The sequence below is a fragment of the Dermochelys coriacea genome, chromosome 5, assembly GCF_009764565.3.
Source record: "Dermochelys coriacea isolate rDerCor1 chromosome 5, rDerCor1.pri.v4, whole genome shotgun sequence".
Taxonomy (NCBI): Eukaryota; Metazoa; Chordata; order Testudines; family Dermochelyidae; genus Dermochelys; species Dermochelys coriacea.
The window spans coordinates 51,516,233-51,785,982 of NC_050072.1; the positions used below are offsets into that span (position 1 = coordinate 51,516,233).

A 269,750-nucleotide genomic window follows, 5' to 3' on the forward strand; every position below is an offset into this window, starting at 1 on the left:
CAGGGGTTCTCAAACTGGGGTTTAGGACCCCTCAGGGTTCACAAGGTTATTACGGGGGGGTTGTGAGCTGTCAGCCTCCACCCCAAACCCCGCTTTGCATCCAGCATTTATAATGGTATTAAATATATTAAAAAAAGGTTTTAATTTATAAGGGGGGGGGGTCGCACTCAGAGGCTTGCTATGTGAAAGGGGGCACCAGTACAAAAGTTTGAGTACCACTGGTTTATAGGGAGCTTTGGCACCAAACTCAAGTTTTGTAAATTGCTGTGATTTTCCTAGACACCCAGAAGTTAGGCACTGTGACGCTTGGCATCAGACTGCCTATGTATCTGTGAACAGAGCCTTAAAATAATACGGTAAAGGCAAATATCTCGTTAAGGGAAAGCCTTTAAAACTGAGCAGCAGGGACTAAAGATTATCCCAGAGACAAGGAAAGAAACATTGATTTGGACTGTGAAACCTTTAAATCAGGGGTGGGAAACCTTTTTTCTATTAGGGGCCACTGCCCCACAGAAAAAAAAATCAGTCACAGACCACACGGGGGAATGGAGGCTCAGGGGTTCCCCTAGGCTCTGGGGTGGGACCAGAAATGATGGGTTCAGGGTGCAGGAGGGAGCTCTGGCTTGGGAGGAGATGAGGGCTCTGGGTACTGGTATGGAGCTGAGGGATTTGGGGTGCAGGAAGGGGCTCCAGGCTGGGGGGGCAAGGGGTTTGGAATGTGGGATCAGGATTGGGGCAGGGTCTGGGAGGAAGTTAGGGTGCAGGAGGGGGTTCAGACCAGGGGATTGGGGTGGGGGTGCGGGGTCTGAGAAGGAGTTAGGGTACAGGAGGGGGTTCAGAACTAGGGCAGGGGGTTGGGGTGTGGATGCAGGATCTGGGACGGAGTTAGGATGCGGGAGGGGGTTCTGACCTGGGGCAGGGGGTTCAGGCTCCAGCCAGGCAGCGCTTACCTCAGGCAGCTCCTGGTCAGTGGCGCAACAGGGCTAAGGCAGACTCCCTGCCTGCCGGGGCTCTGTGCTGCCCCCAGAGCGGCTGCTATGTCCAGCCCGGAGGTAGAGAGGCCAGGGGGCTCTGCGCAGTGTGTGCTGCCCGTGCTCACAGGCACCACCCCGCAGCTCCCATTCGTCATGCCGTGGGTGGAGGCAGTGCTTGGAGCTTCCCTGATCACCCCTGCTCCTAGGGGCTGCAGGAACATGCTGGTTGCTGCCAGGAGTTGTGCAGAGCCAACTGGACTTCTGGCAACCTGGTGAACTGGGGGGACGGGGAGCAAGGGGTCAACTTCCCATAATGCAATGTTCTCCATCCCAAAATATCTTTTCTAGTCCCTAATTTTCATGCCTATTTTCAGTTTCCCATGATGCCATGCTAGACTCTGCCAATTCTAACAGAAGCATGGAACCTGCACAGTTCTGAATGATTGTCATGAGCTTTACAAGCATAGGACACATGATCCTCCAGTATTTGCAGAGCCAAAAGAAGAACTGCAGGGAAACATGATGATTTCTTGGCGGAGTGATTGCCATGGGACATAGCGCAAACCAATTCATGGTTGTTGGTGTTGGTCACGGAGCAGCTGCAGGTAGTGAAGCACGGCTTCTGGACCTAAGAAATGAGCACTAATTGGTGGGATTGCATCATAATGTGGGTTTGGGATGACAAGTAGTGGCTACACAACTTTCAAATGCATCCATATTGCTGGATCTGTGTGCCTAGCTTGCCCAGCAATCCAATGCATGGACACCAGACTGCAAGCTGCACTGAAAGTTGAGAAGCAAGTAGTAATCACACTATGAAAACTTGCAATGCTGGATTGCTACTGGGCAATTTTGGAGTTGAAAAATCCCATAGTCGTGCAAGTATGTAGGGCCATTAATTGTCTCCTGCTATGCAGGACTGTGATTCAGCAGTGTGGAGGACATAGTGGATGGTTTTGCAGCTATGGGCTTCTTGAACTGAAGCCGAGCAATAGACAGTGTATACATCCCTATTTTGGCCCCAGAGTATCTTGCCACAGAGTACATCAACATAAAGGTCTACTTTTACATGGTTAAGCAACCACTGGTGGATAATCGTGGATGCTTCACTGACATCAACATTGGCAAGTCAGAGAAGGTGCATGATGTTCACATCTTTAAGAACGCAGGACTGTTCAGAAAACTACAAGCAGGGACCTTCTTTCCCAACCCGCAGATTACCATTGGTGACGTTGAAATGCCAGTAGCAATCCTAGGGGACCCAGCCTATCCCTTACATCCCTGGCTCATGAAGCCACTCAACAGCATCAAGGAGAGATTCAATTACAGGCTCAGCAGGTGCAGAATGATAGCTGAATGAGCTGTTGGTAGATTGAAAGGGTGCGGCGTCATTTATTTGCCAGAATGGATCTCAGTGCAAAAAATAAAAGGAGTACTTATGGCACCTTAGAGACTAACAAATTTGTTAGTCTCTAAGGTGCCACAAGTACTCCTTTTCTTTTTGCAAATACAGACTAACACGGCTGCTACTCTGAAACCAGTGCAAAAAATATCCCACTGGTTATAGCTGCCTGCTGTGTCCTGCATAACATGTGTGAAGCAAAGGGGAATAAGTTCCCACCTGGGTGGAGGGCAGAGGTTGAGCAGCTGTCTGCTGAGTTTGAAGAGCCAGACATAAGGGCTATCAGAAGAGCTCAACGTAGAACTATGCAGCTCAAGGAGGCTTTGAAAGAGCATTTGAACAAGCAATGTGTTGTGGGACACTGGCCCTGCAATTTGGGGTCCTGTTAGGAATTGTGTGGTGCTTGCCGCACATTTGTCACTGCCAGTGCAGCTAGTAATGTTAAGGTGTTTGTTGTACACTTATAACTACATTGTTTGCCACTGGGATGGAAATGTACAAGACCATTACTTTCACTGCCAGCAGGCATTGTACGCTATATGTTGTAAACTGGTAAAGATGAATCACTTTCAAAATAAAAGTTTTATTCAGTTACAAAAATAGCACTGAACACGCTGCAGAACATAATAGTTAATATTGTAATGCTGGCAAACCTGTGCCAGCTCATTCCGAAGCCCCACGTAGATTCAGTTGTTGTGTTAGTATAGATCAAAGTGATTGTTAAATGTATCAGAGGTACTTGGTGTTTAAACTTAATATAAACTAATGGGATGTTACATGCATTGTTTTCACTTATTTGTATCCTGTTACAATGTGTAAAGATCTACATTGTGTCTACACCTGTAACTAAATAACCCATCATATGAGAAGGAAGCCTTGTGGAATGCAAATGAAGAATTCTAACAGAAAAGAGCTAATTTCAAAGAAAGTGGTCATTGTGTTTGATGATTGGCGGTCAAAGACTCGACAGCATTTCTCACTCTGTCAAAGGAAAAGCCTACATGGGTAGTCACATGGTCAGCTTGGTTTCTGTGAAAAGAAGCTATAAGTATGGATTCAAGGAAAGATCCGGGATCTCTGGACTGTTTGGACTCTTACAAGGAAGTGTACCAGATGCAAAGCGGAGATCCCCACAGACAATCTGGGTACCCTGAAAAGACTTTCGGGAAACTGGGAGTTTATTACATCACTGCCGCTTTTGAAATTACAAACCGTGACTCACCTGTACATATAATTTACCTACTTTAACCACTCAATAACTCTCACTTCCTTTTCTTAGCTAACAAACCTTTTATTAACTATATAATTGGCTACCAGTGTTGTCTTTGGTGTAAGATCTAGAGTACTAGTTGATCTGGGGTAAGTGACTGGTCTCTTGGGACTGGGAGCAACCCTAAATGTAATGTGATGTGATTTCTGGTTTAAGTGACCTTTTATCACAAAGTCCAGTTTGTCTTGGTGAAAAGATAGATTGGAGAGGCTAACAGGACTGTCTGACTCCATGGTAAGACTGTTACAGTGATCCAGAAGTTCACATCTGGTGAAATTTAATTATAGAACATACCATCAGTTTGAAGTGTTTGCCCCATTTTCTGACAGTCTGCCCTAATATAGGCACTCTCAGTTGTGAGCCACTCCACACACCATGATAAATACATTTTAACTTATATTTTTAGAACCTAAACAAAAAACAAACAAGGGAAAGGAAAATTGATGGCCAGTGTAGCTATGCATACGTCAACCATGGCTTTCACAGGTCAGTGTTTATGATGCTGTGGTTGTCCATGCTTTCCCACTGTGTGGAGTGGAAGGGGTAGGTGCACTAGCCCTGCAGCCATGTGGAATGCTGAGGAAGGGGTAAGGAGATGCTATGCTGAAGTTCTCCACCATTGTAATGACCGTTGAGCCCAAGATTGTTGAATCTAGAGGTCCACAAGAGTCTGCAGCACCTGCATTTGTTGATGGAAAAGCTCCATTGTTTCCTGGTGAATCGCTCTCCCCTTTTCCTGTTGGAGCTCCTGGGCCTCTCATCTCCACTCTTCCCTTTTCCAGGCTGTCTCCAATATTCACCCTCCAGACCATCTGTTCAAGATCTGATGCAGCAAAGAACATGTCATCCCACATCCTCCTTTTTCTCCTCCTTATGTGGGTGAGTTGTTCTGCTGGCATGGAAGGTGTACCCCTCCCGGCTGCAGCTACAGATAACACAGAGATATCATTGTCAACATAGTATGTACAGAAAGCAAAACTTAAGATTCATAAATCCCTCCTTGTCTTGTTCCCCTAAAGTGTGAAACAAGATATGCTTATTGGCCCTTCCGCTTTGGAGTGCTTGATCAAAACACAGCTGACAGCCATGGTGACTGTGACCCACCAGCTGGGAGGGAAATAGAGAGGGAATTGCTGGGATGCATGAAACTGAGTATAGGGCACTGGGACTGAAGAATGGCAACATTTTCCAGTGATAGTGGTTGTTTAAGCTGATATCTCATGCCTGGGGGTGAAAAAGGCAGAGAAAGCACAGCTGCTGCTGACATCCTGAAGTTGCCCAGGCCCATATGTCACTTGCCTGTTTAAGGCAATGGTGTCACACTGTTTGGAGTAGCTCACAACCATGAGTGCCTACCACAGAGCAGATTGTCAAAAACAGGTCAGAAACCCCAAACTGGTGGTATGTTCTACAATTACATTTCACCAGTAACAAAACCAGTTATGTTCTATAATTAGATTTAGCCAGAACTCCTGGATCACTATACTAGTCTTACTATGGAGTCACAGACAGTCTCTTGGGGTCTCCAGTCTATCTTGCCACCCAGGAAGCTGGGCTTAATGATAAATGGTCACTTAAAAAAAAAAAAAAAACCCACCAGAGGACTGGGTGTAACCTGAATACTAAGAGACCAGTCACTCCAGGTCAATTTGCTTCCTAGTTCTCATACCAAAGACAACACTGGTAGCCAATTATGTAGTAAACTAACTGAAGCTTTATTAGCTAAGAAAAAGGAATGAGAGTTATTGAGAGGTTAGAGCAGATAAAATATACGTACAGGTGAATCATTCTATAATTTCAAAAGATAGCAGAGATGTAGTAATCTGCCAGCTTCCCAAAAGTCTTTTAGGGCTGTGCAGAGTAACTCTAGGGATCTTTGTCTTCTGTTTGGTTATTCTGCACTTTTAGAATCCAAACAGTCCAGAAATGAATAATTTTTCAGTGTCCATACTTATAGCTTCTCACAGAAATCAAACTGACTACAACAGTTGTCACACAGGTCCCTTCATTGTGGGGAAAAAGGAGGGAGGGAGGAATGCATTTAAAGTCTAATCATTGATCTTGCACAATGGCTCATTTGCATTTAACGAACAGGATTTAACATCTTGTTAGAGACCACCATTTGCATTACACAAAGCTTTTTCCCTGTTTGATAAGTTTCATAGTCAGACTATGCAAATGCTTGCTATCACTTTATAACAGGGTGTTGAGTGAGAACAATACATGCAGCATCCTACAATAATTTTATAAAACCCTAAACACATTCTTATGAACTTAAGATCAAATAAGCAAGACTGGTTCCTAGCTATGCATCTGTAAACATTCAGTGAGGCCTGGGGCCTTGACTTGAGTTGGCATCTGGTCTGCCAGCATCACAGGTGCCTGCCGAAGTTATTGCTGAATGGCGTGAGAAAGTGTCCTACTGCAGAGGAAGAATAAGTCTGTCATCTGTAGAAACCTTTATGCAAGGACTGCAGATCATCAAGATCTCTCAGGAGGATTCAAAGGACATCCCTGGGTACATAAATTGTTCTATACGCATCCTCCATCCCCCCATAACTGTAGAGGGGAATGAAAAGCCGATAACTCTACCTCTGTTAGACCACTACCTTTTCTAGTACAAATAGATTAATGAAAAAAAGTGGGTAGTATCCTAATAAGTTCAGGGAGTCATAACTGTAATGGGAAATAAATTTAAACACTTACTCAAGGTTCCTTCCCCTGCATCTGGCTCACCAGTGCTCAGTTGCAGGGACTGGCTTTACTGCAGTGGAGGTCCTGGCTTGTAGCACAGCCTAGTCACCTGTCCCCCATACTCCTCCTCGCTGTTTGTGGCAGAGGCCTGTGACTCGGGCTTCTCAGAGGTTTCCACAGTGGCGTATAGGCTGGTAGTAGGGTCTCTGCCAAGCATGGCATGCAGCTCTTTGTAAAAGCAACAGGTCTGCCGCTTGGCACCAAATCAATGGTTGGCCTCCCTGGCCTTCTATAATGCTTGGTTCCTTTACTTTCATGCAGCACTGCTGCTCCTCCCTGTCAAAACCCTTTTCTTGCACGCCTGAGCAATCTGCTGTAGATGTTGACATTTCTTTGGCTGGTTCAGAGCTGTGCTTGCACAGCCTCTTCTCCCCGTAGGCCAGGAGATCCAGTATCTCCCCTCTAGTTCAGGCAGGAACACAACTGGAGTTGTGGGTAGCTAGGCCATTGCACACAATGGAGAGCTGCTGGGTATGCTCGCTCAACTGAACAATCAAGAAAAGGCAATTCAAAAATTTACAGGGGTTTGGGGGGAGTGGGGGGGCAAGCGGGCTTCTGGTCCACATGTCCCTGGGCAGTGGAATTTACAATTGTGACCAGAGTAGTCAGTGTCAGGCAGTGTTGGACAATGGCTGGAGGACTGTTAATGTCAACACAGGTAATGCAGTGTCTACTCATGCTGCAATGACCTACATACATCAACCATGGCTCAATGCCACTCGAGATGGTTACTATGTCAGCATAATAGGGCACTTACAACAGTTGGAGACAACTTTAAATGTAGACATGCACAACCAGGTCAATGCAAATTATGTGAAACTAACTTTGTAGTGTAGATCAGGCCCAAGACTAGGATGTTTATCCAAAGTAGTGTCTCAAAAGGGATCAGGAATTCAATCGCAACTAAAGGATATCAGTGCTTTCCTTGTGACATGACTAGGAGAGCCTTCTCCCTAAGTTTACTTACACACACACACACACACACACACACACACACACACACACGTCACTTTATCACTGACCTCTAGTACCTATCCTACTGGCAAATACCTGATGGCAAAAGAGAAGGTTAAGTGCAGATGTTCGTGTAAAACTATTGTCTATTGATATCTCTGGTCCAGTATTGGAAAAGAGCTTTCTTCAACTGGCAATTGGGTCCTGATTTTCCAAAAAGAGGCCGTTTCCTACTTGTAGTAACAAGCTGAATTTGTTTCACATTGCAATAAAGTAAATGTATAATGCGGACAGCATTTTTCTGTTTTTTCTTTTATTATTGAAGATGTGTTTAAATAAGGTTCTTTTCAGTTTCATCCTGAAGAGAAAAAATATCTTGATATTGTTTATTCCTACAGAAATGATGGTTATAAAAAATGCAGCATTATAAATTTGTTGCAGGAGTAAAGAGGATAATGAGCTTCAGGGGACAGTCCCTTAAATATAAATTCTGTAGCTCTGGTAATTCAATATGGTTTTTGTATATTAGTCAAATATATAAATTAATTACAATGGAAGTCTTAAATTTGTTAGTCTCCAAGGTGCCACAAGTACTCCTTTTCTTTTTACATGTGGGCGCGCGCATGTGTGCAAGACTTTCACAGATAGAAGTCCTTTTAAAAGAAGATTGAAAGTATCTACCTCTCCCCATACTGATCATATGCCCAAATGTAACATTGTTACAGAACTACTGGAGTACAGTCCAGTGCTTAAAAAAATATTTTTGCATGATTAATTTTTCAGATGGAATTATACAAAATCAGATTATAAATTTATAGCATGGACTTCCCCCTCTTCCTCCGCTGCCACCAAAAACAAACTTTAGAGGGGCCTGGGAACATGATCTGGCCCTAATGTTTTTCAAATTTTAATGAAAAGTTAGTCAAACACATGCAGATAAGTATAGAGTCCAGGGTTTTAAAAACCTTTCAATCTTTCACCCTTCCCCCACCAAAAAAACCAAACCAAACCATTTTTTTAAAGCAGAGAAGGTTTAAAATCAGGTTTTAATTTTTTGATCTTCTCTCAGTCTAGAATATTTACATAAAGAAAACATTGGAACATTTTTCTTACTAGAAATATCAGGTTCTAAATTAAGCTGTGAATGGAAAAATTAAAGTTTTCAAAATAAAAATATTTAATGCAATTAAAAGAATGTTGCAAAATTGCTATAAAACATGCTAGTCAAGGAATAAAATCTACTCACCCACCATTACAATAATGTAAGTAAAATGTTGCAAGGGTGAACAGACAGCAAAACATAGCATTAGTGCTAATATGGGAACCTTAGCCATTCAACTCTCATTACCTTTAAAAGTTTCTTCTTTTGGATCATTATAAACTTGTTTATTGCTAAAAGCTTTGTTAAGACTTCAAAATTTTGAAGAAGAAATTAGTTAAGGACATTGAAGTCAATGGTAAATGGGACAAAATACAACATGGTTTTACAAAAGATAGATCGTGCCAAACCAACCTGATCTCCTTTTTTTTGAAAAAGTAACAGATTTTTTAGATAAATTAGATCCACTGCGTTTCCTTTACCTAGATTTCAGTAAGGCGTTTGATACCGTGCCACATGGGGAATTATTAGTTAAATTGGAGAAGATGGGGATCAATATGAACATCAAAAGGTGGATAAGGAATTGGTTAAAGGGGAGACTGCAACGGGTCCTACTGAAAGGCGAACCGTCAGGCTGGAGGGAGGTTACCAGTGGAGTTCCTCAGGGATCGGTTTTGGGATCAATCTTATTTAATCTTTTTATTACTGACCTTGGCACAAAAAGTGGGAGTGTGCTAATAAAGTTTGCAGATGATACAATGCTGGGAGGTATTGCCAATTCGGAGAAGGATCGGGATATTATACAGGAGGATCTGGATGACCTTGTAAACTGGAGTAATAGTAAGAGGATGAAATTTAATAGTGAGAAGTGTAAGGGTATGCATTTAGGGATTAACAACAAGAATTTTAGTTATACGTTGGGGACGCATCAATTAGAAGTAACGGAAGAGGAGAAGGACCTTGGAGTATTGGTTGATCATAGGATGACTATGAGCTGCCAATGTGATATGGCTGTGAAAAAAGCTAATGCGGTTTTGGGATGCATCAGGAGAGGCATTTCCAGTAGGGATAAGGAGGTTTTAGTACCATTATACAAGGCACTGGTGAGACCTCACCTAGAATACCATGTGCAGTTCTGGTCTCCCATGTTTAAAAAGGATGAATTCAAAACTGGAGCAGGTACAGAGAAGGGCTACTAGGATGATCCGAGGAATGGAAAACTTGTCTTATGAAAGGAGACTTAAGGAGCTGGGCGTGTTTAGCCTAACTAAAAGAAGGTTGAGGGGAGATATGATTGCTCTCTATAAATATATCAGAGGGATTAATACAGGAGAGGGAGAGGAATTATTTAAGCTCAGCACCAATGTGGACACAAGAACAAATGGGTATAAACTGGCCACCAGGAAGTTTAGACTTGAAATTAGACGAAGGTTTCTAACCATCAGAGGAGTGAAGTTTTGGAATAGTCTTCCAAGGGAAGCAATGGGAGCAAAAGCTCTATCTGGCTTTAAGATTCTACTCGATAAGTTTATGGAGGAGATGGCATGATGGGATAATGTGATTTTGATAAGTAATTGATCTTTAAATATTCAGGTTAAATAGGACTAATCCCGAGATGGGATATTAGATGGATGGGATCTGAGTTACCCAGGAAAGAATTCTCTGTAGTATCTGGCTGGTGAATCTTGCCCGTATGCTCAGGGTTTAGCTGATTGCCATATTTGGGGCCGGGAAGGAATTTTCCTCCAGGGCAGATTGGAGAGGCCCTGGAGGTTTTTCACCTTCCTCTGTAGCATGGGACATGGGTCACCTGAGGGAGGATTCTCTGCTCCTTGAAGTCTTTAAACCACGATTTGAGGACTTCAATAGCTCAGACATAGGTGAGGTTTTTCGTAGGAGTGGGTGGGTGAGATTTTGCGGCCTGCGTTGTGCAGGAGGTCGGATAGATGATCAGAATGGTCCCTTCTGACCTTAGTATCTATGAATCTATAAGACAGCTAAAGTAAGATCAAATACACAAGTGATATAAAAGTATTTATTTACATAATTTACATAAAGAACAGACTGCTTTCTTTGAACCTGAAAGCTTACACATGAACAATATTACATACGTTTGTCAAAGAACTATTGAAGGAAAAAGAAAAGAGATTCACTTCAAAAGATATTGATAACAAAGTGCACATAGTTTGCTGTGAAAAAACAACAACAAGAACAAGGTCTGTTGTCCCTTCCATCTAATAGGGATAAATAAGGCATCACAAATTTTGTTGTCTCTTTATAATTTATGAAATACAAATTTTTGCCTTGTCGTTTGAATTGTATCTGAAATACTATGAATGAGTCTTTACTACTTTAGTAGGTACTTAGAGTACATTATTTTATATAGAGTCCTCCTCCACAAATCAATTTTGAGAACATATTAGCGGGGGTGATCTAACTGGTTTACCTGATTCTAAAATACAACATGCCTCATGTAACAATAACTAAAAATATTTGCATACAAAAACCAGACCCTACAAGATGTACAGTAGCCTTAGCTACATGTATACAATGTTAATTACTGCAGTCTTTACAGTAGGAGAAAACACACAAAAATGGGTATTTCAAGTTAAAATGAAATAGTCAAACCATGAGACACTGGCCTGAAATTGGACATGTGATTGGATCCATTTGTACAGTCATTTTTTAAATGCAAGTTGTCATTTACTTGAAAATGAAGGGAAAACCATTCTATTGTAGGATAGTTTCCCCCTTCCACTGTAGCATTAAAATTTGTAACCACTTCTCACATTTAGCTGCTATAAAATAAGTGATCTGGTCTTCTAGTTTAATGATTCCTAATAGCTGGTCTATTTTTTGATTATTGTTCCAGTCTTGAAGGCTCCTTTAGAAGCTACAAGTCAAAAAATAACTTCTGAAAGGATAAAAATTCAAGTCTCAGCAAGTGATTCAAGAGAAATCTAATAATCATTATAATTAGAAAATAAATTATGGATTTGCTAGTAAATCACCATCCAACCCTACAGAGTAGATATTTCTTTGCAGAGGGTGGAAAAATAATCTTAAAAAATAGTTTGAATACCAAATTTAGCAAAATATTTTAAAATTACTTTCTCATTAAGAATCATTTTCATTTTGGCAAGACCCATTCACAAAATACAAATTAAAGGTAGAAGCACAACCCATAAGATAAAGAAACATATACTATGCATTTTTGACTGACCTGTGTGGCAAGTGAAGCAAGAGTAAAAAAATAATTCTGGTTTGAAGGGGGTCTTCAGAACTGTTAAGGAACATAATTAGGGATATACTCATCTTGAGGTATGAGACATTATGTAAATCCCATGTTCTGAAAGTCTATTCTGTATCCTTGAACTCCAGTGGTGAACATTTAATCAAGGAGAAAAATTCAGACTTTAAGTCTAATTTAAAATATCTACCTACTCATTGCAAGAAGTCAAGAATTTAAGAATGAAAATATATTTATCTTTTAGAAGAATGCCTGATTTTAAGATTGAGACCATGTGACTCAACTTGTCAAGGCAATTTTTCCTTATTACATAAGTGGAAAATTAGTCTTCCTGTGACAAACCTAATACCATCCTAAAACTAAGTTACAATGTGCTAGTGAACAAAACGTAGACAGGAAACATGAGGAAAACCATTCTAACTTAACGGTTTCAAAGTAGCAAATCCTCAAAGCATCCTCACTTACTAGTTCTGGGTTCGATTCTGCTCGCAGTTACTTTTGATTTATACTTGGGAAATTTCACTGAAGTCAATGGAGTTACATGAGTATGTAAAAGACAGTGCAAGAGCAGAATCCAGCCTATTATGTTAAATATTTAATTTAGAAAGAAATAAGCATTTACAATGGGAGATACGTTAATCTTTTCCTCAGACAGATGAAAAAAGGATTAACATGGGATAGCATCTTTTAATAAATTAAAATTAAATAAATATAGTCTTTCATGTTTATCTCTGTACATTTAAAAGGGATTAAAATTTTTTTTTTTCCATCAGGGCTTTTAAGCTTATGTACCTGTGAATTTGTCATTACAAAAATATGTAATTTGGAGAAGACTATAAAATAGCTGTCAATAGAAAACATTTTAATGTATTTACTACACTAAGCTTTTAGAATTGCTTCTCTATCGACGGAGATAAATATGAAGGTTAATTCTCCTTCCTGGAGCGGAACTTCACAAAAAGAAGTATAGCAAATAACTTTTATAACCAGCCCAACAAGCTTCAGCATTATGATTTAAAGGGATATTGTCATGTGGATAGTCATTCATTCGTTGCACTTCTAGAAGGTAGTCATGCACCCAGCATCTGCATCTAGAAAAGTTACAGTGTAAGCCAACAGCTGCTGTTTAGTCTCATCATGCCAATCTAGTTCTTAAATATTTGAAAAATACTCAGATCACCCAGAATGAGAAAAACTGATTTTGTCTTCCAACAGTGCTTGTTATTCTCCATTAGGGAGGCTGGTAATAAATTAGGACCAAGGAAAATTCACAGCAATTCATTTATAAACAGTTCTGCTGTTACACGGAAGTCTTGGATCCCAGAGGTTTATTCTGAATCATTCACCTCCATAAAGATATCACTGAAAAAATATTCCAAGATTCTGGTTGGCTCCTCTTCTTTCTGCTGTTTAGTACAGGAAGCTTGCTTCTCAGAAGACTCAGAAGAAATCTACCAAAAAATAAAAGACTGCATTTACAGGTTTGACATCTACTGAGATTTGTTGTTTCTCCTGCATCTATGCCTCATCTTGTGTACAAACTAGAGTCTTGTGGTAAGTTTCAGCACTCACTTAAAATGTAAAAGCAACAGGCCTCCCTCTACCAACATAATAAGGATTATTTCCCCAAGCAAAATTGTTTCAGAGAATAATTTGGGATACACCAAGTTAACTGTAGTACAACCATCCTTCAAATCTTCCATTCATTTACTTGGGCAGGTAGATTAATTTTAACTGATCAAGCTATTACCGGTAACAATTATTCTTTAAAGATATAAAAAACTTAATGGAATCCTACTCTTGAATGGATGCCCTGAGCATAGAACTACAAAAATCACACAGGATGGGTTCACATGCTATTTCTGCTAAGAAAATAATGGAAATTTGATCTTAAGTAAGTAAACTTGTACAGAGAAGACCATGTGGCTGCTTTGCAAATTTCATAGACATACACAAGTCAGAGGCAGACATACCTCTCACAAAACGTGAGATGACATAACTCGCAAAACAGAGTTGTCAGGCTGCTGCAGCAAGATGCAATCAGATATAGTTCTCTTTGAAACAAGCACAACATAGTGTCAAGTAATAAAAGCAGTGTGGACTTTGAGGGATTTAGCATTTCTAAATAAAAGCCTAAGGACCTTTTCACATGTAGTTTTGTCAGGAAGGACTTTAAGTTAATGGGAAATGTTGGCAGGACAAGTGATTACGGCAAACCTCCAAAACCACCTTTGGGAACAATTTATTAGGGATTTAATGGGGGTTTCAAACAATTATCCTTATTTTGTGTTTTAGACATTCCAAGTGTTTGTAAAGCACTTAAATCTTTGTTATTTTGGTGCAATTCTGCGTGCAGACACTTATTTTAGGATACATGTCCTGTTTCAGTTTTGCTTAATGTGGAAAATAATGTGACCTCAAAAGATCAGAGCAGAGAATCTGGGGAGATTTAATATTAAGAAACACAATCTCCTCCTTAGGGAGAGGAAACAAACAGTACAAATGAGATGGGATGTAATCAAGCAGCTGCATTTTTAACTGTTCAGTTATGACTCCCCCCTACACTTTGCAGGAAGTATAACACTACACAGCTGGCTCCTTTCGGTAAAGTGGCAAACGGTGAATTTTCAGACACATGTGCTCAGATCCCTGGGTCTCCTCTCCACTTGATGTGCTCAAAGCAGTGACCTCAGGTTCCTGATTTAAGATAGAAGTGAAGGCAGAAACCGGAAGAAATAAAATATATAAAATGAAACATTAATTCCAAATTTTAAGATGCCTTTGCTGTTGTTATTGGAGCATTGTTCTAAGAGACTCTCCAACATTTAAAAAAAGTTGACGTAACTGTGGTTTGTTTTTCCTATTATTCAACATAGTCCTTTTGTTCAGCTTCATGGCATACAAATAAGCAAAGAATCCACAAATCTATAAAAGAATGTCACAGTGATCACTTTGCACACATACAAATGGTTGTCTCCTAATAGTGCTTTACATTTCATACAGACATGATGTTCAGAGGTAACTGTGTGTGTACCTGAACTGCAGCAGTGCCTATATTCTCACATTCAGCAGATGTCAACAGGCTTGTAGAGGGAAGGGAACAGGACTCTTGCATGTCTGTATTGTTCTCAGCAGATGGAGTGGGTCTTTTCAGACTTTGCTTTGAGGCAGCTATGAGAGGTTTTTGGAGTCTCTGTCCATTCCCTTTAGCACCCTCTCCAGGTTCAGAGTTACTTGATTTACAAATTAAAGATAAAAATCCCAGAGGTCTTCGGCCAGCCCTGTTCAAAACAACAAAAATTAACAATAAAGTTTCACGGTTTATATAATATTGTCATCTTGCTTAATGAAAATGGAGTAGAAATACTGTTTTTATTTAATGAGAGTTTGACTTACAATCTAGTAGCAAACACTTCTAAATTATACAAAGATGATTAAAACATTCTAAAATAAATAATTTGGAATAGGTTAAATCAACCCCAGGATTTGTTGTGTTTGGTGGTGTTTTTATATTTTGTTTTTTATTCTCTGAATTGGAAAAAATAACATTTCTGCCAGATTATTTAAGCAGCACAGTGCTGAGAAAGCTCCCTGTAGAGCTGTAAAAGCCTTCAACAGCCTCCATGCTACCACAGTGTGGGAGCTGGAGCCCACCATTCACTATTCAAGAGTGGCCAATATAAGCTCCCAGATCTTTAGGCAGAAGATACTCCTAGCAACAGGAACAGCTGCAGAAGAGACACCGAGTGTATTAATTGATATTACTTAACTGAAAAGTTCAAAGAATACAGTATATTACAGCACAGGACAGGGCAATTAAAAGAAATGGTTTATTAAAGCTACCAATCTGGTTTTCCCAAGTCCAGATGTTAGTGAACAGAGCCTACATCACAAAAGGCAGCTGTGTAAATAGAGACGCCAAATACTTAATAGGCATGAGCTATCCGTTCACTGAGGCAAATTGTCAGAAAAGCATGGGACTGCATGGATCACCGTTAACTACGCCGTTACCATTCTATGGTTAGAGTATTTCAAATTCCAAAGATGATCCTTCTAGTTTTTTGCTGAAGAAAAGGAAGGACAATGTTCTAGTATATGGGTTTTTAACCTGGGATTACGTCTATCCTGCTCTTACCACAATGCTAAGTAGAAGGATCACCATGTGCAAGTCCTGATAAGAAGGGGGTCTTCAGTAGGAAAAGGCTGAGAACCGGTGTTCTAGAAATACCTTAGCATCGGGCTTCTTGAAAGGGCAGCTGTGCTTCCAACATGTCCCAAATGTCCAGATTCACAAATATCCATAGAACTTTCTTGCTCATTTGCTGCTTCTTTTCCCTCATGGTCCATTCCAGACACTAGCTCATCTGAACACTTGCATGCCGATTCCTCAACTGGTATAGTTCCTAGATTCTGAAAGGATTCAGATTGCCCACTTTCTGCAGTTTTAGATACAAATATAGAGGTAGGTAGTTTTTTCTTCTTTGAAGTTTTCAGTTTTTCAGAAATTCTCCCTTTAAAGGGAAAAAAATAATATTAAGCATAGTTGGGAAATGTACATTTCTTATTGACTGAACTTGTATACTTAATATTTTTATAATATTAGTATTCTACATCATGGTCCAAACCACTGTGGTGGTGGTGGTGGTATTAAAAGACATAGTGTTTTGGGGCATTACAATTGACACTAGTGTTATTTTTGTTTTTGTTTGTTTTTTAAATAAATGTGAGCAAGCCAAGTTTCTCAAAAGATAATACTATTAATTTTTTTAAAAATAGGTTATATTTTGGGCCTGAAAATATTACCAGATCACACAGACATTAGAATTGGAAAAGATCAATTAGGTCATGCAATCCACCTTCTGCTAAGGCAGAATGCTCCCTATTATACTTTCAAGGGCTTGGCCCCATCATCCTGAATTTTTCCAAGATATGGGCTTCCATAATTTCTTTGGGAGACTACTGCACAATATAAAAGTAATACTCTGAAATCCCCTAGACAAGTGCAAAGTGCTAAACAGATCTCACTGTCAGGAAATTTCTGATATTCAATCTACTATTTTTTCCCCTCAATTTCATTCCACTTCTTTTACAGTTACATCCCTTCTTTTTACATTAGCTCAAATATTATGCCTCTGATGTTTCCATCCTTCCAATATTTGTAGGCTAATCCTTCTTTCAGTTAAGCAGAAACCACACATATCTGGTTTCTTTAGTCTTTCCTCATACGTCAGGCCCTCCAGTCCCCTGTTCTTTTTTTTTTTGGTTGATCTTCTTGGAACTCCTTCCAACATGTTCACATATTTTTAGTAAAAGAAATTTAGAAATTTAACAATTTAGACCAAAAATAATATCACTGTTGTAAATTGTATAGAGGGAGACTATCATTCCTGACATGATCCCTGTTGTGCATGCAAACTGTAGACCTGATTCAAAGCCCACAGAAGTCATTGTAAGTCTTTCCATTGACTTTAATGAGCTTCAGATCAAGCCCTGTATATCCAGATTCTTTATTCAATTACAGAGATATTAAAAATAAAGCATCTCCACTATATTATGAGGTCCCACAAACATTTCACATTCGCTCTGCTGGGACTTCATAGCAGCTAAGACAAGACCTCTGCTGATCTGGTTAGAATTATAAATGCACAAAAAGGTAGTTTGGCATAATACAAATCATCGGTTAACTGTTCCATTCCAAACAGGTGGAAATTCTTTCTGCTCTGTATTTGAGATCTTTCCTGTGGCCTTTATGGACAAGTTCTAAAATAGTACCTGGAACAGGGAGTCACTTCTATATATCTAAGGCATCTTTTGCTTGTTAATTTTTTGGTGTTGCTTTTTTTTTTTTTTTAAACCCACCAACCATAAAACAAACAAACAAACAAACAAACAAACAATCTTACTTTTAGAAATGTACAAATAAGAGGCCGCTCTTAAAATTCATGAAAATCATCTTATTTAAGGCTCCAACTATAGTAATGTTTTTGAAGCCAGTGGAATTTTAACATGAACATACAAAATTTTGCCAGACACCTAATCCCAATGCAGGTAATTGGCAATTAAAGTGAATAGAAGACAATTTTCCCCTTATGAATACATTGCCACTGGTAGGATTAGTTAGCAAAATGGCAATTAATGTTAGCTACCATTTACAAGTGACTCCACATTAAATCTCAAAAATTCACCTACCAGCCATTTTCCTTGGAGCATGTGTTGATTTAACTGAAGACTCCTGTATTAAACAACATTTAAAAGTCAATTTCTCTTTTTCAAAGAAGCACAATAAAAGTTAATATAGAAATAAGATTATACATTTACAGATCTTAAATCAGCTGGGGACAAACAATAGGAAGAAAAAGGTCTTCAACTCTTAGGAATGTGATGGGACCTCATGTCACTTGTGACCCCTAGTACTGATTGAAAAGCAGGCTTTCAGGGTACTACCAGATAGCCATGACAGGGGCCTCAAGTTCAGAGAGCATAAAAGGAAGGAAGCTGGGGGGAATTTTCAAGGACTCCAGTGGGAACCTTGAGATCATAGTGTAGAGTTCCCCACACCTCAAAACATATTGTATTCAATAGGAAAAATACATGCAAGTCACTCCAAATAAATTAGTCACCCCACAGTATGGGAAATTTGTCCAGTTTCCCTTTGCAGGTAGCATTTTGTGGCTAGTGCCCCAGTAAAGAGGGACAGGGATATTTCTAGCCACATAGCTTTTTCCTGTTATGAATTTCCTCCAAGAATCATGATGCACCCTTCCCTGAAACAAGACAGCGGCGTGACCAGCATATGCCTGAAGCTTCCCCTGCTGCAAGTGCACTAATCCAAAAAAAAAAAAAAAAAGGTAGGTGAACGCACAGAAACAATTAGAAAGAATACAAAGCATATCAAATAAAAAGTACAATGGAAAACGGGGCCCATAAGTATACCCAACAAAGTGAATACAGAAACTAGAGCCTAAAGAATATTTAGCATTCCTACTGTTTGAAATAAAAAGCAACTTACAGCTTCCGTTTTGCTGCTTAAAAGCTTCTTGGCAAAATTTCAAATTAGGTAATTAACCTAGTTAATACAGTATTATTTTGAAGTCAGTTAGACACTTCAAATGCATACCTCTCATAGTATGTATAAAAAGGTATTTCCTGAATTAGTATCTGACCTTGTAAGTATTTGTAAGATTATCATCTGCTGAGGTAGATGGAGTTCGCTTGGCAGGAGGAGTGTCACTTTCTTCAAGATCAATAGCACACCTTTTCCAAGATGTCTGATCCAAATTAGTAAATGACTCTATTGATGCTCTCTGCAGTCCTTCTGTTCCTGTACAGTTGTCTAAAGAGGTAGCAGCTTTATCAACTGGAGCCGTCAGTGATCCAATGCTGTAATTATAAATACATGTCAAAGTTACCATTGTGAAAAGCTACTATCTTAAAAAAAATTAAAAATCAAATTTGCAGTGTATACAGCAAAGTTATAAGGTGATTATGACATAAATCTTTGCTTATATTCTTATTTACAACATGTACCGCTTCAAACACTTAGGTTTTTATCATGTAGATAAGTCTTGCAAGTTTGTGTTTTGTTTTTTTAAAAACCACGAGGAACTAGGAATTCTCATGACACCTTCTGTCAGTCTTTTTAAAGGTCTTGTTCTTTTCTTTTAACATTTTGTTTCATTTTCTGCTTGAACTGTGCATTTAATTTAACTCTGTCTAATAGCATATTTTCCTTAATATGCCTGCAAGTGTTCCATGTACGAACACATCTATGAGTTAGTAGGTGACTTGTATGTGTGATATCACATACTAAAAGATGTTCTTTTTTACAACTCACTGGAGCAAAAACAATTATGTTTTTAATAAAAACATGGATTTTGAGATCTGCATTTTGCTGTACTATCCCTGATCACCAAGGGCGTTCTTCCTGTCAATTATAGCTATATCTTCTATCTACTATAATCATGTGAGCAATTGTCAAATATAATTAAACTCCATTTCCGTGAGAACATAAATCAATCCACTGCATTTTACTGTAATGGTTACAGTATTCTAGATGCTTAGGGTATTTATACTTGCAGTCTCGTCTCTATTATATTTCCACCGCAAACCCTAGGGGGAAGATGATAGTCCTGTGGAACAACCAGGACAAAACTGGCCTGCCACAGAAGGTGATTAAGGGAGCAGGGTGAACCTACAAGGATAAAGGTGGACTTGAGAGACATATTCCATTACTGGCTCTCAGTATCATTGCCTATCATCATCAGGTGCCAAACAGGCAGTAATTCTCTGATGCAGGAGCTCCAGAGCTGTATGGCTGAGGCTCCTTCTTGAAGGGGAGGATCTTCAACAGAGAAAGAAGCAGGCTTAACAGCTGAGCTTACAGTGCCAATTCAGTGCCTAAGAGCTCTGTTTCACACATGCTGTGACATGGGAATAGAATTATACATTAAGAAAGCATGTCAAAGTTTTAAAAGCGTATTACTATGTTATTCTTAGGAAGATTTCCCTTCCTTTTAACTTACAGTATATTGTTGTAACTTACTATGTGTACATTTTGTTGCAATATTTCATGGAAATTGAGACCTATTTCAACAACTGTGATGTGAAAATATGCACTGTCAACTGTGATGTGAAAATATGCACTGTCATACTCAAACCCTTTGTTGTTTTCCTCTACTGCTGTAAGCTTAGTTTGACATCAGTTAAATAATTTTGTGTCTGTCTTTATTCAAGGAAAGTATTACTAAAATCAACAGAATGAAAAAATTAGAACAAAGAATTCTTATGTTCTGTCATTTTCACCGAAGTGTTCCAAAAAAAGTGAGACCTTAAAAATCTGGAAAAAGTGATTTAGCTATAGAATCCAAAGTACTTTAGAAAAATATAAAGGTGCTCAGATTTATAATTTCCGTTACTTTTCACCAGAAATATTCAAGTCAATATAGAACTAGGCTTTGCAAGTGTCCCACTAACTATGGTGCTGCTGGCACATGACCAAAATATTTAACAAATCAAAACTTAGCAGATTTACATAAGTGATTTATTGCTCACAGAATCACGATCACCTTTCATTAGTTTTAGTGGGGCTGATAAATGAACCATGTAGTGGTTTCTCCTGCATTTCTTCTTTTAGTGAATTCCAATGCATTTAACTTCAGAAGCTCCAATAAGTTAGCCTGAGAGGCTCAGAAATAAATGCAAATTTATCTTGTAGTATATTGATCATTTACCTCTGCTCTCCCAACACATTATCTAAGCCTGTATTCACTGGAGTGAGAAGTATGGGGGCTGGCAGCAGTGGTTCCAAAGCTTGTTCTCGTGACATAGATGCGTCATGGTACTCTCTCGAGTCAGCTGGAATTTCCACCAATGTTAAAATAAATGTCTGTTCCGCCACCTCCTCTGGATATTCGTTACCATTTCCATTCACTACCAAAAGGTGTTGGAAACAAGAAAGAGAAAGAATTAATTAAACCCTACTATTTAAAAAGTGTACTATTTAAACTCTAGCAGTTTTGTGTTGTATCATGTCCTTCTCCACAACTACAGTTAGGTTTTCACATTTTGTTTCTCAAGCCAGAAAAAGGCTGGGAGTACTGTGGAAACATGCTTGGCCTCTTCAGGGAGAAAAGGGAGGAACCTAGCATCTCTCCACAGTGATCCTTAAAGCTGATTGAGAGCTGTGTTTTGTGTCCAAGGTGAGCCTCAGCCAGTACTCTTCACTCAAAGATGAGCACAATAATAAGCAGACGCTCTATAAGCTTGTGCAACGCTAATTAAATCAGTCAAGTCATCCATTATCCACAAAGATAAGAACCTAATACCACCAACAGTAGCTAACAATTACCCCTTTAGTGAAAGCAGCAGAGGCCTGTTATTTTGGCAGTAGTCCCAGGTTCTAGTCCCACAGACAGCCTGTGATGGTACACTGCTACGGTAGGATTGGCAATCAATCCTAACATTCTACAAGTCCCTAAGATTTTTCCAAGAATCAAACATTAACAGATAGATAGCAGCCAATTGCCACCAGTTAGGATGAATTTAACAAGAAGGCAATTAAAGACAAGGAACCAGTTTCCAAATCTAGCAGACATCAGCATTGTCCAATTAGCTCTTCACATTGAACTACAGAGTAACAAGCTATTAAATTAAATATATTACATACAGCATGCTATCACTAAATGTAGAGTACCCCGAACAAAGTTTGTGAAGAAGAATGGCTTAGAAGGAAAAAAAAGACTAAAAATTGAAGTTAAATCTAAATGATACAAAAAAGCTACAGCTCTAATATAATGCAGAAACCCCTTGATTTTTGTTGATTTAAAAGTACTACTCCACTCTTAATTCACTTTGCTTCTTTATCTCAGTTCATTTGTTTTGAAAGATGATTCACTATTGCAAGATCTCTGCAATAACAAGGCACAATGGGATAAGGAGCCTGGAGTCACATATGCCTTCATTTTGAAAGTGTAAATTACAACCTTAGCAGTGAGACTAATTCTTTTAAAGTAAGTGTCTAAGATTTCTAATTCAGAGTTTTTTTACTTATTCAAAACTGTACTGGTGCTGAATTTTGTTTTTATTAATCGTAGTTTGTTCTATCCACTTAATATCTTCTGCTGCATTCAAATGTGTAAGCTTACAGAGGCAACATCTAAAAATGCTTCAAAACTTAAGTCTCTTCAGTGACTTGCAGCATGAATATACAATAGCGAAAAAATCAATTATCTGCATATCACTAACACAAGCTACTTTAATATCAAATTATAGAAGGTCAGTTACATCAATGTTATCATAGAAAGTTGTTAATTTCTTGATCCATCTTTGCACAAGTACTCCTTCTACCTTACTTACACTAAAATGAAAAAAAAATTATGAAAAGCAGTTCTGAGACACAGTGATGTAATATTACACCTAGCTGGGCTAGCAAGTATTGCTTTGCTATTTTAGGTCATTAATGTAGTGTACCTGAAGTTTCTTTTGTGCTGGTTATGTATTGCTGTTGAAACTCCTGTGTAACTGCTTCAGTCTAGAAAAAGTATTTCAAAATGAATATTAACAAGCCTGGCAAACAACTCTAGAAAACAGAAAAAGTTTTATGAAGAATTATTTACTTTTGTTTTGTAAACATTTATCATCAAGTGTTAAGAGCAACAAAGGAGAGTAATTTAACCACACCTTACCCAGGTTTTGTTGATTTTTTTTTCCCCCTCCTCAAACTACGCTAAGTATTTAGGGTGGAAGATGATGGGGACTGGAAACACTTGGGTAATTTAACTATAAGCATTATTGTGTGTTCTGCTTATATGTACTTTATCTTCATTCCCTCTAGAAATGATTTGTTTAAAAAAATAATTTACTTCTCCTACAGCACAACCCTGCAAAGCTGACTCATATAATGGATTGCTCAGCAGTGCAAAGAGCATCAATTCCCCTACCTATTACGGAAACACTCTGGAGCTTGGAGAAAAACATTGAGCTTAGTCACTCTTCCTTCCCCTTCTGTTTCATGGCAGATTATGTGGCTAAAAAAATAGTATTTTATAGCACTCTTGTTGGGGGAAGAGTGTTGTGAGGGCATATTTAGTCCTGCACTCGGTTCGACTTGGATAGAGTCAGTTGAGCTCTGAACCAACTGGCAAAGGGCAAAGCAAAAAAGAGCTGTGATAATTTAGTCCCTGCTAGCATCGAAAAGGAAGTAAAGAACTTGGCAATTTATTGGAACTCTAAAATGCCCTTCATTAGATTGAAGTACTGTATATTCAATAACCAAGTCCAAAGTTTTAAGAAACTAAAGAATAACTAGGAGGGTTTGGGTTTTTTCATTCAGTTAGTTTAATTGTTAGCCAATTAATAGCATGAAAGTTCAATCTAAAATCTTGTATGCAGTGTTGTTATAGCCATGTTGGTCCCAGGATATTAGAGAGACAAGATGGGGGAGGGAATATCTTTTATTGGACCAACTTCTGTTGGTGAGACAGACAAGCTGACCTGAAGAAAAGCTCTGTGTAAGCTTGAAAGTTTGTCTCCCTCTCCAACAGAAGTTGGTCCTAATAAAAGATATTACCTCACCCAACTTGTCAATCTAAAATCTTGCCAGAAAAAGGCCAATAATAATTTTGAATAAAGTGAGAGAAGGTAGGTATAGAAATGCAAGTCTGATCATAATAGCATTTTGGCAAAACTAAAAGTACAATTTAAGGCTAAAGAATCAAATGTGCACAACTTAAGCATGCACACCTCAAAGGGGGAGCACAATTTGGGATATTTGTGTGGACACATCTATGGGTGCATGCAAATCCCAACGTTGCATATCTATGCTATGTCTGTGCACACTATGGTAGTTCAGGGCTAAATTATCCGATCAGGAAAAAGTGATTTAGGATTCATGGATTTTTTTAGGCTAGAAGGAACCATTAGTTCATCTAAATCAGGGGTCTCAAACTCAAATGACCACGAGGGCCACATGAGGACTAGTATGTTGCCCGAGGGCTGCACCACTGACCACCTCCCCCGGCTGCCCTGGCCCCACCCCCACTCTACTCCTTCCGTGAGGCCCTGCCCTTGCCCCCCTCTTCCCACTCCTTTCCTGCCCCCCATTCCAACTCCGCCCCCTCTGCAGCTCCCATTGGCCAGGAACAGGGAACCGTGGCCAATGGGAGCTTCAGAGGAGGTACTGGAGGAGCAGCCAGGGCAACACACAGACCCCTGTGCCCCCTGTTCCCCAGATCCTGGCCGCTTCCTGGAGTGACATGGGGGCAGGGCAGGCAGGCAGCCTGCCCTGCCCCTTGTGCGCACCAAGCCGGAGCTGCTCTAGGTAAACCCTGGGGGGGGGCACGGCAGGTGAGAGCTGGGGGGCCGCGTGTTTGAGACCCCTGATTTAAACTGACCTGAATACCACAGGCCATTAAATTTCACTTAGTTACCCAGAATGGATGAAAAAAAAAAGTTATTGCCTTCTTTATAGTTTCTCCAAATAACTTCTCTTTTTACAGCCTCTTACAAAAACAGGCATTTCTAATGCATCAAATGTTTTTAAAAAAAAAAAAAAAAAAAAATACAAGTTCTTTTTACCTGTGTCAACTGAACTTCGTGCAAGTTGTGCATAACAGTACCAGGCTTATTTTCAGAAAGGACACCAGTAGAACTTTGATTAGGATCCTTCTCTAGCCCAGGTAGGAAAATCTCTGCTTTTGGAGCTATTATAGGAGATTTTAACTCCACTGAAGCTTCCCAACTCTCTCGTGTCTTGTTTTCTGTTCTGAAAAATGTATACAGTTAATTTGAAACCAATTAAACAGTATAACATATACTGTGACATGAGGTTAATCAGGCAGTCCACAAGGCTGTTATGGCTACTGTGTGCTGAAGTATTTCCTTTATGCAAAAAGTAAAACAAAATCATACAAAAAACACTTTATACCAGGGGTGAGCAAACTTTTTGGCCCAAGGGCCACATCGAGGTTGTGAAATTTTATGGAGGGCTGGGGAGGGTAGGCTGTGCCTCCCCAAACAGCCTGGACCTCGCCCCCATCTGCCCCCTACCACTTCTCCTCCCCCCCCCGACTGCCCCCCTCAGAACCCCTGACCCATCCAACCCCCCCTGCTCCTTGTCCCTTGATTGCCCCACCCCCTGGGGCCCCACCCCCTATCCAATCCCGTTCCCAATCCCCTGACTGCCCCGACCCCTATCCACACCCCTCCCCCCTGACTGCCCTCCAAGACCCCCCTGCATCCAACCCCCGTTCCCTGTCCCCTGACTGCCCTGACCCCTATCCACACTCCTGCCCCTAACCGCCCCCCCTGGGACCCCACCTCCTATCCAACCCCCCTGCCCTCCGCCCCGTCTCCTGACTGCCCCCCAGGATCCCCTGCCCCTTATCCAACCCCTCCCCACCCTCTTAGCATGCCGCTCAGAGCGGCAGGAGCTCGCAACCATGCCACCACCCTGCCTGGCAGAAGCGGCGGGCCAGAGCACCGGCGGCACAGCACGCTGAGGCTGCAGGGGAGGGGGGGACAGCAGGGAAGGGCCGAGAACTAGCCTCCCTGACCGAGAGCTCAGGGGCTGGGCAGAATGGTCCCGCAGGCTGGATGTGGCCCGCGGGCCATAGTTTGCCCACCTCTGCTTTATACCATAAATACATTCCTCTATTAAGGAAAAATATTAAAAATCCCCCACAGAAATCTCCTAAGGGTAAAGTACTTTTGGGGAATGCCTTATTTGACAAACCTCTCCTAGCTCAGTCTCAAAAGGCATCCAAAGTGAGACATTAGCTGCAAGCACAGTCAAACAGCCCACAAGTGGACCATGACCTCCATAAATTTCATCCAAAATATCCATCAGAAAAATGATCTAGTTGCTTTCTCAGTTCCTGGGACTCAATAGTGGCTACTCTGCCAAACATACAAATAAAAAAGTTTTGATTCCATTAGCCTTACATAAAGGATATTCAGTAAATAAAGGCCTTAAAAAAAAATAATTATCTCTGCCACACTGTGGAACTAAGTTGTGCATCCAAAACAACGGCAGACACCATTGTCAGTTTCCCACAATTTAAATGCGTGCATCTCTCTATCTCTCAGTTTTATGCATCCATTTGAAACGCACATTTTTGAAAATTCAGTCCAAAACATTTAAGACACACCAATTAGCATATGAATAAAGGATTTTTTCATATCTGTTCACTTTACTTACTCTGCAAGGTCTGTGCTTCCAGATCCAAAATTCTGCAGACCTGCAGAACTGTTCTCAGCTGGTCTGATCTGCCATTCTAGTTCCACTTCCTGCTCTTCTCTGGTCTCTCTTAGAGCTTTCCCCTCTAAGATTTTAAAAATTAAATTAAATGACGTTCACTATTATGTGTAATATTTTGCCACCAACAGCAAGACAACTTACTGTTTGACTGCCTTACACTACCATACATGCATTAATCTTATGGGCAGTGATGAGCTGCCAAAATCTTAACGGGTTCCCTCCTCACCCCACGAGGGGGTTGTTGCCCACCCCCGCCCCCCCGGGACTCCTGCCTAATCCAATCCCCCCGCGTTCCTTGATGCCCGCCATGGACCCCTGCCCCAACCACCCCCCTCCCCGTCCCGATTGTCCCCAAAACAAGGCAGGAGGGTCTCAGGGGCCACCGTAGGGGTGGGGTGGTCACCCATTAAGAGCCAGAGGCACCTGCTGGTGGGGCGAGGTGGGGAGTCCCGGAGGTGCTTACCTGGGGCAGCTCCCAGGAAGCATTGGGCAGGTCCCTCTGGCTCCTAGGGGCGGGGGAGCGTAGCTAGTGGGGGAGCAGCTGCTCCCCCCCACTGATCACATCAAAAGTGGCGCCTTAGTGCTGACTCCCTGGGTGCTCCGGGGCTGGAGCACCCATGGGGAAAATTGGTGGGGGCTGGAGCACCACTGGCAGCTCCCCAACCTGCACCCGGCCCCAGCTCACCTCCGCTCCGCCTCCACCTCCACCTCCTCCCCTGAATGCACCGCCCCACTCTGCTTCTCCACTCCCCCCCCCCCGGCTTCCCGCGAATCAGCTGTTCGGCGGGAAGCTGGGGAGGGCCGAGAAACAGGCCGCAGCTTCACTCAAGCTGAGGGTAGTGGAGATGAGCTGGGGCGGGGAGCGGTTTCCCTGGGCGCCCCCCACCCCGGGTTACCTGCTGCGGTGCAGGGGGCCCTCCTCACGCCCCCCTCCCCCCCGCCTCAGCTCACCTCTGCCTCCCTGGGCCTGAGCAGGAAGCCGCCGCCTGCTTCTCAGCCTGCCCCGGCTTCCCGCGCGAACAGCTGATTTGCAAGAAGCTGGGGTGGGGGGGGTGGAGAAGCAGAGCGGGACGGCGCGTTCAGGGGAGGCGGTGGAGGCGGAGCAGTGGTGAGCTCGGGCAGGGAGCTGCTGGTGGGTGCTCTGCACCCACCAAATTTTCCCCTGGGGTGCTCCAGGGCTGGAGCTCCAGTGGCCTAAGGCACCACTTTTGTCCACTTAAATTTAGAAGCCTTTTTAGAACCGGTTGTCCCCTGCGGAACAACCAGTTCTAAAAGGGCTTCTAAGTTTAACAACCGGTTCTGCGAACCGGTGCGAACTGGCTCCAGCTCACCACTGCTTATGGGACTATTTAAAAAAAATACTGCAAAGACAAATATGGTTACACTTGAAGAGATACAAGAACAGGAGACAGGTATGGTATTTAATAGTTGGACACTGCTGTTGAAATGTTGATGCATGCTTGTAGACATGAACAGGAAGCTGAGTTTTCAAATTTGTTTTAGTTTTATGGCCAAGATTTTCAGAAAAAAAAAAAAAAAAAGACACCTAAAAAGGTAGGCTCTTAAGTAGAGCTGGGCAAAATATTTCAGACAAATAGTTTAAAAATGCGGTTTCAATTGATCTGAAACAATTTGCAAATTTGCCATAAAATGTGCCAAATAGTTTTATCCAGAAATAAAAATTTGGCCTAGAGTCACAAAATGACTGAAGGAGGAGAAAGCCACCTTCTAACTTTTAGCCCCATGGTTCTGGCACTCACCTGGATGGAGAGACACCTGGGTTCAAGTTCCTGATTCAGAGCATGGATCCAAACCTATGTCTCCCATATCAGTGCTCTAATCATCAGGCTACAGAGTTATTCTTACCCACTCTGTCTGACCCAATGGCTATTAAGTTTTTACAACATGGAACAGCTTTAAAAGGAAGAGATGGAGACAATCCACCCCAGAATATCCTACAGCTTTGTGGTTAAGGGACCTCTCTTGGGATGGGAGAGACTCAGGTTCAAATCCCAGCTCTGAAGCTGGATTTAAATTCAGGTCCTCTCTCTCCCAGGTGAATGCCCTAACCACTGGGTTAAAAGTTACAAGGCTGCTGCCTCCTCACCTTTTAAAAATACCTGTAAATACGTTGTTTCATTAGAACCCAAACTAATTTTTGATTCACTGAAAAGTTTTGGATTTGATTTGCTCCACAATTTTTTTTAATCCAATTTTGCAGAGCTGCCAGCCTATCCAGAAAGGTTATTCACCCAGATCTACTCCTAATTCCATATTTAGGAGTCTAACCTTAGGCTCCTATTTTCTGAAGTTTGGAAATAAAGGAGAAGCTCACCACTTTGAACTTGCTTGAATTGCTCCACATCTGCATTTGGCCTAAGAGATTTCTGATGAACATTCCTGTTTGTTCCCAGTACTCTGCTAAGATTTGGTTTAGGCTTAGGAAGTCTGCATCTTGCAAACCTTGATGTACTATTCGCTTTGGGCACAGGGTGATCAGGGTGATCACTACAAAGAAATAGAAAAATACCATAAACGTAATTTAACCTTTCCTTTCTTTAAAGAGTTTGAATTCAGTGTCAAGAAGAAATTAATACCAGTAATGAGGGCCGTAAGGGGGAGGGGAAGGCAGAGGAGAGGCAGCTGGGCCAATGAACAAGAGTAGTGATGGAGTTACCAGGAAAAATGGGCAGGCTGGCAGGAAGAAGAGAAGCAGAAAGACCAGTTGAACTGGGAGAACTTTGAGTGACTGGAGCCTGAGTACAGCTTTAATCATAGTGACCAACGAGGACCAGAACAGGTAAGTTTACAACAGCTAGGTAACTATTTTTTCTCTGCAACTGAAATCTTTTTTAAAAATTGTAATATTTTGATTAAATTTAACATTAAAGTAGAAGTAGGTCATCTAAATTTGAATGTTTGGGGGTTGATTTTTTGGGGAGGCTCAATTGGGTTAAAACAAGCAGGTGAAGTTATACATTAGCACTGTTAGAATTTTCTTCAATGTAAAGATCTTAAACGTTTGCAGGGAACGTACGTTTGATCATTCTTGCAAGCAGCTAAAGAAATTCAACAACTTTCTAAACAAGTTGACATGATAACCAATTGCATCTTGAAACCAAGTTCTTCTGAGTTACTTCATTAACTTGAAGTTCATCTTTTAACAATATTCCACAACAGAAAGCAGAGCAGAGCCACATGCTCTAGCTGTGGAAGAAGCTCAAGCAGTTCCTTTGTTGCTAGTAGTTATAGATGTACAGTGACCACGTGAAAGCCTTTAAGCTGCATGACAAGTGACAGGAAGCAATGAAATTCAAACCACTGGCTTTTGTCTGACCAGTGAGGCAAGGTCTTCAGAAAAAAAGGCCAGATAAAATAGTGGCCAGCCATGTGAGGTAAGTTTTAAAATTCATTTTTTCAAGCATATTCTTATTTTAAAATGGGTATTCAGGAAGTGGAAGTTGTACATTTCCATGACTCCTATTTTAACCTAAACAAAGTCCCTATTTAAAAAGGAAGAAAAAAAGGACGGGCATCAATATGGAGTGGAACTACATAACCTATGAGTCATGATAGCTAAAACAAGACTACTTGTCAGCCTAAGAGTATGGTGGCAGAAGCCTTAAAGGGGAGCCCTGTCAGAGAACAGATCACTGGATGGGGCTGGGGGGGGTGTTAAAGAAAAACAGTGAAATTAACCTGGTGGGTGCAGCATCTTCCTTAAAAAAAGTTTCTACACTTGCTTCTTTTCCAGAACTGTGATCCAGTAGAATGACTTTGTTTCCATCCTCTGAGGGAACCAGTTCATTATTAGTAGGTGAAGAAAGTGACTGATTACTTGGGGCCACATTTTGCTCTGTATTAGGCTGGTTTATGAGGCTATCAGCCATGTGCAATTCATCTTGATCAGGAAACACCTGTGTCCTTCCTTGTTTAAAAATAAAGACAATTAAAAAGATGCAAGTTTTATGTCTCCACATGAAGCTATTTATAGGTAGATGAACTATAGGCCTCATTCTGAATAACGGAATTCTACAGAGATACAAATTCAAATCCCGGGTAAAAGCACATCTTGATGTCTAGATTTTTTGTTGGTTAGAATGCAGGGATTACCTCTACATATGTTAAAAGTCAACCTAATGCCATGTTAATAAACAATGATTTAACAAGTATCAGAAGAGTAACCGTGTTAGTCTGGGTCTGTAAAAGTGGCACCTTATAGGCTAACAGATGTATTGGAGCATAAGCTTTTGTGGGTGAATACCCACTTCGTCGAATGCATCCGACAAAGTGGGTATTCAATCCGACGAAGTGGGTATTCACCCACAAAAGCTTATGCTCCAATACGTCTGTTAGTCTATAAGGTGTCACAGGACTCTAATGATTTAACGGTATAGCTAAACAGAATGGAAAACAATTTTTCTGGTTAAAGAAGTAAGACGAAACAGATGGACTACTACGGACCACATAAGCCTGGCTCTTCTCCATTGGCCTGACTCATGAGACACTAGTCTCTGTAAGACCTACACAAAAAGAATCACAATAGAAAAATCTAGGGGTCTAATGCTTTTTCTGGATCTCCTCTAGCATATCTTGTCTTTCCATGTTTATTTTCTAGAGTATAAGCTCTCCAGGATATAGAGTGATTTGATATTTACGTCTCAGCTGCACCAATCACACTACTGAACATAACCACATTTTGGGGATTCAGGGATAATGAAAATAATCTTAGTACTATTTTAAATAACTTTTTAAAAAAAACAAGCCTGTCATTAGAATGCTTTTAATAGATCAAGTTTCATCTCCCAAGAGACACTGGATGAGGATACCAAATCTTCAACCTTTGAACCACCAGTTGTTTATGTTAATTTTTAAAACAAAATTGTACAAAAACATTTTGGTGAACCACCTGAGTGTACAAAGAAAGAACTAATACATTTTATCCATTGAAAGATCAGTTAAGAACAGTAAGAATTCAGCAACTCCTTTCCTAAAGCTTCAGGAGCCAATTGAACCTCTATGAAGAGCTGAAGGCTGAAGTGAAAATCAATTTACTTCCTCTCCCCCCCTTGCTACCTGTGCCAGTTACATAGTGCTGCAACAGTTTTTTTCCAATATGGATGGCCGTGGTTGTGCCATCTATATTGGCTTCTTTAAAAAAAAAAAAAATGTTTTTATTCTGTTCCCCAACTCCCTCTCTGCAGTATTGCTAATGCTGCTAACTCAAAGCAAGAGACCAAACCTGAGGACAAGTTCTGGATCTATCTCAGAAAAGGTAAGAAAATAAAATGACCTAGACTTAAATTTTTAATCATAACATGATTCATCTGGGTGTGCGGTGGCATGAGTACTTTATTAGCCTGAGTTTGAAGTAACTGTAGTACATAGCAGTGAACATATCCACATACACACCTGCAAAATCCTTCTTAGTGGTACAAACAGAGAAAAGCAGAGAAAAAAGGTGCCGAATGCCCATTACGTACAAAGAGAAAAGGAGTACTTGTGGCACTAACAAATTTATTTGAGCATAAGCTTTCGTGAGCTACAGCTCACTTCATCGGTTTCATTCAGTGGAAAATACAGTGGGGAGATTTATATACATAGAGAACATGAAACAATGGGTGTTACCATACACACTGTAACCAGAGTGATCACTTAAGGTGAGCTATTATCAGCAGGAGAGCGGGGGGTAGGAGGGAACCTTTTGTAGCGATAAACAAGGTGGGCCATTTCCAGCAGTTGACAAGAACGTCTGAAGAACAGTGGGGGTGGGGGGGATAAACATGGGGAAATAGTTTTACTTTGTGTAATGACCCATCCACTCCCAGTCTCTATTCAAGCCTAAGTTAATTGTATCCAGTTTGCTGAATTGGAATTAATTTGCAGTCTCTCGTTGGAGTCTGTTTAAGTTTTTTTTGTTGAATAGCCACTCTTAGGTCTGTAATCGAGTGACCAGAGAGATTGAAGTGTTCTCCAACTGGTTTTTGAATGTTATAATTCTTGACGTCTGATTTGTGTCCATTTATTCTTTTACGTAGAGACTGTCCAGTTTGACCAATGTACATGGCAGAGGGACATTGCTGGCACAAATGTTTATCCCCCCACCCCACCCCCCACTGTTCCTCAGACGTTCTTGTCAATGGCTGGAAATAGCCCACCTTGATCATCACTACACAAGGTTCTCCCCCCGCTGGTAATAGCTCACCTTAAGTGATCACTCTGGTTACAGTGTGTATGGTAACATCCATTGTTTCATGTTCTCTATGTATATAAATCTCTCCACCGTATTTTCCACTGAATGCATCCGATGAAGTGAGCTGTAGCTCATGAAAGCTTATGCTCAAATAAATTTGTTAGTCTTTAAGGTGCCACAAGTACTCCCATTCTTTTTGCGAATACAGACTAACATGGCTGCTACTCTGAAACCTGTCATTACGTACAAGAGTCATACTGCCGGTATGAAATGGGTTGATCAGGGCATGTATTCCGTGTGGTGAGGTACATATCAGTGTTTTGCTGAAAAAGAGCTCTATGCACCTCTGGCAAACGTAGTGCAGTTGGCAGTATTTTGGCTAGGGGCTGGACCACTTTACCTCGCTAGACAGTGAATCATGGCCCCAATCTATCCTCCTCTCTTTCAAACTGAACACAAAGGAAGAATCCAGACCTGCTGCTATAGTGATAGGATATGAAGGAAGGGTCATTATGACCTCAACCCAAACCCCAACCCACAAGTGAACCCATGACACATACGGAAGGATTTGGCAGATAAATAGATCATACCTTGAGTGCTTATTTTTAACTGAAACATTGGATCTCCCATTGCAAGTAATGTCATGGCAGCTTCAGTGCTTCCATCACTAATCCCTGCAAAATTGTTCACATACATGTAAAATCACAAGCAGTCATTTCGTTAAAAGTTTAACTAAAACATGATAAAAAAAGCAGATGTTACTGTCTCTGCTAAATTGAAAAAACACTTTTTTTTTTCCAATTTGTTTCCTCTTGGGGATTCCAGATATTAGTAGCAATAATTAACGCACATAGTGATGGTCATCCATTAAACTAAAGATGTACTACAAACATTGAACAAGCAGCAGTATTCCCATTTTATAGAGGGGGAAACATATGGACAGAGAAAGCAATTTGCTCAAGTCACACAGACGTTTGGGTCTAGACCGGGGTGGGCAAAGTTTTGAGGGCCACATCGGTGTTGTGAAACTGTATGGAGAGCCAGGTAGGGAAGGCTCTGTCTCCCCTAACAGCCTGGCTCCTGCCCCTTATCCACCCCTCCCACTTACCGTCTCCTGACTGCCCCCCTCAGAACTCCCAACCCATCCAACCCCCCCTGCTCCTTATCTGCTCACCACCCCCGCCAGGACCCTTGCCCCAACAATCCCCCAGACTCCACCCCCATCCAACCCCCCCTGCTCCCTGTCCCAACTCCTATCCACACCCCAACCCCCAGACAGGTCCCCCAGGACTCCCATGCCTATCCAACCCCCCCGTTCCCAGTCCCCTAACCCTCCCCCAAACCTCCACCCCATCCAACCTCCCCCTGGCTCACTGTCCCCTGACTGCCCTGACCCTATCCACACCCCCGCCCCCGACAGCCCCCGCCCAGGACTCCCATGCCTATCAAACCACCCCCTGCTCCCTGACTGCCCCCGGGACCCCCTGCCTCTTATCCAACCCCCCGCTCCCCACCCCCTTACCATGCTGCTCAGGGTGCTGGCGGCGTGGGAAGTTGAGGCTGTGGGGGAGGGGGGACAGCAGGGGAGGGGCCGGGGGGCTCAGGGTCTGGGCAGGACGGTCCCACAGGCCACATCCATAGTTTGCGCACCTCTGGTCTAGACCCAGGTCGATCTAGACCCAGGTCTTGTGACTCATTCCTGTGTCCTATACACTGGATGACATTATCTCCTCCTTTCATCTTCCACTACTTGGTAACATAGGATACAACATTTCTGTGTTTCAAAGCCATCACACTGAAATAAGCCCATAAACTCCAATAGGTTTTTGCCTCTTCACTGAAAAATGTTATTTACCTTTAAACAAAGCCATCTCTTAGCAAAGTTTAAAAATGCAATTCTAAAAACCAATGGATCAAATGAGCCCCATGTATGGGGAAAAAATATTTTCCTGCCCTAGCAGCAGACCAGGAAGCAATTTCTGACTCAGTCATGATGTTTCCCTGTTTCCCCCATAGCATGTGCTGGCTGGCAAGTCTGCAAGAGGGATGGGATGGTGGTTGGTACCAGAGCCAGGGATTTATCCATTCCTGCACCTTCCAGGCATGTTTCAAGCCCCTGCAAAGGCTGCTTTTCCCATAGCACAACTACCCACAGTATGGGTAACCAGTGCATGGGAGTAGGAGGCACAGGACAGCCACAATCTGGACCTAAGCCAATAGACTTGTAACTCTCGGTCTGTCTGATGGACCGCACTGAAGTAGTAGTCAGCTAGCACAGCTCCTCCAAAACTACATATAGGACCTCATCAACTCAGCGTTGGCTGGCTTGATGTCAAGACAGAGGGCCACTCATAAATAAGCGTCTCTTGTATTTACCTGCGTCGGTCTCTGGATTTTCATGTGTAGTCACTTCCTTGAAGAAAAGATATAAATGATCTGTCAAATACAGCCAAAATCCCAAATAAAATTAAGGGATTTCAACTTAAGCCCAATGGCCAATTCTCTACTGTAAAGTTCAGCATGAGCAATCCGCTTTGATTGAATGGGGTTGTACAGCATCAACACTGGACTGACAAAGCCATCTGAAGAAAACTTGCACACTTCGTGCTCATGCCATGCCCATCTATTACACTATACTGTGCCATACTATTATTATTTTACATTTTCTCTGATGTTTAACACTATAAAAATTAAACATACTATATAACCATAAGCATAGTATTAAAAAAAGGAATGCTTACGATTTGTGAGGCATTCAGATTTTCATCTCTCTCCATCACAGGCTGGACAACCACATTTAAATCATGAGACAGATATTCAGCAGTAGTAATGCAGGGCACATCTGGGACATTCACAGATATTTCAAGCTGCAAAAATCAAAGTTATTCCTATTTATTCAAAAAAGAAAGTGGTCTAAAACTTGCAGGAACACAAGAAAATGGCTGTATATGCACATCACGTAATACTATTTTTTTCTAAACCAAATATTAAAATTAGTAGTTCGAGGCCTAAGACAGAATGGATGCAAACATTTCAATTTCATCTTTGAGCATCAGAATCAGAGCAACCTGTGTTCTTCTGTTTGGTCTCTCAAGAAACATATCTGACCATAACAATCTTGTCTCATGACATTATACATATTAATGTATGTATTGCACTCAAAAAAACTGTTAAAAGAACGTTAAGGTTGTGAAGTGAAGCTCCCAAAATTAGAAAATGTTAGAATTAAAGTTGCCTGTGCAGTCTGAACTCGGGCCCCTTGAGTAAGTTCACCATAATCATCTTTAATTAATTACATGAGCACATATTATTTCTAGGCTTTAAAAAAAAATCAGAAAACAAATTCTATCATGTGGAACCATTGACACTCACATGGGTCATGAGCTGAGTTGGAACCTTTAGAGCCATATCAAAGCTCTCTGCCACTTGAGCTAAGAGTAACTGGTAGCAATAGTAAGCTGTCATCCTCTATGGACTAACCACTAGAGGGGGATGACACAGAGAGACACTTTGCCACTGGGTTGCACGTTTACTTACCGACAGTCAAAGAATGTTGAGGCTCAGGAATCGTTTTGGTTCCATTCTAGGTTCTGGAGGGAAGTGTGTTCCTGTGGTCATGGACCTTTCTGCCCCACTCCCTTGTTGACCCCTTCTAGTTTGTCCCCTCCATTCTGTCCCTATCTCAGTCCTGTTTCTCCCCCTCTCCTGGCTCCTCATCCTAGTCTCTCTGCTCAGTTTCCAGTCTTGCTCCCTTGCTCCTTGTCCTGATCCTAGGTTCCTTGCCCAACCACTCCCAGACTTAACCCCAGCTTTTTCTCCCAGTCAGTCACCTTTCCACCACAGCTGCCAATCGTTTTGGACATTGTTATGGTCAGATATGTTTCCTGAGAGAGCAAGCAGAAGAACACAGGTTGCTCTGATTCGGACACTCAAATATGAAATTGAAATGTTTGCATCCATTCTGTCTTAGGCCTCTAGCTTGCAATGTACTCTGCAAAGGTGGGTTCCTGTGCTCACAGAGAGCCCCACTGAATGAAACGGGACTCACCCAGAGCCTCCCACACAACACTCATTGCAGAACTGGGCTTTAGGTTAAGTTCCCTGAGCAGCCTGTGCATCTCATCCAGAACCAAGAACACATGCCACAAATATTAACACTGCTCCACCACCAGTCCATTCGTCAACCAAACAAAACAGAAAACCTGCACACCCACAACATGTTTCTAAAATAAAACTGATACTGTTACTACAATGCAGGTGAAAGCAACTGAGAGAAAAGCTGGTGGCAAAAGGAAAGACTACAATCCAATACACCAGACCTCTACAAAACAAGTCAACATGTCATACCTCTTCCATGGTTTCCTCAATCTGGACAGGAACAGGTTTTGGAGATCGAAGACCTACAGGAACAAACACTGGAGCCTTGTTTACTTCCTCTGGTGAAAAACATTCATCTTCATCATCCAGCTCAAATTCATCTGCATCATCTTCATCCTCCTCCTGAGAAGCCCGGAGGGTCACCAAGGTTACTTTTGAACTCCCATGTTCTTTCCGAGATCTCTTGCTGTGGACAGTTTTCAAGCCTTTGCCTTTGGTGATATTTGATTTAGTCTTTTGACGTGGTTTTCCCTTTTCACAGCGATCAATTTCACATTCAGAGGCAGAAGAAGTTCTTACCTCAGATACACGTTTTGGCAGGCCTCCCTGTTCGGATGACCTTCTAGACTGCCTTCTAAATGGATATAAAAAAGAAATTCACTTTTTAGTAAAGTAGCAATATTAAACATAAAAAGGAATTAATATTACAGTCACAGTGAACTCACATGGTAATTGGGATTATGACCACTGTTGTGACATGATAATTACAATCATACACTGGGAAAAATAAAAATCAGTACTTCCCTTGGTCAGCATTCCCCATTCCTTTGTGAATGTTCAAAGTACTGATATTGTATGGTGGATATAATTAGCTTCCTTATGTTTTAACTTCAGGCAGAAATTATGGAAAACTGTGCTGTGCAGTGAAATTTAAAGGACCTGGTCATTTATGGCAATAGCGAGGAGGGGATTGTTTCCTTTTTATTGTGGAGAATAAAGTGTGTGCCCGTGCATGTGTATTTTATAGTCTGTGAACCCTTCAGCAGGCAGCGTAGTCAAGAAAGAGCCTAGTCTCCACGCTGACTTTGCAGGAGAAAGACTCAACTACATTGGGTGGCAGAAGTGGTCAAGCGTTTTAAGATGAGTATTTCAGCCATGAAAAAACATCTGGGGAGCAAGTATGAGTGCGCATGCCCACCCCCCACATCAGAAGAGTGGTCAGATAGAAAAAGTGAGACACTTAACTATGGGATCTTAGTTGGACTTGTATCATTAAACCCTTAGTTACTTCACCTTATCAGTTTGTCTGAGGTCTTCTCCTGAGCATAAAGAGGCTGAGAATCTTCCTCTTGTTCTATTTGACTTTCACTCTCCGACAATCTCTCTGGAGACTGGAATTTACAGGACTGCCTGCTCCTTTTAGGAGGCACTACCTCAATACTGTCTGCAGACTCTTTTTTCCATGAATCCTCTGAGGAGGATGCAACTTCCACTAAGTTACGAGATGTGTGCTAAATAAACATGAAGACAATGACCGCCAAAGTAAGTTTATATTTGACAGTAGAGAATGCTATACTAATTGTATTAAGAGTTTTCTGTCATCTCTAAATAGATCCTTTCCACAAAAAAAAAAAAAAAAAAAAAAAAAAAAAAAAAAAAGTCAAATTCTTGAACACAATCCAAAACTGTAACCTCTGCTTCTTTCTTAGACAACCTTTTTCTAAGCTAACCTGACTGCCCGGCTGAACCATAAGAGCACTTGAAATAACTATTAACTACTGCTCCCAGTTGTGTTTTGGGTTTTTTTTGTACAGCAGTATAACCATTCATACTCGAGTTCATGTTGCTGCTAATTGCCACACCAATGGTGGCCCATGCCTAACTATAGCAATCATCAGGAAGATTGACACACAGGACCCAGACACCTTCTAGATCCACCTAAGAAGAGGAAACTGTTTGTATTTTCTGACAAAGCAAGGACAGTGGGATTAGGAGAATGAAGAATGGTTTCTTCTCTGCCCTTGCAGGAACTGAAGAGCGAATGCTGCAGCAATTTAGAGGAAGTGGATTAAACAGAACAGTAGAATCACAGAAACGGAGGGCTGGAAATCAGGTCTAGCCCCCTATAAAGGGGCAGAGACAAGTAAACAGACCATCCCTGACAGGTATTTGTCCAAACTGTTCTTAAAATCCTCCACTGATGGGGATTCCCTTGGAAGCCTAGTTACTATCTGGAATACCCTGATAGTTAGAAAGTTTCTCCTAATATCTAACGGAAATCTCCCTTGCTGCAGATTAAGTCCATGACTTTTGGTCTTATGTTCAGTGGCATGGAGAACAAATGATCACAGTCCTCTTTATTACAGCACTTAACATATCTGAAGACTTACCAGGTTCCCCCCTCAGTCTTTTTTTCTGAAGACTAAACATGCCTAGTTTTTTTTTCTTTGTTTTTTAAAAACCTTTCCTCATTCACAAAAAGAAAAGGAGTACTTGTGGCACCTTAGAGACTAACAAATTTATTAGAGCATAAGCTTTCGTGAGCTACAGCTCACTTCATCGGATGCATCTAATACTCTAATAAATTTGTTAGTCTCTAAGGTGCCACAAGTACTCCTTTTCTTTTTGCGAATACAGACTAACACGGCTGCTACTCTGAAACATTTCCTCATTCAGACATACTAGAAAGCTTGCCCAGAGCAGAGATATCCCTACAGTACGTGATAGGAGCGCTCCTAGCATTTTGTTGTTGCTGTTTCCTTCAGGAGCTCTACTGACATAGAACCGTTGATGATTTGTTCTTCTGAGATGATGGCAGAAACCCATTAGCCATCAAAATTCACTGAGAAACCTTCACCTTAAAACCCAGAAAATTATTAGGGGGTGAAAGAATAATCTTCACTTTATCCAGTAAGTCACAATCTCAACCAGTCATCGGTTGCTTCAGTTGAGTAAGAACATCTCACTTTTTAAAACATGTATCAGTAATTGTACTTCATCAGCTATGGGCCTTTGGCTGGAACAATTTGCAGGCCCAAATATTTAGTGAACCTGTCAGAAGGCAGGGCTTCTCCTCAGCTTGTAAAGGACTCACTGCCATGCCCAGTCTCTTAACACAGTTTTATTGTCCAAACGTACAGAAACAGTCCTGCACTCAGCTCACCCTTTACAACTCAGGCTCTCACCGTCTCCCATCCCAGGGGACTAGCAATTCTGCTGTTCCTGCTTCCTACCTCTCTCAGCCAGTTTGACACCCCCTCTCCCCAATCTCTTACTGACCTTTTATAAACCCAGATGTCGCCCTGCCCCAACTGCCACCAGACCTATTTCAATTACAAGGGCAAGCCATGCTGTGACAGAACCATATACTGAAGAGGAAATAAAGTCTGAGTTGTACATTGCAGACAACAGAAATAAATAGAGTAAAGCATCCTATGTCAGCTCAGTGCTATCCCGGAAATCAAAATAAAAAATAAAAGCCTTAACAGGTTGCCTGAATCATGTAGTTCCATATCCACTAATATTTAATATATAAGCCACAAAAGACCTTGTGTGCATACATATGGATTTTAAGCAGCTGTGGTTATGCCTTTATTTGTATTGTTCGGTGTGTAAAGGACACTTATTTACATTTGCAGGTAATGAAATTACAGAATAGTTAAGCGAATGAAGTTACTGAACGCAAATCAAAATGTAATGCAGTAAAATATAAAAGCTGAAACATTTTCTTTTAAAATACTTCTAAAGTATGTAGGCTTTGTGCTCATTATTTTTACATCAATTCACTGCTGGCAATGAGATGCAAAGAACAATTTAACCCCTCACATCCAGAAAGTAGATTCCACAAAATCCATAGGTCATAAGAAGAAGAAAGCAGAAGAAAAGAATTCAGTCACTGACATAATAGGCTGACTTAGATCTGATGTTCAGTACTTACCAGTAATGAGGTTAGGTTTTCTGATTTTATATCACAGGATATCAGACCTCCTTCTGTATTTCTACCTTCAGTCTTTTCCTCAGTTGTGTTTTCTCCCTCTTCAAGGGCTTCTTTCTTTCTTGTTGCTCTAACTAGGTTTGGCTTTGGCCTCCGTAAATGGCCCCTCACTAGCTGTGCAGGTTTTATAGCACTTTGTTGACTTTCTCCAGAACTGAACCTAGAAAAATATTATGATTGTACATATTAGCAGTCAGAGACCATTAAAACAGCTTTTGCAAATCTACTGTACTGGCCTAACTATATGTAACATCTGCCCAATGTGAACCAGGAAAAAAAAAAAAAAAAAAAGCGACTCCTATCCAGGTTCATCGCATACAGTATTTTAAGAAGTCCACTCAGGGGAAAAAGATATGAAAAAGGAAATTGCCTGCACACCATTTTCAGCGGTGGATATTTCAGTTTTCTTTGTAGCAGTACTGGCTCTTGAGTGCAAGTGGAATATTTTGGGGGGTGGGATGCAGAAGAGGACAAGCCACTGTGGGCTCAAGGTGCCCAAAGCTAACCCGAGAGCAAGTCAAGATTCTTTCCCCCCCAGAACAAGTAGATGATGATGATGGGACATCTTTTCATCCACTATTTGTTTCTCTTGGGATAGAAGAGGGGAAGTCTTCTCCGATACTAGGGTGTTGGTAATCAAGAGTCTGAACTTCTTCCATAAAATTGATTTGATGGTCTGAAGATTGGAAAGTTTCTGCAATTGGACGAAAGAAAGAATCCAAGATCTGGCCAAATGAATATGGAGGTACATGTTACTGACTTAGAGAAAAATCTCATCTTGACATGATTCACTGTCTAATGACTTAAAGCAACACTGGCCAGTGGAGTAATATTTTATTGCAAACAGAAGCAGGATAACATTGCAGGAATTCAGAATGTACTCAAATCTGGTCATGAAAAATCTGATGAACTGGATAAAATGAAGAGTTGGCATTCATCCCTAACTCTGATTTTGTTGTCTTCACTACGGCCAAGAGGCTGCCAAGAAGTAGTCCTTCAGTCTGGCTATATTAAGAACTATAGAGATTACAAATGACTCTTCAAACACAAGGAATAAATCCATAAACTAGTCAAGGAGGTTGGCAAAATTAAGATAATAGCAATGGTAGCAGATGTCAGGGCTTTGCAAGCCAACTTCCCACAAGAGAAGAAATAAGTGCATCTGGATATAGCATGAATACACTTTATGCATACACACTCCTTGATCAGAGGTGGGAATAAATGGCATGCAGACAGTCCCAACTTTCAAAGGCCTAAACTTAAACATCCTTGCCTGGATCCCACAGAATAACTATGCCTCAAAAAGTGGACTACTTGGTGACAGTGAGGCAAAAAAATAAACTCCCTTTCTGCTTGCCACAGCTCCACCAAAGGGACACATACGGGGGGGGGGGGGGGGACGACAACAACAACAAAAACACAGCAAAAATAAGAGACACTTCCCCCCCCCCCCCCCAAGATTAAAAATGTGCTCGCACAACAAGAAAACTTTAAGACTATGTAATGGTGCCACCTGGTGACCCCTGCCATAACAAAAAGTTATATATTACTGATATAGCTTTACAATACTTCCATTCACATTTAAAAAAATTGTATTAACACAAAAAAAAGTGTTTTAAAGACCATTCATTTATGAAATGTGAACGTTACCTTTCAGAATAATTCGGAAGCCTGCTCTCAACATCTGTAGACATACAACTCTTTCTTTGATCTTGCTGATTGTTGCAGCTCAAAGATTTCTCAAGGGAGCAAAGTTTTTCTGATTGAATTCTTCTTTTTGGTGGTGAGGTGACCCCACAGGAATCTGAACCATCTTTTTGGGCCAAATCCCCAAAGGATGTTAGTGCCTCCACTTCAGCCTTTAATTTATTTTAGAACAGCAAAAATTATTAATATTAAATATGATATTTTAAAGAACAAAAAAGCATTCTGAGTTATCCATAAATTAATCTGAATCAGAACTTCTTTCTAAAGGCTTTAAGCATCTTACAGTTACTGCTATTCCTTCAATAAAGACAAGGCAGCGTTTAGGACAGGGGTTCTCAAACTGGGGGTCGTGACCCCTCAGGAGGTTATGAGGTTATTACATGGGGGTTGCGAGCTGTCAGCCTCTACCCCCAAACCCCACTTTGCCTCTAGCATTTATAATTGTGTTAATTTTTTTTTTAAATGTGTTTTTGATGTATAAGGGGGGAGTCGCACTCAGAGGCTTGCTGCATGAAAGGGGTCACCAATACAAAAGTTTGAGAACCACTGGTCTAGGAAGATAAAAAAAACTTCCATTACTCTCCTTTTGGATCAGTTATTACAGGTCTCTGAATAAAAAAACATGGCAATAAGGAATAGCCTGTAGTGCATTTAAAATGCCTGTGCATATTAAACATGGAGTGCCATGAAAATATCTGAAATTTCAAAATGTCTTTAGTTTTTAGGTAAAGAAACAGGATAAATCTTACCATTTGCTTAACAAACATCTAGGCATTTGTACTGTGTTCCTGATTGGTTTATATTAAATTGTAAGAATCATGCATAAGGATTCAAAAATATGATTTAATTCATGCCTAGTATGTGGGTTTATTAGCCTACTTAAGCACTTTCTTCACAAAAGCTGCAGGTAAAAGACAGGTATCAATAAGCATAAACAAAAAGATCTCAATAAAATTCTCACTTTTGGAGAGAGGTTTACATCAGAAACCCTGTGTGGTAAAAGGCTTTCCTCCGCTTTTCCTGTTTCCTCTTCAACTAAAGCAGTAACTTTTTCTGCCACTGGCTCTTCTTTCTTGCCATATGCCCTTCCCAGGTTTGGTCTAGCCCTCTGGAACCGACTCCTCATTAGCTGTGCTGGTTTGATAGCACATGGCTTATCTTCTTGGGAACTGGATTTTTCAGTGCCAATGATTTAAAAACAGAAAATGTCACATGGTTGCAGTTAATGGAACCTGTTACTGCACTCATTGTTAACAGATTTTCTAAAATCAATACTTCTACAAAAGAGTTACAAATGTTTTCATGCTGTGCCTTTTGGTTTAAGACAAGGAAAATGTGCTCCTTTAGTATTTACAGTTTCTAGTTTTCAGCATTTGGGGAGTAACTTTGAACATGTAACATAGCCAAAGCCCAGCGTCAAGATTTTTCTTACTATTATTTTTCTGCTGCATGTCATAACATCACTGCTAGCTATTTTCATAATACTAGGAAGAAGCCCAAGCCAGAAAGAAGCAGCGTGAAGGGGCTCAACAAATTCTGGCTTTCTAGATACCTAATTTCCAGAATTTAAATATTTAAATTCTGGTTATGCTTGTGTAACAATACTTCTACCTGAATATATCAGTTATATGCAAACCCTTTTTTGATTTTAAGGGTTATGGGTGAGAAGGCATCGTAACTTGATCTTAAATTGTGATGCTAAGAATACTTCATGTTAATTCATAATGTCTACTAACAGCATTAAGTTGCAATTGTAAATATAAACAATAAAAGTGTGCCTTATGCTTCTTAATTTAAAAATAAGATGTAAAAAAAAAATCCATTTATTGCTCCTGTAATGAAAGAGATTGCAATATTGCCAATACAAATTTAGAGTTTGAAATTATGCAATGAATTAAAAAGCACCACAACAAACGAAGCATTCCAAAATTTATTTTGTTAGTCCAACCCCTTTGCTTGTAATTGGGCAGGATCTAAGAACCCCAAATACCTCAGGTTAATTAGTGCCATGTTATTTCATTTTTAACATATAGGTGCATCAATAAGAAGGGAAAGTGACGGCCTTTCATTATAGCTACTCTAGTTCCAGTGGTACTCAGATTAGGTTTTTAATCTTTCTGAATTTCTTATAAATAAAAGACAAGAGGTAACAAAGGAGTAAAAATGAAGGGCAGGAGTAAGGTATTTGAAAGATGGTGGATCTCTAGAATCCCACCATTACTACTGTACTTCTCTCTCCCAGTCAAGATGCATGTGTCAAACCAACAGATTTCCCTTGCCTCTGGGTGCTGGAAAAAATGTGACTTCCTCTAGAATCCCCAAAAGGAAGAGCCACATGCATTGTTCCCTGGCTCCAAGGACAGAATGTGTTGCCTTGCAAGTGCTGGCCCTATGAATGAGGCAAAGGCTAAGAAGTTGTTTTAAAGAATTAGTGTTTAAAAAAGTTTGTAGAATTTCTTGTGGTTGGAAAAAAAAAAAATCTATTTAAAGAAAGTATTTTTGGAGGTATTATTTGTCTATAAGAGGCATAAAATTGTTGGAGATCTAGCTATTTTAGTTATTTATGTAATCAGGAACTTGAGTTTTTCCTGTTGCTTGCAACACTAACAGCATCAGGGAAACCAGTAACGAAATACATATTTAGTACTTGCATTCACATAGACTAACAACATAAGAATATATTGGGACAAAGGAAACAAATAAGGACTTTGCCATTAACAATACTGGAAATCTTATCTGGAAAAAAAAAAAAAACATGCAAGTATTAATGTATTAGACATTTATATGCATTTGGAGAAAGCTACCCCCAGGAAGACAAAACTTGGTAGAAAAGACCTTTGAATTCAAATATATTCAAGACAGCCCCACAGAGAAACAGTATCAAGCACCTGGACTCAACTAAAGAAAGCCACAGAGTGAAAATGCTAGATGCTAGCACTGAAATAAAGGACCACAAAGAATTGGAAAACAAAGGGAAGAAAGGTACTGATACATGCACAGGGATCTCATTTGTACAATACATAAATGTTTGCATGAAAAGCGTTCAAACTTGTTTCCTAAAACTCAGCTCACCGGCTTTGTTCATCTGACACATTTTGGTAAATATCAGGCACTGGAGATTCTCCTTCTGGTGTCTGTTTCTCACAACCCAACAACTTATCTCCTGAAGCTTCAGAAGATACAGCTTCATTTTCACCCTTTGACTTGTGCTGAAAATATAACTATCATCAATAGTGGTCATGTACTGCAAACAAGTACTAAAATGCCCCATGTTTTAAAACAGGATTGTATTTTATAAAATCGCAGAAAATAAGGCCCTCTGAGAATCTGAAAATGAAAACTGAGCATGTAATTCTATTAATGGGCAGGCAGAAAAACAATCATAGGACAGAATTTTAAAATCTGAGTGCACACAGGTAGGCATCTAAATCCATATTTAGGCACCTTAGGGATTTAGGAACTTAACTATAGACACCCAAGTTTGAAAGTCTTGGGCATACTGTTTTGCACTTCGTGCCTTTCAGAGGATTTAATTGCAAGTTACACAACCTAAGAATCAGTAAACAAAATGCAGCTAAATATCCTCTACTTTACAGATGCTTAAAACAGGGGTGGGAAGGTGCTAAGTGACTTGCCTAAGGTTACCCATGCTTATGGGAAAGTCAGCAGGCATAGTTTTACTTCTATGGCAGTAGTGCTGTGCCAGAAAGAGCTTAAAAAAAATAGAATGTAGCTTTGTATGCAAGAACTCATAGTTTCCTGCCGTTCCTTCCTTGCCCCTTACTTAATCAGGAAGGATGATGCAAAACCTTTATTTTTAAGTAGTTGATATGAGCCCAGCCAGGAGTTACTTGATTGTGCCTAATTTTTCCCTCTATTGCAATCCAACCAAAACCATACCCTTCGTTTTCCATAATAAAGCTTTTATTTATTAAAAATAAATAGATTTAAAAAAAAAAAAAAAAAGAGTTCACTGTTGAAATGTCTGTAATAACTCAACCTGATAAGGTTTTACCATATTATACAGTCTAAGCTTCAATCTGTTTGCTACCTAACAGCTGCATTATACTCCTTTTTGAGAAGTTAAATATTAAAGAAAATGCCTTGAAGTTGTTTATTTCTACTACAACTTACTACAGTGGAGGGAATGCCAGCAGATTCATCTTTTTGCAGAGCTGATTGCTCAGTTTCAGTCTTTTTTTCAGTTTCATCCTTTTCTATTGCTCGTGTTTCTTTCCTTCCAACTGCCCGTCCTATGTTTGGCTTGGGCCTCTGAAATCGGCTCCTCACTACCTGGGCCGGCTGGAGAGAGGCTGGTTTACTTTCTCCTTGAGAGATGTGGTTGCTGTGGAGCCTGAGGAAAAAAAAGCAACATGATATTGGAAATCCTCTGTAATGCAGACATAATACTAGTATTCATAGGTCAGTTACATCTGTATCAATAAAGTCTTTCTGTTCTGTTTTTCTCTAACAGTGCAGATGTTAAATTTTAAATAAATACCATAGCACCATGGTTTTCAGCCAGGGGTCCGGTGCCCCCCGGGAGAGCTGTGAACAGATTTCAGGGGGACTGCCAAGCAGGGCCAGCATTAGACTTGCTGGGGCCCAAGGCAGAAGGCCGAAGCCCCACTGCATGGGGCTGAACCCCATGGCCCTGAGCACCACCACCCAGGGCTGAAGCTGAAACCTGAGCAATGTAGCTTTGCAGGGGCCACAGTGGCACGGGGCACCAGGCAATTACCTAGCTTGCTATCCCCCAACGCCAGCCCCAGCTTTTATATGCTGGAAACCAGTTATTGTGGCACTGGTGGGCCATAGAGTTTTTAATAGCATATTGGGGGGCCTCAGAAAGAAAAAGGTTGTGAACCTCTGCCACAGCAGGTAGTATTTTGAATAAAAAAAACCCTGCAGTTTCTCCTCACCTCAGCAGAAATTTTGCAGCAGAGCATTAGAGAAGCCTCATTACCTCAGTGCATCCATTATAGAATTAAGTTGTCTTAGGCATTAGCTTTGTTTGCAGTGATTTTCAACAGATACAAAAGCAAATTAGTGAGTTTCTGTTATAGCTTAAGGACACCTCAGAAATGGATGGTGTTCATAAGTATGAAATATTCATAACTCTGAACAAAACATTGTGGTTGTTCTTTCAAAAGTTTTCAATTGAACATTAACTTAATACAGCTTGAAACTTTACAATGCAGGAAGAAAAATGCTGCTTTTAACCATTTTAATTTAATGGAACAGGAGTGGCTAATGGGAGTTTTGCAAGGGAGTTCTCCAGGGGGAGTGTGAGCAGGGGCTAGAACTCAATGTTCTTTAAAAAAATGTAAAAAAGTCAAAAACATCCCCTTGATATAAACAAAAGGACAACAAAAGGAACCAGCTGCAGGAGTAAAAAGAGAATGCAGGCAGAAGTCCAGCAACAAAGTGGCAGCTACCCAGTTTATTGAACCCAATACAGTATGTATGATTACCTGCCCTATGGGCAAGTGGCGTATGTGTGCATTTGGTGAAAGGCGCTCCTGGCCCTCAGAGACCATGAAAGGGTTTGGAGAGCAGAGTGGCTGAATTGGAGGAGCTGAGGGAGACAGAGGTACATAGATGAGACTTTCCGGTAGAACGGTCCCACCCCCTGTCTGACAGCCTCTGTTCTGTTGAGGAGGATGAAAGTCCCAGGGAAGGAGAGCATCTAACTGGAGCAGAGGGAAACAATCCCATAGTTGGGACCCTCCTTCCAGATGATGTTGTGGTATCCTCTCGCACTGAGGATACCTCTCGAGGGGAGGGAACTCCAGTTATTAGAAAGAGACAGGTATTAGTAACGGGTGATTTGATCATTAGAAATATAGATAGCTGGGTTGTGACCGGGAGAACCGCATGGTGAGTTGCCTGCCTAGTGCGAAGGTTGCGGATCTCTCGAGACATCTAGATAGATGTATGTGTAGTGTTGGGGAGGAGACAGTGGTCATGGTACACGTAGGTACCAATGACATAGAGAAGGATAGGAGAGCGGTCCTGGAGGCCAAATTTAGGCTGCTAGGTAAGAGACTGAAGTCCAGGACCTCCATGGTAGCATTCTCTGAGATGCTCCCAGTTCCAGGTGCCGGGCCAGTTAGACAGGCAGAACTGCAGAGTCTCAATGCGTGGATGAGACAATAGTGTAGGGGGTTAGATTTATTAGGAACTGGAGAAACTTTTGGGAAAGTGGGAGCCTGTACAGGAAAGATGGGCTCTACCTAAACCAAAATGGAACCAGATTGCTGGCACTTAACATTAAAAAGGTCATAGAGCTGTTTTTAAACTAAAGGCCTGGGGGAAAGCCAACAGGTGCGGAGGAGCACGTGGTTCGGACATCCCTTGGGGAGGATCTATTAATAGAAAAATCTCTATGTCCTAATGAGGACGAGAGGATGGAAAATGACGACGTACAGGCAGGGTCTGATCAGAAACAGCCAAATAAAGAATCCCATTCAATCACATCATGTAATGGCAGACAGCGAAAAGGAGACAAGTTTTGAAAGTGCGTATATACCAATGCTAGAAGTCTAAACAATAAAACGGGTGAACTAGAGTGCATCATATTAAATGAGGATATTGATATAATAGGCATCACAGAAACTTGGTGGAATGAGGTTAATCAATGGGATACAGTAATACCAGGGTACAAAATATATCGGAAGGACAAAACAGGTTGTGCTGGTGGGGAAGTGGCATTATATGTGAAAGAAAGAGTAGAATCAAATGAAGTAAAAATCATAAATGAATCAAATTGTACCATAGAACCTCTATGGATAGGAATTCCATGCTCCAGTAAGAAGAATATAGCGGTAGAGACATATTACCAACCACCTAATCAGGACGGTGATAATGACTGTGAAATGCTCAGGGAGATTAGAGAGGCTATTAAACATTCAATTATAATAACAGGGGATTTCAATTATCGCCATATTGACTGAGTACATGTCACCTCTGGACAGGATGCAGAGACAAAGTTTCTTGACACCTTAAATGACTGCTTCTTGGAGCAACTGGTCCTGGAACACACCAGTGGAGAGGCAATTCTTGATTTAGTCCTAAGTGGAGCACAGGATCTGGTCCAAGAGGTGAATATAGCTGGACTGCTTGGTAATAGTAACCATAATATAATGAAATTTAACATCCCTGTGGCAGGAAAAACACCACAGCGGCCCAACACTGTAGCATTTAATTTCAGAAAGGGGAACTACACAAAAACCAGGAGGTTAGTTAAAACAGAAATTAAAGGGTACAGTGCCAAAAATGAAATCTCTGCAAGCAGCGTGAAAACTTTTTAAAGACACCATAATAGAGGCTCAATTTAAATTTATACCACAAATTAAAAAACATAATAAGAGAACCAAAAAAGAGCCACCATGGCTAACCAACAAGGTAAAAAGCAGTGAGACAAAAAGGCATACTTTAAAAAGTGTAAGTTAAATCCTAGTGAGGAAATTAGAAAGGAGCATAAACACTGGCAATTGAAGTGTAAAAATACAATTAGAAAAGCCAAAAAAGAATTTGAGGAACAGTTAGCCAAAGACTCAAAAAGTAATAGTAAAAAAAAAAAAAAAAAAAATTATTATTATTTTTTTTTTTTTTTAAAGTACATCAGAAGCAGTAAGCCTGCTAAACAACCAGTGGGGCCACTGGACAATCGAGGTGCTAAAAGGAACACTCAAAGACGATAAGGCCATTGTGGAGAATCTAAATGAATTCTTTGCATTGGGCTTCACAGCTGAGGATGTGAGGGAGATTCCCAAACCTGAGCCAGTCTTTTTTAGGTGACAGATCTGAGGAACTGTCCCAAATTGGGGTATCATTAAAGGGAGGTTTTGGAACAAACTGATAAAGTCATCAGGACCAGATGGTATTCACCCAAGAGTTCTGAAGGAACTCAAATGTGAAATTGCAGAACTAACAACTGTAATCTGTAACCTATCATTTAAATTAACTTCTGTACCAGATGACTGGAGGATAGCTAATGGGATGCCAATTTTTAGAAAGGGCTACAGAGGTGATCCTGGCAATTACAGGCCGGTAAGCCTGACTTCAGTACCAGGCAAACTGGTTGAAACTATAATACAGAAGAATATTGTCAGACATATAGATGATCATCATTTGTTGAGGAAGAATCAACATAGTTTTAGCAAAGGGAAATCATGCCTCACCAATCTACTAGAATTCTTTGAGGGGTCAACAAGTATGTGGACCAAGGGGATTCAGTGATATAGTGTACTTAGATTTTCAGAAAGCCTTTGATGAGGTCCCTCACCAAAGGCTCTTAAGCAAAGTAAGCTGCCACAGGATAAGAGGGAAGGTGTTCTCATGGATTGGTAACCGGTTAAAAGATAGGAAACGAAGGGTAGGAATAAATGGTCAATTTTCAGAATGGAGAGAGGTAAATAGTGGTGTCCTCCAGGGGTCTGTTCTGGGACCAGTCCTATTCAACATATTCATAAATGATCTGGAAAAAGGGATAAACAATGAGGTGGCAAAATTTGCAGAGGATACAAAATTACTAAAGATAGCTAAGACCCAGGCAGACCACGGAGAGCTACAAAAGGATCTCTCAAAACTGGGTGACTGGGCAACAAAAGGGCAGATGAAATTTAATGTTGATAAATGCAAAGTAATGCACATTGGAAACCATAATCCCAACTATACCTATAAAATGATGGGGTCTAAATTAGCTGTTATCACTCAAGAAAGAGATCTTGTAGTCATTGTGGATAGTTCTCCGAAAACATCCACTCACTGTGCAGTCAAACAAGCGAACAGAATGCTGGAATAATTAAGAAAGGGATAGATAATAGGACAGAAAATATCATGTTGCCTCTATATAAATCCATCGTATGCCCACATCTTGAATACTGTGTGCAGATGTGGTCACCCCATCTCAAAAAAAGATATACTGGAATTGGAAAAGGTTCAGAAAAGGGCAACAAAAATTATTAAGGGTATGGAATGGCTTCCCTTTGAGGAGAGATTAATAAGACTGGGACTTTTCAGCTTGGAAAAGAGATGGCTAAGGGGAGATATGATTGAGGTCTATAAAATCATGACTGGTGTAGAGAAAGTAGATTAGAAATAGTAAACAACATTTTCTTGTAACACAAGAACTAGGGGGTCACCAAATGAAATTAATAGGCAACAAGTTTAAAAAAAAAATAAAAGGAAGTATTTCTTCAAACAATGCACAGTGAACCTGTTGAACTCCTTGCCAGAGGATATTGTGAAGGCCAAGACCATAACAGGGTTTAAAAAAGAACTAGATAAATTCATGGAGAAGAGGTCCATCAATGACTATTAGCCAGGATGGGCAGGAATGGCATCCCTAGCCTCTGTTTGCCAGAAGCCGTGAATGAGTGACAGGGGATAGATCATTTGAGGATTACCTGTTCTGTCGATTCCCTCTGGGGCATGTGGCACTGGCCACTGTCGGAAGACAGGATACTGGGCTAGATGGAACTTTGGTATGACTAAGTAGGACCGTTCTTATGAAACAAGCGAAGAAACCATTTCCTTACTTTGTCAAAAAAAAAAAAAAAATTAAACTCCCCCCCCCTTTTTTTTTTTAGTAGTTTACATTTAGCACAGTACTGTACTTTGCTTTGCTTTTGTCTCTGCTGCCTGATCGCATATTTCCAGTTCGAAATGAGGTATGTGGTTGACAAGTCAGTTCATAACTTTGGTGTTCTTAACTCTGAGGTTCTACTGTACATCCAATTTTCGTGAAAATGCTGAGGTAAGTCATTCCACTGAAGATATCACATTTACCACCCTGAAGTTAATATATACTCATTTTGAGTTTAAGGTAGAAATAATTCAATTAGTAAACAGATCAGCATTTACTATGCAAAAATAAAAAAGTTCGATATAGAGATGTAATTCCAGCTAATTTTCTTAGCCAGTTGAAAACCTGGAGACTAATTTTGTTTTTTAACTCCTCACTATTATTTTCAGGAAACAAAACAAAGGAACAGAGCCTTTACCTGGCAGCAACAGCTGAAGTCTTCTCCTGGGTATCTGCAGGTGGAGGAGACACATTTTGTTCACCACTCTCAGATCCTGAAAGCTTCTTAGGGGACTGAGGGCTTATTGGGGTTGCAAATATTTCCTGAGAGTCTGCAGGGTCTTCTTTTTCTAATGACTGCAAGGATGGCATGACTTCACATTTTGCTGCTTTCTAAAAGAAGTGTTAATAGTGTAAACATCTGAACTAAAACACTCAAATGTTTTATGCTGCACAATTGAAAAAAATATACTTATAATTTAAGCAGAAGTGACAGAGTTCATTAAGATTACTATTAAACATGGTCTAAATTTTTCCATGGCTGTCCAGTGTCCACAAATGAAGAACCCCAATTTTCGCCCAATACTGAGACATACAGAAATTTAAATGTCTATCAGCAAGAACTGGCATGGGGCCCAACACAACAGCTTAATTAGTGTCCTGTACTTCAGGGGAATGACCCATGTCTGCTTTAAAACTAAACTGGAGATTACTGTGGATTATTTCTTTGATATTTTATAATAGCACTTTTGTTTCTGAGCTGAGTGGACTTCTGAGCAGAGGGAATGGTGAGAATGAGGACAGACACCTGCTAATGATGGAAAATAACCGACTATTTGAACTATTACTCTGCCATGGAAGGCTTGTTCTTTACAGTACATTTTCATACAGCACTAAATGGAATTTTTTATTTTTTTAAGCTTTTACAGGTTTCCTGGTTCAACAAGGATAAACTTCTATGTAAAAATTCTGCCAATGTTTTTCTTCAGTTGCACCTACAATAATGCACATAAATGCAGCTTTTCAAAGACATCCCCAAAGTCTCAGCTCTAATTAAAAAAAAATCTAAAAACTTACATCTAGGTCAGGAAGTATGCTGCATTTACTGTCACACTGTATCAAACTGTTGTCTTTTTCACTGTTGTCCTCTGACACATCTTTATCCACTCCTGGCACTTCACCTCCTCCAGCTTCCTTTCCTAAATTTGATTTTGGCCTCTGAAATTGATTCCTCAATAGATGTGTTGTCTGAACAGCCACTTTTTCTTTTTGTTGAGAACTGGCGTCTCTGTTAGACCAAAGAAAATATGTAAAGAAGCAATACAGGTGACAACCATATAGCCTAGGTCCCACACATGGTACAGCACTCAATGGTGCAACTGAAACTAACACATGACCCTCTATAAAACAGCTATTCCTCAATATAGTAGCTAAGCATGCAATCCGCAGCTTCCAATTACTTAGGTTGCTGCCAAAGGTTAACAGGGATATGAGAAGGAAGCAAGCACATCACAAAACTGTAAAATAATGGGTGGGCAAGCAAAGAGATGTCTTGGTAAAAGCAGCAACTTTTGGACAAATGCAGCCCAGAGTCTTATTTTATGAGGAATGTGCCATTCACTACAAGTTTAACCGTCTCACAACATCTAAAACCTCATATAAGATCCAAACCCAATTTTCAAAATATGGCACCTCAATCTTAAAAGCAAGATCAAATTCCATATTTTAAAAGTTCAAATAAGTATTTAAGAATTCGTAGGTAAGCACTGTTTTGAAGTCTACACCTGCAGGTTCTGGGCATCCTATAAAAATCTTTAAGTTTGAAAATTGGACTCACAATCCAAGATCCTTTTTTATAGCATTTACACTTTAAAAAGAGCTATTCAAGGAATTCTTGTAGGCTTTAAAAAGAAATAAAATGTAAAAAAGGGGAACTAATTACCCATCTTGTCTGAAATCCTATTGTTTTTTTAACTTTAAAAAAAATCCAACATTAAAGTGGCCTGTTAGATATGCTCAGTTAAAAATCAGTTTAATTTTTACTTTGATGATGCTAAACATAAATGCGGAATTTGAAGATTAATGTGTTCGCTCTGTGGAGACATCCAATGCTTCTGCATTTTCCCTTTCCTTCACTTAAACTTACCCTGTACCAAAATCTGAAACCTCTTCCAAATCATCCACACATAACGACTCCTTTTCTTGTTCACAGGTCTCAGATCCCAAGGGTTTCTCTTGGGACTGCTGTTTTACATGCATTGAGACCACCGTCTCAGGTCCTGCAGAGGCTTCTTTTTCTGATATCTCAGAACACAGCAGGATGTCTTCATTACCTGTTGCATCCTAAAAGGAACAACAATTTCACTCTTTAAAAAGATTTGAAAAAACTGTTTTCTGTAGGACGGAAAGTACTGAAAAATAATGTATGTTTTTCAAAAGCAGTTTAACATTTAATATACCCTCAAACAAGCCTCCCCTTACTCAGAGGCACATCAAGTATTATCACTAGGTATTTGTAAAATAAAGAAAACTATTTAAGCTTCCAAATCCTTAAAATTTGTTTAGATTTAAAATATTACAAATTATCTTTCATGTCTCTGAAAGATAGGCGTTTGGATTCTGTATTTCCCATTTTATAGCTGTTATCACAGACAAAGTAAGGAATGCAACTCGCAGCACTTTAGATTCTTGGGATGTAATCTACTGATCCAGTAGAAACACAGAATCTCCAAGTGCTTGAATTCAGATCCTAACAAGTTTCAGCCCACCTTTAAAAGGCAAGATGGCTACAAGCTACACAGGAATTCTGTGGATTGCACTTTGACCCTCACTGCTCTAAGACATCTCCTGGGCCCCAGATAATAATACAATGTGCCCATGCAGCTGCAAAGAAGTCTTACAGCTCAGATGAAAGAAACTTACACCTGTGGTGAGGAGCGCACCACTTTTGTTTTCACAATGTATCAAACTTTTCACTGCTTCTCCAACTTCCGTTTTTTCATCTTGTACATCTTTTTTTATTGTTGATACTTCTTGCCTTCCAGCTGCCCTTCCTACATTTGGTTTTGGCCTCTGCATTCGACCCCTCATTAATGGTGCTGGTTTAAGTACACTCTGTTTGCCACCTTCTTGTAAGCAGGATATTTCTTTGGACCTGGAAAGGCACACATTCAAAATAACAATGTCCCAGATTTCTGAAAGCTAAAGGGAGTCTTCAAATCTAATAGCAAATTGGTCTTCAGTTTGTTAACAACCACAGGCACACAGCCACTTTATTTTATTGCAAATTTAATGAAAGTTAGACTAAAATGACATTTGAACCTACTAAAATTTAAGTATGAAACGTTCAATTGCAAACATTTTTACAGAACGCATGGATAAACTCCATCCTCTGCCCTGCCATTATGAGAGTTACATATTTTTAGCCAGCAATAAGCCTTCTTATATCCTTACTCCAAGCACATGATTACATTAGTATAAGAAGACTGATGGATAGTTTTACAGAGAGCATAAAGTTTGAAAAAGCAACTAAAGTATATAATTATCATCACTATATACCCTACACAGATTTTCACTTCTCCGACCAAAACTTTGAATATTTCTTGCTGCTACAATTTATTTATTCACCTTCCCATCTCTTCAAATCTCCATATCCCTTATTGATTCTTAAAAATTTGTCTCATTTTTTCACTATTTTACACCCTTTTTACAACATACACCACCATACAAGAGACACATTACACACATCATGATTCTGGCTGAGAAAGAAAAATACAAGAAACTATAAAAACAACAGAATAACCTGCCCACACTACAGGAAATTTCTTCCCAGATCTAGACAGTTTGCAGTCAGCTTGTGCTTGAAACATGAGGAGTTATCCCAGATAATGTGTTACACTAAGTGTGAATTTTCTCATCCTTGTAAATGTCAAATCCTGTTATGTTCTGTCATATAAAAATATAAGAAATTCATTATTGTAGCTTGCTTTACACTTAGCAATTCAATTTATTTTCTTTGAAGGGACTAGGTTTTCCTTTAACTGTTTGGCATTTATCTTACCTGCACCTTGTAAATAGTCCAAGAAAATTCATATGAATAGCAGTGACACTATCTGCTCCACTTATTAAAATGCAAGTTGGAAGAGACTGCCAAAAATATAACTTTAGAGCAAAAGCTTTTATATTCACCATTCTATGCAACACTATCAGAAAGGAGAAGGCAGGGAAAGAGCTGAAATAGAAGGATACGTCTCCCTGCTCTGTACATACTTACTGAGGTTCAGTCTCTGAGACCTTCCCATCTATTTCTGTAGTTTCCCCTCTGGTACCGTCAGGTGTGTTACCTTGGTCAGTACTCTGCTAAAGAGTAGAAAATTAAAATGAAGATGTTTAAATTTTTTCATAGCTATATAAAAGTTAACAAACAGTCTTGTTACAACCGATAATAGCGGAGCCTAAAAGATACCAGGTTTGTAGGTTAAGGTGTGGATATGTCCTACACAGCAGAGGACCTTAGAGATGTCTTTATATCAGTCACAGAAGACATCTTGAGACCACTGCATTGTGAAATCTAATGGGAACTATGTCCAACAGGCCAACACCTACCCTTTTAGATGGTATGCTCTTTGGGGCAGGGACCATCACTTACTGTAATCACTTACACAATCAAAATTGCAATCTGATTGTGGCCTCTAGGCTCTACCACAATATAAGTGATAAATGTAGAACAAAAATCGATTACACTGATTGTTGACTGAGACTTCTGGTTACATTCAGCAACAAAAGGACAAAAACAACAACATGATTAGGTATAGAGGCTTATTTTTCAAGCTACTTGACAAAATACAAAGGTTTATCATCATTTCCAATTAATTTTGTTCTGCTAAATACCTTTTCAATTGCTCCCTCAGGCTCTTGAGGAGTTTTCTCCTTTCCTTCACCTTGGACAGGTGCTTCTCTCTTCCCAGATGCTCCTACCACATTAGGTTTAAATCGCTGCCAACGGCCTCTCATTGCTACTTTTTCAGTAACAGCTTTTTCAGTGTCTCTACACAAGAAAAAAAAAATATGGCATTCAGAATCAGCATTTGCAACATTCAAGCCTATTAATATCATCTAGGACATAAGAAAGATGATTTTCAATGGCCTGCACAATTTTCTTTATTAAAAAACGGACCTTAAATACAGTGTTGCCTTTGGGGTATTATTGTTTTTTTTACATCTGTTTGTACATTTATTTGATGTGCAGAAGCTGCTTTGATCTGAAACACTACAGAAAATCCTATGATCCACTTGTTGAAATATTTATAGTCAGTCTTTTGGCAGCTTCCACTAGCATTAAGTCTTCCAAATTCTGTAACAGACTTATGTGGCGTACTCCCTATAGTTCCTGCTCCAATCTTCAGAAGCTAGGCATCAAGCTGTGAATGTGAGGAAGAATCAAAGTCCTAAGTATATACCTTTATGAAAGTCTATTTTATCCCTGTGTAGTTTCAACTACTCCTCCCTGGACATCTTATCACTTAATTTTCCCTGCCTCTAGTAAGGTCCAAATCATCATTAATAAAACTTCTGAATTAAAAAAAATGGTTTTGATATTGTGTGAAGTTTGGCTCCCTTCAGCCTTCCAGGAGAGGAGTGCAACACTTTCATGGTATTGCCATTCCATATTGTCCGGGGAAATCTAGAAGCCAAGTTAAGGATTCACACTTGCCTTCTCAGTTTACACTTCCACCATAGTTCAACAGACCAGCCTATGGAAGGACTACAACAGATTACTGTATGCAATAAAATAGAAGACACTGCAATAAACAGTTAAGAGTTGAAGCAAAGATGATATGATAAACTGATCTCTGCATACTCACTGGGATTCAGTCTCTAAGGCTTTTATCTCTCTTCCTATGGTTTCATCTCTAGTGATTTCAGCTGTGTTACTTTCACCAGCTTCCATGGTATACTGAATTAAAATAAAAAAATATTGAATTTTTTATATATAGAGGACAGAGAGCTGAGAGAGAGAGAGCATTTGAGTCAAATTTGATTTGCAAAGTCAGTGGTCAGATGGGGAATAATGCAGCTACATTCCCACTGTATACCCCAAAAAGTATCCTGCTTCGGTAACAGAAACCAAAGAACTAACTAAACACGTCAGATCCTGGCCAGCATGGACTTTCAAGTGATCTCAGAGATCTTAACCATGATCAAGAAGCTTTGATCATTGCCCCATCCCTGAAAATCCTTCAACTAAATGCTGAAGGACTCATCTGCTGAATGTTCTATTCTCCAGTCCCTAGCCTCCAAAACATAAACGGACATAATCTGCCTTCAGGAGACGCATCAACTCACTTTCTGCCAGCTTCCTTAACACCACAGGTTATGACCTTGTGAGTTACCCTTTGCATAGCAAATGTGGCACACTACCTATGTTAGAGCGGATCTTGCTGGCATGGAACCACTCCAATCCAATTCTGACCTCTGACGTTGTAAGAGTATCATTTCAGATTGGCAATAGGGTACATGCTCCCTAACCAAACCTGCCCTACCCCAAATATTATTCCTAAGCTCCCACAGCCTGATAGGTTTTAAAAGCCACCACACTACCTGGAGATACAGAGAGAGTCAGATCAAAATGGAGTAGACCTTTTGGACTGGGTTTCATTCTATGGTCTTCACCTCATCCATGATCCAAACAGAGTACTTTTCGTTCTCCCAGATGGAAGCAAGACTACACCTCTGACCTCACCTGGACCACCACCACAGGCCATCATCTACTTCAGGTTACATGCAGCATAATGAAAAACTTCTCACATAGTCAGCCTAGTTTGATTTTTACCAAAATTGGAGTAACCATACCTATTGTGAGCATCAATATTAACCCTGGCTGAAACTATCAGAAAGCAAGCAGGCCCAGCTTCATACAATTCACAAAGCTTGTATCCCACACAACATCTCTACTGAAGCAGCTTACATGCAGTTCACACACACACAAAATTTAAAAAGCAGCCACCAAGTCAATTCCAAAAGGTTGTTATAAGTAAGGCCCTACTTGAATTGCAGGATGATCTTCAAACAACTGCAGCTGAGCTGCATGGAAAATCATAGAAGAAAAATAATAATGGACCTTTATTAATAGTGGTAATTTGGAAAAAGCAAGAGTAGACCCATTTGTTTAAAAAAATTGATGGAACAATATAAACAAACACTCAAGTATTATGTTATGCCTTCTATATATATTTTTTTTTTGATAACCAGACATTTTGCTGCAACCATATTACATTCATTTAAAAAAAAAAACTGGTGCAATATAAAATTCAGAAGACAAAGTCTTAACACAACTGCTATAGAAATCAAATAGTCACTTTAGCCTTTAACGGTCATTGAATGTTAGTGCAGTACTAACTGCATACTTAAAACGTATGCAAAATTGTGAACTGTGCAAAGTAAGCTAATTAAAATAAAAATTGTGGTGGAGGCCTAATATTGCGGGATCCGCATTTTCAGCAATATTGCGAATGAAGTAGGGCCTAAGTTAAGACCTATATTCCCTGCCTAGATCAGTAGTGTTCAGAACTCCTCAAGCAATGTGAAGACAGTGGCAATCCAGACATCACCACACATCTTTTAGACAACTTGAACACTTCTAGAAGAGCAAGATGGAAGCAATCTACCACGGAATTAAACATACCAAGAGACAACAGCAAAGCCTGGGCACCAATCAGAAAACCTGACGCTGCTCAGAAGCCTCCAACACAGTGCCATTGTTCAGTCTCTCCAAATAGTATCATTACCCCCCCCCACCGCCCCCGATAAATTCCACAAAAGTGGATGAAGGACAAAAAATTTTTGAAGGAGAGATAAAGAACAAATGGTGCAATACAAAGAGTGTATACCCGATACTGGAAAGACTTGCAGCCTTTCACCACAGATGAAATAGAATTGGCAATCAAAACACTGAAAACAGGTAAAGCCTGTGGGCTTGATAACATCTCCCCCAAATTCTTGAAGAACAAGGGAAAACTAGCACATATCTTAGCATATATGATCTTGATGTCAATGGATATCTCAATTGTGGTGAAATGCTTGAAACCGTGCAGGCAATCTACAAAATGGTGTCATCTGTAATGAAAATGCCAGAAGGGAAAACTAGCAGACAATGGCTACCCATGTTTCTAACTAGGGTCATCCACAAGAATTAAAATACCCAAGATCTAGAAGAGAGCAAAAGTAATAGCCCTGCCAAAACCTGAGAAAGCCCACTGAGTTGCAAAAATTACTACTATCCCATCACTTTGCTAAGTTGCATGTACAAATTAGTTGAAAAAGCCTTCCCAATCACTGCATTTTATCTTCGCACTAATCTGTCTGGCAGCAAAGAACCAGGATTTCAATCAATCACACAGAAGTCCCGAATGCTAACATGAAAGATAAGGCTCACTATTGTAAAAGATGGAGACTTAAACCTATTACCAAAAAGACAGCATCCAATTGCTTCCCTCTATACCACACAAAGGCCAACAAACAGCTCGATATCTTCCTGAATGGACACACACTGGCTTTGGGTCATTGTCCAGCCTATCTGGGTGTCACACTGGACCACCCCTTGATTTCCAAGGAATGCCTTACTAAGATGTTGCTGAAAATAAAAAACAGCCAACAACCATATCAGCAAATTAGCTGGTTCTAATGTACAGACACAAATGCTGGGCTTGCCTTGTGCTATTTTGTAGCAGAGTATTACTCTCCAGTGAGGCTAAGCTCTTTTCATACAGGACTAACAGACACTCAGCTACATGAAACCATGCATATAATAGGTACCATTAACTAACTAACCTGGCCTGGCTGCCTGTTTTGCCCAATATCAACCCTCCTGACATCAGGTGACAAGTCACCTTGCAGAATCTGCTCCTTACGGTGCAAGACATGTCACATCTACCCCTATTTAAAGATGTGTTTAATCTACCGAGCCATCATCTCAGTTCAAGTCACCGCTTTGGGACAATTCCCCTAAAGAACCTCAATTTCACCTTCAGGTGCCAAGAACAAGCTTCAAACATAGCCAATGCCTATCTTGTGAGAGATCCACTAAGTCATCCCCTGGTTTTGACATTCCATGCCCTCTTTGGATAAAGACTGCTTCAAGTAATGTGAAGTAATCAGATATGCTGCTAATAACCAAAACCAACACGCTTGACTTGATCATCTATGTATAAGCAATTGCTATATAAAAAGTGGTCAGATGTGTCACAGAACAGGTCACCAAGGTTTAGGAGATCAACTTTTACATGTGGGTATAACACAGGATTGTTAGCATTTTCAATTAACATTGCTGCTCCCCACCATTTTTTCAGCCCCTTCTGTAGGCTCTGGAGGAAAAATCTTGACCTCAGAAGCAGCAGTCCAAGAAAAATCTGTCTTTCCAGATGCCCTTGCTAAATTGGGTTTAGGTATCTGCAGGCGTCCTCTCACTGATGGCTTTCCAGCAGCAGCTTTTTCAGTTTCCCTTAAGATACAAAAACAATAGCTTATAATATTCACAGCAAAGAAATCCAGGTCTTTATATGATCAAATATATCCTCCAAAAACAAGCTACCTACATATTCCATACAATAAAACAGTAACTGACAGAAATCATTACTGTGTTCTATGCCATTTGTGGGTATGCTTTATTTCTTGAAAATACAGAATCTTTTGTAAGTGTGTAAGGACACTTCATAAATTTACTGGTTTTCAGCACTGCATGGGGCCACACCTTCAAAGAGAATATTAGAAATGTAACAGTTGCAGGGTGGATAAAAAAAGATTTTTTTGAAAAATACAAAATTCTTTATGGTTATATGAATTATAGTAAGTTTTCTTTTTAAAAATAAACCCGTTTAAAATGAAATCTGAATTTAACACAAAATATGTTAAGGCCTAAATTGATAATCTCTTAAAATATGTAAGTAAAAAAAATATGCTGAATCCATGAACCTCTATCAAAAACTTGGAATTAAAGGCTGTTTTCCTATATAAAGAAGGAATCAGGTGGAAAACATCTAACTTTTGAGGTCAAGCTTTATAAATATAGCATAATAGCTCAGCTTAATTCAGGAGACTCATTTTCAAGAGAGACTTAGACAAGACTAGATCCAGTTATTTTCACTTAGGCATATTTGAAAATTTAAACTGAAATAATCAGTTTAACCAACTACAGTTAATTCCTCTGTTCCGTTAATAAATAATTTAGTTGTAAATTTGAAACAGGTTTTGGATACATAAACTTCTCTTATCAAAACATTTAAGGTTGCTTTGTTTAATAAAAAAGTTTTGTATATTGTTGTGTGTTTGATTAAATTCTAGTTACAATCCTAATGCAGCTTGACACAAAACATGAACAAAAAGTTAATTATCTAGTAAATAAGCAATATATCATTCATCATTTTCTAACATACCAAAAATGTATCGTAAGAATCTGAAAATATTAAAGCTATATAATTGCATAAAGAAATGCATGTAGTTATTGTTTACACCCCAAGGTAGCAAAAAGATGCACCAAATTTAGTGTACGAGATCTATTTAGTTGTAAATCAACATGGTTTTAACACTCATATCAACCAATAAGAATGCACCTTTCTTTAGAAAAATAACTGAAGTACAAATGGCAAAGTTGGTTAAAAATTATTGAAATCAAGGGCTTTCCACTTGGCGATTTAAATCGCTGACAAATTGTAACATCTTCTCCTGGTATAGGGTATATGTCCTTCCCAAAGGTCTCACACTGAAGTAAACTGGAAAAAAAAGACTCATTGGATTTCAATTGCAGCTTGATCAGGGCTCAAATAGCTCTCTCTCTAGTTCCTCTCAAGACTGGAGACAAGTTACTCCTTTTGCCAGTGCCTGAATTGGGAAAATACAGTGTTTAAATGCCCTTCTCCACCCTAATTATCCTCTTGATCTCTTGTTCCAAGGCTCTAAGTCAGCCCCTCTTCCTCCAACAGCTCTCTTCAGACTAGTCTGATGCCGATCTCTTGCTCCTTCCTGAGCTACGATGCTATTTTCCTTCAGGTCATACAGGTGTACACATCCATCCTGTGGAAGCTGACTACATCTAAAAGTGGGTAAATAAATCTGATAGGCCTTACTAAAGGGTCTAAAAATACTCATTTTGCAGTTTGATACAAATAGTACAACATGAAATATTAACTATATTTTAAAATCCAAGTATCACTCAACAATTTTTTAATAGTATATATGATAAAGTGAGGTGTGGCCTAAGGGTCAAAAGATACCTCACAATAACCTCCAAAGAAAGACATTTCAAGAAACACAGAAAGCAGGCACAGGGAGAAGAGGTAAACAGGGAGCATCCGGTACACTTTCTTCCCCTCCTTTGAAAAGCTCTTAACATCTGCTTACCGTGCCTTCTCTGTACATTTAATTCTTCATTCCTTTGCTTTCTCTATATTTTCCTCCATGTTCTCTTTCCTGCATTCATTCTCCATTCTCCTCCCTCCCCAAGAAAGAAACCCACCTCTCTCCGTTCCACTCAGGAATCGGAATCTTATCTGCCACCCTGGCCTATGGATTTTTCTTGGTTAGGGCTGTTGAAGGCAGATAATGGAGAAACACAACCACAGATCCTCTGGCACATGCTACCTAAGACTCTTGGAGCAAAAGCTCATCAGATTACATGTATGCAGGGGCAGGGCAAATAAGGCTAAAACAGCCACTAACGTGGGACTGAGCTTCCTTTAAAAAAGGCAGTAGTCCTAGGTTGGAGATAGCAGAAGGAAGTTAATATGTTGTAGTATGGCATAATGATCAGAAGGTCTGAATAGTACACTACTACATACTAGATTAATTCAATCCCCACCCCTTACTCGTTCAGAGCTATTATCTTGACCATGAACCCCCAAGATCTTGGTATATTAAATTGCACAGGCTGTAACTCGCATTAAAACCAACATAACCTGCTTGTCCCTAATGCAACATTTTGAAGTTTTCTATAAGCATCATTCTTTGACCACAGAAACTTAGTTCTATTTGAAGTATTTTTAAAATAAAGAGGAACAAAAGACCACCTGTTGTGCCGTGTGAACAGATTTTATAACACACATACCTACCCCACCTTGAAATTAGAGAAATACAGATTTAGCTCTCAGAGGACTACTACTGCTAGGCAGAACAACTACTCACATAGTTTCAGATTTAGAATCATGGCTTTTTCCTGCTGTACTCTCCTTTTCAGCTGGTTTATATAAATCACATACTTCATTGTTCTATGTGGAAACAAAGTAATATTTAAAACTCCTTATTCCTGCAATAGTGAAGAAACTCTTGCTACAAGACAGTTAAATATTGGTGTCAAACGAAAGTGAAAATAAGGCTCCTCTTTCATCTTTCAGTTAAATCAAGTGAGTGAGATTCTAGTACCAATGTTAACTATTGTTGGCTGTAGGCCTTAAATAATCTTTCCACCAGAGATCACTAGCCATTATTGCAAAAAGCAAGAATGATAAAGGGAATTATTCTTGATCAACAGATATAGCAAATTATAAAATCTACCTATTATATATGAACAAAAGCATTTCTGCTACATAAAACTATTTTTTCTTCTTTTAATCTACAGTTGTTTCATCACATAAATATCCTCAAAGGGGTGTATTTCCTGTACTGATTGGTTTGGCATTTTCAGATTGCCAAGGAGATTTGTATGCATCAAATTAAATTCATTTAACCGCAGCACACGTAATCTACAATGTAAAAACATTAGTGATAGTAACATAAGCATTCTGATTATGACGACTTGAGACTCCAGGCTTTTCTTAAGGCTGTTCTTCCTGTTACAATAGCAATATAAGGTTTCAAAGTAGCAGCCGTGTTAGTCTGTATTCGCAAAAAGAAAAGGAGTACTTGTGGCACCTTAGAGACTAACAAATTTATTAGAGCATAAGCTTTCGTGAGCTACAGCTCGCAATATATTGTCATAGCTAATTGGCCTGAAAACACATCTGCTTAGTTCCGATTTGTAGGCAGGACTGAGGCACATTACAGGATCCAGGCTACTCTGTCCACTTCAATTCTTCTGAGGCAGCTGAGTGTTGTATTTCAACAACATATAACACTTCCCACTCAAGGGATTCAAGGTGCTTCACAAACATTAGAATTAGCCAACCTCCCAGTAAAAATGGGGTTTGTTTGCTTATTTTTTAAATATAAAACTAATGAAATTGACGAAACTGGTGAAATTGACGGTCAAGAGTTTAAGCGACTTGCCCAAAGTAGCAGAGGAAGTATCTCCGACCCCTCCCACGCTTCAGCCACAAGACCATCCTTTGTCTTAGAAAGATTAAAAAAATTAAAAGAATCCTTCAGACAAGCATTACTAGTTATGCTAGCAAGCACATGGTACCAAGTCCCTGCAGAAGTGGGCTCCAAGACAATGGAAGACATTGAATTTTACTAGTAGAATTTTCTCCTTCATAGTCTTTGTTTTGGAAAGCTAATGAACAGTCTAAACAGCACCTTTAAAGTTTTGCACTATGAGATGAACCCAATCCAAATATTATATTCCTTGAATCAGTTTGGCCTTCTAAAATAAAAGTCATTTATCCCACTGACTGGCAACTTATTTAACTTCTGCTGATAATTTCAGGTTTAATGACTGTGTGCTGAGCTGTATACGAGTATGTTATGAGATATTTATAAAAAAATCTTTATTTTATGTGAATGCTACTAGTAATGTGAGAAGGATTACTGGAGACCAAAAAAAAAAAAAAATCCATAAAAACAAAGATACCTTTGCTTCACTGGTTTCTTCACCATTTCCTTTTTTATTTCTGGTACCTGAAGCTTGAGATTCTGAAGGCTGCCAATCCTGTGACCCAAAGACGATATCCGAGATTTCTGGTTCAGAAGATTCAGTTTCTATTAATCCAGCACTAGTATCTTGAAAGCTGTAAATAAGGCATTCAGAGAACATGTAACATCAGTACTTTTCACACACAAGTTAATCAGGGCGGCAGGATCAAATTGCACTATGGAGTTATTAAATATACAGTGCTACCACTGCACTTGCCCAACCGGACAATCTGCAGAAATTTTAAGAGTTCTACTGAACCTGCCAAATCTTATGACTGCCAACTTCATTCCCTTCGTCTAAATAAAAGTTCTTGCAACCAAATACAGACAGACACTCTGAAAAGTTTTGGCTTATCTTAATAAAATGCCTTTTAAGCACTGCAGATGAAGAATTATTTTAAAAGCAAAAAAGCTTTTGAATGTTCTGAATTGGCTACAGGAACCCTTTCATTTTATGGAGAAAATCTAATATGGAAGGGAGAATATCAAGAAGAGCTTCATTAACACAATGAAATTGTACTTCAACCCAGAGAATATTAGAAGTGTTCTAGTTCTTCCATAAATATCTCGTCATTTACACAAATATTATTGATGTTCTGTAACAGTGATAAGAAAATCTCCTTAGTAAACGTGGATTTAAGTAACAAAGTGTTACTGTAAAAAAGCTTCTCAAAGTTCATGACCAAAACAATTGCATCTTGGCAGAAAACCTGGTTATGTTTCAACTTGGCATGAAATTAAGTATAGTTTTGTTTCCCCACAAGTGTTACAGAAAATACATTTTATAGTAAAAAGTGTACAGAACCCCCCACCCCCACCCCATCCCTGCCAGAAAGTACACTAATAATGTTACTGAGCTCTACTGTAGTGGTACCATCATATTTTCCTTAAAGCTTTAGGGAAAGGTTTGGAATAAGTCACTGGCCTTGATGTTCATCCCAAAAATGAGAAATTTTGGATTTAAAGAATCAAAAAATGGGGGTTTAGCATTAATTTTTATTAAGTTAAGAGGAGGCTTTCAGGGTAAGGATCATGTTGCAGGTATAAAATTAAAGCAAGCGAGTCCACTACCCTTGAGAGCAAAGCTTGACAACACATGGAAACCAAAGACCCTGCCCATCTTAACTAATGAATGTGATGGTAAGAATGAAAAAACACAAAAACTAATTTTAAAAATCAAACCATTTCCTGCTGTGTTTGAGTCCATATGTAGCAAAAGTTACCTGACTAAATTGAGATCACTTTCTTCCGTTTTATCATTCAGTTGTAAACAGGAATGTGATTCTTGCTCCATCAGGACAGGAGTCTCATCCACATTTTCTTGATTAAGAACATCCAGTTCCTCCCCACATTCAGTATGATTATCACTGTTCGTACCAGACACTGCATTTTTTTCTGTTAACAAATTGTTAGATGTTTAATACTTATTTCCAGAAAATGCCTGGTAACGTTAGTTACACATTCCAAAACATCCACAAGAGAAAACACCAACACTCATAACAAAAATTGGGCTTCGATTTTACAAATTATTTTGGGGACCAATTTGTGACACCTGAGAAGGACCTGAATTTCAGAAAAATCTGGCATTTAAAGTGTTTCTGACCGGGCACCTCAAAATTAAAGCAACCAAAATCACTTCACCTTGAAAGTTCAGACTTATGGGTATAGATAGCTGAAGTTTGAAACTTTGGGCTAAATTCAGATTCATTGCTACAGTCAGGAAAAAGAACGTCACTTTTTTCTAAGTGGAGCAAAAATTGGAGTCTACAAAAGAAAACAATATTGTGTTTGGAGACTGTGTTTTTAAATAATGGTTGTCATTGAACAGATGTCAATTATCCATTACCGTTACTGAAAACGATGCAACTTTTTATGAAAGCCATTACAAGTTGTAGGCTTATGGAATTTTAAAGAGTATACTGTAATTTATAGCAAACTAAAAAGGAATTGAGATTAAAATGTTAAACGTTTTCTTTACAGCCATTAATCAATATTCAAAGAGGTTTAAAAATCTAAAATTATTTCAATTAATGGTTTGCACCCCATTCAGTTTGGAGCTTCTACACAGTTTCACGATCTATTTTTCACATAACAATGCTGCAAAGTTTTAAACACTTCAGAGGAAAATTACTATAGCTCAACAAAAACTAGGTTGATTTTTTTAAATTAAAATATTTCTCAAGATGTTAAATTTTAATGGGGGCTGTTTGGAGATTTGTGTTTAAAAAAAATTTTTGATTTGGGGTCAAAACTACCTGACAGTGCCCTTTAAAATGAAACATGCCATACAACTTTCACCACAAGGTTTATGAATTCATTATATATTTTTCCCTAACTACATTTTCAAGGACAATCCATACTGCATATTAACATAGCAGAGATCTACCCTGTGCGACCACAGTGGTTTAAACCAAACATAATAGATTGGATTGTTGTAATGCGCTATCAGGAGTTGTATCTAAAGACCACCATGAAACGTCAGGTAGTCCTGAAAGTGGTAGTGCTCTTGCTTAGAGGTGCTTCATAAATTGTGTCTGTGCCCCAAAGTCTGCAATGAAAGATCCAATTTGTTTCCACGTGTCATTCAACCTGTTTTCACTTCAAAACCTTAAATGGTTTAGTCCTGGGTACCAAAGAGATGAACTCTATCCATATGCAGTAAATGGCACTTAATATCAACCAAGGTACTGAAGCTAACAGCACCCCTGTTTAAAAAGAGAGGGGACTGGCTGCCAGGCATTTTTTGAGAGATGCCCTCAACTAAAGCTCATTTCTCCCACAATGGTTTGCTGACCTTCAGAGCACACTGCAAAACCTGTGTTTTCTCCCAGGCTTCTGAGAAGGAGGTGGATTAAAGAGGATACAGGTAAACTAAGAGAGGATGGTAACTGAGACCCAAATTGAATGAAAACAATTACCATCCTCTCCAAAACAACAATAGTACCTACATGTTATAATTTTTTATACCATACAAAGGCCCAAAGAGAATACACCAGGTACTTCCATAGGCTAACATTTGAGATTTATAATCCAACGGGGTTGCTAATGTGCAACAAACTAACAATGCCAACAGCAGAAGGAGGGATTATGGTTGAGCATTTTAATCTTACTTTTATTGCTGGATTTCCCCCCCTTAGCTGGTTTTGAGGGGGCAGCTCCCTCTTCAGCCAGATTCTCCACTTCCAGTTCAGAATCATCTTTTTTCTTCTTTTTCCTCTTCTTTTTGGTTGTCACTGGCTCCAATATAATCTGTTCTTCTGTCTGTTCAGAGACATTCAGTAATGCTTCGTTCTCCTTCTCAGCTGTCCCAGCATCCACTTCTGTTTCTGCATCAGAAATTCTGACACCATGAGGATCATCCTGGTCATTATCTGCTTCTTCACTGACAACTTTAGCTATCAAAGACAGTACAGTTCCAGGTAAATATACTGGTAGTATAAACTAAGAATCTCCAAGCTCTTTCCACTATCAATGTCTGGAGCGTTCATCTATCCATGGCAATATGCTGTCAGATACAGCAACAGGGCCCTAAAGAAATGTTCTGGCAACCAACCAACCAGATGCAATCAAGTCTCAGCATAGGTTAACTGATGCTGCAACACACATTTGGGCGACAATCCTTTTATCCGAGACTGTTAAAAATGTCATTCTATACTCAATGCACATCACTTTGCTCTTGTGGTTTTTAGGTTGGGTAGTTACACTGACTGTACTACAATATGAAAAATTAGGCACCTGTCTTCCCTGGGAAAAAAAACAAAAACAAAAAAACCTACTATTGTGGGTAGAGCCTAATTTGTGGCTGCATATGGTATACTACGCTATTGTAGTTTAATTAGATAAATTCTTTGCTTTTACTATATACTACACTACTCAGAAGTATTAGGAACCTAAACTTTCTAGGCAGATTGTTTTCTGGTTTTGGTAAATTCCTTCTAAAAATGACTCAATTACTTTTTTCTTTTTTAAAACATTCTGAAATACCAATAGTCAATCACCGCAAAGATCTTGATTTTTATATATATAGTATTAAACACCATGAGTAACTGTTTTTACTTTGCATTTTAATATTTACACTATTTTTCCCCCAGCGCTCCTCCCCACCCATATAAGTGACAAATCCAAAAATGCAGCACAAGAATAAAGAAACATGCCTTAAGTACAAAATAAGTTTTTAGTTGTGGGCTAAAAAATAAACCTAACACTTTACTTGTGGTGTGAAATCTACCAGGTAGGAACAGAGAGCATGATTTCCATTAACTCAAATTCATAATCTTATCTAGTAAATTTCAGAAAAGTAAATTTCGAAAAACAATGGTCTTTAAGAATTACTTTTTTGGCTGCTACTTCCTAGACAGTCTCACCTTTGTAACAACTTTTCACATATTGTTCTCAAGGTCATTTTCCCCTGAAACAGCTTTTGACAGTGGCTAATGTTCAGAGAGTCACAAAATGACATTTAAAAACTATAAATAGTCTTACACCACTGCCAAAGCAAAACATGCATAAAAATTCATGAAGTTCTTTTTACAAGCATTGAAGTACTATATAAAAAATTTGTGAGCACCTTATGAAGATATTTATTAATAGATCAAGCTGAAATACTCCAAAACAGAAATACAAGATTCCAAACCAACTGTAACCTGGTTAAGGCAGTACAATTTTATTTCATACAAGATACCTCTCTAGAAATTGGCTAATACTATACTCTAAATGAGCAAATTAAGAACTGAAAATGTCCTTCTAAGAATCCAATATCACACAAGTCTCCCATTGCCTGAAAGAAATCTGTTCAGAACTGTGAAGTATGAGATTTCTTACAGCAGTGATTCTCAAAGCCAGTCCGCCGCTTGTTCAGGGAAAGCCCTTGGTGGGCCGGACTGGTTTGTTTACCTGCGGACGCGGCAGATAAACAAACCGGTCCGGCCCACCAAGGGCTTTCCCTGAACAAGCGGCGGACCGGCTTTGAGAACCACTGTCTTACAGGAATTTTTTTTCCTTGTTCAATGACCCAATAGTGAAGCACTATAGCAGTATTATTCCGTATTACTGTTTTGAACAGAAAATTTTAAATTAAGTACTTTTTTGCTTTTTCCGAGATTTGGGTGGCTTCTTCTCTTTTGAACTTGGTCTTTTAGTAGCTTTTTGCTTCCTTTTTTTCTCATCTGCCAGTACCTCCTCAAGCAATTGGGCAAAGAATTCAAAGTCAAATGGTCGTTTTTCCTCTGTCCAATTAAAAAAGTGAAATATAAAAGTTAGTATTTTACAGTTAATAAAGTTATTCTTTAAGCTTCTGCTTTTTTAAACCAAATAGTTCATTTATGATTTCCATGGCCAATCACCACTTTCCATACTGCACGTTTCACGACTAGTCAGTTTTCTTTTACACAAGTGACACTGAAAGAGACCAGAGGTAACATATTAGGCATGCAGAAGCTTAGTTTTAAACAAAGGTAAATGAAAAACCCCTGAGTATCTAAGGGTATGTCTACACTGCCCACGTTATAGTACAGCCACGGCAGTGCGGTGATGTGGTCAGTGTAGACATGCTTTATTGCCGGGGGAGAGCTCTCCCAGCGATTAAAAAAACCCACCCCAAATGAGCAGTGGTAGCTTTATTTCGCGAGCGCAGCTCCCGGTGATAAAGAGCTGTCTATATTGGCACTTTTCAGCACTAAATCTTTTGTCGCTGGGGGGCGGGGGGGGGCGAGTGTTTCTTCACACCCGTGAACAACTAAAGTTTTAGCGCTGAAAGTGGCAGTGTAGACACAGTTTCACATAAATTGCTTGGAAAATTCTGAAAAACAAATATTCAGGTTGTATCACAATATCAAATTATGAACCACTGTGCTAAATGAAGTAGACACTCACATTTCATGACAGTAACAGTAGTACCTATACAGCATTTGTCATTCAAGATTCTCAGAGTGCTCTACAATTAGTAACTAATGGATCCTCAACATGTGAGATAGTTAAATGTTACTCCCCATTTCACAGAAAGAATCTGAGACACGGAGAAAGTATATGATTAGCCCAAATTAGACACCAAATCAACAACAGAGCTGGGACTAAAAGCTAAAAATTTTACTTCCAGTCTTGTACTTTAACCACTACATTATCCTCTAAATGTTAAGTATTACAAACAAACATCCTGCTGTAGAATTAATTTATTGGATCAAACTAAAGCCCCCCAAAAATTACATATTCATAACACTTAATCAGTAATAAGTAAAAACTTACTGAACGCTTTATCTATCCTCCATCCATTTGCTTTTTCCTCACGTTTAAACTTGTTCTGAAAAAACGTTTATTGTAAATTATATTAATCTTTCTCCACTAAGCAAATGTTACAGTACTACAGATATAGAAGATAGCAAATCAGGACAAAATACTCCTTTAGTTAGGGAAAACGTTGCCCACAAGGAAATAAAATTGTAAATAAATCCAGTGTGTTAGTTACAAGTATATCTACTTCAAATTAGGAAGTTGAACTAATTCGTATCAAATCAAGAAGCATCTTAACCATTTCAGACATATTACTCTGGATATTAACTGCATTCTGAAAACGTACTGTTACTACAAACTTTACCCCGGAACCAAATACCATAAAAAATTATTAATACTAAAATACTGTATAAACAGCATGCAAGAGGTTGAGAACAAAAGCAAATGCTGACAATTGGACTGGTAATATCATTCTCTGCTTTACCTACCTTAATCTCTGTTCTTGCTCTGTGAGGAAACAGCTGACCAATCAGAGAGAAGTCTGTTCCTACCATGCTGATAGCTAAGAAGAACATGTCAGTTTCTGGAACAAAAATAAAATAAATAAATAAATCCGTCCATCCATCCACCCACCCACCCATACGTACGTATTGAATGCTATTCTTTTTACTATATGAACCAAAATCTTTACATTTAAGAGTAAAAAAAATATGTATATCCAATATATTCACACAGAGCTAAATTCCAAACCAGACCATTATTCCAGTTCATAGTTTCCACAGAGTTTAAGGCCAAAAGGGATCATCTGAACTCCTGTAAACACAGGCCATTACATTTCACCCAGCTACCCCGTATTCAAAGTTATTGTTATTTGAGTTTGCTTTATTTTATACTTTTTCTGCTTATTAGATTGTAAAGCATCTTGATACTACTGAGCAATGCTATATAAATGTTTATCTAGGTACTTACAGCATCGGTGTAGCTTCTGAGCATCTAGCAACATGGAAAATGTATCAAGCTAATTACTGTAAGTGAATATATATCCAATACACTTGAAATTATTCACTGATTCCCCACCCTTCATAGTCAAATACACTAAACAACAGCATGCCTCCTGAAAAATATTTTCCTCATGTCATGACTTAAGAAGAAGGGAGAGGTGATTCAGGTACTACTAACACTATTCACTCCAGTAAAGACCAGTTTGGAGAAGACTTCTTCTCTAAAACTTAAACAATGTAATTTTGTTAATAAGCAAGTTATTAAGTCAGGAAGATAAACACTGAAGTAATTAGAAATGATCATCATGTATCAGGAATAAGGTTCATGTTCTAAGAGCTTACTCAAAATAAGTTGCTTCTGTGGTTATCAAATACTTCACATTCACACCAGCTTTTAAACCACCTGGAAAATCAATTCCTTCTATACTATGCCTTTGTGAATAGTATATTTTGAAGTTAAATAATGCATGTTCTAAACAAAGAATTTGGCTTCTGCAGATCATACAATTTTTTGAATATGAATAACCACTCAGCACATTTGTTGAAAATATTTTTCTCCTGAGGTTTAGCTTATTTTATATGCAATTACTTACAATCACAATTTGTGACTTTATAATTGTATTTTGTACACACATGGGAGTATTGATAAGACTATGTTTAATTTAAAAAAAATACAGCTTTGCCCCTAACAGTTTTGTTCTCTTGCATTTCACAAACATTTAGAAGTTTCCTTAGTTTTCAATTAACAAGTTTATTTTTATTTATGTATCAGTATCAATGGAGAATTAATGCTTAGCAAATGTTATTTTAGAGTTGTCAGATTAAAAGAATACTAAGAATTGTCACATTTTGGGCTTAAGTTACTCCATGTGTTACTTTAACTACACCTTTATTACTACTATTATATCAATTGTCAACAAAAAAAATCTAGATTTTTAAAATAAGCAAACACTCATCTCATTAATTCTGCAAAGAGTACTAGATCAACATTAATTCATTCATTAATTTTAATTCTCATCTTATTCTTTATTAATCCAACCACAAAAATGGAACAAAACATTGTATTTTTTAAACTGCTCTTTATTTAAAAGAGTAGCAGTATTCCAAAGAATTCATGAGAGAATCAGGAATGAAACACCACAATCTTCCACCTAAAGGTTTGAGAAGTGTTCTCATACACAGTGATCTCTACCACACTGTGCTGCCGGCAAATAATAATGGCCAAATTCTGGTAGATACAAGCATAGTGTCCTGCACCCACAAAACGTGTGTGCACATATACACTGCAAAAAGCAGCCCGATGCACAGAGATCCCTCACACCATCTATTCCTATACCATGCTGGAAGGGCTGGGTGTATAACTGCTGCCGGATTAGGAAGCACACATGATTTAATATGCAGTTTATACAAGCTGGTCTCCAGTCCCATAATGACCCTCCTGTCACGGACACATTGGAGTGGCATTTCCACCTTCCAGCCCATTATCTCACTGGATGTGGGGTTTCTTGAGTATGCCTATGCTCAGCACAAGCTAGAACTTTGCTCATTAAGGCCCCTATCCTACAACTATTAAATAAGTGATTAACTTTACACCTGAATAGATCCATTGAGGTCAATGCGACTACTCACATGTGTAAATGTACATTTGCAAGTGTCTGCAGGATCAGGGCTTAGTCTTCTACAGACTCAAAACTAAAATATACCTACCTTTATTTGACCACGGCTTGGTATAAAAACTTTTTCTAAAGCTGGAATAGGTAGTTGTGGAGCCACGCTCAAAGATAGGATCATTTTCTTCTACGACACATGACCCTTTTGTCCTTAAAACTTCTACAGTTAAACTGAAAAGAAGAAAGCAACCCAGGAATGTCAGACATCAGAAATGTCATTGGGGCAATAAAAACTGGAGAACCACATTTTATGTCTGTTGAAAACCTGAGAATTAAGACTCTTCCTGCCATAATCCAAGTTCACACCAATTTAACTATGTTTCACTACCATGCCAATATTTCTCTATTATATGAAGTAGAGAATATTGGGGATTGATATTAATCTAGTTAAATTACATGCAGTAGAACCTCAGAGTTACAAACAGCAGTCATACAAACTGACCAGTCAACCACACCCCTCATTTGGAACTAGAAGTACACAATCAGACAGGAGAGATCAACAACAACAACAAAAAAGTAAATACAGTACTGCATTAAATGTAAACTACTTAAAAAAAAGGGGGAAATTAAAAAAAAAAAAAAGACTTGACAAGGTAAGGAAACTGTTTCTGTGCTTGTTTAATTTAAATTAAGAGGGTTAAAAGCAGCATTTTTTTCCTGCAGTAAAGTTTCAAAGCTGTATTAAGTCAACATTCAGTTGTAAACTTTTGAAAAAAATAACCACGTTTTGTTCAGAGTTATAAACATTTCAGAGTTACGAACAACCTCCATTCCCGAGGTGTTCTTCTGAGGTTCTACTGTAATTACAGTCCCTCTAACATTTTAGAAATATGGAACACATATACATTAAGTAAAATGTAGTGAAGAGTCCAATATCTCAAAAATGTTTGTCCAATTAGTCTTAAACTTTCCAAGAAAACTTTTGCAAGGTCACGTATGGGAAATTCTTCATTTCCTTTTGACTGTTCCAAATTCCTCTACCAGAACATCCCTCAACTCCTGTAGCAACTCAAATCCTGACCCTGTAATGATGCATTGTGTATAGCCCTAATTTGCTATCCAACATGGAAATAAATTGTAGGTGTTATGTAAAATTATGAAGCCAGATAGTTAACTCTGTTAGCAGGAGTTACACTGTTAACCACTCTGGAAACCAGACAGTAATTCATCAGACACACATAGCACAGGAGTCAGTTGCAGAATATCAATTACCTTTCTTCATCCAGAATAATTGTACCATCTTCTGCTACTTTCACTCGAGGAACTAGAAGAGGACCATCATTCTCCTCCCCTTCCTCTGGCTCAGTCTCAGCCTCCTCATCTTCATGGTCAGGAACATGTATCTCTTCTGGTCTACAATTTTGAAAGATTAACACTTCAGAACATACACACAAGAAGCATTTTCTTCTGGTCGCTACGTATCTGCTAGATTACCCCATACATTATTCAGCAACCTAGGTAAAACCCCCACAATTTTATAAATCGTCAGATTAATGTTTTATCAGTTATATTTTGATATATGAAAATGTCAGTTGGCTTGATGCATGTAAAATTACCACCACAAACAAACTTTAACATGATGTTAACTGGCTGCAACAATAACTTTCCTTGAATTACAAGTACTCCCTGTCATAATAATGATTAAAAACACAAATGTAACATGATCAACCTATTACCATGAATAACATCACAGCTAGCCTGCCTCAAGAAGTCTGAGTGAACAGATGGATTTCTACATTCTGCTCCTGGACAATTTATCTAATGACTACCATTTCTCCTTCATCTTCCCCCCCCCCCATCTAAAATAATTCATTTAAAACAAAGGACTAAATTTATCACAACAGTAAGTTAGGAACCAGCAATCCCTTCTACATTAACTATACATAAAATGTACTTTTCCAACAGAAGGCATTTTGACGTTAAGTACCATAGACACAAAGACTTACTCTTTCATTTGGACCTGTGTAGAAGCCTTCTCAGTTTTCTTTTCTTCTGCCAGAGAAGACCTATTAATGAATATTAGAGATATGACAATGACACTGATGCATAGATTTACTCTAACAGGAAAAAAACAAACCCAAACTCTGTTCTAAAGCTGAAGGCAAAACATCTTTACTAGGGCACTCTCTTTATATCATGCTAGGTTTCAGAGTAGCAGCCGTGTTAGTCTGTATTCGCAAAAAGAAAAGGAGTACTTGTGGCACCTTAGAGACTAACAAATTTATTAGAGCATAAGCTTTCGTGAGCTACAGCTCACTTCTGAGCTGTAGCTCACGGAAGCTTATGCTCTAATAAATTTGTTAGTCTCTAAGGTGCCACAAGTACTCCTTTTCTTATATCATGCTAGTGCATCATCTAATTTCACAATCTGTATATACTGCTAAATGACTTGAGCAACTTAAGGTTCTAGAAATGAATACTTCAGGAGAATTAGTAATGTGAAATGACAACAGGTTCTCTATCCCATCACCCGACTTCACACCATCTGTCTGAATCCACTACATAACATCATAGTATTATGCTAAAATGCAAGAGGGTATTTTTAGTTTATGCTAGCTATATAGACACATTAGTGTGGAACTTGTTAGTATGCATTAGAAATCATATCCATGTAGCACACACTGCTACTCTATGTAGACATACCATGAGTTCTTTGATCTCAGACCAGTTACCAGTTAACAGCTAACATTGCCACTGCTACCAGCACAATTGGCAACAACGTTAGCAAAGCAAGCAGAAGTGCCAAACTTCCAATGGACACGGAAAATGAACTACCTATCCTACTACTCCTAAGGCTGGTCCCTCCAGGTAGGGATTATATTGCCAGAGGTTTGACATTATTTTGTGCCTTGTTCCATACTACACATGATTAAGAATATAAATTTAGTCATGGAGATCACAGATTCTGTGACTTTACTGGACCACCATGACTTCAGCTTCAGCGGCGCAGCCAGAGCCGGGGCCCCCCTCCATCACCTGCAGCTGAGGCCATGCACTCGTCCCCTGCAGCTTCAACAGAGGCCAGAGCCATTGTTGGTGGCTCCACCACACGGCTACAGTGGGGTGTGGAGCTGGAGCTGTGCCCCCCGCTCCTCCATGGTGATAGAGCTAAAGACGTTAGTCCCCCCCATGGGGATTCAGGTGTCATTTCTTCCCTCCTGCATGATTTTTAGTAAAAGTCATGGACAGGTCAGGGCTCCCATAAATTTTTGTTTATTGTTCTTGACTTGTCCGTAACTTTTACTAAAAATAACCATGACAAAATCTTAACCTTACTTATGATACGTGAAACACCCATACTCCAAGTTGATACCATACGGTCACTACCCTCTCAAGACACACCTCAACCACGATGCCTATTAAAAAAAGTCAGCCAACGTATGATGGCTACATTGAAGGGCAGCTAATATTTAATCTACAATTAGGAAAAATTCAAGTGTATGTTCATGCCATACCAGCCTTCACTTATTACTTGTCTATATACATAGAAATACTTCAGGGTATGGACTGGTCTCCATATGTTTGTACAGAACTTAACACAAGAGCCTATTCCCTATTGCAATATAAATACCAAGTAATAGTGATACAGCATTCAGAAGCTTACACTGCTACTGCTCATGCTTTACCTCTTCTACAGATAAACCGGACTTCCGTATTCAGGGTTGTCAGTATAATACATTTCACAAGGATTAAATTAGTAGACACAGACAAAAACAATTTGCCTTTAAGAAAACAGAACTATACTTACTTCATAGGATTGTTTTCTGGCAGGTAGTATATCAAGTCTCTCATAGTCATTTTGGAATGATCTGGTGGAGTTTTCCCTTCAATTCCTGTAGGTCTATTTTTCCATCGTTTCTACATACCAAAGACACGTTTATTTAGATTTTTCTTTACTCACACAAATTATATAATGTAAATATTTATTTTTATATGTGCCTGGTCTAATTTTTCTCTGCCATTATTGTAACTTTTTGATTTTACAGTGTATATTTCTCAAAGACATCATCAACCTTAATCAGCCTGGCTTTTCAAGAGACCTCAATGCTCTGTGTGGGTATGAGTGCATAGACCCAGAAGGCAAGACACTCTGGACAGATGGTCTAGTATCAGAGACTAAAAGGACTGAGGTGTGCCAAACCAAGGAGCCTGTGACACTTTAGATGATATTTTATCTTTGCCTAATTCAAAATAAAACAAATAGTGAACTTCCACAGGATTGCAACTGTTAGTGTTCATTTTTAAAAGTTGAATTCATCATTTATATGAATACCCATCAATTAAAAAAATAGTTAAAAGTAGTTTCAGTTACTATGAATGCTCCTATGAATACCCAATTATTGTTGTTGTTGGCAGAGAGATTAAGGACCTGTTATAATACATTAAACGACATTTTTTTTTTTAAATTGACTAGTTTTCAAGTTGACTTATCCACCTAAAGGAAAGCCGCTGCCTCCTTTCCTTCTCATATGTGCCTTCTCTACTGATATATACAAATATCTTGCATTGTGCTGCTGAATTCAGTTTTCATCAGACTCATGAGGTTTAATAGTTGTTAAGTGTTTTAACATCCCCATGAGATTGCTCAACTATAAAATGGTGCATATTGGTTAACACAATAATAGTAGAGAAGTGAGCTGTCCAACGTAACAAAACTGAGTCAATAACAAAGTTGAGTACAGAACACAAGAGTCCCAACTTTCAGACCCCGCTGTTGCATTTACCAATGATAAAAATACATAGTAAAAATAGTAAGTATTCTGGCTGGCATGTTAGCAGGAGTATTATTATGTCACATAAAGGTCCATTAGCAGAATCACCCTACCAACACCACAAAAATCATTTTTACACAAAAGAACACTCACTCCCGTGATAGGACAAGAGCTACTAGACCCCATCATAGGCTGCCAGCACTATGCTGCTGACATGACAGTTACCGTAGATTATCTACTGGAATTGACCCTCAGGTATCAGGCAAATGTTGATCCCCTTTTTTTTTTCCCCTCTCTGCCCAAAATTCCCAAAGCAGGACCTTACCATTCTCTCTTTCTTCAGCTCTTCTTTGAGCATCTCTCTTAACTTCTGAGCTTTGAGGATTCTTTCACGGTCTGAGCATTTTTGTTTATCTTTTGTTAGATGGGGTTTTGTATGTGGCATTTCCTCTTGTGTAGGTCTTCCTTGAGTGGGTCTCTCCTTAAGAGGAGAGGGTGTGTTCTTTTGGAGGATTTCATCATTTTTGAGAGCAGTTACACCCACATTTGGCTCTTTGCTCACTGATTTTTTAAGTGGGGAAAACTGTGGCACTTGTGGGACAGGTGTTTTCTTTTCAGGCAGTATGGGAGACTTTGGAGAGCTTTCTGTATTGCTCTTCTCTGATGGACAGGATTCCTTCTGAAGTGAAGAGTTACCATTAGTAACAGACTGAGGTACTTGTTTTTGAGAAGACTTTGATACTGAACGTTGTGCAGATGGAAGTGTAACTCTGGGTTTTGCCAGATTAGGCATAGTGGATATTCGTTTTCTTCTCTGTAAAGGTGTATCTGCAGGTTTTCTAGCTTCTCCATCATCATTGGCAGCACCAGTCCTTTCATCTCTATGGAAAATTAAAACAAATATCTTACCCTGAAATCCCTTACAATGACAGTTTTGCTACTTTTAAGATTGCATTGAAGCATGCACATCTAAAGCCTAAATATAGTACTAAAGAAAAGTGTATTACTCCGAGTACCTTATCCAAAATTCCATACTTAACCAAACCAAGATATATTGAATGTTGCCTCGTAAATTAAGTAAAATATTGATTCTTATGTCCAAAAATAACAGACCTCAAAATATTAACAAGTTTTTAGCAAAAGCGATTAACGTTTAACATTTAAGTATTCAGACTGTTTTTTTTGTTGTTTTTTGATGGAATGCTCTTTACCTTCAATATCAACGCACACTCATAGATCACCAGATAATAAAATACTGGAGAATAGTTTATGCCCAAAATTGAAATTGTATAAAAATATTTAACAAACTCAGATGTAAAACCATTTTTATGATTTTTAGGTGTTCGGAAAGAGGCTTAATTTAAATTTCTCTGCAGTATTTGCAACTCAAATATTATATCACTGTGTAACTCCTTAAAACCCAGAGTGAAACTGACAAGAGGCCACTCTACTTTCACTATCTATGCTAAGTGTACAAAAAGTCAGCCGCCTTTATTAGGTGAGTAATATTAATTTCTATAGGAAATCAATCTTTGTTTAAAATGTAACTAAGTTTCTAACACTTAAGTTTGCAAAGACAATATTCCCAACATGAACCTAGTGCAAACCAATGTACTATTGTCTTCCTAACTCTGCAGACCACTCCAGTGCCTCATCTGCTGATCATTGCTTGGTCAAGATAAAGCAGAGGTAAACTGCAAAGATTTTTTTTTTAAATGAGGATTGTGCTTTTTTTTTTTTTTGGATTCTGCATGATATATAAAAAAAGGCCTGTAAGGTGAGTCCCTGGTTGTATTTTAACTTTCAAAGTACCAGGAATGTCAAGTCTGAATAAAATACAACTCCACAAAATGTCAGGTATATTTTTCAAGCTCTGGGGTAAAGTCATTTAAAATAACACTTTAAAATGAACAAAGTACTAGGTAACATTTAACAATTTTAATCTGGACTGTTTCTTTAACTCCAGGTGTAAATCCAAGAAAGTGTTGCCCATCCTAATTCATAGATATACACCCAAATTTTGGTACCAAAAAACATAACAAAAACAAAACAAAACACCCGTTTGCTGCTGCTGTTTTTTAATGGCCCCCCTCAAATTTCAGTGTTACATAACTAGGAGGAGTATACTATCCTTGAGCTGTATTCTGAGGACCTCCACCATTGATTTCAATGAGAACTGTGCAAATCAAGGTAATATCTGGCCCCAGAGAGAATCATTATTATAATGGTTTCTTAATATTTGCTCTAGTGTCCTAAGATGTTATAGAAAAGCAGTTATGATAACTTCCAATGTACCACTGCAATAAAACAATAGATTAATAATAATAGAAAAAGGTCTGTACTTATGAAAAAGATACAATTATTCAGTCCTAGGGAAATCAACACTAAACTTCCAAGTACTAACTTCAACCACAAATTTTAAATATTAAACCCCCGCACCTAGGCAGGTATCAATTTATTTCAATGGAGGCCCTTCCACATGAGGCTTATTACAGGATTGGGGACTATAACATAAAGAAAGAATAATTATGTACAAAAAATACCTATATAGCCATTTATTTCTAAACCAAGGCCTAGCACTCATTGCATTAGTTATCTTAGACCTAGCAAATAGTGCCCTCTCATCCTGCAGTAATATGTACTTGGCAACTTCAAACACGGCAAACCCAAGCCAACGAGGGAACCACCTTCAGAAAGGAAAAATATCTCCTGAAATAAAGGGAGACAGACGCGTAGAAGGCGTTGGACACCTGACAGCTCCCAAGCGCTGTGCGTGCAGCTGCGGTGTGGAGGGCAAGGGCAGGCAGACTGCTGGCCATGATGGTAGGCAGCTCCCAAAGCTTCCCAGATACCCGAGAACCTGTACAGGACTGAGGCCTCCAAGCAGCGCCCTCCCAGCGGTCGCTGGTCCTGGTCCCCCAGGCTGCACGGAGCTGGGGCAGCTCCTGACGGCGAGACTTGCCCAGCGGCGCCTGGGTGGGGCTAGAACCGCGCAGACCCCGTACGCAGCGCGAGCTGCGGGACTCACCTGCTCCCCGGCTCTTCCCCCTCCGGCTGGGGCCGGGGGTCCGGGCGGGGACCGTCAGCGGCTCCGGGAGAGGCTGTCGCGCTGGGCTGCGGCTCTTTCCTTGCCGGCAGGGAAGCGGAATCCTGGCCGCCCTGCGGCTCCGGGGCCGCCGGGGCGCAGCCGCCGCCCCTACCCCCGGGCCTCACGTTGGGCTTCACGCTGAGCCTGGCTCGTCGGAACATGTCGCCGGGCTGCTCCCCGATCCCCTCGCTCAGGCGGGGGAGGAAAGAGCTCGGTCCGGCCGCTGGGAGCGGCGGGGGGGGGGGGTCACTCCCGCGCGGCCAAGGAAGCGCTAGAGCCGCGTGTCCCCTCTCCGGCGGCGCCGCCTCATGTCACTTGCCGCACACCGGGTGTGGGTCCCCCCTCCCCGCCGTGTATAGGGCCTGGCGCAGCCAAACGTCATCAGCCTGCGACCCGCCGCAGCGAGAAAACTACGTTCCAACGTGAAGCGTCAGAAGGCGGGGTAAGTGGAGCGTGTTCCCCCGCTAGAACTTCCGTAACTAGCGGAGATTGCGGCCAAAGTGACGGAGAGCCGGAGGGGACATAGAGTGCTGTGTATCGCGACTCCGTGCCTCGCAGGGTACGGGGTGTTTGTTAAAGCTCGCCCCCCTCCCCGCCCCCCCCAGTGCCTGGAGGTCTGTGATGTGAGACTCTCAGCTTTTCTTTAAAAATGTCACTTTTCTAGCCTTGTGTTTACAGAGTTGAAAAGGGCTCATACAAGAAAGCAAATAAATAATACCTCCAAAATGGATATTTTTAAAATCTCATTTGTAAACCAGTCTTCTGATTTTGGGAGGAGAGAGGGGTTTCTTATTCAGGGTTTTCAAGTTTTTGCAATTGACAATCCCTGGGGCAAAGCCATAAACTAGCTTTACTCCTGAGGAAATCCTGTGCCAAAAAATTAAAAATTCTGTACCAAAAAATTCTGTACACAATATTCTAAAATCCTACAATTTTTATGTGTCAATAAATGTGGAGGCTCCAGCGTGGCAGTTGGAAGCATAGGCCACTGGCTGCATAGAGATGGGAGATCAACCTGCAATCCCCGCACCTCTCCGCAACATGGATTTAGCAGTGAGACTGCACCCGAACCTCACACAGCACAAGGGCTGGGCCTGCCCCAGAAAGATCCTGGGGGCTCTACCCCTCCGCACCATGCACACCAAGTATGAGGAATCAGTCTTAGTCCACAAGGATGCAAGTGTGGAGAGGCTTAGCATGGGGGGATCCAGATGTGGGGTGAGAAGATTTTGGGTGGTGCAATCTGGGTGCATGTTGCTCAGTGCAGGCGTCCAAGTGCAGAGTGAATCTGGGTGCACAGGGGCTTGTTGGGGGGTTCCATTTGCAAGGGCAATGGAACTGTGCAGGAGAAGTTCAGGTGAAAGTGGTTGGGGCTCAGTGGGGGGAGGGCATGGGGGCTGAACTGAGGAATCTGGGTGCTGGTGGGCTTAATAGGATGGGGGTCCAGGTGCAGAGGGCTCAGTGAGGGTGGTCTGGATCCAGAGGTGGGGTCCAGGTGCAGAGGGAACTCAGCGGGGGGATCTGGGGGTAGGGGGCTTGTTGGGGGATCTAGGTGCATGGAGGCTCTGGATGAAGGGAGTGAGGCTCAGCAGGGTGGGGTGAGGGAATGGGGGGGTCCAGATGCACAGGGGTTGGGTGGATGGGGGAGCAGCTCCACTCATGGCTGAGGAGTGATGGGGGCAGGGAGGGGGAGGGTGCAGAGCCTCCTGCAGCCAGGGGAGGTTCCCAGCCACTCTTTGCAGGGGAAGAGAAAGTCCTGTCTGCCCCCAACCCCAGCCCATCCAGGACTAGCAGCTGAGCCCAGTGCAGGGTAGGAGCCACTGGCAGGGCCGTCCCCAGTGCCCCCCACTCCCCGCTGTGACTTACCCATCTCCTGGCTACTCTGGGCGCCCAAAACAATGTGCCTGTGTTGCTGGGGAGGGGCTCATGACTGCTCTTGCAGCTTCCCTCTGCTTCCACCTTCAAAAAGTCATTTTTCTGTGGGGAAGCAAAGAAATCTGCAGGACATGAATTCTGCATGCACGCAGTCGTGCAAAATTGCCCCAGGAATATATTCTGCAAGTTGCTCCATACAGATGCAGGCACCACACCCATTGAACAGCCAGCAGGGTAGGGACTTAAATTTGGATCCATATTGTGAACACCTCAAAGTGACATAGAGGAACTAGTCACCAAATGCAGAGCCAAGCCCAGGCTTCAGCTTCACACTTGCCCACTCACTCATTGAGAGGATATTTGTATCTAAAGCACTAGCTCAAGCTTGTCTCTTTGTAACACCAGGCCTCAGATGCCATCAGGGTGGCCTTGGCTCCTTCATTCTTCCCATACTTCAGGTCTTAGACGGAGCTGAAACACTGTGACACACCATAACAGTACTCTGTAAAGCTTCCATCTTTTTCTCTAGAATTTCAGCTTCCATTTAGAAAAAAAATATCTCTAGGTTTTGTTGCAAAGAAAACCTCAAAAATGGCAAGCAGGTGTAACTGATATGGAGATGAGTTTGCAGAGAGTCTGGAATAACATAGCTCTCCTAGGCATTAACTACCCCATTCATTTCAGTTAGGTGTTAATGCACATGCACAGTAATAATTTAAATTTTAATACTAATTTTTTCCCCAATTAAGAAGCCATGCCCAAGGAATCCAGTAGAGTCGCAGGTATATTCAGACCCCACCAGGGGGAGCCACGCTCAAGGAGTGCAGTAGAGCTCACAGAACATGCACAATCATATTATGAAATTCTTCACAATCTACTGTTAGCAATGTCTCATTTTGACAACTCACATGAGCAGGGTTTAGGACTTGTCTACATGAACATATAGTTCATGGCAAGCTGAGGTGTGAATCTACACCATACTAGCTTGCTGCTGATATACTGAGTGCACCCTGCTGACACTTTCAAGAGGACTACATCAAAGTACACTCTAACAAACTGTTAACATACATCAGGAGGGTGCATATGGACAGTTGGTCAGTGGCCTGCTACTAGGTGTAGATTCACAGCCCAGCTAGCCACAAACTAATTGGTCATGTAGACAAGCCTTTAATTTTGTTGGCGGGAGCTTTAAAAAATAGCACCACCTTTCCCCCCTAATTCAACCCCTCAGACAGATAAATGGGAGACTGTGTTGTTTTCTAAGGAGTAGGGAGTGAGGAAAGGGGTATCTTTCAGATGAGCTCTTAAAACCCAGAGCTGCATGAATATTAGAGATGACCCATCCAAATTCTCATAAAGCCTTCTCTTCTCAAAGGTGTTTTCATCAATATCTCAGGCCAAAATATTACCTTTCTGCCCCCTAGAGTTGACTTCAATGTTTGACCTGTAGCTTGTGAACAGCTTTGGAATGAAAGTTATTATAGAATTGTAAAGTATTAATTTTTTAATTTTTATTTATTTTTAAAATCAACTGATGGGTTTTATATAACATGTAAATTTTATATGCCCTGACCCTTATTAAAAACCCTCCAAAATTCAAGGCAGTAAAAAGGCATTTATTCTGCCCCGTCACAATAACCTATTAAAGTAGATGCAAATAGAGGCCCTAATGCAGCAAAAAGCTACATATAAATAAACTCCTGCATCCATGTGGACCTCTTTGCTGCTTGAGGACCATAATTGTTGTGACAGACTTAATGCTGCAGTCAATAAATAAGATTTTCTGTAGTTTGGAATTACTTTTATTTATTTGTATTACAGTCATGTACACAGGCCTCAGTCAGGTTCAGGGCACCATTGTGCTAGGCATTCTGCACATATAGGCCTCATTCTTGCTGTGAACTCTGCATGGGCAGACCCTGGCAACTACACAGAGTTCATCGGGGCCATAATAAGAGATAGTCCCTGCAACCAAAAAATTTATAATTTTACATCTTGATCTTGCAATAAGATCCATGCAGGCAGTCTCTTGTGTCCATGCAGAGCCCCATTGCCTTCATGATTTTAGTTAGTTACAAGTATCTGCTCGTGCAAAACTCATTGAACAGCGTAGGTGTTAATCCTGCAAATGCTTAAGCACTTACTTACTTAATTTTATTCATGTGAGCAGTCCAATTGCTTTGATTGAGACTACTCACATTAGTGAAGTTAATCATGTGCCTAAATGTTTATAGATTTGGGACCTAAACTTTATAATGAAATCTGTGTAGGAATGGCAGACCCTTCTGCCTCTGCAGAGAAATCAAAGGGGTGCTGCATAGTTGTAAGGATCTGCCTGCACAGATCTGATTACAAGGTCAGGGCCAGAGTTTTTCATATTCTAGTAACTCAAAACCAGCTGAATGAATTTTGTACTACATTTCTAAAATAATTCTAAATCCAAGAGCTGAGAATCAAGCAGATAACAGTTCAGCCCAAAGATACATTATAATTTGCAATGATGTAAGTGGGGCTTCTGGTTTATGAAGTTTAGTTTTTTGGGCTATCTTATTTAGTTTTAGGTAAATTATATTACCTGTTTAGGGATTAAATGTGATTTTAAAATATTGTTTTTCTCAAACTGTACAAAAATGACCTCCTCTGAAACGCTGAATTCCTGGCAATGAGTTCTCATTTAGCATAGGAGGACTGGACCTGGCACTGTTACAGCACCGTAATTTTCTATATTGCGAGACAAGTAAATATTGGGCACGTCCAGTTGACATTTTAAAGATTTACCATCACTCACCATTTTATCTTGACTATTGCAATATTTAGTGTGTTTTTTAAATCCGAGTACCTGGAATTCTGTGATTCTATGAAGAATCGCGGTTCTAATTTTTTTAAAAGCCTTCACGGTCGAAGAGGAAAATTTGACAACAGGACCCAACGTGTTCCCTAAAAGGCTCAAAACAGCTCTATTTGCTTTCTGGTTTTTGAGACCTTAGGGTGCACTGGGATCATATGTTCACGCTTTTCTATGCAACCAGGCAGGACAAAACCCCGCTTCCAAAACAGAAAAGTTGTGGCTTTCAACTAGTCACGTGACGTTACTGCCTCCTGGAATTTGGAGGAAGGGATAAGAAAGCACACCAAATATCCTGAGACTCCGACACAGCCTAAGTGTCGCGACAACGCTGATCTCCACAACTCGAGAGAAACAGATTTACTGAGGTCCATCAGAGCAACAGCAGCCTGCACATGCTGCTAACTGAGCATGCGCAATGTTAACGCCGCCCCCCCCCCCCCAGGCTCCGACTAATTCTAGTCTTGGTGGGGGTGGTTTGGTGACGCCTGCATATTTGTGACATCGCAGAGGCGTGTCATGATATAAGCCACGTCGGCGGGGGGGGCGCTGAGGGGGAGGTAGAAGAAGGTTCTGGCAATTGTCGGGGCGCTCGGGAGAAGTAGCTGCGGCTCGGGTTCGGTGCGCCCCGCCCGGCATATTGTCTCGCTATGGCCCGTGAGTATCAACCGGGGTGGCCCCGCTCTGCCGGGAACGGCTCTGCCGGCTCCGCGCCTTCGCTGGCCGCTGTCGGGCCTAGGTGATGGAGCGGCGGCGGCCAGCGAACGCGTCCCCCTCTCGCCGGCTCGGGGTCGGGCCCGGTACCTGCATGATGGTGGCTGGTCCCGGTAATTCAGGCTCCAGGCGCCGCTTTCCCGCTCCGCCTCCCTGCCGACGTGTGAAGGCCCCGGGGCCCGTGAGCCCCGCAGGCTTCCTCAGAGCCGGCGCCATAGTGGCCACACCCGGCGTCTGACTGCGGGAGCGGCCGAGCCCGCGGGCGGGCGGCCTCCCTTTGGCCTCTAGGGTAAGCAGCGGTTGTGCGGGGCTCCCCCAGGAAGGGGCCTGGCGGGGGATTAACGCGGGGTCCGGGACTCGGGGACCTCCGGCATTCGTACTGCGACCTCGCTCCTTGGTGACGCCATTTTCCGCCACGTACAACCGGGTATTTCTGGAGCGAAACCTCAGTGGCTATAAACAAGGGGTCTGTTCTGAGCCGGGTCCCCAAACGGTGTCCCTAAAGCCAGCCTTAAAAACGTGAGCAACGCGGAGCAAAGCAGCGTCTCCTGGGTAGTCTTTGCAGGGCTGTTTGCGATGAGCTGCTGATCAGCCAGGCCTGTAGCTCAACGTTTCATTGTTGGCTGTCAGGCTTCAAAAAAATCCCCCTAAATGGCCCCTGAGCATCTAATAGCGCCTTACTTGGGTTACCATTGCCAGACTGTGCCCTCTTTTCTTACCTACATAACTATAAAAAAAAATCAAACCTACTGCAGCAGTACTATGAGGTGTTGCAGGAATCCATATTGCTCAAATTCAGGTGTTGGGGGGTGGGGTGGGGGGTACAATGTCACTTGACTATATTAATGGCAAAAAATTAATAGAGTTTGAAACATCACAACAGTAGTCAGACATTCATTACTACAGTTTACTTAAACTCTAGAGCAACTTCTTTATTTCTCCTGGAAACAAGTTAATCTTCAGCATTACTGAAGTTGTCTGTTTCGTAGCTCAACTTGTGAGATGTTCTAAGTTCAGCTCAGAGTTTCTAAACATACAGCTTAAATTCACTGTAGTGATCCAAGGAAGAACTGTGTAATTAAGAACTAAACTTCCTCATGCAAATCCTCTCCAGCCTGAAAGGGAAGTTGCAGGCTTATGCAATCGGAGACACAGCTGTCTCAGGTTTCAGAGTAGTAGCTGTGTTAGTCTGTATTCGCAAAAAGGAAAAGGAGTACTTGTGGCACCTTGGAGACTAACAAATTTATTTGAGCATAAGCTTTCGTGAGCTACAGCTCACTTCATTGGATGCATACCGATGAAGTGAGCTGTAACTCACGAAAGCTTTTGCTCAAATAAATTTGTTAGTCTCTAAGGTGCCACAAGTACACCTGTCTCAATCTACTTATGAAGGGGTACTGTATAGTATGCATAACTTGAGGTCAAAAAGAGGCATGGATGTTGTGTTCTGTACTCCCGTCATCCTCAGAGCAAAAGTATTTGCTAATACATTAACATGAGCATTGGTGCATTTCCCCCTGACCTATTCTAAAATAGTAATTGAAGAGGCAGAGCAGGCCTGGAGATCTTTCTACTATACTGAGCAGTCCTAACTTTCACTATATAGTGAACTTCCAGGTTTAGAGTCCTGGGACATGTACAACTTTAAATACATGATCATCAGACTACATACCTAAACATTGATTATCCTCATTGGAAATACTTTTGTCAGTTTGTACATGTGGCGAAATCAACATTTACTGACACCAGTAAAAATCAGATCCTTCCAGGCTTACTTGTAACTTAGCCTAAACTGCTTATATTTGGCAGAACTTTTCCATGCCACATCTGCCTCAAACTGAAATTCTTAGGAACACTTCAACAAAAAACTTCGCTGTTTTTCAGAGCAAGGTTAGGGGAAAAAATGTTAAATTCTCTTAGTTGTTAAATTTGGGAAGCTCTAGCACCTCCTTGCTTTACACCAGACTTGCTGTTTTGCCTTGCAGAATTTCTCTCTTGGATCCAAACTTGGGGAGGAAAACCTCCATGGGTAGTTTTAGCAATGCTTTTTACTGATTTTGGTCTTAAGGTACTAAATTACTGTCGGTGTATAAGAGTGAAGGTAAAGAAGTGGAAATTACAGCACATATATAAACTTGAATATTATGTAGGTGGGAACCAGCGTGAACTTGCCCGCCAGAAAAATCTGAAGAAAACCCAGGAGGTCCTCAAGGGGAAAAGGAAAGAGGATAGTCTGTCTGCTTCTCAGAGAAAACAAAGGTAAGTTCTAGTACACAGGTCTTGGGGGAGGGTGAGTGGTATTCTATAAGCTCTGCTCATGAAAATAAGCTGCATCTACTTGATACTAGTAGACTGTGTTTCAGAGTAGCAGCTGTTAGTCTGTAGTTGCAAAAAGAAAAGGAGTACTTGTGGCACCTTAGAGACTAACAAATTTATTTGAGCATAAGCTTTCGTGAGCTACAGCTCGCTTCATCGGATGCATTCAGTGGGGAGACTTGTATACACACACAGGGAACATGAAACAATGGGTATTACCATACACACTGTAAGGAGAGTGATCACTTTAAGATGAGCTATTACCAGCAGGTAGGGAGGGTGCAGGGAAGGAAGAAAACAGTTTGTGGTGGTGATCAAGGTGAGCCATTTCCAGCAGTTGACAAGAACGTTTGAGGAACAGTGGGGGGGGGGGGAAATAACATGGGGAAATAGTTTTACTTTGTGTAATGACCCATCCACTCCCAGTCTCGATATAATTAACTTAGGCTTGAATACAGTTTGCAAATTAATTCCAATTCAGCAGTCTCTCGTTGGAGTCTGATTTGGACTCCCAGGTCTGTAATCGAGTGACCAGAGAGACTGAAGTGTTCTCCGACTGGTTTTTGAATGTTATAATTCTTGACGTCTGATTTGTGTCCATTTATTCTTTTACGTAGAGACTGTCCAGTTTGGCCAATGTACATGGCAGAGGGGCATATATTTTGGGTTACTCAGACTTGGCTTCCCGTCAGTATTTCTTGAGCTTGAATCTGTCTTGGGTGGATGGGTGGGCCTCAAATGCCCTTCTGGGTTCTACTGTAGTCCTTTGTTTTGACTCCTTGTTAGGAGGTAAGTGGCAGTACCTCCCCAGCCATTCACTTGAGGTGCCAAAACAAAACGTTCAGGTTGTGCAGTTCTTCATATTTTCTTTCCCTCTTATATGCTTTGAGACTTTTTTTTAAGAGTGTAGTTCACGGAGAGTAAATCAGTATACCAGCTCAGTTGAAATCCTGAATACTTTTCTTATCTAAACAAGGAATTAGCTATTTCAGTCTGAAAAGCAGCTTGACCTAGTAGATGAGAGATTTGTTCATCTATCTATAAATTGAGTATTGCCTCATTCACAGTGGGTCCACCTACCATTCATTTGAAGTGAATACAAATGAAGGATTGTAAGATAAAACTAACAGGAAGAAAAACACACGGGGGGGGGGGGAGGGACTTTTTGTGAGGTGCATATCAAAGGTTTGCTTGAGTATATTTGAGGGGACAGAAGGGATGCCCCAAGCACCCTTCATTGAGGGAGTAAAAGGAGAGTGCTTTTGCTTCATGGAAAAAAGGGTCTTAACCAGGTTTGGCTGAACATGCTGGACTATTTTGGGTGAGTCTTTAAAGAATAACTTATGCTTTCTAAAAACTAAATTTATTTTTATGGCTATCAAGCGATTAAAAAATTAATTGCAATGAATCATACTCTAAAACAATAATAGAATACTATTTATATAAATATTTTTGGATGTTTTGCACATTTTTCAAATTTATTTTAATTATAACATAGAATTCAAAGTGTGTCGTGCTCATTTTGTATTTATTATAAATATTTTCACTGTAAAAGAGTGAATTGAAAAATACTACAAGTCCTGTAGTGCAGTCACTTTATCATGAAAGTTGAACTTACAAGTGTAGAATTATGTACAAAAAATAACTGAATTCAAAAATAAAACAATCTAAAACTTTAGAGCCTACATGTCCACTCAGTCCTACTTCTTGTTCAGACAGTTGCTCAGACAGACAAGTTTGGTTACACTTGCAGGAGATGATGCTGCCTGCTTCTTGTTTAGTGTCACCAGAAAGCGAACAGGCATTTGCATGACACTGTTGTAGCTAGCATCTGCAAGATATTTATGCGCTAAAGATTCATGTCCCTTCATGCCTCAACCACCATTCTAGAGGACATGTCCATGCTGATGACTTGGTCTGCTCGATAACAACCCAAAGCAGTGCAGACCACCACATGTTCATTATCGTCATCTGAGTCAGATGCCATCGCAGACGGCTGACTTTCTATTTTGGTGGTTAAGATTCTGTAGCTTCTGCATCAGAATCTTCCTCTTTCAAGACTTCTGAAAGCATGCTCCACATCCAGTCCCTCTCAGATTTTGGAAGGCACTTCAGATTCTTAAATCTTGGGTCGAGTGCTGTAGCTAACTTTAGAAATCTCACTTTGGTACCTTGTTTGCGTTTTGTCAGATCTGCTGTGAAAGTGTTCTTAAAACGAACAACGTGAAATGTATGGCCCAATGCAAGTAAAATAGAGCAGGGGACATACAATTCTTCCCCAAGGAGTTCCGTCACAAATTTAATTAACGCACAATTTTTTTTTAACAAGCATCATCATGGAAGCATGTCCTCCGGAATGGTGGCTGAAGCATGAAGGTGCATACGAATGTTTAGCATATCTGGCATGTAAATACCTTGCAATGCTGACTACAAAAGTGCCATGCGTATGCCAGTTCTCACTTTCAGGTGACATTGTAAATAGGAAACAGTATCTCCTGAAAATGGAAACAAACTCTTGTGTCTTAGCAATTGGCTTAACAAGAAGTAGGACTGAGTGGATTTGTAGACAAAGTTTTTACATTGTTTTGTTTTTGAGTGAAGTTATGTAGATTTTTTTTTTTTGGTTACATTAAGTTACTTTCATGATAGATTTCACTATAGTACTTGTATGAGGTGAATTGACAAATTTATCATTTTTACAGTGCAAATATTTGTAATACGCTTTCTATTCTGTGTTGTAATAGAAACCAATATATTTGAAGATACAGAAACATTTAATTTCAATTGGTATTTAACAGTGCAATTAATCGCAGTTAATTTTTTAATTGCATGAGTTAACGGCAATTAATCAACAGCCCAATTTTTGTTTTTGTTTCCAATACTCTTACTGCCACTTTACTATAGTCTTTGATAAACTTTTTCTTCTTTCACTGTAGCTATATCTAAGTGCTGTGGTGTTAAGCAAAGTGATGTTCCTGAGTTGAATCTCAGAAGTTAGTGTGTACTGTTCCTTTGAGAATAGCAGTCCTGGTAATTCTATAAGTGTTCATTGGATTAGGGGTTGGACACTACAGGGAACATTCCCAAGTATTCAGGGATTGGTGTGTGCCTCTCCTTATCTGAATGGAGAGCAAGGTCTGCAGAGGCCTGGAAAATAGTGCTTGTGCTGCCAGAGGCTGTTGCCTTCAGGGAGATGATCCACAGCAGGCACAGACCAGACTGTTTCATGCTAGTGGTGAGGTGACTCACAATCCTGGGAAGCATCACACTAAACGCAATCTGTACTTAAAAACTAAGATCAAAGGAACAAATTAAGTGTAAAGTCTGGTCACAACATGACTCAAGGCCACCACAGTGTTCTTGAATTATAAGACTTTATAGTTAATTCTATAATTCAAGGTACTATATTAAAGTGTGCAGTCAGCCTTGAATTAAATAGCAACTGCCTCAAAATACACTTTCAAAATGAAACTGGTCTAGTAAATAGCTGTCTTCAGAGCCAGTCAAATTAGAGACACATCCTCTTGACCTAAAGGTTAGAGGTAGAAAGATGCTTTCCCTGTGTGTTACAACCAGGTAAAAAGCTGTCAACTCCTGACTTTACTGAGAACATATGAGACAGGACTTATGACCTTTGTTGGAGCTTGATCTATATATAATTCGTTCATGTGACTGAGTATAATCTGTGGATTGGATTTTGGAATATCTATACCAAATAGTTTTGGTTTCCATTTTCTGCCAAGTATTGGCAAACTCAAAATTATCAGTACCTCAAGTGGGTTTAAATATTGGAGCTTGGATTCATCTACTGTATGCACCATCTGCTGAAGAAGTATCAGACTAGAACTTCAATGCTACCTTGGAAATATCTATTCATCCAGGACGAATGTTGACAGGTACATAAAATATCAATAGTTCTTTCATTGTAGTAAAATGCAGACAAGTAGACTTGGTATCTGGGCTGGGTCTCTGCAGGGCTATCAACCTATTGTCCTAATCATTTTTAAGCTAAAATACTGATCCATTATATGCCGTTTCATTTGTTTTTTTTCCATTGGTTGAAAAGCAAGAATGGAAGTCATCTGTAGAAAGTAAGATGAAGCCTAATAGTAACAGTCAAGGAATATTTTAGGTAACTCACTATTTTTCTAACTAAATGTCTGTCTTTTACAGAGACTCTGAAATCATGCAGCAAAAGCAGAAAGCAGCTAATGAGAAGAAGACCCTGCAGGCAGAAGCAAAATAAAGTGTGTGGCTGCATAAATAACCTAAAATGTTACAGTACATCAAGTTATAGGGCCTAAAATATCAGACTTATTTGTAAAAGTGGCCTATCATTAAATGGCAAATGTTTATCTTGTACTTGCAGACTTATTCAATTTGCACCTATTTAGAATTTTTGGTTCATATAGGCTGAGTAAACCAAGACTTCATTAAGTTACCTGGAATACTTTATTTCAAAAAAAAAAATTGCAAGCGCTCTTGTAGGCATGCAAATAAGCCTAGTTTAAGTAATGGTAGCAATTGCTTAACTGCACCTTTCATTATTAACAATGTTGGCTTCACTGAATGGCTTGTGTGACTACACTATTAAAGCCACAATTAGACCAGCTTACCTTCTTTGTGACCCTTAAAGTATAACACTAATTCACAGTGGTACACTAATTTAAAAGCCCAATACCTTTGTACAATGCATTCAAACTTGTAAAGGTCTGAACTGTAAATCTCATTTTAAATTATTTTTACAATAAAATGTCGCATAAAGTATTGTTTAATCTGAAATGGGGTACAGTGGATAACCTTTTACTGGGCTTGAATTAAAAGAAATCTGCACCGTAAGACCAAGAAAATGAACTCTTCAAAACAGTAACTTTTAGAAGACTAAAATCTGGCATGACTTGTTTAATCTTGTCCTCTGGGAAAGATTACAGTACATCTTCTTGTAAACTTTTAGTTTAGCCTCACCAAGTTAAAACATTGTCTGGTTGGGAAGGGCAGCAACCTCATAACCACAGATCTATGGCATAACTCCTTGAATTTTCTGAGCACCCTCAGCTGAAAGTTAAGGAGAACTATTCCTGCTCAGAAAAATCTGAACACTAACCCTCTTTCATTAAAATGTGTTTTTGTTTTTTTTTAAGAAAAATCATGGGAGGGTAATTAAAAAAAACTCTTAAACATGCATTTAACTGTCAGTCCTCCATTTCTCCTTATACATACAAAATGCTATGTACAATGAGGTAAATTGCCTTTAAACAGGGATTCCTTTTCATCGGTGGGGCAGAGAACTGAGTGTAAGGTTAACTCTAGCGAACTGGCTTTTCTTGGGAGCAGGTAAGGTGGGTTTCAAGGACCTTAAAGCTAGTGTTATCCATATATACATGGGGGGGGGGGGGGTGGAATTATTCATTGTCATTCAGCTTTCACTGCTCCTTCTGCCTTCTATGCATGCCTCAAAAAAGATGCAAACTCTAGTTTCCTTTTGATTCCTCTGTAGTACACTAATAAATAGAAAGTAGTCTGAACTACCAGTTAGCCTAATTTCAGGTCTTGATCTCTAGACAATCTGCCAGATCTTCTATTAAGGATAACTGTCAATTTAAATGAAGCACAAGCTTGTCTGAAAGTGCTAGATCTGAATAAACTCCCTCTTCCCTGCATGAAGATAAACAAATGGCATGAGGAAGTTACAGGTACCCAATTTGTGGGGGGGAGTTCTATGCCTCCAGCTGATTGATAGAATAATCTACACCTGTTCTGCCACTGTTTTTATATCTCTTCTGGGAGGCAATAAAAGAGAGATCAATAATTGGCCAAGAACTTGTTATCAAAGTAGTACAATAGTATCAACAAAAAGCTATAATCATGCCATCATCCTTATACAGAGAGGTAGTGTTCCCTATGTTAATTCCAAACTGCAAGAAGGGTGTGCCATAAATATAAAGGGAAGGGTAACAACTTTTATGTATGCGTGCAGTAATATAAAATCCCTCTTGGCCAGAGGTACAGAATGCCCTTACTGTAAAGAGTTAATCAGTTCAATTAAGCTAGTTGGCACCTGACCAGAAGGACCAATGGGGAAAGAAAATACTTTCAAATCTTGGGGGAGGCTTTGTTTTTGTGCTGTTTGCTCTCTCTAAAGCCACAAAGACAGACCAAGCAAGTAATCTAGCTCCTACTGAATGATACATCTAACTTTACAGAAATAGTAAGCAATAAGAATAGTAAGCAAGGAAATGTGTTAGAGTAGCTTGTGAATTTTCCTTATGCTTAGAGGGAGGTTTAGCCCTGTTTTTTGTAACTTTAGTTTTGCCCTAGAAGGGAACCCTGTGTGTTTTGAATCTGATGACCCTGTAAAATTACCTTCCATCCTGATTTTACAGAGGTGCTTCTTATACTTTTTTTTCTTTATTATAAAGTTCTGTTTTGTTTTTTTTAAAGAAGCTGATTGGTTTCAGTGTCCTAAAAAACTCAGGGATTTGGTCTGTGCTCACCTCTACCAATTGGTGAAGATATTATTCTCAAGCTTCCCCAGGAAAGGGGGTGAAGGTGCTTGGTGGGAATATTTTGGGGAAAAGGAACTCCAAGTGGTTCTTTTCCTTGAATCTTTGTCCAACTCACTTGGTGGTGGCAGCAAATACCGTACAAGGACAAGAAGGGATTTGTCCCTTGTGGAAGTTTTAACCTGAGCTGCTAGAAATAAGCTTAGGGAGTCTTTCAGGCGGGTCCCCATATCTGTACCCCAGAGTTCAGGGTGGGGAGGGAACGCCTGACATGATGTAATGAAATTTGCTTTGTTCAAGACTGCTTGCAAGGGTGGCAGTTTTGACTGCAGTACTAGTAGTATAAGCATGCTCTTCATAAAATTAATATTTACCCATATTATGAACAAGTAGGGTTATTACCCATTTTAGGTCTCTTCCACCATGCCAGATGCAAAATTCAGAACTGAAAATATTTGCAGGAGTAAAACGGGCATTGTCAAGCCACAGCACTCATTAAGTGGTTTATATAAGCAGTTCACCTCTGCATAAATACAAAACCTGAAATTCCTTACATAACTTTCTAAATTGTCTTGATTTCTTGAATTTTGGACTCTGATTCTTGCACTGAGATGTCCATCTTGCTCCACAGACATTTTGGGGAAAATACCTGACAGTTCCCTAAATTTCCTCTCCATCTCTCTTATCCCTGTTTAAAATCATACACTCTGAGCAGTGCATTATGCTAACGATGCCTTTAGTCTGTTCTTCCAGAAGAAAATAAAACGTCCTGCACAAGAGCACTTAGACCCTGGGTGAATTTGTCTGTGCTCCTGCCTCTTTTTGGAAAAGCACATTCATTTAAACAGGAAATGAACAGATTATCCCTACCCATTTGGGGGAGAGGGGTAGGGCTGAGAAGATCCTGGGAGGACCCCTTGTTAAAACAAGGGCAGCACGTCAAACCCGCGTGCAACCCTGCTGTGGGAGCAGGAGCAGGGGCTGGAGTTGGTAGGAGCGGAGGTGGCTCTTCGTGCGGCGAAGGGAGCGCCCTGGAGGGGGTCGCAGGCAGCCCGCTTTGTCCGTAGCGAGGGGGTGGGACAGTGGTAAAGGGACGTGCCGACAGGCAGCTGCCGCAGCCAATCAAGCTCCACCCCTCTACTCCCCGGTGCGCGGGAGCGGGCGCGTGTGAAGCGCCGCGCATGCGCGCTGGCTGAGGGGTGGAGGCCAGCGAGCGGTCAAACTTTTGCTATGGCAGGCCATGGCGGGGCCGAGACGGTGCTGTTTAAACGCGGCGCCGGGCAGGTATTGGAGGGAGGCGCGCGGGTCTCGCCTCGGGCAGGGGTCGCGGCTCGGGGTAGGAGCCAGGCGTTTCATCACCGGGTTGAGGCCCGGGGCCGCCTCAGTCGCGTGGAACCGGCGGGGCCGCGTGGCTGGGCCAGGCCTGGCGGCGGGGGTTGCTCCCCGCGCCTGGCACCGAGCGCTGCCCGTGGACCATTAGGGGACGGGCCGGGTGGGCGCGTATTTACCCTGTGCCCGGTCCGCCCTCCCCCCAACCGAGACCCCGTGACCGCCGCTGCGGCCTGACCCGGCCGGGGGGCAACGCCGCGCGCGGGCTGCACGTGGTGGTAAAACTTCCTGTCCCCGCTCCCCCCACAGAGCGACGATTCGGACATCTGGGATGACACCGCCCTGATAAAGGCGTACGACAGAGCGGTGGCGTCATTTAAGGTAATGCGGCTCTGCCGCGCCGTGTCTCCGTTCCTGTGCTAGCAGCCGTTCAAACACAACCACCCCAGCTCCAAAAACTTCTTCTTACCTTTGCGTTGTACCGCCCAGAGGCCGCGGGGAGCCTCGCGGGGGCAGCGTTCGGACCCGCCCTCCTTCCCGGGGCCGTGGTGTTGGTTGCCCCAACTTTCTAGATTTCAGAGTAGCAGCCGTGTTAGTCTGTATTTGCAAAAAGAAAAGGAGGACTTGTGGCACCTTAGAGATTATCAAATTTATTAGAGCATAAGCTTTCGTGAGCTACAGCTCACCTCATCGGATGCATTTGGTGGAAAAAACCCACCAAATGGTGCATTTTTTTCCACCAAATGCATCCGATGAAGTGAGCTGTAGCTCATGAAAGCTTATGCTCTAATAAATTTGTTAGTCTCTAAGGTGCCACAAGTACTCCTTTTCTTTTTTTCTCCTTACAGTGTGTATGATAAAACCCATTGTTTCATGTTCTCTCTGTGTGTATATAAATTTCCCCACTGTTTTTTCCACCAAATGCATCCGATGAAGTGAGCTGTAGCTCACGAAAGCTGATTCTCAAATAAATTTGTTAGTCTCTAAGGTGCCACAAGTACTCCTTTTCTTTTTGCGAATACAGACTAACACGGCTGCTACTCTGAAATCTGTTGACAGAGCAACCACTACTTGAGGAGGTTGATTATCCACAATGATGGAAAAATCCTTTCCCAGTTGCTGTAGAAAGTATCTACAAGACACCTCTACAGCGGAACAGCTATACTGCCATAGCTGCGCTGCTGAAACACCCATAGTGTAGAAAAGTTCATCTTGGTCAGAATATTCTTTCGAAAGTAGAATTATAGAAAATGGCTCATACAAGTGGAAATGGTCACATTCGGCTAAAATCAGTGTCTTAAAGACACACGTCTAAATTTAGTGGACCTTTTTACAACAACATGAAATATAGACAAAGTAAATGCATGTACCCTTACCATTATCTCATTTATGAGAACAGGAGAAATTTTCCATTTGCATCCCCAATTTAGATGGTTGCTATTTTGATAGGGGGATAGAAGGACACGTCATAGTTGAGATGTTGGGGTATAATCTGTTTAATCCTTTTCTCTTTTGTAGAATGCTCTAAAGAATGGTGAGTGTTCAGAGCCTTCAGACAAACAAGAACAATGCTCAGGGACAAAGAGAAAAAATAATAAAAAGAACAGAAGTAGGAAGAAAAGCAACGCAGCACCATTGAAGCAGGTCACCTTAAAAACTGAGTATCAAAACTAAATGTTAATGATTTTTGTACTGCATGAGTTCATAGTCCATTTTAAAACATAGGGTTTATTTGCTTATCAAGGGAAGATTTTAGTTATTGACCTCAATGAGATTGTAAACAAGATTTATAAATTCTTGCTCTGCTGGGGCCACTTTAGAAACATATTAATTGGATACAAAGAATAATCTGTCGTGAGGAGAGGCACATCGGGCAGTATTTAGTTCAAAAGTTTTTGTATGCATAGTAGATGGATATGTTAACATTTAGATGTTTGAAACACTTGAGGATGAGAAAAGGTACATCTGGGGAAAACATTTTTCAAGGGTCACAGATACAGCTGTTGACTTGACTTCCTTGCTTTTGTTGCAGTGGAAAGTTGGTGATGCCTGTAGTGCAGTTTGGTCTGAGGATGGCAATGTGTACCTAGCAACTATTGCCTCGATCGATCAGAAGAGAGGGACCTGTGTTGCTGTTTACACTGGGTATGGAAATAGGGAAGAGCACAATCTATCTGATCTGCTTCTTCCAAACACCGTTGAAAAAGAAAACAAGGAGCAGAATGCCGGGGAGGTGAGAGGGCAAATATAAACAATTAATATTCTATTAAAAATAAGCAAAGCCTTTTAACTTTTGTTGTATTCCTGTTGCCCTGGTAGAACTGAAGGGGGATAAGAGTATGTGAATCAAAAGTGATCCTTGCTATAAATGGTCATGAATCTGTTGAAAGTAATGGGTATATGGTGCCTGTTTAGTACTGTGGCCTCATGGATTGGGCGCTGGACTGAGACTCTGGAGACCTGACTTCAATTCCCAGCTCTGCCACTGCTTTGCTGGGTGACCTTGGGCTAGTGGCTTCCTTTCTGGACTTAGTTTTTTTGTCTGTAAAATGGGGGTGCTGACCTTTTTTTATAAAGTACAGTAACTCCTCCCTTAATGTGGTAGTTATGTTCCTGAAAAATGCTACTTTAAGCAAAATGATGTTAAGCAAATCCAATTTCCCCATAAGAATTAATGTAAATATTGGGGGGGGGGGGGGGTGTTTAGGTTCCAGGGAAAAAATTGTCGCCAGACAAAAGACTATATTTTACACACACACACACACACACACACACAGAGTATAAGTTTTAACTAACAATACTGTACACAGCAATGATCATTGTGAAGCTTGAGGTGATGGAGTCAGAGGATGGAAAAGGGTGGGATATTTCCCAGGGAATGCGTTTCTGCTAAATGATGAACTAGCATTCGGCTGAGCCCTCAATGGTTAATACATTGTTGTTAATGTAGCCTCACACTCTCCAATGCAGCACGAATGGAGGGAGGGGAGACAGCATGGCAGAGAGAGAGAGACACACACACCGTGTGTGGGTGTGAGAGAGAGAGACGCATGTTGCCCCTTTAAGTACACGGACCCAACTCTTAAGTACACTGCCTTTTTAAGTAGATCAGCAAGTTGAGACAGCAGCTGCTGCTTGCAAGCTCCCTCCGTCCTGAGCCCTGTCGTGTCCCCCCATGCTCTATGGAGATGGGAAGCAGAAGCGGGGATGGGGGACACCCTGACATTAGCACCCCTCTTTCCCTCCCCACCACCTTGCACAGCAAGCAGGAGGCTCTCAGGAGCAACTCCAAGGCAGAGGGCAGGAGCAAGACGTGGCAATGCGGGGAGAGAAAACTGAACTGCCTGGCAACTGATAGCCTGCTGGGAGGCTGCTGTACAGGGATCTTAGGTGAGCAGGGAGCTGATAGGGAGGCCTGCCGGTCCAATCTGATTCCAAGCACCCACCAGCTAGCTCCAACCGGCTGCTCTTTCTGCAAGCAGTGGACAAAGCAGGCAGCTGGCAAACGACGTTATAAGGGAGCATTGCACAACTTTAATCTCTAATTGATCAGCAACGAAACAACATTAACTGGGACGACTTTAAATGAGGAGTTACTGTGCTCTAAGAGCTTTGGATGAAAAGTGTTTTAGAAGAGCTAAGTGGTATTATTACTATTGCCACATCAGGACTGTATATGGCCCTATGATTCTTGCACAAAACTATAATTCTCACCTGCAGGATTGCTGCAAAACCCTGCTTCTCCTGATATTTCAATTAATAATCATTTAATGAAGGGAGAGGTTGTCTTTCTCAGTGTGACAGGCACATATCAATCTGTTTCAATTTCTAATCAGCAGTGTTGGACATTAAGAAGTTTTGCAAGTGGGGTAGTAGACATGTCAGGTCTGAAAACAGCTGTCTCTTTTTCCCTGTACACTGCAGACTTTTGGCCCTTTCTACAAGAAAACATAAACAAACAATCTACTATTTTTGCTGATGCTGAGCTCAGTGTTAAAGGTGGAGGATTTCATATGAGATTAGAGAGTGATCTTTTTGTGTGTGAATGTGCTAAGAAATAGCCCCGGCATTAAAATGTCTTAAAGTCACTTTCTGAATTTTAGATGATCAAAATCCATCTTCCCAAGATGTATACGAGACTAGAAAAAAGTGGTAAGAGTGGGAGAACTGGACAACTGGGTTGTTAAGGCTGACAACTGGTGGCAGTGCTGGGGATAAGGGAGCAATGCAAAAAAAAAAAAAAGTCACAAGGACCAGATGGTATTCACCCAAGAGTTCTGAAGGATCTCAGATGTGAAATTGCAGAACTACTAATTGTAACCTAGAATGTAAATCAGCTTCTGTCCAAATGACTGGAGGATAGCTAGTATGACGCCAGTTTTTAAAAGGGGCTCCAGAGGTGATCCCAGCAATTACAGGCCAGGAAGCCTGACTTAAGTACTGGGCAAACTGATTGACAATTTTGTTCTTTACTATAGTTTCAGACACGTAGATGAGCATAATTTGTTGGGGAAGAGTCAACATGGCTTTTGTAAAGGGAAATCATACCTTGCCAGTCTACTAGGATTCTTTGAGGGGGTTAACAAGCATGTGGACAAGGGGGATCCAGTAGATAAAGTGTACTTAGATTTTCAGAAAGCCTTTGATGAGGTCTCTCGCCAAAAGCTCTTAAGCAAAGTAAGCTATAGGATAAGAGGGAAGGTGCTCTCGTGGATTGGTAACTGGTAAAAAGATGGGAAACAAAGGGTAGGAATAAATGGTCAGTTTTCAGAATGGAGAGAGGTAAATAGTGATGCCTCCCAGGGGTCTGTACTGGGCCCAGTCCTTTTCAATATATTTATAAATGATCCGGAAAAAGGGGTAAACAGTGAAGTGGCAAGATTTGCTGCTGATACAAAATTGCTAAAGATAGTTAAGTCCCAGGCTGACTGTGAAGCGCTACAAAAGGATCTCTCAAAACTGGGTGACTAGGCAACAAGATGGCAAATGAAATTCAATGTTGATAAATGCAAAGTAATGCACATAAGAAAACATCTCAGCTATACATATAAAATGATAGGGTCTAAATTAGCTGTTACCACTCAAGAAAGAGGTCGTGGCGTCATTGTGGATAGTTCTCTGAAAACATCTACTCAATGTGCAGTGGCAATCCAAAAATTGAACAGAATGTTGGGAATCATTAAGAAAGGGACAGATAAGGAAAAAAAATCATATTGCAGCTATATAAAGCCATAGTACAGCCACATTTTGAATACGATGTGCAGATGTGATCACCCCAGCTCAAAAAAGATATATTGGAATTGGAAAAGGTTCAGAAAAGGGAAACAAAAATTATTAGGGGTATAGAACGGCTGCTAAGGAGAAATTAATAAGACTGGGACTTTTTAGCTTGAAAAGGAGATAACTAAGGGGTGTGATATGATAGAGATCTATATAATTATGGCTGGTGTGGAGAAAGTAGATAAGGGAGTGTTGTTTGTTCCTCGTAACACAAGAACTAGGGGTCACCAAATGAAATTAATAGGCAGCAGGTTCAAAACAAACATAAGGAAGTATTTTTTTCACACAACGCACAGTCATCCTGTGGAACTCCTTGCCACAGGATGTTGTGAAGGCCAAGACTATAACGGTTCAAAAATAACTAGATAAATTCATGGAGGATAGGTCCATCAATGGTCATTAGCCAAGATGGATAGGGACGGTGTCCCTAGCCTCTGTTTGTCAGAAGCTGGGAATGGGCAACGGGATGGATCTCTTGATTTCCTGTTCTGTTCATTCCCTTTGGGGCACCTGGCATTGGCCATGGTCGGAATACAGGATATGGGGCTATATAGACCTATGGTCTGATCCAGTATGGCTGTTCTTAAGGAATGAGCAACTAAATAAGGGAGTAGCAGAACTGTAAAGGACCTTGGATGTGAGGACAAGATTGAACTTGATGTGGTAGAAAGGGAGGAGACAGTGGAGAGATTCAACAAGAGAAGGGATTACATGGTCAAAATGAAAGACAAGGAAGCTGATCTTAGCAAGTGCATTTTTGAATCGGCAGGGGCAGAGTTAAGAAATCAAGATGGAAGATGAGGATGTGGACAAGGCTTTCCTAGTGAAAGGTTTCATATTGAATTTGGTTTAACATTTGCTATAAACACGTGAGAGTTGTAACCTGGGAATAAGTCTACAAGAGTTTTAATTAAGAATACAATTTCCTTTCTAGAATGAAAATGAGACTCAGTATTCAACAGATGAAAGTGAGAAGTCCTTCCAGTCACCTGGAAACAAATACAACTCTACAAAATTAAAATCCTCTCACTGGAACTCCCATTTTCCACCTCCACCACCACCAGGCCTGGGAAGGGTAAGCATAGCCCCAGGAAACAAAGGGTAGGAATAAATGGTCAGTTTTCAGAATGGAGAGAGGTAAATAGTGGTGCCCCCCAGGGGTCTGTACTGGGCCCAGTCCTTTTCAATATATTGGAAATATTCAATATTCAGTGGCCTGAAGCAGAGCAGGATCTTCAGACATGACTTATTTCACATGATTTATTTGACATGATTTATTTGAGAAAATAATGTGTTTACCACTCTTCTTCTAGACATTAAATTCCAACTTTTGCATGGTGTTAAGCTCTCATGGCAACTCCTGAACCTTAAATATCCCTGTGGTAAATCGTAGGAGTGAAATCCAGACACCCTGGTAATCGGTTGGAGTTTTCCCATTGACTTCTTTGGGGTCACCCTATGTACTTACAACCTAGAATAGATTCTGTATGAAATGCAATTGAAAAAACAATTGGCTTTATTTTTGGAACGTTGCAATATAAGTGGAAGATGACCAGAACATTTCATATGTGAAGATCCAGTATAAATTAAGATAAGAGCCTATCATTTCATCTTTGAATACGAGCATAGACACCGTGTGATTTGTAATAAAAATGTGTGGTATAGTAAATTTAATATTCAAAAATAGAGTGAACTTAGCTAGTATGCTAGACCAGATATGATCAGTTGTATCTTGGATATAGGAATATTAGATGTAAGGAACAGTTTTTTAATGCGAGTATGCAACTTCAGATTCCCTTTAAAAGGCGTCTTAAAAATTACTATTATTAAAACATCACTTCAAGCCTGTCTTTGTGATATTTATAAAGTCACTGTCTTTTTTTGCTAGGCTTGCTGACGCTCATGTCAGAGAATACCGGCAAGAAGCTTTTATAGCTGGCCCATATTCCTACACTTCTGATTCCTTAAGTCATTGGGACTTGCTACTTTGCTTAAGCAATTTTGTGATCTGTTGCATAATATTTTAAGGCAGGTTTCTTTCCCTTTTTAATTCCAAATTTTGTTTCGTATTCAATTATTTCACTGTAGTCTGGACCAAAATTTAGTGGACCACCACCTTTCTTATCAAGCTGCCCCCCACCATTCCCAACAGGACCTCCGGTAAGTGGTATGTGAAAAATAGTGGTTAAAGGCAAATATTTGTGATCTCCACTTTTCTGACTTTCTTGGTCACCTGTGTGCACATACCTGCTTTTAAATTGAAATGAATACCTGTTCAGTACTGCGTATGTGCCCAGTAGCAGTGTTCCAATTAAGCCGATCTTAATGTTGCAATTACAAATTTCCTCCCAGCTTCTGGGGTTTGTATTCAGGATCACAGGGAGTACGTTTCTATTATGGAATTCACAAGGATAGAGTGAGTAAGATCTGTTTTATACAGAGTTTTTATACTGGTCTAACTATTTAAGTTTGGTTAAGGAAATGTATATGTATTGCAAAGAAAGGGCCTGACTAGCAAGTAGGAGGAAGGCCTTGAAAATAATAAGTGGTAAAGCCAGAAGGAATAAAGTATTGAGGATGTCTGATTCAATAACAAGTAACTAATAACATGAGGGGAAGTTTCTAAAAAAGCAGCCTCTGACTGAGAGAGAGGGGGTGTGACTACAGATGGTTTTAAATCAAACAAAGAGAATGTCTTAAAATGAGCCAACATAGCCCTTCCCCAACCCCCACACCAGTGTTTAAGCCTAAGTGCAATGGGAAAACTGTTGGACAGCAAGGAGGAGAGGCGGAAAACCCTTGGGAAGAAAGGAGATTGTAAATCTTATCTGGATTAAGACAAAATAAGGATGAATTGTCTCAAATTGGTCTTTAACTGAAGTTGGTAATTGGCAATGACATCACTTGTTGGTTAAAGGGTATAAAAAAATAAACTCTTTAATACCTGATTGACATTTTGGAACTGACCAATATGGGTCTGAGTACCCTGGGGATAGCCCATTTTGTAAGTATCTTCATCAAATGCTTACAGTGTTTTGTTACTGTTGGAATGTAATAAATTGCTTATTATTTAGGCATGTTTAGAGCAACTACATATAGTACCAGGTTTCAGAGTAGCAACCATGTTAGTCTGTATCTGCAAAAAGAAAAGGAGTACTTGTAGCACCTTAGAGACTAACAAATTTATTTGAGCATAAGCTTTTGTGAGCTACAGCTCACTTCATCGGATGCATGAAGTGGGAAATACAGTGGGGAGATTTTATATGCTCAAATAAATTTATTAGTCTCTAAGGTGTCACAGGTACTCCTTTTCTTTTTACATATAGTACCATTTAGCCTGTGGATTTAATAAAGGAGTTTATTGTTAAATTGGTATTTGTTGTTTTTCCCTTATTAATTTAAAATTTTATTAATAATTGCAACAGATATCAAGTTCCCTTATACTGACAATCTTATTTCCCTTCCCTGAAGGGAATAATGATACTAATACAACTGCATCTGCATTAGTGGGTGGGTAGTGCTTTAACTATCAGTATAGTCAAAGCTTTTGTTTGTAGAAAAGCCCTGGGTGTATTACGAATTTTGGAAAATTAAGTTTTTTCCCTTACTGTATCTCTCAGTGGATATGCTGATCAGAGGAGCTAAATAAAGAGCAGTGGTTCATGTGCCTTTGTAAATAAGGTGTTTAAGCAAATACGATCTATCTTATTTTGAAGCGTGTGCAAGAATGCATTTCTATTCCTTAATTTATTTGTTAATAATTTCACAGTTGGTTGTTATCATTCACTTCCCCGCCTGTAAGATAAACACCAGTTAAATAAAGCCAGTTCACAGGGTTTTGTTGCAATCTCCTAGTTGATTCCTCCTCCACCACCCATGGGTCCAGATTCTCCTGAAGATGAGGAAGCTTTGGGAAGTATGTTAATAGCCTGGTATATGAGTGGTTATCACACCGGCTACTATCTGGTAAGTGACTCCTGTTGAAATATTGCATATGTGGTCTAGCTTTGGGTTCTTCTATGGTTTAAGAAAAGTAGGTTTTTTGCTTTTGTTTTTTTTTTCCCTTTATGGAGCTTTTACTCTGAGAACCTAGCTCTAAAGGCATTCTGTTTAAGTGTTCCTGTCTCTCTCTGAGGAAAAGCAGATCAATCCACTTAACTGATGAGAACGTACTATGTTTTACATTTGCACATTTAAATATATAAAAATAATTTGAGATCAACAGTTGCAGCTTTCCAGTCCAGTGGAGTCTCCTAGCATGCACAGTTTGTCATAATTGAAGAACAGATTGTGTGGTTGGAATAAATCTGGACTTGTTTTGTAAAAATTATTTTCTAACAATTGCTGGATATTGGTGGGGTATAAGATAGCTAATCTATTCTCTAACACCCTCCTCCTCCCCAATCAACATTCTTCATTGCTGACCAGTGGGAGGAGTGGATTTGTGGTACATGGATAATTTATGCTGGTACTCCACACTGATGAAAAATCGATGGTTGTGGAGGGCTGCTTTTTGCATAATTGCAAAGGAAGGGGAAAAAATGTAGAAAGGATTGAACTTAAGCTTTGATAATTAATGGCCCTTTTTTTTTAATGTAACATTCTTGTTAATGTTCAAATGTGGAGTGAAGACTAAAACAGAATTTGGGAATTGCCGCTTTAGATTAAATGTCCGTGGGTTTCCATTATTTACTTTTGGTTGAACAGCAAAAATTTCTCAAGCTGTTCTGTAGGGACACAGATCAAGACAATAGCAAATAGTTAAGGTTTAGTTCCTGATTTCAATATAATAGTTTGGTTGGTTGTCCTCAGTCTGTTATCTATAAAGAACCAAATCTGCTTGTCATGAGAGACTAGAAGGATTGGGCCCAAAATATTTTACCATGATGAACAAAGTTTTTTTTTTTTTTTATTTTGTCTTCACACTTGAACAACAAACTCTTGCTATCCTGTGTCCTATAGGGTTTAAAACAGAGCCGTATGGAAGCTGCCTTCGAGCGAGGTCCTCACCCTAATTAATTGAATATCACTTACTATCTTGAGCAATTGTAAGTATTGTATTTGTGTTTAAAGTTTAATGTTGCAATCAGTGGCTAGCCTGTGATCAAACTCAGAAACTCAGTTTAGAATTGCAGTTTACATCCTAGCTCTGGAGTATGTCCCCTTAAAGAAAAGGGCAACTTTAGGTTCTAAGACATCAAGTCATGGCCATCAGTGAAGAAAATCTCTGCCACTGTCAAAATGTAGCAAGTGACTTGCCACCAGGTATAGTGGGTAAGAGCTGGACTGGGCTCTTAACAGTACTTCCTAAGGAGGGATTTGTGACTAGGAAATCAGTGTGGTGGGTATTACTAAAAATTAATTTGTCCATTTTGTTGACTACTTCCACTATGATTTAGAAGGGCTGCTATCTTAATGTGAACAAGACAGCTAACTTAATCAGTTGTGGAAACAGAAGACCTGTTAAGAGAGTTTGTGATCAAATCTGACTTTTTTGACACTACATGTATAAGCAAGCAATTGTTTCTAAAAATGTGTAGAGTAGGAGAGATTGTGCTTGAGTCTTTTTTCAAGACTGGACTAACATCTAGCTCACTTACTAAGATTTCTGTCCTGTAAAGGTTTTTATTTTCCCCCACCCCCACCTTGGTTTGAAATAACTTTTGCATAGGATCTCCCTTAAGTATTAATCGCTTTATTGCAGTGCAAAGATGCATTCTGCCATCTGTTCCTTTTCGCTTGTTTTTCTGACAGACTTGTCTTTAAATGGCAAGTATGATTTATAGTGACTTGCATGTGATACTTGTTTAAAAAAATTAGTGCCTGCATGTACCTACACAATATAATTGTTGTTTCTCTTTTAAGCCAGGTACAAATATCCCTCTTTGTGGGAGAGATGTCACTTGTGCATTGGTTGATGAAGATCTGTTTTTTTTTTTTTAAAAGCACGAAGACAAACTGGGCTTAACATCTAGATCCCTTGCATTTTAATAGTGAACTGCCTGACTAAATTAGTGCAACACCAGACTTCTTAAAGGCAACCAGCACGATGTATATTTAAAAAGCACTGCAGCAATAATATACGTGCCCCACTTAAATCATTTAAAGCTGATATTACAGATTTTAAAAATACTGTACAGATCCCTTTTGAAACAAGTGGATATATACATGATCTCTCTGCACTGTTACATTTTTAAATTTGTAATTTGAATTATAATCCACGTAATTTTGATCAGAACAGAAGTACAAAATATTTAACCAAGATACAGAGAGGCAATGATGTACGTAATTGTGACTGCTGGTGGGAGTTACGATATTTAATGTTTAACATTTTCTACATGTCACTATCTTTGAGTAGGATCAGAACCTTGAACAAAAAGCAGATGAGCTTGGGAAGGCTCATTTATGAATTGTGGCTATACTTTCTTTGCATGTTTGTAAATAAAACTTAAACTTTGAATTTGCTTTTTGAAACTTCATAACAAATTTTCCTACTTTTTTTTTTTACCTTTTGGATAGCATATGTACATAGGAAAGACACAACATCTAGATCAGTGGTCTCCAAAATGGGTGCATGCACAGGACCATCGGTGGGAGTGTGCAACAGGAGGAGTTCGACTTGATTCTTCAGCAGCATGCCCACAGCGGCTTGGTTCTCCCTGCCCTGTCTTCAGTGGCAGCTTTTTTTTTTCCCCTCCTTTGCTTCCCTAGAGCTGGCACAGGGGCTGTGTAAGTCAAAAAGATTGGAGACCCCCTGATCTAGATCATAGCAGCCCCCTGTGCCCTGCTCTGACCAGTGCCTCCTCACCTGGCCCTACTGTGAGGAGTGCAGCCTGGCTTCTGGTCCCACAGCTCTTCTGTCACAAGAGTAGCATGTACACTCCTTCATTTGCATGTTAAAGGCCTACCACAGTGCAGTTATTGAGTGGATGATGTAGCTATTTATAACACACTGCTTTCACTCCTTTCTTACAATACTGATATTTCAGTCAGTAACTAACTCTGCTCCCATTTCTTGAGCAAATCAAAGGAAGGCAGTACATTTGCCATGGTTAATTCATTAGAACTTAATCATTCTGTTGCTGATAATTCAAATCCTCTTTAAAAACATAACAATTCTGTATTTAGTGCTTTTCACTTATTAGTATTGCAAGAGTGCTCTTTAGGTAATCATATTTAAAATAAGACTTAACCCCCATTTTCATTTCCTTTAGTTTAGATGTAAATAATCTGACAAAGCCTGCAGCTCACATTTCTAAGAAATGAGGGAGGGTTACTTAACATGCACTGCTTACTTTTTTCATGTCACATTTTTCCCCACTTCCTTTAAAACTTGTTTATAAGACTCAAACTTTTACAGTCCATAGTGGCTATAATACATCCAATGACATCATTTTGATGTTTCAATGTACCAATTCAAGATTTCAACCTGGATATGTTAAGTGGGATCCCTGAACAGTCTGGTCCATCTCACTATTTTCATGAATGAATGAACGGGTTGATGGAGTAGAGTATGCTTATAAAATTTGTGGCTGATGCCAAACTGGGAGTAGTTGCAAGCTTTGAAGGACAGTATTAAAATTCCAAATTACTTTAACTTTACTAAATTTCTTATTCAATTTATCAAACAGCATCTGATTTTTTTCTTAAGTACAGTTAACTACTAAAATGGGAAATAACTGGCTAATCAGAAATACTAAAGGAAAGGACTGGGGGGTTACAGTGGCTCAAGAATGAGTCAGCAGTGTGCACTGTAGCAAAAAAAAGGCAAAGTGTCATTCTGCAATGTGTGTAGTATGTTAGCTGAGTTCTTAGAGAACTCTTGTACACACAATTTTTGGCACCACAAGATGTGATCAAATTGGAGAATCCAGAGAACAACAAAAGTTTTAGGTTTGTTTAGAAAACATGATCTATGAGAAAAGGTTGAAGGAACTGGGCACATTTAGTCTGGAGACCTGATAACCTTTTACATATTTGAAGAATGTTGTCTTATATACAAGATAAATTTTTCCACCACAGGTAGAAGTAGTAATCAGCTTAGTTTGCAGCAAAGGAGATTTAAATTGCTATTAAGAAAAACTTTATAACTATAAGAATAGTTAGCTCTGGCACAGGTTACCTAGGAAGGTTGTGGAATACCCATCCTCAGATTTTTAAGAAAAGGTTGACAAATGTGTCAGGGATGGCCAAGGTATACTTAACCCTGCCTCAACATGGGATGATAGGATAAACTTTCTAAATCATTAACATAGAAATGCAGGGCTGGAAGGGACCTCAAATAGTCATCTAGTCCATCACAAAGTACTTGGATAAGTTCTTAAAATTAAAGATGTTTCTACTAGAATTTTTTAAATTACATCAAGGGTAGAAAAACCATGTTTAAGTATAATATATTTGATAGGTTTTGGTTTTTACAAGTTATGAAACAAACATGAATGACAGTTTTAGCATACAAATCCATTTTTATCACTTTTCCACACTTGCAGATTTACACATTTATTTAGCATGACTCTCAAATAAGTCAAAGGCTTTCAAAACAAGTTAGGGAAATGAATCAGATGATGCAGATATTTTTATAAACATTAACCGTGAGAATTTAAATATTCCAATTCTATACGTTAACTAAAAAGTGTGTTTACCGCATTCATCTAGGTATTTCTTCCCATTTTTGAGTTGCCTTACTGAAGTCTGTGGTTGAATAGTCTAATTTGACTCTTTGTGCAAGAATGAAACAGGTTGGACAATCTCTACAAACACCTGGTATCATACACCCAGAGGAGCAGGATCCTTGTGAATGCAGCCAGGACAGCAGTGCAGAGACTCATGAACAAATAAGTCACATTCCATACAAAATACATTCTGGCAGACTTTACAAATGTAAACCTGAGTGAAAAGATGAAAAAAATTAAGTTAAATTTTCAAATACAAATATCACTGATTACAGTAATGCAATAGAGAACCGTAAACAAAAAACTGTTGCATATTTACATCCTAAGAGCCCTACCAAATTAAAGTTTCCAATATGAAAAGACTGAATCTAAAAGTTATATTTAGCCTGAAAGATACTATCAGAATAAACCATAAATTGTGTTTCTTATTAAACTAAGAATTGCCCAAACTCTCAGCCTTAAAAAACCCATCATTGTAATAACTTGGGAATCCTAGGAGTACTGCAGCTAACATATGCTTAAAAAAGTAAATACAGGTTACATTAAAGAGTTCTACAAATATAAGCATCGTGTCTGACAAAGCTCATTTTTCCTCCAAGTTTACTCTACTCGTTAGAGACTCCCACCATCCTTATGCCCAGAGGTGGGAACAGGACTCATTCTTAGCCCTGTCAACTTTTTGAGCAAGGGCAGCAGCACACCTGAGTCTCTGGACACTCCCTTACCTCAAGTGTGCTGCTTTTGCAGTCTAAAAAGTGAGAAGCCAGGACTGAGAATTCAATCTAGCCAACATGATGGTCTCCATACAGGATTTTTTGTCATCACGATGACCTTCACAAAGATTAAATTACATTTTAATAACTTACATGTTGATCTTTAATCTCCCCTTGGCAGCCTTGACAATAGCTATGAAACAGAATTCAATATTTTTATTGAAAGCAGAGAAAAAAATGGTTAAACACCACCATTTTACACAGTCATTTCTTATACAATTATTTGATATCCATTTCTGTAATGTAAAGGATAAATCACAGCCATTTAACTTAACATGCACTAGTTCTAGCAGTACTAAAAAAGTCATTGCCAACTTATCTTATTTTCAAAACAAAAGATTAAATCTATAAGGGCCCAAGTGGATTCCTTATAGCAGGCATGATTTACATACCGTTCTCCTTTATATTCTTCCAGTGTAACTTCTTGAAAGGCATCCAAAGGAAACAGGTGATGGTAAGACCGAGCCAGATGGGGTGCAGAGACTAATGTAAGACCTTGAATGTCAAAATAAAAAAAAAAAAAAAAAAAGACCAAAACAAATCATCTGTCAAGATAAAGCAAAATATTTGATTTCATGAATACAGGAGAATTTCTGCCTTAGTCCACATAAAATTTAAAAATCTCTTAAGAATTAGAAGTTATACAATTCCATTCTGTTCCATCTAGGTTAGCGATTGCAGAGGTTTACAAAAGTATACTAATGATTTCCTTTGAGGGTTGGTGAATTATATATTTTTATTATAGAATTAAAATAAACTATGCCAAAGCCCTTCAAGGAAGGCAATTTACACCTTTGCTCCAACACAAGTGATATTTCCACTATACTAAATAACTACATTGGTTGCTAAAGGAATCCCTTTTTGGATATGTATGTATGCCAATCAAGTGAATATAAAAAAAGATACTGGAATACAAAAGAAATGTAGTCTGATCAAATTCTGATTCACCCCAAATTCCCACTGTCCTCAATGAAAGTTTCAAACACACAAGGAATTCAGCATCCAGTCTGTGATACAACAGTCTGTGTTATGGTATTGCTTTCTACACACTGTAGCCCTGAGAGCCTCGAACTTATTTGCTACCCAAGACTATAGAATTAAGGACAAGTTCTGCAACAGGCATAATTGAGTTTTTCTACATCCCAATAGCTTAGGGGTTTGTTTGTTGTTGCTTACCATTATACGTAAAGAATCATAGGAATATAAGGCTGGAAGGACCTTGAGAGGTCATCTAGTCCAACATCCTACATTGGAGCACGATCAAAGATACCTAAAACCATACCTAACATTTATTTTGTTTAACCTGTTCTTAAAAATCTTCAACAGGGATTCTACAAACTCCCTTGGAAGCCTATTCCAGTATTTGTCTAACTGGAAGGATAGTTCTTCGTAGTATCCAACTTAAATCTCCCTTGCTGCAGTTTAAGTCCATTACTTCTTGTCCTATTTTCAGTGGATATGGAGAACAATCGATCATCATCCTCTTTATAACTACCTTTAACGTATCTGAAGACTATCAGTTCCCTCCCCCCAAGTCTTCTTTTCTTAGGATTAGAAATGCCCAGTTTTTTTAAATCTTTCCTCAGAGTGTTCCACGTTTTCAGTTTTTACCAATTTTCACTGATAAATTACCGGGTTTATTGAAGGAGTCCAGTTTTTACTGATTTGCCCCCCTCAGTATTTTTTCAGGTACTTATTTTTGTTAAACACTAAAGCTTTATGCGATTGTTGTGTCCTGCAGCTCTGAAATTGAAGCAGTTCCGCAGTGTAAAACACAGTACACACACGGTAGAGGTTGGAAAATTAAACATTAATATCGCGCTACGATTGGCTCACAAGGAAACACGGCCTGTCCATTTCTTTGTGTTCATTTAGCGTGGCACTGAATTTAAACAATCAGTCCTCTGCAGATAAAGATATGTAATGGTCCCTATGTACCTGGTTATCTCCGTTACTATCAATCTCCTTACGGGTTTGGATGTATGGGTCTGGGTTCTTCAGGATCCCCACACAGCCAGTCTTACCCTTTCTGTGGCTGGTTCCAGACTACCCCCAAAATGGCTTCTCCCCACTCCAGGGCTCCCAGGAATGGGCATCTCATGCCCTATTGATCAAGCTAGCTCTTCTTCCCAGGCTTTCCCTTGTCAATCATTTGACGCCGCCTCTTCCTCTGAGCAGGCAAGCCTGCAATCCTTCCCCAAACCAACAGGGGCCCCTGTTGTTCTACACAGTCTCTCTCCATCTTGATTGCCTAGCAGACTCAGTCTGCCCTTGGCTCTCCCTTCCCAGGGGAAGGGCATGCCTCTCCCTGAACTACCAGCACATAGAGCCCCAGAAACTTAGATAAGGTAAAAAGGTAAACATGGGATGAAAACGCAAACCTACGCTGAATACCAAGAAGCAAATCAGTGCTTGGACATTTTCAAGAAAAAATTAAAGTAAAGATGCGAGCGAGGAGGATGCATTGTGCTCCGAGTACTGTAGCACTGATGTCAGTGCTCATGCTGACCGAATAAAGGGACATGTTGAAAGCAAGCGACACAAGAAGCTTAAAGAAGGAAAGTGAGCTTCGGGATAAATGGTCAATATCAGGAGCTTTTACCAGGGCTTTAATGAAAGAGAAAGCACAGCATGATTGCGTCAATTAATTTGTGCGTGCTCTCTCTTTTGCCGGACAACTGCTGTTAATAGCAGAGGGGCCTATTGATGACTTTGTGCAACAAAACTGTCCAGCTGCAAAAGCCCTTCCTAATGCAGACAACCTCACTCGTAAGCATCTGAAAGAAAATGACAATACTTTAGTACCTACACTGATGGAACAGATTGAGGGAAATGTGGAGTCTAGTCTGATTTGTGAGGAGTCTCCTGATACTTTGGACCATCCAATTCTTGGCTTTTTGTTCTCTTTTTTTTTTTTATTTCAAAGCAAATAAACCCACATTGTTTTGTGCTGATGTGACATTCATCCCTCTGCTGACAGCTGTTTTGTCGACAACAATAACTGACATGTTTGATATGTTCCAACTAACTTGGGAAAACGTGGCCACAACTAATACAGATTCTGCTTCCTACATGACTACGTTCGCACAGGAGATGAAACTCAATCAGAAACTGGAAGTGCTACGCATTACCAGTCCAGCTCATCCGAGTAATGCTGTGCTGTCAGCAGCTACTGCTACAGAAGAAATGAAAGATGTGAAATTTTGTATCACTGGATTCAGGGCCATTTTCAAGCTTGCAAACAAACTGAAGGCTCTGTTTAACACAGTGCGAATTGAGTGCAGAGCCAATTACCGATTAACTACCGCTGTGTTGTGCCACATTGGTGGATGAGCTTGTATTTCGCTGCTTGTTACGTAAATAACACATGGACTGTGCTAATGTATCTCCTAGATCATCTGAGTTTGTTGCTTCGAAAGCAGAAACTCTGAAGAGACTGGCAAATAACCAAAATAAGTGCTAGATTCTGCACACCAAGGTAATATTCATTGTTGAAAACTTGGAGTCACTGTGTGACACAGAAAACACTCGAATTTTCTCCAACTACTGCCAACACGTTTGCCAATAAAGATATTGACCGGATCCTGAGAACCAAAATCTCAGCTGAACGGAGCACAAAAGCTGTAGGAGAAACATATGGCAAGAAAACCATCTGCTTCTGGAAATCCTTCCTATCCTGGAACACAAGAAAAATCAAACAGCCAGAAATAGGAGACGACCGTGGCCTATAATCTGAACTCCCAAAGCGTTTGGTGCCAAAGATGCTTTTTGGAATGTCATCCGGTGTTGCACCCCTTCCTCAAGGTTAATTTTTCAGCAGAATATGACAGTTATGCCAGAGTATTTCAACCACTGGCCACTAAAGATAAAATTTCAAATCTGAAAGGGGCATTTACTAATTCCATGAACTTGCCTAATCCTGACGATACGTAACGGGGTGTTCTAGCTTTTTAGAACATCAAAATACACTTCCCAACTTCAGCAAAATGGCACAGCAAGTTATGAGTGTATCCCCTGAATCTACTGATGCAGAGTGCATATTTTCAAAGTTGGACTAATTCCATGACTGCAAGAGGCTCAACATGAGTGAAGATACTTGGAAGAAAATTATACAAGCGTACGCAAACCAGGATTTCTGGAAAAACTACAAGCTCTGAGACACACAAAATATACCTTTGTACATTTAAAAAAAGTTTCAATTATACTGTAGTAAAATGTGTATATTACAAAAGTTTTTGGGTTCCCCCCCCCTCCCCATCCAATTTTTCTAACCTGATGTCATCCTGTTTTTAAGGCTTGGAAAATAAAGACTGAAAAATTCCCAGACTTTTTTTTTTGTTTGTTTGTTTGTTTTTAAACAAATAAAAACTGAAAACGCGGAATACTCATCCGTCAGGTTTTCTAACCATTTATCTTTTTTGTTACTCTCCACCAGAGCTTCTGCAATTTGTTAATATCTTTCTTAAAGTGTGGCACTCAGAACCAAACTTCAGCTGAGGCCTCATCAGCGCCAGATAGGACAATTACCCACCATGTCTTACACTTGTTCATTCACCGCAGAACTACATTAGCCTTTTTTGCAACTGCATCACATTGTTGACCCATATTCAATTTGTGATCCACAGTAACCCCTGATCCTTTCCAGCAATATTATCGCTTAGCCAGTTATTCCCCATTTTATAGTTGGGCATTTGGTTTTGTATTCCTAAGTGCAGTACTTTGCACTTGTCTTCACTGTATTTCATCATGTTGATTTCAGGCCAATTCTTCAATTTGTCAAGGTTGTTTTGAACGCTAATCCTGTCTTTCAAAGTGCAAGCAACCCCCCGTACTTAAGCGTCATCCACACATTTTATAAGCAAACGCTTCACTCCATTATCCAAGTCATTAATGAAAATACTGACCAGAACTGATCCCAGGACACAACCCTGGAAGACCCCACTAGATATGTCCTCCCAGTTTGATAGTAAACCATTAATAACTATTCTTTGAGTATAGACTTTCAACCAGTTATGCATCCACCTTATAGTAATTTCATCTAGGCCACATTTCCCTAGTTTGCTTATGTCCGGTGGGACTGTGTCAAAAGCCCTACTAAAAATCAAGCTAAATCATGCCTACTTCTTCGCTGCCCTGCTACCCTCACTCATTAGGCCAGTACCCTTGTCAAAGAAGGAAATTACATTGGTTTGGCATGAATTGTTCTTAGCGAATCAACCCTGGCTATTACTGATAAACCTATTATACTCTAGGTGCTTTAAAAATGATTGTTTAAAAATTTGTTCCAATATTTTTCCAGGTATCAAAGTTAGGCTGACTGGTCTCAAGGGTGAAAGTAGCTTAAATCTCTTACTGCTACACAGGGCTGCTGGGTCCATGAGCAAGGTGGGGGTAGGGGGCGGCTCTGGGCCCCTGCAAGGGACGGGGCCTCGGGCAGAAGGGGCATGGCCAGTGGCACTGGAACAATTTTTAGGGTGGGGGTCCTGAGCTGATTCCCCATCCCATCCGCACCCCTCTCTGCCCCAGGCTGGGACCACAGCTAGGGGCAGCTGCGGAGGCCAGAGCCAGGACCGGAGCCCCATGGTCAGGACCCCAAGTAGCAGCAGAGCCCCCAGGGCCAGCGGCTGGGACCCTGGAGGAGGGGCCGGTGCCCAAGCCCTGCAGTGGAGCCCCCGGGTGGGAGGCTGACGGCTGGGACCCCAGCACGGGGCTACACTGGGCACAAAGCCTGGGGGTGCTGTGGCACCCCTACTTCCCACACCTACGGGCAGGACTGGGGGCCAGCCTCCTGCAGCGCTGCCCGGGGCTCCAGCCACTGCTGCAGTAGTGGTGGCCAGGAGCCCTGGGTTCTTTTAAATAGCTGAGCTCCAGGGCAGCTGCCCCTTTTGCCCCCCCGACAGCAGCCCTGCCGATACCGTCCTTAAAGCACTGCCATGACAGCACTTGAATTTCAGCTACGTACCAGCCCATACCAGCGGCCACTTTCTTATTGGTATACCGTACCGGCTTACTTTCACCTCTGACTGGTCTATAATTCCCTGGGCCTCCTTTTTAAAAAAAATAGGTACTATCTTCACCCTTCTCTATTCCTCCCCCAGCCTCCATGAGTTCTCAAAGATGCACTTTGTCTTTGTCTTGCTAGGTACAATTCATTTTGTGCCTTAGTCTTTCTGATTTTGTGCGTGTGCTATTCTTTTGTTCTTTTCCTTAGCAATTTGTCCATGTTTCCATTTTTTGTAGGATTCCCTTTTGATTTTCAAGTGCAGCCAAAGTGGCCTCTTATTATCCTTCCTATCTTTCCATCACATCAGGATAGTTTGCGGTTATGCTTTTAATATCGACTCAGAGAAGCTGCAAACTCTCCTGAACTCATTTACCCTTAGATTTTCCTCCCATGGGACCTTACCTTCCAGTTCTCTGAGTTTGTCTAAGTCCTTATTCTGCTGCTCTCCTCCCTTTCCTTACAATCATAAAATCTATTGTTTCATGATCATTTCACCCACACTGCCATCAACCTTCAGATGTGCAATCAGTTCCTTCCTGATAGTTAGAAGCAAGTCTAAAATGGTGTTCCCCTGGTTACTTCCACCATCTCTTAAACAAAACGTTGTCCCCAATACATTACAAGAATTTTTGGGACATTTTGTGTTTTGCCATATTGCTTTTCCAAGAGATGCCTGGGTAGTTAAAGTCCCCCATTCCTACCAAGTCTGATGTTTTGATCATTTCTATAATTTGTTCTAGAAATGCTTCATTCACCTCCTTCTCCTGATTTGCTGATCTAGTAGACCCCCTCCCATGATATCATCTCTCTGTTTTCCCCTCCTTTTGTTTTCATTAAGTCCATATACTTTGTGTTCTTTTTTCATACTCACTACAGATTTTGCATTCCACAGGGAGTTCACAGTATTTGGCTCTACACTGGGGACAGAAATATCCACCCAGCGTGAGACCTGGATCACTGTTGTTTTCCAAGTGCCTGGGGGCGGGGCGGGAAGAGAAAAAAAAAAAATCAGTATTGTTGAAATCTCTTGGACAAATTTGAAACAGTTGGACAGAATCGGAGAACAAGCATAGAGTTTGTCACATAGAGTTTGGTGTGATGCGAAGTTGCAAATCAACCAGAAAATTCACTTTTAGTACACATTTCCTTCAATGACATGGCCACTTAATGAAGTGTTACAAGAAAACACCAACACTTTACCAGGGTCTTCAATTAAATCTTGGGATTAACCTTCCCATTTCTTCGGTAGCAAAATATTCAGAAATTTATTAACTAACTGTTACCTAGTAGCTCAATTTCCACTGGTAACGGAGTTTCTAACGCTGTGTCTCAGTAACACCCAGGAATAGGGAAACGTCATAAGGAGTTCAATAAGCTTTTTGAAATGTGATCCAAGATCTAATGGTTTAAGGAAATCTTTTTCCAAGAGAGGAAATTTAAGCTTGATTGAGCCACCTTCTTTTGGCTCAGAAGCCAGAACCAGGCTTTCCCTCAATAACAAAAGAAAAGATTAATTTTCCCCCCACAACTGAAATTTCCTTTACCTCTAGAAAGTGACTTTAGAAAAGGCATCCACTATATTATAGTCATAATTTTTCTACACACACAGAAACTCTGGTTTGGACTTAAACAAAAGATATGCATTTTAATTCTCTCATGGAGTACACACTGTTCTTCGAGTGATTGCTCATATTGATTCCAATTAGGGCGTGCGCACGCCACGTGCACAGTCATTGGAAAGTTTTTCCCCTAGCAGCACCCGGTTTGGCTGTGGAGCCTCCTGGAGCGGCGCCTCCCTGGCACTCAATATATGACCCCCCCCCAACCCAGCACCTTCTCAGTTCCTTCTTACCGCCAGTGACAGTTGTTGGAACCGTGGTGACTTGCTTAGCAAGCTCTCCTCGTTTTCCCTAGCCTTTCTGCGTACTGTAGTTTTAGAGTTATTTCTAGTTTAGTTTACTGTAGTTATGATCAGTAGCTGTTGGGAGTGGGGATTTCCCCTCCACCCCAACTGCATTCTCCCCTTGGGCATGCCTAAGTCCCAAGGGTTCAAACCCTGCAATAAGCCCATCCCAGCAGGCAACCCCCACGACACTTGTTTAAAGCATCTGGGGGAAGCGCACCAAGCGGACACGTGCAGGATTTGTAAAGGGTTTCGCCCAAGAACAAAAAAAGGCAAGGGACTGCCGCCTAAAGCAGCTCCTTATGGAAGAGGTGCTGAGACCGCTAACTGCCCCAGCGGAGCAAGACCCGCACCAAGCTCATTGGTGTGGAGCGCTCCGGCGGCTGTAGCAGAAATGGCTCACTATGCCATCGCCCAGCATGAGAGACGATGCAGCCTTCAGCAGGGCAGCACTCCAGTCTGTGATTCCATAACTCTGACCCCACCACCTAAGTAAGGCTTGGGAGTCACCTAATTGGAATCATTATGAGCAATCACTCGAAGAAGAAAAAACAGTTACCTTCTTGTAACCGTTTTCTTCGAGAGGTGTTGTTCACATCCATTCCAAACCCAGCCGCCTTCCCCTCTGTCAGAGTAACTGGAAAGAAGGAACTGAGGTGGTGCCGGGTCGGCAGGGTCATATATTGAGCGCCATGGAGGTGCCACTGCGGGCGGCTCCACAGCTGACTTGACAGGCACTGCTAGGGGGAAATAAAGGCGGAAGAAAAAAAAAAACCTTTCCAAAGACTGTGCATGCAGTGCACACTCCCCCAATTGGAATGGATATGAGCAACACATCTCAAAGAACAAGAGTTATGAAAAGGTGAGTAACCATTTTTTTCCTTCTGAAACTTGAAAAAAAAAATCCTCTATTGTCTTCTCAAAAAGAAGGGCACTCTCTTGCTCATCAAGCTTTCAATTTCACTATATGTTAACAATGAAATGAATGGAAGACTCAGTTCCAGGTATTCTTTCTTTATCAACACCATGTTTAAGGATGCTGGTTTATATTTGCCATAGTATAGTAAAAAGTGTACATGTATTGCAGTGGCTCCTAGGGGTACCAGTCAGGGATCAGGGTTCCATTGTGTTAGGCACTATACAACCAACCAAAAGATGATCGCTACCTAAAGATCTTAAAATCTAAGTATAAGATAAGAGACAACAGCTGCATACAAACAGATGTGAGCTGTACAAGATAAGATGAGACTATTATGAACAGTTGTATGCAGTGGCCTAAAGAGGACCTCTGTATAAGCGCAAAAGCTTGTCTCTTGCACCAAAAGAAGTTGGTCCAATAAAAGATATTATCTCACCCACCTAGTCTCTCATTATGAACAATGTCATAAGCAGTGGTCACAGCACACCTGCTGCCTACCCATTTTCATGATGTTTTGTACCTTTCAGTGAAAATACAGCATTTTCTAAGTTTATCTAGATACCACAGAATTCTAATAATGCCTAAAAGTAACCATATTTTACTTACGCCATGCTAAATGATGGTTTAGCATCCTGATCAGAGAGACACGCAATGGTATGCTGAGGAAACCCTTAGGAGCCAAGAAAAATATCACTATATGAATTGGTAACATATAACAAACAATTTCCTATTTGAGTGGAGAAGTTAGGAGTTACTGTTTAGAATATTTCATGTTATTATAGAAATCAATACACTTTTTCCGAGATAATAAATCCATCATGAGTGTTCTCTTCCTACTTCTACCTCCAAATCTTGTATTGCATCTCCTTACAAAAACAATTTTTCCCCCCCACTTAGGGTGAAACTGACAAACCCCAACTTTTTGGCAATTACAGAAAAAACTAGGTGAGATAGTAGAGAAGGAGAAAGAACAATGTATTAAAGGGAACTATGGTTCAAAGTCAGAAATGAAAGGAAATAATTTAATGTTCAGACTTCAGAGACATGATCCCTCTGAGTGCAGTGTGATGGTTAATGCAATATTTTCTGGAGGTCTTAGGTAGCTTCCAGTCCTCCTCTGGTAATTATTTTTATAGCTCATCTCAACCAAGGAGATGGTTTTTCTTATTTCTGTTCCCCTGATTAGACTGAAAAAACAAAAAAGCTTAAATCATTTAATTATAAGGATTACACACAAAGTGTCTACATTTTATGTATTTATTCACTTTGACAAATGAAAAGAAAGTTGTTTTAAAATGGGGAACAAGCCTGCACAGTGGCAGAGCAGCAGAACATTGTGCTGCTACTTCGGTTTAGCTTCAGGCTCACACTTTCAGAATTCTTTTTCCATCAGGAGGAAGCAAAGGAGCCGATTCCAGTTGTTAGAAAGGAACAAGCTGACAAGATTTCTCTTAATATATGTCCAATTTGTTAAATCACATAGCAATACTGGCATGCATTTAAAAGGCTCATGGGTTTTGGCCAAGGTACAGACGGCAGTCATCATGATAAGATGGCAAATAGAAATACAAATGGAGAGGCACACTTTTCAGGTTTATCGTCTTAATATTTTACATATCACATTTTTCCACTACCACGCAAAGAAATATTGTGTACAATTTGCTACTATCCACTTAAAATGGAGTTCTCTCTTTTTTGTTTTAATTTTCAATTTTTAATTTAAATAGCTAAGTGGTTTGTAGGTATATTGTTAAATATATTAAAATTCAGTTTGCGAAAACTGAAAACTCAAAATAAAAACAATTATGTATCAATATGTTTCAGATTTCAAACAGCTTCTTTGTTCGTATTATTTTAATACGGAAGACACAAAAGAAGATGTTACACCAAAGATGCTTAAATCTTGCACTTAAAATTTAATAAAATAAGATCCTACCCATTCGAATAAGGGAGCATTCAGAACTTGAACTGGCAGGTGGAGGGCTAATATGATGCATCAGCAGCTCCTTATAGTGGCTTTCATCTAAAATTACATGGTATGTTCCTGCCATAGAGAAAGAAAATAGATGAGTCAGCGGAGAGTCATGTATTAAGAATACGAAAAACACAACAATCATAACACCTGTCCAAATAACGTATGGATAGTTTTACTGAGATCAGAACCATGAACAAGAAAAAAAACCCTGGAATATCAAGTTTAGCCAAAACTTGAAAAACAGTTTAAGTTAAAATGAATAGTGCTAATAGTGCAAAATATATGGGATGTTACCTATAGTTACTACATATTTTTTTAAATATACAAGTATGACTGTGTACCTCTAAAAAGTTAGATAGCGAGAGCCTACCTTTCCCTCTCCACACTAACTTATACAATGCAATTTTTTTCCAACTAACCATTGTACTCACTAATGGTAATACATGTTTATTAACTTTAATACGATACAGTTTACCTACGGACTTTTTCAGGTATCCTTATTTCTTTCTTCATCTCTCTTCCAAATCAGCAACTATAGTTACATATCAAATCTACTGAATTTGTATGACTTCTTTAAACGAAGGGAGCAATTATGAAATATTCTCCTAACACAACAGTATGGTCAAAAAAAAAAAAAAAACCACATCCTCTTTGAACATCAAAATTTATTTTTAAAAAATTGTCTAAACAGTTACTTTACTTTCAGACTTAAATGACTATTACTGACATATGTTTAGAATCAGTCGATATACTTACCACCCGTTTCTCGGGCAAGTACAGTACAAACTCGAACTTCAGCAGATAGGCCGATGACAGATACTCTGATCTTAACTGCCTTTAAACACTTCACATACAAAAACAAAAAACACCCAAATGCATCAGCAGAACTGAAAACTGTAAGAGGTACATACATCTTCCATTAAGAAGTAATGACAAAAATGATTCTTCAACAACAACATTTTTTTTTAAGTGGTATATACCTTAATTAGATCATAGATATTAGATGGATCACACGTTGTCAGGCTACTGAAGATAATCAAAACCTCTCTGCTTGTATGTCCTGGCATGTGCCTATAGAAGGTAAAAAAAAAAAGTATATTTAAATTAGCTATAAATTAAGAATATAACAATTACATACAGGTATGTTGAAGTTTGATGCTGTGTGTCCCCAAGAGTAACATTTCCTAGTACTCAGTTGTACAAAATTCAGAAAAATCACATGGCTGATGTTGAAAATCCCTCACAAAACTGCTCCCACAATAAGGTCATACTTTTCCAAAAATCTAACCTACTGAAATGTCCCTTTTAGTTGATGCCTTGTTATAGTTCTTGAAGTTATCCCACCACAGTCCTCCAGGGATAAATTAGATTCAGTCTGACACCACCACAACAAATTATCTCCAAGCACTTCTTTAAAACTTTATTCTGTGGTGAATTCAGAGATGCAAATCTATGACATCTTTCACAGAGAGCAGGGTCCTCAAAGTTTATCGTGTCTCTCTCTCTCTCTCTCTCACTTTCACATATCAGAATACAGCAAACGCTTTAAGAAAATCTATTTTATTTTATTTTCAATTCCCTATAGGAAAAAAAAAAATCATCATCAACTCAGACAACAAGCTTCTTGTCTTTCCTTTTCAGGCTCTTAATTTAGAGCCACGTTAACTAGCTGTCCTAGTAACCTACTGCAATATCCACCACCACCTTTACTCTGTCATTGTTCCTGGCCTTTCTTGCTCACCAGTCAGACTCTCCCTCAAACATCCATTCTTTCTCTCATGCCACTTATTTACCACACAAGCTCCCTCCCAGCAAAAATCTAAAACGCTACTCACTTTTCATGTGATACATACAAAACCCAGCCAGATGACCTTGGCGCAAGCGGTAAGCCGTGACCGTTCCTCTTCCCCCTCCTTCCTTTTCTCATACCTTTAACTAGGCCCCACTCCTGCCATTCCCCCAGACCCTACCTCTACTGCCAAATTAAAAAGAAATAGTTACAAATAAAAATAGGAAACTAAAAAATTGATGGTATTTCATCATCCTGTTCATTTACCTGTCTGTTATATCCCCATTTCCAAACTTCCATCTGTTATTAGATTTTAATCTTTCTAGGACAGGGACTATGTTGCCTTCAGCCGTGTTTGTACAATACCCAGCACAATGGGGTTTGGATCCTGAGTGGGGCCTTTACACACTATCATAATTAAAAAATAATTCATCAATTGCTCCTTTTGCTACAGTAACCCAGGTTCCATTTGTCCTAGCCTCATAGTCAACGTCATTAAAACCATTCCTACAGATCATTACTTACACCACTTTTCCATTTGACTTTACAGCTTTGGAGTGCACCATGAAAAGTCTGTTCATATCTGAGGAGCTGAGCCACTAACTATGCAGAAAACAAATTTTAATACGTTCTTTGCTTTAATGAACATGGAGTTAAAAGTTCAAAATCTGCACTTTTCAGCTCTTTGCATGTAACAGCTGTGGTCTTGCCTACCTCTTCAAAGAAGAGAATAAAATCCTATACACAAATACTCAAAGTGTTAATTTTGGCAGGAATTGTTTCTCCAAGGTGTTGAAACTGAAGAGTGAACCAAAAGACAAGGCGACATTTGATATTTATGTTACAGATTTGTAACAGTTATGTTTTGTTTATATGTTTTGATAAACACTTTGTGCTCTTATAGAGAGAGACAGAAAACCAAAGTTCCCCACTTCTTAGTAATATTAAATAATGCTTCCAATTTTGCCTAACAATTACTTACTCCCATCTGAACAGCAACAAACAGGTTTTGTTTGGGAATATTAAATGCTTTATTTTTTTAATTTTTAAATGACAATTATGTTGACTGTGCATTGTACAAAGCAGAAGTTAGTTATTTGTATTGCAACAACACCTTAAGGAATCTCAGAAGGATCAGTGCAGCACTGTGCAAGATATTACTCCCAACACAAATACGGTCCCTGCCACAAAGAGCTTACAATCAGCGTTTTATCAGTTTCTGTTGTTCCAAAAAGAATAAAACCTATAATATCCTACATATACTAACTTTAAAGTCTGCATGGCCAAATTTAAAGAGTTATACAGAGATGGTTCTCCATGGCAGCTCAGATCTACAGCTTTCTTCAGAGCAGTTGTATGCTTTCTTGGGTTTCCTACAAGAAAAACAACAAACAAAACTCACCTGAAATGGTAAGATAACAGAAAAATGTATAATTGTAAGATTTTTTTTTAAATTTATACAGATACAGTATGATATACATAAACCAAAAATAGCCTAGTGTGAACTGTATTACAAATTGTTTTAGTAACAATACTATGTAATACTTACATTGTCCTTTACATCCTCAAAGCACTGTACAAACATTAAATCACTCTCAAAGCACCTAAACCAGGTAGCAGATTGGCTAAGTAGACAAGGAGAGGTTAAATGACTTGCCCGAAGCCACACAGTTTGTTAGTGGTAGAACATCAATTAGAAATCAAGAGTTGGTTCCTGTTTCTCAACCTCACCTCTAATCCACTAGATCAAAAGGCCTCCATTAACTACAATTGCAAAGTTAAAACAGATAACAAGGAGAGCAAGAAAATAACCAGTATCAGGAAAAAGGTATGTTTTTCATAGGACATTTGAAATATTGATGAGGGAGAAATACAGGAAGATGTTCCAAACAGGAAGAGCTCCTAGAAGATGGCTCTTGCACCACGTCATGAAAATGTATATAAAAGAGGAAGTTGGTGAGAAGAAAAAAGAGAGCAGAAAGGAGAGGCAAGAGAGAAATTCATGTGTTGGCAGTCAATACAAATTACATGCACAAAGTTATCAAGAGAAAAATCAATAGTGAAATTTGATTTCTGCTCTTAAACATACATATATTTATATTTCTAAGCATAAGTAGACTCCCTGACTAATCTCAAAACAGACTACAGTCCTGCAATTAGATCCACTAACGTGGACCCCTACATCCTTCTGGTGCTCTAACAACTTCATTAGGGTCTGCCTTTATGGAATAAGTTGCAAGACCAGGGCTGTAGAGCGCAACAGTTCTAGTGATGACAATGATTCTCTAATACAAAAGGATACTTCTTTCCTACCTGAAAGTTCTGTCAGCTTTTCAGCTCTTTTACTCTTAGTTACAATTATACCAATCTGCAAGAAATTGTTCTATTAGTGAGTTATAAACAATTTGATCTACATTCTTAGTATACCCTGTGTATTGTTAGATAGATCTTTTTGGATCAATGCTTACAATACCCACATCTTTCTCTGCAGGCTTTCTTTCCAAGCACAGTAATTTGAAACCAGCTCTCACCTTGAGATACAGGAAATTACAACTCCCTTTCTATTAAGCTGATAATAGATTCTTAATTCTTCACTCTATTGGTACCTCTCGCCCTTAAACACTAAAATGTCTCTTTACATCTTCTTCCTGTCTTTAAGAATGCAGTTCCAAATCTTAAGTGTGTTCGCATTTGTACTTCAGAAAACTGTAAATCAATATTCAATTGAATTCTCATCCTCATCATTTAATAGGGAAAAAAAAATTACACAAGATCAGGAGAGAGAGAGGAAAAGACTACCACTAATTTAAAATAATGTGTTGGAAAATGATTAAAATTAAATGAAAGCTTCAAAATAGTTCTTCCAACTTTGTTTTCACACAACTTCTTAATCGGTAACAATGAATCTGGTTTTCAACACACGTGTTCATACCTACCTGACTAATAGGATTTTGGTCAAAGTATTCTTCAACAAAATATTCCAATAACTGTAAAAAAAAAAAAAAAAAGTTCTGAGTATTAAGATAATTAAATACATCAGTCATTTCATATCTGTTAAAAATGATAGTACAGTACTTATAAAACCATTTAGAACCTTTAAACACCCCCATCCTCTGCCTCTACACTCCTTGGGTGCACAGTACTCTTCAGAAACTTTAGAAAAAAAAAAAATCTCAGTTTACATTAAGTACATGGTAACGATAGGAGTGTTATTTCTGCAGCAAATTTAAAATAGATCTAACAGCATTAGTTAGAATTAAGACAACAGCTGAAATTTTAATCTGTAATACAGATCAGTGGTAATGATTATTGAGTTATTTTCTGTGACCAATAATCTAGTTAGCAAAAATTAAGGTCCCAATGCTGCAAACGGTTGTACACACATGCTTGACTTTAAGCATGCGTGTACACCAACGAAGTCATTGGCATTATTCACGTCCATAAAGTTAAACACACGTAACTGTTTGCAGGAATAGATCAGGGACGAAGTCATATTCAGCCAAACTTATTCCACCTTCCATATGACTCAAATTCACTAACCAAAACTAAGCAGTATTTTAGTTAACACATGGAAGATTAGCGTTATTTTGAACGGAGGGTCTTCTCCATTCACACAAAAGAAATATTGATAATTACTTAATTTTTTTAAAAAAGCTATGAAGTTTAAACAAAGCGTGTTCCCCTCGTTCACTCCAAGGACTCTACATTATCTATACTTCTGAACACATGGAAGATATTACAGCAGTGGTAGGCAACCTGCAGCCCACATGCAGCCTATCAAGGTAATCTGATTGCATGCCGCAGGACATTTTGCTGACGTTGACTGTCTGCAGGCATGGCCCCCCACAGCTCCCAGTGGCCACGGTTCGCCGTTGCCAGGCAATGGGAGCCGCAGGAAGCAGCGGGCTGCAGGGACATGCTGGCTGCCGCTTCCCGCAGCTGCCATTGGCCAGGAACAGAGAACTGCGGCCACGAGAGCTGTGGGGGGCTGTGCCTGCGGACAGTCAACATCAGCAAAATGTCTTGTGGCCTGCAATCCGATTACCCTGATGGGCTGCAGGGGGTCCACCACTATATTACAGGGAAAAGAGGAAAACACAGAGTATTTGATTCAGCAAAACAGGAAAGTTTTTCCTCTGTTAGCTAAAATTGTTGCCATAAATACGGCACATAATATAATGTTTTATTTGTATAGGAAATCAGAATGATACACACTTTAAAACATAATTTTCATGCTTAGTATTATCAGGGCAACATCTTATCTTCTCCATCAAGTTCAGTCCTCCGTAGTTAGTCATATCTATCTAAACTGGAGTAAGTCACTATCACAGACTCAATCAGGACCTATGAAGCATATTTTCAGTACAAAATATTAACATTTATTTTTAAGAAGTGCAAAGTCTATTTGTTCTCTTTCCACTGCATGCTATGGGTGATATCCCACAGCCTGCTAATTCCCACATTCTTTGTATGGCACTTCCTGTTGTTTAAACTTCTCCACAGCCCTCCTAACATAATTATTATTACTCTTACTTCTGTTGTGTCTAATGATGCCAAACAGTCCCATTGGACAAGCTACTGTACAAAACAAACACAAAGACAGCCTTTACCTCACAGAGCACAGAGTTTGCAACAGTATTTCCCAAATCACTGGTCCCAACCCACCAGTGGATTACAGGAATATTCTAGACAGATCACCACAACCAGGGCCAGACTAACCCATCACTGCACAGCCTAGCCAAGCATGCACTTCTTCCAGCCTGGTGGAAGTAGGGGGTTGGAGAGCAAGCCCACCCCTTACTCATTCCACAGTGGCAGCTCCTCTCCTGTGGGGCTGAGCCTAGCTCCCTACTCCAGGTGTTGCAACCTGGTATATGGTATTGCACTGCCACCCACTCAAATTTGGTCACCATGGAGGGGCAGCAAGGCCAAATTTGAGAGAGAGCTGCTGCGCTCCTGTGCGCCAGGTCACAACATCTGGAGGGGGACACACCCTGGATAGGAGCTGTCACTGCGGGATCAGTGCAGGGAGGATTCACTCTCCAAACATGCCCTTCCTCTCCTAGTCCTCGCACTGGGCCAGGATTAGGGTTGCACTGCCAGAGCAGAGGGTGCAAATATGTAATGGTGGGCTGCAACAACCACCACCAAACAAACAAACGCTGTTGGTGAGTTGCCTTACAACAAAGTCTGGGAATCACCGATCTAGAATTTGGAAAATATGCAAGACAAACAACAGACAAAGAGGCAAGAGGCAGATGGGAGCATTAACATAAGTATGAGCCAAAGGTAGTTGCAATCCTGTTCGAGCCCAGATGGATGTGATCTGCAGACATCACAACAAAGGTAGGTTAATATACTTTTGATAAAATAAATACCTTTAAGGTACAAGTAAGCCTGTTAGGTTTTAAATCTTGGTCCTCCATAGTTCTTGATCCATCTACCACCACATAAAGGTGACGCATCTGAATCATAATCATAAAGGATATTAATTCCACAAATTCCTGGTTTGGAATTAAGATAAACTTCTAGCACTCACATGCAACAAATTTATAAAAGACAGTAATTTAAAATAACCATTTATTTCAAGTAAATTAAATACAAAATACGTACAGCCTTCTCTGTCACATTGGCAATATTTAGAGTACGGAACAGCATAATGGCCTTTAAGGATTCTTTGGTGGCTGCTGATTAAAGAGGTTAAGTTCCTCTCCATCCTCCTTTTACAATGTGAGCAGAGATCTTCTCCCGATAAATGATCACTGTTCTCATCTTCTCTCCAAAGGATTATGGAATAATAATATTTTGTATTTATATCATCACTTCAACTGAGGAAGTCAGTGTTTTACAAATCAATCAGTTCTCATAACTGGTTTGAATTAAGCTAGTACCATTATGCCCATTTTACACATTAGGAAACAGACTCCAAGAGGTTGTGCGATTCAACTGTATCACAAAGCAGGTCCTACCAAGGGAAATAGAACCCCGGTCTCTTGAATAGCAGACATTTTCAACATTTAGCATACTACACACCAATTCAAAGTAAAAAAAAAAAAAAAAAAAAAAATTGTCGGTTGGGACAGAAAGAAACCTCAAACTCATACACATCAAGTCAGTAAAAATATTTCTTAGATTTGATGCCACTATGTATTCTGAAGAGGGAAAACCACTTCAGCACAAATAATCTCAGACACAACAAAACTAGATACAACAGTCAAGGGGATTATATAAACATACCATTCCAAGTCTAACTTGCCCATGGTGTTCAAAGAGTCTGGTAAAAATACAGAAGAATTTGAGCTAAGACTATAACATGGGATTCTAAAACAGCATCAATAAATAAAGCCAATCCTACAGTTACATTACATGCTAAATTACCCTTAACATCAATGGATTTAAAAAGGATGAAAGATTAGGTTCTAAATAACCATACAACTAGGGCTGTGAAAAACTGTGGAGGGCAGAGGCTCAGTAAAAAAAAAAACAAAAAACAGTGCAGTGAGTTTTATCAAATTTTAATGGAGTTATTCATTTTGAACTTCTTTGCCACTCTGAAGTATTTACAAAAACATAATATATTTGAAAGTTTGGGGTTTTATGCCTTAACATCGATCTGTGAATTAAAACTAGCCTTTGCCTAGAAGGTTTTTAGACACAGAATTTTAAACAAAATTAATTTATAATGTGGTGCAAGTAACACAGCACTAGGTATATATCCAGCCAGTCCAATAATGAACAGATTAAAATAATTTGTATATCAATATTTTGCTAGAGGACATCCAATGATGGATTCTGCTATTTACATTCAGTAGTCTAGTTGCAGCACACTGCACTCCACATATAGAATGTAAGTTTAGAACCCAATTTCTTTGGGAGCAAAAGTATGAACCACCCAGCATCAATGCCCTTAAACAGACTGTAGAGCAGAGGTGGGCAAACCACAGCCCGACGGGCCACATCCGGACCCTGAGATCATCCTGCCTGGCCCCCGGTTCCTCCCCTGCTGTCCCCCCTCTCCTGCAGCCTCAGCACCTGTGACACCAGCGCTCTAGCCTGCTACTCCTGCCAGCCAGGACAGCAGCGTGGCTGCGAGCTGCTGCCGCTCTGAGCAGCGTGATAAGGGAGAGGCGAGGGGTTGAATAAGGGGTAGGGAGTCCCGGGGGGCAGTCAGGGAACAGGGGGCAGCTGGATGGGGTGGAGGAGTGGTCAGGGGACAGGGAGCAGGGGGCTTGGATAGGAGATGGGGAGCCGGGAGTCAGTTAGGGGTGGGGGTATGGATAGGGGTCGGGCCAGGGAGCAGGGGGGGTTGGATGGGGTGGGGTCCCAGGCAGGGGTGGTCAGGGGACAAGGAGCGGTGGCGGGTTGGATGGGGCAGGGGTTCTGAGGGGGCAGTTATGGCCAGATGGGGGTGGGGTCCAGGCTATTTGGGGAGACACAGCCTTCCCTACCCGGCCCTCCATAAAAATTTCACAACCCTGATGTGGCCCTCGAGCCAAAAAGTTTGCCCATCCCTGCTGTAGAGAAATCTCAAGTTACTCTTTCTGGCACAATTAAGCCTAGATAGAACTTTGGAATGGGAGGCTGAATCTAAGTCATAGAATGAGGAAAAAATGGGGAAAAAGAAAAAGTATGTTTACTTATAAATATTGCAGTATGTTTAATCTACCTGATGGAGACAATTTTTTCCTCAATGTAATTCCTTTGACTTCAACGTAGTTACATCGGAGATGAGCTTTTCCTAGTGTGTTCCCTGTACTTCAGAACTGACTGCTTACCTTTTTCTCTTAGCCTTAAAGAGAATGTCCTCTATAGTTGCTTTCAGTGACCCAGATTCATCTTCTTTGAGAACCTCCCTACAATGAACAATTTATTGCATACAAGTTAGATTAAATGTTCTCTCTTAAAATAAAATAAATTCATAAAACAAAGCTTACCATGTTCTTTCATAACCCCCTTCCCAGCGTTTAGTTCTTTCAGGCTCGTCATCCATATCTGTCTGTCTGTCTCTCCAAATCTGCTTGCTTACGATACTGTTAAGGACAACGATTACACCCTTGTAAGCAAAGGCATTTTGATAAAACGCTGCCTGATTACGTGCGACGGCACATCGGAACTAATGCAATGTATCAGTCTCTGGGCTGACAATAAAAATGTGACTTAAGTTGCTGAATTACTTTTGTCAAAACTAGATCCCCCAAATAACACTAAGAGGCAGGTCGAGCTTTGCCCTGTGCAGGGGCGCGCTCCTGAGCGCAGGCAGGCGAAAGCACGCCGCGCCCGGGGAACACCTTCCGCGCGTTGAGCGTGACCGCTCGGTTTTTAAGTCAGTGACGCTCATTCCCACGCGCCACAAAGGGGAGGGCGGGGCTGTTTTTTAAAGCAGATTAACTTTCCTGGAGAGCTAACGGGGGTCCCGCGGGCTGGAGACGGGACCAGTCGGCGTGGAGCCGTTACCCGGGGCCCCAGCGAGAGGCGGGGCTGAGGCTGCTGGCCCGGGGGCCTAGGCGCGGTTCTGCTTCCCCCTCCCCCTCCCCCTCCCCGCTCCTGCCGCCCGTGCGCCCCGCTCTCCCAGGCCGGCCGGGGGGCGTCGGGGCGACGCGCGGATCCCAGCGCACGGCGCTGACCTGCCAGGACCGGGCTCGAGCTCCCCGCGGCCAACTCCCGGAACCCCCAACCTCACCCGCTCGGTGCTGTTGCAACTCGTCCGCCCGGCGCGCCGGGCCGCAGGAGGAACGTTCCGGCTTCAGGAAGGGCCGGCCCGGAACGGGGCAGGGAGGGGTGCCCGGCCCCCGGGGGGAGCTGCACGGGGGTAACGCCTGTCGTCGTCCCCCACCCCCGGCAGGCGCGGGGCGCTTTGGACCAACGCTTCTTCCTCCAGCCTCGCCCCGCGCGCTCCTGTGCGAGGCTGCCGTGGGTCGGTGCGCGACACCGGCCGCCCCCAGGCGCTGCCCGAGTTACACGGGACCCCAGCGCTCTCCTGACTGCTGCGGCCCGTGGAGCGTCCGCCCTCGTATCTCGGGAGGAGGCGGCTCTGAACCTGGCCCCAGACCCCACTTGCCACCGGCTCTGGCAGGGGTAGCGTGCTAGGCTCTGCAGCCTCCACGCTGGCCGCCGTCCGTCAGAGACGGGACTCGGGATTCCATGGACCTTAAGGCGGGGCCGCCCTCGCGCTTCCTTGCTCCCTGCGAGGGGAAACTCTCCCCGGCCAGCGCTGGCCGCCTTCGGGGCCTCTGAGCCTTTGCTCTCTTGCACCCATTACATTCAAAATCTGCCTGTGAGGAGACGAGGAGTTAAGTGGTTATCCCAGACCCCGGAAATAACTCGGCGCCTGGTTGCTAAACTGGGTGAAACAGGACTTCAATAGCTCAGACGTTGGTGAGAGGGTTTTCGCAGGAGTGGGTGGGTGAAATTCTGTGGCCTGCGTTGTGCAGGTCAGACTAGACGATCATAATGGTCCCTTCTGACCTTAGTATCTATGAATCTGTATCACCCCAGACAAGTCAGAGCTGCTGTGAAGAAGAGGGAAACGTTTAAATTATTTGTCGCCACCACCATGGCAGACTTGATGAGTAGGACACAGGATATAGCTAGGAATTAAGAGACAGTGAAAAAGCCTGTGGGACATGTGAAACTCTCTTTTTAGGCACCACACCTCATAAGCACATCACCTTGCTTCCAGGGACATACCAGATTAAGTTTAATGTCCTGGTCTTCACCTTCAAAGCTGTCAAAAGGATTGGACAAGTGGTCTTCAATGTTGCCATCAAGCCGTGCTCTGCAAGAACAAAAGTGAGATTAGGGGGAACTGATAGAGCACCTGATAGCTTCCTTAAAAGCTAAGATTGGGACAAACGTTGCCACTGTCAGAATAAAATACAAGACATCTCTCTGCCATAATTTACAACGTGAAAAATATTTAATAAAAAAAATCCATGTGCTGGGCAAGGAGGTATTTATATCTTGAATATTCTCTTGATTTATAGTTTGTAAAGCACTCCAGTATTGACTGTGGTGATGAGCACAGCATCTATACCTAAGACAGACTGATCTAGTTCAGATGCAGAAGTAGGCTTACCCTAGGTCAAGTAATGAATAGCACAACTGTTAGTCCCCTACTCTAAGTTACTTGACAAAGATCCCAGTCCTCCAAAGACTGTTTACATGGTGTGAATACCCCCAAAATCAGGGCGACTACTCACAGGCTGTAGAGTTCTGCAGGTTCATAAATCTGTAGGATTGGGGCAAAATTCCCTTCCACGTAGATATAAATTAATCTTGTTTCCCATATAATAATACTTTCTCTTGGTCGTTTGCTATTATTCAAATAGTGCCAGACTGTGGAGGTATCATGCCAATTGTTCATAAATAAATTTGTTTCATAGGGAATGTGTTGTCAAGGAAGTATGATTTTCCGCCAGATTAAAGCACTACATTCTAAAAACACCTGTGTAAATCATCTTTATTTTAGCCATTAACTGAAGTATCTGAGAAATAGGATTTATACATTAAAATGCAGTATTAAGTGTAAGTTATTGTACATCTATTTTTCTATTTGTTGAATATTCCCTAATAATACTATTGTAATCTACAGTAATGGCCCCAAATATGGTAGTAACACTCTTGTAAGACACACAGTCTGGAATTGTTTTACTTCTACACAGCAGTGTAATATATTTTATATGGCTCCATGACTAATCAACTAATAGAAAAAATGTGAACAAACAAAAAGTTAATAATTTTTACAAATCAAATAGAATCTCAGACTTTGACCTCAGAATGCTTTCCCTGGGGCTAGGAACCTGTTCCATTGGGATAGTTTACTTTATTTAGGATTTTTTATATCAAAACATCAGTACAAACCTATGGACAGTTACTTGACTCATACATGAAATCTCCGAACATTTATTACATGGAACAACATTATCATGAGGCAGGGTGGTAATTGCTATGGGGAAGAGAAACAGCATTTTTTAAGTATCTAGTAGTTTCTATTTTTTAAGCATCTATGCAATGAGTTTGTGTGAAACTATTTTACTCTATATGGAAACCCTTAAAAAATTTATTTAAAGATTCAAACTTCTGAAAAGTGTTGTCAGTAGCTACCGGTGTGGTGCTCTGCTCTTGTCTGATGATGATAACAGTCGGCTGCGTGTGTGGTCCCTCTGTGTGCTGCCCCAGCTCTGCGCAGATAGCTAACACAGCAGACCCCGAGAGAACCCCCGATGACCACAAACTCTAGTAAGGTATGAAGGCACATCAGCCATAGAATCATAGAATCATAGAATATCAGGGTTGGAAGGGACCCCAGAAGGTCATCTAGTCCAACCCCCTGCTCAAAGCAGGACCAAGTCCCAGTTAAATCATCCCAGCTAGGGCTTTGTCAAGCCTGACCTTAAAAACCTCTAAGGAAGGAGATTCTACCACCTCCCTAGGTAACGCATTCCAGTGTTTCACCACCCTCTTAGTGAAAAAGTTTTTCCTAATATCCAATCTAAACCTCCCCCATTGCAACTTGAGACCATTACTCCTCGTTCTGTCATCTGCTACCATTGAGAACAGTCTAGAGCCATCCTCTTTGAAACCCCCTTTCAGGTAGTTGAAAGCAGCTATCAAATCCCCCCTCATTCTTCTCTTCTGCAGACTAAACAATCCCAGCTCCCTCAGCCTCTCCTCATAAGTCATGTGCTCCAGACCCCTAATCATTTTTGTTGCCCTTCGTTGTACTCTTTCCAATTTATCCACATCCTTCCTGTAGTGTGGGGCCCAAAACTGGACACAGTACTCCAGATGAGGCCTCACCAGTGTCGAATAGAGGGGAACGATCACGTCCCTCGATCTGCTCGCTATGCCCCTACTTATACAACCCAAAATGCCATTGGCCTTCTTGGCAACAAGGTAATGGTTTATTGTCGAAGAGAAACACAATCTCTAGCTCCCCAATTCATATAACTTATATACAGTTTGTTGCTACTCCCTATGTGCTCCCTGACAATGGGCTCAGCTCAGTCAGTGGCAGGACTTTCCACCGCCCCAGGGATGTATTCTTGTACACTGGTACAAACAAGTTACATAACACTCCTGCTGTATTGAAGTGCAACCCCTTTCTGTAATAATGCACCACCCTTCTACACAGTAAGGTGCCACCTCTCACCTTGCACATGTTGGTTCGAACAAAACAACTCTATCCATCATTCTAGCCTTTTGCCCCTGTCCTTGGTATCTATGTGGACAGTATAAGAATGTTCTTGTACCATTTGTGTATGGCTCCGGTATCTTTAGATATATGTTTATGCAACAGCATATCTTTATACAACAGCAGCCCTTTCCTTGCCAGCTTCTCTGAGCAGGGCCTGCCTCTGGCTCACAGCTTAACTTCGCTTTATGTTAGCAAAGTCTTGACCATTGCTTTAGCTCAGGCCCTAGGTCTCGTACCGGGCCTCTGATACCAAGGGTTTATGTTTCAGGGCCTCATCTTACTACATTCCCCCACTTTTTGTCTTTTTACAGGGAAGATGTTTACCCATTGTCCCAGAAAAACATAATGCATAGACAAAAAGATAACCCCAGCGGTTTAAACACTGTGATGTGGTTACCTTATTTTACCATCCAGACACTCATGTCCCATCTGTCTTTCAGTCTACACATTCCCTCATATGACTGATAGATTATATTATCCAATTATTTTTAGTCCCTTATGGTGGGCTTGGGAAGGTGAAGCCTGGGAACTCGACTGAGAAATGTCATTTTATAATTGAGGCTTAGAGGCACTCCCAAATAAAATAAATATATTTGTAGTGTATACAGGCATATTTATATAATCTTTATGTGTACGTACATCAGCACTTTATGTGCAAGCCTACCACTTCTTTTTCAAGGTGGTGGTGGAGCTTGGCCCTTGTAGTACTGCAGATAGCAACCCACTTTTATTAGGGCACTTAAAGTTATGATCTGTATCATTATTAGCAGTAGGCTGAGGGTTTTGAAGTACTAGGATAGGGACGGTGATGATGTGTCCCACAGCGTTATGTATGAGAGAAGTAAAACAGAAATTTGGAGTAGTGACCCAACCCCTAAGACCTTTCTGTATAAATATATTGTAATTAATTACTACACAGTACTATCCATCTATATTACAGATTATCCTTAAGGGCAGTTGTCACGCTCTGGTAAGTTTCACTGGGCAGGAAACAGAATGGGCTAGCTTCTCTGGTCCAGTGGCTGAACTCTTGTGATACACCAGTAGTTAAGGGAGATTCAGTTGTTTTTCATGAATGCTGTCTTCCCGATAACCTACTGAATGGAAAGTAACCAAATTATTACAAATATTGCTATGTCAGGATTTAGTGTTGGTATCCAGACATTGAATAAGATTGTTCTGAATAACCTGTGCATTATGATGCAATGTCAGTACCCCACATTATGAGAGGTACTATCCGAGAATTTGTTTATTCAATGTGCAGTTACTGTGGAAATTAAATTTACAGCAATTTGTTTTGCCCTTACGTTTATGTTGGTTGCTGTCATTTGCTTTTTGCTTGTTACTTATGTACTGGTTAAATAGTTTAGCAAAGTTACACACTTTGTAAATTTTGTACAGGAATAATACAACAGTACAATGATAATAGAGTAGTATAGCAATAATACAATTGTTTTTCCACAATAACCAAGTTGAAATTAAATGACACTTTATCCTGGTTCAGCTATTGGTTTTCAGCTGGCTGTTAGGTGGATTTGAGGGGTCTCTCATATATGAAGCAGTTCATTTTTCTTTTCTTGATGCTTGGGAGTTTCTTCACTGTATACTGATACTTTCTGGAATCTTTGGTTGGTGGGATGTAACTTAAACAACTTTTGTTAGTTAACAGTCACTTTGTATTAAGTTTGGTTTACTGAAAACACAAAGTTTAACTTACTTTGTTGACAATGTAAAAGGGACCACGTCTTTTATAATACAAGCTATACTTTTTCCAATTGTTGTATAGACATGCATTTTCATTTGAACTGAATTACTAATATTTTATTCTAAATGTAATGCTCAACTACGAAGTTAGATGTGCTTTTTAAAAAAACAAAGAACATTCCATGTTAGCAAAAGAGTAAACATAATTTTTACCAAGCTTTTAGAGTTAATTTGCTTCAGATACCAATTTCATTCTTGTTAACTGTTTAGAAGCACAAGCTTTAACAACCACCGCTTCCCGTTAACATAACACAACGTAAGGTAACATAACACAAAAGGAAAAGCATATCTAATTAAACCAACTCTAAAATTAAACCCAAAATACATTTTAAAAACAGGTTCATGCAAATACTTTGAGGGTATTAAGCTTTTATGATGCTTTCTTTGGTGTTCGGGAGCCAAAGGTGAAAACCTGTTGAAAACGTGGAAATCTGTTGAAATTGTTTGGTTAGCTTTATGCATAAATTATTGTTTTTAAACATTTTTGCTATCACATTCTTATAACTATATTTAAAAACCCAAACAAGTTTATAGAAAGCCCAAACAAGAAATTGACATTGTGTTAATATTATCTTTACCTTAATGTTGAGATTTCCCCTTACCTTTTTTCTTTGAACAACGAAAACTTCACACACAAAAACTAACAGATAAAAGAGAATTCTTTTTGTTTGCAATTGCATTATTCCTTGAGGCAGAAATAGATGTACATATATTGGTAACTGAAACCTGTTGGAACTTTGCAAAAAAAAAAAAATTGTTTCCAATAATACTATGATTATACCCCAACCATGATCTTAAAATAGTGTGGTACCACATATATTTTTAAAAGGGTATAAAATTGACTTTTGTTGCAACCAATAAATTAATTAAATAAATAAATAAATAGTTACGTGACACACACAACATATAATACAGGACCACACACATGACAAACTTACAGTTAGAAAGGAATGGCGCCAGAATTCTATTCATAACTATACAAAATAAGGCAAACAAAAATAAAAAGGGTTAAACATTTGAATAAGCAAGTTATTGCTTTTTAAAACTTTTAATATAAATTGATAAAAATATATTAATGTATGCCAAATTTATTGAATTAATTTGGTAACAAGGAATTTTGCATTACTTTATATTTATTATTTTAAAACTCTGCTATATGAAATTAGAAAAGCCCATGTTTCAAATATTAGTGCGTGGTTAGGATTAGAAGCAGAGTCTGCAGTTCTGTTGCTCGGCAACCATATCTTCAAGGAAGTTAGGAATAATTCCAGCTGTTGCATTCCTGAAGGGTTAAAATAAGTAATTTACTGGATTTATTTATGGTAAAGTTTGACTTGTTTTCTTGGTTGTTTTGTTCTATTTTCAATTGCATTATCTTTTGGGGGTTTCTGTAAAAAACTATAACTTTTAAAACAAAGGTTTCAGAGTAGCAGCCGTGTTAGTCTGTATTCGCAAAAAGAAAAGGAGTACTTGTGGCACCTTAGAGACTAACCAATTTATTAGAGCATAAGCTTTTGTGAGCTACAGCTCACTTCATCGGATGCATTTGGTCTCTGTTTTTTCCACCAAATGCATCCGATGAAGTGAGCTGTAGCTCACGAAAGCTTATGCTCTAATAAATTGGTTAGTCTCTAAGGTGCCACAAGTACTCCTTTTCTTTTTTTAATACAAAGAGCGAGCCAAAGTGAGGCGAGGTGGGGAAAACGCTGGTCAAGAGCAACCTAGAAAGGTAGCGAGACCTGAGCCAAGAGAGATTAACTCTATCAAGGTATTTGAAAGTACAGGCAGCAGCAGCAGCAAGTTCAGCAAACTGAGAAGGCATATAATGGAAAAACTTAACCGGTATGTAAAAATATTTGAGAAAAGTGGTTGTATTTTTAGATACGAGTGTGGTTCCCTGGGTCAAAGCAGTTGGGAACCCGCACAGTTAGGAACTGCGCCCCTGGTTTTTATCCTGGCTCTGTGAAGAGAGTGGGGGTCGTTACCTGCTCTTGTAAAACCTGAAGTTGTTCCCCCAGCCTCTGTTGCTTTTGTGTGCATGCCAAATGGATGGCGGGAGTGGTTTGTTGTTTTTCCCCCCTTTTTTTCCCGCTGCTGTTAACTGTTTTTGGGCAACTCCATGTGTTAATGCATCAATTCTGGGTGTTAACCTGCTCAATTTTACTTTTTGACTTTGAAATTCCTTTTCATTCATTTCCCTGTGATCGAGTCGCAGCTCCTGTCTCCTAATGTGCTTTGTGAATTGTTCCATTTTTTTCCTTCATTTAATTTACCAATTCAGGGAAAGTATTGTGTGCTACTTTTTCCCCATCTGTGCACTTACTGGTCCCGTTCTGACGGGCACCAGTCTAGGTTCCAGTTTAGGTTTTACCAGAACCTGGCTTTTATCATAAGCTAGTGATTGCACTGTAGTGGACCCTGTTTCATCTTTTAATTTTACTAGGGCCATCTTTTTCCACTTCTGTCCCCATTCTTCAAGCACAAGGGAGCTACTTGAAGCCTGCTGTTTACCACTATACCATTTACCATTTTAACAGAGGACAGCACATCTCTTTTTTGTAGATTCCTTGCAGCCGTTTCCAGTGTTTTATTCTGTTCCTGTGCTGGTTGTCTCTGGGCTGCTTGCCACCCTGCAATGGGGGTGGGAGCATTCCATGGCTGTGTAGCTTCTTTTGATTCTTCTAATTCTTACTGTTACTTGCCCCACCAATTTTGTGGTGTGCTGTTTAAGCCATTTTACTGCCATAGACATTAATTGCAAAAAAACCCTCTAGCTTTTTAACTTTTATAATTCTTGAGTGCCTCGGTCTCTACCATCGCTCTACATATGCCAGTCCATGTCTCCCCAATTTCTTTTTTAAATCCATATGGACCCCCTTTACTGGCAATCCAGCGGGTCCAGGAGCTATCCAACTGTGGGGATATGAAGGGAGGGGATAAGGGGGTTCTCTAGCTCGAGGTTTTCTGCCATGTTAGATTGCGATTCCTGCGATTTGCAACCTACATATTTAGCATTGGTCCAGCACATGAGAATCAGAGTCAAACTGACAAGAAGGACTAATCTATTTATGCATCAGAGGGGTAGCCGTGTTAGTCTGGATCTGTAAAAGCAGCCAAGAGTCCTGTGGCACTGTCAAGGTTCCTTCCCCACTCTGAACTCTAGGGTACAGATATGGGGACCTACATGAATACCTTCTAAGCTTACTTTTACCAGCTTAGGTTAAACCTTTCCCAAGGCACAAACTATTTTACCCTTTGCCCTTGGACTTCCACTGCCACCACCAAACGTCCAGGTTTACTGGGAAAACGTTATTTGGAAACTTCTTCCCCCCAAAATCCTCACCAAAACCTTGCACCCCCCTGCCTGGGGAAAGCTTGATAAAAATCCTCACCTGTTTGCATAGGTGACCACAGACCCAAACACTTGGATCTTAAGAACAATGAAAAAAGCATTCAATTTCTTACAAGAAGAATTTTAATACAAGGTAAAAAATCACCACCTCTGTAAAATCAGGATGGTAAATACCTTACAGGGTAATTAGATTCAAAACATAGAGAACCCCTCTAGGCAAAACCTTAAGTTACAAGAAAGACACAAAGACAAGAATAGGAGTACTTGTGGCACCTTAGAGAGTAACACATTTATTAGAGCATAAGCATTCGTGAGCTACAGCTCATTTCATCGGATGCAGTGAGCTGTAGCTCACGAAAGCTTATGCTCTAATAAATGTGTTACTCTCTAAGGTGCCACAAGTACTCCTTTTCTTTTTGTGAACACAGACTAACACAGCTGCTACTCTGAAAAGAGAAGAATATTCGTTCTATTCAGCACAGTCTAATTTCTCAGCCATTTAAAGAAATCATAATCTAATGCATATCTAGCTAGATTACTTACTAAGTTCTAAGACTCCATTCCTGTTCTGTCCCCAGCAAAAGCATCACACAGACAGACCCTTTGTTTCTCCCTCCCCCCAGCTTTGAAAGCATCTTGTCTCTTCATTGGTCATTGTGGTCAGGTGCCAGCAAGGTTATCCTAGCTTCTTAACCCTTTACAGGTGAAAGCATTTTTCCTCTGGCCAGGAGGGATTTTAAAGGTGTTTACCCTTCCTTTTATATTTATGGCAGGCACCTTATAGACTAACAGACGTATTTGACCATGAACTTTCATGGGTGAAATGAAACGGTATGAAATGCAGAAGGAAAACAAAAAAAACTAAAATCAGATTTTTTGTAAATGGTTTTATTGAAGGTATTCAGTAATGGAGGTTAAAATATATTTTAGAAGCATAAACTTGCTTACCCTTTAAGAGCAGTTAATATGAAAAATGATTTACTTTAAAAAAAGCTATATACTGCAGACAATTTAAGTATTGCATCAAAAATGTAAGAGTGCAACTTACAGAAAAGATTGGTTTTTTTTAGGTATAAAGAGTTCTGGAATTTCCATGAAGAGTCACTTGCTTTTCCTCTTAAGAGCATTTAAAAAAAAAAAAAAAAAAATATCAGCTAGCATGGGAAATTAAGCCTAAAATGTAAGATTCAGAACTTTATTAAAACCACTGAACTTCACTTTGGTTTTAGTTAATTTAGGCCCCATCACACTATTTTAATTACAATGGTCAAAACATTTTGGCTGTTTTAAAAAAAAAAAAACACAATGGTCAAGGTTAATTGCATCAGACAATGCATTGACTTAGTTGTCAAATAATAAATCACTTTTAGCAGAAGACAACTGCTCACAGGAACTTCCAGATTCTGCACATAGTCACACAGTTACAAAGCATACGTAAGCCATAAAAAGAATAACTGGTTATTCTAAATACACGCCTGTACAATAAAAAAAATCTAAAATACAAATGTAGATTTTAAAAAAAGCTAATATATTCACATTTAGATTCACTTTTTCATTAGTTACACACTATATTGGTCTCATTAATACACTTACTTATGCAACTTAACGCATTCCTAAAAAAGGGTTAATCATGACCCTACGAACGGGGTGGTTACAGTGGGATATAATGCACACTGCAGGAGTGAAATTTTGAAGATCACAGAGCTTACTGTTTATGTAACCAACACAGATCCAAATGTGTTGCAATTAGGAGCCAAAAAGATGCAGCATTATCTGGAAACTGCTTTTCAAAATTCAGGCACACCATATGGAGTAGAGAACAAAGCTGGGGAATGAGTTAATATACGGACAAGGGCAATGATATTTAAAGTCCTCAACAACTTAATTCTAAATAAGTCAAACCAACACCTTGGACCTGAATTGTTCCCAGGCAAAAATGCCAGGCTTCAAAAGAGAACAGATTCCTTGTCTGGTTTGTTAGCTGTACTCCACAGTAAACAAGGTATCAAAATTTGTTACATTGAGGTAAGTAAAACTGAGGTGGTTGTTGGTGGTGGTGGGGTTTATGTTTGTTTTTTAACCAGTAAGACAGAAGGGGTTTTGTTTCTCAGCTACAACCAAAGCCATTTTATATCCCATTGTTACAAAACTGGACATAACCTCTTTAGTGATTCTAATTTGTTTCCTTCTTTTCCTCCTCTACGATCTCCGACTGTCATAATCGCTGACCATCCTTTTTATGTGAGACAGTTTACTCTTCAGCTTCTTGCACTGTGCCTTTTTGTTCTTATAGTCTGCTGACTAAACAAAAACACAAACCAAGTGTGGCATTAGTCCAATCAGAATTCTCATATGAAAAGTGCTATACGGCTGCACATTAATATAAATATGCATTTGAAATAAAATTATAAGTCTCAGAGTTACAAAAAACAGTCAGTAAACATCAGTTTGAGTCCTATCTGAAAAAGGTACCAGGAATCTAAGCAGCTCATCTGTTTACGTACAATTCTGGCAGTTCGGATAATGATAAAACACTTGGACTCTTAAGTTACTTTTATACTGTAAAAAAGTACGTCAGTTGCTTTACCAGCTTAACTAGCCTGCTGTAAGAAGAATCCATTCTTATAGGAACTTGTAAGGTTTGCAAAAAAATCAAATGTGTTTTGGTGACCAGCAAGGAGGGAATCTTGTGTAAATAAGCACAGATACAGCCTCCTCAAGAGAGAGGAGTTGCATCCAACCCTCCTGTGCAAGGTCCAAAACAGCTTTTCAAGTACCAGAAGCAAAAATATTGCCAACAGCTAGGAAATACATAGTTTCAACTCCAGTACTGCCAATCTCAAGAGTTCAAAAATCATGAGTTAGCCTCTTTTTGGGGAAGGACTATTTGCCTTGTGTTCTTTCTTTGAGCATTCAGAGTTCATTTTTAAAGCTTTGTTCTGCAGCCATCAGGGTTAAAAACTAGTTTACTAAAGCTGACAATCTCATGCAGTAACCTAGTTCTATCACCTGGGATATTACGACTGACACTAAGTATTGTGAGACTTGCTATAAAATTGTGAGAGGTGGCAACATTTCATCTATTGTTTCAAAGTTTTCAAAAATTACTATCAGAAGATACCGTTCTCACGTATGCTGAAGTTTCAGATTAGGTAAGAGTTGAACGGTTATTTAACTTCTACAAAGACAAAACCAGCAGAGATAGGAAAGACTAGTTTATCCATTCAATATCTCCCTGCCAATGCAATCTTAGTCCCTTACTAAAGTTTGCCTACAAACCCATGCAATTTGACAGACTAAGTCAAGAGAAGCCCAATGCTCGAAAAATCAGGAAGGTTGCATATTAGGATTGAGGGACAAGGGAATCTTGCCCCATACTTAACCTTTGCCAGAGCTTTATTAGTCTTGCTATTTCATGGGCATTCTGTCTGCCTAGAAAATGCTTTAAGCATACTGAAGTCTTTACTCAGTTGCCATTATTTCAGTACTGCAATAGCTGGAGTCATCTCACCATAAACACCCATTATATTTTGCTCATAGTGAGAAGCAGCTCAACAGGTTTTGCTGCAGTTTAGGCCAATTTCAGTCCTGGTATAAGCAGTCACAACTAGACTGCCTGACTACATTGGAGATGGGCCAAGTTTGACTTCTTGAATTTACTGCGCAAGCCCCAATTAGAGATCTGCTAAAAGTGAAGTACTTGGCACCTGCTTCCAGCAGTTGTCACTCTGCATGCGAGTCAGACAGAAAAAGAAAAGAAAAACAACCCCTTTTTTAAAAACCAAAACAAAAAAGTCCTTAGAAATAGCAAACAAGAATAAGAGAACCTTATGAAACTTACTGCTTTTATAGCCTTCGTCCTATTGTACTGTTCAGCAGCAATCTATAATTGGGGAGAAAATTAAATTAAGTAGGACAGTTCATGTCAGTGTTATGAACAATGCAGGTTTAACATTCCGTTACACGCTTTTGAGTGGCTAACCTACATTTGGGTTAAAAATCTAAAGTTACAAAGTAAGGCAGTTGATCTACAGAGGATGTAAAAATAGTCTTTGGAGTAAGCCTGGTAGACAGTCTGAAGGATTTAGAGCTAGAAATCTGTTTGTGTTAGGATACATGATACATGCCATCCTCTCTTAGAGGAGAAAAGCCCATTTAATAAAAATCTAACGGAGGTGGGGAATGATATTAAGGCTGAACAAAAATCCTGATATTGACAGAAGAGATCACCACCATCAGTATTTTTTCCAGGACATTGATAGTTTTTAATCCCAGGCCAAGATCTAGAACTCTGGAGCAGAGTCTAAAATATATGATCATCTCACTATCAAAAGATCAGGAAGTTTTTTCCATCCTATTTGTAAGGGAGTTTTCCATTTACAAAGATCTTCAGTATCCCATCAACATTTGAATAAAACCTCTAAATTCTGAAAAGCTCCTTTTTCAAATTCAAATCCATTAAGTTTCGCACCATCAGTTCACTAAGTCCAAGTTTTTACTTGCTAAACAGTAATCTGTATGACAAAAGCTAGCATTCACTGGTACATGGCACCTATTTTTGCATACATTAATTAACCACCACCCTTTTTCCTCAAAGATATCCTACATAAACATTCAAGTTATCCATGGAAATACCTTATATTCCTCACTGTCTTCACTATAGTCATCCAACTCTTTATCCAGTCGAGAGAGTGTTTTATTGACTTCATCAAGTGCAGCTTGCAAACTCTTGTATTCTTGTAATCCAGAGTCAAAGTCTTGCTTATATGCTTGCCTTTGTTGATCTGTTGTTATTGGTGGGTATTCCCTAGGGGAAGAGAAGGAGAGAGAGAAAAAAAAAAATCATATTACATATGGTATGGACTATCTTCAGCTGTATAACAGAAAAATGTTTGTTTATCCATTGGATGGAAGGTGAGAGTGCGCATGTTACATTTTGGATGGAAGTTACTGCTCCTGACAGAGAAACTAGTGGCACTGGTAGGGCCACATAGCAAACTAAGTTCTTAAAAGGAAAAGGAGTACTTGTGGCACCCTAGAGACTAACAAATTTATTAATTTATTAACAAAACACTCAAATAAATTTGTTAATCTCTAGGGTGCCACAAGTACTCTTTTTTGTTGCAAATACAGACTAACACAGCTGCTACTCTGAAACCTGTCAGTACTCGGTTCTTGTGATGTCTTTCTCCTTTAAGTTAGAAGAGTCCTTTAGTACTTGCTATTTTCTCCCTGTGAAGGTATTCTGTAATCACATCACCTCTCAATCTCCTTTTTGATAAACTAAATAGACTGATCACTTCAAATCCCTCACTATAAGACCTTTTCTCCATCCCTTTATGCATTTTTGTGACCCTCTTCTGTACCTTCTCCAATCTTTCAATATCCTTCTTAAAATGTGGACCCCGAAACTGTATGGAATAATCAAGTGTCAGTCTCATCAATGCCATATAAACAAGTAAAATAACCTCCTCCTCCTATTGAATATTCCCTGTGAATTGTCTTAGCCTTTCTGCCAGAGCACCACACTGGGAACTCGTGTCGAGTTACTTGTTCACCGATTCCTAAATCCTTTTCAGAGTCACTGCTTTCCTGGATACATCCCCCCATTCTGTAAGAATTGCCTGCTTTCCTTGTTCCTAGATGTGCAACTTGGCTTTTGACATTAACAACACGCATTCTGTTTGAATGGGCCCAGATTATCAAGCAAACCCGATTGTTCCATGTGATTCCCGCTCATCATTACTTACCATTCCAACAATCTGTGTCATCTGCAAATTTCATCCACACTGTGATTTTATATTTGCTTCCAGATCATAGATAAAAATGTTGAATAGCATTGGATCTAGTACCAAATCTCTTGACAACATCACTAGAAACACCCCCATGCAAGTATGACTCCCTACTGATATCTACTTGACGAGATCTGTCAGTTAACCAGTTCTTAAGCCATTTAACATGTGCTCTCTTGATATTGTATAGAGCTAATTTTCTAAACCAGAATGGCATGCAGTATTAAAATCAAAGTATATTACATCTACACAGTTACTTTTATCATCAAACTTGTAATCTTACCCAAGTGTATAGTCAGTTGTGTGACAAGACCTGTATTCCATAAAATCACATTTAACTGGCATTAGTTATATTTAGGCTTCAATTTTTTAAAATAATTCAAGATAAATATCAATGTTTATTGTCAAGCATTTTTAATTTTTTACTGATTACATTTTCACAATTGCGGGAAATCAGGCAGGGGTGAGGTGAATAATTACAGATGTTGAGATTCAAAAAGTTAGAGTTTTACAACTGTTCAAACACAAACTGTCAACATCAAGTGTCCAAATATTCAAAGCAGCATTTTTATTTCTTCACCCATCTGTACATTTTGATGATTACTGATGGAAATATTTTTTGTTGCTTTGCATGTGAACAGTGAAATTGACATTTAATTGATAAAAATCTAACCTTTCCAAGCCTCATTATAATCCTATCCTTTCATTCATTATTAATTGAATCCCATATCAGCTTTTCCCTTATTTTGCCCAGGACTGAGGTCAGGCTAACTGACCTATAATTACCCAAGTCATCCTACTTTTCCTTTTTGAATATTGGCACAACATTAGTACTCTTCCCACCTTCTGGATTTTCCCGGGAACCAATGTCCCCAGTTCACATTATATACAATGCAAAAATACCCAAGTGCTTTTCCTAAATGCAAATCGCTAACTTTACCAAAGTCTATAGTGGTTTGAATGGTTTAATCCTCCTTTCTTGTGGGTTATAAATCTTACCCCTCTGCAGGTTAGAGTTCAGCTATATTATCCCACTACGGCCTTCTCACCAGCTCATTTTGGAAGAGCCATCAGTTTTTAGCAAGTGTTCCACAGATTAACTTGATTATTGTCTAAAGACCACTTGTATTTATTATTAAATACGGCTAATTTTACTCTAAAGCATTATCCGCTTCATAGCGGCATGAAATCCTAGCTGTCCATAACAAGTATTTCAGTTTCTTCATCACCCAAAGCAGATCAGTTTTTGTCTATAGGCAGGGCAGAATAAACGTTTTTTGGGAGGGAGGGGGGCTAAGGGGCGAGAAGAGGGACAGTACTTACTGTGTGAGAACCTTAAGGACTATGGAAGCGGGTTTAACACAGATTTGCTGCGTGTGCTCGGGAGGAAGTCAGTGCGTTTCTATATTGAACTAACAGGAGTGTTGCAGAGGAGGGGAGAGTTTTATTCCCCGTTTTGTGGGACAGCTTGCAGCACGTATGCATTCAACTTGACTTGCTCTGATGAGCAGTGTTAGGAACTCACTAACGCAAATTTTGAAGCATCTGTTATATTGGTTAACTGTTTCAGTCTCAATATTCAAATATAAATGGGACACTTCAAATATACTTGGTGCCTCCTGGTGAATACAGATGTCCCAAAACACCCAAAGTCTTGTTCAATGACCATGTTATGAAATCATTCTATGGTAGTAGCATCAGTGGAAGAGGCTACTTCAGATAAGCAACAGCGGATAATGCTACTGCTGCAAATACTCCTTTCAATGGCAATGTTTCCAAGTATAAAAGGCAACTCTTTTCCCCACCACCTTTCTAGGCCCTCCTTCCTATTCCAATAGTCCTTATAGCTGCAGTGCCACTTGCATACCGTGGATAGTGGCAGTATATTAATAACAAGCTTCCAACCACTACCACATTCAGCAGACACACCACACTTATTGACTGGGTTTGCCCATCTAGAGCATCACAAGCAGTGGAGTTTGCATTATTTCAATGCCTGATGAAGTTGTCGTCAGTACCTGTCCCAGTCTTCCTCCAGCTCATCACAAGACTCCCCTCCAGTGGTGTAATCTGCATCATAGTTATCAGAGTTGGTTCTCTTCCGTCTTCCCGCTCTTCTCTTTTGTGGTGCTTCCTTAGCCGATCCATCGTAACTACTGTTACCAGTATAATTTGACTGCGTGAGAGCCTTCACTAATGGAACAACAACTTCAGACTCCCTACCAAAAGCAGTAAAGATCTCATTAGTTGCCATTTACAGGCTGAATTATCAACATTAAACATGCAGGGTAAGTATTAACAGGATCAATAAAAGACAAAATAATCTCGATCTTTATTCTATAAAAAATTCAACACGTATTTGGAAAACAAAAGTCACTCATTTTAATTCACTAACTGTGGCTAACAAAGTGAATATAAAATATGAACCTATTTGTTCCAAAATCAAATGGAACAAGTTTCCAAGATTTTTTAAATCACTCCACCTCTGATTTCATGCTCCCATTTTCACCTAAAACTGGTGAGTCGAGAAACATACGCTTTCAGCCCAGTGTAATCAACTAACCTTCTAAAGAATAGTAAGATATCCCCTACACAAGGAAAGCTACTTGTGAATTTTTAAAAAAGCGTGTCCGTTACAGAATGGCACTCCATTTAAAACAGAAATAATAGTTCATAGAATGACAGTAGCCCAGAGGTCTGTCAAAGGTATGTCTGTCAAAGGCTGTCCTTCAAACAAATAGAATCTGTTATCCAACCATAGAATATGAAATTTCTTACATGATCAGCATTTTTGCTGTACGAAAGCTCCTAAGAGTTTAGAAACTCAACTACATTTGCTTATAGCAAGAATTGACTGTCCTGGACACAATCCTGAGCATCACATTTTAGGATGGACACCGAAGAATCCAGGACACCGAAGATGAAGAAGTGGGCAACAGAAATAGAGCGTTATGGTGAGCAAAAGGTTAGGAAAATATGACATTTGCACCAACAAGTAATTTCACAAGATGGTGATAGTACCAGCAAATCATCATGTTTTGTATAAAGCATCAAGAATAAATTTCCTATTTACATGATCTAGCTTTGTTTACAGATGAGCTCTCTCCCTCGATTTTCTAGAACACAGGGCTGAAAATTGAGCTCATTGTGTTGTGTTGTCTGTCAAGACCTGCACCACCTTGCCTTAAATCTGGGGAAGGACCATCTGGCAAGCCAAGCGTACCGTCCCGAGTTCCCTGACATTTATTTTCAATTCCTGGTACCAGAGGCCCCGAGTCATGAGACTGTTGAGGTGGGCTCCCCACCCCAGGTCTGATGCATCCAAAACCAACGTTACCGACAGATACATGGCAGCAAAAGGAATGGAAACCAGGTCTCTCCACCAAACTAGTGAAGCTAGGATGGGCAGCAAAATCACGAGTACCAAGTCCAAGTGGCGTCTGCCCAGGGAGTAGACCGACACCAGCCACATCCGTAGGGGTCTGAGGCATAGCTGCGCCTACTGCACCAAATAGGTACATGCAGCCATGCGACCCAACAATCTGAGGCACACCCAGGCGGTTGTAAGAGGGTAGGTTGCAAGCTGGGAGATCCAGTCTGACAGAGTTCGGAATATGGTCTCCAGTAAATAGGCCTGAGCTGGAGAGTCAAATACCACCCCGATGAACTCTATTCTGTGAGCTGGGACCAAGTTGACTTGTGATTGCTTATTATGAGGCCCACGGCCTGAAAGGTGACCCATATTATGCCAGTGTTTGCTGGTTTTGAGCCTGTGCGTGGCCTTTGATCAGTCAGCCGGCAAGGTATGGGCAGACTTGTACACCTCAATGCCTGAGGAAGGCCGCAACCACTACTTAGTGAAAACCTGCAGGGCTGTCGACAGGCTATACTGAAGCCCAGTGAATTATAGTGGCATTGACTCACCACAACCTGAGGAATCTTCTGTGTCAATGGAAGGTGGAGATGTGGAAATAAGAGTTCTTCAAATTGAGGTTGACATACCAGTCTTCTGAATCCAGGGAGATCATGTGGAACCTCAGTTTCTTGTGATATTTGTTGAGGCAACACAGGTACAAGATAGGCCATTAGACCCCCTTTGGCCTTTGGGATTAGGAAATTGGGAGTAAAACCCCTTTCTTCTCATGTCTCGAGGAACCTCCTCTACAGCCCCCACACAAAGGAGGGCTTGCACCTCCTGGATGAGAAGCTGCTTGTGAGAAGGGTCCTTGAAGAGGGATGGGGAGGGAGGGGACGGGACACAAAGCGTTACTGGAGGATGTAACCAACTGTTATAGTGCTGAGCACCCAATGGTCCAATGTTATGAAGACCATGCCAGGTAGAAGGGCGATGACAGGCAGTCCAAAAACAAATAGGGGGATGCATCTGCAGTCGAGATAGGTATGCCATCCTTGGGCATACCTTCAAAAGGCCTGCCTGGCCTCACCGGGCCATCTGTGCAAGCCCAACTGGAAAACTGAGGCAGAAGGTAGGGGCCGACAACATTTATAGCCCTTTCCCTTTCTTTTGAAGGGCTCTTGCCTGGGAGGCACCAGAAATCTGGGAGGCTGCTGGGGCCTAAACGCTTTCTTGAGGCTGAGGGAGTGTAAAGGCCAGGGAGCAAAGCATAGCCCTTGAGTCTTAGAGGCGGTGAAGTTGGAAGTCTGTCTGTTCCAAGAACAGGGAGGTACCCTTGAAGGGGAGGCCCTGGATGGACTGCAGCACTTTGTGAGAGGCGCCTGATGACTGGAGCCATGAACAGCGCCTCATGGTGACTGCTGACGCCATCGTTCTGACTGCCGAGTCAGCCACATCCAAAGCCACCAGGAGGGAGGTCCCTGGCGCCGCATCTTGCCTTACTCCAGGATGGCCATGAATTCCTGCCTCGACTCCTGCGACAGAGAGTCCTTAATTTGGCCACTGAGTAGAACAGGTTCAAATCATACTGACTCAGAGCCAGCTGGTTAGAGATATGTAACTTGAGGCTGCCTTTCATAGAATATCAAGGCTGGAAGGGACTTCAGGAGGTCATCTAGTCCAACCCCCTGCTCAAAGCAGGGCCAATCCCCAATTTTTGCCCCAGATCCCTCAATGGCCCCCTGAAGGATTGAGGTCACAGCCTTGGGTTTAGCAGGCCAATGCTCAAACCACTGAGCTATCCCTCCCCCTGTCAAATAAGAGGCACGTCCAAACAGGTCCAGTCTCTTAGCCTCCTTATTTTCGGGAGTAGAGTTCAACTGCCCCCGTGTGTCCTACTTGTTTGCAGCCACCACCACCAGGGACTGGGGGGGAGAAGGAGGGAAGATGTGAGTACAGGTACTCAAACCCACTGGCAGGTACATAGTACTACTTCTCTGCCCTTTTTGAGATGGGGGCAGACACGAAGGGGTCTGCCACAGCACCCTGACAGGCCCCAATACTACCTCATTAACTGGCAGGGCCACTCTGGAGGGAGTCGCTGCAGCCAAGGTATCAATTAAGTTGTGCACAGACTCCTTCAGCTCCTCAGCTTCCAGCCCCAAGTTTGTGGTGACTCATTTCAGGAGCTCTTGATGGGCTCTGAAGTCATCCGGAGGGAGCAGGTTACTAGGGCCTGCAACCACCTCATTCAGGGATGACAAGGGGCAAGGAAGAGGCCAGCCCTGGAGGATAGGCTGCCTCTTCTTCCTCCACCTGCACCACTTTGGTTGGCACCACTTCTGGGACCTCAGTACCAGGGTCAGTACCAGAATCAGGGTCCAGTGCCAGGTGGGATGAAACAGTACCATCACCTGGAACTAGCAATATATTCTCTGTGCCTTGACTTCAAGGCATTCCTCTGAAGGAAACTGTATCCAGCATGCCTACGTCAGAGAGGAAAGATCACCCCAGTCCAAAGCTGTCAGAGAAGGGAAGTAAAGAAGGTTAAGAGGTATCACAGAGTGATTGGTGCAGTATTTCTCAACCTTTTTGATATCAGGGACAGGCTTGCTGCCTCCTAAATTGTGTCAGGGAGATCTCAGGGACTGGTGCAGGCCCATGCACTTGTCGTTGACCAACACCGATATAGTGGCCTCCATTCAGACTTGCCATAAGACTTCATCCTATTATAAAATTTAAATTTTAAAATTCCTTCTGAATTTGAAGTGTTTTCCTTTCCCTATGCAGCTAAAGGCTATCTAGAGCAAGGGGTCCCAACTGTGGGGCACACCCCTTTAGGGGTGCGTGACAGGCCTGGGCCAGCCCCCGCAGGGACGGGAAGGGAACGCCATCCAGTCCCACTCTGTCCCCAGCTCTGCTCTGACCCCAGCCCAGCTGCAGCCCCACTGGCTCCACTCCCAGCCTCTGCTCCGGCCCTAACCCCAACTGTGGCCCCAGTCTCAGCCCCCTTACCCCATCCTTGTCCCTCCCACCCCAGTGGGTTCACTATTTAACAGTTTCTTGAAAGATCGATGCCTGTATGACAAGTGATCTGCAGGAAAGAGAGAAGGCAATGTCTGTAGTATTTGAATGTGTGTCAATGACTAAATTATAAGCTGTTGCTGGAGACCGTCAAATTGTAACTAGTTTTCTTTTCATATAATGTGTGAGTAACAATCAATGAAGAACATCCAAAGTCTTTTGACACATGTTCTGATTTAAAGCATTCAGGAAAGAACAATTATATTTAAACAGACAGGTTGTAGACCTCAAGTTAGACCCAGCCAGGGGTTTCTTTTTCAGGAGTACACACACACACACACACACACACACACACCCCACCCCTCACTTTTGGCAGTGGGGTCTCTTCCATTGTCATGAGCAAGCAGAGAACCGAATCATACAGGAGTCCTGCTTAGAAGCGGAATTTCTGCACAGTGCAAGTCCTCTGCCTGCTCTATAACATGGAAAAGGAACAGCGTGTGTGTTTTAGCACAGTCCAGTGCTGTGGATTTGCTACATGATTTCCAGTCTGGAGAGCAGCCATCATGTACCACAGATGAGCCCAAGAGAGATACGGACGGGCAATTAAAAGTTGAACACCACACCTTCCAGTCCGGACACAAAGCAAACAAACTCTGTACCATGCCCTCACTCCCCCAGGGTGGGAAAGAGGAGTTCAGAGATCAATACGACCTTAAGAAGACTTCATATTTCTCACTCAGATGAGAGACTGATGATTAATTTTCCAAGGATAAAGAGATATAGGGGTGTGTTAGAAGGAGTGGATTTTAGTACTTTCTTTTTAGAAGGAACCTGGTTGACCACCACTATTGATTGACTGGGTGGATAAATACATTCACTTCCAAACAAGCAATTTGTTTCTCTTCAGCACCCCATCTTTGAATTTACTCTCCCCTCCCCCCACAACCCCTTAGGTCTGACAGGTCCCCTCTATTCTTCTTCAAACACGTGCAATTTTTCTTTCATCAGCATACTCCATTTAATTCCCCCTACCTCCACTACTGTTTATGGTGAGGAATATTTATTTCTCTTTTCTCCTTTAAATATTTACACACTCTGGTGCTTGGACACCAAGGTGATAAATGCCTTAGAAGAATCTATCCTGGGCTCTTCGTACTCTGCATAGTACCAGTTTCAATTTACGTAATCTCTACAGACCAGACTGCAGTCAAAACTAGAATAAAAGGCATAATGCAAGTGACGGAGAGCAACTAAAAATCTTTGCACCAGAAGGGATGAATATGGATAAATACTACAAAATACAGCCAATTCCTAGAATATCTTAAAACAAATTGACTAGCAACTATTTTATATCAAAAACATGTTATAATTAAGTAAGAACGGCATAACCTGGAGACCACCCCTTTCAACTACGCTTAGAGCGGAGGCTTGTGTGTACGTTTGTTTAATTTTACAAACTAAGGCAAAAGTTTGATATTAATCTTCCATAACCTTAAAAAACTAGAATATTAAATTGACACACAAACACAAGTCAACATACACAGGTTAATCTACACCCTACAGACACGATAACATGAAGTGAACTGTAGCTCACGAAAGCTTATGCTCCAATAAATTTGTTAGTCTCTAAGGTGCCACAAGTACTCCTTTTCTATCTGCAATAAGCATTCAGGTAAGAATCCCACCAATGTCTTCCATAGGGAATCCTGAGTAAGAACAAAGATTTGATCCTCTCTTTAGAGCAAGAGTCTAAATGCATTTCTATGACCCTTCTAGTGTTCTGTATCCATTAACAAGAAAGGAACAGTTTACTTACGGCATAGCTCTGTAGGTTGTGTCTGTATAAACTCGATTTTCATTAACTTTCTCAGAAACAGAGTAAACCATGGAACTGGCAACTTGATCTGGGCAGTCCGCTACTTTTGCTGGTTCTGCATTTACATTTTTTACCTAGTAAAATACCGATTCAAAAAAGAGAAACATTAAGATACATAACATCTCAGTTTTGTGGCTGAAAGCTTTTTTCTTTTTTTAAAGACAAACACCTGTAGCTGTTCACTGTCAGTTTTGCTTGATTTTTAAAATAAATTAAGCGTTTTCAGAACTAGAATTACACCAATTATTCAAAAATGTTCCTATACGTACAGCAGATGACTGAGACACTAGTACCACTACGATGAAGTCATGAGCTCTATTTTAATGCTAGGGTAGCACTGACCAAAGAGACGTGGAGACTCAGATTGAAATAAGGGGGACTGAATGCTTCGGAGGGCTGAGCTCGTGTGTGCACGGGGGACTGGAGTCTGAAGACCCCTCACATGCTCGACATCACTGAGGACTATAAATAAATAAATCCTTTAGTGCCACAGCAGTTTCACCCTCCTTGGCACAGGACGCTCTAGGCCCAAAGCATAAGAGTCCTGTGTTTGTGTTATTTGTAAAGAAATCCGATTCTGCTGCCCATTGTTACATGAGATATTTGTGCTATGGGTATTTCTGAAACAAGACAGCTTACAAGTATATGAAAAAAGAGTTTTACACTTGCAGTACCATGGAATAGTTATCACATTCAGGTAAACCTCAGCAGCTGCTTCATATCAGTGCCAGATTGATGAATGAGGGTTGACTACATTAATCTTCCCCAGCCCATTACTACTGTCTTTCGGGGGGTCAATTTGAAAGGAGTGCAGCAATTTTGGAATTGGAAGTAGAAATAGTACGGGGGGGGGGTGGGAAGAGAAGGAGAAGATTGTGTTATTTGAAGCGTAACTTGTATTTATATTTCTTAAAAAGATGCCATTAAGAGTGACCTGAAAATTGAAAGGGACAGGCTTTCACAGTGTGAAGATTAGAGCAGAAGGAGTAGATTAATGTAGTTGGCTGAGAAACAATACGACTCAGAGCAACTGGGTGATTAGCTTTATTTGTAGCCCCACTTCAACAAGTTATTTAAACACAAGTAGACTCACTGAAAAGTCAAGGGAACTATTCATGTGCTTGAAGTTTGGCATGAGTTTAAGAACCTTTCTGAACTGGGCCCCTAATGAACTAGATTGTGCTCAACGGATCTAAATACAGGTATGTTTGTAATGTACCTCTCTCTAGTGTCCTCCAGCATTAAGCGTTAGAGGGTCTTAAATTTTTATTTGGGTATTGTGTACACGACAGTATTGATTGTTTGCAAGACTACCTACTCTTCACAATTCAGGCAGAAGAGAGCTTTACTCTCAAAGCTGTGTCTAATCTATATATCTAGAGATTTTAATGTTGTGAAAATATGCAGGCATGAAATCCCTTTAGGGTTTCTTTGGATAAAAGGGTGGCTCAACTACTTTTTCCAGTCCTACAGGTGTTTTACATCCACAAGAGTTTTCCAAGGAAGAGAGTCTCAAAACATTCAATATTCTTCCAGATTTTATTTGATATGGCATCAGAAGTATTGTTTTAACTCCAAAATATCACTTAACTGTTATTTCCCTGCTTTTTTAAAAATAGAGATCTCCACAAATAGAGAAGGGTTTAGGGTTGGCACAAGATGTCAATATCCTGCATCTCCTCGTCAATACCAATTTTTCAAATTCTACTGTGGGACTATTATGCCAATGTTCTTGTTCCCACTAATCGTAGCAGATGGAGCCACCCTAAAAGTAGACATGAAGGCCTAGTCAGTGCCATTCTGTAACTGCTAAGCCAGGAGAAAAGTGCTCATCATACTAGAACAGGTTCAGTCTAATTGTGATTCTGCTGGTGAAGAAGAGGCGGCAGCAGCAGCAGCATGGCCTGGGGCAAGGAGACATACCACACAGACACTCAATAGTAGAAGTGAGGGGGGAAAAAAACACACACACACAAATAGGAACAAAGAGACCTATGTGCATCTCCACTAGTAAAATGTACATATATAATTCACCACCACTGATGGAAATTGTAGCATAGCCAAGGTTCAGGCTGTACCCATCATGTCATCTGTTGTGATACTATGGTAAAGATGCCCAAGCCCTGGCTTCACTGCAGCTTTCACCCTTACTCTCATCAGTAGTCAATTGCTGCTACAAAGTTTGCTGGCATGGACAAGGCTCCAGAAAGTAGAGAGAAAAGCTACTTAGTTTAGAATGGCAGTGGGCAAGAGACAAACAAAACCTCTCAGAATGCTGTGCTGGTAGGATCTCCCCCACACACTACAGACAAGGGAAAAAGCAACATCAACTTCTAAAAACCTATATTGCAGTAAAGGAGGAGTGTTATTTATGAACCACGTACAAAGTTTATGCACTTTGGATGACAGGAGCTTGAAAAATATTTTTATTTCCTTCTCCCTTCCTCGCTGTGAGAGTCAGCTCTGTTAGCCGATAGAATGTTCCAGTGCACACAAAACGCTTCACTTTTTGCCTTAGAAAAATATACTTGTAGATTACACTACACTGCTTACAGGGAGAGAAAAAAAAAGGGCTGTGGGTAGGAGAGGAAGAAAAGACAAAACCTGAGGAGAGGGAGGCACAATTTAAAAAGACACCCAAGCTAGTAAATAGATGCATTTCCTTAAATAAAAGACCAAATAAGGTTGTTCATAAGTGCTCAAATCTTTTTCAACATCAAAATCTTGGAAAAATAAGGGTATGGCTTCACAAACTTGTGCCAAGTTAATTACATTTAGCTGAACTAGTGAAAACCCATGTGGATACATTTCCATCTGTTTAAGCCTGGCAACTAGCTTGCCCCTGTAAATTTACATTCAAATCAACATAAGCCAGGTTTAAATCAACGTGGGAGTGTCCACAAAGTCACACCAACGTAACCAAATTGGTTTAAAAGTCACAGCCCTTATATTATGCCAGTGCAATTCTAATTGGACCAGACTTTAGGCAGGAGGAAAACATGACAAGGAAACACTCATTTAAGCAACACATTTGGATATCCACCCTTTAGCAACTGTCCTTCAGTCTAACGACATGTCTACACTAGCACCTTTGTTGGTAAAATTTTTTGTCAGTAACACACACCCCTGACTGACATAAGTTTCACCGACAGACGCACCGTTGTGACAGCACTATGTCGGCATACAGTGGCTACACAGGAGACCTTACAGCGGTGCAGCTGCTGCGGTACAGTGGTGCTGCGGTAAGGTCTGTAATGTAGACACAGCCTAAGAGAGGAATATAACTTATTCTGGACAACATGAGCTTTAAAGGACAGGACACAAACACAGTTTGCATGTAGATAAAGCATCAATGTGTTTTCCTCTTCAAACACACATGAAGAATTGCAAATTAGAGCATAAAGCTATGACAGACATTCAACAAGATTTATCAGCAGAGGAAACATTTAGTTGTCCAATTTAGGAAAACTCACGCATTTTAAATCCACATTACTGTTTAGTTATTCCCAGGTTAAAAAGTCTGTTTTGACAGTGTTTTCAGAAATGCATGAATCATTTACAGCTAGGAAGAGTTCAAATCTGATCGGGTCACACATGAAAGTTTAGAGGTTGGAACAAAGACCTCAGAAAAAGTGCGTTGACTTTTGACACATGGAAAAACAGCACACAATTGGAACAATGGAAATTATCTACTTAGGATGGAGAAGTAGAGATCTAGAAATGGCAAATCAGAATGGAGACAGATATTGTGGAACAACCTGGCTGGCAGAGCAACAGGAAAGAACTGAGGAGGTTCCTTAGACCAGATGTCTTACCCATGCTCTCAGTGTATATAGCAGAGGTGGGCAAACTATGGCCCGCGGGTCACATCTGGCCCATGGGACCGTCCTGACCGGTCCCTGAGCTCCTGGCACAGGAGGCTAGCCTGCTGTTCCCCCACCCCTGCAGCCACGCCTCTGCGTGGGCAGCACTCTGGGCAGCGGGGCTGCGCGCTCATGCAGGGCAGCGTGTCTGGCTCCAGCTGGGTGGCCAGACAAGCTGCTCTGAGCTGCACGTTAAGGGGGTTGGGGGGGGGTTGGATAAGGGGCAGGGGATCCAGGGGGCAGGGAGTTGTTGGATGGGTGGGAGAGTTCTGAGGGGGACAGTCACAGGAAGTGGGAGGGGTCGGATAGGGGGCGGGGGCCAGGCCGTTGGGGCTGCACAGCCTTCCCTATCTGGCTCTCCATAAGCACTTTTGCACCCCGATGTGGCCCTCGGGCCAAAATGTTTGCCCACCCTGGTATATAGGCTCCCTGCTGTGAAGCATGGCTAGGCTATCCCAGAGCTGCAGACCCTGGAAGCTATCCATTGGAACCCTGCCTGACTTTTGTCAGTAGTTTTTATGAACTTCTATGTTTCCATGTTTGTTTTCAATAAAGTGGCATTTTCCCAACTAAAACCACTTTCATCAGGAAGTTCAGAACCAGCTCTACCACCGGACCCCATTCCCACGAGAAGTCTTCCAGTGGGCCAGAAAAATAGACTTTACTTGTACTTGCCTGATATTGCTACTTTGTTTTGTTTTTGTTTTTTTTTTAAAAAAAGAAGACTTCTCACATCATCTTTATAAAGCAGCCAAAAAGAAAACAAAACCACAAACCTCACCCACAAGAAACCTTGAACTTTATAAACAAAATCTCTCTCCTTTACAGTCACTTAATATCATACTAGTTCACGGGTTCTCAAACCATGGGTTGGGACCCCAAAGTGAGTGATTACCAGTGTTCCCTCTAATTTTTCCCAACATGTGTGGAATTAATTTTTAACGTGCACTAATATGGAGGTGATGTCTGACACATCACCTCCATATTGGGGTGCACATAAAACTTCATGTGGTGGGGTGGGGCCCGAGGGGTTCGGAGTGTGGGAGGGGGCTCAGAGGTGGGGCCAGGGATGAAAGGCTTGGGGTGCAGGTTGCCCTGGGGCTAAGGTGGGGGGGAGAGCGAGAGAGAGAGATGAACACACTCCCCGGCCATGGCAGCTCTGGCAGGTTTGGGCCGGGCGACCTGCGTGGCAGCTGCACAGCTTACAGAGAACCTAGGTCATGACACCATTTTAATGGAGTTGCCAAGGCTGGTGTTGGGCTCCAGCAAGTCTGAAGCAGAAACCCAAACCCCACTGCCCAGGGCTAGTTACATGGCACCCCTGGGCAGAAGCCCTTGGGATTCAGCTTTGACCTCCCCTGCATCGCCCGGGGTGGCGGGACTCAGGCGATGGGATTCCGGCTGGCTCAGTCTTCAGGCTCCCCTCCTGACGTCATGTTGTCATTTTTGTTGTCAGAAGGGGATGCAATGAAGTTTGAGAAAAGTGCTGTACTCGTAGTGCTGTCCTAACAGATACAAGATTTGGGTCATTTCAAAACATCAGGATATAATAGGCAAGCCCCAGGTGTGTTGTGAAGGAAGTGTGCTTCCCCTTGACCTCTCAATACAAGATGAGATGGCAGGCAGTGAAACTTCAAAGGGAAAACACAGCACTTCCCTTCCAGCCCAGCTGTTACACTGGAGAAAAGACTGGGCAGCGTTTAAGTTTAAATTCATTTTAGGGACTTGAACTAGACTATGCCTTCCTTTGCAGCCAAAACGTGTCACAATTTAAGCGAGTTCTATGCCCAGTTGTACCGTAAATTCTGTGTAACTTTTAGTAAGCTGAACTCTCAGCTCCTCAGTCACCTCCATCTGCCCAACAAATCTGTGCATATCCTAAATTAAGAGATAATTTTGGTGAGGAATGAACCCAGGTACCACAGCGATGGGTGCACTATCAGAACCTAAAGAAAAGGGGTAATTGTCAATCATTCTTCACTTTTGAAAGTTAGTCCTGTTCAGTTTGGAAGTCAGAGGCAAAAATGGTCTTGGTCACTATATTCTCTTCTTCCTCAGTCTCATTGGCTGTGAGGCATGATTATTTTTCAATCAATCAATGACAATTTCTTCAAAATCAGGAACACAATCTTTTAACGAAGCAATTTCCAGAGCTCCCTATGTTTCATTTCATGCTATAATGTGACTTTTCTGGGCGGACAGAGAGGGTCTCTGAAAGGCAAGACACTTAGCAAAAACTTCACACACAAAACAAAAATCTTTTCACCGTAAGTACTACTCACTTAGTTTCATATAAATGTTCAGAGAGTGTTGTAGTTCTCAAGAAGACCTAACCCTAGAAGTTTCTTAAGATGAAGAGTTTTTTTGGGGAGGGGGGGCGGGGGGGTTGTTTTGTATGGAGTGATAAGATTGATAAAACAAACAACCCACCATTTGCAAAATAATCATGAATATTGTGGCAACTATTAAGAGGCTACCACCACGTTCCCCAAAACAGCCCAATACTGGAACCTTAGCCTGGTATCCAAAACCAAACATCTACTCTTTAAAACTAAAAGGAGACCAACATATTCAGACAAAATAAATAAATAAATAAAATAAACCACCACCCTAATTATTTCTAAGACACTGCCAACCATTAGAGGACTACATGTTCACATGCATAGTATCCAATTCTTCCACTGCAGTGGCAAAGAACTACCACCATCACCACTTAGAGCAGGACTGGGTCCCAAAACAATAAAAGTTTATCTGAAAAAATGAGTTTAAGCCAGGACATGAATTGAAGGAGACTCAACTACCTAGAAAATGTGAAGATGTAAAAACAAGCTATTACAGACCTACGAGGAGAAGACAAAAGAAACAGAAGAGCAGAAGTCTCTAAAATGTAATCATAACTGTAATTCAAACAAGTTGTTTATAAATTTATTATCCTTTACTTTCGGAATATATCTGGCAGTTTTCTGGCCAAAACAATCTTCCAAGCCATAAATTCCAAGGAGACTAAAAGACCTTTGCAGCAGAAACTAGCTGAAACCTTAACTGTGGAGAGGCTACCACCTCTTTATACTGACAAAAAACAAAACACAAACAAAAAACAAGCAAGACAGATAGTCAATCAGGGTTTTAAGTTTTACAGATAAGGGAATATATAGGAAATTTTCTGCCAGCTTGAAACACAAGTAAACAAGGATTGAAAAGACACACCCAGAAACTGTCTCACCGAAACATTTACTTCAAATGATTCTTTATAGCAGTTCCCAGTACAGTCCTGGCTCATGACCTTTACCCAATGAGCACAGGTAGAATCACACAGGTCAAACACACTTATAGAGGTACACAATGAATACTGTGAACACACAGTTACAAGCATTAAGAATCAAGTACCCCTGAAATTTTGTGTTGGGTATGACACAATCAATCTGGGCTTTTTGAAAAGCAGCTACAAGTAAAAGCTAATAAGGATGTTTCTCAAAATTGGATAACATCTCACAGCCCAGTTGCTAGGTTTCCAGAGCATTTAACTGGGAGACTACATTCAAGTACTGTTGCAGTTTTATGTGCTTCCTCTTCCGATTACATTCTTAGTATCGCTGTATAGAGGGATTTAATCACCTCAGACCATCTGTTTACAGAGTATTTTAGTATAGCAATACACACAAGCCCTGAATATTTTATTAAATTATGATAGTAAATTATTTTACAAATAATTTTACTGTTGGAGACAACCCATTGTAGAAGCTGAAAACCAACACCTAGTTTAACAGTGCTTTTGCTCTATTCCATGTGCAAATTGACTTGTTATTGTAGAGTTGCTCTTAGTACTATGCTGTTGGTAATATTCCCCCCCCCCCAGATTTTTAAAGATATGGGGTTGGGTTTGTTTGTTTTTTTAAAAGAGAGTTTTACATAATCATGTCACTTATAATAGAGGTGAGTCAAATCTGGGGCACAGAAACCTTGAAATTGAGAAGAAATTTGAGGGTTTGTACCTGTTTAGAATAAGCATCCAATATGAAAAACTTACCCATTCTTCTACATTGGGGGGATCTTTTTCATAAACCTTTGCTTTATCCCAGAGAATGTTCGTTTTACCATAATAATTCATCTGATTTCGGGTCTTCACAGCAAAGTATACGATTATGGCAAGAGCCACAATTACCAAGAATCCCAACACAATGGCAATAGCCTAAAAAAGAAAAAAATTTGTAGCAGATATTTATTAGAGTTAAAGACAAAACCATCCATTCAAGGTGCCAAAAATCAGTTCAGTGCTCCCCTCCAAAAAACATCCACAAACAGCTGCCCTTTCCTCCCCCTCCACATAAATCAGCATCCTAATACAAATTAAAACTCCAACGTCTTCCATCAGATGAACATCCCCTATTTCCAGACCAATAAATGGGCTTTAGAGCATACAGAGGAGACCAAATTGAAGCTATTTAATAGTAGAGGAGTAAATCCTGCTGGAAACACTCCTCCCCCGACACTTTTATACCAAGGATGGATCTCGGGCACCTGCACTGATTTCAGCTGTGCCTGTATGAAACATGAAGAGAACTGCTGCAGGACCACCACCTAGTCTTTTTTTTTTTTTTTTTAAATAACTCCTCAAAGGTGACATGAAAAGGGTTTTTTTTTTTTTAAATTGAGCTTTTTTATTTTTCAAACTTTAGCCTTTTTTTTTTTTAAGTTTTAAATCAGAAACATTAGGAAACAAGTTTTTTCTCCCAGTAAAACCAGAAAGGACCTTTCAGGAGGTTTCAAGCATGTTTACTAAGAGCTTTAATACCTTTATTGAATAGGAGTCAAGGACGTTAGATCTTTAGCAACGGCCCCCTTGATCCCAAATATGAATTTCACTTAAACTAGATTTATAAAGAAGAAAGTGAATGGTAACTAAAAGTGACTTGAGAGGTAAATTTTCACTCACATAGGTCATCTGATATCACCCTGAGGCCTTGTCTTCGCTGAGTTGCTGGGGGGGGGGGGGGAGAGAAGGGGAGGCAAAGGTGTTCTTAACTGGAGTTAACTAATTTGAGGTAAAAACCCTAGTGAAAGCAAGGCAGTTTGTAGTTTTCATACAAGGTATCAGGTCAGATTAGATTTCCCCTGAAGCAGGTTGAGTCAAAGCCTACTGAGGAGCCTAAATCTTAGATTTGGTAACCTATGCGAAAACTACAAACCACCTCTTCACTAAGATTTTACCTCAAGTTAAAAATACCCTCTCCTTTTTTGGGGACCTTAAACAGAGTGCACACACTTGTTTCAAAACATTCTCTACCTATATCTAGGAAAAACAAACACACACACACACGAGAAGACAAGAGCCAGGGAAAACTGTGATCACTAATTAGGACAGGAGTCCAGAAGTCTACAGTATTCTGCCTTTAAAACTTCAGCAGCTCAGATCTTTTCTGTACATAAATTTAATTAAAATTAAATCTACTTTTTAGAAATGTGGAGATTAGCCAATAATATGGTAACTGCGGCATTCTCAAAAAAGGCCTACCGTGCACAAGTGCAGGAGTTGTATTTATCTCAGGCTCTTTTAATCATCAAATATAGGTTTTGAAATTTAGTGTTTTATAAAATTCCATTACCCGAACATACGAGTGACTGCAGTAGCTGAAGATTTATTTAAAAAGGTACTAAATGTATCAACACCAGGTCATATTGGACACCAGGAAGTGGTTACGGCTTATCATAGTGACTTTTTTCTTGCATGGGTGCAATTAGTGCAGATAAATTTGATACAAGAAACTAGGTTAAAAAACACTGACAAAGAAACAAGACTCACAATCATATATAAAGAAAAGAGTACTTGTGGCACCTTAGAGACTAACATTTATTTGAGAATAAGCTTCCGTGCACTACTGTAGCTCATGTAAGCTTATGCTCAAATAAATTTGTGTTAGTCTCTAAGATGCCACAAGTACTCCTTTTCTTTTTGCGGATACAGACTAACATGGCTGCTACTCTGAAAAGTCACATATAAAAACATCCACAGTAATTAGCTCCTTTTATTGTGACAGGGCAGAGATGTGGTGGGGCAATGGGAAAATGAGAAAAAAGGGTTGGCACGCTAACAGGTCTCCACCAGTTAAAAAGGAAAGGACTCTATTTTGACCTCCTAAAAACTATTTGTATTTATTTTAATTCTATCCATGAATATGGATGTGGCCCTATGAAATTCACAGCCATGAAAAACGCATTATGGACCATGAAATCTGGTCTTGTGTGTGCTTTTAACCTATACTATACAGATTTCACAGAGGGAGACCAGCGCTTCTTAAATTGGGAGTCCTGACCCAAAAAGGAGTTCCGGTGTGGGGGGGGGGTGGTGTTCGCAAGGTTATTTTAGCGGGAGTGCGGTACTGCCACCCTTACTTCTGTGGGTGGCCAAAGAGCGGTGGTTGTTAGCTGGGTGTCCAGCTCTAAAGGCAACATCCCGACAGTAGCAGCGCAGAAGTAAGGGTGGCAATACCATACCATGCCATCCTTATTTCTGTGCTGCTACTGGCGGTGGCTCTGCCTTCAGATCTGGGTTCCCAGCCAGCAGCTGCCACTCTCCAGCTGCTCAGCTCTGAAGGCAGCGCCGCCACCAGCAACGGCAGCACAGAAGGAAGGGTAGCAGTACTGCAAACCCTCCGCCCCTCCCACAATAACCTTGCAAACGCCCCACTGCTCCTTTCTGGGTCAGGACCCCTACAATTACAACACCATGAAATTTCAGATTTAGATAGCTGAAATCATTAATTTATGATATTTTAAATCATATGACTGTGAAATTGACCAAAATGGACCATGAATTTAGTAGGGCCCTACTCATGGAATTTACTATATTCCTGGAAGAATTTAAAAGTTCTTCAGGCTCTTCATTTGTTTTAGAAACACTCCGTGCAGTGGGAAGGTAGAATTTGAAGGAATTGGTTTAATGAGCAGAGAAAGTTTAGCTAGATTAGCTATGGATTTTGTACATGATTGTTTTGTACTCATAATTGTTAGATGTACGATTTAGTCAGCTCAAGGGAAAGAAACAAAAAAAACCACCACATAGACATTAGTGCATACATACCTCTTGAGGCTCTATCACACAGTAGTGAGACAAGTATTGATTCACAAAGATTCCTATATTTGCAGAAGATCGGCTGCACGGAGCAATAAGTTGACTGTAGAACACAGATCCTGAAGCTTGTGCAGCTGGGTTTACTGCCATTACATACAATATGGATGCGATGAATACCAAGAAGCCAAGGATAGCACTTACTATTATCACAATTAGATAATATCTTCTTGTTCTAAACATGCTTGAGTTGGTAACACTTGTTATAAAAATCGCCATTCCAGCAATAATGCAAAAAGCTGACATTGCAAGTATGAAGCCTTTAGCAGCTCGGGGCTCAATGTAATTTCCTCCAATGCCATAGGCTCCACCATATCCATTTCCGCCATAACTGCCTCCAAAACCACCATATCCAGGATATCCTACACCAGATCCCAAAGAGGAACTTCCATAGAATTCTAGATCCCAAGGCAACGTGGAAGCAACACAAGCAAAGATGCCTACACACATCACTATAATGAGAACTGACATGATCTTTACTATTCCTGGAGGGGAAGTCCTTCTGTAGAAGTGTTGCACTTCATCCTCTGGGTAGTAGGAATAGGCTGGTTGAGAGCACATCTCCTCAGCATATGTAATGTTGCTTGGTGCACACTGAGAAGGTTTGCTGCAATAAGATGAAAACATTATCAATTGAAGTTTTTAACCCATCTGTGAAAAACTATTGTACAAAAAAAAATCATAGTGCATGACACACTCATACGATAACAGGTGCTCTGGAAAACTTGGAGAGAATGTTTAACAGTTTTAATGTGCAGTATTTATTATACAAAACAGTAGGGCCCATATTTGCAAAGTTATTTAGATATGATAGCACTCAACAATGCCTAATTGATTTAGAAGCCTAAATCTCATTTTCAAAAGGCATTTAGGCACATGCGAGACTAAACCCCATAGATAGCTGCAACACTGAGCCTAGCAAAGCCTAATTGACAGTTTAAATTTTATGTTTGATTAGTTTTGTCACTTAGATCTGTAAAAGCATCTTGTAAAGTGGTAAACAAGCTATTAGAACATCCTACACATGGCCCCATGTGTTAGATAGACATTTGCTTTTTCATTAAATAAGCAGCAAGGTACGGTCCAACAGCAGCAACCTGATGATAGTTGACACAGCTCCTGTTAACAGTTGTATAAATGAGCTGTTAAAGATATGAACTCCAACTATGTACACTGCTTATCTGGGGTAAATTAAATTGATAACCAAAGCAGAAAAGAGAATATTTACTATTCATCTGGTCGATAAGGTGAAGGACACTCAAAAGGTCTGGATGACATAGTTGAAGTGCTGGTCCGCTAAATTCAGACTTATTTTTGGTAACTAGAAAAAAAAAAGTGACGAGCTTAGTAACAAAACAATCTAAACAGCTTATTGACATAATAGCTAGTATGATCACCTTACTATTAAGTAGTACAGCTAGCTATTCAATCTCTAATAATAAATAATAATGAGAAGACAAATCATTATTTTTTCTCTCAAGACTTTCAACAATTAGAGTCTTCCATTCACCAACTGCAAACAAACAATTCCTTCTATTCCCCCAAAACATCCAGAGACTCCTTCATCTTTTTTTTTTTTCTTATATATACACACAGTGGTTGATCTTAACACTATGATTTCTCCCAAAAATATCTAATTATTTAACAGCTTGCTAGCTCTCTCAAGTAGTGACCCCATGATAATTCTTCATGATCATCTACAATTTTCTTTTTTGGAGAGGTTCATTAGTTTTGCCTTTACCCAGTTTGTTTACGTACTGACGCAAAGCAGTACGTCATTTCAGATGACCATTGGTAGAGTGCAGTAAATTAATTCAACATTTGGGGATAAATTGTATGTTTTTCTAAACAAGAGTGAGAAAAGACCTTTTTCCAATCAGATTGCCCATGAACTACGGCAAAAGAAAGGACTTGGAAATACTGGCTGGGAAACTTTCTCACGCATTACTCACGCATGTAAGAGAGTGACAATTTTATCTCCACCTCACCCACATTGACACCAAGTACTGTATATAGCTAATCGGTTTTTGATGGTGGAGGTTCTTGGTTTTAGAGTCATCATGTGTAGAGTGGAGTACCAAGAGCTCTTTTTAAAATTAGCCTTTTAAAATTATGGTTTGAAACAATAATGATTTCAGTCCCGGAAGTGGCTGCCCTCATTAATTGCTGGGGTAGGAAAATCAGTTCAATAAACATTACCAAAACATTTCACAAACTTAGTTATGCGGAGTACAGCTATTTCAACCAAAAGGTAATGTGTTTCAGTGCAGCCTTGAGGGGATACTACAGTGAAGATAAAGGAAAGAATAAGAGACATTAGTTGCTGCATAATACAGAGTTTCTTTGAGATGCAAAGAAGAATTTAATGCACGTGTTCTGGTGCATACTGAAAAATTTCTTTACAGAGAAGAAAGCATTCATAACAGACTGAACGCCCTGGTGGAATGGTCACTCCTGAGGGAGAAGATCTTAAGGAAACAACTTGTTAGAGAAGACCCATCTTTGAACAGGACACCCAGGATGTACTTACTGACAGCTCCCAAAAGGATGTGGTATTACAACTTCTGTGGACACTACGTATTAAAATCATATGACTGATTCTTCCCTCACTGTATTACTCTTTTTTAGAGAAAAGGAGTACTTGTGGCACCTTGAAGACTAACAAATTTATTTGAGCATAAGCTTTTGTGAGCTACATCTCACTTCATCAGATGCATTCAGTGGAAAATACAGTGGAGAGATTTATATACACAGAGAACATGAAACAATGGGTGTTATCATACACACTGTAACCAAAGTGATCACTTAAGGTGAGCTATTATCAGCAGGAGAGCGGGGGAATGCTGGCACATGATGGCATACATCACATTGGTAGATGTGCAGGTGAAAGAGCCTCTGATATTGTCGTCCTTCAGGATACGTTGTAGATCCTTGATGATGCATTGGAGAGGTTATAGTTGGAGGCTGAAGGTGATGGCTAGTGGCGTTTTGTTATTTTCTTAGTTGGGCCTGTCCTGTAGTAGGTGACTTTTGGGTACTCTTTTGGCTCTCTCAATCTGTTTCTTCACTTCAGGAGGTGGATATTGTAGATGTAAGAATGCTTGATGGAGATCATGCAAGTGTTAGTCTCTGTCTGAGGGGTTGGAGCAAATGTGGTTGTATCGTAGAGCTTGACTGTAGACAATGGATCATGTGGTGTGGAAAGATGTAGGTAGGAATAGCGGTTAGTAGGTTTCTGGTATAGGGTGGTGTTTATGTGACCATTGCTTATTAGCGCCGTAGTGTCCAGAAAGTGGATCTCCTATGTGGACTGGTCCAGGCGGCGGATGATGGTGGGATGGAAATTGTTGACCTACTGACACTTTGGTTACAGTGTGTATGGTAACACCCATTGTTTCATGTTTGTTATTTATATAATTCTCCCCACTGTATTTTCCACTGAATGCATCCGATGAAGTGAGCTGTAGCTCATGAAAGCTTATGTTCAAATAAATTTGTTAGTCTCTAAGGTGCCACAAGTACTCCTTTTCTTTTGGCCGATACAGACTAACACGGCTGCTACTCTGAAACCTGTCATTATGCAAGGCACTGAATTTAGCCATATCAAGTGGAAATCTATCAACTTCATGAAATAACTCATACAGATACAGACAGACATCTTCCTTTCCAAATGCAAACAGATGGACCTCATACCAAAAGGACTGAAGGTAAAAAAATCCATTACAATCTACATTGCACACAGACTATATCGACAGCTTGTGCCACACGCTCTCAAAGAAACTGCGGAACCACCTGATCAACATCCTCTACAGCTAACAGGGAAAGATTAAGAATGAGCTCTCAAAACTGGACACACTCATAAAAAAAACCAGCCTTCCATGCAAACTTCCTCATGGCTGGACTTTTCAAAAACTAGACAAGCCATTTACAACACACACTTTGCTTCTCTACAAAAGAAAAAGGACACTAAGCTATCTAAACTACTACATGCCACAAGGGGCCACAACAGTGGTTCCCTTAACCCACCAAGCAATATTGTTAATCTATCCAACTATACTCTTAGCCCAGCAGAAGAATCTGTCCTATCTCAGGGCCTCTCCTTCTTTCCGTCCACCCCCACGAACATGATACAGTTCTGTGGTGACCTAGAATCCTATTTTCGATGCCTCCGACTCGAGGAATATTTCCAACACACCTCTGAACAACATACTAACCCACAGAGAGCTTCCTACCAAGACTACAAAAAGAAGGATTCTGGGTGAACTCCTCCTGAAGGTCGAAACAACCGACTGGACTTCTCCATAGAGTGCTTCCGCTGACATGCTTGGGCTAAATTGTGGAAAAGCAGCATCACTTGCCCCATAACCTCAGCCGTGCAGAACACAAAGCCATCCACAGCCTCAGAAACAACTCTGACATCATAAACAAAAAGGCTGACAAAGGAGGTGCTGTCGTCATCATGACTAGGTCGGAATATGAACAAGAGGCTGCTAGGCAGCTCTCCAACACCACTTTCTACAAGCCATTACCCTCTGATCCCACTGAGGGTTACCAGCATTTGTTGAAGAAACTCCCTGAAAAAGCACAAGAACAAATCCTCAAAGACACACCCCAGGAACCCTGATCTGGGGTATTCTATCTGCTACCCAAGATCCATAAACCTGGAAATCTTGGACGCCCCATCATCTCAGGCATTGGCACCCTGACAGCAGGATTATCCAGCTATGTAGACTCCCTCCTCAGGCCCTACGCTACCAGCACTCCCAGCTATCTTTGAGACACCACTGACTTCCTGAGGAAACTACAATCCATCGGTGATCTTCCTGAAAACACCATCCTGGTCACCATGGAGGTAGAAGCCCTCTACACCAACATTCCACACAAAGATGGACTACAAGCCATCAGGAACAGTATCTCCGATAATGTCATGGCAAGCCTGATGGCTGAACTTTGTGACTTTGTCCTCACCCATAACTATTTCACATTTGGGGACAATGTATGCCTTCAAATCAGCGGCACTGCTATGGGTACCCGCATGGCCCCACAATATGCCAATATTTTTATGGCTGGCTTAGAACAATGCTTCCTCAGCTCTCGTCCCCTAAAGCCCCGACTCTACTTGCGCTACATTGATGACATCTTCATCATCTGGACCCACTGAAAGGAAGCCCTTGAGGAATTCCACCATGATTTCAACAATTTCCATCCCACCATCAACCTCAGCCTGGACCAGTCCACACAAGAGATCCACTTCCTGGACACTACGGTGCTAGCGAGTGATGGTCACATAAACACCACCCTTTACCGGAAATCTACTGACCGCTATTCCTACCTACATCCCTCCAGCTTTCATCCAGAACACACCACACGATCCATTGGCTACAGCCAAGCTCTACGATATAACCGCATTTGCTCCAACCCCTCGGACAGTGACTAACACTTACAAGATCTCTATCAAGCATTCTTAGAACTACAATACCAACCTGCTGAAGTGAAGAAACAGACTGACAGAGCCAGAAGAGTACCCAGAAGTCACCTACTACAGGACAGGCCAGAGAAAGAAAATAACAAAACGCCACTAGCCATCTCCTTCAGCCCCCAACTCAAACCTCTCCAACGCATCATCAAGGATCTACAACCTATCCTGAAGGACGACCCATCACTCTCACAGATCTTGGGAGACAGCCCCCGCCCCGAAGCAAATACTCACCAGCAACCACACACCACACAACAGAACCACTAACCCAGGAACCTATCCTTGCAACAAAGCCTGTTGCCAACTCTGTCCACATATCTATTCAGGGGACACCATCATAGGGCCTAATCACATCAGCCACACTATCAGAGGCTTGTTCACCTGCCCATCTACCAATGTGATATATGCCATCATGTGCCAGCAATGCTCCTCTGCCATGTACATTGGTCAAACTGGACAGTCTCTACATAAAAAAATAAATGGACACAAATCAGCCGTCAAGAATTATAACATTCAAAAACCAGTTGGAGAACACGTCATTCTCTCTGATCACTTGATTACAGACCTAAAAGTGGCAATACCTCAACAAAAAAACTTCATAAACAGACTCCAGCGAAAGACTGCTGAATTGGAATTAATTTGCAAACTGGATACAATTAATTTAGGCTTGAATAGAGACTGGAAGTGGATAGGTCATTACACAAAGTAAAACTATTTCCCTGTGTTTATCCTGCCCCCCCTACTGTTCCTCAGTTTTTATCAACTGCCGGAAATGGCTCACCTTGATTATCACTACCAAAGGTCCCCCCCACCCGCTCTTCTGCTGGTAATAGCTCACCTTACCTGATCACTCTCGTTACAGTGTGTATGGTAACACCCATTGTTTCATGGTCTCTATGTATATAAATCTCCCCACTGTATTTTCCACTACATGCATCTGATGAAGTCAGCTGTAGTTCACAAAAGCTTATGCTCAAATAAATTTGTGAGTCTCTAAAGTGCCAAAAGAGCACCAGAACCGTAACTTGCAAAAGATGTAACTAAAGAGTCATCAGGGTGGCAGGGAAAAAACGCCCAACTCACACAGAGCGCAGTTTAAATATGCAACTGAGCATTTAATAAATGAGATCTGCGCATGATCTGGCTAGAATAATGAACAACGCATACTAGTACCCTAGAGACTGGCAATATCAGCTTTTTGTCTTATTTCGATATTTCAAATTACAAGCCATAAGTATAAATTTATACAAAAACTTTTAATGAGAAACCGAAGTCGCCTACATTGCCGCGTCGATGAGTGGGGGGCGAGGAGGAGACTCCTCCCCCCGCCCAACACAAAGCAAACAACACTATTAACTAGCTAGCTAGCAAACACACACACTCTACTCTCATCCCATCCCTCTTCCATTTCCCCTTGTCAGCCGGGCAGGCACTCAGCTCCAGGAGATCATTTACCTTAATGCCAGCAACCCACGCACCAGCTGGACTCGCCATAACGCCGCTCTTTAACCTCTCTGCTGTGCAACGGGGCGCGGCCTGCCTGCATCTCCCCACCCCGCCGAGCAGCCGCAGCCGCAGCCACACCCAGCCGCGGTGCATGCGCCCTGTCCGCACACCTGGGGCTAAAGGACAGGAGCGATCATCCCCCAGTCCGCCCTCCCCGCCGCGGGTGGGAGCCGGGGACCCGCCCAACGCTTCCTCTGCCGTGCCCGGAATGCGGGGTGGGAGCCGCCCATTGGCTGGTCTCTTCCCCTCCGGCGTTGGTCTTGACAGAGTAATACTAGATCTGTTGAAAAATAATTAATTTCATCACTGGCCTGATTATTTGTTTTCTTTATTTTAAACATTCTAACTGGACGCAGGGGTCTAAACAGGAGGGTTGTTTCTCTCTTTCCCCTCCTCCCTCCCGGGCAGCTTAAATATTGGAGGGGTTTTAGGAAACCACTACCTATTTGGTCTAGAATTTATGCATTCTCTACCTAAGGTTTATTAGTTTATACATACAGAAAATTGGTTGATATCCTGAGCCTGAAAAGATTAACTGACAAAATAATTGATAAATTTACTATCATTATTTGAGAGGAAACATTTAAAAAGTTACAAAGTACACAAGCACAGAATAGTTATGCCAATCTCCAGCCATGGAGACCATCAGCCTCCAACTAGTAAGGATAGGTGCATTATAAATATTGATGCATGGAGAGAGGATACATGAAACAATTGTGACAACCAAAAGTACCCATAACTTAATCCTAATACTCCCCTAAGCACTGTCCCTTGTTTTGTTAACCCACTCAACTTCCTCTCCACCCATAATGTTGATATTATCTTCAGTATTGTGGGTGAAATTCTTGCCTGTTACCTTAACCCCACTGAAAAGCTGAGGGTGAAATCCTGGTCTCCTTGTAGTTCCAGGGTTTATCCCTTAGTGCATGCATTAAGACAAGCAGTGGAGAGGGCTTTGTGTAGTCCCATTTCATTTGGATAAAGTTAACCTTGTATTATCTGTACGTAAATTAAGCTCATCAGGACAGGGACCTTGTCTTCTTTTATTTCTATAAAGTTGCACTGTGTAGATCCTGGGCGACCTACCAACATTGGTCAGGGGTGTGAGCCCCATACTTAAGCCAACCTAACCCCGCCATGCGCAGACACAGCTAGGTCTTAGCTGCAGTTGCTGGGGAAGTGGATTACAGACTGACTGACCGAAAACCCCTTCAATGGATGCAGGGAACAGAGAATGTCTACACTACAAGAGCATAGCTAAAGTAGCACCCATAGTGTAGACATGACCTTAGTAATTACATATGGTTTCATGTTCTGCTGTATTACAAAATGATAGATCAACTGCACATACATCCAGAGAAGGTTCTAAACAAGGTAAAATAAAAAAATGCACGTAAATTATAGTCTGTTGTTTTGGGTAATTCTATGTTTTGTTTTTTCAGACTTCATTTAAAATTTTCATTAAAAATCATAGTTTTGTCCATTACAATATACAATGCACACTGACATGCTGTTCCCTTGTTAAAAGCTTGTTACTGGAAATTTTCCTCAAAAAGTAGTCACATAAAAAGTCTAAATTCTTTCTCCTCCACCTCTTTTCACTCTTAACAATAACAAAACAAAAAAAGTTAATTCCAAAGTCTAACAGGGACTATTTTTTCAATACTGAGGAATTGCCAGGGGGTGGGGATCAAAGTTACATTTTAAATAGCTTTCCATTTACAATCTTGAATATGGAATCTTTACTGTGTCTATTAGGCTCTTTTAAAGGGTGGTTCTCAGCCACAATTTTTCAGACTTTGTTAGCTCTTTTACAGTAAAACCCAATTGTTTTAAGTCTTTTTAAAAAGCCTCTTTAAAAATCATATTTGGAATTCCCAGCTTTTGCCTCTTTTGGAGACAGCAACTGGGAAGGAGCTCGGCTCTGATGTCATCTGGGTGGGAATTCAGAACTATATCCGGGGAACACAAAGGGCTTGTCTACACTTACATTTTATAGTGCTCTAACTTGCTGGCTCAGGGGTGTGCAAATCACCCTGCTGAGCGCAGCAAGTCTGAGCGCTTTAAAGTGCTAGTGTAGACAGGCTCCAAGCACTGGGAGCTAATCCCCTCTTGGAGGTGGATTACCAGGAGCATTGGGAGAGCTGTCTCCCAGCACTCGCACGCAACCACACTCGCACTCCGAAGCAGTGCCGCGGGAGCGTTCCCACAATAGCACTTTGAAGTTTCCGGTGTAGCCATACTCAAAGTGAACTAAAACTACACTTGTTGTCTATGAAGTATCCTTTATTGGCCATTGCCACAATCCTCCAAACCTCATAGGATTTATCAAGGACACCACCACCATCAGTAACACTTCCGTCCATTAACAAGTCAACTGCTTTTGTTTGGATGGATGGCCTTTGTTGAAAATGCAACGGCCTTTTTGGGGCATGATGCAAAGCCCACTGAAGTCAGTGAGAGTTTCCCATTTCTTTCAGTAAGCTTTGGACTGGTCCCTTAATGTACTTTTAACATGGTGGTAGGGTGAACAGTAGGGTACAGATGTGTGTTGGATGCATCTAAAAAGCTGCCATTTACCTTAATCAAGACTTAGATACTCAGTATTTATTATATATGCTTACAGATTTACCTTTTCCCTTCTCCTCCTCTTGTCACATCAGCAGGCAAAAAAGCCAGATCACTAGGGATGGATCATCCAAATATACTAGTCAAGGTTACCTGCTATTGTCCTAGAGCAGTGGTTTTCAAACTTTTTTCTGGCCACCCCAGTTGAAGAAAATTGTTGATGCCCACAACCCTACAGAGCTAGGGGTGAGGGATTTGAGGTGTGGGAGGGGTTCAGGCTTGGGGTTGAGGTGCCGGAGTGAGGGCTGTGGGGTGGGGCTGGGGATGAGGGGCTTGGGGTGCAGGAGGGGGCTCAGGCTCTGGGCTGGGTGTGCAGGCTCTGGGGTGCAGGAAGGGGCTCCAGGCTGGAGCAGGGTATTGGGGCACAGGCTTACCTTGGGCAGCTCTCAGTCAGTGGCGCAACGGGGGTACTAAAGCAGGATTCCTGCCTGTTCTGGCACCACAGACTGTGCTGCACCCCAGAAGTGGCCAGCCACAGGTCCAGCTCCTAGGTAGAGGTGTGCAAGCAGCTCCACACAGCTCTCACCCGCAGGCACAACCCCCCAGCTCCCATTGGCTGGTTCTCAATGGGAGTGCGGAGCTGGTGCTCGGGGTGGGGGCAGCGCACAGAGCCCCATGGCCCCCACGCCTAGGAGCCAGACTTGCTTCCGGGGCGCAGTGTGGTGTCAGGAGAGGTAGGGACTAGCCTGCCTTAGCCAGGCAGCACCGCTGACAGGGCTTTTCATGGCCTGGTCGGCAGTGCTGACCAGAGCTGTTGCAACCCAGTGCCTTATATTCCGTGACCCAGTACTGGGTCAGTTTGAAAACCTAGAGCATGAGCCTACTAGATATTAACTTCTTGGTGGTGCTTTTCTTACAACTTTTCACTAACAACTTCTAATCTTTTCTAAAATTAAACACAGCAAAGGTGAGAAGAACCAGACTGACACTTATGAATACTAAAAACTCCTTTTTCTTTCATAACAGGTACAACATAGGCAATAGAAGAATAGACTTCCACACAGGACCTTGGCAATGTGCCTCATTTGTGTACACATACCTAGAGTAATGGCCTCTTAGAGCAAGAAAATACTCAGTTTCTATGTCCACTCAATGCACGTAAGTAATGCTATTAACTTTGAGGCATAGTATCATGAAGTGAATAGAATGTTTGGAGATTAGACAATCTAATTGTTTGAATTAGTCAGAAGGAGTTGATTCCATCGCTCTAACATACCAAGATGGAAGAGCATCACCCATCTTTATTATTATTTATTACACACATTTGCATGTTGATATGGCAATAGCAACTTGAGCAAGGCATATCCTGGTAATTAATATTATGTATTGAGTGCCAACAATGTAATCAGCATTATAGAGAAGAAAGATTAGAGAAGTTCCCTCTATGACCTTATATTCAAAGTAGACAACACAGAACAAAAATGGTACACTTGATTATTAGAGGGTGGACATATCTGAATGGAACTTCTGTTTGTATGTAGATAACACTTTTTAAGGGACAAAAATGTCTTATCACAGGGTAAGTGTGCATATTAACACTAGCAATGGGTTACAAATAAACAGTATCTAGAAGTAGACAGTGCCTTTCATTCTCTAGGATTTCAATACAATATACCCTGTGCCACTGAAACTGCAAGGGGAATGTAGCTAGGCAGAACAGGTATTTAGCTAGCATAGTGATGGGTGTCTTAAGAACCTAAGCAGATAGAATGTAATTATCTAAATGGGAAGTTAGCCAGGACAGTTGGCTTCTTAGAAGGTTACCACAAATTTATCAATGATCAAAATGATTTTATGCTTTGGCTGAAAAACAGTACCTGCAATGGCACAATGCCCCTAACACAGCTAACCCCACGGATAGGGCATTGGTTCAGTAGTGAATCACTCCTGAACCTAATACTCTAAAATGCCTAAAAAAACTCACTCTGAGAACAGCATTTATTCCTTTGGAGCACCTAACATATTTCTAGGACCTATAAAACTAAGTGTTGTTTAACAAGGATCCCCCTTCAAAGTGAATTAACAAAACACAACAAAACAAAAAAAGGAACTTAAAGTGGCTTCTAATTTCACTGCAGGTAACCCTCAAAATGGGAGTTGCTGGGCACGCCACACTTTTGAAAATCAGGTCACTAACGTAGGTGCCAAAATATGGATTTAGGACCCTAATTTTAGGTTCCTGTTTTTCAAAATCTTAGCCCTAGGACATAAGCACAGGGCTGATCTTACAAATTACAATGCATGGAGAGAGTCCCATTTTCTGCATTGGGCTTTGAGTGGGTCAGGGATACATCCACATGCTTTTACTTGCAGGATCAAGGCTTAAGTATATATATTTTATAGGGAGTTGCAAGAGCAGCACCTGTTTTATTTCCCTGATGTAACTTGATTTCTCACTTCTCATGTGAGTAGAGTGCCTTGGAGTAGTTCAGTCAAAAACTAAATAGTCAAGTCTAATATTTCTTCGTTGATATAGAGATAGGTTAATATTTTTCTGTGACTATAACTGTCAGATCCTAACTTCTAATCTAGTTTCCTCAGAATGAAGGTTCTTTTGTCTAAAACTCTCAGCAGATATTTCCTGTTTAAAATTCAGAACTTACATATGATTCAAAATAGAGCTTTGCGGAGCAGATAATACAGTACTGTACACAGCAGAAGAACAGTCTCTCCCACTTCTGTTATGGAATTTCTCAAGTATCAGCCTATACCAGTACTTAGGCACTAGTTAAAAGTACAAAATCAGCTGGACCATGGACCTACAATACAAGTACTGTAAAAATAAAATCAATGTTCACACATTTAGTAATTGTTCAGTTACACAGCTAAGGTAGTTCAGATAGCTCTGGCAGCTTTACAAATTTTAATTGCTTGGTGGTATATTTTAACACTTCTTTCAGGTCTGCTCTGAATAGTAAACTTGGACTATAGCTCTGCAAAAAACTCACGTACATGCTTAACTTTCTGCATGAATAGTCTGCATTGATTTCAGTGGGATTATTCACATATGGAAAGTTAAGTTTGAGTCTTTTCCAGATCGGGTCCTTAATAGTGCATTTAAGAGCACAGTGGAAAATGAACCTAGTAAGCAAATTATAGTACCGTACACAATATTTCAAGGGGCTCATTCATCAGAGCTAGCTCAAGGTGGGCAAACAATCCATCCTAGTTTTACAAAAGATTACCTCCATAAAACAGGGCTGGGCTAAAGAGCAAGCAAATTCTTTGGGATTCTGTACAGACTTGGCAAATCAGAGCTAGGCTAATTTCCCACCCTGGCAGCAAATAAGAGAGAGAGAGCGAAAAAAAAATTTCTACCATATTCTACCATTTTCTGGCAGGGGAACTAGAGAAGTAGGGTTTGTCTACACGGGCACTTGACAGCACTGCAACTTTCTCGCTCAGGGGTGTGAAAAAAACACATCCCTGAACACTAAGTTTCAGCATTGCGAAGTGCCAGTGTAGACAGTGCACCAGTGCTGGGAGCTATTCCCCTCATGGGGGTGGTATTTTTTTTTTTTTTTTTTTTTTTTTTTTTTACAGCGGTGGGAGAGCTCTCTCCCAGCGCTGGTGCAGTGACCACACAGCCATGTTAACTCACAGGCACGGCAGTGATTTAACATTGCTAGTGAAGACACGCCTGTAGATAACTCAAAGTTTGACCTTCGTCATCCAAACTTGGGCCATCAGCAATCAAAGATATCCCCAATTATATCAATAGCAATGTAATTAATGGTGTTCTTGGCAGTCAATGACATACTCCTCAGTCAGAACTGAACCACTGTGGTGTTAGAGGTGTTTCATAGAAGAGAATCAAAACCAATGCACTGACACACCTATTACTAAATAGCCCAAGAGACAATTTAATTAATCTTTTAAAACAAGCGTGGGAATATATTAGTCACACTGTCCTAAGTAAGTTCCTACTGCAGTAATTACAGTCTGATCTATCAAAATGGCATTTGTAGTTTGATGATGATCAGATGGAGCTTTTATCTTCTTGATCATTGTTTCAGATCTAGGCCACAGTAATAATGAAAAGATGTTACTATCTTATAGATTCATAGATACTAAGGTCAGAAGGGACCATTCTGATCATCTAGTCTGACCTCCTGCACAACGAATGCCACAGAATTTCACCCACCCACTCCTGTGAAAAACCTCACCTATGTCTGAGCTATTGAAGTCCTCAAATCGTGGTTTAAAGACTGGGAATCCTCCAGCAAGTGACCAGTGCCCCATGCTACAAAGGAAGGCGAAAAACCTCCAGGACCTCTTCCAATCTGCCCTGGAGGAAAATTCCTTCCCGACCCCAAATATGGCGATCAGCTAAACCCTGAGCATATGGGCAAGATTCACCAGCCAGATACTACAGAAAATTCTTTCCTGGGTAACTCAGATCCCATCCATCAAATATCCCATCACAGACCATTAGGCCTATTTACCATTAATATTTAAAGATCAATTAATTACCAAAATCACGTTATCCCATCATCTCATCTCTTCCATTAACTTATCGAGTTTAATCTTAAAGCCAGATGGATCTTTTGCCCCCACTGCTTCCCTTGGAAGGCTATTCCAAAACTTCACTCCTCTGATGGTTAAAAACCTTCGTCTGATTTCAAGTCTAAACTTCCTGGTGGCCAGTTTATATCCAATTGTTCTTGGGTCCACATTGGTACTGAGCTTAAATAATTGCTCTCCCTCTCTGGTATTTATCCCTCTGATATATTTATAGAGAGCAATCGTATCTCCCCTCAACCATCTTTTAGTTAGGCTAAACAAGCCAAGCTCCTTGAGTCTCCTTTCATAAGACAAGTTTTCCATTCCTCGAATCATCCTAGTAGCCCTTCTCTGTACCTGCTCCAGTTTGAATTCATCCTTTTTAAACATGGGAGACCAGAACTGCACACAGTATTCTAGGTGAGGTCTCACCAGTGCCTTGTATAATGGTACTAAAACCTCCTTATCCCAACTGGAAATACCTCTCCTGATGCATCTCAAGACTGCATTAGCTTTTTTCACAGTCATATCATATTGGCAGCTCATAGTCATCCTATTATCAACCAATACTCCAAGGTCCTTCTCCTCCTCCGTTACTTCTAATTGATGCGTCCCCAGCCTATAACTAAAATTCTTGTTATTAATCCCTAAATGCATAACCTTACACTTCTCACTATTAAATTTCATCCTATTACTATTACTCCAGTTTACAAGGTCATCCAGATCCTCCTGTCTGATATCCCGGTCCTTCTCTAAATTGGCAATACCTCCCAGCTTCATATCATCCGCAAACTTTATTAGCATACTCACACTTCTTGTGCCGAGGTCAGTAATAAAAAGATTAAATAAGATTGGTCCCAAAACTGATCCTTGAGGAATTCCACTGGTAACCTCCCTCCAGCCTGATAGTTCACCTTTCAGTAGGACCCGTTGTTGTCTCCCCTTTAACCAATTCCTTATCCACCTTTCAATGTACGTATTGATCCCCATCTTTTCCAATTTAACTAATAATTCCCCATGTGGCACGGTATCAAACACCTTACTGAAATCTAGGTAAATTAGATCCACTGCGTTTCCTTTGTCTAAAAAATCTGTTACTTTCTCAAAGAAGGAGATCAGGTTGGTTTGGCACAATCTACCTTTTGTAAAACCATGTTGTATTTTGTCCCATTTACCATTGACTTCAATGTCCTTAACTACTTTCTCCTTCAAAATTTTTTCCAAGACCTTGCTACAGATGTCAAACTAACAGGCCTGTACTTACCCAGATCACTTTTTTCCCCTCTCTTAAAAATAGGAACTATGTTAGCAATTCTCCAATCATACAGTACAACTCCTGAGTTTACAGATTCATTAAAAATTCTTGCTAATGGTCTTGCAATTTCAGGTGCCAATTCCTTTAATATTCTTGGATGAAGATTATCTGGGCCCCCGATTTAGTCCCATTAAGCTGTTCGAGTTTCGCTTCTACCTCAGATATGGTAATATCTACCTCCATATCCTCATTCCCATTTGTCATGCTACCATTATCCCTAAGATCCTCTTTAGCCTTATTAAAGACTGAGGCAAAGTATTTGTTTATATATTGGGCCATGCCTAGATTATCCTTAACCTCCATTCCATCCTCAGTTTTAGCGGTCCCACTTCTTGTTTTCTTCTTATTTATATGGCTATAGAACCTTTTACTATTGATTTTAATTCCCTTTGCAAGGTCCAACTCTACTCGCCTTTTAGCCTGTCTCACTTTATCCCTACATGTTCTGACCTCAGTAAGGTAGCTTTCCTTGCTGATCCCTCCCATCTTACTCCTTGTATGCTTTCTGCTTTTCCTTAATCACCTCTGTGAAATGCTTGCTCATCCAGCTTGGTCTACAACTCCTGCCTATGATTTTTTTCCCCTTTCTTAGGATGCAGGCTTCCGATAGCTTCTGCTACTTTGATTTAAAGTAATCCTCCTCTACCTTTAGATCCATAAATTCTTCAGTCCAATCCACTTCCCTAACTAATTGCCTTAATTTTTGAAAGTCAGCCCTTTTGAAATCAAAAACCCTAGTTGCAGATTTATTTTTGTTAATCCTTCCCTTCAGTTTGAACTGAATTAGCTCATGATCACTTGAACCAAGATTATCCCCTACAACCATTTCTTCTATGAGGTCCTCACTACTCACCAAAACCAAATCTAAAATGGCATCCCCTCTAGTCGGTTCAGCAACTACTTGATGAAGGAATCCATCAGCTATTGCATCCAGGAAAATCTGAGCCCTATTATTATTACTAGCACTGGTCCTCCAGTTTATATCTGGGAAGTTAAAGTCTCCCATGATCACACAGTTTCCATTAGTATTTACTTTATTAAAAACATTAAAAAGAGCTCTATCCATATCCAAATTAGATCTTGGTGGTCTATAGCACACCCAAAGCACTAACCCAGGGGAGGCTCAACTAGTTTTCTTCCCCAATGTAATTTTTGCCCAGACGGACTCTGTCTTATTCATTGCATCTCTTCTTATTTCTTCACATTCTACCTCATCATTGATATACAATGCTACTCCACCACCTTTACTTCGATCTTTCCTAAACAGCATATACCCTTCAATACCTGTAGTCCAGTCATGATTACTATTCCACCATGTTTCTGTTATCCCTAGAATATCTGGTTTCACTTCCTGCACCAGTAGCTCTAGTTCTTCCATCTTGTTACCTAGGCTCCTCGCTTTGGTGTACAAACATCTTAATCATCAAATAGTTCCAGGTGATTAGGTAACTGCCTCATCACAATTAGAACAGATTTTGTATTAAATTATGTATCTTGTCCTACAGCAATAGCAGTCATACTTGCCACCTCCCAGCAACCAAAATAATAAATAAGGCCCCGTTTACATTGGCAAGTTTCTACGCAATAAAGCAGCTTTGAGTGCAGTAACTCCCGAGGTGTTCACACTGCCAAGCCACTCAGTGCGCAGATGCAGCACTCTAAAAAAAAACCAACCTGCCGAGAGGCATACAGCTTTCTGCGCTGGGGCCACAGCACTGCAGTGCCAATGTAGACACCATGTTGATTACAGCATTACAGTTGGCCTCCAAGAGGTGTCCCACAATGCCTGTTCTCACCTCTCTGGTCATCAGTTTGAACTCTACTGCCCTGACCTCAGGTGATCAACCTTCAGCCCCACCCGATACATTCCTTTGCAAATTTGAAAGTCCCCTTCCTGTTTGCTCAGTGATGTGTGCAGTGTTAGGGGGCTTATTCCTTCACCCGCTTACTTCCCTGGTCCTTCTTGCATGAACAGTGAGCAACAATACCCGATGTCCAAAGGTGCAAACAATCCAATGTTTATTGGGGTGAACTTCCAGCAAGCATGATTCCAGTTTCCTTCCTTAGTGTCCCCCTTCCCAGCTCTGACACCACAGAGCCTTACCTGTGTCCCTGTTCCCATTCCGCCCCTTAACACATGATTCCAATTTTCCCATCCCCATTCCCTGTTCCCATTTCCTCCCCTTACTTCCTGATTGACTGTAGACTATATAGTAAAACTTGAGTTCTGCTTAGCTATACCTTAACCAATCATTTTTCTGAAACTTAACTAACCAATCCTAACATATTGTAACATGATTATTTAACCAATTATATCCCATCACCTTAATTAGTTTACACCCAGTAAAATTAATTATACAGCAGACAGAAAATCACAGAACCAGACAGAGATTATCCAGACAAACAATAGGGAAATGGGGATTACAATGATAGAACAGCACAGAAATGAGGATTTCACATCCCAGCTATTGATAAGTGAGTTCTTGCCAGACAGGATGCTATTAAACTAAGTTCCTTTTACATCTTCTAGGCACTTCCCTTTCTCTGGAGGTGATCGGCATTATCAGGACAGGATTGTATTCCTAACAGCCCACTAACAACTTATTTCAATGGGACTTGTTTGGAATGTGAGGATGTGACTGGTCGCCTCCCAGCTTATGGCTGCCTCTGCTGCTTAGCCAAACATCTTAGCCTAAGAACGGCCTCAGACTGTCACAGTAAGAGAAGGCCCTTACACCGGCAGACAGTGATTTTGATTCTCTCTTTTATACCTCTAGAACTAGTTAAGTGATAAGAATACACCTAAATTTTTAGAGTATAGGCCTTTACAGACAGGCCTGAATATCTATATCCTAATATGCAGTGGTCTCAGCGCATCTTTCCATGCCATGCCTGCTCCACACACCAGGCGATCCCCCACTTGGAGCAATGCCGAGCTGCTGGACCTCATCAGCATTTGGGGAGAGGAGGCTGTGCAGTCACAGCTGCACTCCAGCTCTCGGAATTATGATACCTATGGACAGATTTCTAGATGTATGATAGCAAGGGGCCCAGACTGGGACATACTGCAGTGCAGGGTCAAAGTGAAGGAGCTGCAGAACGCCTTGTGGTAGGTGAACTGTTGCTCCGGTGCTGTGCCCACAAGCTGCCAGTTCTACAAAGAGCTGGATGCGATACTCGGTGGCAACTCCAACTCCACTGCAAAGGCCCCGTGGATACTTCGTTGGCTTGCGTGCCAGTTGAGAGTGGACTGAGCCAGGAGGAGGCAGTCTTGGATGAAGAGGGGGGCGGGACCCAGAGGCAGAAGATGACTTGGAGGCCAGAGATGCATGCTGTCAGGAGCTCTTTTCTACCCCAGAGGAGCCTAGCCAGTTACAGCAGTTGAATCTTGGTCAAGTGCAAACAGGAGAGGAGGCCCCAGGTAAGCGGATCCGATTTTGGGAATTGCGGTAGTGAGTTGTTGGGGGCAGGAGGGTTGCAGAAAGCAGGCTTGTTTCCCATTGCATGCCTAGTCTGAGCGGTGGGAACAGGCTGTTGATAGACTCCCTCATTTCACAGGAATCTCCCTCAGAGATCTCCAGGAAACTCTTGCGGAGATACTGGACAATCCGCTGCCACAGATGCCTCGGCAGAGCTACTTTGTTTCTTGCCCCATTAATGATAACTTTCCCATGCCACTTTGCGGTCACAGGTGCCGGGGGACCATTGCTGCACACAGGCGAGCCACATAGGGGCCAGGGCAGAAGCCACAGGCTTGGAGAAGACCCTCCCTTGATTCCCTGCTCACCCTCAGAAGCGAGATATCTTCCATAATGATCACCTCCTGTAGAAAGTGTGGGGACAGGAATGATTATCAGGCCCACCCTACAGTGCTGGCGCTCCCCAAGTGCCACATGCCCAGTGTACAGCAAGGTCCAGGAACAGAGATTTACCCTGCCCCTGTGGCTACTCACCATTTTGGGTGTCTTGTGGCTCATGTGTGCTTGCCTGGGGTCAGCCACTTAGTGACAGGTGTGAGAGTACTGGCTGTGTTTTAAAGCACTGAAACAGTGTTGTCTGTGTTGCAAACAATACTGCTTCTGTAAAATGTTGCATTTAAACTTCACAGAGATGACCTTGGGAGCCCAGCCTCCCTCTTTGTTATCGGCAGTAGAATGGCTGCGCAGAATTAGAAAGTGTTCAAGAACTTTGAAGCAGAACTTTGCGTGTGAAGTTATGATGCACTCAGCCACCAAGAAAAAAGAATTGGAGTGGCGGGACTGTGAGAAGAGGGACCGAAAGGAGACAGCAGCACACCAGAAAGAAGCCACAGAGCGGCTCTTAACAGTTACGGAGCACCAAGCAGACACACTTCAGGCGATACTAGCTCTTCAAACTCAGCAGCCCCGCGCCTACCCTCCCCTGCAGCCATTGTCGCAAAACTCTTCCCCATGTGCCCGGCCCCCGCCCCAGCGCCAACACACCGTTATCAACCTCCTGGCTCCAGTCTGTACCCGCAGCATTCCACTCCTCCCTCCTCACAGTCCAGCATTGTGCTCCCACTACCCACTGCACTCAACACCCATCGCTCTGCAGTTTGGCAATGCTGAAGTACAGCACCCGCTGCATTGTACTCCAGAGGAGAAAGATGGGTATGATCCCTCAACATACACAAATCTGTAGTCGTCCCGGGACCCCTCCTCCTCTTGAGACCTTCCCATCGCCCTCCCTGCTGATGATTTTTTTAATTTACTCTCTCCTCTACTGGTTGTCTTCCAATAAAAGAATTATGTTTGTTTGAAAGCCAATCTTTATTTTATCAAGTGAACGCAAAAAGAGCACTGCAAAGCAACATACAATTATGTTAAGGCCCCTTCTTACATCATGTGCATCTACCACCTCCGAGCATTACAAGCACTGCAATCCCGAGCATAACAGCAGATATTAGTGGCTTTTAGCTTCAAAGCATCTCTTATCCTTATGGCCCTGCGCTGTGCCCCTCTAATAGCCCTGGTCTCTGGTGGTTCAAACTTAGCCTCCCTGAGCTCAGCCTCTGCAGTCCAGCCCTGAGTGAAGCTTTCACCTGACCCTTCACAAATATTATGGAGCATACAGCAAGCGGCTATAAGCACAGGAATACGGTCATCGGCCATGTCCAGCTTCCCATACAGGCATTGCCAGTGAGCTTTTAAATGGCCAAATGCACACTCTGCAGTCATTCTGCTCAGCCGGTTGTTGAACCACTCCTTGGTGCTGTCAAGTTGCCCCATGTATGGCTTCATGAGCCACGGCATTAAGGAGTAGGCTCCTTAAGGGTCTCCCAGGATCACGATGGGCATTTCGACTTCCCCTACGGTGATCTTCTGGTCAGGGAAGAAAGTCCCTGCTTGCAGCTTCTTGAACAGGCCAGTTCAAGACCTTTCTGGACCAGCCTGTGTCAATGTCTTTGAAATGCCCACGGTGATCCACAAGCGCCTGGAGAACCATTGAGAAATACCCCTTGCAATTAATGTACTCGGTGGCTAGCTGGTCTAGTGCCAGAATTGGAACGTACATGCCATCGAGCACCCCTCCACAGTTAGGGAAGCCCATTTGTGCAAAGCCATCCACAATGTCACGCATGTTGCCCAGAGTCACAGTCTTTCGGAGCAGGATGCGATTAATGGCTCTGCACACTTCCATCAACATTACTCCAATGGTCGACTTTCCCACTCTGAACTGGTTAGCGGCCGATCCGTAGCACTCTGGAGTAGCCAACTTGCACAGTGCAATCACCACATGCTTCTCCAGCGACAGGGCAGCTCATTCTTGTATCTTTGCGCCACAGGGCTGGGGTGAGCTCATCACACAGTCCCATGAATGTGGCTTTCTTCATTCAAAAGTTCTGCAACCACTGCTTGTCATCCCACACGGGCATCACAATGTGATCTCACCACTCAGTGCTTGTTTCCTGAGACCAAAAGTGGCGTTCCACAGTGGTCAGCACCTCCGTGAATGCCACAAGCAATCTTGTGTCCTAGCGAGTATGCGTGGCAAGATCAGTGTCGCAATCCTCTTGCCTTTGTAGTTGAAGGAATAACTCCACTGCCATTCGTGACGAGCAGCATACTGGTCAGCAACTCGGGATCCATTCCTGCAGCCTGAAAGAGGCAGGGCAGGGTGCGCAGTACACAAACCGGTAAAAGATGGCGCCAAATGCGGACGGAAGCACAGGGATTGCTGGGACTCAAAGCAATGAATCACGAGGCATTGGGACAGCACCCAGGATGTCCCATGCACCCTTCCGCCTTCCCACAAGTCTTAGCAGCAAAGGGAAAGAGGTACTCTGTGGGATAGCTGCCCAGAGTGCACCGCTCCAAATAGCGCCACAAGAGTGAACACGCTATTGCGCAGGCAGCTGTCAATGTGAATACACAACAGTGGTTTTCCTTTGGCGCGCGGTGAGCGGCGCTGTAACTTCACAAGTGTAGATATGCCCTAAGAGTAAAGAGTTGGCAAATCCAGCAGAGATTGAGGCCTGGTCTACACTAGGAAATTAGGTCAGCATTAGTACAAAAATCCACACCCCCAGTGATTCTCCTGTTGACCTAGCTACTACATCGCAGTGGGGTGGAATACCTAAACAGAGGGGCAGGGGAGCTGCACGTAGGTGACCAGACAGCAAGTGTGAAAAATTGGGATGGGAGTGGGGTGTAAGAGGAGCCTATATAAGAAAAAGGCCAAAATATTGGGACTGTCCCTATAAAATCAGGACATCTGGTCACCCTAGCTGCCCCACTGCACTGTTTTAAGTGTGGACAAGCCCTGAATGAATACAGAGACTCTGCTATCTTCACATCCTAGCAGTAACCTCTGCCAAAACACACCGATAGCACAAATTGCTACTGCTAAGCTACATCTCATGCATGAGTAAAGAACTTCAAACCTGTAAAGCTGACATAAGGGCCAGATTCAGATTAAACAAAAATAAAATGTTCATAACTACTAATGAGAGTTCACACTTAAGTATTCGTTAAAGGAATAGACTTCAGTTCTTTTCACCATCTACCATATAGACCATTTTGTAAAGCAACACAGGCTTCTAAATAAATAGCTGCTAAGAGGAGTAAAACACATTTAGTAAGTTTCCACTACATTATGGAAGAGCATGCTTTCTTTACATGTGTCTACTTAACTATTAGTTATGAGCAGAGTTCTTTCACCCAAGCCATGAATCATAGTAAAAGAGCAGATTATTAAAATGAATGGGAACTAACATGTGATACGTCTTACAGCGTGAGCAATCTATTACATATCGTGCTCCCTCAGTTCTAGTTTATCACTGTAGTTTAGTTGCATCATTGTCCTAAAGAATTTCTCCTATATCTCAGGCCTTTCTTTCTTTCTCATATCATGGTTTGATAAAGAACTCAGGTAATTCCTGGATCTATTTCCCCAAGAGTAAATATATGAAAAGCAGCATATCAGGTGTGCAAAACTGCTCATGCAGCAGATTTATCTGTAATTTAAAACTAACATCAGAATAATTGCCCCATGACACAAACCTTAAGTACATTTTGTAAATACTGGAATTAGAATTGTATTGGAATGTATGGTCCAGAAAGTGGCAAGAATCATTTATGAAATGCAGCTTTTTCATCCTGGTATTAACACAATGGAAATAGAACTTTGCCACATATACACAAGCAGCACAAGTTCGCTTATAGAAGGGAGGAAATCATGCAGCAGTCGTGGATTACTTTTACATTAACATTGAAAGGCAACAACAGTTAAAATCCAGACTGGGTCTGCACCTGGGGGTATGCCTGAGAGATGCAAAGTTATAATATTGAATGGTCACTACCCAGACCCAGGGAGCTTACAAGACTGGTGACCATCCACAAGAAAGAACAGAACAGACCCAGACTGTGACAAGTGAAACTTTCTACATACTAGAGAATATAAACATGTGAAAGTTAAATGTGTGTGTGTAAATTCCAAAGCCATGCTTCATAGTTAACGCCTTGCGTTTTTAACTGAAAAACACCACAAAATAAAATGAAAAACAAAAACCTCACCCCAAACCAATGGCACCTGTTCTGTGGGACCAAAATTTGAGAGTGGCACTGTGAGCCCATACGCAAGCTCCCACAGCAGGCAGCCAGGCCCCGATCTGTGAGACAGGAGCCACCATTGCAGTGCAAGTGTGGGATGGGTTCACTCTGCAACCCCCCTCCAGTGCCCCCGACTCCTAAGAGCAGGACCTGGCAACCTATTCCCCAAGGGATAAAACAAAGACACCACAACATTCCCCAAAAATAAAATGAAATATTATATTAAAAAAAAAACTTCACAGGGCTCAATTCATAGTACCCCAAAAATGTTTAATCTAGCTCATAGGAACCTTCTGATAAGTATTTTATAGATTTACTGGTTATTTGGATGGGCACACATTTTAAGACCAGCTGTTAAAACTAACAAGAGATTACCTACAATATACCTAGAAACACACATGTATGTTTTGTAAAAACTTAAGTTTACAGTTTAAATTCTCAGATGTCAGAACCTGAGTTTAGGTTCTTGAACTAACATTCATTTGGTCATGTGGCATGTACATTTTTATTCCTGGTTATCTTTTTAAGTGTGTAGCATAATAAAGCTCTCAACTATATGGGTTTAGCAACATGACCAGTTTACAGCATGCTGAAAAGTCAACGATCCCAATTTCATATCTTAAGTACTGAAACCCATCACTGATATTACAGTGACATAATTCTTTTCACTTTAAGTGTTCCCCATTTCTTTTAAAAAAAGAGGGGGAAAAGCTAGAAATGGCTATGAGTTACAGACACTTATAGTGCTTTAGAACAGCGGTGTAAGGTCACATGGAAACACCACAGCCTTACACTACGAGCTATGAACATACCTCTCCACTACACTTGGAAAGCTACCATAGTTAATAACTGATTATAGCTTGGAGATATAATCCCTTCTAAACTGACACCAAGCATGGAAAGTTTCAGAAAAAAGACAATCAAAAGCCATGATGTAATCCTAACAAAAGCAATTGGTTCCAAGTATTTATAGCAAGTATTATGTTTATATATTACTTATAGCAAGTATTATGTTTTGGACATTTAAACAACATATTTCATAATGAAATGTCCAGTGACATACTGGTTCTAGAAAACTGTTCAGTGAAGAAGCTAATACTGATGAGAAAATGACTAACAATTTTAGTGTATTTTAATTAGTAAAAAAAAGTTTATACAAAAGATAAAATTCATATAAGATGACATTATTTTCATAAAAATGTATAAGTATTTACAACTGTGATACGAGACAGATTTACAAATTCAGACCACATTGTAAGGTTTAGTATAAAGGTACGCTAAATCTCTAGAGGCTTGTATCTCACCAGTGAAAAACATTTCACTTGGATTTACATCAGGTGCTTATGGTTTATATACCATAACTTTTTGGGAGGTTTTATACTGAGAATTAAGTTTAAAATTTACTATGTACATTCATTTGACTCCTGGTGTTTACAATTACCTGCATCAGCTGCACTCTCCAGTTTTCTCTAACAAAAAAGTCATGTTCCTTTGGGTGTTCTCTTCCCTTAATTTAACACATGCAGTTCTACCTATGTCACCAAGGGGAGGTTTGTAGAGTGCTAGTTCCATAGCAGCACTAGCCAAGCCTGGACGTGAGTTCAATAATCTCTTCATTCCCATATTACTATGGTTTAGGAATGTGAATAAGTTACCTCACCTCTGCAAGGCAGAGGTCAGAATTAAGCTATGCTATGGTTGCTAATATAGGACCTGTTCTGCAGTCCTTATTCAGGCAAAAACTTCAACTGCTTTCTTTAGAACTTCTGCATGAGAAAAGACAAAGAAATAAGAACTAAATAAATAATCAGGATCAAACAGTAAGGAAGGTTGTACCACATTTCTCTCCTTCCCTTCAGGCAGACACCACTCAGTGGTTTCTGAGAGATCTGTAGGTTCACCCCATAGAAAGCAACAATCCTCAGAATGGGGGAAAAAAAGGGGACAAAGACTAACAAGTGGCTCTGATTCTGCGGAGCATGTAAGGACATGAACAAACAGTTTCACTTATTTGAACTGAAGTGTTTAAATACTCTGCTGAATCAGGGCCATAAAAACAGCCCAGTTTTTTCCAATACCTTACGTAGAGCCCCACGCAGATACAAATTTTGTATCTGCATCTGATCTGCAAACATGGTCTGCAGATATGAAGTGTATATCTGCAGATTTGCAGGGCTCTAACTATACAAGAAATATACCAAGTCATTATCTGAGGTTGTTACAGCACTACTGCACAGATTCTTGACTAGATCTAGAAGCACCAGATCTGATAGAAAGGGTGCACACATTGAAAGAGAGAGACAAAAGAAAGGGAGAACGGATGAGTAAAAATAACCATACCTATGACTGCATAAAAAGGGACAGACTTAGGCATTTATCTATTAATAAAACATACAATTAATGTAGATGCCATAAAACAGCTTGTTAACTTATTTGTTATATTGCATTTAAAATATGATTCCGTACAAAACCTGTCAGAAACGCACAAGATTTAAAGAGACTACATATAGGCAACGATTAAGGAAGCAATTGGTTTCACGTTAGGAAGCTGATAATTTTGAAGATATATATTTAAAAATCATTTCTCTTTCAAAATACTAAGTAGCTTCCACATAAAGTTAGAGTGATACTATGTCTGTGTGTTCCAATTCATAAACTTTATCATAGTCCTGAATTCTTTGTTTTATATGTGAGAAAGTTTGTTCTTTAGATAGTCACAATGTTCCTTTTTCTCCAGAAATGTAGGATCTTGCAAGAAATATACAAGCAAATTAACAACTCATTAATACAATTTATCTTTCATTTTTCACCAATAACAATCAATAATGCAGTTGGCTGAGGACAGCACATATTTATATGGATACATGCCCTCCCAACACATGCTGTTCTTTCATGAACATAATTTCTTCTATCTCCCCTCTTCCTGCTTTCTTGGTGGAAGGAACAGGGGCTGTGGTTTTGATGTATTTTAGCCATTTAGTAAAGTAATTCAATTTTATTTGTTGTGCTGTCCTGTTTCAGTTATATATTTGTGTTCTGATGGTTTGCATCTGGTGATCTTTAACAAAAAAAAAGTGAACGTACAAAACAAATGACAAAACAGACTAAATATGAACCGTCAATTTGAATTGAATAAAAAAAACCAAAAAGGTACAAATCAGGAGATTATATTGCCAAGATTTTACTGGAATGCAAGTAATTACACACCCGCCCTCAACCTACCTTAATAGCAATGAAGTAGAACCCCTTCTGGATTCCAGCAATAGTTATTCTGCAACTAATATATAGTCCACCCCCCAAATCCCCCAAAAAAGTTGATTAAAAAGAAAAATGAGAGACTTTCTTTCAAGATTAAGCATATGTACCTCGTTGTTTTTATCACTTACAAGGAAGGCTGGCTTTTTGTTGCATGTGTGGATAGAAAATGGACTGGTTCTAAAAAAAATAACTGAACAATGTTAGCAAGCCTTCTCAAGGCAAGACATTAATATATAAATGGACCTACCATCAAACAGAAAAACATTTTAGCCTAAGAACGTCCACAGTTTCTTTTGAAATCTAGTTTATATATTTAGAGCTATCATAAGATGCAACCAACATAAAATTGTAATGAGTTGGACAACAAACTTCACCCACTTTCTCAAGTCTCCAGCATTTTATGTGACAGGTACACTGAATATTGTAACATGCAAAGGCTGGGCATACCCTTAACCAATAGATTGTGCCTGCTGTCAAAGCTGCTTTCGTCTACTTACATCGCTGGTGGGCAACCTGTGTCCAGTAAGGGTACTCTGCTGGCGGGCCACGAGACAGTGTTTACCTTGACCATCCACAGGCACAGCTGCCCACAGCCCCTAATGGCCGTGAACTGGGAGCTGCTGTGCCTGTAGACCATCAATGTAAACACTGTCTCATGGCCCGCCAGCAGAGTGGTTGCCCACCACTGACTTACATCCTCTTAACCACCCACTGGATTATCATTGCAAACCAGTGGCATAGCCAGGACGGGACACTTGGGTGGGCCCCAGCTTCAGGTGGGTGGGCAGTGTTAGGGGCTGGGGGAAGGAGGACAGGAGGGTTCGGGGCCGCCTCGTCCCCACCTCCTGCCGGCCTTGCGGGGGGCGATGGACGCTCTGGCCAGGGGCCCCAGGTGTGCACCCAGCTCCAGGAGGAAACAGCATTCTCCAGCGGTAACGGCTCCCATCTACACTGCCCCAAACTGAGCCTGGCTCCCCCAACGGCCTGGCTCCCCCAACCCTTTTGGAGGGTTCCTCTGCAGCTACTGGGCTGCCTGCTCACTCACCTGCCCTTTTCCCATTGGCAGATTAGCCACTGGGCCAAGGGGGTGTGCCCAGGGCCCCCAACCAACTGGGGGGCCCCAGAAAAATGGGAGCTCCCGTGACCCTACCCACTCCACCCCCCCGCCCCCGCAGCGCTCCTGCCAGGAAGCGGGATTGGGGTGCCGGGGCTGGGCCTGGATGCTAAGTGGGTGGGCCATGGCCCACCATGCCTATGCCCCTGTTGCAAACTAGTATTAAAACGTAAAGCTGAAAATACTCACATTCTTCTTCTTTTTGTATTCTTGCAGAACTTTTGAAATTCTGTCATGTTCCTATTAAAACAAGATGGTGAAGCATTTTAAAAAACCTTATGTTTGTTGTTAGTGTTCTCCCAGACTTGTCAAATGTGTGACCTCAGATATATCTTAGTTTTTGTTTTCACTGAAAACATTAGTTTGAATTTGTCAACAACTAAAATTAGTCAAAACTTTCAATTAAGATGAAAACTAATTGAAAACAACTAAAATAAAAACTGATGAAAATATGGGTAGAAGCTAGTTATGAAGTGTTTCACTATTTCTGTAATATGAAGATAACAGGTTTTCAGGAGATCAAGTCCATCTTGTTTGTTCATCTTTAGCATTATACGGTCTCTCTCTTCCCATAGGCAGTCTAGCTGTTTAAGATTGTGCTCAATTCTTGAAAACAAATTAGTTTGATTTTGCGATTAATTTTTTTTAAAAACACACGCATCTAATTAGCTACTTACCAGCGTGTTTCCAGGGTGAAGAGACAGCTTGCTCACCAATGCATCCAAATCATCAAACTTTTTTAAGACCACCTGAACTTCAGCAGAGAGCTCTTTATATTCAGCAAACTGATCGTTAAACACAGCTTTATAGCCATCTCGCTCATCGTCTGACTGAATTGCTGGGTATTTCCTATAAGAAAAACAATTATTAGTGCTGGAGTTTTGACTTTCCAAAAAAGCTGTAAATGTGGCTTTTTGAGCACATGCAAACTTCAGCAGGTTATACGTAAGACTTTGAAATCTGAGTTAAGTGTTATGCAAATTAACATTATTTGAAACATGTCCTTATGGAACTATGGAGTTCTATTAGCTTGCAGAGACTATTACTTTTTGTGGATTTTACTCATTTCTAAATTTCCTTTGCTAAGGTTTGATTCTGATTTTGTCAGTCAGACTGTTTAACAAGTATTACAGGTTCTAGAAAAGTTCAAAGAAATGCCTGTACATTTATTCTCTCAATTATTTTTGTATCCCTGAATATCCCTGTATCCTTTCCTCATCCCCTTGCTAATTATTCTGTTAAATATTTTAATTATGTAATCTATTACAAAACTTTGATTTTTTAAATTATGCATTTATATTAAATATGCACATGCTACATCCACAAGCCATCATTCTCTTATTTAAAATTCATGTCTTTAAGAAATTGGAGACCAATAGAGTATGAAGTATGAAAAAGTGGTTAGATACTAAAATAAGCCAACAGAAAAAATACCACCTCTTTGATGAAACAAACAATGGAAAATTACAAAAACACACTCACGCTAAGTAGTCTGGCATCACTATAGGCTTAGGAATGTACCTGATGGTATGTGGCCATTAAGTAGTTCAGGTTTCATTTCCACCGATTTAAATTGTCTGTAATTGACCTCTCTTGGTCTGTCTTCACTTTCGTACTAATTTTAAAAGTAAAAATGATAAATATAAAAAACACAAAATAATTGTTAGTGAGGAGTTAAAGTTGCAGGTATTAAACAGTTTCCTACGCCTTCCTGAATGCAACTGTCATATTAGAGAGAAAAACAAAGCATGAGTTAGAAAACTGGTAAATGTAAAGTGGGTGAATATCTTTTACTGGACCAACCCACCTTGCCTCTCTAATATACTGTGACCAACATGGCTACACCACCACGGCATATAGAAATATAAAGTGAGATTTCTCACACAACACAACCACCTTAAATCTGCCCCAGTAGTGACACCAGTTCCTTAATATAGCATTCCTTTGGGGGCTTGGGAATACTGTACTAGTCTTGTGCGACTTGAATGACGTACTGGAAAGTTTAAGGAAGTCCCCTAAGGTATTACTAGACTAATTTTGATTGTGCAACAAGAAAACTAGGAAGAAAGGTAGCTCAGTGGGTCTAAGTTAATCTCTGTCAATCAGCAAAAATTTTTCCCATTCTCTGAGGGTCCTGCTGGAGTGTAGGAATAAGAATCCTGTTTGGTGTTGTGGTGGGCACAGAGACACTGGTAGTTTCTGTTAAATAGGAGAAAGTCACTGTGAAGTTCCCAGTTTTTATGGGGGCAGAGTTAAGGTTGTGTGGGAAGTATTGCCTTGGGAGCATCAGTACCGTTGGAGCCCCTGCACAAGAAGTGCTCTGGGCACTGGTGTCTAAGGCAGAGCTTCTTTGGGCACAAGCATCTGCCTCAATGCAAAAAGCGCTCTGACTGCACCAAGAGATACTGCCTTTGCTGACGCACAGTTAGATGCCCATGTCTCAAAAATGATACTGTGGGCTTTGAGGCTTCCCCAGAGAGATCCAGGAGCCCTTGGTTAGATTACTGAGCACACACAGTTACCCACAATCACTGGCTTCTCTTCTTTGGGCACACAAGAGGGGAAAATCCAGAAGTCTCAGTGTGGAGCTATCTGAAGTATAAGCTTAAATTCAGACATGCTGGAGAGTAGCAGAGTTTCTCTCATTGTCTCCTTATTCCACTACTTGCTCAGAGGCTCTGCCTCATCTGAGGAGAGGTCGCTCAATATCCTTGACTTTAAATTCCCAAGATTCCAACACTTGGCAAAGCTTCGCTGATGACTACACAAGTCATTTACCACTTTGTGGTAAATCTGCCCTACTCTTACTAAACTGGTTTAGTTTAAAGGGCTAAACTAGGGGTTTGAGCAGTGAAGGCACAGTAGTCTTGGTTAACTCAGGTTTCAGCCTGAAGGATTACCCTTCAGAGTGCTCTGGGTTAGCCTTTTCTCTCTGGGGTGCCTCCATAACAGTTTGGAGGCACTTCCCACACCTTTTTGCTCATCAGATGACATGTGCAGATATATCCTGAATATCATGGTTGCAGGGCTGTCCCCAGCTATTTTGGTGCCCTATACAGCCCCCCTGTTCAATGCTGACTCTTTACAGGGGCAATGGACCTTTATTATCTGAAAATTCAGGACTGGAAATGTATTGGGGTCACATGCAAGTAATAACTAAGGCCAAAGTGTGACTGAATGCTGCTGACAGGCGGCTGGGGTCTGAGCTGATGGACCAGAGCTGCAGCTACACAGACACACTCAGAATGAGAGAGGGTCACTTAATTAAAATGCACTGCTTATTATTTTTTTTCACGTCACATATCTTTCCCCCACTTCTTTTAAAACTTGTTTATAAGACTCCAAAACTTTTACAGTTCATATTGGCTATAATACATGCAGTGAAACATCAAAATTATTTGTCATTGGACCAATTCAAAATTACTAATTTTTCCATGGTTAGATTTCAACCTGGGAGGATATGTTAAGTGGGATCCCTGAACAGTCTGGTCCATCTCACTATTTTCATTAATGAATGGGTTGATGGAGTGGAGAATATGCTTATAAAATTTGTGGCTGATGCCAAATTGGAAGTGGTTGCAAGCTTTGAAGGTCAGTATTAAAATTCCAAATTACCTTGATAAAATGGAGAAGAAATTCAGTAAAGTTAATTGCAAATAACTGCACTTAGGAAGGAAAAATCAAATGCTCAACTACTAAATGGGGAATAATTGGCTAGTCAGAAATACAGAAGGAAAGGACTGCGTGGTTATAGTGGCTCACAAGAATATGAGTCAGCAGTGTGCACTGTAACAAAAAAAGGCAAATGTCATTCTGCAATGTGTTAACAAGAGTTCTCTGTAAGCCCTCAGCTAACGTACCACACACAATTTTTGGCAGCACAAGATGTGATCAAATTGGAGAATCCAGGGAACAAAAGTTCAGGTTTAGAAAACATGATTTATGAGAAAAGGTTGAAAGAACTGGGTACATTTAGTCTAAACTGAATAGAGATCTGATAACTTTTCACATATTTGAAGAGTGTTGTCTTATACGTAAGATCAATTATTCCACCACGGGTAAATGTAGTAATCAGCTTAGTTCGCAGCAAAGGAGATTTAAGTTGATATTAAGAAAAACTTTATAACTATAAGAATAGTTAAGCTCTGGCACAGGTTACCTAGGAAGGTTGTGGAATACCCATCCTCGGAGGTTTTTAAGAACAGGTTAGACAAACGTGTCAGGAATGGCCTAGGTATACTTAACCCTGCCTCAACATGGGAGGATGGACTAGATGACTATTTGAGGTCCCTTCCAGCCCTGCATTTCTATGTTAAATGATTTAGAAAGTTTATCCTGCTAGTCTGTCACAAAGTACTTGGATAAGTTCTTATAATAAAAGACTTGTTTCTACTGTAATTTAAAAAATTCTATCCCAAGGGTAGAAAAACCATGTTTAAGTATAATATATTTGATAGGTTTTGGTTTTTGTTTTTTTACAAGTAATGAAACAAACATGAATCACAGTTTTAGCATACAAATCCATTTTTATCACTTTTCCACACACTTGCAGATTTACACATTTATTTAGCATGACTCTCAAATAAGTCAAAGGCTTTCAAAACAAGTTAGGGAAATGAATCAGATGATGCAGATATTTTTATAAACATTAACCGTGAGAATTTAAATATTCCAATTCTATACGTTAACTAAAGTGTGTTTGTTACCGCATTCATCTAGGTATTTCTTCCCATTTTTGAGTTGCCTTACTGAAGTCTGTGGTTGAATAGTCTAATTTGACTCTTTGTGCAAGAATGAAACAGGTTGGACAATCTCTACAAACACCTGGTATCATACACCCAGAGGAGCAGGATCCTTGTGAATGCAGCCAGGACAGCAGTGCAGAGACTCATGAACAAATAAGTCACATTCCATACAAAATACATTCTGGCAGACTTTACAAATGTAAACCTGAGTGAAAAGATGAAAAAAATTAAGTTAAATTTTCAAATACAAATATCACTGTTTATTACAGTAATGCAATAGAGAACCGTAAACAAAAAACTGTTGCATATTTACATCCTAAGAGCCCTACCAAATTAAAGTTTCCAATATGAAAAGACTGAATCTAAAAGTTATATTTAGCCTGAAAGATACTATCAGAATAAACCATAAATTGTGTTTCTTATTAAACTAAGAATTGCCCAAACTCTCAGCCTTAAAAAACCCATCATTGTAATAACTTGGGAATCCTAGGAGTACTGCAGCTAACATATGCTTAAAAAAGTAAATACAGGTTACATTAAAGAGTTCTACAAATATAAGCATCGTGTCTGACAAAGCTCATTTTTCCTCCAAGTTTACTCTACTCGTTAGAGACTCCCACCATCCTTATGCCCAGAGGTGGGAACAGGACTCATTCTTAGCCCTGTCAACTTTTTGAGCAAGGGCAGCAGCACACCTGAGTCTCTGGACACTCCCTTACCTCAAGTGTGCTGCTTTTGCAGTCTAAAAAGTGAGAAGCCAGGACTGAGAATTCAATCTAGCCAACATGATGGTCTCCATACAGGATTTTTTGTCATCACGATGACCTTCACAAAGATTAAATTACATTTTAATAACTTACATGTTGATCTTTAATCTCCCCTTGGCAGCCTTGACAATAGCTATGAAACAGAATTCAATATTTTTATTGAAAGCAGAGAAAAAAATGGTTAAACACCACCATTTTACACAGTCATTTCTTATACAATTATTTGATATCCATTTCTGTAATGTAAAGGATAAATCACAGCCATTTAACTTAACATGCACTAGTTCTAGCAGTACTAAAAAAGTCATTGCCAACTTATCTTATTTTCAAAACAAAAGATTAAATCTATAAGGGCCCAAGTGGATTCTTTATAGCAGGCATGATTTACATACCGTTCTCCTTTATATTCTTCCAGTGTAACTTCTTGAAAGGCATCCAAAGGAAACAGGTGATGGTAAGACCGAGCCAGATGGGGTGCAGAGACTAATGTAAGACCTTGAATGTCAAAATAAAAAAAAAAAAAAGACCAAAACAAATCATCTGTCAAGATAAAGCAAAATATTTGATTTCATGAATACAGGAGAATTTCTGCCTTAGTCCACATAAAATTTAAAAATCTCTTAAGAATTAGAAGTTATACAATTCCATTCTGTTCCATCTAGGTTAGCGATTGCAGAGGTTTACAAAAGTATACTAATGATTTCCTTTGAGGGTTGGTGAATTATATATTTTTATTATAGAATTAAAATAAACTATGCCAAAGCCCTTCAAGGAAGGCAATTTACACCTTTGCTCCAACACAAGTGATATTTCCACTATACTAAATAACTACATTGGTTGCTAAAGGAATCCCTTTTTGGATATGTATGTATGCCAATCAAGTGAATATAAAAAAAGATACTGGAATACAAAAGAAATGTAGTCTGATCAAATTCTGATTCACCCCAAATTCCCACTGTCCTCAATGAAAGTTTCAAACACACAAGGAATTCAGCATCCAGTCTGTGATACAACAGTCTGTGTTATGGTATTGCTTTCTACACACTGTAGCCCTGAGAGCCTCGAACTTATTTGCTACCCAAGACTATAGAATTAAGGACAAGTTCTGCAACAGGCATAATTGAGTTTTTCTACATCCCAATAGCTTAGGGGTTTGTTTGTTGTTGCTTACCATTATACGTAAAGAATCATAGGAATATAAGGCTGGAAGGACCTTGAGAGGTCATCTAGTCCAACATCCTACATTGGAGCACGATCAAAGATACCTAAAACCATACCTAACATTTATTTTGTTTAACCTGTTCTTAAAAATCTTCAACAGGGATTCTACAAACTCCCTTGGAAGCCTATTCCAGTATTTGTCTAACTGGAAGGATAGTTCTTCGTAGTATCCAACTTAAATCTCCCTTGCTGCAGTTTAAGTCCATTACTTCTTGTCCTATTTTCAGTGGATATGGAGAACAATCGATCATCATCCTCTTTATAACTACCTTTAACGTATCTGAAGACTATCAGTTCCCTCCCCCCAAGTCTTCTTTTCTTAGGATTAGAAATGCCCAGTTTTTTTAAATCTTTCCTCAGAGTGTTCCACGTTTTCAGTTTTTACCAATTTTCACTGATAAATTACCGGGTTTATTGAAGGAGTCCAGTTTTTACTGATTTGCCCCCCTCAGTATTTTTTCAGGTACTTATTTTTGTTAAACACTAAAGCTTTATGCGATTGTTGTGTCCTGCAGCTCTGAAATTGAAGCAGTTCCGCAGTGTAAAACACAGTACACACACGGTAGAGGTTGGAAAATTAAACATTAATATCGCGCTACGATTGGCTCACAAGGAAACACGGCCTGTCCATTTCTTTGTGTTCATTTAGCGTGGCACTGAATTTAAACAATCAGTCCTCTGCAGATAAAGATATGTAATGGTCCCTATGTACCTGGTTATCTCCGTTACTATCAATCTCCTTACGGGTTTGGATGTATGGGTCTGGATTCTTCAGGATCCCCACACAGCCAGTCTTACCCTTTCTGTGGCTGGTTCCAGACTACCCCCAAAATGGCTTCTCCCCACTCCAGGGCTCCCAGGAATGGGCATCTCATGCCCTATTGATCAAGCTAGCTCTTCTTCCCAGGCTTTCCCTTGTCAATCATTTGACGCCGCCTCTTCCTCTGAGCAGGCAAGCCTGCAATCCTTCCCCAAACCAACAGGGGCCCCTGTTGTTCTACACAGTCTCTCTCCATCTTGATTGCCTAGCAGACTCAGTCTGCCCTTGGCTCTCCCTTCCCAGGGGAAGGGCATGCCTCTCCCTGAACTACCAGCACATAGAGCCCCAGAAACTTAGATAAGGTAAAAAGGTAAACATGGGATGAAAACGCAAACCTATGCTGAATACCAAGAAGCAAATCAGTGCTTGGACATTTTCAAGAAAAAATTAAAGTAAAGATGCGAGCGAGGAGGATGCATTGTGCTCCGAGTACTGTAGCACTGATGTCAGTGCTCATGCTGACCGAATAAAGGGACATGTTGAAAGCAAGCGACACAAGAAGCTTAAAGAAGGAAAGTGAGCTTCGGGATAAACGGTCAATATCAGGAGCTTTTACCAGGGCTTTAATGAAAGAGAAAGCACAGCATGATTGTGTCAATTAATTTGTGCGTGCTCTCTCTTTTGCCGGACAACTGCTGTTAATAGCAGAGGGGCCTATTGATGACTTTGTGCAACAAAACTGTCCAGCTGCAAAAGCCCTTCCTAATGCAGACAACCTCACTCGTAAGCATCTGAAAGAAAATGACAATACTTTAGTACCTACACTGATGGAACAGATTGAGGGAAATGTGGAGTCTAGTCTGATTTGTGAGGAGTCTCCTGATACTTTGGACCATCCAATTCTTGGCTTTTTGTTCTCTTTTTTTTTTTTTTTTATTTCAAAGCAAATAAACCCACATTGTTTTGTGCTGATGTGACATTCATCCCTCTGCTGACAGCCGTTTTGTCGACAACAATAACTGACATGTTTGATATGTTCCAACTAACTTGGGAAAACGTGGCCACAACTAATACAGATTCTGCTTCCTACATGACTACGTTCGCACAGGAGATGAAACTCAATCAGAAACTGGAAGTGCTACGCATTACCAGTCCAGCTCATCCGAGTAATGCTGTGCTGTCAGCAGCTACTGCTACAGAAGAAATGAAAGATGTGAAATTTTGTATCACTGGATTCAGGGCCATTTTCAAGCTTGCAAACAAACTGAAGGCTCTGTTTAACACAGTGCGAATTGAGTGCAGAGCCAATTACCGATTAACTACCGCTGTGTTGTGCCACATTGGTGGATGAGCTTGTATTTCGCTGCTTGTTACGTAAATAACACATGGACTGTGCTAATGTATCTCCTAGATCATCTGAGTTTGTTGCTTCGAAAGCAGAAACTCTGAAGAGACTGGCAAATAACCAAAATAAGTGCTAGATTCTGCACACCAAGGTAATATTCATTGTTGAAAACTTGGAGTCACTGTGTGACACAGAAAACACTCGAATTTTCTCCAACTACTGCCAACACGTTTGCCAATAAAGATATTGACCGGATCCTGAGAACCAAAATCTCAGCTGAACGGAGCACAAAAGCTGTAGGAGAAACATATGGCAAGAAAACCATCTGCTTCTGGAAATCCTTCCTATCCTGGAACACAAGAAAAATCAAACAGCCAGAAATAGGAGACGACCGTGGCCTATAATCTGAACTCCCAAAGCGTTTGGTGCCAAAGATGCTTTTTGGAATGTCATCCGGTGTTGCACCCCTTCCTCAAGGTTAATTTTTCAGCAGAATATGACAGTTATGCCAGAGTATTTCAACCACTGGCCACTAAAGATAGAATTTCAAATCTGAAAGGGGCATTTACTAATTCCATGAACTTGCCTAATCCTGACGATACGTAACGGGGTGTTCTAGCTTTTTAGAACATCAAAATACACTTCCCAACTTCAGCAAAATGGCACAGCAAGTTATGAGTGTATCCCCTGAATCTACTGATGCAGAGTGCATATTTTCAAAGTTGGACTAATTCCATGACTGCAAGAGGCTCAACATGAGTGAAGATACTTGGAAGAAAATTATACAAGCGTACGCAAACCAGGATTTCTGGAAAAACTACAAGCTCTGAGACACACAAAATATACCTTTGTACATTTAAAAAAAGTTTCAATTATACTGTAGTAAAATGTGTATATTACAAAAGTTTTTGGGTTCCCCCCCCTTCCCCATCCAATTTTTCTAACCTGATGTCATCCTGTTTTTAAGGTTTGGAAAATAAAGACTGAAAAATTCCCAGACTTTTTTTTTTGTTTGTTTGTTTGTTTTTAAACTGAAAACGCGGAATACTCATCCGTCAGGTTTTCTAACCATTTATCTTTTTTGTTACTCTCCACCAGAGCTTCTGCAATTTGTTAATATCTTTCTTAAAGTGTGGCACTCAGAACCAAACTTCAGCTGAGGCCTCATCAGCGCCAGACAGGACAATTACCCACCATGTCTTACACTTGTTCATTCACCGCAGAACTACATTAGACTTTTTTGCAACTGCATCACATTGTTGACCCATATTCAATTTGTGATCCACAGTAACCCCTGATCCTTTCCAGCAATATTATCGCTTAGCCAGTTATTCCCCATTTTATAGTTGGGCATTTGGTTTTGTATTCCTAAGTAGAATAGAATCATAGAATATCAGGGTTGGAAGGGACCCCAGAAGGTCATCTAGTCCAACCCCCTGCTCAAAGCAGGAACAAGTCCTAGTTAAATCATCCCAGCCAGGGCTCTGTCAAGCCTGACCTTAAAAACCTCCAAGGAAGGAGATTCCACCACCTCCCTAGGCAACGCATTCCAGTGTTTCACCACCCTCTTAGTGAAAAAGTTTTTCCTAATATCCAATCTAAACCTCCCCCATTGCAACTTGAGACCATTACTCCTCGTTCTGTCATCTGCTACCATTGAGAACAGTCTAGAGCCATCCTCTTTGAAACCCCCTTTCAGGTAGTTGAAAGCAGCTATCAAATCCCCCCTCATTCTTCTCTTCTGCAGACTAAACAATCCCAGCTCCCTCAGCCTCTCCTCATAAGTCATGTGCTCTAGACCCCTAATCATTTTTGTTGCCCTTCGTTGTACTCTTTCCAATTTATCCACATCCTTCCTGTAGTGTGGGGCCCAAAACTGGACACAGTACTCCAGATGAGGCCTCACCAGTGTCGAATAGAGGGGAACGATCACGTCCCTCGATCTGCTCGCTATGCCCCTACTTATACATCCCAAAATGCCATTGGCCTTCTTGGCAACAAGGGCACACTGCTGACTCATATCCAGCTTCTCGTCCACTGTCACCCCTAGGTCCTTTTCCGCAGAACTGCTGCCGAGCCATTCGGTCCCTAGTCTGTAGCGGTGCATTGGATTCTTCCATCCTAAGTGCAGGACCCTGCACTTATCCTTATTGAACCTCATTAGATTTCTTTTGGCCCAATCCTCCAATTTGTCTAGGTCCTTCTGTATCCTATCCCTCCCCTCCAGCGTATCTACCACTCCTCCCAGTTTAGCATCATCCGCAAATTTGCTGAGAGTGCAATCCACACCATCCTCCAGATCATTTATGAAGATATTGAACAAAACGGGCCCCAGGACCGACCCCTGGGGCACTCCACTTGACACCGGCTGCCAACTAGACATGGAGCCATTGATCACTACCCGTTGAGCCCGACAATCTAGCCAGCTTTCTACCCACCTTATAGTGCATTCATCCAGCCCATACTTCCTTAACTTGCTGACAAGAATGCTGTGGGAGACCGTGTCAAAAGCTTTGCTAAAGTCAAGAAACAATACATCCACTGCTTTCCCTTCATCCACAGAACCAGTAATCTCATCATAAAAGGCGATTAGATTAGTCAGGCATGACCTTCCCTTGGTGAATCCATGCTGACTGTTCCTGATCACTTTCCTCTCCTCTAAGTGCTTCAGGATTGATTCTTTGAGGACCTGCTCCATGATTTTTCCAGGGACTGAGGTGAGGCTGACCGGCCTGTAGTTCCCAGGATCCTCCTTCTTCCCTTTTTTAAAGATGGGCACTACATTAGCCTTTTTCCAGTCATCCGGGACTTCCCCCGTTCGCCACGAGTTTTCAAAGATAATGGCCAAGGGCTCTGCAATCACAGCCGCCAATTCCTTCAGCACTCTCGGATGCAATTCGTCCGGCCCCATGGACTTGTGCACGTCCAGCTTTTCTAAATAGTCCCTAACCACCTCTATCTCTACAGAGGGCTGGCCATCTCTTCCCCATTTTGTGTTGCCCAGCACAGCAGTCTGGGAGCTGACCTTGTTAGTGAAAACAGAGGCAAAAAAAGCATTGAGTACATTAGCTTTTTCCACATCCTCTGTCACTAGCTTGCCTCCCTCATTCAGTAAGGGGCCCACACTTTCCTTGGCTTTCTTCTTGTTGCCAACATACCTGAAGAAACCCTTCTTGTTACTCTTGACATCTCTTGCTAGCTGCAGCTCCAGGTGCGATTTGGCCCTCCTGATATCTTTCCTACATGCCCGAGCAATATTTTTATACTCTTCCCTGGTCATATGTCCAACCTTCCACTTCTTGTAAGCTTCTTTTTTATGTTTAAGATCCGCTAGGATTTCACCATTAAGCCAAGCTGGTCGCCTGCCATATTTACTATTCTTTCGACTCATCGGGATGGTTTGTCCCTGTAACCTCAACAGGGATTCCTTGAAATACAGCCAGCTCTCCTGGACTCCCTTCCCTTTCATGTTAGTCCCCCAGGGGATCCTGGCCATCTGTTCCCTGAGGGAGTCAAAGTCTGCTTTCCTGAAGTCCAGGGTCCGTATCCTGCTGCTTACCTTTCTTCCCTGCGTCAGGATCCTGAACTCAACCAACTCATGGTCACTGCCTCCCAGATTCCCATCCACTTTTGCTTCCCCCACTAATTCTACCCGGTTTGTGAGCAGCAGGTCAAGAAAAGCGCTCCCCCTAGTTGGCTCCCCTAGCACTTGCACCAGGAAATTGTCCCCTACGCTTTCCAAAAACTTCCTGGATTGTCTATGCACCGCTGTATTGCTCTCCCAGCAGATATCAGGAAAATTAAAGTCACCCATGAGAATCAGAGCATGTGATCTAGTAGCTTCCGTGAGTTGCCGGAAGAAAGCCTCATCCACCTCATCCCCCTGGTCCGGTGGTCTATAGCAGACTCCCACCATGACATCACTCTTGTTGCACACACTTCTAAACTTAATCCAGAGACACTCAGGTTTTTCCACAGTTTCGTACCGGAGCTCTGAGCAGTCATACTGCTCCCTTACATACAGTGCTACTCCCCCACCTTTTCTGCCCTGCCTGTCCTTCCTGAACAGTTTATAACCATCCATGACTGTACTCCAGTCATGTGAGTTATCCCACCAAGTCTCTGTTATTCCAATCACGTCATAATTCCTTGACATCACCAGGACCTCCAGTTCTCCCTGCTTGTTTCCAAGGCTTTGTGCATTTGTATATAAGCACTTGAGATAACCTGTTGATCAGTACTTTGCACTTGTCTTCACTGAATTTCATCATGTTGATTTCAGGCCAATTCTTCAATTTGTCAAGGTTGTTTTGAACGCTAATCCTGTCTTTCAAAGTGCAAGCAACCCCCCGTACTTAAGTGTCATCCACACATTTTATAAGCAAACGCTTCACTCCATTATCCAAGTCATTAATGAAAATACTGACCAGAACTGATCCCAGGACACAACCCTGGAAGACCCCACTAGATATGTCCTCCCAGTTTGATAGTAAACCATTAATAACTATTCTTTGAGTATAGACTTTCAACCAGTTATGCATCCACCTTATAGTAATTTCATCTAGGCCACATTTCCCTAGTTTGCTTATGTCCGGTGGGACTGTGTCAAAAGCCCTACTAAAAATCAAGCTAAATCATGCCTACTTCTTCGCTGCCCTGCTACCCTCACTCGTTAGGCCAGTACCCTTGTCAAAGAAGGAAATTACATTGGTTTGGCATGAATTGTTCTTAGCGAATCAACCCTGGCTATTACTGATAAACCTATTATACTCTAGGTGCTTTAAAAATGATTGTTTAAAAATTTGTTCCAATATTTTTCCAGGTATCAAAGTTAGGCTGACTGGTCTCAAGGGTGAAAGTAGCTTAAATCTCTTACTGCTACACAGGGCTGCTGGGTCCATGAGCAAGGTGGGGGTAGGGGGCGGCTCTGGGCCCCTGCAAGGGACGGGGCCTTGGGCAGAAGGGGCATGGCCAGTGGCACTGGAACGATTTTTAGGGTGGGGGTCCTGAGCTGATTCCCCATCCCATCCGCACCCCTCTCTGCCCCAGGCTGGGACCAAGCTAGGGGCAGCTGCGGAGGCCAGAGCCAGGACCGGAGCCCCATGGTCAGGACCCCAAGTAGCAGCAGAGCCCCCAGGGCCAGCGGCTGGGACCCTGGAGGAGGGGCCGGTACCCGAGCCCTGCAGTGGAGCCCCCAGGTGGGAGGCTGACAGCTGGGACCCCAGCACGGGGCTACGCTGGGCACAAAGCCTGGGGGTGCTGTGGCACCCCTACACCCCTACTTCCCACACCTACGGGCAGGACTGGGGGCCAGCCTCCTGCAGCGCTGCCCGGGGCTCCAGCCACTGCTGCAGTAGTGGTGGCCAGGAGCCCTGGGTTCTTTTAAATAGCTGAGCTCCAGGGCAGCTGCCCCTTTTGCCCCCCCAACAGCAGCCCTGCCGATACGGTCCTTAAAGCACTGCCACGACAGCACTTGAATTTCAGCTACGTACCAGCCCATACCAGCGGCCACTTTCTTATTGGTATCCCATACCGGCTTACTTTCACCTCTGACTGGTCTATAATTCCCTGGGCCTCCTTTTTAAAAAAAATAGGTACTATCTTCACCCTTCTCTATTCCTCCCCCAGCCTCCATGAGTTCTCAAAGATGCACTTTGTCTTTGTCTTTCTCTTGCTCCTAATGTCTTTATAAAACCTCTTCTTGTTGCCTTTTATTGTCCCTTGCTAGGTACAATTCATTTTGTGCCTTAGTCTTTCTGATTTTGTGCATGTGCTATTCTTTTGTTCTTTTCCTTAGCAATTTGTCCATGTTTCCATTTTTTGTAGGATTCCCTTTTGATTTTCAAGTGCAGCCAAAGTGGCCTCTTATTATCCTTCCTATCTTTCCATCACATCAGGATAGTTTGCGGTTATGCTTTTGATATCGACTCGGAGAAGCTGCGAACTCTCCTGAACTCATTTATCCCTTAGATTTTCCTCCCATGGGACCTTACCTTCCAGTTCTCTGAGTTTGTCTAAGTCCTTATTCTGCTGCTCTCCTCCCTTTCCTTACAATCATAAAAATCTATTGTTTCATGATCATTTCACCCACACTGCCATCAACCTTCAGATGTGCAATCAGTTCCTTCCTGATAGTTAGAAGTAAGTCTAAAATGGTGTTCCCCTGGTTACTTCCACCATCTCTTAAACAAAACGTTGTCCCCAATACATTACAAGAATTTTTGGGACATTTTGTGTTTTGCCATATTGCTTTTCCAAGAGATGCCTGGGTAGTTAAAGTCCCCCATTCCTACCAAGTCTGATGTTTTGATCATTTCTATAATTTGTTCTAGAAATGCTTCATTCACCTCCTTCTCCTGATTTGCTGATCTAGTAGACCCCCTCCCATGATATCATCTCTCTGTTTTCCCCTCCTTTTGTTTTCATTAAGTCTATATACTTTGTGTTCTTTTTTCATACTCACTACAGATTTTGCATTCCACAAGGAGTTCACAGTATTTGGCTCTACACTGGGGACAGAAATATCCACCCAGCGTGAGACCTGGATCACTGTTGTTTTCCAAGTGCCTGGGGGCGGGGCGGGAAGAGAAAAAAAAATCAGTATTGTTGAAATCTCTTGGACAAATTTGAAACAGTTGGACAGAATCGGAGAACAAGCATAGAGTTTGTCACATAGAGTTTGGTGTGATGCGAAGTTGCAAATCAACCAGAAAATTCACTTTTAGTACACATTTCCTTCAATGACATGGCCACTTAATGAAGTGTTACAAGAAAACATCAACACTTTACCAGGGTCTTCAATTAAATCTTGGGATTAACCTTCCCATTTCTTCGGTAGCAAAATATTCAGAAATTTATTAACTAACTGTTACCTAGTAGCTCAATTTCCACTGGTAATGGAGTTTCTAACGCTGTGTCTCAGTAACACCCAGGAATAGGGAAACGTCATAAGGAGTTCAATAAGCTTTTTGAAATGTGATCCAAGATCTAATGGTTTAAGGAAATCTTTTTCCAAGAGAGGAAATTTAAGCTTGATTGAGCCACCTTCTTTTGGCTCAGAAGCCAGAACCAGGCTTTCCCTCAATAACAAAAGAAAAGATTAATTTTCCCCCCACAACTGAAATTTCCTTTACCTCTAGAAAGTGACTTTAGAAAAGGCATCCACTATATTATAGTCATAATTTTTCCACACACACAGAAACTCTGGTTTGGACTTAAACAAAAGATATGCATTTTAATTCTCTCATGGAGTATACACTGTTCTTCTTCGAGTGATTGCTCATATTGATTCCAATTAGGGCGTGCGCACGCCACGTGCACAGTCATTGGAAAGTTTTTCCCCTAGCAGCACCCGGTTTGGCTGTGGAGCCTCCTGGAGCGGCGCCTCCCTGGCACTCAATATATGACCCCCCCAACCCAGCACCTTCTCAGTTCCTTCTTACCGCCAGTGACAGTTGTTGGAACCGTGGTGACTTGCTTAGCAAGCTCTCCTCGTTTTCCCTAGCCTTTCTGCGTAGTGTAGTTTTAGAGTTATTTCTAGTTTAGTTTACTGTAGTTATGATCAGTAGCTGTTGGGAGTGGGGATTTCCCCTCCACCCCAACTGCATTCTCCCCTTGGGCATGCCTAAGTCCCAAGGGTTCAAACCCTGCAATAAGCCCATCCCAGCAGGCAACCCCCACGACACTTGTTTAAAGCATCTGGGGGAAGCGCACCAAGCAGACATGTGCAGGATTTGTAAAGGGTTTCGCCCCAGAACAAAAAAAGGCAAGGGACTGCCGCCTAAAGCAGCTCCTTATGGAAGAGGTGCTGAGACCGCTAACTGCCCCAGCGGAGCAAGACCCGCACCAAGCTCATTGGTGTGGAGCGCTCCGGCGGCTGTAGCAGAAATGGCTCACTATGCCATCGCCCAGCATGAGAGACGATGCAGCCTTCAGCAGGGCAGCACTCCAGTCTGTGATTCCATAACTCTGACCCCACCACCTAGGTAAGGCTTGGGAGTCACCTAATTGGAATCATTATGAGCAATCACTCGAAGAAGAAAAAACAGTTACCTTCTTGTCACTGTTTTCTTCGAGAGGTGTTGTTCACATCCATTCCAAACCCAGCTGCCTTCCCCTCTGTCAGAGTAACTGGAAAGAAGGAACTGAGGTGGTGCCGGGTCGGCAGGGTCATATATTGAGCGCCATGGAGGTGCCACTGCGGGCGGCTCCACAGCTGACTTGACAGGCACTGCTAGGGGGAAATAAAGGTGGAAGAAAAAAAAAAACCTTTCCAAAGACTGCATGCAGTGCACACTCCCCCAATTGGAATGGATATGAGCAACACATCTCAAAGAACAAGAGTTATGAAAAGGTGAGTAACCATTTTTTTCCTTCTGAAACTTGAAAAAAAAAAATCCTCTATTGTCTTCTCAAAAAGAAGGGCACTCTCTTGCTCATCAAGCTTTCAATTTCACTATACGTTAACAATGAAATGAATGGAAGACTCAGTTCCAGGTATTCTTTCTTTATCAACACCATGTTTAAGGATGCTGGTTTATATTTGCCATAGTATAGTAAAAAGTGTACATGTATTGCAGTGGCTCCTAAGGGTACCAGTCAGGGATCAGGGTTCCATTGTGTTAGGCACTATACAACCAACCAAAAGATGATCGCTACTTAAAGATCTTAAAATCTAAGTATAAGATAAGAGACAACGGCTGCATACAAACAGATGTGAGCTGTACAAGATAAGATGAGACTATTATGAACAGTTGTACTTGTGGCACCTTAGAGACTAACAAATTTATTAGAGCATAAGCTTTCGTGAGCTACAGCTCACTTCATCGGATGCATTTGGTGGAAAAAACAGAGGAGAGATTTATATACACACACACAGAGAACATGAAACAATGGGTTTATCATACACAGTGTAAGGAGAGTGATCACTTAAGATAAGCCATCACCAACAGCAGGGGGGGGAAGGAGGAAAACCTTTCATGGTGACAAGCAGGTAGGCTAATTCCAGCAGTTAACAAGAATATCAGAGTTACTTACAGTGTGTATGATAAACCCATTGTTTCATGTTCTCTGTGTGTGTGTGTGTGTATATAAATCTCTCCTCTGTTTTTTCCACCAAATGCATCCGATGAAGTGAGCTGTAGCTCACGAAAGCTTATGCTCTAATAAATTTGTTAGTCTCTAAGGTGCCACAAGTACTCCTTTTCTTTTTGCGAATACAGACTAACACGGCTGCTACTCTGAAACTTATGAACAGTTGTATGCAGTGGCCTAAAGAGGACCTCTGTATAAGCGCAAAAGCTTGTCTCTCACACCAAAAGAAGTTGGTCCAATAAAAGATATTATCTCACCCACCTAGTCTCTCATTATGAACAATGTCATAAGCAGTAGTCACAGCACACCTGCTGCGTACCCATTTTCATGATGTTTTGTACCTTTCAGTGAAAATACAGCATTTTCTAAGTTTATCTAGATACCACAGAATTCTAATAATGCCTAAAAGTAACCATATTTTACTTACGCCATGCTAAATGATGGTTTAGCATCCTGATCAGAGAGACACGCAATGGTATGCTGAGGAAACCCTTAGGAGCCAAGAAAAATATCACTATATGAATTGGTAACATATAACAAACAATTTCCTATTTGAGTGGAGAAGTTAGGAGTTACTGTTTAGAATATTTCATGTTATTATAGAAATCAATACACTTTTTCCGAGATAATAAATCCATCGTGAGTGTTCTCTTCCTACTTCTACCTCCAAATCTTGTATTGCATCTCCTTACAAAAACAATTTTTCCCCCCCACTTAGGGTGAAACTGACAAACCCCAACTTTTTGGCAATTACAAAGAAAACTAGGTGAGATAGTAGAGAAGGAGAAAGAACAATGTATTAAAGGGAACTATGGTTCAAAGTCAGAAATGAAGGGAAATAATTTAATGTTCAGACTTCAGAGACATGATCCCTCTGAGTGCAGTGTGATGGTTAATGCAATATTTTCTGGAGGTCCTAGGTAGCTTCCAGTCCTCCTCTGGTAATTATTTTTATAGCTCATCTCAACCAAGGAGATGGTTTTTCTTATTTCTGTTCCCCTGATTAGACTGAAAAAACAAAAAGCTTAAATCATTTAATTATAAGGATTACACACAAAGTGTCTACATTTTATGTATTTATTCACTTTGACAAATGAAAAGAAAGTTGTTTTAAAATGTGGAACAAGCCTGCACAGTGGCACAGCAGCAGAACATTGTGCTGCTACTTCGGTTTAGCTTCAGGCTCACACTTTCAGAATTCTTTTTCCATCAGGAGGAAGCAAAGGAGCCGACTCCAGTTGTTAGAAAGGAACAAGCTGACAAGATTTCTCTTAATATATGTCCAATTTGTTAAATCACATAGCAATACTGGCATGCATTTAAAAGGCTCATGGGTTTTGGCCAAGGTACAGACGGCAGTCATCATGATAAGATGGCAAATAGAAATACAAATGGAGAGGCACACTTTTCAGGTTTATCGTCTTAATATTTTACATATCACATTTTTCCACTACCGCGCAAAGAAATATTGTGTACAATTTGCTACTATCCACTTAAAATGGAGTTCTCTCTTTTTTGTTTTAATTTTCAATTTTTAATTTAAATAGCTAAGTGGTTTGTAGGTATATTGTTAAATATATTAAAATTCAGTTTGCGAAAACTGAAAACTCAAAATAAAAACAATTACGTATCAATATGTTTTTCAGATTTCAAACAGCTTCTTTGTTCGTATTATTTTAATACGGAAGACACAAAAGAAGATGTTACACCAAAGATGCTTAACTCTTGCACTTAAAATTTAATAAAATAAGAACCTACCCATTCGAATAAGGGAGCATTCAGAACTTGAACTGGCAGGTGGAGGGCTAATATGATGCATCAGCAGCTCCTTATAGTGGCTTTCATCTAAAATTACATGGTATGTTCCTGCCATGGAGAAAGAAAATAGATGAGTCAGCGGAGAGTCATGTATTAAGAATACGAAAAACACAACAATCATAACACCTGTCCAAATAACGTATGGATAGTTTTACTGAGATCAGAACCATGAACAAGAAAAAAACCCCTGGAATATCAAGTTTAGCCAAAACTTGAAAAACAGTTTAAGTTAAAATGAATAGTGCTAATAGTGCAAAATATATGGGATGTTACCTATAGTTACTACATATTTTTTTAAATATACAAGTATGACTGTGTACCTCTAAAAAGTTAGATAGCGAGAGCCTACCTTTCCCTCTCCACACTAACTTATACAATGCAATTTTTTTCCAACTAACCATTGTACTCACTAATGGTAATACATGTTTATTAACTTTAATACGATACAGTTTACCTACGGACTTTTTCAGGTATCCTTATTTCTTTCTTCATCTCTCTTCCAAATCAGCAACTATAGTTACATATCAAATCTACTGATTTGTATGACTTCTTTAAACGAAGGGAGCAATTATGAAATATTCTCCTAACACAACAGTATGGTCAAAAAAAAAAAACCACATCCTCTTTGAACATCAAAATTTATTTTTAAAAAATTGTCTAAACAGTTACTTTACTTTCAGACTTAAATGACTATTACTGACATATGTTTAGAATCAGTCGATATACTTACCACCCGTTTCTTGGGCAAGTACAGTACAAACTCGAACTTCAGCAAATAGGCCGATGACAGATACTCTGATCTTAACTGCCTTTAAACACTTCACATACAAAAACAAAAAACACCCAAATGCATCAGCAGAACTGAAAACTGTAAGAGGTACATACATTTTCCATTAAGAAGTAATGACAAAAATGATTCTTCAACAACAACATTTTTTTTAAGTGGTATATACCTTAATTAGATCATAGATATTAGATGGATCACACGTTGTCAGGCTACTGAAGATAATCAAAACCTCTCTGCTTGTATGTCCTGGCATGTGCCTATAGAAGGTAAAAAAAAAAAAGTATATTTAAATTAGCTATAAATTAATAATATAACAATTACATACAGGTATGTTGAAGTTTGATGCTGTGTGTCCCCAAGAGTAACATTTCCTAGTACTCAGTTGTACAAAATTCAGAAAAATCACATGGCTGATGTTGAAAATCCCTCACAAAACTGTTCCCACAATAAGGTCATACTTTTCCAAAAATCTAACCTACTGAAATGTCCCTTTCAGTTGATGCCTTGTTATAGTTCTTGAAGTTATCCCACCACAGTCCTCCAGGGATAAATTAGATTCAGTCTGACACCACCACAACAAATTATCTCCAAGCACTTCTTTAAAACTTTATTCTGTGGTCAATTCAGAGATGCAAATCTAAGACATCTTTCACAGAGAGCAGGGTCCTCAAAGTTTATCGTGTCTTTCTCTCTCTCTCTCACTTTCACATATCAGAATACAGCAAACGCTTTAAGAAAATCTATTTTATTTTATTTTCAATTCCCTATAGGAAAAAAAAATCATCATCAACTCAGACAACAAGCTTCTTGTCTTTCCTTTTCAGGCTCTTAATTTAGAGCCACGTTAACTAGCTGTCCTAGTAACCTACTGCAATATCCACCACCACCTTTACTCTGTCATTGTTCCTGGCCTTTCTTGCTCACCAGTCAGACTCTCCCTCAAACATCCATTCTTTCTCTCATGCCACTTATTTACCACACAAGCTCCCTCCCAGCAAAAATCTAAAACGCTACTCACTTTTCATGTGATACATACAAAACCCAGCCAGATGACCTTGGTGCAAGCGGTAAGCCGTGACCGTTCCTCTTCCCCCTCCTTCCTTTTCTCATACCTTTAACTAGGCCCCACTCCTGCCATTCCCCCAGACCCTACCTCTACTGCCAAATTAAAAAGAAATAGTTACAAATAAAAATAGGAAACTAGGATCAGTGCAGCACTGTGCAAGATATTACTCCCAACACAAATACGGTCCCTGCCACAAAGAGCTTACAATCAGCGTTTTATCAGTTTCTGTTGTTCCAAAAAGAATAAAACCTATAATATCCTACATATACTAACTTTAAAGTCTGCATGGCCAAATTTAAAGAGTTATACAGAGATGGTTCTCCATGGCAGCTCAGATCTACAGCTTTCTTCAGGAGCAGTTGTATGCTTTCTTGGGTTTCCTACAAGAAAAACAACAAACAAAACTCACCTGAAATGGTAAGATAACAGAAAAATGTATAATTGTAAGATTTTTTTTTAAATTTATACAGATACAGTATGATATACATAAACCAAAAATAGCCTAGTGTGAACTGTATTACAAATTGTTTTAGTAACAATACTATGTAATACTTACATTGTCCTTTACATCCTCAAAGCACTGTACAAACATTAAATCACTCTCAAAGCACCTAAACCAGGTAGCAGATTGGCTAAGTAGACAAGGAGAGGTTAAATGACTTGCCCGAAGCCACACAGTTTGTTAGTGGTAGAACATCAATTAGAAATCAAGAGTTAGTTCCTGTTTCTCAGCCTCACCTCTAATCCACTAGATCAAAAGGCCTCCATTAACTACAATTGCAAAGTTAAAACAGATAACAAGGAGAGCAAAAAAATAACCAGTATCAGGAAAAAGGTATGTTTTTCATAGGACATTTGAAATATTGATGAGGGAGAAATACAGGAAGATGTTCCAAACAGGAAGAGCCTGTTCCAAACAGGAAGAGATCCTAGAAGATGGCTCTTGCACCACGTCATGAAAATGTATATAAAAGAGGAAGTTGGTGAGAAGAAAAAAAAGAGAGAGCAGAAAGGAGAGGCAAGAGAGAAATTCATATGTTGGCAGTCAATACAAATTACATGCACAAAGTTATCAAGAGAAAAATCAATACTGAAATTTGATTTCTGCTCTTAAACATACATATATTTATATTTCTAAGCATAAGTAGACTCCCTGACTAATCTCAAAACAGACTACAGTCCTGCAATTAGATCCACTAACGTGGACCCCTACATCCTTCTGGTGCTCTAACACCTTCATTAGGGTCTGCCTTTATGGAATAAGTTGCAAGACCAGGGCTGTAGAGCGCAACAGTTCTAGTGATGACAATGATTCTCTAATACAAAAGGATACTTCTTTCCTACCTGAAAGTTCTGTCAGCTTTTCAGCTCTTTTACTCTTAGTTACAATTATACCAATCTGCAAGAAATTGTTCTATTAGTGAGTTATAAACAATTTGATCTACATTCTTAGTATACCCTGTGTATTGTTAGATAGATCTTTTTGGATCAATGCTTACAATACCCACATCTTTCTCTGCAAGCTTTCTTTCCAAGCACAGTAATTTGAAACCAGCTCTCACCTTGAGATACAGGAAATTACAACTCCCTTTCTATTAAGCTGATAATAGATTCTTAATTCTTCACTCTATTGGTACCTCTCGCCCTTAAACACTAAAATGTCTCTTTACATCTTCTTCCTGTCTTTAAGAATGCAGTTCCAAATCTTAAGTGTGTTCGCATTTGTACTTCAGAAAACTGTAAATCAATATTCAATTGAATTCTCATCCTCATCATTTAATAGGGAAAAAAAAATTACACAAGATCAGGAGAGAGAGAGGAAAAGACTACCACTAATTTAAAATAATGTGTTGGAAAATGATTAAAATTAAATGAAAACTTCAAAATAGTTCTTCCAACTTTGTTTTCACACAACTTCTTAATCGGTAACAATGAATCTGGTTTCCAACACACGTGTTCATACCTACCTGACTAATAGGATTTTGGTCAAAGTATTCTTCAACAAAATATTCCAATAACCGTAAAAAAAAAAAAGTTCTGAGTATTAAGATAATTAAATACATCAGTCATTTCATATCTGTTAAAAATGATAGTACAGTACTTATAAAACCATTTAGAACCTTTAAACACCCCCATCCTCTGCCTCTACACTCCTTGGGTGCACAGTACTCTTCAGAAACTTTAGGAAAAAAAAATCTCAGTTTACATTAAGTACATGGTAACGATAGGAGTGTTATTTCTGCAGCAAATTTAAAATAGATCTAACAGCATTAGTTAGAATTAAGACAACAGCTGAAATTTTAATCTGTAATACAGATCAGTGGTAATGATTATTGAGTTATTTTCTGTGACCAATAATCTAGTTGGCAAAAATTAAGGTCCCAATGCTGCAAACGGTTGTACACACATGCTTGACTTTAAGCATACGTGTACACCAACGAAATCATTGGCATTATTCACGTCCATAAAGTTAAACACACGTAACTGTTTGCAGGAATAGATCAGGGACGAAGTCATATTCAGCCAAACTTATTCCACCTTCCATATGACTCAAATTCACTAACCAAAACTAAGCAGTATTTTGGTTAACACATGGAAGATTAGCGTTATTTTGAACGGAGGGTCTTCTCCATTCACACAAAAGAAATATTGATAATTACTTAATTTTTTTAAAAAAGCTATGAAGTTTAAACAAAGCGTGTTCCCCTCGTTCACTCCAAGGACTCTACATTATCTATACTTCTGAACACATGGAAGATATTACAGCAGTGGTAGGCAACCTGCAGCCCACATGCAGCCTATCAAGGTAATCTGATTGCATGCCGCAGGACATTTTGCTGACGTTGACTGTCTGCAGGCATGGCCCCCCACAGCTCCCAGTGGCCACAGTTCGCCGTTGCCAGGCAATGGGAGCCGCAGGAAGCAGCGGGCTGCAGGGACATGCTGGCTGCCGCTTCCCGCAGCTGCCATTGGCCAGGAACAGAGAACTGCGGCCATGAGAGCTGTGGGGGGCTGTGCCTGCGGACAGTCAACATCAGCAAAACGTCTTGTGGCCTGCAATCCGATTACCCTGATGGGCTGCAGGGGGTCCACCACTGTATTACAGGGAAAAGAGGAAAACACAGAGTATTTGATTCAGCAAAACAGGAAAGTTTTTCCTCTGTTAGCTAAAATTGTTGCCATAAATACGGCACATAATACAATGTTTTATTTGTATAGGAAATCAGAATGATACACACTTTAAAACATAATTTTCATGCTTAGTATTATCAGGGCAACACCTTATCTTCTCCATCAAGTTCAGTCCTCCGTAGTTAGTCATATCTATCTAAATTGGAGTAAGTCACTATCACAGACTCAATCAGGACCTATGAAGCATATTTTCAGTACAAAATATTAACATTTATTTTTAAGAAGTGCAAAGTCTATTTGTTCTCTTTCCACTGCATGCTATGGGTGATATCCCACAGCCTGCTAATTCCCACATTCTTTGTATGGCACTTCCTGTTGTTTAAACTTCTCCACAGCCCTCCTAACATAATTATTATTACTCTTACTTCTGTTGTGTCTAATGATGCCAAACAGTCCCATTGGACAAGCTACTGTACAAAACAAACACAAAGACAGCCTTTACCTCACAGAGCACAGAGTTTGCAACAGTGTTTCCCAAATCAGTGGTCCCAACCCACCAGTGGATTACAGGAATATTCTAGACAGATCACCACAACCAGGGCCAGACTAACCCATCACTGCACAGCCTAGCCAAGCATGCACTTCTCCCAGCCTGGTGAAAGTGGGGGGTTGGAGAGCAAGCCCACCCGTTACTCATTCCACAGTGGCAGCTCCTCTCCTGTGGGGCTGAGCCTAGCTCCCTACTCCAGGTGTTGCAACCTGGTATATGGTATTGCACTGCCACCCACTGAAATTTGGTCACCATGGAGGGGCAGCAAGGCCAAATTTGAGAGAGAGCTGCTGCGCTCCTGTGCGCCAGGTCACAACATCTGGAGGGGGACACACCCTGGATAGGAGCTGTCACTGTGGGATCAGTGCAGGGAGGATTCACTCTCCAAACATGCCCTTCCTCTCCTAGTCCTCGCACTGGGCCAGGATTAGGGTTGCACTGCCAGAGCAGAGGGTGCAAATATGTAATGGTGGGCTGCAACAACAACCACCAAACAAACAAACAAACGCTGTTGGTGAGTTGCCTTACAACAAAGTCTGGGAATCACCGATCTAGAATTTGGAAAATATGCAAGACAAACAACAGACAAAGAGGCAAGAGGCAGATGGGAGCATTAACATAAGTATGAGTCAAAGGTAGTTGCAATCCTGTTCGAGCCCAGATGGATGTGATCTGCAGACATCACAACAAAGGTAGGTTAATATACTTTTGATAAAATAAATACCTTTAAGGTACAAGTAAGCCTGTTAGGTTTTAAATCTTGGTCCTCCATAGTTCTTGATCCATCTACCACCACATAAAGGTGACACATCTGAATCATAATCATAAAGGATATTAATTCCACAAATTCCTGGTTTGGAATTAAGATAAACTTTTAGCACTCACATGCAACAAATTTATAAAAGACAGTAATTTAAAATAACCATTTATTTCAAGTAAATTAAATACAAAATACGTACAGCCTTCTCTGTCACATTGGCAATATTTAGAGTACGGAACAGCATAATGGCCTTTAAGGATTCTTTGGTGGCTGCTGATTAAAGAGGTCAAGTTCCTCTCCATCCTCCTTTTACAATGTGAGCAGAGATCTTCTCCCGATAAATGATCACTGTTCTCATCTTCTCTCCAAAGGATTATGGAATAATAATATTTTGTATTTATATCATCACTTCAACTGAGGAAGTCAGTGTTTTACAAATCAATCGGTTCTCACAACTGGTTTGAATTAAGCTAGTGCCATTATGCCCATTTTACACATTAGAAAACTGACTCCAAGAGGTTGTGCGATTCAACTGTATCACAAAGCAGGTCCTACCAAGGGAAATAGAACCCCGGTCTCTTGAATAGCAGACATTTTCAACATTTAGCATACTACACACCAATTCAAAGTAAAAAAAAAAAAAAAAAAAAATTGTCGGTTGGGACAGAAAGAAACCTCAAACTCATACACATCAAGTCAGTAAAAATATTTCTTAGATTTGATGCCACTATGTATTCTGAAGAGGGAAAACCACTTCAGCACAAATAATCGCAGACACAACAAAACTAGATACAACAGTCAAGGGGATTATATAAACATACCATTCCAAGTCTAACTTGCCCATGGTGTTCAAAGAGTCTGGTAAAAATACAGAAGAATTTGAGCTAAGACTATAACATGGGATTCTAAAACAGCATCAATAAATAAAGCCAATCCTACAGTTACATTCCATGCTAAATTACCCTTAACATCAATGGATTTAAAAAGGATGAAAGATTAGGTTCTAAATAACCATACAACTAGGGCTGTGAAAAACTGTGGAGGGCAGAGGCTCAGTAAAAAAAAAAACAAAAAACAGTGCAGTGAGTTTTATCAAATTTTAATGGAGTTATTCATTTTGAACTTCTTTGCCACTCTGAAGTATTTACAAAAACATAATATATTTGAAAGTTTGGGGTTTTATGCCTTAACATCGATCTATGAATTAAAACTAGCCTTTACCTAGAAGGTTTTTAGACACAGAATTTTAAACAAAATTAATTGATAATTTGGTGCAAGTAACGCAGCATTAGGTAACTATCCAGCCAGTCCAATAATGAACAGATTAAAATAATCTGTATATCAATATTTTGTTAGAGGACATCCAATGATGGATTCTGCTATTTACATTCAGTAGTCTAGTTGCAGCACACTGCACTCCACATGTAGAATATAAGTTTAGGACCCAATTTCTTTGGGAGCAAAGGTATGAACCACCCAGCATCAATGCCCTTAAACAGGCTGTAGAGCAGAGGTGGGCAAACCACGGCCCGACAGGCCACATCCGGACCCTGAGATCATCCTGCCTGGCCCCCGGTTTCTCCCCTGCTGTCCCCCCTCTCCTGCAGCCTCAGCACGCTGCGACACCAGCGCTCTGGCCCGCTACTCCTGCCAGCCAGGACAGCAGCATGGCTGCAAGCTCCTGCCGCTCTGAGCGGCGTGGTAAGGGGGAGGCAAGGGGTTGGATAAGGGGCAGGGAGTCCCGGGGGGCAGTCAGGGGACAGGGGCGGCTGGATGGGGTGGAGGAGTGGTCAGGGGAGAGGGAGCAGGGGGCTTGGATAGGAGATGGGGAGCCGGGAGTCGGTTAGGGGTGGGGGCGTGGATAGGGGTCGGGACAGGGAGCAGGGAGGATTGGACAGGGGTGGGGTCCGAGGCAGGGGTGGTCAGGGGACAAGGAGCGGGGGGGGGGGTTGGATGGGTCCCTTATGGTGGGCGTGGGAATGTTAAGCTTTGGAACTCGACTGAGAAATGTCATTTTATAACTGAGGCGTAGAGGCACTCCCAAATAATATATATATATTTGTAGTGGATACAGGCATATTTATATAATCTTTATGTGTACATAAATCAGCACTTTATATGCAAGCCTACCACTTCTTTTTGAAGGTGGTGGTGTAGCTTGGCCCTTGTGGTACTGCAGATAGCAACCCACTTTTATTAGGGCAATTAAAGTTACCATCTGTATCATTATTAGCAGTAGGCTGAGGGTTTTGAAATACTAGGACAGGGATTGTGATGATAGGTCGCACAGCGTTATGTATGAGAGAAGTAAAACAGAAATTTGGAGTAGTGACCCTACCCCTAAGACCTTCCTGTTTAAATATATTGTAATTAATTACTACACAGTACTATCCATCCATATTATAGATTATCTTTAATGGCGGTTGTCACGCTCTGCTCAGCTTCCCTGGGCAGGAAACAGAATGGGCTAGCTTCTCTGGTCCATTGGTTGAACTTCTCTGTGATACACCAGTAATTGAGAGAGATTCAGTTGTTTTTCATGAATGCTGTCTTCTAGATAACCTACTGAATGGAAAGTAACCAAATTATTACAAATATTGCTGTGTCAGGATTTAGTGTTGGTTTCCAGACACTGAATAAGATTGTTCTGAATAACCTATGTGTTACAATACAGTGTCAGTACCCCACATTATGACAGGTACTACCACGGAATTTGTTTATTCAATTTGCAGTTACTATGGAAATTAAATTTACAGCAATTTGTTTTTCCCTTACCTTTATGTTGCTTGCTGCCATTTGTTTTTTGCTCGTTACTTATGTACTGGTTAAATAGTTTAGCAAGGTTACAAACGTTGTAAATATTGTACAGGAAGAATACAACAGTACAATGATAACACAGTAGTATAGCAATTATACAATTGTTTTTCCACAAGAACCACGTTGAAATTAAATGACACTTTATCCTGGTTCAGCTAGTAGTTTTCAGCTGGCTGTTAGTTTAATTGTTCAGAGATGGGAGATAGACCCATCAAATCCACCTCTCTCATATGAAGCACTTCATTTTTCTTTTCTTGATGCTTGGGAGTTTCTTCACTGTATACTGATATTTTCTGCTGTCTTCAAGGTGTGATACTTTCTGAAATCTTTGGGTGGTGGGATGTAACTTAAACAACTTTTGTTAGTTAACAGTCACTTTGTATTAAGTTTGGTTTACTGAAAACAAAAAAGGAAAACACAAAGTTTAACTTAGTTTGTTGACAATGTAATAGGGACCCAGTCTTTTATAATACAAGCTATACTTTTTCCAATTGTTGTATAGACATGCATTTTCATTTGAACTGAATTACTAATATTTTATTCTAAATGTAATGCTCAACTACGAAGTTACATGTGCTTTTTAAAAAAAACAAAAAACATTCCATGTTAGCAAAAGAGTAAACATAATTTTTACCAAGCTTTTAGAGTTAATTTGCTTCAGATACCAATTTCATTCTTGTTAACTGTTTAGAAGCACAAGCTTTAACAACCACCGCTTCCCGTTAACATAACACAACGTAAGGTAACATAACACAAAAGGAAAAGCATATCTAATTAAACCAACTCTAAAATTAAACCCAAAATACATTTTAAATACAGGTTCATGCAAATACTTTGAGGGTATTAAGCTTTTATGATGCTTTCTTTGGTGTTCGGGAGCCAAAGGTGAAAACCTGTTGAAAACGTGGAAATCTGTTGAAATTGTTTGGTTAGCTTTATGCATAAATTATTGTTTTTAAACATTTTTGCTATCACATTCTTATAACTATATTTAAAAACCCAAACAAGTTTATAGAAAGCCCAAACAAGAAATTGACATTGTGTTAATATTATCTTTACCTTAATGTTGAGATTTCCCCTTACCTTTTTTCTTTGAACAACGAAAACTTCACACACAAAAACTAACAGATAAAAGAGAATTCTTTTTGTTTGCAATTGCATTATTCCTTGAGGCAGAAATAGATGTACATATATTGGTAACTGAAACCTGTTGGAACTTTGCAAAAAAAAAAAAATTGTTTCCAATAATACTATGATTATACCCCAACCATGATCTTAAAATAGTGTGGTACCACATATATTTTTAAAAGGGTATAAAATTGACTTTTGTTGCAACCAATAAATTAAATAAATAAATAAATAAATAGTTACGTGACACACACAACATATAATACAGGACCACACACATGACAAACTTACAGTTAGAAAGGAATGGCGCCAGAATTCTATTCATAACTATACAAAATAAGGCAAACAAAAATAAAAAGGGTTAAACATTTGAATAAGCAAGTTATTGCTTTTTAAAACTTTTAATATAGATTGATAAAAATATATTAATGTATGCCAAATTTATTGAATTAATTTGGTAACAAGGAATTTTGCATTACTTTATATTTATTATTTTAAAACTCTGCTATATGAAATTAGAAAAGCCCATGTTTCAAATATTAGTGCGTGGTTAGGATTAGAAGCAGAGTCTGCAGTTCTGTTGCTCGGCAACCATATCTTCAAGGAAGTTAGGAATAATTCCAGCTGTTGCATTCCTGAAGGGTTAAAATAAGTAATTTACTGGATTTATTTATGGTAAAGTTTGACTTGTTTTCTTGGTTGTTTTGTTCTATTTTCAATTGCATTATCTTTTGGGGGTTTCTGTAAAAAACTATAACTTTTAAAACAAAGGTTTCAGAGTAGCAGCCGTGTTAGTCTGTATTCGCAAAAAGAAAAGGAGTACTTGTGGCACCTTAGAGACTAACCAATTTATTAGAGCATAAGCTTTTGTGAGCTACAGCTCACTTCATCGGATGCATTTGGTCTCTGTTTTTTCCACCAAATGCATCCGATGAAGTGAGCTGTAGCTCACGAAAGCTTATGCTCTAATAAATTGGTTAGTCTCTAAGGTGCCACAAGTACTCCTTTTCTTTTTTTAATACAAAGAGCGAGCCAAAGTGAGGCGAGGTGGGGAAAACGCTGGTCAAGAGCAACCTAGAAAGGTAGCGAGACCTGAGCCAAGAAAGATTAACTCTATCAAGGTATTTGAAAGTACAGGCAGCAGCAGCAGCAAATTCAGCAAACTGAGAAGGCATATAATGGAAAAACGTAACCGGTATGTAAAAATATTTGAGAAAAGTGGTTGTATTTTTAGATACGAGTGTGGTTCCCTGGGTCAAAGCAGTTGGGAACCCGCACAGTTAGGAACTGCGCCCCTGGTTTTTATCCTGGCTCTGTGAAGAGAGTGGGGGTCGTTACCTGCTCTTGTAAAACCTGAAGTTGTTCCCCCAGCCTCTGTTGCTTTTGTGTGCATGCCAAATGGATGGCGGGAGTGGTTTGTTGTTTTTCCCCCCTTTTTTTCCCGCTGCTGCTAACTGTTTTTGGGCAACTCCATGTGTTAATGCATCAATTCTGGGTGTTAACCTGCTCAATTTTACTTTTTGACTTTGAAATTCCTTTTCATTCATTTCCCTGTGATCGAGTCGCAGCTCCTGTCTCCTAATGTGCTTTGTGAATTGTTCCATTTTTTCCTTCATTTAATTTACCAATTCAGGGAAAGTATTGTGTGCTACTTTTTCCCCATCTGTGCACTTACTGGTCCCGTTCTGACGGGCACCAGTCTAGGTTCCAGTTTAGGTTTTACCAGAACCTGGCTTTTATCATAAGCTAGTGATTGCACTGTAGTGGACCCTGTTTCATCTTTTAATTTTACTAGGGCCATCTTTTTCCACTTCTGTCCCCATTCTTCAAGCACAAGGGAGCTACTTGAAGCCTGCTGTTTACCACTATACCATTTACCATTTTAACAGAGGACAGCACATCTCTTTTTTGTAGATTCCTTGCAGCCGTTTCCAGTGTTTTATTCTGTTCCTGTGCTGGTTGTCTCTGGGCTGCTTGCCACCCTGCAATGGGGGTGGGAGCATTCCATGGCTGTGTAGCTTCTTTTGATTCTTCTAATTCTTACTGTTACTTGCCCCACCAATTTTGTGGTGTGCTGTTTAAGCCATTTTACTGCCATAGACATTAATTGCAAAAAAACCCTCTAGCTTTTTAACTTTTATAATTCTTGAGTGCCTCGGTCTCTACCATCGCTCTACATATGCCAGTCCATGTCTCCCCAATTTCTTTTTTAAATCCATATGGACCCCCTTTACTGGCAATCCAGCGGGTCCAGGAGCTATCCAACTGTGGGGATATGAAGGGAGGGGATAAGGGGGTTCTCTAGCTCGAGGTTTTCTGCCATGTTAGATTGCGATTCCTGCGATTTGCAACCTACATATTTTAGCATTGGTCCAGCACATGAGAATCAGAGTCAAACTGACAAGAAGGACTAATCTATTTATGCATCAGAGGGGTAGCCGTGTTAGTCTGGATCTGTAAAAGCAGCCAAGAGTCCTGTGGCACTGTCAAGGTTCCTTCCCCACTCTGAACTCTAGGGTACAGATATGGGGACCTACATGAATACCTTCTAAGCTTACTTTTACCAGCTTAGGTTAAACCTTTCCCAAGGCACAAACTATTTTACCCTTTGCCCTTGGACTTCCACTGCCACCACCAAACGTCCAGGTTTACTGGGAAAACGTTATTTGGAAACTTCTTCCCCCCAAAATCCTCACCAAAACCTTGCACCCCCCTGCCTGGGGAAAGCTTGATAAAAATCCTCACCTGTTTGCATAGGTGACCACAGACCCAAACACTTGGATCTTAAGAACAATGAAAAAAGCATTCAATTTCTTACAAGAAGAATTTTAATACAAGGTAAAAAATCACCACCTCTGTAAAATCAGGATGGTAAATACCTTACAGGGTAATTAGATTCAAAACATAGAGAACCCCTCTAGGCAAAACCTTAAGTTACAAGAAAGACACAAAGACAAGAATAGGAGTACTTGTGGCACCTTAGAGAGTAACACATTTATTAGAGCATAAGCATTCGTGAGCTACAGCTCATTTCATCGGATGCAGTGAGCTGTAGCTCACGAAAGCTTATGCTCTAATAAATGTGTTACTCTCTAAGGTGCCACAAGTACTCCTTTTCTTTTTGTGAACACAGACTAACACAGCTGCTACTCTGAAAAGAGAAGAATATTCGTTCTATTCAGCACAGTCTAATTTCTCAGCCATTTAAAGAAATCATAATCTAATGCATATCTAGCTAGATTACTTACTAAGTTCTAAGACTCCATTCCTGTTCTGTCCCCAGCAAAAGCATCACACAGACAGACCCTTTGTTTCTCCCTCCCCCCAGCTTTGAAAGCATCTTGTCTCTTCATTGGTCATTGTGGTCAGGTGCCAGCAAGGTTATCCTAGCTTCTTAACCCTTTACAGGTGAAAGCATTTTTCCTCTGGCCAGGAGGGATTTTAAAGGTGTTTACCCTTCCTTTTATATTTATGGCAGGCACCTTATAGACTAACAGACGTATTTGACCATGAACTTTCATGGGTGAAATGAAACGGTATGAAATGCAGAAGGAAAACAAAAAAAACTAAAATCAGATTTTTTGTAAATGGTTTTATTGAAGGTATTCAGTAATGGAGGTTAAAATATATTTTAGAAGCATAAACTTGCTTACCCTTTAAGAGCAGTTAATATGAAAAATGATTTACTTTAAAAAAAGCTATATACTGCAGACAATTTAAGTATTGCATCAAAAATGTAAGAGTGCAACTTACAGAAAAGATTGGTTTTTTTTAGGTATAAAGAGTTCTGGAATTTCCATGAAGAGTCACTTGCTTTTCCTCTTAAGAGCATTTAAAAAAAAAAAAAAAAAAAAAATATCAGCTAGCATGGGAAATTAAGCCTAAAATGTAAGATTCAGAACTTTATTAAAACCACTGAACTTCACTTTGGTTTTAGTTAATTTAGGCCCCATCACACTATTTTAATTACAATGGTCAAAACATTTTGGCTGTTTTAAAAAAAAAAAACCACAATGGTCAAGGTTAATTGCATCAGACAATGCATTGACTTAGTTGTCAAATAATAAATCACTTTTAGCAGAAGACAACTGCTCACAGGAACTTCCAGATTCTGCACATAGTCACACAGTTACAAAGCATACGTAAGCCATAAAAAGAATAACTGGTTATTCTAAATACACGCCTGTACAATAAAAAAAATCTAAAATACAAATGTAGATTTAAAAAAAAGCTAATATATTCACATTTAGATTCACTTTTTCATTAGTTACACACTATATTGGTCTCATTAATACACTTACTTATGCAACTTAACGCATTCCTAAAAAAGGGTTAATCATGACCCTACGAACGGGGTGGTTACAGTGGGATATAATGCACACTGCAGGAGTGAAATTTTGAAGATCACAGAGCTTACTGTTTATGTAACCAACACAGATCCAAATGTGTTGCAATTAGGAGCCAAAAAGATGCAGCATTATCTGGAAACTGCTTTTCAAAATTCAGGCACACCATATGGAGTAGAGAACAAAGCTGGGGAATGAGTTAATATACGGACAAGGGCAATGATATTTAAAGTCCTCAACAACTTAATTCTAAATAAGTCAAACCAACACCTTGGACCTGAATTGTTCCCAGGCAAAAATGCCAGGCTTCAAAAGAGAACAGATTCCTTGTCTGGTTTGTTAGCTGTACTCCACAGTAAACAAGGTATCAAAATTTGTTACATTGAGGTAAGTAAAACTGAGGTGGTTGTTGGTGGTGGTGGGGTTTATGTTTGTTTTTTAACCAGTAAGACAGAAGGGGTTTTGTTTCTCAGCTACAACCAAAGCCATTTTATATCCCATTGTTACAAAACTGGACATAACCTCTTTAGTGATTCTAATTTGTTTCCTTCTTTTCCTCCTCTACGATCTCCGACTGTCATAATCGCTGACCATCCTTTTTATGTGAGACAGTTTACTCTTCAGCTTCTTGCACTGTGCCTTTTTGTTCTTATAGTCTGCTGACTAAACAAAAACACAAACCAAGTGTGGCATTAGTCCAATCAGAATTCTCATATGAAAAGTGCTATACGGCTGCACATTAATATAAATATGCATTTGAAATAAAATTATAAGTCTCAGAGTTACAAAAAACAGTCAGTAAACATCAGTTTGAGTCCTATCTGAAAAAGGTACCAGGAATCTAAGCAGCTCATCTGTTTACGTACAATTCTGGCAGTTCGGATAATGATAAAACACTTGGACTCTTAAGTTACTTTTATACTGTAAAAAAGTACGTCAGTTGCTTTACCAGCTTAACTAGCCTGCTGTAAGAAGAATCCATTCTTATAGGAACTTGTAAGGTTTGCAAAAAAATCAAATGTGTTTTGGTGACCAGCAAGGAGGGAATCTTGTGTAAATAAGCACAGATACAGCCTCCTCAAGAGAGAGGAGTTGCATCCAACCCTCCTGTGCAAGGTCCAAAACAGCTTTTCAAGTACCAGAAGCAAAAATATTGCCAACAGCTAGGAAATACATAGTTTCAACTCCAGTACTGCCAATCTCAAGAGTTCAAAAATCATGAGTTAGCCTCTTTTTGGGGAAGGACTATTTGCCTTGTGTTCTTTCTTTGAGCATTCAGAGTTCATTTTTAAAGCTTTGTTCTGCAGCCATCAGGGTTAAAAACTAGTTTACTAAAGCTGACAATCTCATGCAGTAACCTAGTTCTATCACCTGGGATATTACGACTGACACTAAGTATTGTGAGACTTGCTATAAAATTGTGAGAGGTGGCAACATTTCATCTATTGTTTCAAAGTTTTCAAAAATTACTATCAGAAGATACCGTTCTCACGTATGCTGAAGTTTCAGATTAGGTAAGAGTTGAACGGTTATTTAACTTCTACAAAGACAAAACCAGCAGAGATAGGAAAGACTAGTTTATCCATTCAATATCTCCCTGCCAATGCAATCTTAGTCCCTTACTAAAGTTTGCCTACAAACCCATGCAATTTGACAGACTAAGTCAAGAGAAGCCCAATGCTCGAAAAATCAGGAAGGTTGCATATTAGGATTGAGGGACAAGGGAATCTTGCCCCATACTTAACCTTTGCCAGAGCTTTATTAGTCTTGCTATTTCATGGGCATTCTGTCTGCCTAGAAAATGCTTTAAGCATACTGAAGTCTTTACTCAGTTGCCATTATTTCAGTACTGCAATAGCTGGAGTCATCTCACCATAAACACCCATTATATTTTGCTCATAGTGAGAAGCATCTCAACAGGTTTTGCTGCAGTTTAGGCCAATTTCAGTCCTGGTATAAGCAGTCACAACTAGACTGCCTGACTACATTGGAGATGGGCCAAGTTTGACTTCTTGAATTTACTGCGCAAGCCCCAATTAGAGATCTGCTAAAAGTGAAGTACTTGGCACCTGCTTCCAGCAGTTGTCACTCTGCATGCGAGTCAGACAGAAAAAGAAAAGAAAAACAACCCCTTTTTTAAAAACCAAAACAAAAAAGTCCTTAGAAATAGCAAACAAGAATAAGAGAACCTTATGAAACTTACTGCTTTTATAGCCTTCGTCCTATTGTACTGTTCAGCAGCAATCTATAATTGGGGAGAAAATTAAATTAAGTAGGACAGTTCATGTCAGTGTTATGAACAATGCAGGTTTAACATTCCGTTACACGCTTTTGAGTGGCTAACCTACATTTGGGTTAAAAATCTAAAGTTACAAAGTAAGGCAGTTGATCTACAGAGGATGTAAAAATAGTCTTTGGAGTAAGCCTGGTAGACAGTCTGAAGGATTTAGAGCTAGAAATCTGTTTGTGTTAGGATACATGATACATGCCATCCTCTCTTAGAGGAGAAAAGCCCATTTAATAAAAATCTAACGGAGGTGGGGAATGATATTAAGGCTGAACAAAAATCCTGATATTGACAGAAGAGATCACCACCATCAGTATTTTTTCCAGGACATTGATAGTTTTTAATCCCAGGCCAAGATCTAGAACTCTGGAGCAGAGTCTAAAATATATGATCATCTCACTATCAAAAGATCAGGAAGTTTTTTCCATCCTATTTGTAAGGGAGTTTTCCATTTACAAAGATCTTCAGTATCCCATCAACATTTGAATAAAACCTCTAAATTCTGAAAAGCTCCTTTTTCAAATTCAAATCCATTAAGTTTCGCACCATCAGTTCACTAAGTCCAAGTTTTTACTTGCTAAACAGTAATCTGTATGACAAAAGCTAGCATTCACTGGTACATGGCACCTATTTTTGCATACATTAATTAACCACCACCCTTTTTCCTCAAAGATATCCTACATAAACATTCAAGTTATCCATGGAAATACCTTATATTCCTCACTGTCTTCACTATAGTCATCCAACTCTTTATCCAGTCGAGAGAGTGTTTTATTGACTTCATCAAGTGCAGCTTGCAAACTCTTGTATTCTTGTAATCCAGAGTCAAAGTCTTGCTTATATGCTTGCCTTTGTTGATCTGTTGTTATTGGTGGGTATTCCCTAGGGGAAGAGAAGGAGAGAGAGAAAAAAAAAATCATATTACATATGGTATGGACTATCTTCAGCTGTATAACAGAAAAATGTTTGTTTATCCATTGGATGGAAGGTGAGAGTGCGCATGTTACATTTTGGATGGAAGTTACTGCTCCTGACAGAGAAACTAGTGGCACTGGTAGGGCCACATAGCAAACTAAGTTCTTAAAAGGAAAGGGAGTACTTGTGGCACCCTAGAGACTAACAAATTTATTAATTTATTAACAAAACACTCAAATAAATTTGTTAATCTCTAGGGTGCCACAAGTACTCTTTTTTGTTGCAAATACAGACTAACACAGCTGCTACTCTGAAACCTGTCAGTACTCGGTTCTTGTGATGTCTTTCTCCTTTAAGTTAGAAGAGTCCTTTAGTACTTGCTATTTTCTCCCTGTGAAGGTATTCTGTAATCACATCACCTCTCAATCTCCTTTTTGATAAACTAAATAGACTGATCACTTCAAATCCCTCACTATAAGACCTTTTCTCCATCCCTTTATGCATTTTTGTGACCCTCTTCTGTACCTTCTCCAATCTTTCAATATCCTTCTTAAAATGTGGACCCCGAAACTGTATGGAATAATCAAGTGTCAGTCTCATCAATGCCATATAAACAAGTAAAATAACCTCCTCCTCCTATTGAATATTCCCTGTGAATTGTCTTAGCCTTTCTGCCAGAGCACCACACTGGGAACTCGTGTCGAGTTACTTGTTCACCGATTCCTAAATCCTTTTCAGAGTCACTGCTTTCCTGGATACATCCCCCCATTCTGTAAGAATTGCCTGCTTTCCTTGTTCCTAGATGTGCAACTTGGCTTTTGACATTAACAACACGCATTCTGTTTGAATGGGCCCAGATTATCAAGCAAACCCGATTGTTCCATGTGATTCCCGCTCATCATTACTTACCATTCCAACAATCTGTGTCATCTGCAAATTTCATCCACACTGTGATTTTATATTTGCTTCCAGATCATAGATAAAAATGTTGAATAGCATTGGATCTAGTACCAATCTCTTGACAACATCACTAGAAACACCCCCATGCAAGTATGACTCCCTACTGATATCTACTTGACGAGATCTGTCAGTTAACCAGTTCTTAAGCCATTTAACATGTGCTCTCTTGATATTGTATAGAGCTAATTTTCTAAACCAGAATGGCATGCAGTATTAAAATCAAAGTATATTACATCTACACAGTTACTTTTATCATCAAACTTGTAATCTTACCCAAGTGTATAGTCAGTTGTGTGACAAGACCTGTATTCCATAAAATCACATTTAACTGGCATTAGTTATATTTAGGCTTCAATTTTTTAAAATAATTTCAAGATAAATATCAATGTTTATTGTCAAGCATTTTTAATTTTTTTACTGATTACATTTTCACAATTGCGGGAAATCAGGCAGGGGTGAGGTGAATAATTACAGATGTTGAGATTCAAAAAGTTAGAGTTTTACAACTGTTCAAACACAAACTGTCAACATCAAGTGTCCAAATATTCAAAGCAGCATTTTTATTTCTTCACCCATCTGTACATTTTGATGATTACTGATGGAAATATTTTTTGTTGCTTTGCATGTGAACAGTGAAATTGACATTTAATTGATAAAAATCTAACCTTTCCAAGCCTCATTATAATCCTATCCTTTCATTCATTATTAATTGAATCCCATATCAGCTTTTCCCTTATTTTGCCCAGGACTGAGGTCAGGCTAACTGACCTATAATTACCCAAGTCATCCTACTTTTCCTTTTTGAATATTGGCACAACATTAGTACTCTTCCCACCTTCTGGATTTTCCCGGGAACCAATGTCCCCAGTTCACATTATATACAATGCAAAAATACCCAAGTGCTTTTCCTAAATGCAAATCGCTAACTTTACCAAAGTCTATAGTGGTTTGAATGGTTTAATCCTCCTTTCTTGTGGGTTATAAATCTTACCCCTCTGCAGGTTAGAGTTCAGCTATATTATCCCACTACGGCCTTCTCACCAGCTCATTTTGGAAGAGCCATCAGTTTTTAGCAAGTGTTCCACAGATTAACTTGATTATTGTCTAAAGACCACTTGTATTTATTATTAAATACGGCTAATTTTACTCTAAAGCATTATCCGCTTCATAGCGGCATGAAATCCTAGCTGTCCATAACAAGTATTTCAGTTTCTTCATCACCCAAAGCAGATCAGTTTTTGTCTATAGGCAGGGCAGAATAAACGTTTTTTTGGGAGGGAGGGGGGCTAAGGGGCGAGAAGAGGGACAGTACTTACTGTGTGAGAACCTTAAGGACTATGGAAGCGGGTTTAACACAGATTTGCTGCGTGTGCTCGGGAGGAAGTCAGTGCGTTTCTATATTGAACTAACAGGAGTGTTGCAGAGGAGGGGAGAGTTTTATTCCCCGTTTTGTGGGACAGCTTGCAGCACGTATGCATTCAACTTGACTTGCTCTGATGAGCAGTGTTAGGAACTCACTAACGCAAATTTTGAAGCATCTGTTATATTGGTTAACTGTTTCAGTCTCAATATTCAAATATAAATGGGACACTTCAAATATACTTGGTGCCTCCTGGTGAATACAGATGTCCCAAAACACCCAAAGTCTTGTTCAATGACCATGTTATGAAATCATTCTATGGTAGTAGCATCAGTGGAAGAGGCTACTTCAGATAAGCAACAGCGGATAATGCTACTGCTGCAAATACTCCTTTCAATGGCAATGTTTCCAAGTATAAAAGGCAACTCTTTTCCCCACCACCTTTCTAGGCCCTCCTTCCTATTCCAATAGTCCTTATAGCTGCAGTGCCACTTGCATACCGTGGATAGTGGCAGTATATTAATAACAAGCTTCCAACCACTACCACATTCAGCAGACACACCACACTTATTGACTGGGTTTGCCCATCTAGAGCATCACAAGCAGTGGAGTTTGCATTATTTCAATGCCTGATGAAGTTGTCGTCAGTACCTGTCCCAGTCTTCCTCCAGCTCATCACAAGACTCCCCTCCAGTGGTGTAATCTGCATCATAGTTATCAGAGTTGGTTCTCTTCCGTCTTCCCGCTCTTCTCTTTTGTGGTGCTTCCTTAGCCGATCCATCGTAACTACTGTTACCAGTATAATTTGACTGCGTGAGAGCCTTCACTAATGGAACAACAACTTCAGACTCCCTACCAAAAGCAGTAAAGATCTCATTAGTTGCCATTTACAGGCTGAATTATCAACATTAAACATGCAGGGTAAGTATTAACAGGATCAATTAAAAGACAAAATAATCTCGATCTTTATTCTATAAAAAATTCAACACGTATTTGGAAAACAAAAGTCACTCATTTTAATTCACTAACTGTGGCTAACAAAATGAATATAAAATATGAACCTATTTGTTCCAAAATCAAATGGAACAAGTTTCCAAGATTTTTTAAATCACTCCACCTCTGATTTCATGCTCCCATTTTCACCTAAAACTGGTGAGTCGAGAAACATACGCTTTCAGCCCAGTGTAATCAACTAACCTTCTAAAGAATAGTAAGATATCCCCTACACAAGGAAAGCTACTTGTGAATTTTTAAAAAAGCGTGTCCGTTACAGAATGGCACTCCATTTAAAACAGAAATAATAGTTCATAGAATGACAGTAGCCCAGAGGTCTGTCAAAGGTATGTCTGTCAAAGGCTGTCCTTCAAACAAATAGAATCTGTTATCCAACCATAGAATATGAAATTTCTTACATGATCAGCATTTTTGCTGTACGAAAGCTCCTAAGATTTTAGAAACTCAACTACATTTTGCTTATAGCAAGAATTGACTGTCCTGGACACAATCCTGAGCATCACATTTTAGGATGGACACCGAAGAATCCAGGACACCGAAGATGAAGAAGTGGGCAACAGAAATAGAGCGTTATGGTGAGCAAAAGGTTAGGAAAATATGACATTTGCACCAACAAGTAATTTCACAAGATGGTGATAGTACCAGCAAATCATCATGTTTTGTATAAAGCATCAAGAATAAATTTCCTATTTACATGATCTAGCTTTGTTTACAGATGAGCTCTCTCCCTCGATTTTCTAGAACACAGGGCTGAAAATTGAGCTCATTGTGTTGTGTTGTCTGTCAAGACCTGCACCACCTTGCCTTAAATCTGGGGAAGGACCATCTGGCAAGCCAAGCGTACCGTCCCGAGTTCCCTGACATTTATTTTCAATTCCTGGTACCAGAGGCCCCGAGTCATGAGACTGTTGAGGTGGGCTCCCCACCCCAGGTCTGATGCATCCAAAACCAACGTTACCGACAGATACATGGCAGCAAAAGGAATGGAAACCAGGTCTCTCCACCAAACTAGTGAAGCTAGGATGGGCAGCAAAATCACGAGTACCAAGTCCAAGTGGCGTCTGCCCAGGGAGTAGACCGACACCAGCCACATCCGTAGGGGTCTGAGGCATAGCTGCGCCTACTGCACCAAATAGGTACATGCAGCCATGCGACCCAACAATCTGAGGCACACCCAGGCGGTTGTAAGAGGGTAGGTTGCAAGCTGGGAGATCCAGTCTGACAGAGTTCGGAATATGGTCTCCAGTAAATAGGCCTGAGCTGGAGAGTCAAATACCACCCCGATGAACTCTATTCTGTGAGCTGGGACCAAAGTTGACTTGTGATTGCTTATTATGAGGCCCACGGCCTGAAAGGTGACCCATATTATGCCAGTGTTTGCTGGTTTTGAGCCTGTGCGTGGCCTTTGATCAGTCAGCCGGCAAGGTATGGGCAGACTTGTACACCTCAATGCCTGAGGAAGGCCGCAACCACTACTTAGTGAAAACCTGCAGGGCTGTCGACAGGCTATACTGAAGCCCAGTGAATTATAGTGGCATTGACTCACCACAAACCTGAGGAATCTTCTGTGTCAATGGAAGGTGGAGATGTGGAAATAAGAGTTCTTCAAATTGAGGTTGACATACCAGTCTTCTGAATCCAGGGAGATCATGTGGAACCTCAGTTTCTTGTGATATTTGTTGAGGCAACACAGGTACAAGATAGGCCATTAGACCCCCTTTGGCCTTCGGGATTAGGAAATTGGGAGTAAAACCCCTTTCTTCTCATGTCTCGAGGAACCTCCTCTACAGCCCCCACACAAAGGAGGGCTTGCACCTCCTGGATGAGAAGCTGCTTGTGAGAAGGGTCCTTGAAGAGGGATGGGGAGGGAGGGGACGGGACACAAAGCGTTACTGGAGGATGTAACCAACTGTTATAGTGCTGAGCACCCAATGGTCCAATGTTATGAAGACCATGCCAGGTAGAAGGGCGATGACAGGCAGTCCAAAAACAAATAGGGGGATGCATCTGCAGTCGAGATAGGTATGCCATCCTTGGGCATACCTTCAAAAGGCCTGCCTGGCCTCACCGGGCCATCTGTGCAAGCCCAACTGGAAAACTGAGGCAGAAGGTAGGGGCCGACAACATTTATAGCCCTTTCCCTTTCTTTTGAAGGGCTCTTGCCTGGGAGGCACCAGAAATCTGGGAGGCTGCTGGGGCCTAAAACGCTTTCTTGAGGCTGGGGGAGTGTAAAGGCCAGGGAGCAAAGCATAGCCCTTGAGTCTTAGAGGCGGTGAAGTTGGAAGTCTGTCTGTTCCAAGAACAGGGAGGTACCCTTGAAGGGGAGGCCCTGGATGGACTGCAGCACTTTGTGAGAGGCGCCTGATGACTGGAGCCATGAACAGCGCCTCATGGTGACTGCTGACGCCATCGTTCTGACTGCCGAGTCAGCCACATCCAAAGCCACCAGGAGGGAGGTCCCTGGCGCCGCATCTTGCCTTACTCCAGGATGGCCATGAATTCCTGCCTCGACTCCTGCGACAGAGAGTCCTTAAATTTGGCCACTGAGTAGAACAGGTTCAAATCATACTGACTCAGAGCCAGCTGGTTAGAGATATGTAACTTGAGGCTGCCTTTCATAGAATATCAAGGCTGGAAGGGACTTCAGGAGGTCATCTAGTCCAACCCCCTGCTCAAAGCAGGGCCAATCCCCAATTTTTGCCCCAGATCCCTCAATGGCCCCCTGAAGGATTGAGGTCACAGCCTTGGGTTTAGCAGGCCAATGCTCAAACCACTGAGCTATCCCTCCCCCTGTCAAATAAGAGGCACGTCCAAACAGGTCCAGTCTCTTAGCCTCCTTATTTTCGGGAGTAGAGTTCAACTGCCCCCGTGTGTCCTACTTGTTTGCAGCCACCACCACCAGGGACTGGGGGGGAGAAGGAGGGAAGATGTGAGTACAGGTACTCAAACCCACTGGCAGGTACATAGTACTACTTCTCTGCCCTTTTTGAGATGGGGCAGACACGAAGGGGTCTGCCACAGCACCCTGACAGGCCCCAATACTACCTCATTAACTGGCAGGGCCACTCTGGAGGGAGTCGCTGCAGCCAAGGTATCAATTAAGTTGTGCACAGACTCCTTCAGCTCCTCAGCTTCCAGCCCCAAGTTTGTGGTGACTCATTTCAGGAGCTCTTGATGGGCTCTGAAGTCATCCGGAGGGAGCAGGTTACTAGGGCCTGCAACCACCTCATTCGGGGATGACAAGGGGCAAGGAAGAGGCCAGCCCTGGAGGATAGGCTGCCTCTACTTCCTCCACCTGCACCACTTTGGTTGGCACCACTTCTGGGACCTCAGTACCAGGGTCAGTACCAGAATCAGGGTCCAGTGCCAGGTGGGATGAAACAGTACCATCACCTGGAACTAGCAATATATTCTCTGTGCCTTGACTTCAAGGCATTCCTCTGAAGGAAACTGTATCCAGCATGCCTACGTCAGAGAGGAAAGATCACCCCAGTCCAAAGCTGTCAGAGAAGGGAAGTAAAGAAGGTTAAGAGGTATCACAGAGTGATTGGTGCAGTATTTCTCAACCTTTTTGATATCAGGGACAGGTTTGCTGCCTTCCTAAATTGTGTCAGGGAGATCTCAGGGACTGGTGCAGGCCCATGCACTTGTCGTTGACCAACACCGATATAGTGGCCTCCATTCAGACTTGCCATAAGACTTCATCCTATTATAAAATTTAAATTTTAAAATTCCTTCTGAATTTGAAGTGTTTTCCTTTCCCTATGCAGCTAAAGGCTATCTAGAGCAAGGGGTCCCAAACTGTGGGGCACACCCCTTTAGGGGTGCGTGACAGGCCTGGGCCAGCCCCCGCAGGGACGGGAAGGGAACGCCATCCAGTCCCACTCTGTCCCCAGCTCTGCTCTGACCCCAGCCCAGCTGCAGCCCCACTGGCTCCACTCCCAGCCTCTGCTCCGGCCCTAACCCCAACTGTGGCCCCAGTCTCAGCCCCCTTACCCCATCCTTGTCCCTCCCACCCCAGTGGGTTCACTATTTAACAGTTTCTTGAAAGATCGATGCCTGTATGACAAGTGATCTGCAGGAAAGAGAGAAGGCAATGTCTGTAGTATTTGAATGTGTGTCAATGACTAAATTATAAGCTGTTGCTGGAGACCGTCAAATTGTAACTAGTTTTCTTTTCATATAATGTGTGAGTAACAATCAATGAAGAACATCCAAAGTCTTTTGACACATGTTCTGATTTAAAGCATTCAGGAAAGAACAATTATATTTAAACAGACAGGTTGTAGACCTCAAGTTAGACCCAGCCAGGGGTTTCTTTTTCAGGAGTACACACACACACACACACACACACACACACCCCACCCCTCACTTTTGGCAGTGGGGTCTCTTCCATTGTCATGAGCAAGCAGAGAACCGAATCATACAGGAGTCCTGCTTAGAAGCGGAATTTCTGCACAGTGCAAGTCCTCTGCCTGCTCTATAACATGGAAAAAGGAACAGCGTGTGTGTTTTAGCACAGTCCAGTGCTGTGGATTTGCTACATGATTTCCAGTCTGGAGAGCAGCCATCATGTACCACAGATGAGCCCAAGAGAGATACGGACGGGCAATTAAAAGTTGAACACCACACCTTCCAGTCCGGACACAAAGCAAACAAACTCTGTACCATGCCCTCACTCCCCCAGGGTGGGAAAGAGGAGTTCAGAGATCAATACGACCTTAAGAAGACTTCATATTTCTCACTCAGATGAGAGACTGATGATTAATTTTTCCAAGGATAAAGAGATATAGGGGTGGGTTAGAAGGAGTGGATTTTAGTACTTTCTTTTTAGAAGGAACCTGGTTGACCACCACTATTGATTGACTGGGTGGATAAATACATTCACTTCCAAACAAGCAATTTGTTTCTCTTCAGCACCCCATCTTTGAATTTACTCTCCCCTCCCCCACAACCCCTTAGGTCTGACAGGTCCCCTCTATTCTTCTTCAAACACGTGCAATTTTTCTTTCATCAGCATACTCCATTTAATTCCCCCTACCTCCACTACTGTTTATGGTGAGGAATATTTATTTCTCTTTTCTCCTTTAAATATTTACACACTCTGGTGCTTGGACACCAAGGTGATAAATGCCTTAGAAGAATCTATCCTGGGCTCTTCGTACTCTGCATAGTACCAGTTTCAATTTACGTAATCTCTACAGACCAGACTGCAGTCAAAACTAGAATAAAAGGCATAATGCAAGTGACGGAGAGCAACTAAAAATCTTTGCACCAGAAGGGATGAATATGGATAAATACTACAAAATACAGCCAATTCCTAGAATATCTTAAAACAAATTGACTAGCAACTATTTTATATCAAAAACATGTTATAATTAAGTAAGAACGGCATAACCTGGAGACCACCCCTTTCAACTACGCTTAGAGCGGAGGCTTGTGTGTACGTTTGTTTAATTTTACAAACTAAGGCAAAAGTTTGATATTAATCTTCCATAACCTTAAAAAACTAGAATATTAAATTGACACACAAACACAAGTCAACATACACAGGTTAATCTACACCCTACAGACACGATAACATGAAGTGAACTGTAGCTCACGAAAGCTTATGCTCCAATAAATTTGTTAGTCTCTAAGGTGCCACAAGTACTCCTTTTCTATCTGCAATAAGCATTCAGGTAAGAATCCCACCAATCTCTTCCATAGGGAATCCTGAGTAAGAACAAAGATTTGATCCTCTCTTTAGAGCAAGAGTCTAAATGCATTTCTATGACCCTTCTAGTGTTCTGTATCCATTAACAAGAAAGGAACAGTTTACTTACGGCATAGCTCTGTAGGTTGTGTCTGTATAAACTCGATTTTCATTAACTTTCTCAGAAACAGAGTAAACCATGGAACTGGCAACTTGATCTGGGCAGTCCGCTACTTTTGCTGGTTCTGCATTTACATTTTTTACCTAGTAAAATACCGATTCAAAAAAGAGAAACATTAAGATACATAACATCTCAGTTTTGTGGCTGAAAGCTTTTTTCTTTTTTTAAAGACAAACACCTGTAGCTGTTCACTGTCAGTTTTGCTTGATTTTTAAAATAAATTAAGCGTTTTCAGAACTAGAATTACACCAATTATTCAAAAATGTTCCTATACGTACAGCAGATGACTGAGACACTAGTACCACTACGATGAAGTCATGAGCTCTATTTTAATGCTAGGGTAGCACTGACCAAAGAGACGTGGAGACTCAGATTGAAATAAGGGGGACTGAATGCTTCGGAGGGCTGAGCTCGTGTGTGCACGGGGGACTGGAGTCTGAAGACCCCTCACATGCTCGACATCACTGAGGACTATAAATAAATAAATCCTTTAGTGCCACAGCAGTTTCACCCTCCTTGGCACAGGACGCTCTAGGCCCAAAGCATAAGAGTCCTGTGTTTGTGTTATTTGTAAAGAAATCCGATTCTGCTGCCCATTGTTACATGAGATATTTGTGCTATGGGTATTTCTGAAACAAGACAGCTTACAAGTATATGAAAAAAGAGTTTTACACTTGCAGTACCATGGAATAGTTATCACATTCAGGTAAACCTCAGCAGCTGCTTCATATCAGTGCCAGATTGATGAATGAGGGTTGACTACATTAATCTTCCCCAGCCCATTACTACTGTCTTTCGGGGGGTCAATTTGAAAGGAGTGCAGCAATTTTGGAATTGGAAGTAGAAATAGTACGGGGGGGGGGTGGGAAGAGAAGGAGAAGATTGTGTTATTTGAAGCGCAACTTGTATTTATATTTCTTAAAAAGATGCCATTAAGAGTGACCTGAAAATTGAAAGGGACAGGCTTTCACAGTGTGAAGATTAGAGCAGAAGGAGTAGATTAATGTAGTTGGCTGAGAAACAATACGACTCAGAGCAACTGGGTGATTAGCTTTATTTGTAGCCCCACTTCAACAAGTTATTTAAACACAAGTAGACTCACTGAAAAGTCAAGGGAACTATTCATGTGCTTGAAGTTTGGCATGAGTTTAAGAACCTTTCTGAACTGGGCCCCTAATGAACTAGATTGTGCTCAACGGATCTAAATACAGGTATGTTTGTAATGTACCTCTCTCTAGTGTCCTCCAGCATTAAGCGTTAGAGGGTCTTAAATTTATATTTGGGTATTGTGTACACGACAGTATTGATTGTTTGCAAGACTACCTACTCTTCACAATTCAGGCAGAAGAGAGCTTTACTCTCAAAGCTGTGTCTAATCTAGAGATTTTAATGTTGTGAAAATATGCAGGCATGAAATCCCTTTAGGGTTTCTTTGGACAAAAGGGTGGCTTAACTAGTTTTTCCAGTTCTACAGGTATTTTACATCCACAAGTTTTTTCCAAGGAAGAGAGTCTCAAAACATTTTATTTGATATGGCATCAGAAGTATTGTTTTAACTCCAAAATATCACTTAACTGTTGTTTCCCTGCTTTTTTTAAAGTAACTAGAGATCTCCACAAATAGAGAAGGGTTTAGGGTTGGCACAAGATGTCAATATCCTGCATCTCCTCGTCAATACCAATTTTTCAAATTCTACTGTGGGACTATTATGCCAATGTTCTTGTTCCCACTAATTGTAGCAAATGGAGCCACCCTAAAAGCAGACATGAAGGCCTAGTCAGTGCCATTCTGTAACTGCTAAGCCAGGAGAAAAAGTGCTCATCATACTAGAACAGGTTCAGTCTAATTGTGCTTCTGCTGGTGAAGAAGAGGCAGCAGCAGCATGGCCTGGGGCAAGCAGACATACCACACAGACACTCAATAGTAGAAGTGAGGGGGGAAAAAAAACACACACACACAAATAGGAACAAAGAGACCTAAGTGCATCTCCACTCGTAAAATGTACATATATAATTCACCACCACTGATGGAAATTGTAGCATAGCCAAGGTTCAGGCTGTACCCATCATGTCATCTGTTGTGATACTATGGTAAAGATGCCCAAGCCCTGGCTTCACTGCAGCTTTCACCCTTACTCTCATCAGTAGTCAATTGCTGCTACAAAGTTTGCTGGCATGGACAAGGCTCCAGAAAGTAGAGAGAAAAGCTACTTAGTTTAGAATGGCAGTGGGCAAGAGACAAACAAAACCTCTCAGAATGCTGTGCTGGTAGGATCTCCCCCACACACTACAGACAAGGGAAAAAGCAACATCAACTTCTAAAAACCTATATTGCAGTAAAGGAGGAGTGTTATTTATGAACCACGTACAAAGTTTATGCACTTTGGATGACAGGAGCTTGAAAAATATTTTTATTTCCTTCTCCCTTCCTCGCTGTGAGAGTCAGCTCTGTTAGCCGATAGAATGTTCCAGTGCACACAAAACGCTTCACTTTTTGCCTTAGAAAAATATACTTGTAGATTACACTACACTGCTTACAGGGAGAGAAAAAAAAAAAAGGGCTGTGGGTAGGAGAGGAAGAAAAGACAAAACCTGAGGAGAGGGAGGCACAATTTAAAAAGACACCCAAGCTAGTAAATAGATGCATTTCCTTAAATAAAAGACCAAATAAGGTTGTTCTAAGTGCTCAAATCTTTTTCAACATCAAAATCTTGGAAAAATAAGGGTATGGCTTCACAAACTTGTGCCAAGTTAATTACATTTAGCTGAACTAGTGAAAACCCATGTGGATACGTTTCCATCTGTTTAAGCCTGGCAACTAGCTTGCCCCTGTAAATTTACATTCAAATCAACATAAGCCAGGTTTAAATCAATGTGGGAGTGTCCACAAAGTCACACCAACGTAACCAAATTGGTTTAAAAGTCACAGCCCTTATATTATGCCAGTGCAATTCTAATTGGACCAGACTTTAGGCAGGAGGAAAACATGACAAGGAAACACTCATTTAAGCAACACATTTGGATATCCACCCTTTAGCAACTGTCCTTCAGTCTATGCACAGCCTTCCCTATCTGGCTCTCCATACACAGTTTTGCACCCGATGTGGCCCTCGGGCCAAAATGTTTGCCCACCCTGGTATATAGGCTCCTTGCTGTGAAGCATGGCCAGGCTATCCTAGAGCTGCAGACCCTGGAAGCTATCCATTGGAACCCTGCTTGACTTTTGTCAGTAGTTTTTATGAACTTCTATGTTTCCATGTTTGTTTTCAACCAAGTGGCATTTTCCGACTAAAACCACTTTCATCAGGAAGTTCAGAACCAGCTCTACCACCGGACCCCATTCCCATGAGAAATCTTCCAGTGGGCCAGAAAAGTAGACTTTACTTGTACTTGCCTGATATTGCTACTTTGTTTTGTTTTTAAAAAAAGACGACTTCTCACATCTTTATAAAGCAGCCAAAAAGAAAACAAAAGCACAAACCTCACCCCCAAGAAACCTTGAACTTTATAAACAAAATCTCTCTCCTTTACAGTCACTTAATATCATACTAGTTCACGGGTTCTCAAACCATGGGTCGGGACTCCAAAGTGAGTGATTACCAGTGTTCCCTCTAATTTTTCCCAACATGTGTGGAATTAATTTTTAACGTGCACTAATATGGAGGTGATGTCTGACACACCACCTCCATATTGGGGTGCACATAAAACTTCATGTGGTGGGATGGGGCCTAAGGGGTTCGGAGTGTGGGAGGGGGCTCAGAGGTGGGGCCAGGGATGAAAGGCTTGGGGTGCAGGTTGCCCTGGGGCTAAGGTGGGGGGGAGAGCGAGAGAGAGAGATGAACACACTCCCCGGCCATGGCAGCTCTGGCAGGTTTGGGCCGGGCGACCTGCGTGGCAGCTGCACAGCTTACAGAGAACCTAGGTCATGACACCATTTTAATGGAGTTGCCAAGGCTGGTGTTGGGCTCCAGCAAGTCTGAAGCAGAAACCCAAACCCCACTGCCCAGGGCTAGTTACATGGCACCCCCTGGGCAGAAGCCCTTGGGATTCAGCTTTGACCTCCCCTGCATCGCCCGGGGTGGCGGGACTCAGGCGATGGGATTCCGGCTGGCTCAGTCTTCAGGCTCCCCTCCTGACGTCATGTTGTCATTTTTGTTGTCAGAAGGGGATGCAATGAAGTTTGAGAAAAGTGCTGTACTCGTAGTGCTGTCCTAACAGATACAAGATTTGGGTCATTTCAAAACATCAGGATATAATAGGCAAGCCCCAGGTGTGTTGTGAAGGAAGTGTGCTTCCCCTTGACCTCTCAATACAAGATGAGATGGCAGGCAGTGAAACTTCAAAGGGAAAACACAGCACTTCCCTTCCAGCCCAGCTGTTACACTGGAGAAAAGACTGGGCAGCGTTTAAGTTTAAATTCATTTTAGGGACTTGAACTAGACTATGCCTTCCTTTGCAGCCAAAACGTGTCACAATTTAAGCGAGTTCTATGCCCAGTTGTACCGTAAATTCTGTGTAACTTTTAGTAAGCTGAACTCTCAGCTCCTCAGTCACCTCCATCTGCCCAACAAATCTGTGCATATCCTAAATTAAGAGATAATTTTGGTGAGGAATGAACCCAGGTACCACAGCGATGGGTGCACTATCAGAACCTAAAGAAAAGGGGTAATCGTCAATCATTCTTCACTTTTGAAAGTTAGTCCTGTTCAGTTTGGAAGTCAGAGGCAAAAATGGTCTTGGTCACTATATTCTCTTCTTCCTCAGTCTCATTGGCTGTGAGGCATGATTATTTTTCAATCAATGACAATTTCTTCAAAATCAGGAACACAATCTTTTAACGAAGCAATTTCCAGAGCTCCCTATGTTTCATTTCATGCTATAATGTGACTTTTCTGGGCGGACAGAGAGGGTCTCTGAAAGGCAAGACACTTAGCAAAAACTTCACACACAAAACAAAAATCTTTTCACCGTAAGTACTACTCACTTAGTTTCATATAAATGTTCAGAGAGTGTTGTAGTTCTCAAGAAGACCTAACCCTAGAAGTTTCTTAAGATGAAGAGTTTTTTTGGGGAGGGGGGGCGGGGGGGTTGTTTTTGTATGGAGTGATAAGATTGATAAAACAAACAACCCACCATTTGCAAAATAATCATGAATATTGTGGCAACTATTAAGAGGCTACCACCACGTTCCCCAAAACAGCCCAGTACTGGAACCTTAGCCTGGTATCCAAAACCAAACATCTACTCTTTAAAACTAAAAGGAGACCAACATATTCAGACAAAAATAAATAAATAAAATAAACCACCACCCTAATTATTTCTAAGACACTGCCAACCATTAGAGGACTACATGTTCACATGCATAGTATCCAATTCTTCCACTGCAGTGGCAAAGAACTACCACCATCACCACTTAGAGCAGGACTGGGTCCCAAAACAATGAAAGTTTATCTGAAAAAATGAGTTTAAGCCAGGACATGAATTGAAGGAGACTCAACTACCTAGAAAATGTGAAGATGTAAAAACAAGCTATTACAGACCTACGAGGAGAAGACAAAAGAAACAGAAGAGCAGAAGTCTCTAAAATGTAATCATAACTGTAATTCAAACAAGTTGTTTATAAATTTATTATCCTTTACTTTCGGAATATATCTGGCAGTTTTCTGGCCAAAACAATCTTCCAAGCCATAAATTCCAAGGAGACTAAAAGACCTTTGCAACAGAAACTAGCTGAAACCTTAACTGTGGAGAGGCTACCACCTCTTTATACTGACAAAAAACAAAACACAAACAAAAAACAAGCAAGACAGATAGTCAATCAGGGTTTTAAGTTTTACAGATAAGGGAATATATAGGAAATTTTCTGCCAGCTTGAAACACAAGTAAACAAGGATTGAAAAGACACACCCAGAAACTGTCTCACCGAAACATTTACTTCAAATGATTCTTTATAGCAGTTCCCAGTACAGTCCTGGCTCATGACCTTTACCCAATGAGCACAGGTAGAATCACACAGGTCAAACACACTTATAGAGGTACACAATGAATACTGTGAACACACAGTTACAAGCATTAAGAATCAAGTACCCCTGAAATTTTGTGTTGGGTATGACACAATCAATCTGGGCTTTTTGAAAAGCAGCTACAAGTAAAAGCTAATAAGGATGTTTCTCAAAATTGGATAACATCTCACAGCCCAGTTGCTAGGTTTCCAGAGCATTTAACTGGGAGACTACATTCAAGTACTGTTGCAGTTTTATGTGCTTCCTCTTCCGATTACATTCTTAGTATCGCTGTATAGAGGGATTTAATCACCTCAGACCATCTGTTTACAGAGTATTTAGTATAGCAATACACGCAAGCCCTGAATATTTTATTAAATTATGATAGTAAATTATTTTACAAATAATTTTACTGTTGGAGACAACCCATTGTAGAAGCTGAAAACCAACACCTAGTTTAACAGTGCTTTTGCTCTATTCCATGTGCAAACTGACTTGTTATTGTAGAGTTGCTCTTAGTACTATGCTGTTGGTAGTATTTTTTTTCCCCCCAGATTTTTAAAGATATGGGGTTGGGTTTTTTTTCAAATGAGAGTTTTACATAATCATGTCACTTATAATAGAGGTGAGTCAAATTTGGGGCACAGAAACCTTGAAATTGAGAAGAAATTTGAGGGTTTGTACCTGTTTAGAATAAGCATCCAATATGAAAAACTTACCCATTCTTCTACATTGGGGGGATCTTCTTCATAAATCTTAGCTTTATCCCAGAGAATGTTCATTTTACCATAATAATTCATCTGATTTCGGGTCTTTACAGAAAAGTATATGATTATGGCAAGAGCCACAATTACCAAGAATCCCAACACAATGGCAATAGCCTAAAAAAGAAAAAAATTTGTAGCAGATATTTATTAGAGTTAAAGACAAAACCATCCATTCAAGGTGCCAAAAATCAGTTCAGTGCTCCCCTCCAAAAAACATCCACAAACAGCTGCCCTTTCCTCCCCCTCCACATAAATCAGCATCCTAATACAAATTAAAACTCCAACGTCTTCCATCAGATGAACATTCCCTATTTCCAGACCAATAAATGGGCTTTAGAGCATACAGAGGAGACCAAATTGAAGCTATTTAAGAGTAGTAGAGGAGTAAATCCTGCTGGAAACACTCCTCCCCCGACACTTTTATACCAAGGATGGATCTCGGGCACCTGCACTGATTTCAGCTGTGCCTGTATGAAACATGAAGAGAACTGCTGCAGGACCACCACCTAGTCTTTTTTTTTTTTTTTAAATAACTCCTCAAAGGTGACATGAAAAGGGTTTTTTTTTTAAATTGAGCTTTTTTATTTTTCAAACTTTAGCCTTTTTTTTTTTTAAGTTTTAAATCAGAAACATTAGGAAACAAGTTTTTTCTCCCAGTAAAACCAGAAAGGACCTTTCAGGAGGTTTCAAGCATGTTTACTAAGAGCTTTAATACCTTTATTGAATAGGAGTCAAGGACGTTAGATCTTTAGCAACGGCCCCCTTGATCCCAAATATGAATTTCACTTAAACTAGATTTATAAAGAAGAAAGTGAATGGTAGCTAAAAGTGACTTGAGAGGTAAATTTTCACTCACATACATCATCTGATATCACCCTGAGGCCTTGTCTTCGCTGAGTTGGTGGGGGGGGGGGGGGGGGGGGGGAGAGAAGGGGAGGCAAAGGTGTTCTTAACTGGAGTTAACTAATTTGAGGTAAAAACCCTAGTGAAAGCAAGGCAGTTTGTAGTTTTCATACAAGGTATCAGGTCAGATTAGATTTCCCCTGAAGCAGGTTGAGTCAAAGCCTACTGAGGAGCCTAAATCTTAGATTTGGTAACCTATGCGAAAACTACAAACCACCTCTTCACTAAGATTTTACCTCAAGTTAAAAATACCCTCTCCTTTTTTAGGGACCTTAAACAGAGTGCACACACTTGTTTCAAAACATTCTCTACCTATATCTAGGAAAAACAAACACACACACACACACACAAGAAGACAAGAGCCAGGGAAAACTGTGATCACTAATTAGGACAGGAGTCCAGAAGTCTACAGTATTCTGCCTTTAAAACTTCAGCAGCTCAGATCTTTTCTGTACATAAATTTAATTAAAATTAAATCTACTTTTTAGAAATGTGGAGATTAGCCAATAATATGGTAACTGCGGCATTCTCAAAAAAGGCCTACCGTGCACAAGTGCAGGAGTTGTATTTATCTCAGGCTCTTTTAATCATCAAATATAGGTTTTGAAATTTAGTGTTTTATAAAATTCCATTACCCGAACATACGAGTGACTGCAGTAGCTGAAGATTTATTTAAAAAGGTACTAAATGTATCAACACCAGGTCATATTGGACACCAGGAAGTGGTTACGGCTTATCATAGTGACTTTTTTCTTGCATGGGTGCAATTAGTGCAGATAAATTTGATACAAGAAACTAGGTTAAAAAACACTGACAAAGAAACAAGACTCACAATCATATATAAAGAAAAGAGTACTTGTGGCACCTTAGAGACTAACATTTATTTGAGAATAAGCTTCCGTGCACTACTGTAGCTCATGTAAGCTTATGCTCAAATAAATTTGTGTTAGTCTCTAAGATGCCACAAGTACTCCTTTTCTTTTTGCGGATACAGACTAACATGGCTGCTACTCTGAAAAGTCACATATAAAAACATCCACAGTAATTAGCTCCTTTTATTGTGACAGGGCAGAGATGTGGTGGGGCAATGGGAAAATGAGAAAAAAGGGTTGGCACGCTAACAGGTCTCCACCAGTTAAAAAGGAAAGGACTCTATTTTGACCTCCTAAAAACTATTTGTATTTATTTTAATTCTATCCATGAACATGGATGTGGCCCTATGAAATTCACAGCCATGAAAAACGCATTATGGACCATGAAATCTGGTCTTGTGTGTGCTTTTAACCTATACTATACAGATTTCACAGAGGGAGACCAGCGCTTCTTAAATTGGGAGTCCTGACCCAAAAAGGAGTTGCGGTGTGGGGGGGGTGGTGTTCGCAAGGTTATTTTAGGGGGAGTGCGGTACTGCCACCCTTACTTCTGTGGGTGGCCAAAGAGCAGTGGTTGTTAGCTGGGTGTCCAGCTCTAAAGGCAACATCCCGCCAGTAGCAGCGTAGAAGTAAGGGTGGCAATACCATACCATGCCATCCTTATTTCTGTGCTGCTACTGGCGGTGGCTCTGCCTTCAGATCTGGGTTCCCAGCCAGCAGCTGCCACTCTCCAGCTGCTCAGCTCTGAAGGCAGCGCCGCCACCAGCAACGGCAGCACAGAAGGAAGGGTAGCAGTACTGCAAACCCTCCGCCCCTCCCACAATAACCTTGCAAACGCCCCACTGCTCCTTTCTGGGTCAGGACCCCTACAATTACAACACCATGAAATTTCAGATTTAGATAGCTGAAATCATTAATTTATGATATTTTAAATCATATGACTGTGAAATTGACCAAAATGGACCATGAATTTAGTAGGGCCCTACTCATGGAATTTACTATATTCCTGGAAGAATTTAAAAGTTCTTCAGGCTCTTCATTTGTTTTAGAAACACTCCGTGCAGTGGGAAGGTAGAATTTGAAGGAATTGGTTTAATGAGCAGAGAAAGTTTAGCTAGATTAGCTATGGATTTTGTACATGATTGTTTTGTACTCATAATTGTTAGATGTACGATTTAGTCAGCTCAAGGGAAAGAAACAAAAAAAACCACCACATAGACATTAGTGCATACATACCTCTTGAGGCTCTACCACACAGTAGTGATACAAGTATTGATTCACAAAGATTCCTGTATTTGTAGATGCAGAATATTGGCTGCACAGAGCAATAAGTTGACTGTAGAACACAGATCCTGAAGCTTGTGCAGTTGGGTTTACTGCCATTACATACACTATGGATGCGATGAATACCAAGAAGCCAAGGATAGCACTTACTATTATCACAGTTAGATAATATCTTCTTGTTCTAGACATGCTTGAGTTGGTAACACTTGTTATAAAAATCGCCATTCCAGCAATAAAGCAAAAAGCTGACATTGCAAGTATGAAGCCTTTAGCAGCTCGGGGCTCAATGTAATTTCCTCCAATGCCATAGGCTCCACCATATCCATATCCGGAGCCATAACCATAACTGCCTCCAAAACCACCATATGCAGGATATCCTACACCAGATCCCAAAGAGGAACTTCCATAGAATTCTAGATCCCAAGGCAACGTGGAAGCAACACAAGCAAAGATGCCTACACACATCACTATAATGAGAACTGACATGATCTTTACTATTCCTGGAGGGGAAGTCCATCTGTAGAAGTGTTGCACTTCATCCTCTGGGTAATAGGAATAGGCTGGTTGAGAGTACATGGGCTGAGAGGGCCTCTCCTCAGCATATGTAATGTTGCTTGGTGCATAGTGAGAAGGTTTGCTGCAATAAGATGAAAACGTTATCAATTGAAGTTTTTAAGCCATCTGTGAAAAACTATTGTACAAAAAAAATCATAGTGCATGACACTCATGCAATGAGATATGAAGTTATCAGGAACAGACTAACTCAGGAAGTGGTCAGAATTAACCAGTTCTTAAAGAAGACCCCCTAAATTTAAATGGAAAGCATATATTCCTCCAAAAAGATAGAATTTTATTCTCTCAGATGCTTTTACGATGGTTGGCTACAAATATTAGAAGGTTGAAATCAATCAACTCTGATCATCGGCATTTAGAGATTACTATAACAGGTGCTCTGGAAAACTTGGAGAGAATGTTTAACAGTGATAATGTGCAGTATTTATTATACAAAACAGTAGGGCCCATATTTGCAAAGGTATTTCGATAGAATAGCACTCAACAATGCCCAATTGATTTAGAAGCCTAAATCTCATTTTCAAAAGGAATTTAGGCACATACGAGACTAAACCCCATTGATAGTTGCAACACTGAGCCTAGCAAAGCCTAATTGACAGTTTAAATTTTATATTTGATTAGTTTTGTCACTTAGATCTGTAAAAGCATCTTGTAAAGTGGTAACCAAGCTATTAGACAGACATTTGCTTTTTCATTAAATAAGCAGCAAGGTACAATCCAACAGCAGCAACCTGATGATAGTTGACACAGCTCCTGTTAACAGTTGTATAAATGAGCTGTTAAAGATATGAACTCCAACTATGTACACTGCTTATCTGGGGTAAATTAAATTGGTAACCAAAGCAGAAAAGAGAATATTTACTATTCATCTGGTCGATAAGGTGGAGGACTCTCAAAAGGTCTGGATGACATAGTTGAAGTGCTGGTCTGCTAAACTCAGACTTATTTTTGGTAACTAGAAAAAAAAAAGTGACGAGCTTAGTAACAAAACAATCTAAACAGCTTATTGACATAATAGCTAGTATGATCACCTTACTATTAAGTAGTACAGCTAGCTATTCAATCTCTAATAATAAATAATAATGAGAAGACAAATCATTATTTTTTCTCTCAAGACTTTCAACAATTAGAGTCTTCCATTCACCAACTGCAAACAAACAATTCCTTCTATTCCCCCAAAACATCCAGAGACTCCTTCATCTTTTTTTTTTATTATATATACACACAGTGGTTGATCTTAACACTATGATTTCTCCCAAAAATATCTAATTATTTAACAGCTTGCTAGCTCTCTCAAGTAGTGACCCCATGATAATTCTTCATGATCATCTACAATTTTCTTTTTTGGAGAGGTTCATTAGTTTTGCCTTTACCCAGTTTGTTTACGTACTGACGCAAAGCAGTACGTCATTTCAGATGACCATTGGTAGAGTGCAGTAAATTAATTCAACATTTGGGGATAAATCGTATGTTTTTCTAAACAAGAGTGAGAAAAGACCTTTTTCCAATCAGATTGCCCATGAACTACGGCAAAAGAAAGGACTTGGCGATACTGGCTGGGAAACTTTTGTTATTCACGCATGTAAGAAAGTGACAATTTTATCTCCACCACACCCACAGTGACACCAAGTAGTGTATATAGCTAAAATGTTTTTGATGGTGGAGGTTCTTGGTTTTAGAGTCATCATGTGTAGAGTGGAGTAGCAAGAGCTCTCTTTAAAATTAGCCTTTTAAAATTATGGTTTGAAACAATAATGATTTCAGTCCCGGAAGTGGGTGTCCTCATTAATTGCTGGGGTAGGAAAATCAGTTCAATAAACATTACCAAAACATTTCACAAACTTAGTTATGCGGAATACAGCTATTTCAACCAAAAGGTAATGTGTTTCAGTGCAGCTCTGAGGTGATACTACAGTGAAGATAAAGGAAAGAATAGAAGACATTAGTTGCTGCATAATACAGAGTTTCTTTGAGAAGCAAAGAAGAACTTAATGCACGTGTTCTGGTGCATCCTGAAAAAATCTCTTTACAGAGAAGAAAGCATTCATAACAGACTGAACGCCCTGGTGGAATAGTCACTCCTGAGGGAGAAGATCTTAAGGAAACAACTTGTTAGAAAAGACCCATCTTTGAACAAGACACCCAGGAAGTACTTATTGACTGCTCCCAAAGGCTGTGGTGTTTACAACTTCTGTGGAAACTTTGTATTAAAATCATATGATTGATTCTTCCTTCCCTGTATTACTCTTTTTTAGAGAACACTCACATCCGAGAGCAATTATTGAGACTAAAACCTTATTATAGCGCACAGCCCCACATGAAGTGAGCTGTAGCTCACGAAAGCTTATGCGCAAATAAATTTCTTAGTCTCTAAGGTGCCAAAAGAGCCTCAGAACCATAACTTGCAAAAGATGTAACTAAAGAGTCATCAGGGTGGCAGGGAAAAAACGCCCAACTCACACAGAGCGCAGTTTAAATATGCAACTGAGCATTTAATAAATGAGATCTGCGCATGATCTGGCTAGAATAATGAACAACGCATACTAGTACCCTAGAGACTGGCAATATCAGCTTTTTGTCTTATTTCGATATTTCAAATTACAAGCCATAAGTATAAATTTATACAAAAACTTTTAATGAGAAACCGAAGTCGCCTACATTGCCGCGTCGATGAGTGGGGGGCGAGGAGGAGACTCCGCCCACTTCCCGGATCCCAATAAGACAAAGCAAACAACACTATTAACTAGCTAGCTAGCAAACACACACACTCTACTCTCATCCCATCCCTCTTCCATTTCCCCTTGTCAGCCGGGCAGGCACTCAGCTCCAGGAGATCATTTACCTTAATGCCAGCAACCCACGCACCAGCTGGACTCGCCAGGACGCCGCTCTTTAACCTCTCTGCTGTGCAACGGGGCGCGGCCTGCCTGCATCTCCCCAGCCCGCCGAGCAGCCGCAGCCGCAGCCACACCCAGCCGCGGTGCATGCGCCCTGTCCGCACACCTGGGGCTAAAGGACAGGAGCGATCATCCCCCAGTCCGCCCTCCCCGCCGCGGGTGGGAGCCGGGGACCCGCCCAGCGCTCCCGCTGCCCCGCCCGGAATGCGGGGTGGGAGCCGCCCATTGGCTGGTCTCTTCCCCTCCGGCGGGCGGGGCGCTCGCGGCGCGTGACCCCGTCACCTGAAACTCAGGCCCGGGACGAGGCGGCGAACAGGTTGTTCCGGCAGCGCCGCTAGCGAGCGCGTGGAAGGAGCCGGCAGCCAGTGTCGAGCGAGGCTGGCCAAGCGCTGAGCTTCGAGTGTAAATAAAGAGCGGGCGGGCTGGAGCCGTGTCCGAGAAACTCCGAACGGCGGGCGGGGGGCAGAGGGAGAGTCTCTCACCCTCAGCCCTTCCGGGACGCCACTTCACAGACACTTTTACCCTTCCCCTGGGATTAAAGCGTCGCCCCGCCCCTGCTGTCCAGGAGCGGCCCCACTGAGATCAGTGGGCGATTTGGGGGCGCAGTTATAAAGCCCTAAGGCTGCAGCTCCTCAGCCCAGGCCCCCCGTCTTGAAGTTGTTTGTAAAACGCCTGTCGTGCTGTAGGAATAAAACACGAATGGGCACAGCTCCCCGGCCTGTGAGCGTTAGCACCAGGAAAAAAGAAAAGGAGGACTTGGGGCACCTGAGAGACTAACCAATTTATTTGAGCATAAGCAATGCATCCGATAAAGGGAGCTGTAGCTCACGAAAGCTTAGGCTCTGATAAATTGGTTAGTCTCTAAGGTGCCACCAGTACTCCTTTTCTTTTTGCGAATACAGACTAACACGGCTGCTACTCTGAAACCAGGAAAAAAGAAAAAGCTTTTACAATGTTGGGTAGAAATAAACTGGTTCCAAGTGAGGGGAGGGCATTAGGGGAAAGGTGATAATCCCTACCATTCTCCCGCTGCCAGTGCCACCCTTCAAAGAAGCAGTACTAGGAGGGGGTGGTGCTGTTTCTGTGCACCTTTCCCCTTCCTCAGTGGCATGCACTAGCAGGAAATAAAAAGAACCAAGCACTTACAACGTATTAACCATGCTTTTTTTTTGTGGTGGTGGTGATATAAACTAAGGTTTGAATTTAAACAAATTGTTAGACTGATGCAATCCTCTGTCTGGACACACTAGTGTAGGAGTACCTTTTTCAGCTTAACTTAAACCCCTTCCTAAGTAACATAAACTAAACCCAAAAAAGATCTGCATACGGCCTGGTCTGCTCTTAAAACTTAGGTTGACAGAGCTATCTATGGTAGTCAGAGGTGTAAAAGGTCCGCTCTCCTGAGCATTATATCATAACTATGCCCACCTCCCCCCTAGCGTAGAGGCAGGTAGATTGAGAGAAGAATGCCCTTCTTGAGCCAGTTCCTGTTGTTTGGGAAGGTGAAGTTCCTAGAGCAACAGAAAAACCCGGTCTGCTGGGTTTCTGAGTCTACACTATGGTGCTTAAACAGCATAACTATGGCACTTTCATTATGGCACCTTAGCACCCATAGTGTAAACATAACTTGAGAGTGTCCATATACATAACTTTCCCCTATAAACAAAGGTCAAAATAGAATGCATTTTAGGAGCAAAATAAAATTGAATTGAGACAGTGCTTCAGCTTCCTTTAATGCTGTACTTCCCTCCTGCAGCCCTGATAAATTAGATGATCCCAAGAGCTGTATTTGTGTGTCAATCACCTGTGGAGACGGACATTTAACTGTCACATTGATATTCCTAAAGCTTGCTGATCCCAGAGGCAGCTAAATAAGAAAGGCCCTTTGCTACTATAACAAAAGCTTTTGTAAAGTGTGAATAGGATTAGTTTTAACAACAGTCAAAACATTTGGTATTGGAGATTGGACTATTTATCCTTGATGTAATTATATTGGAAGCACTAGTATGAGAGCTGGAATTTTACACATTAACTAGTATGGTTCCACCTCTTTAGTAGCAATTAAGACAATTTTCAGTGGAGAGGCACTAGCATCTTTACTCTTTCCCTCTACTTTGTCTAATCTAAATTTAAAAAGTGAGCACTAGTTTCATTTATCACAGATAATGAGAATAAGGAGCAAGTTAATCTAACTCCCTGGACATGATACAGCTGACTTCCAGCTGGTACTAATAGCCTAAGGATATCTTCTTACTAATGCCATAAAGCAGTGGGTTAAGCTTGTGATTGCATTATTAGTACCAGTGGGGAAATTATTTGCAAATTCCAATAGTCTTGACAGAGTAATACTAAATCTGTTGAAAAATAATTAAATTTAATCACTGGCCTGATTATTTGTTTTTTTTATTCTAAACATTCTAACTGTACACAGGGGTCTAAACAGGAGGGTTGTTTCTCTCTTTCCCCTCCTCCCTCCTGGGCAGCTTAAATATTGCAGGGGTTTTGGAAAAACATTACATATTTGGTCTAGGATTTATGTATCCTCAACCTAAGGTTTATTAGATTATACATACAGAAAATTGGTTGATATCCTGAGCCTGAAAAGATTAACTGACAAAATAATTGATAAATTTACTATCATTATTTGAGAGGAAACATTTAAAAAGTTACTAAGTACACAAGCACAGAATAGTTATGCCAATCTCCAGCCATGTAAAACCATCAGCCTCCAGCTAGTAACGATAGGTGCATTATAAATATTGATGCATGGAGAGAGGATACATGAAACAATTGTGACAACCAAAAGTACCCATAACTTAATCCTAATACTCCCCTAAGCACTGTCCCTTGTTTTGTTAACCCACTAAACTTCCTCTCCACCCATAATGTTGATATTATCTTCAGTATTGTGGGTGAAATTCTTGCCTGTTACCTTAACCCCACTGAAAAGCTGAGGGTGAAATCCTGGTCTCCTTGTAGTTCCAGGGTTTGTCCCTTATTGCATGCATTTAGACAAGTAGTGGAGAGGGCTTTGTGTAGTCCCATTTCATTTGGATAAAGTTAACCTTGTATTATCTGTATGTAAATTAAGCTCATCAGGACAGGGATCTTGTCTTCTTTTATTTCTATAAAGTTGCACGGTGTAGATCCTGGGCGACCTACCAACATTGGTCAGGGGTGTGAGCACCATACTTAAGCCAACCTAACCCCCCATGCGTAGACACGGTTAGGTCTTAGCTACAGTTGCTGGGGAAGTGGATTACAGACGGACTGACCGAAAACCCCTTCTATGGATGTAGGGAGCAGAGTGTCTATACTACAAGAGCAGAGCTAAAGTAGCACCCATAGTGTGGACACGACCTCAGTAATTACATATGATTTAATGTTCTGTTGTATTACAAAATGATAGATCAACAGCACATACATCCAGAGAAGGTTCTAAACAAGGACTTTGGTAAAACAGAAAAATGCACATAAATTATAGTCTGTTGTTTTGGGTAATTCTATGTTTTGTTTTTTCAGACTTCATTTAAAATTTTCATTAAAAAAACAGTTTTGTCTATTACAATATACAATGCATACTGACACGCTGTTCCTTGTTAAAAGCTTGTTAACGGAAATTTTCCTCAAACAGTAGTCACATAAAAAGTCTAAATTCTTCCTCCTCCACCTCTTTTCACTCTTAACAATAACAAAACAAAAAAAGTTAATTCCAAAGTCTAACAGGGACTATTTTTTCAATACTGAGGAATTACCAGGGGGCAGGGGTCAAAGTTACATTTTAAATAGCTTTCCATTTACAATCTTGAATATGGAATCTTTACTGTGTCTATTAGGCTCTTTTAAAGGGTGGTTCTCAGCTACAATTTTTCAGATTTTATTAGCTCTTTTACAGTAAAACCCAATTGTTTTAAGTCTTTTTTAAAAAGCCTCTTTAAAAATCATATTTGGAATTCCCAGCTTTTGCCTCTTTTGGAGACAGCAACTGGGAGGGAGCTCGGCTCTGATGTCATCTGGGTGGGAATTCAGAACTATATCCGGGGAACACAAAGGGCTTGTCTACACTTACATTTTATAGTGCTCTAACTTGCTGGTTGAGGGGTGTGCAAATCACCCTGCTGAGCGCAGCAAGTCTGAGCGCTTTAAAGTGCTAGTGTAGACAGGCTCCAAGCACTGGGAGCTAATCCCCTCTTGGAAGTGGATTACCAGGAGCATTGGGAGAGCTGTCTCCCAGCACTTGCACGCGACCACACTCGCACTCCGAAGCAGTGCCGCGGGAGCGTTCCCACAATAGCACTTTGAAGTTTCCGGTGTAGCCATACTCAAAGTGAACTAAAACTACACTTGTTGTCTATGAAGTATCCTTTATTGGCCATTGCCACAATCCTCCAAACCTTATAGGATTTATCAAGGACCCCACCACCATCAGTAACACTTCCGTCCATTAACAAGCCAACTGCTTTTGTTTGGGTGGATGGCCTTTGTTGAAAAGTGCAACCGTCTTTTTGGGGCATGATGCAAAGCCCACTGAAGTCAGTGGGAGTTTCCCATTTCTTTCAGTAAGCTTTGGACTGGTCCCTTAATGTACTTTTAACATGGTGGTAGGGTGAACAGTAGGGTACAGATGTGTGTTGGATGCATCTAAAAAGCTGCCATTTACCTTAATCAAGACTTAGATACTCAGTATTTATTATATATGCTTACAGGTTTACCTTGTCCCTTCTCCTCCTCTTGTCACATCAGCAGGCAAAAAAGCCAGATCACTAGGGATGGATCATCCAAAGATACTAGTCAAGGTTACCTGCTATTGTCCTAGAGCAGTGGTTTTCAAACTTTTTTCTGACAGCGTAGTTGAAAAAAATTGTTGATGCCGCAACCCAACAGAACTGGTGTAAGGGATTTGGGGTGTGGGAGGGGTTCAGGGTTAGGGTGCCAGAGTGAGGGCTGCGGGGTGGGGCCGGGGATGAGGGGTGCAGGGGGTGCAGGGGGGAGCTCAGGCTCTGGGCTGGTGTGCAGGCTCTGGGGTGCAGGAAGGGACTCCAGGCTAGGACAGGGTATTGGGGCACAGGCTTACCTTGGGCAGCTCTCAGTCAGTGGTGCAACGGGGGTACTAAAAGCAGGTTTCCTGCCTGTTCTGGCACCACAGACTGTGCTGCACTCCAGAAGCGGCCAGCCACAGGTCCAGCTCCTAGGCAAAGGCATGCAAGCGGCTCCACACAGCTCTCAGCCGCAGGCACAACCCCTCAGCTCCCATTGGCTGGTTCCCAATGGGAGTGCAGAGCTGGTGCTTGGGTTGGGGCAGCGCACAGAACCCCATGACCCCCACGCCTAGGAGCCAGACTTGTTTCCGGGACGCAGTGTGGTGTCAGAACAGGTAGGGATTAGCCTGCCTTAGCCGGGCAGCACCACTGACAGGGCTTTTCATGGCGTGGTCGGCAGTGCTGACCAGAGCTGTTACAACCCAGTGCCTTATATTCCGTGATCCAGTACTGGATCACGATCTACAGTTTGAAAACTCCTGTCCTAGAGCATAAGCTTACTAGATATTAACTTCTTGGTGGTGTTTTTAGTACAACTTTTCACTAACAACTTCTAATCTTTTCTAAAAATTAAACACAGCAAAGGCGAGAAGAACTAGACTGGCACTCATGAATACTAAATACTCCTTTTTCTTTCATAACAGGTACAACATAGCCAATAGAAGAATAGACTTCCACACAGGACCCTAGCAATGTGCCTCATTTGTGTACACATACCTAGACTAATGGCCTCTTAGAGCAAGAAAATACTCAGTTTCTATGTCCACTCAATGCACGTAAGTAATGCTATTAACTTTGAGGCATAGCATCATGAAGTGAATAGAATGTTTGGAGATTAGACAATCTAATTGTTTGAATTAGTCAGAAGGAGTTGATTCCATCGCTCTAACTTACCAAGATGGAAGAGCATCACCCATCTTTATTATTATTTATTACACACATTTGCATGTTGATATAACAATAGCAACTTGAGCGAGGCATATCCTGGTAATTAATATTATGTACTGAGTGCCAACAATGTAATCAGCATTATAGAGAAGGAAGATTAGAGAAGTTCCCTCTATGACCTTATATTCAAAGTAGACAACACAGAACAAAAATGGTACACTTGATTATTAGAGGGCGGACATATCTGAATGGAACTTCTGTTTGAATGTAGATAACACTTTTTTAAGGGACTCAAGTGTCTTATCACAGGGTAAGTGTGCATATTAACACTAGCAATGGGTTACAAATAAACAGTATCTAGAAGTAGACAGTGCCTTTCATTCTCTAGGATTTCAATACAATATACCCTGTGCCACTGAAACTGCAAGGGGAATGTAGCTAGGCAGAACAGGTATTTAGCTAGCATAGTGATGGGTGTCTTAAGAACCTAAGCAGATAGAATGTAATTATCTAAATGGGAAGTTAGCCAGGACAGTTGGCTTCTTAGAAGGTTACCACAAATTTATCAATGATCAAAATGATTTTATGCTTTGGCTGAAAAACAGTACCTGCAATGGCACAATGCCCCTAACACAGCTAACCCCACGGATAGGGCATTGGTTCAGTAGTGAATCACCCCTGTACCTAATACTCTAAAATGCCTAAAAAAAACTCACTCTGAGAACAGCATTTATTCCTTTGGAGCACCTAACATATTTCTAGGACCTATAAAACTAAGTGTTGTTTAACAAGGATCCCCCTTCAAAGTGAATTAACAAAACACAACAAAACAAAAAAAGGAACTTAAAGTGGCTTCTAATTTCACTGCAGGTAACCCTCAAAATGGGAGTTGCTGGGCACGCCACACTTTTGAAAATCAGGTCACTAACGTAGGTGCCAAAATATGGATTTAGGACCCTAATTTTAGGTTCCTGTTTTTCAAAATCTTAGCCCTAGGACATAAGCACAGGGCTGATCCTACAAATTACAATACATGGAGAGAGCCCCATTTTCTGCATTGGGCTTTGAGTTGGTCAGGGATACATCCACATGCTTTTACTTGCAGGATCAAGGCTTAAGTATATATATATATATTTTATAGGGAGTTGCAAGAGCAGCACCTGTTTTATTTCCCTGATGTAACTTGATTTCTCACTTCTCATGTGAGTAGAGTGCCTTGGAGTAGTTCAGTCAAAAACTAAATAGTCAAGTCTAATATTTCTTCATTGATATAGAGATAGGTTAATATTTTTCTGTGACTTTAACTGTCAGATCCTAACTTCTAATCTAGTTTCCTCAGAATGAAGGTTCTTTTGTCTAAAACTCCCAGCAGATATTTCCTGTTTAAAATTCAGAACTTACTCATATGATTCGAAATAGAGCTTTGCGGAGCAGATAATACAGTAGTGTACACAGCAGAAGAACAGTCTCTCCCACTTCTGTTATGGAATTTCTCAAGTATCAGCCTATACCAGTACTTAGGCACTAGTTAAAAGTACAAAATCAGCTGGACCATGGACCTACAATACAAGTACTGTAAAAATAAAATCAGTGTTCACACATTTAGTAATTGTTCAGTTACACAGCTAAGGTAGTTCAGATAGCTCTGGCAGCTTTACAAATTTTAATTGCTTGGTGGTATATTTTAACACTTCTTTCAGGTCTGCTCTGAATAGTAAACTTGGACTATAGCTCTGCAAAAACTCACGTACATGCTTAACTTTCTGCATGAATAGTCTGCATTGATTTCAGTGGGATTATTCACATATGGAAAGTTAAGTTTGAGTCTTTTCCAGATCGGGTCCTTAATAATGCATTTAAGAGCACAGTGGAAAATGAACTAGTAAGCAAATTATAGTACCGTACACAATATTTCAAGGGGCTCATTCATCAGAGCTAGCTCAAGGTGGGCAAACAATCCATCCTAGTTTTACAAAAGGTTACCTCCATAAAACAGGGCTGGGCTAAAGAGCAAGCAAATTCTTTGGGATTCTGTACAGACTTGGCAAATCAGAGCTAGGCTAATTTCCCACCCTGGCAGCAAATAAGAGAGAGAGAGCGAAAAAAAAATTTCTACCATGTTCTACCATTTTCTGGCAGGGGAACTAGAGAAGTAGGGTTTGTCTACACGGGCACTTGACAGCACTGCAACTTTCTCGCTCAGGGGTGTGAAAAAAACACATCCCTGAACACTAAGTTTCAGCATTGCGAAGTGCCAGTGTAGACAGTGCACCAGTGCTGGGAGCTATTCCCCTCATGGGGGTGGTATTTTTTTTTTTTTTTTTTTTTTACAGCCGTGGGAGAGCTCTCTCCCAGCGCTGGTGCAGTGACCACACAGCCATGTTAAGTCACAGGCACGGCAGTGATTTAACATTGCTAGTGAAGACACGCCTGTAGATAACAAAGTTTGACCTTCGTCATCCAAACTTGGGCCATCAGCAATCAAAGATATCCCCAATTATATCAATAGCAATGTAATTAATGGTGTTCTTGACAGTCAATGACATACTCCTCAGTCAGAACTGAACCACTGTGGTGTTAGAGGTGTTTCATAGAAGAGAATCAAAACCAATGCACTGACACACACATTACTGAGTAGCCCAAGAGACTATTTAATTAATCTTTTAAAACAAGAGTGAGAATATTAGTCACACCGTCTTAAGTTCCTACTCCAGTAATTACAGTCTGATCTATAGGTTTCAGAGTAGAAGCCGTGTTAGTGTGTATTCGCAAAAAAGAAAAGGAGTATTTGTGGCACCTTAGAGACTAACAAATTTGAGCATATGCTCAAATAAATTTAGGGATTAATAACTAAAATTCTTGTTATTAATCCCTAAATGCATAACCTTACACTTCTCACTATTAAGTTTCATCCTATTACTATTACTCCAGTTTACAAGGTCATCCAGATCCTCCTGTCTGATATCCCGGGCCTTCTCTAAATTGACAATACCTCCCAGCTTTGTATCATCTGCAAACTTTATTAGCACACTCACACTTCTTGTGCCGAGGTCAGTAATAAAAAGATTAAATAAGATTGGTCCCAAAACTGATCCTTGAGGAATTCCACTGGTAACCTCCCTCCAGCCTGACAGTTCACCTTTCAGTAGGACCCGTTGTTGTCTCCCCTTTAACCAGTTCCTTATCCACCTTTCAATGTTCATATTGATCCCCATCTTTTCCAATTTAACTAATAATTCCCCATGTGGCACGGTATCAAACGCCTTACTGAGATCTAGGTAAATTAGATCCACTGCGTTTCCTTTGTCTAAAAAATGTTACTTTCTCAAAGAAGGAGATCAGGTTGGTTTGGCACAATCTACCTTTTGTAAAACCATGTTGTATTTTGTCCCATTTACCATTGACTTCAATGTCCTTAACTACTTTCTCCTTCAAAATTTTTTCCAAGACCTTGCATACTACAGATGTCAAACTAACAGGCCTGTACTTACCCGGATCACTTTTTTTCCCTTTCTTAAAAATAGGAACTATGTTAGCAATTCTCCAATCATACAGTACAACAGCTGAGTTTACAGATTCATTAAAAATGCTTGCTAATGGGCTTGCAATTTCAGGTACCAATTCCTTTAGTATTCTTGGATGAAGATTATCTGGGCCCCCCGGTTTAGTCCCATTAAACTGTTTGAGTTTTGCTTCTACTTCAGATATAGTAATATCTACCTCCATATCCTCATTCCCATTTGTCATGCTACCATTGTCCCTAAGATCCTCTTTAGCCTTATTAAAGACTGAGGCAAAGTATTTGTTTAGATATTGGGCCAGGCCTAGATTATCCTTAACCTCCACACCATCCTCAGTGTTTAGCGGTCCCACTTCTTTCTTTGTTTTCTTCTTATTTATATGGCTATAGAACCTTTTACTATTGATTTTAATTCCCTTTGCAAGGTCCAACTCTACTCGCCTTTTAGCCTGTCTCACTTTATCCCTACATGTTCTGACCTCAGTAAGGTAGCTTTCCTTGCTGATCCCTCCCATCTTACACTCCTTGTATGCTTTCTGCTTTTTCTTAATCACCTCTGTGAAATGCTTGCTCATCCAGCTTGGTCTACAACTCTAGCCGATGAATTTTTTCCCCTTTCTTGGGATGCAGGCTTCCGATAGCTTCTGCAGCTTTGATTTAAAATAATCCCAGGCCTCCTCTACCTTTAGATCCATAAATTCTTCAGTCCAATCCACTTCCCTAACTAATTGCCTTAATTTTTGAAAGTCAGCCCTTTTAAAATCAAAAACCTTAGTTGCAGATTTATTTTTGTTAATCCTTCCTTTCAGTTTGAACTAATTAGCTCATGATCACTTGAACCAAGATTATCCCCTACAACCATTTCTTCTATGAGGTCCTCACTACTCACCAAAACCAAATCTAAAATGGCATCCCCTCTAGTCCGTTCAGCAACTCCTTGATGAAGGAATCCATCAGCTATTGCATCTAGGAAAATCTGAGCCCTGTTATTATTACTAGCACTGGTCCTCCAGTCTATATCTGGGAAGTTAAAGTCTCCCATGATCACACAGTTTCCATTAGTATTTACTTTATTAAAGACATTAAAAAGAGCTCTATCCATATCCAAATTAGATCCTGGTGGTCTATAGCACATCCCAAGCACTATCCCAGGGGAGGCTCTACTAGTTCTCTTCCCCAATGTAATTTTTGCCCAGACGGACTCTGTCTTATTCATTGCATCTCTTCTTATTTCTTCACATTCTACCTCATCATTGATATACAATGCTACTCCACCACCTTTACCTTTATTTCGGTCTTTCCTAAACAGCACATACCCTTCAATACCTGTAGTCCAGTCATGACTACTATTCCACCATGTTTCTGTTATCCCTAGAATATCTGGTTTAATTTCCTGCACCAGTAGCTCTAGTTCCTCCATTTTGTTACCTAAGCTCCTCCCACTGGTGTACAAATATCTTAATCATTAAATAGTTCCAGGTGATTAAGTAACTGCCTCATCACAATTAGAACAGATTTTGTTTTAAATTATGTAGTTGTCCTACAGCAATAGCAGTCATATTTGCCATCTCCCAACAACCAAAATAATAAATAAGGCCCGTTTATACTGGCAAGTTTCTGCGCAATAAAGCAGCTTTGAGTGCAGTAACTCCCAAGGTGTTCACACTGCCAAGCCACTTAGTGCACAGATGCAGCTCTCTAAAAAAAACCACCCCGCCAAGAAGCGTACAGCTTTCTGTGCCAGGGCCACAGCACTGCAGTGCCAGTGTAGACACCATGCTGAATACAGCATTACAGATGGCCTCCAGGAGGTGTCCCACAATGCCTGTTCTCACCTCTCTGGTCATCAGTTTGAACTCTACTGCCCTGACCTCAGGTGGCCAACCTTCAGCCCCACCCAATACATTCCTTTACAAATTTGAAAGTCCCCTTCCTGTTTGCTCAGTGATGTGTGTAGTGTTAGGGGGCTTATTCCTTCACCCGCTTACTTCCCTGGTCCTTCTCACATGAACAGAGAGCAACAATACCAGATATCCAAAGGTGCAAACAATTTGACGTTTATTGGGGTGAATTTCCAGCAAGCATGATTCCAGTTTCCTTCCTTAGTGTCCCCCTTCCCAGCTCTGACACCACAGAGCCTTACCCGTGTCCGTTCCCATTCCCCCCCCTTAGCAACACGATTCCAATTTTCCCATCCCCATTCCCTGTTCCCATTTCCCCCCCTTACTTCCTGATTGACTGTAGACTATATAGTAAAACTTGAGTTCCGCTTAGCTATACCTTAACCAATCATTTTCCTGAAACTTAATTAACCAAGCTTAACATATTGTAACATGATTATTTAACCAATTATATCTCACCACCTTAATTAGTTTACATCCAGCAAAATTAATTATACAGCAGACAAACAATCACAGAACCAGACAGGTTTCAGAGTAGCAGCCGTGTTAGTCTGTATTCGCAAAAAGAAAAGGAGTACTTGTGGCACCTTAGAGACTAACAAATTTATTAGAGCATAAGCTTTCGTGAGCTACAGCTCACTTCATCGGATGCAGACATCGGAACCAGACAGAGATTATACAGACAAACAATAGGGAAATGGGGACTATAATGATAGAACAACACAGAAATGAGGATTTCACATCCCAGCTATTGATAAGTGAGTTCTTGCCAGACAGGATGCTATTAAACTAAGTTCCTTTTACATCTTCTAGGCACTTCCCTTTCTCTGGAGGTGATCGGCATTATCAGGACAGGATTGTATTCCTAACAGCCCACTAACAACTTATTTCAATGGGACTTGTTTGGAATTTAAGGATGTGATTGGTCGCTTCCCAGCTTATGGCTGCCTCTGCTGCTTAGCCAAACATCTTAGCCTAAGAACGGCCTCAGACTGTCACAGTAAGAGAAGGCCCTTATACCGGCAGACAGTGATTTTGATTCTCTCTTTTATACCTCTAGAAATAGCTAAGTGAGAAGAATACACCTAAATTTTTAGAGTATAGGCCTTTACAGACAGGCCTGAATATCTATATCCTAATATGCAGTGGTCTCAGCGCATCTTTCCATGCCATGCCTGGTCCACACACCAGGCGATCCCTCACTTGGAGCAATGCCGAGCTGCTGGACCTCATCAGCATTTGGGGAGAGGAGGCTGTGCAGTCACAGCTGCACTCCAGCTCTCGGAATTATGATACCTATGGACAGATTTCTAGATGCATGATAGAAAGGGGCCCAGATTGGGACACACTGCAGTGCAGAGTCAAAGTGAAGGAGCTGCAGAACGCCTTGTGGTAGGCGAACTGCTGCTCCGGTGCTGTGCCCACAAGCTGCCGGTTCTACAAAGAGCTGGATGCGATACTCGGTGGCAAAGGCCCCTGTGGATACTTCCTTGGCTTGCATGCCAGTTGAGAGTAGACTGAGCCAGGAGGAGGCAATCTTGGACGAAGAGGGGGGCGAGACCCAGAGGCAGAAGATGACTTGGAGGCCAGAGATGCATGCTGTCAGGAGCTCTTTTCTACCCCAGAGGAGCCTAGCCAGTCACAGCAGTTGGATCTTGGTCAAGTGCAAACAGGAGAGGAGGCCCCAGGTAAGCGGATCTGATTTTGGGAATTGCGGTAGTGAGTTGTTGGGGGCAGGAGGGTTGCAGAAAGCAGGCTTGTTTCCCATTGCATGCCTAGTCTGAGCGGTGGGAACAGGCTGTTGATAGACTCCCTCATTTCACAGGAATCTCCCTCAGAGATCTCCAGCAAACTCTTGCGGAGATACTGGACAATCCGCTGCCGCAGATTCCTCGGCAGAGCTACTTTCTTTCTTGCCCCATTAATGATAACTTTCCCACGCCACTTTGCGGTCACAGGTGCCAGGGGATCATTGCTGCACACAGGGGAGCCGCATAGGGGCCAGGGCAGAAGCCACAGGCTTGGAGAAGACCCTCCCTTGATTCCCTGCTCACCCTCAGAAGCGAGATATCTTCCATAATGATCACCTCCTGTGGAAAGTGTGGGGACAGGAATGATTATCAGGCCCACCCTACAGTGCTGGCGCTCCCCAAGTGTCACATGCCCAGTGTAGAGCAGGGTCCAGGAACAGAGATTTACCCTGCCCCTGTGGCTACTCACCATTTTGGGTGTCTTGTGGCTCATGTGTGCTTGCGTGGGGTCAGCCACTTAGTGACAGGTGTGAGAGTACGGGCTGTGTTTTAAAGCACTGAAACAGTGTTGTCTGTGTTGCAAACAATACTGCTTCTGTAAAATGTTGCATTTAAACTTCACAGAGATGACCTTGGGAGCCCAGCCTCCCTCTTTATCGGCGGTAGAATGGCTGCGCAGAATTGGAAAGTG

General features: G+C 40.8%; 8 protein-coding genes across 26 annotated transcripts; 2 read left to right on the forward strand and 6 right to left on the reverse strand.

Moving 5' to 3' along the window:
• Positions 1 to 10,474: 10,474 nt before the first annotated feature.
• On the reverse strand, positions 10,475 to 83,233 carry BDP1 (B double prime 1, subunit of RNA polymerase III transcription initiation factor IIIB). Of its 10 annotated transcripts, none has more exons than XM_038402499.2 (42): positions 82,737 to 83,233; positions 80,034 to 80,589; positions 78,745 to 78,854; positions 76,943 to 77,002; positions 76,209 to 76,349; positions 75,034 to 75,167; positions 72,814 to 72,908; positions 72,341 to 72,395; positions 71,182 to 71,325; positions 69,211 to 69,495; positions 67,324 to 67,495; positions 66,039 to 66,195; positions 64,436 to 64,518; positions 61,598 to 61,760; positions 58,126 to 58,217; positions 57,152 to 57,308; positions 56,535 to 56,617; positions 55,184 to 55,415; positions 54,408 to 54,604; positions 53,339 to 53,549; positions 52,461 to 52,654; positions 46,585 to 46,804; positions 45,523 to 45,659; positions 43,412 to 43,619; positions 42,394 to 42,602; positions 40,687 to 40,903; positions 38,043 to 38,260; positions 36,999 to 37,383; positions 35,393 to 35,518; positions 35,028 to 35,064; positions 33,242 to 33,325; positions 30,158 to 30,386; positions 28,794 to 28,966; positions 26,399 to 26,522; positions 24,778 to 24,964; positions 22,672 to 22,732; positions 20,934 to 21,132; positions 18,867 to 19,083; positions 17,893 to 17,935; positions 15,932 to 16,214; positions 14,738 to 14,984; positions 10,475 to 13,154 (listed from the first exon to the last, which is right to left on the reverse strand). In XM_038402499.2, exons 1-42 carry the CDS (start codon positions 82,955 to 82,957, stop codon positions 13,032 to 13,034), a joined length of 7,269 nt encoding a protein of 2,422 aa, XP_038258427.1. In that variant the 5' UTR covers positions 82,958 to 83,233; the 3' UTR covers positions 10,475 to 13,031. The 10 variants fall into 10 exon arrangements, 7 of the variants coding, with proteins under 7 accessions (XP_038258427.1, XP_043371017.1, XP_043371018.1 ...); XM_043515082.1 differs by having other exon boundaries at positions 36,999 to 37,380; positions 56,535 to 56,620; XM_043515083.1 differs by having other exon boundaries at positions 28,794 to 28,957; positions 56,535 to 56,620.
• A 4,782-nt stretch (positions 83,234 to 88,015) lies between these two features.
• Positions 88,016 to 94,905, forward strand: LOC119856250 (small EDRK-rich factor 1). The gene is made up of 3 exons (XM_038403583.2): positions 88,016 to 88,173; positions 90,381 to 90,489; positions 94,720 to 94,905. Exons 1-3 carry the CDS (start codon positions 88,167 to 88,169, stop codon positions 94,790 to 94,792), a joined length of 189 nt encoding a protein of 62 aa, XP_038259511.1. The 5' UTR covers positions 88,016 to 88,166; the 3' UTR covers positions 94,793 to 94,905.
• Positions 94,906 to 98,006: 3,101 nt separating this feature from the next.
• LOC119855376 (survival of motor neuron protein-like) lies at positions 98,007 to 109,594 on the forward strand. 3 transcript variants are annotated; one of them, XM_038401170.2, is made up of 9 exons: positions 98,007 to 98,333; positions 98,688 to 98,759; positions 99,897 to 100,022; positions 100,411 to 100,611; positions 104,593 to 104,733; positions 105,747 to 105,818; positions 107,514 to 107,624; positions 108,621 to 108,706; positions 109,524 to 109,594. In XM_038401170.2, the coding sequence occupies exons 1-8, from the start codon at positions 98,280 to 98,282 to the stop codon at positions 108,675 to 108,677; spliced, it is 834 nt and encodes a 277-aa protein (XP_038257098.1). In that variant the 5' UTR covers positions 98,007 to 98,279; the 3' UTR covers positions 108,678 to 108,706; positions 109,524 to 109,594. The 3 variants fall into 3 exon arrangements, with proteins under 3 accessions (XP_038257098.1, XP_038257099.1, XP_043371025.1); XM_038401171.2 differs by having other exon boundaries at positions 109,528 to 109,594; XM_043515090.1 differs by lacking the exons at positions 107,514 to 107,624; positions 108,621 to 108,706; positions 109,524 to 109,594 and adding an exon at positions 106,011 to 106,803.
• Positions 109,595 to 111,398: 1,804 nt separating this feature from the next.
• Positions 111,399 to 134,501, reverse strand: GTF2H2 (general transcription factor IIH subunit 2). 6 transcript variants are annotated; one of them, XM_043515089.1, is made up of 16 exons: positions 134,374 to 134,501; positions 133,628 to 133,723; positions 133,469 to 133,546; positions 131,931 to 131,967; positions 131,072 to 131,158; positions 128,630 to 128,680; positions 128,007 to 128,061; positions 126,961 to 127,066; positions 124,885 to 124,975; positions 124,661 to 124,748; positions 123,866 to 123,973; positions 122,536 to 122,599; positions 119,979 to 120,082; positions 113,496 to 113,598; positions 113,168 to 113,236; positions 111,399 to 111,409 (listed from the first exon to the last, which is right to left on the reverse strand). In XM_043515089.1, the coding sequence occupies exons 2-15, from the start codon at positions 133,681 to 133,683 to the stop codon at positions 113,185 to 113,187; spliced, it is 1,080 nt and encodes a 359-aa protein (XP_043371024.1). In that variant the 5' UTR covers positions 133,684 to 133,723; positions 134,374 to 134,501; the 3' UTR covers positions 111,399 to 111,409; positions 113,168 to 113,184. The 6 variants fall into 6 exon arrangements, 5 of the variants coding, with proteins under 5 accessions (XP_043371024.1, XP_038257094.1, XP_038257093.1 ...); XM_038401166.2 differs by lacking the exon at positions 111,399 to 111,409 and adding an exon at positions 112,145 to 112,544 and having other exon boundaries at positions 113,197 to 113,236; XM_038401165.2 differs by lacking the exon at positions 111,399 to 111,409 and adding an exon at positions 112,145 to 112,544 and having other exon boundaries at positions 113,197 to 113,236; positions 134,318 to 134,456.
• A 9,390-nt stretch (positions 134,502 to 143,891) lies between these two features.
• Positions 143,892 to 175,215, reverse strand: LOC119856387 (occludin-like). Its single transcript, XM_038403831.2, has 9 exons — positions 174,976 to 175,215; positions 169,273 to 169,365; positions 167,997 to 168,651; positions 164,946 to 165,107; positions 156,996 to 157,129; positions 150,816 to 151,016; positions 147,641 to 147,812; positions 146,847 to 146,888; positions 143,892 to 145,306 (listed from the first exon to the last, which is right to left on the reverse strand). The coding sequence occupies exons 2-9, from the start codon at positions 169,320 to 169,322 to the stop codon at positions 145,205 to 145,207; spliced, it is 1,518 nt and encodes a 505-aa protein (XP_038259759.1). The 5' UTR covers positions 169,323 to 169,365; positions 174,976 to 175,215; the 3' UTR covers positions 143,892 to 145,204.
• Positions 175,216 to 194,955: 19,740 nt separating this feature from the next.
• LOC119856247 (MARVEL domain-containing protein 2-like) lies at positions 194,956 to 198,065 on the reverse strand. The gene is given in 5 exon segments (XM_043515091.1): positions 194,956 to 195,045; positions 196,106 to 196,156; positions 196,594 to 196,765; positions 197,399 to 197,435; positions 197,438 to 198,065. Coding segments are annotated over 5 exon segments (327 nt in total). The 5' UTR covers positions 197,475 to 198,065; the 3' UTR covers positions 194,956 to 195,015.
• Positions 198,066 to 200,346: 2,281 nt separating this feature from the next.
• On the reverse strand, positions 200,347 to 222,219 carry LOC119856036 (general transcription factor IIH subunit 2-like). The gene is given in 14 exon segments (XM_038403084.2): positions 200,347 to 200,866; positions 201,522 to 201,561; positions 201,821 to 201,923; positions 211,218 to 211,321; positions 214,275 to 214,338; positions 215,606 to 215,713; positions 216,396 to 216,483; positions 216,619 to 216,709; positions 217,792 to 217,871; positions 217,873 to 217,898; positions 218,863 to 218,917; positions 219,486 to 219,536; positions 221,925 to 222,011; positions 222,160 to 222,219. Coding segments are annotated over 14 exon segments (1,062 nt in total). The 5' UTR covers positions 222,205 to 222,219; the 3' UTR covers positions 200,347 to 200,746.
• A 7,277-nt stretch (positions 222,220 to 229,496) lies between these two features.
• Positions 229,497 to 256,335, reverse strand: LOC119856333 (occludin-like). Of its 3 annotated transcripts, none has more exons than XM_038403707.2 (9): positions 255,906 to 256,335; positions 253,926 to 254,018; positions 252,443 to 253,127; positions 249,384 to 249,545; positions 242,613 to 242,746; positions 236,425 to 236,625; positions 233,249 to 233,420; positions 232,455 to 232,496; positions 229,497 to 230,914 (listed from the first exon to the last, which is right to left on the reverse strand). In XM_038403707.2, exons 2-9 carry the CDS (start codon positions 253,973 to 253,975, stop codon positions 230,813 to 230,815), a joined length of 1,548 nt encoding a protein of 515 aa, XP_038259635.1. In that variant the 5' UTR covers positions 253,976 to 254,018; positions 255,906 to 256,335; the 3' UTR covers positions 229,497 to 230,812. The 3 variants fall into 3 exon arrangements, with proteins under 3 accessions (XP_038259635.1, XP_043371021.1, XP_043371022.1); XM_043515086.1 differs by having other exon boundaries at positions 256,243 to 256,333; XM_043515087.1 differs by lacking the exon at positions 249,384 to 249,545 and having other exon boundaries at positions 255,906 to 256,094.
• Positions 256,336 to 269,750: the final 13,415 nt, after the last annotated feature.

Coding starts and splice junctions, on each gene's coding strand:
- GTF2H2 (XM_038401166.2), bottom strand. CDS start 133,683: ATGGATGACGAGCCTGAAAGAACTAAACGCTGGGAAGGGGGTTATGAA. Junction 133,547..133,627: donor GGGGGTTATGAAAGAACATG/GTAAGCTTTGTT, acceptor TGTTCATTGTAG/GGAGGTTCTCAAAGAAGATG. Junction 131,159..131,930: donor GGCAAGTTAGACTTGGAATG/GTATGTTTATAT, acceptor ATTATGATTCAG/ATGCGTCACCTTTATGTGGT.
- BDP1 (XM_038402498.2), bottom strand. CDS start 82,957: ATGTTCCGACGAGCCAGGCTCAGCGTGAAGCCCAACGTGAGGCCCGGG. Junction 43,620..45,522: donor GTGTCAGATGAACAAAGCCG/GTGAGCTGAGTT, acceptor TGAAAAATCCAG/TTCCCAAGAAGATAAGCCAT. Junction 24,965..26,398: donor GGAAGCACAGACCTTGCAGA/GTAAGTAAAGTG, acceptor TACATTTTTCAG/AACAGAAAACAAGACACGAG.
- LOC119856250 (XM_038403583.2), top strand. Junction 90,490..94,719: donor GCTTCTCAGAGAAAACAAAG/GTAAGTTCTAGT, acceptor TGTCTTTTACAG/AGACTCTGAAATCATGCAGC.
- LOC119855376 (XM_038401170.2), top strand. CDS start 98,280: ATGGCAGGCCATGGCGGGGCCGAGACGGTGCTGTTTAAACGCGGCGCC. Junction 100,023..100,410: donor ACGCAGCACCATTGAAGCAG/GTCACCTTAAAA, acceptor CTTTTGTTGCAG/TGGAAAGTTGGTGATGCCTG. Junction 100,612..104,592: donor AGGAGCAGAATGCCGGGGAG/GTGAGAGGGCAA, acceptor TTTCCTTTCTAG/AATGAAAATGAGACTCAGTA.
- LOC119856333 (XM_038403707.2), bottom strand. CDS start 253,975: ATGTCATCCAGACCTTTTGAGAGTCCTCCACCTTATCGACCAGATGAA. Junction 249,546..252,442: donor GTGTGGTAGAGCCTCAAGAG/GTATGTATGCAC, acceptor TTTCTTTTTTAG/GCTATTGCCATTGTGTTGGG. Junction 230,915..232,454: donor GGACGAAGGCTATAAAAGCA/GTAAGTTTCATA, acceptor GTTTTTGTTTAG/TCAGCAGACTATAAGAACAA.
- LOC119856387 (XM_038403831.2), bottom strand. CDS start 169,322: ATGTCATCCAGACCTTTTGAGTGTCCTTCACCTTATCGACCAGATGAA. Junction 168,652..169,272: donor CCTTATCGACCAGATGAATA/GTAAATATTCTC, acceptor ATCTTATTGCAG/CAAACCTTCTCAGTGTGCAC. Junction 147,813..150,815: donor CTGGAGGAAGACTGGGACAG/GTACTGACGACA, acceptor CTCTTCCCCTAG/GGAATACCCACCAATAACAA.